The sequence below is a fragment of the Gymnogyps californianus genome, chromosome 5 (assembly GCF_018139145.2).
Source record: "Gymnogyps californianus isolate 813 chromosome 5, ASM1813914v2, whole genome shotgun sequence".
NCBI classification, from domain to species: Eukaryota; Metazoa; Chordata; class Aves; order Accipitriformes; family Cathartidae; genus Gymnogyps; species Gymnogyps californianus.
Genome location: NC_059475.1, coordinates 2,330,981 through 2,572,752, shown reverse-complemented (window position 1 = coordinate 2,572,752; position 241,772 = coordinate 2,330,981). Strand labels below are relative to the sequence as shown.

General features: G+C 41.2%; 4 protein-coding genes across 7 annotated transcripts in view; 2 read left to right on the top strand and 2 right to left on the bottom strand.

Annotated features, from left to right (window-relative positions):
• Positions 1 to 3,241: 3,241 nt before the first annotated feature.
• Positions 3,242 to 27,438, top strand: NAT10 (N-acetyltransferase 10). 2 transcript variants are annotated; one of them, XM_050897189.1, is made up of 28 exons: positions 3,242 to 3,349; positions 4,603 to 4,694; positions 5,370 to 5,541; positions 5,848 to 5,970; positions 6,738 to 6,799; positions 7,671 to 7,785; positions 9,146 to 9,253; positions 10,124 to 10,257; positions 10,632 to 10,725; positions 11,095 to 11,193; positions 11,754 to 11,890; positions 12,408 to 12,532; positions 12,843 to 12,993; positions 13,470 to 13,566; positions 14,350 to 14,466; positions 15,432 to 15,533; positions 15,641 to 15,715; positions 16,324 to 16,440; positions 16,625 to 16,758; positions 18,785 to 18,833; positions 19,471 to 19,564; positions 19,658 to 19,768; positions 20,841 to 21,013; positions 21,499 to 21,618; positions 22,617 to 22,715; positions 23,129 to 23,202; positions 25,749 to 25,832; positions 26,984 to 27,438. In XM_050897189.1, exons 1-28 carry the CDS (start codon positions 3,242 to 3,244, stop codon positions 27,075 to 27,077), a joined length of 3,060 nt encoding a protein of 1,019 aa, XP_050753146.1. In that variant the 3' UTR covers positions 27,078 to 27,438. The 2 variants fall into 2 exon arrangements, with proteins under 2 accessions (XP_050753146.1, XP_050753147.1); XM_050897190.1 differs by lacking the exons at positions 25,749 to 25,832; positions 26,984 to 27,438 and adding an exon at positions 24,233 to 24,471 and having other exon boundaries at positions 3,296 to 3,349.
• A 7,707-nt stretch (positions 27,439 to 35,145) lies between these two features.
• On the bottom strand, positions 35,146 to 171,097 carry ABTB2 (ankyrin repeat and BTB domain containing 2). 3 transcript variants are annotated; one of them, XM_050897756.1, is made up of 20 exons: positions 170,058 to 171,097; positions 123,345 to 123,363; positions 104,706 to 104,731; positions 101,123 to 101,130; positions 85,446 to 85,537; positions 82,516 to 82,726; positions 58,886 to 59,038; positions 53,270 to 53,435; positions 49,756 to 49,845; positions 49,184 to 49,285; positions 46,950 to 47,046; positions 45,503 to 45,638; positions 43,435 to 43,661; positions 42,465 to 42,643; positions 41,321 to 41,426; positions 41,093 to 41,195; positions 40,334 to 40,424; positions 38,417 to 38,485; positions 37,433 to 37,546; positions 35,146 to 36,027 (listed from the first exon to the last, which is right to left on the bottom strand). In XM_050897756.1, exons 1-20 carry the CDS (start codon positions 170,925 to 170,927, stop codon positions 35,830 to 35,832), a joined length of 3,057 nt encoding a protein of 1,018 aa, XP_050753713.1. In that variant the 5' UTR covers positions 170,928 to 171,097; the 3' UTR covers positions 35,146 to 35,829. The 3 variants fall into 3 exon arrangements, with proteins under 3 accessions (XP_050753713.1, XP_050753712.1, XP_050753714.1); XM_050897755.1 differs by lacking the exons at positions 101,123 to 101,130; positions 104,706 to 104,731; positions 123,345 to 123,363 and having other exon boundaries at positions 85,446 to 85,592; positions 170,063 to 171,097; XM_050897757.1 differs by lacking the exons at positions 43,435 to 43,661; positions 45,503 to 45,638; positions 101,123 to 101,130; positions 104,706 to 104,731; positions 123,345 to 123,363 and having other exon boundaries at positions 85,446 to 85,592; positions 170,063 to 171,097.
• A 23,133-nt stretch (positions 171,098 to 194,230) lies between these two features.
• On the top strand, positions 194,231 to 215,945 carry CAT (catalase). The gene is made up of 13 exons (XM_050898148.1): positions 194,231 to 194,410; positions 199,906 to 200,077; positions 201,098 to 201,208; positions 202,665 to 202,795; positions 203,739 to 203,843; positions 204,892 to 205,017; positions 206,379 to 206,570; positions 207,504 to 207,656; positions 208,812 to 208,950; positions 211,472 to 211,602; positions 212,231 to 212,338; positions 212,967 to 213,053; positions 213,512 to 215,945. The coding sequence occupies exons 1-13, from the start codon at positions 194,345 to 194,347 to the stop codon at positions 213,575 to 213,577; spliced, it is 1,587 nt and encodes a 528-aa protein (XP_050754105.1). The 5' UTR covers positions 194,231 to 194,344; the 3' UTR covers positions 213,578 to 215,945.
• A 12,411-nt stretch (positions 215,946 to 228,356) lies between these two features.
• The window catches only part of LOC127016483 (acyl-CoA (8-3)-desaturase-like), a 13,740-nt gene continuing 324 nt past the window's right edge, over positions 228,357 to 241,772 (bottom strand). The window contains 11 exon segments of the mRNA XM_050897001.1: positions 228,357 to 228,408; positions 228,600 to 228,725; positions 229,469 to 229,548; positions 230,269 to 230,365; positions 231,035 to 231,132; positions 231,971 to 232,047; positions 233,978 to 234,038; positions 235,490 to 235,618; positions 235,792 to 235,893; positions 236,291 to 236,488; positions 238,122 to 238,232. Coding sequence (XP_050752958.1) covers positions 228,357 to 228,408; positions 228,600 to 228,725; positions 229,469 to 229,548; positions 230,269 to 230,365; positions 231,035 to 231,132; positions 231,971 to 232,047; positions 233,978 to 234,038; positions 235,490 to 235,618; positions 235,792 to 235,893; positions 236,291 to 236,488; positions 238,122 to 238,232 — 1,131 coding nt within the window.

The following is a 241,772-nucleotide window of genomic DNA, read 5'->3' as shown; positions in this document are numbered from 1 at the left end:
TTGTTTTCCTTCTAGCTCTGGTTTTCTCTAAATGACGAAATTTGTTAAAATTTCTCTGACTGTTGCATCACAACGTCAGCATCTGAGCATTTAATTGGTCTCGTACTGACCTTGGCTTTCTTAGTGGCATAACTGAACAGAAGGAGCTTTGACATGAACTTTGGGACAATTCCCTTATTTAATATCAGATTAGCATACCTGATAGTCATGAAGGCGGCTAATCACTTAAACTGTAATGTGTTTCTGTTTGGCCAATTTGTTTTTCCGGAGGGAGGGAGATGGGGAAGGCCCTTCGAACTTCCCGGTTTGCAAATAGTGCTTGCTTTTACATTGAAATGTTTTTCATCCCAGTCAATACATTTTCCAAGAGGAAAGGTTCCATGCTTTCGAGAGCCACTGCACCTGGCTGCTAAGGGTTTGATGTTGCATTCCAATTATCTAACACTGAAGAGAAAGAAGACATCTACGCTGTAGTAGATGAAGACTTAATGTCTCTTCCTCTATGTGAAAGCAAGCCCCTGACCCTCATACACTTCTGGGAAAACTTAAAAGCAGCATCTTGCATTTCTGTCTATTCCTACAGGGTTGCAGAAACTGGGTGTTGAATTTTTGGTGTGGTATGGCAGAGTCTGTGATGAGGAACTAATTTTCTAAACTGTTTGTCCAAGGGAAGAGGTGCTATTCTATTAAGCACTTTCTTAGGCTTTTTGAATATAATGCAATTAAAATTACTTGTGGCTCTGTAGATCTAGCCTTAACGGAGGGAAGGAAATCTGTTTTTTCAAAATCCACATCCTAAAGCCAATTTGGGTGGTGCTTAAGAGAACTCTGTTAGGAAAACTTCAGCCTAACTTGACATTTTGTTCTGAATTACATTTATCTGTGTTAGCTCTTGCTGCAATTAGTAACCCATCAATTTTAAAAGCTAGGTTCTGTCCCCCCCCCCCACTTTTAATGTTCGTAAAATAATCAGATGGGTGTAACTAGCTCAGTTCCAACTATGGTGGCCAATTTCTCCTTTCTATAAAATGTGCTCAAATACCCAACAGTGGATCAAGAATACACCTGAAACTTTGATATCAAGATAAATTTTAGTAATTATCCATTAGCCTTTTATTAAATGAAAATGTATTTCCTTTTTTGAAGCTATTCAATTTTAGAATAAATTTTAGTAATGCATCTACCATATAAAAGAAGTCTTCAGAATTACATTTTAGTTAATTGTTGGATTTAAATTTTCTGATGGCCTTAAACATATCTGTATATATGTCTTTGCAGTTCTTTAACTCAACGTTTAAAACAAATTGGTCCATGGCTTATGTAAACACTTGAAAAATAAATCTATTTAAATGTTTTATGTCCTTCCCTTTTAAGCAAATATTTCATACCTATACCTTAAGAAATTCTTGCTACACTTCTGTTGCATTGGTGATTTTGTCTCAATAGCTGGGTTTACCTGGGTTCACCTCAAAAAAATACTGTTCTACAGCCTTTATGATTATTAATTCAATAGTTTATCATATTTTTGCTATATTCTAAAACTTAAATATTTATCCCAAGATACATCCAGTGGTATTAAACACATTTTTCTTACCGTGTTACCTGGTTTTAAAGACTTCATTGTTCAAATGTTTAAGTTCAAAACTTTTCTTTTTTTGCAGTATTAAAAGCTAAGAATAAATATATCTATGCAAATAGCTTGGCTCAACTTTGGTATTGAAAGGTTAATGTTACAGATTTTAGGTTATTACGAATAGTTTTGCTGTCAGTTTGAGAATAAATTTAGTGTTTCTGAAAACTCCTACTAGAGTTTAAACCAAGTCAGATTGATAAATTGTTTTCCTGTTGCAGCTCCACAGTTGTCGGATTTTGTGTAGAAAACTTTGGGACAGCTGTGGTTTTATTAAACAGCAGAGTTTAAATGTTACAAGCTACCTAGTTTTGTTGAGAAGCAAGGTTCCTAACATTTCTTGAGATTTCATAGTTTAGTATCAGATAATAATGTGTCCTGAAGATTTGTTATTTTTCTGTATATGTGCTCTGTTTGCTTTCTGCAGTCTTGTTTCCGTGGGAATACTGTGTATCTAAATGCCCTTCTATTTTTTTTTTCCCCCCTCCTCAACAGTACCAAAGGACACCCAGTGACACGGCGTGTCTCGCTAATGTAGAACTGCAGTAGGTGGAAATGGAGTGTCTTTATCAAATCATTAGAGGCATGGTGTTTACTCCAACAGGGCTGAGTTTTGCAAGCAAGATTTATTTAGAACAAAGGATTTTAAAAAATAAAATCGGTGTTGCCATTGCTATTGAAGTTTGGTTTATCCCCTTTTTACAGTCAATTACAAAAAAAGTCACTGAACTAAACGGAATAGATGTGAAAGTTCCTAGCCCCTGTCACTGAAGTGGTCTGTGTCTCTCTGGGCTTTTGGGAGCCGCCAGGTTACAGGAGCCTGGGTTATTTCCAGGTGCTGAATTGTTTTGGTATATATGATATACGTAATTGAGGATATACATAGGTAATTTAAAAAGTAGCTTCCAAAACTCCAGTATTTTTCCTGGACGGGGAATCCTCGTTATTTAAGCTATTTTTTTCTATTCGTTTGTTCTCACAGTAACACGAGTGCTTGGTGCTGCCCCTGGCACGTTCTCTAGCTCGGTTTCAGGTCAGTCAGGCCTGTCTGTAACGTGGCTTCTCTCCGCCTTCTCCTCAAACGGGGTGCAGGTACCTGCTGACCGATGTCTTGTGCGGCATTGCTGCCTGCCAGCTACAGCCGCCTCCCTTTTAAAAATAACTTTACCAGCTGCTTGACGAGATTCCTCAAGGAGCCCGTTCGAGTGAATAGCACCCATATACCAGGAAAGGTTTAACACAGCTAAAACTGGAAATGCATAAATGCACCGTCGAGGCTCTGATCAATGGGTGTTTCCTCAACTCCGCTGCGACTTTCCCATGTGGAAAACTAGCTTAAATTCTTCTGCTTAAAAACAAAACAAAACAAAAAAAAAACCCCACATATATATGTATATGCCGTGCAGGCGAACGGCGGGGGCAGCTTCGGGGTCCTGCCGCAGTGCGCGGCGCGCGCGCCCTGGGCCGCGCCGCTCCCACGTGGTCCGCCGCGAGCCGCCGGGATCGTCGGTGCCGCCTGAGGAGACGGCCAGGGCGGGCGGGCGGGCGGCTCTCCCCGCGGCGGCACTCGGGGTGAGGGGGGGGGGGGGAAGGTCCGAGCGCCCCGCAGCCATGCAGCGCCGGAAGGTGGACAATCGCATTCGGGTACTGATCGAGAACGGGGTGGCGGAGAGGCAGCGGGCCCTCTTCGTGGTGGTCGGCGACCGCGGCAAGGACCAGGTAACCCTCTCCCGGCGGGCAGAGGGACTCGCCCTGCCGGCGGGGGGGGTGGTGGTGCCGGTTTTGAACCGAAGCGTTTTGAAGAATGGTTGATCTGTAATCCCCCGGTACCGTTTTTTTCTCTGTAAAGCAAGCGTTAAAAACCGCGCAGAGTAAGGCAGAGCCATGGCGTGCCTCAGTGTGCGTGAGGTAACTCACCGCCGTGCAGAAACGCGAAGGGGTGTTGGAAATGGTTTAGGAGGCTTTGTCCTTCAACATCTCCTGTTTGAGAAGCTCATGAGCATTAAATGAAAGCAAATACGGGTAAATCGGAATATTTTTTTAAACTGGGGCGAAAGATGCTTAATTTTCCGGCTAGCAGGAGCTTTTTTACTGTCTCGGTTCTCTTGTAAGACGTTACGGTTTTGCACTGGAGCTGTGTTTTATGTACTGAGTTACCTTGTAGATGTCACCGCACCAGAGCTTGGACTGGACCTACTTGGTAACGTTGTATGGAAGAAATTAACCACTAAACTCGTTTCTCTTCGGAGCCTCTAGACTCGTGTTTTTCGAGTGGAAAGGGGAATAACAGCATGGTAAAACCATATCGTTTTAGGATAAGGCAATTCAGTTAGCTCCAGTTCCTGGGGAAGTAAAATAAAATAGTTATAAAAAAACTTGGAAAATAGTGAGTTGATCAGGTGGCAGTACAAGAAAGTTGTCATTGATTTACTGCTGAAGTGGACGGGTGAGTTCTGGTGGGGCATATCCTGAGTCTGGTTGTGTTCAGTATTTTCACGGATGAGTTGGATTCCAAAGCAGCAAGTGTGCTTACTGAATGTGTGGGCTACATAGCAGTGAGGTGGGTTGCCAAACCCGCTGGAGAATTAAAATTCAAAATGAAATCCTGTTAAATTGTAAAAGTCTGAAATACATTGTGCAAAATCTATACTAAGAAACAAATAGTAGGAACTGTGTTTAGACTGGAATAATCACCTTCTGTTTGTGCAGTTGTTAGCAGTTCTGCCAAAGAAGAGTGCTAAGGAAACAGTAGGTATAAATCGATGTCTTCAGTGTTCTGCAACCCTAGAGAAGGCACAGACACACAGGTCTGTGTAAAAAGGCATGTAACCTTCACAACATGTCAAGGGATCCTTCTGTTTTGTACAGGGTTGCTCAGTAGCTAGCTGTAAAATCAAGTATAGAAAAATATTTTGCTCTTTGCTGTTAGCTTGTGAGTACAGTTGTTCATGAATGTTTCTGTGTTTTGGCAGGTGGTTATACTTCATCACATGTTGTCTAAAGCAACTGTAAAGGCCAGACCGTCTGTCCTATGGTGTTACAAAAAGGAGCTGGGCTTTAGCAGGTAAGATATCCCTTGTGTCTCATGCTGCGGTCACTGCTCTGCGTGAAGCAAAAGCTTCGTGACTGGTCTGCTGAGTGTAGGTTGTGTGATTTGGTTGTAAGGAGAAACAAGATTAGTTCTTGGAGGAGCTATAGGAAATTTGGTGTTCCAGAACTAAAATTTAGCTTTCATAATACAGTTGACATCAGCACTAGGTACTTCTGGTTTCTTTCTGTAGCTCTAACGCTAACTCTGTTGTCCTGGACCGATTTCTCCCTCACCTTTTTAACCTTAAAAGGCCAAAACTTTAATTCCTCAGCTTTTTAGCCTCAGTAATATTTAAGTCTGAATGCAGATTAAGCATTAGAATGCCTTTGTTTTGAAAAAGCGTTTAAAATTTTAATTCTTAGATTTGTGTGCGTACTTACAGTCTGTACACAAAGTTAGGAAGGAAGTGTTACCTGAAACTGCATGATTCCAACCAAGCGGTTTCTTGCAAAAACAGCTGGTTCTGTGTGATATCCACTGCTTTGGGCTGAAGGCACATGGGAACATATCGTGAAAGCAGCAAGCATGATCCAAGATTTTTTTCCTTGGAGGCTGCGCTATGACTTCCAGTTAGACTTGAACATAGGCCTGAATGCACTTTTCTCAAACCTTTTTCCAAGAAAACTTCTGTATAATTTTGTTCTCCAGCCACCGGAAGAAGAGGATGAGACAACTACAGAAGAAGATTAAAAGTGGAACTTTAAACATAAAGGACGATGACCCTTTTGAGTTATTTATAGCAGCCACAAACATTCGCTACTGCTATTACAATGAAACTCATAAGATTCTTGGTAACACTTTCGGCATGTGTGTACTTCAGGTAAGGAGTTAAACTTCTGACTTAAAAAGGACATTGCACTAGTATCAATTGCTTTCAGTTTAACTGCTGCAGGAATAGTATTTGTTGCTTCTGTTATTTCAGTTATGATGGCCTTATGTATCTTTTACAAGTTTTGTGAGGATGAGATAGCCTTGCTGGTAGAATTTTAATGGGACATTGGTTAATGCAAGTGTTAAGTGTGAATTAGCTTTGATAAATAATGTTTTTAGATTTTGTGTTTCTTTTAGTAGGTGCTAGTTGTGCTGGTGAACTCTAGGCAACTTCGAAGTTTTATTTATTTCCTAGGATTTTGAAGCTTTGACTCCAAACCTGCTAGCTAGAACTGTTGAAACAGTAGAAGGGGGTGGAATTGTGGTGATCCTCCTGAGAACAATGAACTCACTGAAGCAGCTCTATACAATGACCATGGTATGTTCAACGTAATGTGTCTGGTTTATATAAGCAGGTACATTGTGGTGATGCTAAGTTTTGCTTTTGTTATGGGCTATGGTCTTCCTTCCATCATCTTTCATGCTCCTTCATTCATCTGTGATTGAATGTCTTATGGTTAGGCAGTTCTGCCAACCTCTGTGTCTTGAGACGCTGCTAGGTTACAAGGAAGAAGCACCTGTCGTTCACAAATGTAACTGTGTTCTTTTGTTTCATAATAGTTTTGGAAAGTATTTATGCTATCTGCCCACGTAACAGAAAGTTAAGTAAAAAATAGGCCTTTTGAGTGTTTTGTGACCTGTTACTAGGTGAGCTCAGCTTCACGACTACTATATATTTCTAGATACGAACTATTCACACTGAGTATACTTACGCCTAGAGCAGGAACGGTTTCCATTAGTAATAATGCCAGTAGGTGAATTAAAGTGATAGACTATTTTTTCTTAGCATGCCTGAGGTGTTTGAAGTATTCTGTACCTGGCAGAGTTGACCTTTAAGTCAGGCAAGAATAAGACAGACCATTGTGAAAAGTATTGGTGGGAAAAGTACATTTTTAACAAGCGTTGGGAAAATGTGGATGTTTCACAACAAAAAATCAGAATCCTGTGGGATGCAGTGTTGATGGAAAGGGAGATTGTAGTCCACAAGAGTGGCAAAGAAGTTGGATTGTCCCGTGAATAACAGTCTTGTAAATATAACTGTTACTGCTCTTCCTTCTCCAGATTGACTTTTTCTTTTTGTTTCAGGATGTACACTCTCGATATAGAACAGAGGCACACCAGGACGTGGTAGGACGGTTTAATGAGAGGTAAGTTACTAAGAGTGTAAAGGATCCAGGCTGTATGCCCAAGAAAAGCATCTGGAACAACATCGTGTGTTCATATTAGGAAAGCATCCTATAGGTTTGCATTGGAATAGGGCTTCTTGGCTGCTTCAGTGAAGTTTTCATGTACTGTTCTGGAAATGAATACAGTTTGTTGTTGGAGGAATTGTATACAAACTTTTGGTATATGTTGCAAGGGATATATGCAAACAGGCCCACATTTGTAAACTGTTCTGAGTCGCTTTCTTGAAACGCTCTGTAGAAACATATGCCCCAGATGCACTGAAGTTCAGATACTTATTGCGCTACTGTAAAACATGAAACTGCTCAGTGTGGAGTATTCTCTGTGGTTTTAGAAGTGTCTTGTAAAGGTGTTTTGTTTGCTTTTGTTGTATAGAATAAGCAGCTCTTACTGCGTGAGTGAGCCCTAGCTCTAGCCATAAGAAAATTGCAGAAATCGTTCTTTAGCATGCAGGTGGTTATGTGATGTCAGAAATTAGAAGGATGAATAAGCCAGCACTGACTGCAGTCTTTGGGGGTCAGCGCTTGTCACAATTGCGGTGAATTCACGTCTTAACACTTTTACGCAGCTACCTCCCGCTTAAGTGTTCTCTTGGTAGATCGTCTTTAGTTAGCATTCTTCTTTGGAGACATCCTGGTAAGTGGATACCTGTTTTGTGTAGATGATCCTGATTTTATGGTAAGAGGCGTACTGCCAGTTGTGTGAACTTGTCGTAGCTCAGCTGTAAGTAGCTGTAAATACTATGTCTGGGTTTAGAAAAGAGTTTAAATTAACTACCAAAATGCAATTGTGTTGCGAGTGTTTTTACTGAGTTGCCTTTGCTTGACTGCTCAGGTTCATTCTGTCTCTGGCCTCATGCAAGAATTGCATCGTGATTGATGATCAGCTGAATATCTTGCCCATCTCCAGTCACGTTGCAAACATCACACCTGTTCCACCACAGTCGCAGGTCAGTAAGCAACGTGAGCCGATTTTCCTTGGGAGAAATTGATCTGAGTTGACCACGATGTGTTAAAGATTTAAAAAAGAGGAAGCTTTCCTTTCACCCTGATTTATATCAAATAATGGTCTTGCAGAGAAGAAGTAGAATGTTCTGCAAAAATTATACCTGGTATGGGTGATTCATGGGAAGGTGTCTTTTCTTTCCTCCTTGGGTTTTTTTCTGTCACAGCTTTTTTTTTGTGCTTGCCTGTATTTATTGATTTTGCTGTATTGCTGTTTAGCCTAGCGAGGTGGAGCTTAATTGCTGCGCTTGCTGTTTCAGAAGCGCATAGAGAGATTTCAAGCAGATGGACAGTTGGGACGAGACAAATAAAAAGACCTTTTGATGGTTGGAGGGTGGGAAAACGCTTTGGAAATAAGTATATTTACAAGCTCAGGAGACACCCGATACCTGGAAGCTGTAGTAGTTGTTTCAATTTCTGAGTTACACATGCCACATCTCAGGAGACATCCACTGAATATAAGCCAGACATATAGCTTGCACTGTTAGAAATGTATCCTTTTATCACTTTCAGTTGTAGACTAAAGTAAAATGGAACCAGTTTTAAATAGAAATCTTTAAGCTTTTGAAGTGTTTTGTGTGGTCTAAGGAATACTGACATAGTTTCCGTCAGAGATGGTAAAAATATTTTCACAGAGCACTGATTTTAAAAAACAAAACAACCCCCACTTAGCATTATAACAATATTGACAGCAGCACAAAGCTTATCTGTTGGATGGATAGACTGATGCCTTTGGAATTTTAAGTGACAATAAGGAAAATCAGAATTCATTCCCATTTAAAATTGATTGCTTTTGTGTCCAAGTTTATTGTTTGGCTTTGAAAATCTTGATATTGGTTTGAAAACTGATCAGTTGCTGCTGCAGTGGTTTTTTCCCCTACATGACAATATGTACACCTCATATGACAGGTATAACAAAGATCATAAAATTTTCATACAGCCTGAAGACTGGAAAATGAATTAAATTCTTCAGAAAATTTGTCTGTGGTCTCTTCTTCCTGGCAATGCCATTCTCAACTTACCATGTACTGAAGAATCCTTTCCTTTTTTCCTCCAAGCTTGGGGAAGCCAAGATAGCCACCTCTTCTGTAACTGTTCTCCGGAAGATGCATTAAAGTGGAAGTGTTAAATATCTGTCTGTCCATTTAAATTTTTCTGTTTCTAGGGAGTATATTCAACCTGTGGTAAGATTTCCTTTCAGGTGTCTTTCTCTGCCTGATAAAAGGTATCAGAAGACATCACAAAGGTATAATTCTGCCGAAGTGTCCTTTACTAATCCTGTTATGGTAAACCCTGTGCTTATAGGAAGATAGCCTCCGGCCGCAGGACTTGGAGCTGAAAGAACTGAAGGAGAGCTTGCAGGATACCCAGCCTGTAGGAGTTTTGGTGGATGGCTGTAAAACCCTGGATCAGGTTGGTGTGGTGTTTAAATCTGAGATACTCTGTGCTTGACAGGTCACCTTAGGTACTGATATTTGTGTCTCATCTTGCATGTAATCAAATCTGAGTGTGAACAGTGACGGGTATGGTCTTAGAGAATTTCCTTGAAAAATTGATTGGACAGGGTAGCTCCACGACAGTATCAGTGATTTTCTTCATGAAGTTGAGAGTAAGTGGAAGGACTAGAATGGAGACAGGAAGCTGATCTGGAGAAGTCCATATTTAAAAAGATGATGAGCTCTCAGGGTTTGAAATAAGCAGGAAACTTAACCTGAAGTTTCTGTTCAGTTTAGTTCTGAATAGAAGTTGAAAATCCGTATCGTATTTTAATATGCCCCTATTCCTGCCTCCCTTACACTTTTTTTACTCCAATATGAGAATCACTGACTAGTGCAAATGAAGGCCCTGTTGCAACTCTCTCCTGTTTCGGAGTATCTGCTGAGAAGCTGCAGTTCAGCCTGGTGGCTCCTGGAGCTGTGCACTGCTTAAGCCCTTTTATAGTAGGTCTTCTCACTGCTCGTCTTCCTCCTCTGAGAGCAGTGTGCCTCTTCCTGTCTTGCTGAATATACTCTCTGGTCAGTGGCATGGGGGTAGTAATTGAGAATTGCTGCACTGATTGTTGATCTGTGTTTTGACCTGAATAATTTCAAGAACTCGGTGGGTCAAGATTACCACTTCTGGCACATTATTTGTCTGGGTTTTAATGTTCAGCTCTCCCATCTTGTCTTTCTCTCCCTTCTTCCTGTTCTAGGAAAGAAGACGTACTAGTGGTAAGTGTAAGTAATGCTGAAAGCAATTTAAACACAGCTGATTTTTGCTTTCTGTTTTTTTTCTGATCATCAGGCAAAAGCAGTTCTAAAATTTATTGAAGCCATTTCTGAGAAGACTCTACGCAGCACTGTGGCATTAACAGCAGCCAGGGGACGTGGTAAATCCGCTGCTTTGGGACTGGCTATTGCTGGAGCAGTAGCTTTTGGGTGAGTGATCCCCCCAGTCTCCCAGGTTTTATTTGCATCCATGAGTTTTAAAACAAACAAACAAACAAAAAGGTGACAGGATCTGAATATATTTGTAATTTCCAGTCCTACATTCCTCTTTTTTATTCTTCTTATATCTTTTGATTGCTGCATACACTGATATTCAAGTTTTTCTATTTTACAGTAATAAGAAAACCTCAGTCTTTAAAAATCAAAGTAATCGCACATAAATTGAGATAAGTGTCTAAAGGAATCTGCTGTGTTTTGGTATTAGGTAAAATCAACCCCTTCTATAAAGAAAACATTCTACTTAATACGTATATGTAAAATTTCTTAGAAAAAGAGTTAAACTCTTGTTTTATTTTTCTGTGCAGTTACTCCAATATCTTTGTCACATCTCCAAGCCCTGATAACCTTCACACTCTCTTTGAGTTCATATTTAAAGGCTTTGATGCACTGCAATATCAGGTGAGGAGAGCACGCTATTTTACAATACTTTCACAGCTTTCCTGCTTAGGAGGGGTTTTGCATCTCATCTGTGATTTTTGTTTACATATATTACCTACCAGCCTTTTTAGTAATGTTCTGCAAAAATGAATCACAGTACAGTTATGTTTCCTTCTCTAAGTTAGGTAAATCAGTTTCTTTGTGAAATAGTTTTTAACATAAGTAAATAATTTCTCAGTTCTCAGGCCTCTGAAGCTTTTGTTATAAGAGTTTTTAACTAGAATCTGAAATAACAGTGTACTCTCAGTGAGCTTATTTTGATGATAATGGTAAACAATGTTTTTCTTAGATCTTGGCTTGTTCATACTGTTTAACAATGTTTTCTTTCAGGAACATCTGGACTATGAGATTGTTCAGTCTTTAAATCCGGAGTTTAACAAGGCTGTTGTCAGAGTGAATGTGTTCAAGGAGCACAGACAGACCATTCAGGTAACTGGCCACTCTTGCCTTTCTACTTTTTGTTCCTAACTGTTGGCTTTACTGATGCTGTAGTTGTTGTTATTTTAAGCATGTTCATTTTATGTGAGGCATAACTGTCCTGATTGATTTTGCTTTAAAGCAGACCTTTTTTTCTGGTGAGTGACTTTCGCAAAATATCTTATTTCTTTCTGTGAATAACTTGTAGTAGAGTACAAAGCTCCCTTGGTAATTGCTTGTGGGTTTCTTCTTGAAACAAAAGCAAAGGAAGCTGAAAGAAACAGTGAAGGAAGAGCATATGTTTCTAGTGATTAGATTTCCTTTATTTTCATGATCTGTGCAGATAAATCTGTGTGGAAATGTGCAAAACAAGATGTGTGACCCAGTCCTTGTTAGGGTAACATGAACCCTCTCCCGACTGTTTGTTTGCATGTCGAGTCTCTGGCTTGATGGTCGTGGAGAACAGGGACAACAAACAGCTTTTCAGGGCTCCAGCTTTGCCAACTCTGACATTTCCCTAATTCCCAGACAAGCTGTTGTTGACAATGACGGTGTCCTCTCGTTCCTTGCAGTACATACACCCTGCTGATTCTGTGAAACTGGGTCAAGCTGAACTTGTTGTGATTGATGAAGCTGCTGCCATTCCTCTACCCCTGGTGAAAAACCTGCTAGGCCCTTATCTTGTTTTCATGGCTTCTACAATCAATGGGTAAGGCTTGAGTGGCAACTGTCTACCTGGGAAAGCAGTTGTGCAAGTGGACTATTTCTTATCTACAGTACTTTTTTTTATTACGCACCGTTACATCAGATCATGCTAATTCTTGATCTGTCATGGAACTGCTCCTTAAAATAACCAAGAGTCAGTGCTTGAACTTGCTGCTTTCCTTTGGTTCCACTGTGGGTTCGTTAAGTGTTTGACTTGCACCTCTTCTGTTCTGCTACAAGGAGCAAATACATAAACAGGATTCTGCAGTCTGTTAGGAGAGAGGGAAGAATGACGTCTTCCTTCCAATATGGTGAGACTAAGAAAGTGACAGAGTAGGCTGCCCTGTCCTACGTGCGCAAGAACATCAAAAGGCAGCGATTCTCACAGATGGTTGGGGCCCTCACAGGCCTCACAACGGCACATAGCTCTGGATGGCAGCCTAGTTCTGTGCTGGAGCTTCCCCATGGCTCAGGATTGCTGTTTGGTTATTTGCTTCAGACTTTTGTCTTCTGCTTTTCAGGTATGAGGGTACTGGTCGATCACTGTCTCTGAAGCTCATTCAGCAGCTCCGTCAACAGAGTGCCCAAACCCAAGTCACCATGACAGCAGAGAACAAATCTACAGCTACGGCTAAACTCACCTCAGGTACTCCATTGTATTCTGGACTGCGGTATATAACCGTGGTCTCCGGTGCTGCTGACTGGCAAGCCCTGTGGGTATCCCATCTGTCCGTGCGCTTTGCAGCTGTAGGAAGGTAGTGGTATGGAAAAATGAAGGAACTCTCCTCTGGTTTTTCCTCACGATTTTCAGATGTAGAGGCTTTTAAGGGATGAAAGCGATATGAGTAATGGTTTTGTAGTCTCCTGGGAGCCCTTCAGAGGACACTGATCCTATTGGATTCTTTGCTAGCTGTAACTTCCAACACTAGATGTTCTTCTCTGAAATCTGTTTGCAGCTCGTACGTTGCATGAAGTCTCCCTCCATGAGTCGATCAGATATGCCCCTGGTGACCCAGTTGAAAAGTGGCTAAACGATCTGCTGTGTTTGGACTGTCTCAGCATCACCAGAATTATCTCCGGCTGCCCGCTGCCTGAGACTTGTGACCTGTATCCTTACTCAAATGTTGTGCTCTGATGACAATATATTGCTTTCAGGTGAAGGAGACTTTTTCAAGCTGATTAATAGTGGGTTCTCCAGCTAACGTGATGACCTCAGCACATGATCTTTTGGCAAAAGTCTATTAAGACCACACTTCTGGAGTTGAGCTCTTACCGCTGCCTTATAAGACTGGTGGTGTGTGTTACCAGGACATTACCAAACTCTAGTTTTACTGCAGAGACAATCCTAAGGAAGGGTTGAATGAAGGGAAGTCCTTGTTGGAGTTATAAAAGGTTTAGCTTTACAGATGAAGGATGTGAAAGCTATGAACACTGCACAGTCATTCATTCTTCTATAGAGTTGTAGAGTCTAAGAGCACAAGCCAGCATGTAGCCCAAGGCTGTATTGAAAATATTACTCCTAAACCAACAAAGAGCTTTCTCCTTGTTTCCAAGGAGGTTGTTTCCTTAACCCCTCTGTTTAGATACTACGTAAATAGAGACACACTTTTTTGTTACCACAGAGCATCGGAAGTTTTTCTGCAGAGACTGATGGCCCTCTATGTGGCTTCACACTACAAGGTAAAGCTTGTGCTACTTCTGTCAAAATTTCAGCTAGGAATTTTGTGGAGGGAGCAGCGCTTGTTAGGACAGTCTAATTAAATTGACCTAACTGAGGTTTTCTGAACAGCTTCAGTTGCTTCTTCTTGTATACAGATCTGTATTTTCCCTCCTCTGAGAAGATCTCTGCCTTGGTCTTGGCTGAATACACTGGATTTTACAGATATCTGGAATATTTTTGTCTTGAGAAATTCTGGAGACTAAATTCTAGATGAGCCTACAAGCTTGTCAGAATAGTATCAGTGATGAACCTCTTTTGCAGTTCCCTTTACCATATTCTAGTAGCCTCAGATTAACCAAAAGAGTAGTACCATTGTCCTACTGAAAAGAGTAATAATTTGTCTCAAGGTTTCAAGACCATGGGTGACTAGTAAATGTGAGTGGTGGAGTCCGTAAGTACTGAAGTACTGAGTACTAAAAATCTGACACTTTAAAAAAAAAATTATTTAAGGTTTGGTAGATTAAGAGAGAAGTAGCTATATAAAAATGGAAAGTTCAGTTCCAAACGTATGAGAGCAAGAGGTTTCACTTGAGAAAAACAGATGCTATGTAGTAGTATAACAGCTGTGAACTGGCCTTTGGGCTTCTTCATCCGTCAGTATTGTACTAGTTCCGAGTTTCTTAATAGCCCTAAATTCAGAAAATGGAGGATTGTTTAGAAGTCAGCTACTAACATTATACTGGACTTTGAAGCTCTTCTCGTGGAATAATTCTTCAACTTTCTGATGTGTCTTTACCCTCCAGAACTCACCCAATGACCTCCAGATGCTATCTGATGCGCCTGCTCATCATCTCTTTTGCCTTTTGCCACCTGTTCCACCTACCCAGAATTCGTTACCAGAAGTACTTGCTGTTGTGCAGGTAAGAGAGCAGCATCTGTCTGTGAGGTGAGCTGTTCAACAACGAAGCAGTACACTGCTGTCAGACAGGATACTATCAGCGTAGCATGACAGCAATATACTATCTAGGAGTAGATGGTAGCTTAGGGCTGTGTTTTGTGTTACAATGGTGTATTAAGGCTGTTTTTTTCCCTCCGCTTTCTTTCGTTAACACTAATTGCTGTATAAGTACATTGTGCTGCTGATCCTTTCACATAGACCTCCCAGTCTCCACAATGCGTTTGTGCTGAGAAGCCTTCTGAGGAGCTGAGCTACTGCTTCAAGAGATGACTTTGTCCTCCCGTTTCAATTTCCTGCAAGGAGAGTTGGTTCACTGGTTCACTCTGCTTATCCCATGTTTCTAGCATTCCTTTTATTTGCAGTAGCACTGCAAAAATACAAACTCCTCAGATGTACATGCTTAGAGATGTAGAAATATTTCAGCCCTTGACTGTTGGGTATCTGACTATATGCTTCCTTCCTTCCTTAACAACACAGATTCTTAATTATCTGTGTTCGATGCAGCTAGTTAAATCTACTGTTTCTTAAAAGAAAAAGCCCAGTTTACATGAAAAATATATGACATTTAAAGAGAAGTATTGGTGGGACAAGCTTTTATGTTTGCTGTTGATGGACTACAGAAAATGCATAGACCACTTTCTATGCTTTAATCTCTTCAGGCTTCTGTTGCACCATAGTGTAACGCCTACTGCATCAGATGTACTTGGCTGGCTCGCTGGCGTGCTCCTTGAGACAGGGCTTTTAGGGGCAGAGCCTGTTTGTTGGCACATACATGTTTGCTCATCATATTGCAGAGCAGGGATCACACGAAATGTCAATACTGCATAATGGACTCAGCAACTGAGTATAAATTTTGATTCTGCTGTAGCGGAGTGACTGTAGGAGAAAACACTTTCTCCACTAATGGTATTTTACCTTTTCTGGCAGGTGTGCATGGAGGGAGAGATCTCTCGCCAGTCTATCATGAACAGCCTTTCTAGGGGAAAGAAGGCTTCTGGTGATCTTATTCCCTGGACCATTTCAGAGCAGGTGAATAATTTGGCTGTGTACTCACACCCAAGATATATTTCAGCACTCTTTCTTATTTCCAGAGTACCTATCTGTGTTCTGTAAATTGACTTTTGTCTCTTATGCAGTTCCAAGATCCGGACTTTGGGGGCCTGTCTGGTGGGCGTGTTGTTCGTATTGCAGTTCATCCGGATTATCAGGGGGTAAAGTATTTTGGAACCCAGTTATTGTGAATAGTCAGTGGTACCATGAGAATGGCTGTACAGGCAGAATTCAAGAACAGCGCAAACATTTCAGTTGCTCCAGTTTTCAGCGTTTTGAGTTTGGGGACTGAGCCAGCGGTAGTAACAGAATGAGGTCAGACGCACAGAAATGGTCAGATGCCACAGCAGGCTGGGGGGCATTGCTTTCCTCTGGGTGGGTAGCAAACTAGTGCTCCTGTCGTTACTAGGCAGCATTGTAGCATGCCAGCATCCCAAACAGCAGTATACAATCAAGATCCAGTGATATTATGAGATTACCAAATGTTCACGCTGGTGTTTGGCATTTTCTGAGTGCCAGAGTTAAGCACCAAGAATTATTACACAGTCCTAAACTACCAGCTGGGCTCTCATTGTGATTTTGGACACCCAGGTTCTGTAGCGTCCTTCTCCATGGAGCTGCTATGTAGCAAAGAAGATGCATTTTTGCAGTGACTAAGTGATCTCTGCACTGATGATTGTCAATGGGTTTGTGAGGGGGGAATGTTGTTCCCCTGTCTTAAAAACAAGATACATCTTTTTGCTTACAGTGTGTTGTTCCTACTTCACAGATGGGCTATGGCAGCAGAGCTCTGACTTTACTGCAGATGTACTATGAAGGCAAATTCCCATGTTTGGAAGAAAAAACAATTCAAAAGCCAAAAGAAATTGCAACTGTAAGCAGTGAGGTATGGAGCTCAGTACATTTTTTGTATTTTCTGTTGTGCTAAGCTGTTTTTCACTGTAATTCTTGATAATGATTTCTCTCTGTAAGGAGGAAATACTCGTATTTATTTTTTATACAGAGTAAGAGATTTAATTTGCAGATTTCTGTGAGGATTGCTACTAACCCATTTCCACTTTCTTTTTCAGACTGTTAGTTTATTAGAAGAAGTTGTGACACCTCGGAAAGACTTACCTCCTTTACTTCTTAAACTGAGCGAGAGACAAGCTGAACACCTAGACTATCTGGGGGTATCTTACGGCCTAACACCAAGATTACTCAAGTAAGGCATTATTCTATTTGCTAGTTACATCCAGTGCAAAAATATAACTGTATAAATTATATACATTATAATAATATAAATAATATGATGTATAGATATAGATGCAGATATTTTAGCCCTTGGATATTCTCTTTATCTCTGCACGTTTCACTTGGTTTCTTAAAACTGGGACAGCTCCAAGTCCACTTCTCCTGTAAGACCTTTTCTTGACGTACAGTCGGGCTGATCCTAAGTGCATCCTTCAGGGTAGTTTTTCCTCAAACTTCTCCTGAGGGCAAACCCATTCCCTTCTTGGTTGTCTCTGTGACCCTTCTAAACAGTTAACTAGCTTTAATTGCTCAGTTTTTCCAGGCTAGAGAAGTAAGAACAGCCTGTAGTAAGTAGGGAGAAGTTAAATACTACTTCCTGTGACCTATAGAAGCTTGAGCTGCTGCTGACTTCAAAGCTAGTTGTTAGTTTCCTGACTAATGTAAATGCTTTTTGCCAGCAACTGCAGCTGCTTCTTGCTTTTCTTACCATGGAGGAACTGAGTTATTGCAGCAGTAAATCATTTATTAATTTTTCTTAAGTTTTAGCTCCACCTTACAACATAGTTTTATATAAAACCGTACAATTCTATAATAAATGCAAACTTTTAAAATATTGTCAAATTCTGTAAAATACCTAGGTTTCTGAGGCTTTCTCAGCCATGGTGTGGGAAGTTGTGAATCCATAGTTTGGGAGACAGTTTCAAATAATGCAGAATTCTTTCTGTTGCTAGCCTAAAAGCAAAGCAGTTATTTATCACCTAAAACCTTGGTTCCTTGCTGGGCTGCCCCCACTTGCAGAGGACCTAGGGTGCTGTACAAGCACATGAGATGAGTCTGAGTTCAAGAGAAGAAATAAGAGCAGTGGAGGCCAATTTGTGACTGACCCAGTCAGGACAATGTTAGACAGCTACGTGCGATTTGGCATTTCAGATACGGAGACTGTAGCCTGTTTTGTTCCATGGCAAGTGTGCTGCAAAGTTCATGCCAAAATGTGATGGTGAATTGTTCAGCTGTGCAGGAGAGCATCAGAACTGAATGGTTATTGTGAAATAGTCTTAATCTTTGCAAATTGTAAAGCAAATGATTCAGATGTCTTACTTGATTTGAACGATCCCTCTCAGGGCAGAGGGGGAAAATAAAGTGTTTCACTACTACTTTTTTTAGTTATTTGACTGTTAGCTGTGGTGGGATAGATAAAAAAAAGGATGAATAGTGGGATAGGGAGAGGCTGGGGTACACATGTAGGGCTTCCTGCTGAAATTTTGCAACATGCTGCACAGCTGATGGGTAGTCATCCCATGGCCTGTGGAGGTAGGTTGCCAGTGACAGTTGCTCTGGGGCCTGGCTTCTTTCTTTTGTCTGGGATGCCATATGTTTGGTCTCAGCAGGTCTTTTTCTACTAGTCCTCCTTTTACTGGGCAAAATGAATGGTAGGATCAGTTCACAGCTAAGATGCAAGAAGGGACGGAGGATGGAAAGGGATGTCTGCAGGATTTTGCTGATCAGTCTGAGATTCCCTCTGGTCCACAAGTGACTATTTGACACCTGGAAGTTGCCAGGGAAAATCATCATTCATTGAAGAAGAGCAGAGTCTCTGAAGTAAACTGTAAATCCTCAGCCCCTCCCCAGGGTATCCCTTAGGAGTCTGTGGTATTATTGGTCAAATAATATCTGCCTGTTTTTAAAGGAGGCCCTGAAAGCACGTCCAATACAGTAACTCTTGTATCATGTCTGTCAGTCTTTGAAAGTTTGTTCATTTTTTGATATCACAATCATCATTTTTCACTCCTCTAATTTAGAACTTCACTCAGTTTGATTGCCGTTACTACTTTCTGTCAGTGTTCGTTTTCATTAGTTGGTGGGGTGTCTTACAGACTTCTGCTTACTTTTCAACAATTGTTCTTGTACCATAGATAGATTGCATTTAACCACAGGTGGTGTTGTAGAATCAACAGCTTCCTAATTCTCAGTGCGTTTTCTCTTTTCCCTTTCCCCAGGTTTTGGAAACGTGCTGGATTTGTGCCAGTTTATCTAAGGCAGACACCAGTAAGTAGCATACTGTTTCTGAATGAAATCCAGTCTTATTGAAATCACTGGGCGTCTTTCCATTAGCGTCTGTGAGATGTGATTGGGGCAGGAAAGTTTTCTGAAGCTACATTTGGGGTTTGTTTTTGTTCTTTGGGCGTATAGTTAACTAAAGGAGTAAAGTTTTAGGGTTGTGAATGTGGTCGTCTAAGTAGTTTGCACTTAAAAAATCAGAGCAAAGGTGCAGGTGTTGAGGGTTATTAATGTGGTTATTGGTAAAATATGCAAGTGGCCCTCGAACTGACTGCTCTTGTTTTTCTAGGTGCTTACAAAAAATAGCATTAGCAGTTGTAGTTCTTTTGGGAAAAATAATTTGTTTGTCCCATGTCACTGCATATTTCTTTTGTTTTTCTGGCTCTTGAGCTGTACCTGGAATTTGCAATACTGGTGACTACTGGTTACCTCAAGAAGCCAAAATCCCTCAGTACTGGGATTTACCAAATTCTAGAAGTTCATAGGTTTTACCTAAGGTAGTGGTGATCAGTAGCAGTTGATACATGTGTTGTTGTTGTTGATTTAGAAGACCTTTGCCTTCTTCAGTTGAGCACAGAGTGCAAAAGGTTCATGGGGATGATGGGAAATATATCTCATTTATTAGAATGACCTGACTGGTGAGCATTCGTGCATCATGCTGAAGATGCTGAATGAAGAGGACACTGAACAGGAGCCTTGGCTTACTGCCTTCTGGAAAGGTAACTTTGATTTTGCTAACACTAGAAGAATCTTCTGGGATATTTATTCTAGAGGTCCACAGGAGTTGTTTATTTTATCATCTTGTCCTGTAGATTTTAGGAGGCGGTTCCTTTCTCTACTTTCCTACCAGTTCAGCACATTCTCTCCCTCGTTGGCGTTGAATATTCTACAGAACAAAAATATCAAACAGCAGCCACAACCACGTGAGTACCCTGGCTCACAATGTTCAGTTAGATTGCAGTTTAAAGTCTATGTATATGTTTATCAGAGTTCTCAAATACATGCATTATATGATGTCTCTTGTGAAGTGCCATGAATTGCTCTTGGTCAGTTACTTTCTTTTGTTCCTATTACCCAGAAAAATGCTTCTATTTCTAATTAAAAGCTAAGAGGACATTTTCTGCCACTGAAAACAGGTAGTGGTGTTGTTTTGGTTTTTTTTTTTTTTCCTCTGCTTTTTTGATTGAAGATTTAAGTAACCCAAAATCAGAGGGCTCCTGAGTGTAACAGCTAAATGCATGACAAAACATGGATGAATACTGACACCTACCAAATCCAGTATGCAATTAAAAGGGAAGCCTTGAATAGCAAGGGTCAGTAGGCAGAGCAGCCTGCGTAGGATCTTAGGAAGAACATTGTCATCAGAAATTTGGAAATTGGAACGTGACGTCTTTCTAAGAGAGAGGCTTTAGTTCAACTGCATGTTATTGGGCTCAATCCAGCACTTGCTGGGGGAAACACACAGGCAGTATAAAAAAGGGCCAGACAGGACAGTTCTACCAGTCACTTCTGGCTTAAAAGCAAATTGCTGTTTTCTCAATATGCCTAACAGAGGGGAGTCCTCTTGAGAGAACTTGGTAATCTGTGTCTTCTGGGTTTTTAGTATTTGTCTTGGTGAAAGAGTTTTGGTTGCTGCTGCAAGGGAACAAAGCTCTTTAACAGCAAAACCAGTGTAAGATAGTTAAAGACTGGGCAAACTGTGTTTCTCAGCCCTCACTGAGAGCCCTCTGGCATCTTTAAGTTGATATGCTGGTCTGTTTTGACAGTTGCGATGTTTTTCATATGGAGGCGTGTCTGTCTGAAAAGACTTTGAATAACCAAGCCAGTCTGAATAGCAGTGTTGTACCTAGTGTGTTGAATTCTGAAGTGTGTTGGGAAGTGAACCTATGGGGTAGCAGTTGGCCTTTACTCAATGATATGAAAAGGAATGTGTTAAATACTGAGATCCTGGATAGCTATGAAGAACAGTCTTGCATTGTTGTCTTTTTATTGTAGCCATCAGCCGTGCTGAATTAGAATCAGTTTTCATCCCATATGACCTGAAGAGATTAGAGATGTACTCTCGCAACATGGTGGACTATCATCTCATCATGGATATGGTACCTACCATTGCCAGGATGTTTTTTCTCAACCAGATGGGTGATATCTCTCTCTCTGCTGCACAGTCGGTATGTATCACTGTGAGAACAAGCCATGCTTCACCTCTCTTTGTATGTATATTTGGAATAGTTTCCTGTTTCATGTCATCTTTAAAAAAAGACTTCGCTTCAGTTAATTGCTTCTTTTGTAGTCCTCTTCATGGTTTCTGCTTGTAGTGTTCTTCCACCTTTAGCGTTTGCTTTGAATAAAATTTGTAGGGATCATATTCTGTTGTGTGTTCAGTGAGGCACTCCATGCATTTATAATATGGTGTGAACTGTGGCTTAAAAACCCCTCAAAATCTTCTGGCTCTTGAACTGTACTTCGGGAGAGAGGTATTCATCTGTATTAAGTATGGAATGGCACCTGCTATCTACAGAATAATTTTGGGATGTTCCTGTGCATCTGAGCTTCAGCTTGTACCAGAGAAGCCTTGTGTAGGGAGCGAAGAGGGTATTATGTATTTGTATTGCTCTAAAAGCCTCTATAACTAAAATACACGTCATTTCCTCAGGCCCTTTTTCTAGGGATTGGCCTACAGCATAAATCTCTGGACCAACTGGAAAAGGAGGTGGAACTGCCCAGCAGTCAGTTGATGGGCCTCTTCAACAGAATCATCCGCAAAGTAGTGCAGGTAATAGCATCAGGACAAGCTTTGTCTTGGTTGTATTGGACCAAAGTGTGATTCCAGTACTGAGCCTGGCACTAATAGAAAGCTGAATCAGAACTGTGTATCTTTAATATGTCCCCAATAATTGACTGTAAACTTCTTTGTAAGATGGGAAAATCCCACTGGAAAAAAGCAGGTATTTATGGCATTGATTTATATAGTGTTTTCCCAAATAATAATGCTTGTGTTATGTTTTTAAATGTTGAAATGTCCTGACCAAAATGCTGAGCCTACAACCCATGTTGCCAGCTGAGCCTGAGCCATTTGTTTATGATTGTTCACTGCATTGGTGGTATCTCAGCTTTTCTTGGAAAAAAAACCTTTCCAATGTCATTTAGAGGTAGATTTGAGGTCCAGTGAAATAATTGGAAAGTTTTGGATCTGGTTTTCTTTCTCTCTATGTCTATGATAAAGTGAGTAACGTGATGAGTTACCAAATGGTGAGATGGATGGAATACTTGCCAGCTGCTTGCAATTGCTTGCAGAGCCTGGGGCCTCTAGTTCTCAAGGTTTGGGATACGGCAGCAAAGCTTCTGCAGTCTGGTGTAGGTTGTTCATTGGAGAGGTGATTTGCTCAGCATAACGCCCTTATCTTGAAGAAAATAACATACATAAAAAAACCCCAGCTTTTAGCTGCAAATGTTAACCAAATGATGGTGTATTAATAAAGTATGTTGTAAACTACGAGTTCTCTACATTTATGCGAGTGACATTGAGTGCTGACTGATTTTAGTTTTATACTTTTTATAAAAGCTGTATATAATTCTGCCTTCAGGAAGCAGCCTTGAGCTTTTTATTTCAGTACGATAGAATGCATGCATCAGAAATAAACAACTGCCTGACAATATTTGCAAGGTTAGAAGAGTTTCACGGGGACAGACAGCATTTCTTATTTATTTTAAAGCAATAACCTAGAAGAAGCATCAGCAAGTCTTACATGTGTTGGCTTACTTCATTTACAGTTGTTCAACACAGTCCAGGAAAAAGCTGTGGAGGAGCAGATGGTGGCAACAAAGGATATTGTAATGGAGCCAACACTGAAATCTTTAAATGACGATTTGGTAATTATGAACTTTCTTCTTCGTACATATGTAAACACTTCCTGGAGTTCCCTTCGTGTAGGAGCCTTGTAATCTAAATTGTCTTGGATGGAAAGAATTCCACATCAGGTCTGTCACTTTATGGTAGTTAAAACCTGACAGCTTTGTGTTAACATGCTTGTAGTCAGGCTTTGTTAATCTGCAATATAGATTTTTTGCAGAACCTACTAAGATGTTCCTGGAGTTATATATTACAAGTATATGCATACAAATAACATAAAAATACAATTATATAAAAGAGATAAGCTTTTCAGGATCATCTGGTATTTGTTTTAGGGGATGTACTTCTCTTTCAGTGGGAAAGGTTTTCCTTGCATTACATGGTCACTGTTGCACTTAGAACTTAATGCATCTGTTGTGCTGTCCTGTTGCAGGAAGAAGCTGCAAAGGAATTCCAAGAAAAACACAAGCAAGAAGTGGGGAAGCTGAAGGAAATGGACCTTACACAGTAAGAATTTATCTGTATGAGTCTCAAATCCAGTTTTTCCCCTGATATCTGTTTGAATGCCGGGTCACTAGCGCATCTTGTTGAGACTTGTGCACAAAGCTGTCGTTGCAGTATCACAATCTCAAACCATCAATAAATGAGAAATAGCAGTGGGTGTTTTCAACAGCGGCCAGGTAAGATAAGCATATGCTGCCATACTAATGAAAACTTTGGGTATTGTGTGCCTGAGAGCCAATAACTTGGTCTTCCTCGGCTCTGTTAGCAGCTGCTTTGTTTCACACTCAAAACATCCTTTCCCGTATGAGTTAAATTCAGTAACAACTTCTGTTCAAGGCCATTCACCTGTTTGCCTCAGTACGTGAATTCATTGCCTGAGAAGTGTCATACTCCCAAGCGTGAACTTACGGACTTCCCTTTTCCTGCTGATATTTTGAACAGAAAGCAAAAGGTTGCGAGTTAGCAGATCACAGCTGATCAGCAGTGAGATCTGTTTGTGGAACTGTACAACTGAATTGTTGTTAGAGTTGGGGCTGGCTTGTCGTTACAGTGCTGCAAACAGGAATGCTGATCAATCCTCAGCTTTGTCCCAGTGCCTCTGGCATAAGCTTGAGCACATTCTTGTTTTACCTCCATTCTCTTTTGTCACTTAAATGGTAAATTATTCATGGCAGTAGCTCTTGCTACGTATCTCTGTGTCATTCTCGATCCCGGCTGTGTACAGTATGTATATTATACATATATAAGTTATATAGTTCTATAATATGGAGTAATAAAGCAAGCTGCCTGGCTGCGGACTGTTTCTAATTTTACAGTTTTCCGTGCTTCTAGAAATAGTCATTAGTTTCCTCAAGCCAGGATACCCAGGTCCTGTTGTCTGCTATCCAGCTTAGCTGTGTGCACAACTCAAGTGAAAATAGTACCTGGCTAATTTTAATATTCTCTTCTTTAACAAAAAAAAAAAAAACCCACATCAAAACCGCAAACCAACAGAAGAAGAACAACCAACCAGAACTTCTTTTACTTACTACAGTGTGCACGGATGCCTTTCAGCTGCTGTAGAGCTGGACAATTTGCACGATACTGAGTTGCTGAACCAGCAATTTACTTGAAGTGTCAGCAGATGTCTCTTTTTCTGGACCAACGGGAGTTACACATGCCACTGATTCTCTTCCTTCTCTCTCTCCTCCTCCCACTTTTTGTCTTATAAATCCTGTTTACTGACATCCCAGAAAAGTTGTCTGTTTTGGCTCTAGATTGATCTCTGTTAAATCTGAGAAAAGGAATAAAAGCTTCTTCGAATGTTTGGTTGTCTTGTTTGAAGGAAGGACAAAAATGGATGTGATTTGAAGTGACTTGCAAGTCAGTCACATTAGGAAAACAATATAACCAGAATTTTTTAAAAGTTTTAATTCCATTTTTTAGTGTTGATAGTGTTACATACCTGTTTGTCATTTTGGACCATGTTCCCTTTTTTCCCACCCAGAAACAGATTTCTGTTCTCCTCCATGAGGAGAGACAGACAAAAACCTGTTTTGAACACTTTTCAGTACAGGTTATAGAAAACTAATAGAAGAGACAGAGCTGTTTGATTTGAAAAGGTTTTGTCCAGCCTTGTTCAGCCTTGTATGAACAAAGGCTAGTCTATTCTAAATCTCTAAGATCTTGAGATGGAAAGCAACCACTCAATTTTGCTACATGACTGCTTTGCCTAGTTAAATTTGTATGTAATTTCCAGAGTACTTGAACACCCAGGCAAGGGGCACAGAACATGAGCTTATTTGAATAGCAATTGTTGTCTTAATTTCTCTTTTCAAAAGAAAGCTGCAGGTCTATAGTTTTTCCTGGATTGATGCAGCAAAACTATACCATTCAAGCTTACTGCTGGTCTAAGAGCAGCTGCTGATTTAGCTAACTTTCCATTATAAGCCATTGCTTTTTGCATCCTCTTCCTTTACCACCACAACCACTCTTCTCCTCTTTTTTGGAGGAGGGGAAACGAAAAAAAAGCCCTCGAGCTTTTATAAAGAAATCTATATGGTAGCTATAGATCTGATTGTGGTTGTCAGCCTTAAAGCTGTAGTGATTGAAGGGCTATCTTTTAAGAAATCTAGTGGGCAAAGTAGAAGTATACACCACCGCTATGGAAAGTATAACCTTTGTGGCCTTATTTTTTGCTTTCGTAACAGATGTACTCTACTCAGCACTCTGCTTTTCTGATGAGAGGCTTTCATAGAACAGTTTTGTGATGTTTACAATAGGGGCTCCTGAGAGAACTTCATTCGACACTGACCAGCTTTGGATGGGGACAATTGTTGGTTGCTATTGACCTAGTTTGGACTGAGTCTGCTGACAGAGTCGTGACAAGCTATTGTATCCCTTTGCCAGTCTAGTTCTGTATGTATTCCCAAATACTGATTTGGCTGGGTCCTGACGCAGGGGCTTTGTTTGTAGAGTAGTGTGTGCCTGACAATATAATCACCTTGGTTTTTTTTTTTTACTTTGTGCTAGCAGTTTTACTTGGATATTCCTTTACCTTTTTCACTTAGATATATTATCCGGGGTGACGACGAAGAATGGGATGAAGTGCTGAGCAAAGCAGGACAGAACGCTTCCGTCGTCAGTTTGAAAAGGTTAAGGAAGTTGAAATACTCTACAGAGCTCTCTCTGGTCGTTCCTGCTGGCTTTATTATAATGTTTTTCAAAAGAGTGAAGCTGAAGAGTTAAATGCAGATAAAATGAACTTAGCTTCCTTGATAGATTTCTCAGTTTTTCTGGAGAAAACAGGGTGTGAGCACCCGAGAGCTCTACTGGGTTCCTCTAATGGCGAGACTGCTGCTGGGAATTCTGTGTTGCTCTGGAGTATAGTCCTGTCTTCCTGTAACTTAGTTGCTTATTGTAACTTTTTTCTGTTGACGTGGTTAAGTCTTGATCCTGATCATGCACGGAAGTCAGTACTATTTCTCCCTTGGGTCACTTCTGAAGAAAGAACTCACTCCACGTAACTGTCCCATTTGCTTTGGGAGCTAACACTGGGTGGGAGCCTCTGATAGTCCCATTGGAGCAAACGCAAATTCAGGGAAGAAGAATTCTTTCAAATGTGAACTTAAGCCTGTGAAATACTGAGTCTGCGTTTCTGCAGTTCCTCCCTTTTCATCCATCTTCTTTCTTCTGCCTTGCCCAGCATGGAGTCTTTCCTCATCTCTTCCTTGGGGATTTATAGTTGAGACTTGCCTGCTTGCTTATTTCCCCTTCCTGAGGTGCCTGACAGCTGAAGTAATTATGTGATCTCCATTCCACCCTTTGTATACTCATGGGTTTTTTTCATGAATGCTGGAAGCTGAGAGTTTCCAGAAGCCTTACAGGAATGAGAGAGTCTTGTCAGTGCTTATAAAGATCGAAGCTCTGTCATGTTTGTTCTAGTCAGAATCTAGTGCAGGAACAAAACTGTATACTTAAAGCTAGGTACTCTAAATTCCAGATGCCCTATGTGAATTGCCTTTAGGACACGTAACTTAAAGTCTTGAAAAGTTATGACAAGAGCTAAAAATCAAGATCTTATGGGATTCAGATTGGGTTAGAGAATCTGAAGACACTAGAAAATCTAGGTCATACTCCTGTTTGTGCTTTCTCTAGCACCAGTTTAAATGACCCAAGAAATTGGAAGTGTTTTCTCCCAACCACATTTTTACGTAGACCCTTGCCCCCCCTTTTACAAAAAAAATTTCCCAGCTGGATGGCGATCTAGTGGATTTTTAACAGATATTTTGTTCCTGTTTCCCAGTGAGAAGAAGAGAAAATTAGAAACAGCAAGAGGACCCAAACAACAGAAGAAATTTAAGAAGACTAAAGATATAAAGCAGAAGTGGAAGAAATGACTTTAAAGCCAATCGGTGAAGTTGAATTAACAAGCGATGGATCTGTACTTAAGAAGTACTATTCTCCTTTAAATCAAAAGACTTTTTTGGGGGGGGTGAGAGCTGGAGGGAAGGAAAAGCCTTAGAGGCATTTTTAAAGTGTTTGTATTACGGGAAGTACAGTGACACTGCCAGGAGACAGTCTATGAAGATTTTTTATGAAGTGTGACTGCAGAGCTTGAGTGAGGCACTGTGTAACACACTGGGATATTATGAGGGTGCTTTAGCAGCTCCAGAGTTTCCATTCAAAGAGGGCAGATCAATCTGTAAACTTTCCCGCATCTTAATGGTTGGTGTTTTTATTAAAAAAGAGTTTGGACAACAAAGGATAGAAATGTGTTAGGCTTTGGCATGTGACTCTACCTTTTAGCATTGCAGCACATCTTGATAGACGTGGCTACTGGTTCAGTAGTACTGCCACTCCTTTGTAGCTTGAGGGAGTTTTTGGTGTGAACGACAACTGACTTTTTATTGGGGCTGGCTATTCAGTGAGCACTAACCATGTTGTCAATTCAGACTCGTGATTTGGTCCTTGCTCACAGGAGTTCAGGGTATACAATGCACACTTCTCTTTTGGAAGGTAGCCTATAGTTCCTATTACTGTACGCCTCAAGCAGCTGTAATAAAGGCTGCTCTTTCGCATTCACACTTGCTCACAAGGTCTCAGCATTCCCATAGCTCAGTAATTTACATTTCCTAGTTCTCAAGCAGGGTAGTGTGATTAACGGGTGCTGGGGAAGCTGCTTTGGCCATTCTGTCTCCCTGCTATCTGCTGACCTAGCGCTGCTGCTTGGCTTTGTTGGAAAGTTTTGTGTTAAGGTTGCCAGGAAATCAGCACTACCGTACTGACGCCTGGTCTCGGGGATCTTCTCTTTGAGCTCGGGGGCCAGCTGAGCAGCCAAGCCACTGAACTCCCCAGCTCTGCTACTTAGTGGTCCCTGCTTGGCAATAAGTATGTACCAGTCTGGAGCTGGGACTTTCTGTGACTGCAGTACTCTAGGTCTGGTGCGTGTCAGACTCCAGAGGCTTCAAAACCAGGGCAGGCTTTTGACACAGAATGTCCCCGTCCCAAATCTGAGTGCCCTGGTGCATTGTCTTGATGTTCCAGCTTCACACCCTAGAGGTTTGGAACAGAGAGACTTACTGATACACAGCTGATACACAGCTGCATTCTATTTACTTGTAGATCTCACAGCTCCTTTTTCCAGCAAATCCTTGAAGAAACAGTTTCTTCCTAGGTAAAGACGGTATTTCTTCTCTAGGAGGCAGTTTTATGAAGCATCTGTATTAAGCACGGGCCTTGCACAGCCTGTGTATACCTTTGGTTAGCAGGCCACTCTGTGAGAGTCAGTGGCAAGGGCACAGCCCCCACGTTGCGGGGGGCAGCTGAGCCCTGAGAAGGGAGATCTGCAGCTGCAGCCCTTAAAGGCTTGATGGGGGTCCCGTTATCAGCCGGCTGCGTGGAAGAGCAGCACTGGCAGCCTGCAGGCATGAGGTGGTGGCTGGCTGCCCTGAATCAGCTCTAAAGAAGTTGTGAAAGGAGCAGATACAGAAGGCGAAGAAGCGTGAGGCTCTTCACAGCTGCCCAGGAAGTCCTCAGAAGAAAAGGTGAGCGTGAATTCTCTCTGGTTTTGCTGTTGTTATCGTTAAAAATAGGGTAGGTGGTGGCCCTGCTGGGAGAGGGGTGAAGAGCGACAACCCCTTGCTTTGGGGGAGCGGGTCTGCTGGATGTGCTGCTGTCTGAATGCTCTCTGTGCCTGACTTGGTCCTGAGAGACAAAGCAGCAAGTTGTAGCGCAGGGGATGTTACAGCCGGCTGGGGCAGGAGGGGCTGCAGCCGGCGCTGGAGCCCTTTCGGGGGACGTTCTCCATCTCCTCCTGGATGGCTGGGCCTGGAGGCTGTTCTCTAGCCCAGGGGCTCTGCAGCGTCAAAACCACAGTTCCCGTGGGTACCTGTAGGACTGTGGTTTTCCAACATCTTGCTTAGCTCAATGCAGAAACCTCTCGAGTTGGTCACATTTGTCTGAGGGATGGTTATTGTAGTAAAAGGGGTTGTTTTTTTTTATGGATTGTCCCAAGCCGGTCACATCCTTTAGCCATTTGAGGAAGGGATGACAAAGATGTGCTTGAAGTGGTGGTCAGGTAAGGAACTGGTATCAAATGGTTACTGCCCGAGTATCATCGGCTTGCCCACTTCATATGGTCTGCTTGGCAAGATTCAACTGTGGTTTAACAGGCTGCAAGTCAAAGCTTTAAACACTTTCAGAGTCCTTTTAAAGCGTGTTGAAACTTTGCACTAATAAAGCAGCAGTAATTCTTTTGGATTCTCTAACCTATGCAGATCGCTGGGTTTGTTCACCCAGGTGGTAGTGTTTTACTTGCTGTGGGCCTTACTGTCTAATAGGTGATAGTATCAGGCGGCTTTTTTTATTGCATATTACGTCTTGTGCTAAGAAAATGCTGATTGAACTTCCTTCAAATGTAGAAGTGGTGCAAATTACAATGCATGTCTCAGGAGGGCTGTTAAACTCTAGTTCTACTAATAGGTTCAAAACTAAGGTTTAAGAGAAGTTTTATTATAGAACACCCATGTGCTGTTAGGGCTCAGAAATTGGTTTGCGTTCTTTAAGGGCTAAGCTGAGGATCAGATGGCCAAGAAGTTCAAAAAAAGTTCATATTTATATGAAAAACATGTCAAAGTTTCTGTTTATTTATAAGGCCATGCTAAACAGCTACGAAACAGTGTATGAATTCGACCGTCCTCTGCTTCTGCTGGGACTATGCCAAAGCTGTGACCCGCGCGTGGCTGTGATGAAGCTGTTACTGTGTAAGCCTTAAGTCAGGCTGAGGTTTCTGGTTGTTTCAGGAAATACGGCCTCATGCTAGTAGGCAGCAGTCATAAAAACTTTGACGTCCGACTTACTGGCACTGTCTTGGGGAAAGTACATTGGAAGCCTTCAGGATGACAGGCTGGGTAGGAGCTGATCTCTGAAAATACCTATAGTTCAGCAAGACTGCTTGTAAATCGTCTGTAAATCAAGGTGGAAGACAGTAGGCAAAACTAAACTGGATTCTTCAAGCAGATTAGAATCTTACTGTTTAGCTGAGATCTTTCTAGAGCTGCCTCCGCTGCTTTCTGTAGGCTGTAGTAGTTCTTGCTCTTTTGTCTGTGAACCGAGCGTACTGTAGTTGTAAAAGACTTGGAGGATTTGAGCTGCATGTGTGCCCCTCCATGTCTGAGTGGGACCTGTGTTTGAGGAGAATTTTGCTGTTTCTACAGAAAACGTGTGTGTTCAGTTGAACTGTTCTTTTTCAGGTTTTCCGTGTACATTTTATGATTCCTGGCAGCTTTTTGGATTCCTCTGCCTGTCTGTTGCTCTTTGAACAGCAAAGTGGAAAAAAGCCCTCAGATACTAAAATAAGTGAGAGATGTGGATTTATATTTTTATTTTTTTAACGAGTCTAGTCAAACCACATTTTCCTCTGTCTGTGCTTTCCATCAGTCAAGCTGGGTTAAAATTCCAGCTAGAGTAAGGGCTAGCTGAATGCAATCCAACAACAAAGCAAGAACGCATGTCTTTCTGTAGCCAGAAGCGCGCTAAAAATGCCACGCAACATAGGAGCCGAGAAGAGAGCGAGTTCTGTATCTTTGAATTTTAGGATTGGGTTGGTTTGCTTGGTTTTGAGCCTGTTTCCCTCTGACTAGGGCAGGTTTCTGGTCTTTCTGTACCCGGATCCCCTGCAGATGGGGCTGTAAATGCTTGAAGGAGCCTGATGTACTGCTAATTGCATTTAACCGCAGGCAAAGCCAGCTCAGCTGTGTCCGTGCCTCCTCCTTTCCTACTCAGGGGGACAGGTCTTTGCACAACCCAGTAACCACGTGCGTTAGTGTCTCGGGCCCTGTTTTAAACCTACGAGGTCAGTTTATGGCCTTTTTTCAGCGCTCTCTGGATCGCTGATCTGTCACGTTGCTGCAGGTTCGCTCTCTCCTCCTCTCCTGTGCCCAAGAGAGCTTGTTTCCCTGCAGTGATGGAGGAGTGTGGCTAATTGGAGGAAAACGGGAAGGCCACGTGTAGCTGAGCAGCTCTCTGCAGGTGGTGGGTAGATGTGACCTAGTTGTCAGTGGAATCATCCTGCTTGCTTGGAGACCCGTGAGCTATTTTGACAGCTGGAGCGAGCTGACCTCTGCAAGGTAGCTGGGAGGAAGTAAAACCGGTGAAGCTGAGGATCTTCCCCGCTGCTGGGAGCTGGCTGTACTTTCAGGAGGGGTCTTGCCTCCCACAGCTGTGTGAGGGAGAAGCGAGCTGTCTGGACAGCAAAGGTTGGCATACTGGATAAGGGCAAGGCGTAGAAGCGGCAGGAGGAAGTTATGTCTTTTCCATTTGGCCATTGTGATATTCCCTTGGGAGTTTTTTTTGCTTCCACAGCTGGATTTTTGTTTGACTATGTCACTACTACTTCCCTGTGCAGTCTCTGAATCACAAGCCTGTCTCTTGGTAAGGGCCCTAAAACTGCATGCACCTCGTGGCGTGCGTTTTCCAACGACTGCTTTCTGTTAGCAGGCGTGTGAAGGCTGAGGATGGAGAGGGGTGGCGAGGGACACGGGTAGCCTTCTCCTGCCTGAGCTAAACGTGGAGACAGGAGCGTTGGGTGAAATCCTGTGCTCGGTCTAGTAAGCTGCCCATCCAGTGAGTGCGTATGTGAAGCAATGAGCTTTGACTGCCCTGTGCGGGAGGGTAGTGCTGTAGCCGAGCAGTTGTGAACTGGCCTGCTCCGTTTTCTAGTTACAAACGGTAGGAAAATGGATAGCACTGAAATGCTTCCAGCTCTGGGGCCGGGTGTTGCTGCTAGCAAGGCCTTTGTCCCTGCTGTGCTGTGATTTTTCATCATATGACAGAAACCTTTTTTCCTGCCCCTCTTTTGCTTGAGCAAATAGCGCTGAGTGCAATATTCTGTTTTCTTTGCTGTGGATTAATGGATCCCTTCTACTCAAAACCAGCCCTTTGGGGAGGCAAATCGAGTCCTCTGCCACAGGCAGTGGCGACAGCAGCTTGCTGCCCCTGTTTCTCAAGGGAGTCGCCACTCTCCTCTTGTGTTTCCTTGGCCGTCTCCGTTACGGCAGGTGCAGGAAGCAATGTCTGGTTGCTTGGGCAGCATTTGGTGAGGGCAAAGGGCCAGTTAGTAGCGGTGCTACATTAGCCGGTGCTTGCCTGCTGTGTGCAAAGGCTTATTATAACGTAAAAAGGTTTTATTTTAGGCTGAAAGTCATCGAGCATGTTCAGGCAGATGTGTGAGCTCAATTTATTTCCTCTGCTCCATGAAATGATGTCATCATGGCCAGCAAAGTTTTGTGCTTCCCCAAAGCTGGGCAAACTCTGCTACATTACTTTCTAGGGTGCCAAGGGCGGCGCTGTATGAAATACAGGCGGTATGCAACTAGTTTCCTAAGAAATTTCTGTTTAATCTACTTGTTAAAAGTGCTCCAAAGGGAATCGTAGGTGTTTGTATTCCACGATTCTTGAGAACAAGTCGGTGTTTGTATTGGTGGGTTTCCAAGCGTGCTGGTGCAGTGGCACAACGCAAGAGAAAGCACCCCTCCTGTATCATTCCCAGCAGACTTCTCTCGGATGATGTAAATCAAATGCTAAGAAATGCTTGTGACGCTAATTTAGTACAGAACTGGATTTCAAGTCTTGCTACACCAGAAAGATAAGCTGCACGGTTCCCTTTGTTTAGATGCGTGGTGGGAAATTCAGGGAAAGAAACAATTACAAAGAGGTTCTCAGCAGCCAAGTAGAGGTGCTGGCTGTATTAATGGTTTCCTCGGAAAAGTGCTTAGCATCCTAAGAAAGCATTTGAGTCCTGTGGAGGTCACACCAAATTGAGAGTTACAGCTCAGCCGTTATCCCCACACTCCGCCGGGGTCTGCAAGATTTATGGGGTAAACTTGGGGGGGAGCAGAGAAATTTCTGGGTCAAAATCTTGCTCTGCCAGCAGAATTAAACCTGTATACTTCTTACCCCGTAGCTAAATAAATGCCCGTGCTTCCTGTACTGTTGTGTGCCTGATGTTGCGTGGCTGTCAGAGTGTTCTTAAATGCTCTTTGCTCTGACATGAATCCCGCTACTGCCACAGCGAAGCACCAGCCAGAGCCATTTTGGGGTTCTGAGGGGACTCGGAAAGGAAGTGTGACCTGCTTTTTCACATTTTATTTGTTAGATTTGGGAGCGAATCAGATGTTTAGCTTCTGAGGACTGCTTGAATACCTCCGGGTTAAGAGTTGCTTTAACCCTCAATGTCTCTTCTGCTGCAGAGAAGAATCCCAGAATTAGGATTTTTCTTAGACACTACCGTCTGCTGCTTTTTGATGGAAAGCAGGTAAACTTACTTCAGCGAGGGAAAATGCAAGTTAAACTTATTATTACTTCAAAAAATGTTTGAGCCTAGGAAGGGGAAATGAATGCCTCTTTATCCCTTGTTTTAAAGCAGAACGTTAGGTATCTATACCAAAACAAGTTTAAAATGCTAAAACTGCAACGGCCTTTTCCACAGCAGTGTCTTTAAATATGGTTTTTCTCATTGTTAGAAGAGCAGAATAAATAACAGCAGCTGTGTATTTTAAAATTACGTTGTTAATAAACTCCTGGTACATTTACATAAATGACAACATTAATGTACAATTAACAAAGCATTGTAATATTACAGCAACAAAAGAGGACCTACATATTTGTACAGATAGCTGGAGCAGCTACTTGAAAATACTTTCCAAGATAAAGCCTTTTGTGGTATTTTTCAGGCAGACCAGTGATAATTTTGAAACATCTGTATGGCTTTCTGGTAATAAATAGGGTTATTGAAGCTGGTGATCTTCAAAAGTGGCTGTGTACCTGAAGCACAAATTGGAGCGTGCCCTGACCAACTTGTCTGTCAGCTTACTGAGCCTAGACTAGTCGTTCTTATCCTTGCATGCAGTTTGCCTCTCCTGTAAATCCTTTAGGAATGAGGTGATGTCAGATTTTGATGGATTTGTTGGGAGATGCTGGAGTTCGTTCTCCTTCCCTTCAGCTACCTAACCCATGTGTATGTCGTGCTTTGGAGCTTGGGCCCAGCTGAGCCTCCAGTGTGTTCGGTTACAATATTAATTGTTGAATTTCTAAGAAGCAGTAGTTCTCCACTGAAAATGCGGCTTCCTCTTCTCCTTCACCTACCTATAATGAATGAAAGCGTCTTAGCAAATGCTTTTGGTGGGTGCTAACAAAGATCAGTGGGAATATCTGAAGGTCTTTCCTTAAAGCCGTGGGTAAGAGCAAGGTCTGTGTTTTTACACAATAACTGCCTTCTTACGGTTGGGATTATTTAAAATAAAAAACCCACAACCGTTGCTTCAGACTCGAAACTCTAGATTGAACTGTCTCCTTTTAGTTCTCCTAAGTCAGCTAGAAGGCGGCCTAGAATGAGTCCTTTTGGACCAGAAACATCTGTCTGCTGCGAACAAAAGAAAAACGTGAATCCTGGGCCCTCAAGCTGAGGCATCCTGTTGAAGTGCTGCCGCCTAAATGTTAGACTGCAGCCTGCCTCTAGGAACCGGTCAGGTGTGCGCTGTGCCCAGTCCCGCCTGAGGTAGCGTATCTGTGGCAAGGACGTCATTCCACGGATGAGGCCGTGGAAGCGGAGCCTAGAGGTCAGAGCTTCTAATCCCAACTAGCTCCAGAGAGAGAACAAAGCATCAAGCTATACGTTCCTCAGGGTCTTAGGGAGACTTTTATTGCTGTTAATGCTATTGGACAGTTTTTCAGCCTAGTGCTAGCTCCTACTACACCTGAGTCTTTTAGAAAGCATCTTTTATGGTGTCAGGTCTCACAGATAATGTTCAGAAACAGGTTTTTAAGGTGAAAGTGATTGGGACTATCAAACCTTGACAGTGAAAGGGCAGACAGTCCTTTTTTTCCCTCCTCAAAATGGATCCAGATTAACAACTAGCACAGTGAAACCGTATTAAAAAAAAAATACAAAAAACCCGATTCTCCCCTCCCTGCCCCAGCTCGGTTCTTCATATTAGGTTTAAAGAGTGAGTAATTTCAGAGTTAGTTTCTACTGAGCTTTGAACATCTACAAAATCTCTCTCTCTCACAAGGTGCAAACAGTTTGGGGGAAAATTTATGTCAGAGTCTCTTGACATGTGTAGATACTGGCATTTATTACTGCAGTGAAGTAGATTGTGTACACCAGCCTTTGTGTTCAGACAGATGACTTGTTGAACGGGCAGTGGTCCATAGATTAGAAAACTCCTTCTATGCAGCCTTTTTACAAGTAAAACATCTATGCGTATGAACTAGGTGGCCATTATGGTGTGTAGACAGACACTTAAGCCTACATATTAGGTGTTGGGTCTAGGTAAATCGCCTCGCTTCTCTACAGCCCTGCATTGTGCTTGTTTAAAATGGCAGCGTGGATCTTCTCTTCGGTTCAGGTTCTTCACTTGCAGCCTCAGTTCTTGTTTGCGCTGTGACAGTGTTTCTGTGACAGCAGTAGCACAGAGAAGCCAGCTCCCCCTCCGTCAGTGGGACGAGGCGCAGCACCCTTGCCTGGGGGGTGTCTGGTGTAGGGGGCTTTCGGCAAGATCCAGAAGGCAAAAAGGCAAGCCGCAGCTTTGCCTGACGACGCATCCCCGTGCAGTTTTGAACCGGTGCTCCTGCCACCGCCTTCTTCCCGCTTCACACCCTGGAGGTGACGTACACAGAGTGCAGGCGGCTGGCCAGCGCTGTCTGCAAGTCCCGCAGAGGGTCCAGGCCTTGCACTTTGCTGTTCCTGCTGTAGATCAGCTGTTTGAACGAGTCCTGTTCTAGAAGAGAGCTCATGTGTTTGAGGAAGAAGCCTTCACAAAAAGAGGCTAGTTCAGGTGCGTTGTGAATCTGCAGGAGAGAGGAAGATCAATTAGCCTTTTCTGTATGTCACAGACCTAAAGGACGTGCCTGAGCTGCTTCTCATTCTAACGCTTTTCCCTTTAATGTTTTCCAAGATGGAAAAGGGACGGCAAGAACAGTGGAAAAGCACTGAAGGTAGGACCGGTGATGGCCGATAATTTCTTTTGGTGCTTTTTGCAGGGAGGCATTCAGGCTTTTTTTTTTTTAATTCCTTCCCCTGACGGCCTGCTGTTGGCAGAGCCACTGGCCTGCACCCCAGTCGCTTCCTCTTCAAGGAGCAGAGCAGCTGGCTGATGAAGCGGCCAAGGTACCTGTTTAGCTGCGCAGGCGGGGAGTTTGTGTGCCGCAGCGTAAAACGCTGCGCTGCCAGATGGCGTGCACAGCTCGCGGCAGTAAGAATATGGTTCATAGGATGCGAGCCTAACTCCTAGAAAAAAAGGAGCTGAATGTAGGAAAATAGGGATGTTTGTTAGACTTCTAAAACATGTTAGGTGGATTTCTGGCTGTGATCTGGTTCCTTTTGCTTCAGAACCAATGGGGGAAACTCAGTAACAGAAGAACAGTGAAACTCAAGTTCAGTGTTAAGAAGCACTGTGCACACCCCCCACGTTTCTGGGGACTTTTGTGCAAATAGTAATTTAAGGAAAAGTATTAAAGGCCAGTAGGGAATGCTCCCTCCCCCCTCTCTACCACTGCATCCTGGTAAATTTTAGGTCCTGAAAGAAACCAGCCTGAGTTCCATGGAAAAAAACAGCCCAGTGTGAGAGTCAGGAATCGAAAAGGATCAGTGGGACGCTACACACAAAGTAACTGTGTGCATCGTTATCAGCCCTTTGTGCAGCCCTTCTGCTTGTTGTCTTTAAGGGATCTGACCCTGCAAACTTCCAGGAGTGGCAGAGTGTTTCTCCATGATTTAATTGATAACATGGATTATTTGCTATAGAGGTGAATATCTGTGTCACACAACAGAGCATACGCTAGTTCTGGAGCCGTAAAGAATATGTTTTAGCAGGAGGTGTGCTAGGAAAGGGTTTACTTTTTGGTTGCTGTACTATGATCAATTGCCCCTGCTGCTCTGAGGATTTGAATCTCTTAGGCTGTGCTGGATGATGTTGCTGTATCAGCCTGCTAAGACACCTCTCCCCTGCTCTGTAGGGATCTTGCATCAATTTCATACATGATTGCTTTAGACAAGACAACATAGGAGGGCTGTGTAGGACTTTACAGACTGGAACTTGACTACATCATCTCACTTGTGGTTGCGGTTGGGGTAGAGTTACCAGCGTAGCAGGTGCCCCCCCTGTGCCTGTTGTATTTAGTTACCAAAACGAGACTGCAGAAAGGGTGCATGCTGTTTCATTGTGATTCTTAAACAAGGCAGTTTGGCATATACCTTTGCATATTTATAGACGTTAACAGAGTTCTCCATGCTGATCGTCTGGGCACAGAGGATTTCACAGTGTCTCTGGAGACCATCCAGTTGAAACAGGCTGGCAGCCGACAACAGCTATCAGGACAAGAGAGAACCTATTTGAGATCATGAGCCTTGAAAAGCTTAGGGAAGGCAAACGGACAGAACTGATGATTTCCTCTCTGAACGATCTCTGGCTCCCTGTTTTAATGGCTGAGTCCTCAGGAAGGAGCAGAAAGGCGACTCGATGCCTAGCTAAAGCGACAGACGGATTTCCCCTCTTCGCGAAGGCTTGCTCCTCCTGCAGGAAGCGCATTTGTGCTACCTTCTGTCACCGGGACATACGAGCTCTAGACTGCTCAAAGCCCGCTTTCCTCTCCTCAAAAACAAAAAATAGTTGGGTGTAGTCTTTAGCTGCAAGCTTTAATTTCACCAGGCTACTTGTGACTGAGCAGCATTATTGTAAAAGGGCCTGTTTGTAACGGGGAAGGGCTCTTAGTCCGGTCTTTGCGGTACCATCAGCTGCTCTGCAGAAGTTCAGCTTGAAAGCGGTCGTTTCTCTACAACCTCCAGCCCCTTGGTGTTTGGCCTGCTGTGGGCACCAGAGCTGCTGAATCAGCTGCACCTTCTCTGTGCCCCACCAAAAGTACAGCACGCCTGCTTCCTTCTCCCAGGAGAGAGAGGACATGGTGGCGAAGGAGGCTTCCACCCAACTCCGGGTACCAAAAGCACTGTAGTGATTTCCCTCCCCACTGCGCCATCCCCCCCCCCAGCATCTCATGGACATAACAAAACATAATTGATAGTTCTTATTTCCAAGCAACTGTGTGTTTTGAAACTTTAAGCTCATTTCAAAGTGTTAAGTTTACTCCTGGAGTGGAAGCTTGCTGTTAGCTCCTGGATTTTGCCTTTCAAGCTCTGTTTATGCCCCAGTGCACTTGGCAAGGCTTAGAAGAAAACACTCACCTCTAAGATGTCAGCGGTGGGAATTTCCATAGATTCTGTTCCTCCATAGTATAAATACTGCATCAGCATCTGAAATGGGAAGAAGGCCAGGCATGAAGCTGTTATCACTGAAGGCACAAGGGGCTGTGAATGGCTCTGCTCCCCTTCCTGAGCGGACGGGAATCGCGTGGTACGCCGGCTCTCGCCTCCACTGTTGGCTTTTTTCTAGTGTTGCAAATCTGCTGCTTTCTAACACCCTTTTCTTCCTCGGGCTCTGAAAGGAGCCCTGCAGAGGATTTTAGGCCGAGGGTGACAGCGTGTCTCTGAGCAACACGACTGTCCTTGTAAAACGGTTCCTTGGATCCGGTTTTATAAAGCCTTACAGGCTGGTCACACGCAGAGCTGCCAGCTAGCTGGAGCACCGAAACTGCCACGCCACGAGCATGTGTGTCTCGGGGACCTCCCAGCCACTTGCCTCCCCTGCTGTGCTTCTAATCAGCTTCCAGCCCCCCCGTCAGGGCCAGAGGAAAAGGCCTAATTGTTTGCAGGGAGAGCAAGAGGCAGCTTCTGCTCTTTGATCTGTATGTGCACACCCCCAGCTAAACCCGTGCTGTCTTATCATCTAGGGAACGACTAGATCGGGTGTTGGAAGGAGAAGTCATTCCAGTGTCCTGGGTGCTGTGTAAGCGGGTGGGGGGGGGACTGCACGCTGTGCTTACCATTTCTAACAGCAGTGGTAACAAAACTAAGCTTCTACTTTTAAAATTGCCTTATTTGTATAACGGAATTACAGGGGAGCAAAGCTGCTTTCCAGCAGAGCCCTGAGCAGAACATAGATCTCTGGTGGCTCAGCATCCTCCATGCACCGTAACTGAGATTGCTGTAGAATGCCATCATCTCCTTAACTCGTTTGATTTTATTTACCATCAAATTGTTTAATTCCGTGAAGTATTTCACTGTTTTAATTCCTTTTGATTTGTTGCTCTCTCCAGTGAAGCAAAAGTTTATCTTTAGAAACCTTTTGATGTAAAAATGTTGTTAAGGAGGCTTGTTTCAATATACTCAGTTACGTTTTCTTTTTTCTGTCATGGCCTGAGCTGCAAAATTTGGATGTCATCTATCCAACACAAAACTCGTATAGCCCCTTTCAAGTAGAACAAAGATGTTGTTACGGTCAACTTCATTCCCTCTACGTGAGATGACAGTACTGCTGACCAACAGCTTTGCTGTTTTGTTTGCTTATAAAAAAAGGAAAAGCCTCAACCCTGTAGTGAAACAGTTGTACAACCTGTTCTGCACTTAGATCTCCCTGTTCTGTACCTTTCTTCCAAATCTGAAATGCAGATCTGGAAAGCTGGAATAACTTAACTATCACATTTCACTGACTTGTTTTTTTTCCTTGGGTGTGTGTTAAGTAACCTACTTTCCCTCCAGCATGAATGAACCTCCCTTAGGTCCATTAAATACGGAAATGTCATAAAAGCAAAGTGCAATTCTCAATTTTGAGCCTTTCTTGAAAGGGACACCATTGATTTCTGATCATCTGATTTGAATTAATAGGAAGCCTGGCAGTCCACCTGCTGTAAATGCGTTTACTTTTTGCTTAGCACAGCATGAAAATGGTGCCTTAAAAAGTACGAAAACGGTGTCTTAAAAGTACAAAACTACTTTCAGTAGAAGACTACTTTCTCCTGCTTTATGGAGGAGTCAGCTGCCTAGTAAGAAAATAAGAATATAGGCTGGAAGTTTCTGTTTTAAGGTTGGTCCTAGCTGAAATGTTTTGACAAAGATCAGAATACTCCTGAAATACAGGTGTGTTGAAATGATACTCCATCTCTACTTGTAATTTACCTATGATATTAAGCCTTAGCTTAGTCTTAGCTTCCAAGTATGTGAGAAGAGGAAAAGAATAAAGAAAAGGTAGAGTAAGTTACATACCTTGAAAATATTGTATTTCATATCGCTGATTTCAACAGTCTTGCTGCCATGGCTGTCGTGTTCTGTTTTATTGGTCATTAGCGTCTTAAACCTGGGAATGGTTTCAATAGATTTCTGTGTTAGTGCTTCACATACCCATTACCTATTGACAAACAGCCTAAGCGAGGGGAAAATAAAGAGCCTTCCTGGTTGTTGTTTACAAGTTGAAAATGGAAACATTTCTTTCAATTTAATGACAGTTAGTTTAGAACTTCAGGGACAACTTAACCTGTAAATTGTTTGGGTCTGATCCAATCCCGCCCTGTAGTAGTTGCAAAACACTGTTACTGTGCCAATAACAGAGGAAGAAACGAAGAACCGCAAGTGTACCAGGTCAGGGGTGGGATTTCCAGGAAATCTGGAGCAAGCGTAGCTCTAGCTAGCAAACTCTGAGAAGGGGAATGGAAAGGCAGTGAATGGCTGGATAGGTACACTCCAACGACTGCACAGGTTTTTAGGGATAATTACTGGTTAGTTTAATGTCGATAGAGCTCTGGGAATCTCTAACACATACTAGGAGTGGCTAGAAAAACTCATCTTTTCTACTGTTCTTAACAGCAGCAAAGAAGATGTGGCTCGGTCCTGCAGACCTGAATTATGGTCATAAGAAGGGTCCTTAGCAGCTGCCTTACTGCAACGAGTGAGTGAGAGCTGGTCACACAAATGAGAGACTAAAGGGCCAAACCTTCCTGTAACACTTAGCTGCGGAAAGCGACTCACCTGTTAGATGCAGTAACCAGCAGGACTTTGTGTGCATAAAATAGCTTTCCTTCTACTAAGAAAGTTACATCAGACATTTCTTTATTGTTTAGAAAGTGAGGATCTGTTAAGGTAAGAAAGAAAAAAAAAAAGGTGAATATTTTTTGAAACTGTGGATGCTTTTTTAAAAAAAAAAAAACCAAAAAACCCAAACCCAACAAGAACTTCACTGTTAGGTGAGCATCTTACCTAGCCGAGCTGGCAGTGTCTTTCGGATTTCAGGAATGCTGGGTATCGGACTGCTGCCGTAGCAGTGAGTGAAGATGGATGCAAGCTGCTGATTGATAGAATCATTCTGTAAGGAGGATGGAACAGGTATCATCAATCGGCACTTGGTATTGAGCAGGTTTCAAACATGCTGTAACAGTTCACTTGAGGCTTATAGCAACTGCACTCTACAAGAATAACCTCCAAACAGAGGGACAAGAGCGTGATCTAAACGAGTATGCTCTGACAGAATTCTCTCAGCAACAGTTTACGGGCCAACCTCTGTCAAGAGAAAAGGAGTCCATCAGCAAAAGCTCATCCTTCCGCTTCTCTGTAACAGGTAAGCCCACAAGCATGTTCTCAGCAAGATCTGATTCACGCTATCAGTTCATTGTCAGATACCGAGTTCGGGTTCCTAGTTCGCAATTGTCTTTAGCCAGTTCTGTCTCTTGCTTTTCATTTAAAGGACAGTTACAGTGTATGTTGTAGTGACCAATTGTGGAGGTACCACGAGCTGTACATACTGCTCAGCTTCCCCTGACTGTGCATTTCAAATGCATCCCATCTACTGTCAGAAGGCAGGCATCCCCTCCTAACACGAAGGGCAACAGCCTCTTGGAAGAGAACACGGTAGAGACTGGGTGAACTTAGCTGCAAAATGAGACAGCTAAACTATATACCATGGATCAAATCCATTCGAGACATGCCTTGAAAAGCAAGGCAAAAAGAGTCACGGGCAACCTTTAAATAAAAAAAGAAAGTAGAAGGACAATGTCGCTGAACAGAAGCATTGTTCAGAGAACTCCTAGAAGATACTATTGAGAGAACCTGAATTGCCCAGTGCTGTATTGGTAACTCTTCCTCTTAGATTCACATGGTTTCAAAACCCAGTTGCTGAACTGGACTTTAACAGAATAGCTTTCACTGCTATTGAAATTAATGTCTTTACTGTGAGGACTGCTTTTGTGGGCTGTATATGAATTTAGATAAATGCTGTCAGGGCCATTTTCATACCATAACTCATTAGGGCCTTTGCATAGGCATTCACTGGTTCTTGTTGTGCGCTACCTTGTACAACAGCAACAAGCAAACACTTGATTTTGATAGTTACGAAACTAATAATTACTTTGCTGGTTTTGAGGATATCAAACATGAGCTGCAACCCTTCATTAACCAGTTCTTCATTATAGTCCTCTTCTTTAATGGTGACAAATTCCCGTAAGAGGGTCTGTACGACTGAGTAACGAGACTGGTAGAAGGTTGTCCGTAGTGACTCGATCCACACATGGAGTTTCCATGGGACTCCTGTAGCCACAGCAAAAAGGAGAGTGAAAGATGATGATTTGCTGAAGTACCTGTGAGTAGATTGTCCTGCTGCTATTACTAACGCTTAGCGGCACTGAAGTAGATCTTTACATACATCCTAACAGCAGATACATTTTTGTCTTGATATTAAAGATGACTGAACTGGGTCATTGACAGATTAAGTGACTTATCTACAACAGCAAAGGATTGGTACCAGGACCTTAAGTAGGAACTTTCTGCTGATTGTTAAGGACCAGAGACTCCCTATTGTGTATTTAGCTTCATGATTAGTCAGAACTACAAAATAAATTTGAACTGAACTTGTAAGAATACCTAACCCTACACAAACATGGTGTGAGGTCTTTTCTCCTGCTTACCTGTAACAATCTAGACAAACAAGCTTCAAAGCTTCTCTTTCCTACCTTTAGATCAAATCTGTTCTTTCACCTTAAACCATTTAATTTCTGATGTTATCTTTGTTTTTAAGACCAGCCTCTTTAACACTGAATTTTCGGTGTCAGAGTATCTGACGAAGAGACATGCCCCTTGCTTTTCACCCTTGGGAACAGAGATCCAGCCAAAAGTGAGGGACATCCCCGATTAGTAGGAATTTGAAAAAAAAACTTGTGAGGAGCCTTAAACACTTTTTTTTATTTAAAGTAGACAGCTGGTTCCCATAAGCTTGGGATAGCTTTGCAGCTGGGGTTACAGACTGTTCTCCAAGTGAAAGAGGCAGAGGAAGAAGCTTTTTACACCTTAAATGTGCACAATGCTTAAAATAAACACCTTACCAAGCGCCCTGAGCTCCATGGTGATGTCTACGTAGCCGTGCTCAGCACTGTAATACATGGCCTCCTGCAGAGCCTTCATTCTTGTTTTACACAGCCTGACTTGCCCCTCGCTGGAGCTGCCCTGGCTGGAGGTGTCACTCTCCACTCCCTCAGCTAAAATCTCCTCCAGTGAGAGCACATCTCCCTTCAGTTGCTGGGGCTGGGTGAGGAGCTTGCGCAGAACATTCCTGAGGAGGAAGAAGAGATATCACTTATTAATAAATGAAATATCAACAATTCAGACAGGACTATGGTGATTTGGGTTTAGGGGTCTGGCTTCGTAAATAATAATTTCCTTCCCCAAGATAGACAGCTGGCAGATACGGAGCAGCATTTAAATCCTTCCCTAGCCCACATGCTAGAAATTGATGCCCTGGTAGCAAGACCAAAGCATGGAATATGCTCCTGTACCTCAGTGGTACCAGGGCACATTTCAGAGTGTTAGGGCAAACTGGTTTTTATTGCAGTCTATACTTTGGCATAGAAGCCAGCCTGGAGTGTGGTAACATCTTAAGCTCTGAAATAAGATTTACCAGAGTGTCTGTTAGAACCCTTGCTGTTTCCCCGAACGACCGTGTTCAAGCGCCGTTACGTTGTTTTAGTCGGACCCGCTTCCTCTATCAGTAAATAGAAACCATAAAAAAACCGATAGTTCTGCATCACTAAATCCAGGGAGAATTGTTTTGGTTTGGAATTTCACACAGCAGTTGCAAGAAGGAGGCTTTCTTGTTTGTGTCCAGCCACTTCAGAAAGCTTGCATCATTGGTCTCCCTACAGACAGCTGGAGCCATCTGCAGCAGACTCTCCCCGTCCTAGCAAGTCACCCCCCGGGTACTCAGCTGTGACGCTGAATTGCCACTAGCTGGTGCTCTGTTTGCACCCACGCCACTCGGTAAGACTAAAACCAGTTAATTCTGTGCTTAAGGATCATCCTGCCCTATCCAGTTGGAGAACAAGCCTTGAATTTCACAGTTTGCACGGTTAGATGTTGCAGAAGATTGTGGGAGGGGAACAGAACTGGGAACAGAGCAGTGTTTCTGTAGTTTTACACTGTAAATAACTGCGTTAGGCCGTTCCTGCTTTGCAGAGTTTGGGCCTCATTTGAGCTTGGGATATTTTCCCTGGTGTATCCAGATGTGCAGTGTACCTGGAGGTGCAGTTATGGCACCATCGTAAAGCAGAGCTGTGTTCAAGCAAGGTAGCTACTATTTAACACGCTACTGGAAAGGCCGGCTGTACTGCTGTACGACCCTGTGGCTATCTCTCGGCCCATCCACATGGGCGGTTTCAGGGCTGTTTTAATTGGCTTGTTACGCTAACATTTTTTTCTGGGAACAGAAGGATTTCTGGATGAGTTTGTAAGTAATGTCTTATTTCTAAATAATTACCCTGGAAACAGGGTTGGAAAGCCCAGGCTGGCTTTTTTAGCATTTTAATGACTGATCTCTTGATTGGCCATCCAAAAAACCAGAGATGCAGTCAACCAAATTCTGCCGCAGATTATTTTTGCCACCTTAATGTGATTAGATTCTGTCTCAGAACATGAACCACAATCTCATAACCTGCCCACGGTGGAACTTAGTCTGCTCAGGGATGGCCCAGAACCAGCTCCTACTCACTCTTAGTGCTGCAGAGCTAGACCAGCAAGTGAGAGAATAAAAAAAAGCAAACAAAGATCTTGCTGTTGTGTTTTCTGCTTTTGACTAAAATATAATCCCTTTCTTTTATCAAAGTTATGGTTGCTGAATAATGAAAGTCTTGCATCATTTTTTTCTCAAAAGGAGGTAAGAGAGAGCAACTACCAGTTTAAAGAATAAATGCTCAAAAGGCATTACCTCCATCAGAATAGTCTGAGAAAACTGCGCTGCACTAAAAAACAGTTGCTATCAGGAGAGTCTTAACACCATCTTCTGAACTGCACACCCATGGATTTGGGTATAAGACATGTAATATAAAGTCACATAGGAATATCTACAGCGATAGCCTTGGGCAAAAAAAACCCCTGTTCTGAGCATGAATGGTGCTTTACCTGTGCCCGTGTGCAGCTGAGTGACTGAAGCAATTCATATCTTCGTGAAGCGATGAAGACATGCCGTTGACTTCCAGCATACTCAGGAGTGGATCAGCACCCCTGCTTAGCAATAAGCTGACCAACTCGTAGTTCCCTAGGAAAAAATTGACAGAAACGTAATGATGATTCCACGTCTATTACCTCTTTGAAAGCACGTAACATAGGACTGGTAACAGACAGACTGTACCAGCAACTTTTATGCTACCAACTAAGGCTTTCAGAGCATCCTGCAAGCATGCATTAGGCTTCGTAACACCTCAGAGAGAAAAACTGAGTCACAAAGCACCTAAATTACCTACTAGCGCACAACTAGCTCGAGGCAGAATGAAAAGAGAATTAAACTGGTCTGCCGCTCTCAATACAGACCAGCAGAGATGTGTGCAACCAGTTTAACTAGGATCAGAGTCTCGACTGTTCAGTTGGTGGATGAGGGTAACAGAGGAGGTGTCCCAGCCGAAACCAGGATAGGAGGCCAGACGGGAGCTGCTCTGTGCCGCGCTTGCTGACCGCAGCTTCATAAAACCACCCTGCAGACAAATATATCGGTGTGGTCCACGTTCAGCCAGGCCTCCCTTCCACCGTTTTCTTTAGATTTAGCAGTGAGTGGTGGCAAGAGACCCAGCACAATGAGTATCTGTCATTGGGAGGGGAGGAGGCCAGATTTTTATCCCTTCAATAAAGGCTGGTACAGAGCAAGCCAGAGACTCATCTTCATAAACGCCCGAAAATGAAGCAGAAAGAAATGAAGGGAAAAAAGTAAAAACAGTTAGAGGCGAAAAGTGTTGAAAAACAACAGGTACTTTTAGGCTAGCACAGACTTGTTCACGGAATGCTAAACTCTTCTCCTGACAGTTAGGTAGAAGAAATGCAGAATTTTACTTGTATTTAATAAATTAATAAAACAAATTTCTTCATATAGCAGTTATTTTTCCCCAGGCTGAATTTAAACTTGTTAATTTTTGCATCTGGAAGTTATTTAGATCCAAGACATGCCCAGACTAGACAGTAGCTGTTTTATGTTTCTTGACAATGCCCTGTGCAAAGGAGTTGTTTCAGGCAGCTTTACTACGGAGGCCGCTGGCAGGAGGTATGTGTGGGACTAGTTGCAAAAGCAGACACTCATTTAGTGCCCATCAAGCTCTTGCCACATGACGACAGCTGGTAGTCGCTGCCAGCCCAGACGGGGTTCCTACTAGTGTGTTAGAAATGAAAAAAAAATGCTGACTTTTTAGTAGCCAGCACACTGTGCTACCCATTCGATATCTTTTCTGTACCCACGGTACCGTAGAACGTAGCGCAAAGTGACTCCTAACGCGTCGTACAGACACCGGACCCACGCGTGAATTGGCTGTGGTTATCCTGTGGTAGCAAGAGACGGAGCGTGCTGAGGCTGCACCAGGCTTACCTGCTGCTGAAGCCAGCTGAAGAGGAGTCTCGGCATAGTTGTCTTCTCCACTGTTAACGGCAGAGCCCTCAACGTGGGCACCGGCATCCAAGAGCAGCTGCAACAGACACGTGAAAGACAAGGAGTTGAGAAAAGAGCAATTCAGAAAGACAAAACAGAAGAGGCTGTGTGTGAGAAAGGAAAACCAGTAGATTCATAGTGAAGAGCGCATGCACACAAAGGGACCATCTCAAAGGCTAAAGCAAAATATCTGTTACAAGGCAAATTTCTCTTGCATTTCCTCGCTCAGCCTAGGGCTAAAGTCTCCACATGGATGTCAATTTCGAGTTTTCTTATTTTCTTTTGCTTTACTGTGCTTTCAGTATTGAGTTTATGCTGGAAAGGTGCTCAGCTGGCAGCTTGGAGAACATCACCTCCTTTTTTTTTTTTTTTTGTTAAATCATCTCCTTTATGAACATGCTTTTGCAATTGTAATTTCGCAACTCCAAAGAGCTCTGCAATCAGAGCTTCTCTTCAGCGCAGGAAGTCCATCTTATTTAGTTTCACGCTGTGCGCAGGAAACGGGGTTCCTCCAGGGAATTAGCCCTGGGGGCCAAACATACCTCGTGGTCTCTCAGGCCCGGCGGAGCCTGCGTGAGGAGGCCCTGGCAGCTGCAGTGATTTGCCACACACAGAACCTTCTTGCACTTGAACGCACCAAGCTAGCTCGCAAGGGAAATTACCCCCCTCCCAGATGAAGGGGAGAAGGTTACAAGACGATGGGGACATTTTATGGCCGGGTAGGGCTGGCTGACAGCATCGGGGCACCCAGAGCACCGCTCGCAGGTGCAGACCGGTGGGTGCTGCCCCTCTCTCCCGCGGCAGGGAGGATGAGCTCTGCTGGTGTGTGCATCACCAGCGCTCGGCTGCTGCCAGCAGCGGAGGTTCTTCCACGGCGCGTAGGAGTCCGGCTGCCTGTATCGTATAACATTGTCACAGTTTTAACAGTTTCAGCCATCCCCAATTAGCGATGACCTTGGCCTTGGCACAAACAGCATACACCTTCACATTTTTATTACAAAGCTTTTTGCAGAGCGCAACGGCTGGTTCGTTTCTCTCTTGAGATGCCAGCTATTCCACGCAAGTATCGCATGGTAGACCTTAACTGGAAAGGTGATTTTATATACCGGTTTCAGCAAAAGCTGACATCTACCCTTTTAATAATAGCTGCCAAATGAAAAAAATTTATATAATCTTTAGAAGTTTTAATGAAAATAAAAGAAACAAACATTGTGGGTAGTGCAGTCCAACAGGAGCTTTGATATACTTGGTTACATCTCCTGGGAGAATCGCGCTCTTATCTCACATGTAAATTAAGGCTGTCCAACCTTTGTCATACCAAAGGCTGCCCTGGCAATTTGCCAGGTGGAATCTAATCTTTGTAATTATTTACAACTGTACACAAACAAAAAGGGACCTGTGTGCAGCCTCCCTGTGCTTACATCTTTTTTTTGTTTGTTTCCCTTTGAGCAGAAGGTAAATTAAATTCACCAGCAATTGACTATCTGCTGTGATCAGTTTTGAATTCCTCTTGAAGTTCGGGTAGGATTTCCAGGACTCCGGCCCATTCTGCTGCCCCCTCCATTAATTCCCCAGAAAAGGGAGCGGGGAGGATGCAAGAGGCTCGACTCCCACGACAGCTTAAGTCTTGTTCATGCCATTCTCGAGGATTATAAAGGAAGTTACAGATCATTTGGTGCCATTAGAGCAGAAACCAGCATACACTTAATTTTTGCACATGTAAATGTATAAATCAATTAACATCTAATGTCAGAAAGCATCCTGATCAAGCAGTCTACCTGTAACCACGCCACAGGAAGCACTGGTTTATCTAATACCAGAGAAATGATTGTGCAGCATTGTTCTAGCAGCAGTAAGCCATGAACCAATACTGAAACCAAACAAAAATAAGGAAACATACTGTGTTGTGTTATCAAGGCCTTAGCTAGGAATTATGTCATCAATTCACAGTTCCCCAAGAAAAGCATCGGTTGCATTCTCCTCATTCTCAAAACTCGCCATTTTCCACTGGTTTTTAGAAGGCTTCCACCAAACTGCACCTGGAGCCCGTGACGGACCCGTGTTGAGGAAGCCTGGCAGCGAGGGCGCTGCCCAGCGCTCGGCGCACAGTGCTGCACTTCAGTCCCTCTGTGTCTCCTGTAAAGATTCCCGCCCGGGGGATTTCCTCTGCTTACCTGAACAACAGAGATGTGCCCATGTAACACAGCAAAGGTAAGAGCAGTCCAGTGCCGGCTGTCGGGATGGACTGAAGGGTATCGTGGAGAGGTACTGGGAACCTGGGAGAAAGGAACCAGGTAGTTACTAACCGTTGCAGTATCTGTCTGCCATCATCTTTAGACTTGTACGTAACTGGCTTTTTTCTTTGTAAGTGACAACCCCAGGGAATGGTAACTTACGCCATTTAGAGAACACTGCCAGCACGAGTCACTCTGTCCAGTCCCCTGGGCCTTTTTAATGGGCTTATTGGTTTCTCCTAGTGGCAGCTCTTTCAGGAGGGAGGCCCCTTTACCCCCACCATGCCTATTAGACTTGCCAACGCCAAGCATAATTGGAGCCACTGAGTGCTCCAAGAGGTTTTGAAGGTTTTTCTTCCCCCTCCCAAATCCCTGAAGCAATGATGTCTGAAAGAAGTGGCTTGCTCAGAACCTTCCAGAAATGAAGCCTTCAGTTGCTAGGAAAGATTTCATAACTGCTCTTGTTAGTTTACAGATGAATAATTACGGGGAGAGGGTCCTCTGTTACTCACTGGTATATCTAAATTTGCTCCAGCATCTATAAGCATTTGGACCATGGCTTCATCTCCAGCAGCACAGGCATACATTAGTGGGGTCATACCCTTCAGGAAGAAGAAAACAAAAGTTATCTTTCTATACCTATCAACAGCAAAACCGGCACGGACACAGTGAGTTTGAATCTTAATGTACAGAAGAGTGTGTGTGCACGCGTGTGTAAGGACAGCAAACGTATACATTCAAAACATTTTGGTTTCTATACAGAGTGGGCACAATGCACTAGTATTGGAAAGCGATGTGGGCAAAACAGCAGGGGACAAAACTGCAAGAAGACAAAAGGGTTCACTGAAAATTCCAGCCATGTATTGTCCACAATTCTTGAGCTTTCTCAAGGCTGCCAAAAAAGAAATACCATTTCTTGGATCATTTGTAGCCAGATGAACTGAAAGCAGAAAACACCACAAAAATACACAAGATGAATTTATTTGGCAACTTATCCCCATTGCTAAAATCCTATTTGCCACAATATTTCAGCATTTCAATCCCATAAATCTCTCTCTACTTAACCAGCAAACCATGACGGCTCAGAGATGAATTATGAGAGAAATGAGCCTTACTTACGGAGTTCATTCCAGAAGTAGCCAAGGACAGAAAGGAAATGGCCTAGTAAAAGCCATTCCTGCTCACGTCCTACAGCTTCCAGCCGCCACCCCCCTTAATTATTGTGAGCGTTTGAATTTTTCACAGGCAGCATCTCTGCTGCTCATTGTGTAATAATACAGCTTCATCTTTAGAGACGGACATGGATCGTGTAATAGAATTACATCTCACACTGAGGAGTTCTGGTCTTATATCTGCAAAGGCGTCTTTTCAAAACAGCCACAATTCCAAGCATCCGGCATTTGAGGCAGTTACGTTTGCAAAGATGTTTCGGGGGCCGGGGGAAATGGGTGGGTTTGGTGGGTTTGGATTTTGGGGGGCTTGGGAAGATCCACTCTTATTATAGACAAGTAAATGTAACTGAGAATTCAAAACTCAGGTCTGCAGGCACAAGCCCGTATTTACTGCCACAGTCAGGGTTCTAAAACTACCAGGTTTGTATAGACTTACCTTACCTTTCCTTTTTTTTTCTTTTTAATATCAGTTTTGCATTCCCTGCTTGTTCCTCAGGATGCAAAGGCAAGAAGAGATTGTTTTCCCAAACACCTCAAATCCTGTGAGACCAGGGTACTGCTTGGTCCCCACCAGGAGTGAATACAGGGTCCTGCTCCAAACTCACGTTTCTGAAGATATGTTCTGATTTCTCTCCCTCTCTAAAAATATCTCCATACACATAGAAATGGGTCTGAAGGCACACCTCAACGTTGGACACGCTCACGTTGTGGGAGCGGTCAAAAGCTGAACCTGGATCTAAAGCCTATATGTTAAATTAGTCCAACAGTTCTGTCTGTTGTAGGATTTGCACAAAACTTTTGCTGTACTTGTCAGGTGAGAGATGGTCACATCTGTTTGCGATGCCTCAGAGGTGCCTGCCTACTGTCCACTGTTTTAAGAAGACTCATCATGACCAAAAGAAATCAAGATATATGATCTGAGCTCTGCCAGGTGCCAGTGTTAAACGTTCTATCCTACGACAGGACATAGAGAGCTGCTTTCTGTTGCCATGCCTACGTCAGTTTTCTGAAGTTTGGGCATCTGGCTTTGGCTTATTCCTTCACAGGAAGGGCAAAAGCAGCTAGCTGCAAAGTCCAGATTTGGTTTCATATTCCAGCTATGGCAGAGGTCACTGCTGGCGTTCGGATTTAACTCTCTCCTCTGTGACTGGTAGCGCAACGGAGGACGCTTGCTTAGCTGCAGAGATGAGTTGCTCCAGAATCATTTAAGTGGAGAATTTCAGAGCAACAATGTCTCCAGAGGGAGCCTGTCCTGCCCTCTTCGGTCAGTGCCAAAACGCTGCTTGGAGACGTGGGAGCAGCGTTCTGCGAAGAAGACAGAGCCGCCAGCACGCTACAATCCCCCTGCTCACAGTAGGACTGGCTAGAGGATGACATCAATAGGGTGACAATGAGACCATAAATAAGTGACAGCAGAAACGCCTCAAACTTTTCAATGAGTTGCCTGCAGAACGCAGGGTCTTTATGCATACGAAAGCCAAACAGCTCCCAGTTTACTGGCTGGCTGAAGAGAGGTAAAAAACATCCCGCAGTGAGAAGTGATGGTCTTGGCACCAGTGTCTTTGGTGTTAGGATAGTAAGGTTCACAATGCAAAATAATCTGCTTTGAGAGAACAAAAGGCCTCAGGGCTAACATAAACAGGAACTGCAAAACCTTATTAAAAAAAAAAAATGAAGTAAGCAGCAGACCTTCATAATATAAATCTGCTACCCTTGTCGCTTTAATAAAGTCAGTATCGAGAGCACCTATGATGTGATTGATACCCCACCTCCATGACCACAAAGCTCCTTGTATTGGATACGTAAATAAGGCAACTACATACCTAGATATAAGCTTGTGCAGTAGTAGTTTCTGCTTGTATTTGTGTACACGTTTACACTCCCTTTAAAATTGCAGGATGGTGGAAAGTACCGTGGAAGATGTGCCAGTTTCAGAATTTGGTCCGAAATGCTACTGCAGTAAAATGCTGTCTATGAGAAAACCTCTCTACTTGAATGTAAATCTTTCCTACTGCTAAATATCCTATTGTTTCTGAGACATGACAGCTCATTCTCATTGCTGTGACAGCTATAACGAGTGTTTATTTGGGGGAGTTTGTTGGGTTTTGTTTTGTTTTTTTTTTTTTTTAATTAAAAGCTAATTCCATGCATTGAATGATGCCCCAGAGAACAGACTCTGCTGTTACTTGATGGGACTGCCAGCACAAGCAGAAGCAGCTAAAGACTCCCCAGACTCCCAAAGCCCTATGGTTCCATCTAGCTGAGCAGGGAACAGGTAAAAATGAAAAAATAGACACATCAGCATGATGGACTTTCAACAAAGCTAATACTGACTGATACCAATGCCGCTGGGGTTCTCGGCGCTGTTTCTTCTCTGCCAGGCTGTACTGAGAACATGTAACTCACTTTGCACCTGAAAGCCAGCAGACAGTAACACCTTTTGGTCACTCATCACTGACCCAGAGTGGATTTGGGCTGTTGAACCAGAAGAGAGTGTCACTGGCAAAAACCACTTTGTTTTGACATTGTCTTAGCCTTAAGACAACATCAGACTTTCCATTCGCAGCCAGCGTATTAACCTGTCTTCCCTCATCGTCTGAAACAGGCCATCCAAGGAACAGACCTACATTCCAGCTGATAAAGAAACAATTCACTCTAGGCTTTGACCGGCTTTTTGGGGGGTTATTTTTTTTGTTTTTTTTAAGGGATACATTTTCAGACTAAAACACAAGCTAGAATTCGAAATGCCTCGGAGAGGCAACTAACACGACCTCCTGTATTGATTTGCCACATGGAAAGGAACATGCAATTTGTTCATGCAAAGGATTTGTGTGTGTGTGGTTATATGGCATACCTGATCATCCATGGTGTTAACCCCGTCAGGTCCCAGTGCATCGATTGCTTGGTTGATCAGATCTGTCCTTCCACAGTTTAGCATTCGGAAACCCAGATCCTGCTGGAATTTTTCAGTAGCAGCCTTAGCATCCAGTCTCCGGAAGGAACTAAAGCAGCATTCAGGTCTGTGAAAGACAAAATAATTTGTGGATTTTTTTTTCTTTTTTAGCCCCATCTCCTACAGAAATCAGGCTTATGAATTTTCATGGTTTTACCTATCGTATACCTTCCCCACAGCATATCATTTCTGAAAAATCTGGCTAACTTCACTCATACTGGAGATAGAAGTTTTAGTTCTTAGAGAAACACAGTAAGTTCATGTAAACACTGCCAAAAAAATATAAAAAGATGTCCAAGTAGAGAAACCTCCTCGGTGCCCTCCTCCAAGGGAAAGGCAGGAAGAAGTCCTTATTCCTTGCCAAGAGTGGTATTTTCCACCCAGCCCCTCACCACAAGGGTAGCTCTGGACCAGCTACCGCTTCTGCTCCATCTTATCCAGCAAAACGGGAAGGGGATGCCGGAATATGTCCATACCATAACGGGCACTGAGCAGCCGGGGTTACTGCAGCAGCGAGGTTATTGTGGTGTGACCAGTGTCACAGGCTGCAAACCTGCAGCAATCCGGTTTCCTTAGTTCTGCTTCTCACAAAAAAACCCCCACCAAAACCCAGTTGCTTTAAATAATTAGCTGTATATATTTTGGCTATCACATTTGTGTTTTCCTGCTTGTTATAGGATAGTCCATCAAACGTACAAAAATATATTGCAAGGAGGAGAATGAGGTGGAGAGAAAGTGTGTCTAGTAAAATGCCAATGTAGTTCTAGGATGAAACAATTATGCTGTCTGTCTACCAGACTAGCTATTATTTTGAAATAAAAGGCATTTCTGAAAGAAGATCATGCTCCTTATTCTTTTCTGGAAAAAAAAATATCAAAATAAAAAAAAAAAAAAAGAAATCAAAATCAAATTTAGGTAGAGGAACATTCTCAATTCTTTTCCAATGCCTCAATAAAAGGAAGTGCATTAACATTTCTATGAGGCTCTATTAAATCCTTATCCTTTAGATGACTATCAAACGACCTTTATCTCATTTGGAAGGAGTCCAGGGATTACTGTAAATCCTCCAGTTATCTGCTCAGAGACTTCTGAATTCCAAACCTGGAAGTGTATCTCCTTCACTGAAGAAACATTGCCAAATTGGAGGTGTTGCTTATCTCAGCTGGGCATTGATATGGTCAGCCCTTTGATGTTATTTCAGGGTGAATGCCTTCTCTACGAGTTGTCTGGTTTTCAACACAGGCTCTTGTGCAAACTCTCAGTGAGTAAGATATCAGCCTGCCAAGTTCCTTTGAAAAATGAGATTCTTCCAACAAGGCTAACCTCTTCTGGAAACTTTGTGCGGCCCGCCAGAGAAGTAAAACACTCATCACTTCACGCAGAAGATTCAAGATGAATCTTATTCACGTTTTAATTCAGCTGGTCATTTTTTAATGCATCTGAACTTGCATTGATGGTGGATGACAAATGGTGAGCAGATGCTACGAACAATATGCTGAGTTAACAAAGATCCCTCTGCAGCCTGGTGACCGGTCACATTGTACAGGGGAAACCAGCATCTCGCCGCAGCTGCTTTCGGAAAGGAACTACATCGGGGTACAGTTTGGGGGACAGTCAGCAGGGAAGCAAAGTGACAGTCTTGGAGTCACTAGCTCTTTGGAGATACATCTGCAAATAACACGTGTCTGCGAGGCAGCTGAGTACATCAGAAGACAAGATCTCTGAAGCACCCAGATACTAGATTAGGACACATACAGTACAGAGCACAAGAGGACAGTAAGGCAAAAGGCTTAATGCTAGACACAGACATAAATTCTAGAGCTAGGCTAGTCAATTCATAATCTTGTTCTAGTAAGGTAGTTGGTACAGTATCGTGATGCTACAATATTATGTAGAATATGATGCAATGACTTTTAATAATAATAATAACTCTATGCAAAAAAAGTTAAATAAAATGACATCACTTGAAATCCAGTGAACCTCAGAAAACAAAAGTTTTTGAAGGGATGGTACCTGTCTTTGCACATTGTTTCTATTTTGCTAACAGGCACGATTCCACCCAGTGCTATTTACAGGTACTGTTGGAGCAAGAGTTGGGGCACAGTTCACCGACAAGCCCTGCAGAGCAAACAGCAAAACAGAACAGTTGCACAGAGCTGTCAGAGCGACCCGGCAGAAAGGTGGAGTGCAATTCTTGGTGCAGAGCTGCCGGGAGGCCAGTTCAGGCGCAAGAATTGGAAGTTATAATTTGTGAGCTTTACTCCTGGGGGACCTGCAAGGCTCAGCCCATGCAAAAGTTATGGTACACTTGCTGTTCTGTAGCGGTAGCCTGACAGCATGCTCTTCTATGATAGATGCAAAGTAGCTTTTTCTTTTAGAGTGTGATAAAAGTTAGAGCATCCTTCCAGAGCCAGGGGGAAAGAGCTCACACATGCACAACTGCTGTGCAGCAGCTGTAACCACAGCAGGTTTTCCATGTGTGAGTTGTTATCCTGTGGAGAAGAGAGGCAAACTCTCGCACGCTTCCTAGAGTAAAGCCTGTGCTCCTGCAGTTGCCCAGATAGCAGCTCCCGTGTACGCCCAGCTGTGCCCAGGGGATAAACTGAAGAAGTGAAGGTGGGCCGAGAGACACCGGGGGGGGGAAGAGCCCAGAGAGCAGGGAAAGGGATAGGGCTGAGGTCCCAGTTTGGGAAGGGACAGCTTCCCAAAGAGGAAGCAGGAGCCTGGTGTGCTCTTTGGGTTTCACAAGCAGTAACTACTACTATAACTACTGGCAGTGAGTGATTTAAATTTGGACTGCAGTGAGGAAAAAATAATAAAGAAAAGCAGTGTGTGATAGTAGCTTAATATTAAAATCCCAACATTTATATTTAAGTAGGTGGAAAAGAAACACAGTTCTCTGCAATCTAGCATTTCCCCACTTATATTATCATTTAACTAGTAACAGGTGAGTACTGAAGATGTTTATAAATTGTCCGGCAAACATAAATTGAGAGCATCCTATTAGAAGGCTTCATCCACTAAGACACAAATAGTTGTTGTGGCAGACTATACTGCCCAAGCAGTCTGTGTCAGAATAGATATTAGAGGTCTGAATTTCAGGTTATACTAATTATACTTTGTTCTTCTGCGCAACTTCTCTTTCAGGGATTTCAACATACCCTACCTGATGCATCACCACTGCAAGGAACTATCATTATGTGACTTTTAGCCTGTGCACCATGAGGAAAAGCGAGTTGCAATTTGCCTGTAGTCACACAGCAAGCCAGGGATAAATTTGGCTTCAGTTCCAAGATTTCCTTTTCCCCTAAATGTGCTGTAATGGCTAGATACAAATGACTGCTTTAAAGGGTCATATAATGGGCACTGGAAATGAGGCACTGCTCTCTCCTCATGTTTTTTTTCTGTTAGTTTAAATCTTTCATGCAGCAAAAAGACAATGCTCTTTCATACCACACATCACAGAACATCCTTAGACCTCTGAAGATAAAACTCAGGCAAGACAGTTCAGAACAAAGACTTGGTCAAGCTTAACTTTGATTTTTGTCCTCTACTACAAAGATGATGTGTGTTACTTTAAAGCAGAGGTTGTTTCACCTGCAGGGAACGCATACAGCATAGGTCCCTACGGAGGAACAGTTTGGCGAGGTAGAAGGTGTGAAAGGATCTTCGTTTTCTTACAGAATTGCCGTTCTTTCTGTAATAACAACAAACTGGATAGAAACCTCTAACATACTCCTTCCCTGGGCCAGTACTGCTAACCCTTAACAACCCAGCAATTGAATTATCTTGTGCCTGAATATCCCACATAGTGTGGCTGAGGCCCTTTATACCTGCTTCTCACTTTTATTTATTGCCTACATTATTTTCGACCTCCTGGGTTTCTATCGAGACCTTCCTTTCATAGGTGTATCATTACGGCTTCAGTTTGAAGTTCCAGAGATGAACCCCGTTTGCACAAAGGCTGTCTCTAACTGTTTTCTTTTAGCTCACATCAGCAGCAAAATCAAACACCCAAATCCCTGCCCTCTTTTTTTTTTGTTTTATAAGGTATACCATCTATACAGTAAGGGACTACCTGTGCTTTTTATGCCAATGTGCACAAAAAAACAGTGCAGAGACAGGGTGGGATGCCTTTGAAGTGGAAGGTTTGGATTCAGTTTTGAAATCAAAAGTCTTTCTAAAGGAGAGACTGAAAGAAAAACCATGAAACTGACTGGAAGTACTTGTGATGAGTTTAGTCTTCTGCAGTACTGTTCATCAAAGAATTTCAAAGGTTTTGGCAAGCATTAGGCACATATGTAAAATTAGTTTAGCCCGTATTAAGTTGCCTACACTAGCACCTACCATCCACACGTAAGCCAGAGTAGCGTGTGCTTTAATTGACACAGAGCACACGTACGCTGGCAGAGAAAAGGGAGAAGAAAAGCGTTCCAGGACTAAGCGTACAACTCCTGCTTTGTGGACGCCAAGTCCAAGTTCAGCTGCTCCCTTCCAGTCTGAAGCCAAGGAGTTTAAATAACTGCTGAGGATCACCTGTGTAACTTAATTTTTAAAAAGACTGGCAGCACTCTCCGTCGGTCAGGCACCACGTCTCAGGAGAACGGCGGGAACTGAGAGCTGAGAATAAGACTAGGAGTCAGCTGCAGCCGACAAAACATTCAGTCATCTAATTGCACCACCTTACTCACCAACTAATTTAGCTTCGCATTAGGTTTTGTGGGTAGTAAGTACTACCCTTCAGTTCACAAATGGGGAGACAGAGATGTAGCAAAAAGCAAGAGCCTTTTTGGCTGCCAGAAGGAAAAGGTAAAAAGCAACAAAACCAGATCCAGGACTCCTGATTAAAAGCCTCTTGTTGCTTTTATCTTTCATGAAAAATAATTCTAAGAGTAATGGTGTATTTTTATCTTTTCAGGTGATCATCATTTCGTCACATAAAAGCATGATAAAAGTATTATTTATTGTTATTAATGTGTCCTGCCCACTCATTTAACCCAAAGGTATATGGGGGACAAAATTCACTCAAGAAACAAGAATTTACCTTGTACTAAAGTTCGAGATGTAACCCTGATATCAAAACCAGTGCTAATGACAGCAACTTAAAGGACTACAAACCTGAATAAAATACCTACGATGTGGTAATGAACCAAGCTAATTATAAATCCCTGTTCAATATATATGTGAGGGGAAGATTTTAAAAGGTACTGATACTTTTCATCAAGGTATCTCAAAAAGCAAAGAATAATCTTGTAATTAAGGCTAAGGCATAAAAAACCAAATACTTGTACTTCAGTCCTTCTGTCTCATTCTTCCTACGTAAGTTTTGGCAAGATGAAGTCTTTCTACCCCAGCTGCAGTGTTTGGCCAAAGTTTCTTTATCTCTTGGAGTACTAAAAGGTTAAACATGTGTCGCCTGTATAGTACTTTGAGATCTGGCTCCTGTGAAATACAGTGAGAAGAATATTGTAAGAAGTTACAATTACTTTAGCTGCTTATACAGCTTAGTCCACATACTTTAGCTGCCGGGGCTCGCAGTCCAGTCCAGGTAAGAGCAGTCTGGCTGTCTGCCTGATATCATCACTGTCCACAGTTAAACTGCGCCGGTGCTCAGCGTAGGTGATAGCCACTCTCATCCACTCCATCAGCGGCGGCAGAAGCATGAAGGGTCTGTGCAAATAAAGAAGAAAAAAAAAAATCCATCAGAGTTAACATTGGCCTGCTATCTTGTACTGCGATGCAAAAGCACACTTCATCGCTTCCTGGGCATGCTTGTGGGAGGCTGGCACGGATAAAACCCACCTGCAGAGGCAAACCCTGTCCCTGTGGCTCAGCAAGACTGGCAGGTCACAGCAGCTGGAAGGAACTGGAACTGCTCAGCCTTAGTTATCTGAACTGGTGCTTACCCAAAACGGGGACATGCCGGGACATGCTGGTGTCATGCAACACATTTTACCCTGTGGGAAGTAGGGCCAGACTGAATATCAGGGACCTGTTTCTGCTATGAGCTATAGGTCAGGCTCCCCTAACTCCAGTGGGCAATGCTTTGTTTTGGATCAGAAGGGCTCTCATCTCAGGGGTGCAGCTTATATAAGAATTGTGTCTGTTGTTCTAAATAATCCATATGTACACGCTGCTCCACTGCTCACTTAGTAACACTGAAAATATTCTTGGTTATTTGAAACTTCAGTTAAACCAGGCTAATTCAGTACTACCTCCGTTGATCTTTACGTTACATTATCACTATCTGATGGCTTTTCACATCCTACATTTCTTACGTGCAGAGCTCAGGCGTCCATTTTTGCACAACTGACCCTCTAGACCACAGGAGAACTGTTGCAGCTATGTTTTGCTAGGGAGGAATGAGTAGAATCAAAATGATAACAACATGGAGACATGTCTGTGCAAGAATAAACATACAATATTACTTAGATTGTAAGCAATTTGTGGAAAAGCAATCTATCTGTTCCTAATTTGTACACCATCCAACACAGTGAGGTTTTACTCGATATGAAGGGTTGCAAGGCAATAAAGGAATATAAATAAGGTAATAACAATAGCAACAACAGTCATTTTGAACTAGCTTATGAAGAGGCCCCCTTTACTCCTGATATAAGAATGAACACAGTACTGAGAATACACAATAATATATGGGTACCATAATACTCTCATACACAACATATCTCGTCCATCCTCTCAATATACAGCCAGACTGATCTATTATTTGCTTGGTTTTTCCCCAAGGATACCTGCCACCCTGGTGGAAGGCTCAGAAGTGCCAGCTGTAATTCAAAACACCTTTCCCATTTCCAGTAACTAATTTATTAACGCTTCAAAAAAAGCCCTTTTCATTCAAGCATTCACAAGAAAATAACTGAGGGGAGAAGGTACCAATTCCTCTACAAAGTTAGAGGAAAAAAAGATACATACCAGAAAACATAAAATTATTTTGGCATTAACGAAAGGAGCTGAACCCATGAAAGGCATTTTCAAAGCTGTGCATGTATACGTGTGCGCACATATGCGAGCACAGTAAGAGTTAGCAGCACCAATCCCGTTAGAAACCATTTATCAATAATGGGATTTGCAAGCAGAAACTCCCTTTGTATGACTCTGAACATCCTTCAGGGTGGAATAACTCCACTGTAAAATATGTGCCATCTGTTTCCATTTTGCCGGTTGCAAGGTGCACTCTAAAACGCTGCCATTATCTCTTTACAAACAAGTGTGTTATTTTTCCCTCTGCTCCTTCTCTTCTTCTGAGTAGCGAAGCAGCATCTACAAAATCAGAGGTCCTTTTAAGCATGTGATCAATCCTGGATTGCCAATGCGAGGGTGTTTTTAACAAGACATCTACTCACTGCTTTTACCAGTTTACTTCTATGTCAAACAATCAAAATATCAGGGCTGCTACATTCATCACTTTGAAAACTACCCAGCAGCTATCAGTTGAAAGACTTTCTTGAAGTCCAGCTTGAATCCCCCAATTTGCTTAGGCTTTCTGACTTGTCCCAGACCCATGGGATGGGATGAATCCCTCCAGCATAGCCAATTCAGAGTTGACTGACTTCCCTAAGGGAAGAGCAGCAATCTGCAACAGGCATTTGGGAGATGCCTTTCAGCAGTCTGTTCCAGAGAACTTCAACCCTCATCTGGCCTACAAAAGATGCATTTACACCTTTTAAATTCAGGCACTTAAGGGAGGAGCCTAAATTAACTAGCTAGACTTTCTATGTACTCAGCAGAGCCTCTAGTATAGGATTCAAAGCTCCCAAGACGTGGTGAGGACAGAGAGGTAGGCTAAAAGCACCAGAATTAAATACTCAAAGCTAGATGGGGTGAACATCTCAGGGACCAATGGGAAAACTCATCTTTAGACCACATCACAGCTTCCCCAACGCTTTCGTGGTGGGAACACTGCTGGACAGAGAACCATGTCGATCCAGCACAGTCCTGATCATCTTATCAGGTAACGAGCCAAACCTTGATGACTGTTACACACTGCACTAGGCAGCAAGAGACTGTGGTCAGCCAACAGAAAATACCATTGAGTCTGCACCAGAAATAACACCTATCATGAAGAAATTTCCATTCTGTAAAAAATTCACATGTGCCAGGGTTATAAATGGCTTCCATGCAAAAGCAGACCTTGAATGTGGAAAACTTGGTTTGGGAGGGATGGGAAGGAGAAAGATTTTTGTTTGTTTGTTTATTTTTTTAGTCTCAACAGATTTTTCCAAAGGCTTTAAAACTCACAGCTCAACAGACAGCGTAGCTACCCTGTGCCCGAAGGACAGCAGACTTTGGATTGCAAAAAAATGTCAGGAAGGATGTTTCCTCGTACTGCTATCCTAATTTGACCCAACCCCACCACTCGCATTGCTACGCAAGTTGGATAAATCATTATTCTATCAGGAGTGACTATAATGACTGCAATTTCTATTTTGCTGTAGAAGTTTTACTTCTCTTGAAAATTTCTGGCTTGAGGATGGGCTTTCTGTTCTCTCCCCCGACACAAACACACACACACACACACACTCTTCTTTAACCCAGCTATTTCCTTTCTTCATACTGTCCGCGTGGGCATGCTCGCAGGAACAGGTCTGTGTTATTTTGCTCACTGACACGACATCAGATAAGCAGTATTATCGCACGATCTGAGCAGAAAGAGAGAGATGCAGTTCAACTGAATGAAACGCCAACATTGGGTTGCATTGTACTAAAAATAAATGCAATTATTCTTTTTCTAGAAAAGAAACGCAATTATCGTCCCTGTGGCCCTTAACCTGGGCATCTATCTGCCTCTAGGGACACGCTGATCATTTCACAGTCTGAAAAACACTGGAGGAGGGGAAGGGGAGAAACCTTCATGGAAAATTAACTGGGAGATGCTGCAAGCTAAAGAATTGATTTCTGTCTGTGCATTTCTGGCTGTGCCATGTTCTGTATTGTGCATTTTCCTCTGGACTTTCTGACATTTAGAAGCATTTGGCAGCTCATTAAATTCTGCACATGAAGTGATCCAGCCCTGGGAATCTGTCACACTCACAGCAGTAGTTCACTAGGAACACATACTCTCTGTTTTCTCTGAAGAAGAATGCCACCATTGCTTTGTTCAGTTTCTTGCCATGAAGTTGTGATGCCACATGTAAACTGGGAAAGTACACAGCAGTGGAAAGTAAAATAGACACTGCTCATCTACTATACATCCTGTAAAGAATCGCAGTAATGTCTGATACAGGCATGTGCTGTCAATATTTTATCCATAGGTTCCTTGAAATTTTCTCTATTTAGAACTGGACAGCCACTTCCATCCCAAGGGGATCGGGTTGGAGCTGGGTGAGATGTGCTCTGAGAAAGAATGGACTCTGTTGTGGGCTTTTTCCCCTCATTTGAACTGAAACACGTTGTTTTATTTAGACATAACCGAGAAGGATGATGGCAGCAGCACTTGGCAGAGAATTTATAGCAAGTTGTAATGTTTTCCTGGAAAATGTACTACACTCATTTGATTAGAATGGCCTAAGGACATGACTGGCATGTGGAGATCATGTGCGGCAGTCCTTGAGGAGATGCTCTGAGATCACAGACTTTCAGTGTTAACTCATGCATCACAAAGAGACTAGTCCCAAAGTGGGCTCTTCTGAGGATTTTTAACAGCCCTGGGGCCAAGACATTTTTGGCAGAGGGAAGTTAATTGTATGCAAAAGAGGAAAGACCTCCACAGGAGTTAGAAAATTACGTCATCCTTCCTCTGCATTGAATGCTAGGACAATGCACTTGGAGCTTGGCTTCAGAGGTGAGGAGCACCTGCTATCTCAGATGAAAACAGTAGGTCTTCCCAGAAGAAACAGCCATGCTATCAATTCCTCCCTCCTGCCTGGGTTCCCAGGAGGGTCCAGTGACAAGACTGCTGAAGAAAGGAGGAGCAAGGCAAGGAGACATTTTGCCTGCAGCCACCTCTCTCCTCCTCCTCTGCTATTTTTCGTCGCCTCCTGTTTTGCTACAGCAAAACAAAGAGGGAGCCAACAGTGACAGCAACATCAGGAAAGAAAAACCTTGTTCTTCTAAACAAGAATCTCCTTCTTCTAAAGCAGGAAAGAAAATACTGTCGTAATGGAAGCAGGTGAGAACGGCAAAATTTGCCTCCCTCTTGGCAGTCTGAGCTGGTCCTGAGACACACATGCAACGGACAGTCTCCCATCCAGCCTGTCCCATAGTCTTCTAAATGGTTTGACTGAACTGCTTTCTCTTCCCTTCATCTGTAACAACTGCTCTATAAGCCCCTGCTAACATTTTAAACACGTGCAAACTTTAGCATCGCAAAACATGTGTAAATACCAGAATACTTATGGTCAGAGTAGGGTAAGCCATGATAACTCCCCGTATTTGATTTACTGAAACTATGCAGAGGCTACGTGCAGAGAAGAATCCCAAATCTTTAGAGATCATTCTGTTTTTTTGCAAGGGACTGAAAAAAGAAGAAGGGCTTTCAGTGCAGTGCAGTGAGCTAACGTTTGAGTTTAATGCTGGAACCAAACTCTATGGTTCAGTCCCATTTTACCCTAAAATGACAGAGCTCAAAGTCACTAACACAAAGCGAGTTAACAACAGCTATAAAAAGCTATAGCTCAGTCTCACCTGTTCTCTTTGGTATTTTTTTTAAAGGAATAAGCTTAGAAGTCATATTGCACGTATGCACACAGAGAAGGGACTAATGTGACTAGCAGGGATACTGGGAGCGACTGCCGGACTGCCGAGTAAGCCAAGCAGGCTTTTTCATAGCTTTTCAAGGCTCCTAGTTAGGGGTCCTGGGAGACCCCCATACAATGAGCAGAACTATGTAAGGGAAGAACAGGCAGGAATAAGACTAATCTGCAACAAAATGGTGAATCATGTAGGAGGGTGGCTAGGAGAAGAAGCGTTGTTTGAACGTTACACCAAGATGGAAAAACCCCAAGGATGGCAACAGAGTCAAAAAGAAAACAGAGTGAAGTCTCATTAATTGGAGAAGGGAAAAGACTCTGAGGCAAGACAGAGTATCCAAAACCTAAACCATGTCACGTCAATGTGGAAAACAGTGGCATATTTACAGTTTGGATTCTCAAACACTAAACCCCTCTTCAAGCTGCAGGGGAGGGGAAAAAAAAAAATCTCTGAGTATGTAATTATACGTGAATAAAATAACAACAGAAATGATGATTTAGAAAAAAACACAAAATCTTTGCTCCAAAACACAACCAGCTTAAGTCAGGAGCCATTCGTTTCAGATTCAAAATATTTCACTAAATTTGCAAAAGCCTCCCACATTTACAGAGAAAAGATAGGAATTACCATGCTGGATCTGATTCAAGGATCATCTCAACAAATGCCACGTCTTTCAAAGCAGAACGTCCCAGATCTTCACAGAAAAGGACGAAGAAATTTAATCACAGCCAACTGGCCCAAAAAGAAAGTTTTCTTCTGAATTCCCTTGAAACAATGACTGGCTCACATCTTAGAAGATAAGAGTTCTCAAATGTTAGTGGATCATTATCAAGTTACTAAGGTCTTGGCTTGGATATGCCATGACACTAACTTCCACAGTTTAGCGAGTTATCCTTCAGTCAGACACTAATGGAATGAAAAACATCTGGATAATATTATATTTATTGGGATCCTTTCTCCACTGAATCTGCCTTCACAGTTTCCTCTGCTTATAGAACATAAAATGGTAGAAGAATAGTTTAAATCTAGAACTGGCAGCTCTGATCTTTCTTGGCAATCCTAGTAACCACAGACAGAAATACCGCCTTTTCCACCCTTGTCTGCAAACCGCACTGAGAAATAAGGTGCAGCATCAGACAGGTTTTACTTCACGTTAACTGCAAATCAAAGTAAAAACTAAATGCAAGCTCACTGAAAAAAACCCATGAAGTAATCATTAGGAACTCCCTATGAATCTTAAAAAAAGACCCTCAAGTCTGTGGTTTATTTATTATAATCACATTTTACAAACTTTGTTTTAACAACAGGGAAAAGATTCCATTTTCAGGCTGAAAACAAGTACTTGTGCTGCTCTGGAATGTGCCATGTGTCTCATCAGAAAAACATATTTGTAACATCTGTATGCTGTGGCAGAAGGAACTCTTGGTTTCTAGACAGACAGAAAATAATTAAAACCAACTTAAATTGTATATAGTTGATGATAAGAGTCAGATATACACGATAGTTTTAACTACAACAATATGGTCATAGTTATGTGGTCAAGGATCTGACTGACTTCCATCTGCCTCCCCCGGACACACACAGAGCTGTTTGATCCCTGACGGGCACTGCGAGTAGCCACCTCAGCAGAGGAAATGCGGAGGAAGGGAAACCGCCGATCGTGCTCCTCCCAACTCCTCGACATCCTAAAATTCTCCATAAGCTGAAAACTACTGCAAACAATCTGGGAGGTGAACTATTCTTGCATGACTCTGGACCTAACTGCAGTCTTGACCTCAATTAATATACAGCTGTATGTTTAAATCACTTGCAAGATCAGATGCAACTATGAGGACTGACTTGCCGTTACATCTGCTGAATTAGACACAGAAAACAGCACTTGCCAGTGACCTATGCGTGTCAGCTTGTACCACCAGACGTGCAGAGGTCAATTCTACAGATCTCCTCTGAAGAACCTGGGTCTCAAATCCCGTCTCTGACCGGCCGAGAGCATCCTCGCATCGTCACTGAGACACAGGTTCTTCCCACCATGGAACAGTGGCTCCGGCCAGGTCATTTGCATCAGATCTGTTAAGCCTTTCCCGACTCTTATAAAAAGGTGACTACCCTGGTTTGCAAGCCTTCCATTTTGTAAGCACACGACGCTTTCTGGACAAGACCTAACCATGGCCCAGCCCTTTCACAGCAGTTGCTCTGAAGGAAGCAGTGCTTGTGCCTGCTGGGCAGGCGGGGTGGGAATACACCTCGCTGCTGCCCCTCAGAGCCGCAGAAAGGACGCTTCACATCTGCGTGCCCCTCAGAAATTGCTGTTTGTCATTTTTGCTTTTACAATTTAAGTTTCTAAAAGGCCAAATGTGCTTGTGCTGAGTTACACAGCAGGTCACAAACTGCCTCAAACTTCAAAATGAACTCACATGGAAAAACCTTAAGAAGTCCCTTTGTGTCCTTGTTTTAAATACTACTACTTTTTTATTTTTAAAATTAGCATCATTGGCTAACAGAAAATAAGAAAAGAGAAAGGCCATTTTTGTGGATTTCCTGGGTTAGTCGATGAAAAGGGCGCAGGAGACTTTGCAGGAGGACCAGAAATGGCTGACACGTCTTGTTCCCCCTTGAACCAGTCTGACATTTGGAGGCCCGGTACCCACGACCCACCCCAAGGAGACTGACCAAGGAAACCTTGCCATGTGCGACAATTCCTCCTGCAAAGCAAAACACTGGTACGTTTTGGAGCAGGACATGAATACAAACTACACGCATTAAAGAAATGAGCCTGTAAGAGCACGCTATGTGATGGGCAGAGATAAACACGGGTAGAGAGCCAGAATGGGTTGTCTGCTATTCTTGGATTAGCCTCGATCCTGTGGACAGAAAAACCAACAGGTAAATCCTATGGTTCATTCCAGCAGCTACACTGGCAAACTAAAAAAAAAAAACCCACTGCTATCTGCAAGCAGATTTATCTGAGGTCAGTGCAGTTCTTCACTATCCAGTGCTGAGACTCCTCCTTCATTTTTTTGCCCATTATACTTAATTCCCAAAAGGACTAGTAGGATTGAGATAACAGGCCTCTTAGTTATGACTTCAATCTGATTTGCCAACATGCATATGTTAAAAACATATGCTGATTCTCAAGCCAAAACCAATCTGCCAGATTCAATCGTAGAACTAATTTTCAGGGCCTAGTTGTAAAATCCCAAAGGCAGAGCGTTGCCATGCTTATCAAAATTGCCTGAAGCTCCCAAGTTACAACTATGTGAACAAAGAGCCAGAAAGATAAATATTTTTGTGCAGTTCTGGAATACTGAAAATGGTTTAATTAATTATAACTGCAAAAGTTTGTTCAGCTAAACAAAGACAATCCTCACCAAAGCAAAGGGTTTTCACAATAAATAGGGAAATGTTTCCCATCTACCTTACAGCACAAGCCAAAACCTAATTAATATTTCAAAAGAGAAATTGTTTTCAAAACACAAAATAATGGTATCTAGAGGCTAAACATTTCAAGGTTAAAAGATGATTCTTTCATCTTCAGGACTAAGAAGAAGTTGATGAAACTTCTATTTTTCTAATTGCCTGACTGATGTTACACTTCTGTGCCATGTCACACTACTGTGAGCACGGCCTTCTTGTAACGTCAGTCTCACCTGACGCTGACATCAGTGTTTTCTTAATGAAAATCTTAATGAAAAAGTCATCTTTTGGCTTTTCACATTCCTGGAATCGGAGAAGTTCCAGAAACTAATTTAGCATGAAGGCATGAGGAACACACCAATACATGCGAATGAAAAGAACTGATTTTGGAGCACTCTTAGGTACAATAATGTACTGTGTGCACTAATATCAGGTACCCACTCCACCCAATAGTGTAATTATACGATCCAGGTTCTGGCTGCTGTATTATAATCACAGAAGGTCTCACAAAACAGTCCAAATCTTAAGAGTCCATTTTTCTTGAATAAAAGGCAATCAAGCCCACAGGGTGTAGCACTTGTGAATGAACAGGCAGGAGTCTTCTCTCTAACTGCCAGGTAAGACACACAAGATCTGTCATTAATGAAAGATTAGAAGCAGGAGTAACATCACTGCTGGATGAAATAGATGCCAGTGTGGCATTTTTTTAATGATTATTTTGCAAGGGAACATTACTTTGTCCTAATGGCAAGCTGCTCAATGAACATATTTCACATATATCTTCAAGGAGCTTCTGTTTTGTTCCTCAGTTCTTGTCTTAAAATATGGAAGAGTTGCTGTGCAGAAATGAAGAGAGTTGTTTCATCCAAAGATGTTTGGTATCAGTGGTGAATGAATGTGTTTCTGTTTTTTACTGGAAAGCATAATGAGTTATATGTTTGCGTTTGCCTTAGATAATTAAATAAATAGTGCCATGTAAGCGTATAGATATAAGAAATATAAGCAACAGAAGTGTCCTGAATTTAAAGAAAACAACCGTTGCGATGAAGTCAGTCCTCCTATGCCAGACTTGAAATCCGCTCACTCTTCCATTTTGTGTTTAATATTGTGAAATCTCCCAATCTCCCAATTTCAAACTCTTTTTATGCTTCTATCACCACGATTTTTATGGTCATATCAATGGCTATCAATGAACCTAAGTAGCACTACAAATGGCAGACATAACTGCTTAACTATGGGATTCTGATAGGCGGTCAAGCTCAAATTCTTTCAATTTCCAAATATCCTAAATTTAGAGTATGCATGCATTAAATTTCAACATTTGGAGCTGTAGTGCTTCTCAGCAGATGCCACAAATTCCAGCTACTAATTCTGCTTTCAGCACGGTTACTTAGATCTGCTAGCACTGCTGCTGAACAGTCTCTCGCTTTAACTGTTATAGTGTATGAACTTTCAGTGAATTTCAAATAATAATGTTATGGTTCAATACCTCAATATATACCTGCAGGAGATTTTTCAGCAGATAACAGTTTGGTCTAACCAAGAACAATGCAGACAGGACACATGTAAAGTTAAGCTAAGAAGATTTTGCCACCTTGGGTATTAGTAGCCTCCTGACATCTCTACTGAACTATAAAAACTGTGTTGCTTTCCCTTAGAAAAAGGTCTATAGATCTAAGGCCAGAGTTGTAGAGTTCCTATTATAATAAATTTATGTGCTGCAGACAATAGCCATAGCTGACAAAATATCATGAACTTTGGCAAGTCTGGTCTCAAGTCTTTCAAACACTGTCAGCTCATAAAGCTAACTCGCTTAACTGCTCTTCCAGCTTCTCCAGAAGGACGTTGTCCACATATGCATTGCAGAATCTAGCAGGTAACTTCAACCATTCCTCAAAACACATGTATTTCTACACCAGAAGTAGGGGGAATCTTCACAAACGACAATCTTGCAAACAAGCGATGTAAAGGCACTTACTTTCAAACCTTGACACCATCATGCACGCAGTTGCCAAGACTACTAGCACAAACAGTCGGCCAGCAGCATGCACAGCAGCATAAGCAATACTTTCCTACAAAGCAATTTGTCATACTACCAAAGTTTTTATATCTCATGTGCTCTGAACTACAGAGTTGCAAATTTTATGCCAAGTTTGCAAACGACTAAGACACTCGCAATGTTTGTTTATACCCATGACATCTGCAGTACAGGCTAGGAGATAGATTAAAAAACCCAACTGTCACACAACTCTCCATATCAAGGTTATCTGTTACCCCATCTCTCTCTCTAAAAAGGCACACTTGAATAGTCTCATATTAATAGATTAGATAAGCATTCTAACAAGGGGTAAGAGAACGATGTTTTCTTATACACAGCTAAAACCTGTTCTTGCAACAGGTCCAACCTGCTTCATTTTGACCACTGCAGACGGTGCAGCACTGTGGTTACTACAGGAACACGGAGGAATTTCAAGCTCCAGCTACCCACTCAGCTAATGACTAGCATGACAAAATAATAATTTTTGTTTCTAATACCAAATTGCAAGGATATTTTTTCTTTTCAGCCCCATTAAAATTCTGCTGCCAGAAAGCAGATCTAAAACCACAGAAGCATTGATGAATGATGTTAAAAATGACAGTTAAACATGCATCAATTCTAACGCCAAGTGCAATGTGCACAATTATTCTTTTTCAGCTTGTTGAGAAAAATATGATCATTCAAAATCTTCATCTGCTCTACGCTTCGTTACCTGTTGCTTGAGTAAACCTATCAACACCCAGTGCTCTGCATTCCAAACACGAAGGAAGAGTAATCAATAAAATGTATACAAACCATGGGAAACAGCTATCTTTCTTCCCAGAGTTTTTACCTCAACTAAAACTGAAGAAACAAAATTATTTCAGAAATAAACTAGTTTTCATTCGCCTCTCTTCACAGCAGGCACCTCTGAGCCCTGACTGTGAATAAAGCTGTACATAGCCAAAACTATCACACACCACTATACTGGGGCAAATGCCCTTTCTACATGTACAGTCAGATTAAGCTAGTTTGGCCACTTACCCTTAAGCATATTGAGTGTCTCAACACAGACAGTTTAGCAAACTAAAAGAGGTTCCAAAGTGAGTTAATTAAACTATTGTAACTTCTTGTATAAGAAAGAATGGGATGCCCAGATGGAAAGTCATTTAAGGAACATATGTTTCTGTGATGTTCTAATGCACCAACTCTTCAGAGAGATCCTTCCTGAAGGATTTGGCAGCCACAACAGGGAACTGAGCACTGACTGCCTGGCACAGTGCAGTGCTGCACAGAGGTAACGCTTAATCACACAGTCTGGATGCTGGAAGCAATATAATTACAACAAGATACATTCTGAGCAGGTTATATTAGTCCTGTTATAATTTCATGCTAATGTGCTTATATTCCTCTCAACTAGCTTAACTATCTTCTCCTAGTACTGCGTCATGGACAACTCATCCTTTCCTACTGAAAAAGCCTACCAATTCTGAAGGACCTGACTCAGAAGAACCCCGTGTTTCTCTCGAAGGATCTTTTGCATTTCTGAAGGAAGCCGAAGCGGTGAGGAACGGCTCAGTGAATTCCTTACAGTAGCAGAGAGTTTTCCAGCAAGCCTAGGAATAAAAACTTACAGCTTCTGTCTCCTCCCTCTGTTCTCTAGCCATTATGATAGACTTTCTAATCCATGGAAGAAAGAACTTCAGGTACAAAGTCTTCAGTGGAACTGGAGTTCCCAGTAGTTTGCCTCCAGACTGAAACTACCCCTTTCAGCAGCATCACTCCAGATTTACACTGATAAGCAGTAGGAGCAAAACACAACTCGGTCTCTTTCCTCTCTAAGCAAACACATTAGACCAGCATGCATTGTATCAACACAAGGTTGTTTAGCCCCAGAAGAATCCACGAAGCTGAATCAGCTCAGACATGTAACTCATTGGAATAGGATTTGTCTTGCAGAGCAGACATGCTTTCTAAAACAGTCAGTTCAGCATTTACTGTAAAAACATGTGATGAAAACAGTACAGTTTAGCTTCGTAAGTGACCACCAGGTCATGGCAGTACGGGCACTCGTAGGTATAGGACAAGGAAGCGCAAACTGCCAGGGTCTCCTTTAAAAAGGAAACAAAGCAGAGACATACCAATCTAGGATTACCCCAGGGAAAGCTAGATTTCTAATCTCCACAAGGTCACAGAGAAAGAATGATTGTTGCTATTATCATAAATTATACCCAGAAACATTTACTCGTCAGAAGAGCTTAGCTCTTAGCTCTCTGTTACAAAGATGTCAGGAACAATAAGAGCGAAAACCCCAACAACCTGCCAGCCCTGGCTGCTGCACAGCAAAAGCTCAGAATTGTGTCTTTATTTAGTATGGCCTTTGTTAAAGCACCAGCTAACTCCTTCCTCAGGAAACAGGCACGTTCTGCAAGTAAGGCTCTGTAATTTAGTCCAATAGGAAATAATATTAACTTCAATTGAAAACAGCAATTACTGAAAAAGAAGAAACTTGTTGGCTTGTTACCATCATCGTTCTTTGCAGTACGTTCAGAATCTTTCATCCACAGAGTTACTGCTTTTTACTTATATTAGTTACAAGAGCACTACATTGGTATCACAACACTGTCTTTAAGAATCTATGCCTAGGAAAAACAGAGACAGGCTGATATTAAATGACAGCAAACCAGCCAGAGTCAAGTAGAGAAATTTAGACTCTCAGTCAGTCCTCTACTATTTCAATGGGCAGTCATGGTCCGAAAGGTGGAAAAAGAAGCCAGGAGACCTTGTCTTATTCATTTCTGTGTTTCTGTAATGCCTTTTTAGTAACACATGCTGTAACAGTTTTGGTTTAAGTTTCCCTGGATTATTTCTCCTTCATTTTTGATGCTAGCTTGCTGCTTAGTCTTCTCATCATGAAACAGCAAACAATAAACAATACACAACACAGCGTGCCTAGAGGCACTGAAGATTTCTGTTTGTACCAGCCCTGAGAATCCAGGCAGCTAAGTTGCCAGGCTTTCATTTTCTTGCATCTTCTTTTTTATCTGAACAGATGGAAACTTAAGAGCAGAAGCCAAGAACTTAACATGGGCATCTTTACAGTAGTTACAGTAATTACTGTAGCTGTAGTTATAGTAATTGCAGGGTGGTAGCACACACACACACGCACAATGGTTGTCATCTCTTCATTGCTAAAGATCATCTATCTAGTTTTCAAACATTTTTACAAATAGGGGACATTCGCCAGAAATGGCTTAGGTTAAAGACAGTCTTTCTGGGGATTTCCAGCAAGCACTGAGGTCTACTGTAAAATGTCTATGAAAGCAGAAAATAGTGTTTTTCAAATGGATGTTTTGTAACCGACAGGACAAAGACTGCCAAATGCCTTATTACTTCTCGAGGTAGGTGGTAAGGATCAACTACTGCCTGCTGTCGACCTGAATAACCAGTTCTAGGAAACAATTTATTGATACCTATCGATGATTGGGAAGTTACCAGGCTGACACATGTAAAACAACTTTAAGGGACAAATACTGTAATTAGAACCACAGAAGCACAGAGCAGCTGAGGTTGAAGGGCACTCCTGGAGATCGTTTAGTCCAAACCCCCTTGCTCAAAAGCAGGGTCAGCTAGAGCAGGTTGCCCAAGGTCACATGAAATTGGTAATCTTTCAGGTGACCTGTCCCCCTGAATCTGTGACATCTGAGACTTCTCAGACCATCCTTAACTATTGTGCATGGAAACCAGTGCATAAGCAGCAGCAAGATTTCAAGACAACCTAAGAACCTGACTTTTTGGCACATGGCTTCACATACAGCCATTAGCATCAAATTTTTGTTTCCCTGTGTATGCTCTTTTTTACCTGTAATGCTTTCCCTGTGTGCCAAGGCTGGCATAGGAAGGCAGACTCTTTACTCTCCATGAAGTCTGCTCTGTGCTGTTTGACTTCGTATACAGTGAGATTCTCCTCCTTGCAATTTTGCAGAGAATTTAAATAATCTATGTTTGTACCACACCCCTGCTCCAATACAGAAAGATCAGAAGATACAGGCTACTTTGGAAACACTCCAATAACACTACAAATTGCTTACAGCCAGTAATATGGAAGAAAGGCTAGGCTGTCCCAGGTGTGAGATACGCAGAGTTAAAAAAAAACCTGAGCAGTGTTTGTTTATACAAACAACATAAAAGGGGGGGGGGGGAATCTAATTCAGAGTAGACTGCATTGCCAGTTTCAGCAGTTACACTTGGATGAATTTGATCCTCAGGATTTGCAATTAATTCCCTTCACTGCTGCCAAGGTCACCCTTCACATTCCAATTTCACAATCTTTGAACTATAAACAAATGAACAATTAAAAAAATTACGAGACTTAAAAATACCTCAATAGATGATGCCAGGCAAAAGCAGGAATATTACCAGGAACCCAAACATAACTGCTGCCTGTCAGCTATTGACTTTAACCTGACTTGGTTTTAATTCACTGCACATATCCGATGCTATGGTGCTCAGAGCATGCGTGGACACACACAGAATAATAAACAAAAATAAACATTTCATCCTGGATCTCTCTTCAGTCTTTCAGTTAGGATACCAGGAGCACATATGTAGAAGGAGTCCCACTAGCACAGGCTCTGACTCTGTTAAAAAGTCAGTAGTTTCTAAGTGTTTCTGTTTTTTTTCTGGCTAGATATTACTGCTGTGCTGAGATGTCACCATAAAGAGCAGGAAGGTGAAAGTTGCTCACCACAAGCGTGATAAAGCTACTGACTCCTCCTGTTAGATGATATATGTTCTCAATACTCAAAAATGTGGAAGATATTCAGTATATTGCAACTATTTAGTATGGGCTCAACAAATACATAATCCTGCCGACCGTCAGGAACAGCACTGCCAATGAACAGTTAATTTGAGTCAATAGATACATGTTGATTGTAGCTTATTGGCCTCTGAAATAGGGCCATTCACTCCATCTTCCTTGTGAACGAGTATCTCAAAATCACAAGTCTGATATTAACTGGTTGAAGTCTCCAATGGGCAAAAATACACGGTAACAGCTTCTCTCCTTAGTGTTGGTGAAGGAAGCTGACCTTATCTGTTTATAGCCTTCTTTTTCTTCTAATAGATCTACCAAACTAATCTGTCATCAATAGCAAATAGCTTTTTTTTCTTTAAAACAAAGAGGGGCACATTTTTATGTCCGCTCTGAACAAGCAACGCCATAATGGCACAGTTCAGTGTAAGGCTTTCTTCTGTTTCCCTATATTTTATCAGTATATTTATATCAAAATAGCTCGGGGCGGGGGGAAATCAATGGGACTATTGCATGGGGGTGGGACTGGAATATGCTCACTGACACATCTTTCTGTAATCACCCCGTCGACTTCAGGGATACTCTGAGTGGATTTAAGTACTGTTAAACATGAATGTATGATTACAACATTATTCTCTCTCAAGGCAAATGAATCAGGGTCTACTTTTATTGTTCCTATATACCTGTTCTTGACTGGTGAGGCAGCTGTAGACAGAATAGAAAAATATTAAGATCTCTCAGACGAGATCCCAGAACTTATTTTATTGCAGACCTTTTCAAAGACACAGCTCATTGAACTAAGTGTATCAAGTTCTGTTCCTGATGCAGCATGGTAACAATGGGATATGGCTGTAAAATAAAAGAATTCAGACATAAATATATTAAATTTGAATTAGGAAAGGCTAGGCCACAGATAAATCTAAAAGACAGACAATGATGCAGCTATTGCACTTAATAAAATTCCATAAACCTGCAGTTAAAAAGAGTAGAGGGGAAAAAAGCCTCATGACAGATCAGTGAGAGTCTGGAAACATCCATCTGGAGAAAAGATTTGTCCTGAAAAGCCTTAACCAGCTCTGAAAGCAGTGATATTTCTCAGTGATGTTGAGGATGCAGCTCAAGCAAACACTGGTCTTGGCAGCAGGCTCTGCAGGTTATTCCCGATTTTCCTTCCTTTTCTGCCAGTTGGATGCCCATGCAACACAGAGCAAGGCTTTCTGGAGACAATTCACGTTAATAACTGGGATGTTAGTATTCGCTTTCATATAAATTGATATCGCTGTATAAATTTGATCCATATGACCAAATCACTCCCGTCTCAAGCAGTTTCAGAATGAACATTTAGTTGTGCCAGGCGTTTTCTGAACACAGGGGAAGAAAGCAGCTAACCATGAGGGAAAGAGCTGAAGGCCCTAATTATTTCTAATGATGCACCTAGAGATCATCAAGTAAAAAGGTATTAAGTAAGATCAAAGTAATGCTTTTTCAAAACATGAAATTTAGAAAATGTGATGAGGAGGCCATGTTCATCAGACAGTCACTAGGGATTTAGAAATAGCCATAGCACGGGGCTCTTTATTTGCGTCAACCACTGCAAGACTCTTGATAGGGAAACTGAGCCAGAAGGCTCCTGAAAGCAGCACTGTAGGAAAGCAGATGCACAAACTACTTGGAGATTATTTTTCTCTCAGTAGAAGTCAATGGCGTGTCTCCGACGTATCTGAGGACAGACTGAATTTTACAAAGTATGAAAGATAAAATACGGTCATAAGGCCACTACTCTACTCAGTCCGGTCTGAGCATGAGTATTTGAATCTCAGAGCGTAACAGGCCGAGATGCAAACTTGATCACCACTGAATCAAGGGATGCTTGGACAGGATTTTGACACTGTATCAGGAACTATTAATTTAGACCCGTCTCTGGTTTCCATGCTAGCCAGAGTAAATTTGGATTATATGCCACAAGACAAAAAATATCAAGTGTTCTAACTAATGATGATTTAAATCAATAGCTCAAATACTGGAAGAACATAGCATTTGAGCAAATGGCACTAAAAAATAGCATGAAAGGGCTACAATCTTTTCTTCTGGCAGCATCAGATGCATTTTTTTGTCCTTTCCCAATAAATAGTGTTTCAGAGCAGGCATTCCTGGAAATACTCCACAGAGAGAAAACCCAAGTAGATAGCTCAGCTCCTTCCTCCTCCTGTCCAGCTAACGTGGCACAGGAGAGTAGGCACTAGTCCATTTCTCCTGCTTGACCCTATTGAAAAGTGTGGTTTGCATGCATATCCATGGGCCCTGGATCATGTGAGGTAACACATGTAATGGGGGGACTCCTGTTGGAAGTAGAAAAAATTTTAGGTCACTTTTGAACCTTGTAGATAAAAGCAGCCATCCAGCTAAAAGCAGAATGACCAGCAGCCTTTCTGAAGGGTTTCATAGAATCATAGAATGGTTTGGGTTGGAAGGGACCTTAAAGATCATCTAGTTCCAACCCCCCTGCCATGGGCAGGGACACCTTCCACTAGACCAGGTTGCTCAGAGCCCCATCCAGCCTGGCCTTGAACACTTCCAGGGAGGGGGCATCCACAACCTCTCTGGGCAACCTGTTCCAGTGCCTCACCACCCTCACAGTGAAGAGGATTTCATGAGACAAGGGAGAAACGGAGGGAGCCCAGGTTTGTTTACAATCACATCACAAAACAGACTCCTCTAGAGAAGCAGCAAAGCTGAAGCAAGCCTTCTAGATGCCTGGACATGGAAAACAGAATGAAGCTTTCTCTTCTCTTATGAGGTGGCCCCCTGTGTGATTGTAGTTGGCTTCTTGCAGTGTCCACAGCTTTTCCAGCTGAAGAGCTGTGAATTTCCATCAAATTGGCGAGCCCCAAATTTTACTGTTGGCAGCTGACAAACCCTACTTCAGCTCTGGAATTTCACTAGCGTTTTATTGGATTTTCACCAACAGAGTCAGATGGGTACAGTCTGTGTGCTTCTGCTGATGTAAATTGTTTTATACTCACTGACATTTGGAATAAAATAATGCACCAGCAAACTCAGATGTGTAAAACTTGGCACGTCTGCGACATGGATAGCTCAGAAAGGTCTGACACGGCCGGATCCACGGGCACTGATGGACAAGCCCAGAATTACTTTTAGAACGTTCTACAGATGGACAGTATCAACAACAGGCAAACACAATTTATAGTTTTTTAAATAGGGTAGCTGGAAGAGGAGGAAGCTCAGCCTACCAAAGACACACAGATAATCAGCTACACAGAAAAGCAGGATCCAACTTTTTTGCCTATTCTTAGGTATTAGATCACGCTAACTTTCCTACAATAAATGCTGTACGCACACGAAAACCAAAGAGACAGGATGAGGGCAGTCAATGGTGTCTAGTCCTAGCTTTAAGGCTGGACCACTATCCTGGCGAAGTCAATTAACCTAGGGTAGACTAGTCCACCCAGCTGTAAAATGAGACTATAATATTGACCTCAATTTGTGCTCTATGGGGAGCAGAGAAATACTCCCTAAGATAAGTATCAGTGAGAGCGCATTCTTGCCTTGACACACCATTAAAAATAAGACAAAAGCTTTATATTCCACTTGGGAAAAAGTGAAGAAGGGAGAAAGAAACTTCATTTACCTTTGGATGGCCCTTCCCAAGTCACAGTATCCCAAACAATCCCAGCAAACGTGCTCTGCTGCTCTGGGACATGATCTCACACTGCAGAGTGCTCCCAGGCTCAGCCAGCCTGACATAAGCAATGGGAAAAAACCCAGAGCAGAAACAGAACAGAGAGAAAGGGAGTGCCACGCGTCTGCTCACTCTTCATGGTCCAAAACCACATTGTCTGACCTCTGACACAATACAGACTATGATCTCGGAGAAACTAAAAAAATCTTATTGCCCTGCAGAGACACTTTTTTTGCAGCAACAAAGACAGATGTGCTCTCTGATGACACAGACAAGCTCTTTGCCTTCAGGCAGTCAGGTGTATCTGAGTAAAGCAGCTTGTTCTCACCTCAGGTCTAATTCGTTTGCCAAAGTATTGCACAAGTGGCATTCTGTATTTGCAAAACACTTCCTCAGGTGGCCTATTCGATGCCAAATAGCAGATGGTTTACTGTCCATGCAGCAAATAAGGTCATTTTGGGGTTCCAAGTGGGTCATGGCTTGGTCATAACAGCAAGCAGCTGCATTCATTGTGGGAATGTTTCAAATGTTTTGCTTAAGATACCTGAGTGCTTTCTCTCTAATTCTGCCTCCTTTCCTCCTCCTGCTTCAATACCTTCACCTGGAGGTAAGTATCAGAACCAGATGTAACCAACCCACAAACTTCCCAGAGTTTCAGTCTATTGGTATCCCAACTCATTCACATGCTGGAGGCCAAAACAGAAAGCTCCTCTATCTGCCAAGCTCTAGAGAGACGACTACACCCATCCCATTCCTGCAGGACTCTACAGTTTGGTCACCTCAGTTCTTTAGTTGCCAAGCTGTTTAGCATGGATAAGGCACATAGCTTATAAGAGTTTAAACTGGCTCTGTTCATTGGGGTGCCTTGCATACCTAACTGCAAGTGTGTATGTTTTCATACCTTGTACAGGTTGCTGCAGGATGCGTTCAGAAGCTTTGCTAGGTTTTTAAAAGCCCTTGATGGCATATGACACCCTCCATTAGACATGGTTTCAGAACTTGAATTCTATGCTTGCCTTCATGTGTAAAGACCTTCCAGACCTTACAGTGTTACGATTTTCATAGCACTTTGCATCGCAGTGTGACACACAGAAAGCTCACAGACAACAGAAAGCCAAGCAAGATGGGTAGTAGGTTGTCAGGTCTCTAGATATACTGAACAACTGCAGTTCCTTCCACTGAATCAATGTGGCTCACAGATCTTCCCAAGATCAGGTTTTACCAAGTCTGCAGCTCTAACAGCCATCCCTCTCTTTGCTAAATTTCAGATTAGTGTTCAATACCGATAGATTTATACAGGATCCTAGAAACTGAAGCACAAACAAATGCAGAACAGGTCAGCACTATTGTCCTTGTTTGTGACCGAGATTTTTTTTCAGTAGAAAACAAACTGGGATTGCAGTGCACATAACAAGTATATTCCAGAGAGAGAGCATAAATGCACAAAAGAGCAACGCAGAGTTTGCAGCTGATTTAGCACAGCTCAGGAAAGAATAAAAGAACTGGGCTGCGCAGCTTTGCCAAGTCACATTAGGTGAATCAGTGCCCTCATCTATCGTGCCATGAGACCAGCATCTCACATGCAGCCTCAACCATCTCTCCTCTTAAGCTAGGAAAGAGTAAACTATCTCCTGTATAAAGTGCTGCTAGCAATATTTATCCCACTGGCTATGCTAAATAATATGCGTAGAGGTCAATACAGTTAAGACACATACAAATACATCTTGGAACAAATGAAAGGTAGGGTTGGATGTTCATTTCTGGTATACTGGGCAGTATTAATTTCATTTCCAGGTTTCATAAACTTTTCAAAGCCAATTGTTTAAGCTGATAGTCCTTGGGTTCTGTTTTTTTTCCTCTAATGTCAGTTTTTGCTCCATTTTAATATATCATCTTTAATTTCCTTTACAGCTAAGTACTGGTCAGAAAAAAATGACAGAAATTTCCCTTACACCAGCTGTTATAGGATCTAGTGCGGATTTTAAAATAGAATAGAGTTGCAGCCTGCATTCCAAAACAACTCCGGTGAACCATGTGGAGAGCATTGTTTGCGAGCAATTGGAGAGATAACTGCACTCCTGATTTAACTCACTTATTATCCTTAGTGTACAAAACAAGTAGCTGCAGTAACATCATTACACTGAGAGTATGGAAAAGAACACAACACAAAATAGAAAGCTTAATCTACATTTCTGATACAAGCTGTTTACCAGCTTCAGCTGTACAACTGTGGGAACTAGTGGTACAACTTCACAGAATCTGGCCCCATGAAAACTCATTTTTTGCGCAGTGTGCAAACATGAAATGCAAAATAAACCATCTTGCACTAGATATTTGATTACGATTAGTGAGCCCAAAAAACAGAGCTACCAATGGACTCCGAGTAGTGCAGCCATACCTCTTCCTATTCCTGTTTTATTCAACTTCACTTAATTCCTCTTGGTTCTTCATATGTGTACATCAGTTCCCTCTCTCTGATGCTACAGTTCTGCTCACAGATTGCTCTTTTTGAAAGGATTTTGGGGGAGGATCAGACAAACAGAAAGACAATCTTTTTTACTTTGTAAAATAGTTGAGCTCCCGCCAGACTGAGACCTCAAAGAGGTCCAGTACAAACTACAATAAAGTACAGAAAGATGGTTCAGCAACCAAGAGAATGAAAACAAGTGACCAGCGGAGGTAGCTACACAGACCAGTCACGTGCAAAATATTATGGCAGAACAGGCAGCTTAAGAGTGACCACTTTATATTTTTCTCCTTATTTGAAGTTTCCCTTAACCTAAAGTAACTTACCAAGACTGAAATTATAGAGGCTGCCTTCTGTCCAGTATGTTTTCCTGCACCCTGGCCTGAAAATTCAGAGCCTTAAAAGGAGACAGTTTAATCTACTATTATTCTTAAGAGGTCTTCTCACTCCTGACTAGCCAGGCTCTGGCCATGAAGCCATCAGCCACAGCTCCAATGGTGGTGAACGCAGCTACAAGAAGCCTTTAGGGCTGCTGAAATCAGCCAGCAGGCTTGGTGCAGGCCAGTGTAGGTCTGCATGAGATGGGGTTGACTTGCAGCATCAGAAATGCATGGACTGAAGACAGTGCAGTCTGAGAGCAACTAGGAAGTGTCTCAATAAAAAAAAAAAACAAAACAGGCTATCCAGCATGGAGAAGAGGAAAAAGCACCATAATCCCCACAGGTGCAGAAAAGGATAGGAAAAAGAGAGAGAGGGCTAACTTTTGTAGGTTTTTAGAATGAATTTTAAGAATTAATTATTTGTACGTTACTATGATTTCATACCAACTTTAGAAGCTGGGGCTGAGTACAGCAAAGCCCAAGGTAGGAAGAAGAAACCACATTATTTACAAAGCCGCAGAGATGTTCTCCTTTCCCGGCTCACCTGTCCAACAAGCACCTTGCTTTTTTGTTTTGTGAACGTGGCCTCCTCCCGCAGGCTTCAACACCTCACTACACTATGAAACTTCCCAACCACAGCCTGCTTTTGGGAAGGGCCAGGATAGAGCCATCGGCCTGACGTCCAGCAGGCTAACCGACATCCAAAGAGTGAGCTAGCATAAATAATGGATACAGTTAATCAGAAACCAGAATTTCCCATTTAGGTAAGATTTCTGAAATAAATACACAATTGGATATGCATTTTGAATTGGGGACACCTAACACGTCTGGAGAGGCCTGGGTCTCCCTGCAAGATGCAACTGCAAGGCAGCCAGCTATCAGTCTGCCTTTGAGCTGAGGAGCTGGAGAGCAGGAGCTGCCTGACCTGTCAAGGAACTCAACTTGTGGCCAGGGCTCTGAGGGCTCCTCAGCTCTCCGCTGCCACCAGCCTGTCAGGCAGACTGCCAAGGAGCTGGGCAGGAAGGAAACCAGGGAGCTTTCTAACAGAAAAAACATCCCGCTGGAAAATTTCTGACCACTCTAATAATGGGCCTACTTTCAGAGTCAGTTATGGTGCTGGCAGAAGGTAGGGAGACCCACTGCATTTTCTGTTTAGTTATTGGCTTCCTATATAAATTTCTTTCTATACCAGACACACAGCATCAACTGAAGTAATCCTTAAGAAGGATGTTCATAAATCCCTTCAAACCTCTCCACAGCAAACGACATTGCTTTTCCCAAGAACGATGACAATTGTTAATTGGTGCTATTTAGAAGGTAACATTTTCTTTGGTAAGGTCTTTACTGCTTTAGGCAACCACATGTACTTTTGGCAGCGTCTCTAGACAAGCCTTGTTGGCAGCATACAGTATATGCCTCGCTCGGAAAGACTGCATGAAAAAACAGCTCACTTTCCAGTTCCAATTCCAAGGCTTCATAAACTTGGCAAGGCTGACAACATAATCTGGCCTGACTGCAGGAATAACTGATGCCTGATAGGTAGCATCCCACAAAGCTGCCTGAGCTGCCCATGCACACGCAGTCACTCTACAAAAGGAGACCTTCTTAGCCTAACTCCCTGACTACTAACAGTTGACCGACCTACATACCGTTCATTGTTCAGGGTCATTCTTGGAGGGTCAAGGTTGGGGTTCTCCATGGACTCCATTTGAGGACAGCGTAGGAAATAGTAGAGGGTGTGGAGAGCATCAGGGGACCAGGAGATGGGTTGCTGCTGTCGGGTTTGCCGAATGGGGCTCATTCCTGGGCGGATGGTGTTCAAGCACTGCATGTGGTGCATTGCTCGTGATACCAAATCACCTGCGCAAAGAGAAAGAATGCAAAAGCATCTCTTTACTATTCATCCACAGTCCTCTTAAGTACACTTTTTGAACTAAATAAAATCTCTCGCAGCTAAGAGAAATGTCTTTTGTGCGCACGTATTCTTTTTCCTCCACAAAGCCATAAGCTGTTCTCAAGCTGCCACTTTGCAGGTTGTTGTATGGGAAATTTAACTTTCTTTCAAATGACAAGTTTTAGTTAGCAAATATAGAATGAAACTTCTCTCAGTCACCATACATTCAGATCAACAGCTTTACAGTGATTTTTCTGTCCTGTTTTAATGCTGGTTTTCTCCTCTTTCCAACCACGTATACCAGTTTCTTGCCCGCCTACAAAAACTACTGGTATCTTTGTAAAATGTCCACTGCTCAACCTGGGAGCATAGCTTTCACAAGGGAAAGCCAGCACCACCAGTACAAATACTTTACTCTCATCGCCAGCATCACCATTTTATGTTATGAGATTGTTCCCATTTCTTTCAACTGGGTTATGACGCTCTACCCTCCCACCCAGGCACTTGTGACAAATTAATGATGTTATGCTCAATATAGAAATCCCTTCTTTTAGGGGTCTGCTTCTCTCATTCTCACTCTAGCTGCAGGTTTCTCCAGAATAACAAGACCTGACTCTCTTATTAAAAAGCCAATCTTTATCATGCTGACTGTCACAAGCTTGCCAGAAATTTGCCCCTGAGCCTTGTAAGAAGCTCAATCCAGGAGCCTTCTGGGCTGCTTAGTCCTCTTGGTCTTGGAACTCGAGCCAACCTGCCTCTATGTCAGAGTACTACTGGACTTGAGGAGGCCTGGAAGAAGGCAACCTGTATTACACAGCTTCTACTCGGAAAGGATTTTAAGACTGCAGATTTTTAAAAAGTTCACAGAGCAATGACCCCAAGACAGCGGCCATGCAGTCACATAAAGCTGATCTTTGTGTAATAAGCTTGCTTTGGGCACACCCTGTTTACTCTCCTTTTATTGTGGTGCATTACAAACTCTCAAGAGCTCTGCAATAAAGGCTTCAGACACTACCTCTTTGAGTAGTGTGACTACCATACCAGTGAGCTGAATGATTGCTATAGATTACTATACATAGCTAGGATCTATTTTTTCCTTGGGAGAATCCTCTGTCGCTTTATGTTTTACAGTCCCCTAAAACTGTCACAGGAAATGTTACTCTATTGTGTCCTACAGTTACAATACTGGGAAAGGATGGAACTGAAATAGTCGCCCCATCGCAAAGCTGGTTCCTGAGAAAGCGCCCTGCACTTAGCCGTGCCACATATGAATTAGTTACACCTCCCTCTGAAATTCTTAGGAAGTTATTATTTGTTCGTTTATATCTAACAGCAATACACTGAATTTGCCGAACAACCTCCGGCTAAACCCGTGGGGCTCTAGTGTTACACAGGTTAGGGAGAAACCCCCACAAAGCTACTATATGTCTGAACATGACAACATTATTAGTGGTTCAGATCAATGGAGTACTAAAAAGCTTAGTTTGCAATGTAAAGCTGTGCCACTCGTTTGTTGCATCGTACATTCAGTTTAAGGACCCACTTCAGAATGGAAAAACCTTCTAACATCTCTGCCTTTCCACTTCAGTAGCTCCTGACTCTCCAGCATCTAAACGTTTTATGAGACTATCATGAATCCTCTAGCGTTGGTACTAACACAGAAGTCTGCGCAGTTATAGCAGAAATGCATCTGGAATTCAAATTTTCAGCTCAAAACAACGTTCCTTCTCCTTTGCACACTCACTCCCTTTATTTTTCTGGCAATGTGCAGCAACATTTAAAAAAAAAAAAAAAAAAAAGTAGGCAACTGTATCAGGAGATCTATTCACTAGATGTAACGACCAAGTTGGCCAAAGCAGGGACGGGGAAAGAGAGAGAGGAAGCTGTATTCAATCTTAGGCCCATGCTACAAATGTTCTCTTGTGTTCCAGGATAAATAGAGGTGTGTTAAAGGAATTTGAAAACCTCAAATTAAGGCAGGTTGCAAAATAAATGGTGAAACCCACAAACTCCTTACTGGCCCTGACATTCATTAGCATTCAGATGGTGGAGACTAAGAAAGCGATGCCAGCAGAAATGTTGCAAGGGAAAAGTAGACCGGGAAAACACAAATCATTTTTGTTTACTTTAAAGGGGCTTTGTGAGTAGTCTAGCAATGGAACATTTCATTTGGTTAGCATTAAAAAAGAAGGTTTTGAACAAGTTTTTGTTACCAAAGTGCTCTCAGATTTTTTTTCCTCCGCTTTTTGTTTTTCAAGTAACCAAAAAGCTTTTCCTTGAATATCCTGCACCCTTGACGTTTCCATTGCACGAACACTAACAAAGAGAACCCTCTTCGCCATCTGAGGGAGGTGCCACGGCTGTGTTCCACAAACGTACAAGAAAGCCTCCATAGGCATCCGGGCAAAAGCATCCATCTGCTGTTGGCACTAACACCACTAACTACCAAAAGGCTAGAAAAGCCACATCTTATACATCTCCAAGGTGAATTAAATATAAAGCAGTCTAATGAAACAACCTGATTTTCATAAACAGCACCACGAGACAATTAAATCCTATAGAACGTTAGCCAAACACTGCTCACACTGTCAACAATGGCAACACTCCCACTGACCTCAATAGCGGAGGGACTGGCTCTCCTGCTTCACTGAAAGAAACCCATGTTCGATTACATCCAAAACTTACTCAGTTCAGAGATGCTTCCAACACAGGTTGCCAACAGAGACTGCTCTAAAGTTCGGAGTTCCAGCTGGGCGTACGCATCAGCCCGTCCATCGCTGCACACAGAGCCATCGTTGTATGGGCTAAAGTAGGCAGGCAGAGACAGCACACCTGGGGATGAGAGCAAAGAACAGTCCTGTTACAAGTGAAGTTACAGGAGTGGAAAAGCAAGTCTCTCGACTGATCGGAGCGATAGGGAACTTGAAGACGTTGGCACCTTTCTTGGGGGACTTGAGGTCTTTTGAACAGTCCAAATAAAAATCAAACAGTGCTGTAAATACCATTGGAATGGCTGACACAGTGAAACTAGGCTCTAGGGAGTAAGGCTGGATGTTTCTACAGCCTTTAAAAACTAGAAACAAATTGCAGTTGAGAGAAAACTACACGAAAAGCTTTAGTGAAGTCTCTACTATTGTTTACACAACAACTCGGCTGTGCACACACAGCTTGCTTTTGAACAGCTGTATGCAGATTGCTAGATACAAGGGCCTGATTTTGAGAGGTGTGGAAGATAATCTCAAGTCCATCTAAGGTAAATGGTAGCTGCAATCTTTGCAACCGAAAACAAAACCATGGGCTATGCCAGTTCTTTGAACCCGCATGCAGTTTCAAATGTGCAGGCGGTGGTTTCTACATGTGCGAACCTTTGGATGTGCCAAACTACACCCACAAGTTTTGAGGTTGACTATATTTTCATTTCTATAAATGACCCCTCTATGAGGGGGAGAGGTTAGAAAGATAATTACATTGCACACACGCATCTACCACACGCTCACTCCTTCCATTTTAGCTTCTTGCACACATGAGCATTAACGTGCAGTAACTGAACAGAACGACGGATTTGCAAGCAGTTTTGTGTAGTAGTTATTGGGACCCCATCCTACTTTGCGCATATCCCTACAACTCATTTGCACTGTTGGCAAATCAGAGACCATTTGGGTGAATTGGCTGGGAATGGTAGTGAAGGCTGAGGATGCTACAAAAAAATTGACATATAGTTTCACGTTAAGATGGAGGCAGTCTCTAAAAAGTGCAGTCATTCACCTCCCCCCAATCATCTTTTTCACCCATTATCTTTGGTCGAGCATGGCAGATCTGCAGCCACAATGCAAGTCAGTGCAACATCGGGATCCAAGAAAATATTGCCTCCCCTGCTTTCCTCCCAGAAATCCATTGGTTGAATAGTTTCTCTTCAGTGAGCTGAATTTTGTTGCCCTTTTGCCACGATTGCTCTGTGTGGCACAGAGGGAAGGGTGGGAATGTGACCTTTAGAGCTGATGTGAGGTGGGGAGCATGGATATGTGACTGAGGCTGGGGTGGGAGAGCCTCCTCCGGTGGCACCCTGGGGTGGATCTGATGCAACACTGCGTGACACTGCATCCACAGTGCAGGTGGACTCTGAAAAGCCTTCTGCTGTCCACTCAGCCAGTGTTCCTGTACCCTTGTTGCTACCATAGTTTCAGTTGTGCTCAGTTGCTACCGTACTTTTAATTACAGATCTATCCCGCAATTCCAGTAGCACACCCTGGCCCAAATTTTCCGTGATTTCAGATGAGGACACTTACAGCCCCGACTGCCTGTGCTCTTACCCTGATGCATCCTGTATTTTTGATTTTTCAACTTTGATCCATGCACAGCCATACCAATATACTTCAGCTTAGACCCACATTTCCTTCCCGCCCTCACCTTCTGACCCCGGTTCAGTCTTAGATGTGGAGATACTTTACTCCTATTGCAGTGACCTCCTGTCACATAGGTGCTGCGTATTCTTCTCAAACAAAACCCTGCCAGCTGAACGGCAGTGCATTGTGCAAGACCTTTGTTTCTTTGTCTTGATGTTTTCTTTTGAAATTTTATGCTGAATTGATCTCTCCTACCCTTTTCACATCCTCTTTGCATCCTGCTTGGTGGTAAAGCCAAGGGCTGCATCAAAAACTTCCTGGATGTTTTGAGGATAAGGGAATGATTTATCCTGTTGTGCTTCTTTACTGTACATCACTGTTAGTTAATGGAGAAAACTCTGCCAATGCCCTCTGTAACCTGAATAATTAGGAAGTCGAGGCTTTAAGAGCTAACAGAAGCGATGCATGCAAACTAGAAGAGCTTGCTTTAAATACACTGTAGCCTCCTATACAGAGCCTAAGCCACTTCCTTTTCCATGTTCAAGCTATGAAAGGATGTTTTAAAGACACATGGATTGAATTTATGGCAGAGGGAGAATGAAAATAGACTGATTTGTCAAAAGTTTCAAATAGAGGCATATAATTCTACAGAGGTGAAAACAGAAACTGGCAGTTACGTTACTAAGCCAGGCAGAGGGGGGCAGGGAAAGGGACACATTTTCTCTGCCAGGCAGTTTCAGTTGGTTCTGTTTTCTAACAAGGAATTAAAAATAAAGATTTGTAGAATGATTTAAGTTGGCTCACAAATGAAACAACATTTTCTCAGTTTTTCAGTTAACAGTTTGCCAGGTGCTGTGGGTGAGAGGAAACAGGGATGATTTATTTACTTTTGGAAAAATTACTCATACGAGATAGTTGCGAACAACATTTATGTTCTCATCTGCCTCGGTACAGCTGAGGAATATCCTCTATGTACAAGTGAGAAATAAGGAAGCTACCGAGACTCTGGCCACGTGCCAAAGCCCAGTGATGCCACTGGGGATTTTCCCTGGGATCACAGTGGGGTATGAATCAGGCCCTCATTACATAAGGTTTCACAAAGGCTCCCCATGTCTGGCAGGTCTCGATAGGTATGAGCAGGCCTGGGAATGAAAAAACACACCTCTCGACACTGCTTTTGAGACAGACGGAGAGCAGTGACCGAATCGGTAGCAAAGTAGAAACGTACCCTACAATTATTACGTCTTGCAGCACGCTAATCAGGATTTCCTCACCGATATGTTTCCATTAACCGTGTGGGGTTGGAAAAGCATCATCTTTGCCCTTCAGATCAGATCTCCAGGCACAAGGACATCTGCAGTCAAGCTCTGCCCACTGGTATTATAATTAGGAACAGGACTTAATCTTTAACACCAATTAAAAAAATGTTGTTTGATAACAGAGGCAACTGCATTGTGATGACTACTTGTACCCCAAATGGTGGTACCGGCTCTCCTCCCACCCAAATCAAGAAATTTGCAGTCAAAAGGTGTTATAATGGTATAAACCATAGGGGCAATTTCTATTGCTATCTGGCATTCGCATTTCTGTATTTTTGTATTTGTGGTAACACTGGTTTTAATCATGGCTAGCTAAATAAGCAAAACTGTAATTGAAATAAATCAATTCATGTCAAAACACTCTCTGTTTGAAATCACATTAAAACTGCCAATTTATTTCCTGACGTTCAAGAATGTGTTTTCCCCACAAAACAACAACGTGAAACGGCACGTAATTACCGTGCAGGAACGAACCATTCAGGCATGCACACCACTGTTCTTACAACATTTTCTCTGATGTGGGCTATGTTGTGTTTCCTACACATCCCTGGCTGTATCCTGGCATTCTGGTCACAATTTTTTTTTTTTTTTTTAATTAACCAAGATTTTAAGTATGGGATCCAAGCCCAGGTGAAGTTAGTGACAGTCTATTAATTTGAGTGTGGCTTAGATCAAACCTCAAGAGCACAAGGAGCTAAGAAGTCACCTCTCTAGAATGGCGTGAGGCAACACCCTGTAGCAGCCCCGTTGAAAGCACGTTTGTAGCACTGCAATTAAGGCACGGCTGGCTAACAATTTGTTTCTGATATTTCCATAGCCTTTGAAACAGCAGCTGGAAATAAAGGCATATTTATTCTACCTCAGTTAAATACGAAACCTGTTCACGGGCACTTGCTGCCAACGATCTTAAAAGGCAGTCACGACTGGGTGAAATTCCAGTTAAGCAGTTCCTTAAACTCAAATTATTCTGCTTGCCTAAAGATTTTGAAATTGTTGTCTGTAATTTGATGCTTTTTAATAGCAACTGAAAATGTTTCCACAGTCTGAGCTAGGTCCAGGGAAAAGTCTGTTCACACTCTTGGACATCTTTCTGCTTTAAGAGGTGCAGCGGTTCTGCTGAGAGCTTTGGCTGTAACGTGATTGCTCCCATGAGCTGCGCTGTGCAAAACTCTTGTGTGGTTTCCCGAGCTGGGCAGTCGGTCCAGTCCTCAAGCAAGGCAACTTCTGTAAGGAACCCTGGGTCCTTCTCTGAATGTCCCGTGATAATTCAGAGGCTGGCATCAAGTTCTGCTCTTTTGATATCAAGATACAAACAAAGGCAGACTTTTACCGGAATTTTATTTTAAGATTTGAATGTTTAAAAACCTTATTTCAAATAATTTTTGAAGCACCCACGTTATCTTCACACTTCATGCTGTTTGCATTTTCCATTCATGAAAAAGGACTAGCCATCATTTTTACCTTGCTGTAATGATTTTCTCTGTGCTTTCTCTAATCTAAATCCTTCATGTTGGGAGACAACTTCCTAGTGATTAACTGATCAGCCATTTGATGACTTTCAAACACTTACATGATGTCTGGAGGTTAAGATGGGGCCACTCACAAGTGGCAAAGGGCCAAGGAGACTTGTCTGGAAAGCACTCGAATTCTGTTGTCTGGAATTGCTCACGGAAATTGCCCAGGGTACTAACTTCCTTATTTCAGAAATGCACTGACTGTATTCATGACAGGTTAGGCAAAGAATCAGGAATATAATTAGGACAGGGGTATACACTGTAAACTGCTGACACAGAAAAAGCGTTGGGTTTTTTGGGGGGTTTTTTTGTTTGGTTGGTGGGGTTTTTTTTGATAAACCTAGTAAAGTCTATGAGACAACATAATGTATATTGATTTCTCCCTTTGGCCAGAATAAAAACAGGTTCTCTGGGCAAGGATTCTCTCTATGTATTGTGTTTGCATTGCACCTAAAACAGCGGTGATCGTTACTGATCACTACCATAATACAAGTTAGCACAACAGGAAACAAGTATCTATTTGGCAAAACCAACCAGAAACGAAAGCCCTCAGAAAATTCAGGACCGTCTTTATACGTTAGAAATTGTTTCTAAAAGCCCCTAATACCGCAAAAAGCCACATACGTGAAATCACAACTACTGTGAACACACTAGAAAAATGTATTAGGAAACCAAGTAAGAAAAAATGGTCTTGGTCTCCAGCATCAGTGTACTTTTGCAATGTTTGGCTTGTGATAAATTCCATAAGAAACATTCTGTGAGGTGAGAGCGATAGCTGATCCCAGTGAACTGAGCTGTGATTTAGAAGGCCAAAATTTTGAAGGCAGATAGCGATGACCTGACCGCACTGAAGTGAACAGCCAAATCCCACTGATTTCAATGGACCTGGTAAAAACCTCATCCACTTGCAACTGCAGTTCCCACACTGGAATTTGGCCATGACATCAGGATAGCTGTCACCTTGCACAAAGTCCTGTAATTCTTCATGGCAAGGAGCATTCAAGGCTCTCCTTGGTTTTTGTTTCTCATTCTACCAAGCAACACAATGCCATGCAGTTCCCTCTTGCCAATCAATTCAGAGTACAGGGCACCACCCAGAATTAATGCCAATTCCTGGAGCTCTGTTTTATTCTTGCCGAACTACCACTGCTAGAGAAGCTCAACTCTCCTTTATTTTGTGAAATGAGACAGAATCATTCTGACAGATTATAAACAAACGCTCCCCACTCCCCCAAAAAACAGGCAACCGAAGCGTTCCTGATAGAATTCACTCAAATCTAAACACATCAAGCTCTATAATCAACTACAGTCATGCTATAGATTGTGAGAAAGACTTGTGATCAGAAAACAATGCATATAATTGCTAACATATAGGAAAATAATGTGGCTTCTGCTATAAAGCAGGCAGGCATCTCTTTCAGTTTGTCTCTGTCAGCAGTAAGAAAAACCAAACACAGTTGCTTGTATCTGCATCCACATTAAACAGTATTTCTGTAATTGAAAACAGGAGGAAGAGCAGAAGAGGGAGCAGCTTCAAGCAGAGAGAGAAGATCTTGAAATCTTCTGCAAGTGCTCAATTGAATCTCTCCATTGAAGAGCTGCTGTCCTCATCAGACACTTCTGGACAGATCTGTCTGATTCACACAGCCCTCACACAGGCTCCCCAGTCTTGGTCTAACTGCTTGTACCGAAAATGTCCCCTTCAAATTAACAAAATCTAGTTTGCCTGGACTTCAGGAATGTTATCAGAAATGTGTTGTCTTGAAGCATGCAGTCTGGTCCTCCATGTAGCTCAATGTCAACAGGCATCGGTTGACTGGAAGCATCAAAATACCCCAAAACCAGAGTTTTAAAGCACTCAAAATCCACTACCTCCTTTGTGGGGTCCAGGTCACTGCAGCACCTCGTGTTCCAAAAGCAGGTGAAAGCAGCGGAGCTCACTGCTTCTGCAGCCAACGCGAGCTGTAACACTACCCTTCTGTATGCACTGCCACAGGAAGAGCAGAAGCCTACTGACAGTCACTACAAATACTTAAATGCCTCCTTACTCCTAGGTAACTAACTGTGCCCTGTCTTCATCCCACACTTGCAAGCTTTCAACATACTTTGCCTCACTTTTGCTATGAAAATGGTGGAATTGGGCTGGAAGCTGGAGGCGAGAAGGTAGGAAGTATCTATAAGAACTATTATATTTGAATCCAGCTGTGATATACAGGATTGCAAATGACTATAAACGTAGGAGAAAGGCCTTGGTTTAGTACCGAGTCAGTATTTACTGAGTCATTAATCCCACTTCCATATCCCTGTGGCCTTCTGGACAACCACTAACCTGGCTTGGCCCCAAGTGCTTAACTGAACATAAGCACAAGGGAACATATCCTTGGCTTATATTTTAATGACTGCCAAAAAGCATAGCAAATTTTATCTTGAGCAGCAGCAGCACACTTTGCAAGATAAAAGGTATCAGTGCTTTTATGAGATGGTGATTGTTCTCATTTCCATTTCCTAGATGGAGGAACAGAGACAAAAGGAGGAGAAGCAACTACCAAGTTCGTGCATCAGAACCAGCTCTTTGCGAAGTCCAGATCTCCCAGTTCAGAATCCCTGTGCCATTAGACCTTGCCTGTATGAAACTGGCCAACATGGAGCCATTGGCCTCACAACCTGGATCCAGAGATGTGAAACTAATGGCATGACTGCGAGGCTGTAGTCTAGGTTTGTAGAACTATGCTACCTATTTCGTATGTCATAATACAAGAACTTTGAGAATATGAACTATAAACGCTTCCTAGTACTACGACTACAACTACATTTGAAAAGGAGCGTGCATGCTAGCATGTCAACAAGTACATCCCTACAACTAGGCTGATCCATTACAGTTTTGCAGATGTGGCTTTCCAGGCATTGGATCTTCTACACAGGGTCCGAGGACAGGCAAAGACCCACGCTGGACTGTATTGTTAGGTTGAGAGATAAAACCACCTGTATTTCTAGGACTCTTATTTTCAGGATCCAGTAAGGTGCATTAAAGAGAAAACCCCGTATTGGGCTACAAATATCAATGAAAAAACAGAAAGTTCTATAAGGCATGGTATAAATAGATTATGAACACTGTGGAAGAAATACAAAACCAGAATCCGGCGCCAAAAAAGGACTGTGGTCCAACAGGCAGAAGACTTAGCATTGACTAGTTGTGTAAACCCCGACCAGTTTACTCAATCTAAGTGTTCCAGTTCACTTATCTGGAAAATGGGGATGTTGCTTCATTCCTGTTAAGGGTGATATGACAGAAGCAGCGTTCTTGCTTCATTTCTCATTCTCATCTTACTCCTTCATGCTACTCAACATCTCAGCAGTGTCCCCATTTCCCGTATGTGTCAATAGTATGTTTTTTGTCCCTTAGCAACAGTCCATCTTTCATTTACATAGCCCTTATCATCTTCAACAATCCCAAAGCTCTAAGACACAGCTACTTCTGAGATGAAAGGACACAATATTGTGACAATATATAATTCCACCTCAATGGAGCTTATGACACAAGAAGAGAAGCTTTACCTAACTGAGAGGGTTAAGAAAGGCAAAATGGATTTAAGCCTTATAGAGATTCTGATGTGGACACAATATTGGAGAGTTATTCTGACAAACATAGCAAAAATACCATAAGAAATTATAAAGAAGAAACAATATATATACACACACACACACACGAAACAATATATGAAAGCTAAAAAACCAAACCTTATTTAAGAGAGAGAGAGAGAGAGAGATACGACAGGTAAACAATGGCAACTCCAGAAACACCAAGTCCTTTAGTAGCAGTACTGTGGGGATTAGAAAGCTTAGGGGAAGATGTTTATATCACTTTCTCCATTCCCTCGGAATTCTTTAGAAGTCTCCAGTTTAGGTGTTTTTACAGTAAAAACAGCTTCATTTGGAGTAACCAGTGGGACTGCAGCAACTGCAGGCACCAGCTAGAGCTCTCATACCCTCTACAATACCCTCTTCTAATCCTTTCCTTATTGTTCACTGTCCTTCCTGAAATATGGTCTTTGAATCATGCCCAGTTCTCCAGATGTGGTCTGACTAAGCTCTTTGTACATGCCATAATGACCTCTCTTTACTTGTGTTCAATTCTTCTATTTATACATCCCATGATCTGTATGCTTGCCAAACACAAAGACGATAGCAAATTTATATCCTCTGTCATTCCCAGTTCCTTTTCTTAGGGAACGTCAAGATGGAGAATCTGACCAGGGCAGTACTCCAGAATAATCCCATGCAATCCGTTCTCAACTATCTTTTGAAAGAGTTTACTCTACATGACCCGTGCTTATCAACTTCTTTATACAGGTGAGCCCTTGGCCTGATAAAATCTACCCTTATTAGACTCTCCTGGCTATAGCAAACATGCCATTAAAATAAAATTTTAGAAACTGTGGTCACTGAATAATAAACATCAAGACTGCAAATACATCAGTTAATGACTTAAAATATCGGAGCATCGTAAGAGCTGTTTATCCTATGCTTATTTTAAAAAAGCCATGAGGAAACAGGAACTCAACAGTAACCAAACTACTGCTCCTAAAGGACTGGTCTTTTTTAGACGACTCAAGGATTGTCTCCGTTAGCTGTCGGCAACACCGGCCCTCTGATGCACAGCTGTGCAGTTTTCATTTTGCCAGGGTGAAATATGCATCTGTCACTCAATATAAAATTGAAATTTTATCTAAGTGAAACACAACACAGTCCTGAGACCATAAAGGCTGACCTCAAGAGGGCAAGGTTTGGAGTCTCGCTAGGATGATCACATGCATACCATGCCTGCAGACGAAAATGATTCAGGTTTGGAGTCACTGGCCAGACAACACAAAACTTCGGGTGGGTGTATCCTGAGTAGTTCCCAAGAAAAAAAAAAAAGACAGTATATTGTAGATTTGATACCTAGAGTTTAATCTCCAATATTGTTGTCAGTGTAGCTACAGTAAATTGCTCACACCAGCATTTACATGCATGAGTAGTTCATGAATCACAAGCTTTGTCTTTTTTACCCCAAAACTGCCTGGAGCTCAATATTAGCTTCGGTGAGCGCAAGTTTTTGTGACAAGTATAAACACAAACCTCCACCATACAGCTAACAACATTTGTGTTTGACATGCACCATTAGACAGGGTTTACCGTCTGGGGGTATTTCGATAGCGCTAAAGACCAGCAACAATTCTATCTCAGAACAGAAGCTATTCCTCTTTCAATTTTTATTTCCTCAAACAAACACTTGGAAGTATTTGGCAATTTTTTCCCCACAATACAGCCAATCAGTCTCTTACTAATGACAGGATTTTGCAACTTTCTGCTTCCTCACATCAAAGCATCCTGGAAATCTTGTCAACAATGACCAATTGTTTAGAGACTCAGAAGTGGAGTTGAGGAATTCCAGTTATTCACCGACTGCTGAATTTTGCCCTCTATCTTTGCAACACCTTAGCCTATTTCTCACATCATGTGTGGTACTAAAGGACCATCTCATACCATCCATCTACATTCATGCTTGGCTTTCTTCCATGATGTATGCCACTTGCTGTGGCTTCTAGCACCTATTTTACTCTCTACTTTTGCATTCTTCTTTCTTGTCCCTGTCACCTACTCATCATCATCATGCTTGTACTCTTCCCAGGATTCAGCCTTTCAAGGCTCAACACCAGTTACAAACAAGAGTAGATACAGTATCTATTTTTGAATGTACCCTTTAGGAGTAGCAACACTATAAGAATTTGGCAGTATTTGTAAAGCTAGCAGAAAAAAAAACCCCAACAACTCCACTACAAGGCTCTGGCCTGTCTCTCTCATTGCATAAGTGCCAAATGCATTTCAAAGTCTAAGTCTCTTGGTTGTAGCCATTTATAGTTTGTATAAAAAGCATAACTTGTACACTTCCATTAAAGCCCTAAATATAACTGCCCTAAGCAAGTATTCACTTTTCAAACAGTACCCCTTTGAATTCTGTTTTCAAAAGAATGCTGTTGCCACTATATTATTTATAGACATTTACATTAAGATCTAAATACTTGGTCAGGAAACCACTCAGATTAATGGATCCCCAGCATTGTTTTAGAACTCTAAATAGCTCAGAAGAAAAACAGGTTGCCTATATTTTTATTCTAGAACAGCATCTTTTTTTGCATAAGCATAAAAAGCAGCAATGTTTACAGTGCTCAGACTGGATGGGCATGGTTCTTTGAAGAATCTGGAAACACTACCACATGTTTCAGTTTTTTAACATGGCATCTGTGTAGAGGATGAAAATTAGAATCTCAACCTTGTATTTTATTTTCTTTTAAACAGGGAAAATACATTTTGATATCTTTATTACACCCGTGCACCATATCTGTAATGGATTCAACCATTCAACCCGACTGATTTTGCGACTGTGCTATCTTCTTAAAGCTTTCTTGCACGTGACTTTCCAATTACACCATTTCACAGCACGCAATTATTTTCTTGACACTTGGAACATCGTTATTTGTAGAGGTGACCTCCTTCAGGTGAGATGATGAAAAAACGGGAAAAATTGCCTTATGGCAGAAGTAAAAAGGAAAGTGTTTTTTAGAGCAAGACAGGTTCTCTTTGCTTTACAACACTGCGCACACACAGGGACACTGACAGTGTCCCCAGGAGGAATAATAGCGTGTAGCTCAGAGAGCAAGCACACATATGCCAGAACAGCTTCGGCAAGGGTGCAGCCAGCGCTCCAAATACAGAGGTGGTTGTTCTCACAGACAATAAGCAAAAATAATGTCGTGATTTTGTGCCCACAATTTCTACCAGAGAGAGAACCAAAACAATTTTCTTTAAATGTTATGGAACCCTTGCTGCTAACTGCAAAATAAAGTGGCATTTCTTGCACTTTTGCCAGAAAAGCAGTTCAGCCCCGTCCCCATCACTGCTGGCAAATTCTGCGGGACCTGAGGTGTAGGAAGCAAACTCTGGGAGTGCCCACCCGCTTATCTGCGGCTGTGCGGCCCGTTCTTCTAAATACCTTTCAAAATCAGGAAGTCAGTTATCTTTCAAGTAATCTTGAATTACACTGTGCTCAAATAACTTGCCCACAGTCATAGTCCGGGGCTATTCAAACAGCGGGACCACGGCAACCTACTTACTAAAGAAGATGACCTGAGGAAGGACGCAAACTGATTGCAAACAAAGAAGCAGGCAGCTATTATCATTTTGCGTTCCTCTCGCCCTTTTCAGTTAGCATCCATTTCCAACGATGAACAAGCCTGCTCCTAAATGTGAAGATACTCCTATGGCAGCATCTCACACACTGGTGGTGAAGATTAAGATTACAGGCAACCTTCCTACAATTCTTAGGAAAATAATGGAACACTGGCTCTCAGAGGAAGATCCTTTCATTGACAAAAAATAACATAGCTGGAAAAACTTTTTTTTTTTTTAATAAATGATCATAGCATTACTGCTGTCTATAAAATTTCTGTAGTCATTAGGCTATAAGATAAAATTCATATTTTTTATTTTGTTGGTTCCCTGCTACACCCAGACTACGTTGCTCTACATTGCAATTTTCTCTCTGATGGCAACGTGCAGCATCTCTACTGCTGCGTAGCAGAGATGCACAGCATGGAATGACTTGAAAAGCAAAGGTCCATACCACACAAATAATCCCATACCACATAAGTAATCACTTTTCGGATCCAGCTGTTTGTATGCAACCACTATATCCTAGTAACATTAATAGCTTGGACTATTGCCAAGAAAAATGTCTTAGAAGGCTTTTTAAATTTGTCATGGAGGAAAGCAAAAGCTAGAACCATGGCAGATGCAGATTTGGGGAGGCTCAGCTATTCAAGAATACTTTTTTCCCCTCAAATGGCACTCCATTCCTTTCACCAAATTATTGAAGCAACAGTTCGAATAAGTGACTGTTCTGTTAAAACAGGACAAGCTGGTAAAGGCTAGAACTAGACTGCACTACAGCTCCATTTAGGGAATTTCAAAATACAGATAGGAGTAAAGATTGGAATAGGAGGTAGGACACATCGCACTGATCTGAAACCCAGGTGCTCCACAATGTAGACTTATTTGGAGCTGAAATTTTACTTTAGACGCATCTTTTTCCCAAAAAAAAATAGAACAGTTACAGGGAAGGGAAAGGAGCACACAGGAGACTCGGAGAGGCTGGAAATAGATACATGGAAGAAGGATGGTGGGAAAGGTACAGGAAAAAAACCCCAAACATTCCCTGATGAAGCAATTAGTGAAAGACTGGGAGAGTGCTCTTATCTTGGAAATACTTTACTTTTCCTAAAAGTTTTCAGGGTCTTGAGGAACTTATAATGCTCTATATCCTTTAACCCCCGATATCATTTGTCTCCCTTCCCCTCACCTCGTTCCCTGAGAAGTGGCACAATAAACAAGGGTGATCCAGCAGAGCTGGACATGCCTCCTCTTAATACCGATGGAACCTGATACCTATTGTAGCTATGCGGGCAAAGTCATTCAGTTTCCACATGTACCTTTGCAGGCTATTTCAAGAACACCATAATAAAATACAAAGATAAAGGAATCAATTTTTTTAATACTGTGCTTCCAAACCTGAAGATACTTGGTTTTGTTTTGGTTTTGCTGTTTTACAGTTCTTCAGGGCAGAATAATCTGACAAACATGAACAGAAAAATGCTACGGTCTCCTAACTACCTATTTTCTTCAAGATCCTCTTCACCTTCCTGCCCTATTCTTACTAATAAATCACTGATTTACTGTTATGACCCTGCAGGCCCGACCACCGCTTCTTCATCTCAGTAGGAGCCAAATGATGATTGAGATGCCAATATATTAGGCTGGCCTGATTCAAAGAAGGATAAGGAACAAAGCATTTGTGCAGAGCAAAGATAAATGACTATAAATCAAGTGCTGAGCCATTTTCTGTGATGGATTAGCACCTTTCTTTGACCTAATAATGTCAAGGGGTCTCCATGCTGACAGCAACTAATGTGGAAATCTCTGTGCTATGTAAAGCCAGTAGGAATCCTGATCTCCAGCTGCACTATTACTCTATTTGTATTTTGCTGGGTGTCTCGCTCAGGTGTAAGCAATCCATCTCCTTCATCTCACCTTAAGAAATGTCACTATAGCATCCACCAAACTATCTCTAGGGTATAGGAGAGAGATTTCTTCCACACTGAGTTTCTCCCTGTAATCCTATTTTTACCAGTAAACCAGCAGGTCATAGATAGCACTTACCTTAGCCAAGAACCGGATGGAAAAGCTTTCTCAGTACCTGGTGATGTTGCTAGAGTATAAAACTATACAAAGCCAGCAGCAAAAAGCAGATATTTGGATCAAATCTGGCAACTGCAGTTTTACCAAAAACAGAAGACAGAAAAAAAATTGGTAGCACAGAGAAAACTTTAGTGGGAGTCAAGCCCAAACCTCTCAGTTTTGGCCATATGCAGTACCTAGAGCTATATTATATATTATTTTAAAAAATCCATTGTGTCACTGACAGGTGGCAAAAGTTGCAGCTTTTGAGAGCAGGAAATACATCAAAGGCCTGCAGCCATCGTAGCTTCTACTATTCTCATTTCCCAGATGTAAGAGAGTTGTCTATTACTTGTCCAAAATTGTCAAAAAAAAGATAAAAGAGCAATGTTTCTCCTGTGTTTGTATTTGCAACATGAGCCCCTGTGTTATGTCTTAGATGAGGTGCCTGGACACTTGAGTCAGTAAAAACAAGTTTTTTATCCCTCGGCTGTTCTCCCAGCTAGCTCTGGATCTGCCACGCAAACAGCATGGGATACTCAAATCACAGCTCTCACATCAACCTACCCCACAGGTGACTGGCACTTGTCTAACCTGTTATCTTTGTCTGGAGACTGAATCACCTCTCACCCTCTCTAAAGAGCTGACCTGATGAAAGATCATCGTTACAACATGCTTCAGGCCAGATCACACCCATATGTCTCCACATTACCCATTCCATGCAGACTGACGCAGATAAGAGGTAGCATCTCAAAGAGACCTAGGGCATCAAAAATGAGCTGAAGGCCTGGTACTCTCATTACCACCTACATTGTTTTAAACTTCCATTGAACTACCTCCAATATTAGAGCAGCCGTGCTCCTGCCTCTCTGCTTTGACCCCGAGCTTTGTGTTCCTGGCCTCTGCTTTTGTCAAATTGGAATTTGTGCAGTTGTATCATAAGATGTTTCAGGAAACAGAGGAATGTGTGTGTCTGGTTTTTTTGGTTATCCCCTCTCTCTCAGTAGGCTTAGCTTTGGTCACATCAATTCCTTGCCTCAGCACAAGCACTGTATAAACACATAAATGCAAGTGCAGGCATAAAAGGGGCAGTGGGAACATGTTTGGGGGCAAAAGGGCATGGGTGAGACTGCAGCAACCCCAATTTAGTTTGTCTTAAGCTGCCACAAAAATCACACCCTTACATTGCCACCACGTCTCGTAGAAATAATAGCTGAATACTGAAATAACTGCTGAAATACTGAAAATCATAAAATTAAGTAGGATCCCTTAAATTTATCTCTTCTGCTTTTAGAGAAAATAGTAAAAGACTTACTTTTAGAAGTTAGTAGAAAACTTACCCGTAGTTTTGGCATTTTGAGACAAACTGAATTTGCCAAGTGCAAGAAGTTGTTTATAAGAAAAGAAACAGAGAACTGGAAATGGTTCCAGAAAATTTATTACGATCCACCTGATTGCAGCCAAAATATTACATCAGCCTAGACAGCCTGAGAACTGGAACAAGATTACTCTCAAATTAGCAAGTTGCTTGGTACAACAGGCAGGGAGAAATGGTTTTGCAGGAGGTCTGGGTTCTCTCCCTAGCTCTGCTAGGGACCATGGGCAAGTCCGCTTCTCTGCCTCTAAACTTACTACCTGTAACCAGAAATAAAGACATTTCTTCTCGTTACTCCTCAGATTGGTTTTTGGTTGGTTGGTTGGATTTTTGGTTGTTTGGGCTTTTTTTTTTTTTTAGTGGGGAAGTGGTGTTTGTTTTTAAAACATCTTAAGATTCTTAGGACAGTGAGCATCTCTTACTAAGACTTCAGAATTTTGACATTCTCAGATGTGAGCATTCTTGGTTCATGCTTAAAAGATGGATGAATGCAAGATAGCTCCAATCCAAAAGCCATAGAGCCATTGGTGCTGATGACGAGTTAGACTTAAGTATAGTGCCAGCGTGCCAAGGAATTCTGTGTGGTGCTGTGTTTAAAAAAGGAAAACACAACACATGCAAAGAGGTCAGTTGATGCTTAAGTATTTTAAAGATCATAATTAGAGAACAGTTATTCAATATTTAGACAATTTCACTCCAAAATAAAATACAGCACTGATCTAATTACAATATGACAGCTCGTCTAATAATGTTCTCTTCGTCTACCAAAGCAATCAAAGCATGCATGTTCCCGACTTCAGCTGGAGGGCGATTTCTCTCATTTAGCACAACTGATAAATTACCTATTTTATGAGAGTCTAAGAAGCCAAGACTCATAAACTCTCTGATGGAGCTGGCATGACATCATTAATTCTGAAGCAGTGTTATGGATGCCTTTTATCTTGAAGTATCTAAAAGAACTTTCTTATACATTAAACAAGGTAGTTCATAGGCAGTGCTTCCTGGAAAAAGGAAGCCACTGCTGGGGTGAAAGGAAAACAAAAACCAGTAGCTGCCCACACACAGCAATGCTGTCCTACCAATTAAGAAAGGAAAACTACTATTCCACAGACATACAAAACATTCGGCTGTTCTTATGAACTGATCCGGGGAATGCTGAGAAGTCCGGGCTGGACTAGTGCATTTGGCAAGTCCAAAGCACTGCCCAGTGCCACAGCTCATTAAAACCCTGGCCTGCTCAGGATTCCTCCTCTCTCCTTCCCCACAAAAATGGTCACAGAGAGTTGGGAGGCATGGAAGAGTCTATGCTCATTGCCACAGTACTTGTGCTGGGCCAGCCAGCGCATCGACTGACAAGACAGGAGGCTTGGCTGCCATGTGTAGTCCAACACCACTACCAAAGTGTGTTGACGATGCTCTGAGGGTCTTAGCGTTGGCCTAAAAAGCTTAGGAGAGCGCAATCATTTCAGACTCTTTTCAGCTAGGCAGATGTTCCTATAGTGTTTCAGTCACTGAGGACACAATCTGAAGCTTATTCTTGTACCACCATTTTCAAACGAAAGTCAAAACTTTCATGTAACTGTGCAGACATAGGATTCACAAGTGAGCTTTCATGCTTATGACTCAGTCTGGCTATGCCTGCTGAGGAGACAAATGCTACAGAATTGGACATAACCCACAGGCTGCTTTTTCCCAACTTTGAACGATTAATTTATTTACTAATGTGGTGACTTTGCATACCACATTCTCAGAGGTACAACTGCTCAAGCTCACGTCACTTGTTTTCTGAACGCTGAAATTTTAATGAAACATCCTGATACAGTTTAACGTGAACAGCATCTTTCCAACTGCTTCAACTCACTTGTGGCATGTGTAATTTAAAATTTTCTTCATTTCCCGGCCTAAACTGTTGTGTAAAGTTGCTGCTGTGCGCTTTTTAACAGCTGCCATATTCAGCCCTGAAGGCTGCTGTTAGAGGGCAGTTAGGGAAAAATGTGATCTTTGAGTATCCTTGACATTACTCACACAGATGCGTTGACCAATTGGTCATCTTAAAATGTGTTGCAATTCTGGGTAAGTGCTGCAGAAGTACAAACATTACTGTTACATTACAGAAAAAGAAAAAACTTCTGCAATTGAGGAAAAGGAGGCAGGACACTCTCTGCTCACACACATGCAGCTGCTGTTCCCTAGTATAGTGCAAACGTCAGGACATGGGAACACAGGTTTCCATGAAACTTGTTGACACCCTCTGTGCAAGATTTTTTCCTTTAAGATTTCTGTCTATACATAAATTCTATTTGGCAATATTACCTCTTCACAAAGAAGATCTTTAGGCAAATGTAAAAGGGATTTTTTTGAAAGACTTTTTCTACCTTCTCCATCTCTCCCCGCCCCATACACACTGAAGTGTTCTGATGAAAGAAGACCTGAAATGAGGTTCAGCTTCTGAATATTCAGTTCTTACAACAGTGAATCCTCTTAAACAGCTCCAGTAATCTCCCGCTAATCTCCCACCAGAGCTAACATTCTAGGAAAAAAAAATATAATCTCTTAATCCTTTTGGGCTGGGGGAAGTTCCAGGATACAACACTGAACCAAAAGCATTTAGTATCTGAGCTAAAGTTTTCATTAAATCATCAAATACCTGCCCAGGATGAAGAGGCTCCCTCCAAGTTATCAGCAAGTTTCCTCTCTATCAGATACCTCCATCAATACGAAGGGCATCCCCAGACGGAAAAATACAACTCCTAAGTATGCGCAATAGAGCATTTCAGCCATAATTACAGAACCTGTTGTGCCTTCACTGATTTCAGTTAAGGGATCTCATGCATCAACCTGAGTAAGAACCATGTTGCATCAAACCACAAAGAGTCCAGCTCTTACAAGCTTGATCACATCATCCCTAAGGTCCATGTTAGGTCTAAATCATACCATAGTTCCTATTTTATATATTTTTTATCTATACAGTATATAAATCTCATAAGCAAATAGCTAATGAAAACCAGAATGCAGGAAATTTTACAGGGCAAACAGAGGTCATCTGTCTCAAGGAGGCTATGTTGTCTTTTTGATTTCTGCTGCCAAATGTCTTCTCCACAAATAAAAGTTCAGTGCATTTGTTGCATCAGGTTTTATTCCCAATTTTACTTTTTGTATTTTATAATGAATGGAAGTGCACTTTAGATATAGTAGTATTTCTCTTCTCCCCACCAAGCACCGAGAAGGAAAATGTTTTGGTTTTTTTTACCTACACCTGTACACTGCCTGAAACCTGAGGACTGGATCTCAAACTATTGTGAAAGGCTGTGACAGAGCATGTGGGCCCACTATACAGATAGAGTATATTTGTCAAAATTTGGTGCAGAACTAGGCTTCATCAAAGACATCATTGTCAATTCCTTTTTCAAACGTGGTTAAAGTTCTGAGGTTCAGGTCTAACTGGGACCTTTAGGAACCGCTTCCAACTCTGCATTTCTTAGGTAGGAAGGAAGAGGTCTCTCTGAATCTCTTCTCATCTAATAGACTGAAAAAACAAACCAAGAATTCCTCCTACCCCTTCTTCTGGGATGTAATGAATAGACATAAACCACTCTTTGCAGGAACACCAATTTATGTATTTGAATCAACTTAGCCCTTTTAAAGCAGTTTTAAGGTTTAAACAATACCTATATAACCCCCCTTTCTTCAGCTACCCCAGCTCCTGTACAAAGGCAAGATCGATATCACTATCTTTGTTTTTCATCAGGAGAAATGGAGGCAGGGGCATCAAAGCCCTTGCCCAGCATCGTTCCCCAGGACTGTGGTGGAGCAGGAAACACAGTGCTCTGGAAGTCAGACACGCTCCAGGGAAAAGGGTGGCAGAACAGAAGGGGTTATCAATAATTCTTTTTCTGTTTGCACAGTTACTGGTGAACACAGGGCACCTGGTGCAGTCTCCAGGTGAAATGCATCTCCACTGAGCAGTTTTATGCAACACACTACGTGGTCCCTGGTTGACAGCCTAAAAGCTCAAGGCATTTCCACATGGATATAGTTTATTCAGTGTCTTCAGCTGGGAGGTACAACAAAAAAATAAATCATTTCAATGCTAGAGTCTACTTCAGTATTGTTTTGGTTACCCTCTGGCTTACTTTCTTTACGTTCACTTTCTCCTAAGGGATAGTGCCAACAAGACCTGCACCATTACAAAAAAAGAACGAAAAAGAGTCTAGAAGGAACAGACGCATTAAGTCTGCCACCTCTCATATTCTCTCCCTTCGTTAAACAAGCATCACTGTTTTGCTTCATTGCTTCTGTGCACCAGACTAACGGCTTCCAAGATTTTTCCACAACAATATCCAAACCCCTGTTCCGGCACAGTATTCTGGATGATTTTTCCAGTGCACACATATTCCCCCAGCTGACTTCTTTCATTTCCAAGTTATTGTACCATTAGAATGACAACATCAGATTTATTACGTTGTGGATGTATCTTAAATAACCCAGAGAGGCGCTGACATTCCCTGCTCTGGATGGGGCCTAGGCAAACCCCTCTCTCCTGCTGGAAGGACAAGCTGAGATCAGATTGATGTGGAGTGTTTCAGCAGGGGATGATTAAAAATAAAAATCTGGGGGAGGGTAGGTATTTTGAAGAAAAACTTCTCTATTCTCAGAAGAAAAGGAAAACTATTTTGAGGCAGCATTATAAGCCATAAGACTGCTGAAACAGAGGTTATAGTGGGAAAAGACTTAGTAGGCTGTAAAGGCAACAGCAGGTTTAGTACATAGCTCATGGGACCCAGCAGCAGAAATACCGCGTTTATTCCAGTCTGCCACTAAATCATGTGACTAAGGCATTTCCCTCAGTTTTCTCATCTGTTAAACAGTTAACAACACTGCTTCCCACTTACGATGCCTCAGAGATGCTTGGAAAATGCTCCGAGATGCAGAGGAAGGAAGCGGTACGGCAGACAAAAGCTCTCAGTCTTCACAGGGACAAGATCCTATCGTTGTGAACACTAAATTCATGATCCACTGAGATGAAAGGCCAAGCGTTAGTTTGCCGCTTTATATAAAACATAATGCTAAATAAAAAACATAATACTATGTATCAGCCTCAAAGCAAGGCTCCTTCATAATTCTGTTTTTCCTCCAAAGTACTCTTGGGGACAAAAAAAAAAAACCCCCAAACAGCAAGACAACCCTCAGCAAACAGATACAGTCATGACAAAGTTAGCAGCTTTTTCAATACAAGTATTAACCGGAAAAACAAGCAATTTATTGTCTATGGCAAGGTAGGTGTTGCTGCAATTACAGATTTCTGGTATTCAGAGTTAAAACCCTAATTTCTCAACCTATGCAGACCACAAGGCAGAGCAAGGGAACAGCCCAAAAGTGTTCTGTCCAGATCCACCATGTAAGCACATGGGCTGAGCACTGCCTCTACATTTGTGGCAACATCTGTGTCCTGATGAAAATGCAATCTTTTTATATTCATAGAAAACATTTTCAAAACCAATTATTCAGCAAAGAAGCTGTTTTACAACAAGTTATGAGATAAGGCTAAAATCTATTTGCGCTCTCCTGAGCCTTTAAGAGACTGAATGGAGATGAAAGGCAAGCCCAGGCATGCCAGTGGGAGCAGGCAAATGACTTATAACATCACCAGTTACACATATAGGAAATTCCCTTTATTGCCAGTGTCTGGCTAGAGAGGGGAAAAAAATAATAAAATAATAAATCAATCTGTTGTGGTTAAACTAAAAGACACACGGCTTCACCAGCCATCTTCACTTTGTGCTTTTACAAAGCTTCACTTTGTTTGAAACTTCGAGTCTTGCAGCAAGAGATGAGCGCAAGGCTTGGTCCGTCACGAGGTAGACTACAGAAGGATCTTGTTCCAGACACAAAAACAGGGCATTACACTTCTCGGATTATATCCCCAGTTTGGTCTTTTGTTCAGGGTCTTTGGGACATTTTACTCCATGCTTCCTTTTCCACACCTAGGAACTGGGGAATAATATGGGCATTTTTATTACATATTTGCATTTTCAATATGGGAGAATATATTCTTTATGTGTAAGGCTCATTTCTGCAGCACAGCTTCTCTCTGACCGAAGACTTTTTCTGTTTCATATTTATACTGGTTTCAAACACCAGATGAGCCAGGCAAAACAGGGAGAAGGAAATGAGTACCCTGGAAGAAGGGCACAGGTGGATGAAGTCAGAGTCAGAGCGTGTCCCACAGCAGAACAGGTTCCTGTGGGTGCTCGGAGAGCAGAGGCTCCAGAGAGGACAGTTCACCATAATTCTGCAATGAGTAATGAATCCGCATGACTTCTAGCAGAAGCATGTGATCCATTTAACAACTTGGCGGATGAAAAGGCCTTTCCCCACCGCCGCTTGACTGGACTGTATCAAGAGCTATTCAGACTCCTGAGCTACGCTCACGTGCTCCACCGTCACCTCTTGCATGGAACCAATCCATACTGAAATTGCACTTCCATTCTCTACATTACTTTGTTCGTGACTTAAGTTGTCACCTTTAAATGAAAGTTATTTCTTTCCTTGCAGCTTTCCACATTCCCTGCCTGGTTCTGAGCAACTTCAGCTTCATGTGACGTTAATGACATCACCCCTGTTGGGACCTGCCGCTCCATCCCCTTGCACAGCAAGTCTGAATTGCATCCAAGTTTGTGACAGGCAGAGCTGTCCCTTCTCAAATAATAGGCAAAGAAAAATGGCTTATTTCGGCATGTAAAAGAGACTGATTTTTTTTTTTTTATTTATTCCAAACCAGCTCCTTCCAAAAATAAAAGGCAAGTAAATGGTCAGTTCAGCTTCTCTGCTCCCTTTCACAAGGCCATGACTAAGGGTTGGCAGGCTCACAGCCAGACTGTGAAATGGATAAATCTCCCCTCCCTGCTCTTTTTAAAAGCGTAACATCTTGGCTCACCCTAATGCCTCTTTAATCTCTTTTCAACATTCATACATTCTCCCGACCAACTAGAATGCAACTGCTGCTGCACGGGTTTGTTTTTTGGGTTTGGTTTTTTTTTTTTAAATAAACATTCCTTGTTCATTTTATTATTCAACATCATCTGTCTGATCCTGCACTATGGAAGTAGAGTGATTTTGGAACGCCCATAAATCACACCACATAAACTAGCCTGAAATAACTTTTTTTTATTATTAGTTTGTTTTACAGCCTATCATTGCAACCAGCTTATCCTGCCACGTATAAAGTCTGGACAGCTATCTGTTTAAAAAAAAAAAAAAAAAAACCACAACCAGCCAACCAAGAACAAAACAGAAGACCCAAGGTACTAGCTGTAGCTCATACCAGTGGAAGCAAGGGCTGCAGAGTGGCAGGGAGGCAGCCCTTGCTATCATTTCTACATTCACAGCGCTCCAAAATAATAATGATATTTTAAAAATCATTTGCCATACTGTAGCAGAAAGAGGTCAATTCTATGTGAAATTATGAAAAAATCAGAGCTATTTACAAAACTGTAACTCTGACTTCCTGCAGCTTCACACATTACTGGTTTCTCTGTCATAGCAAACATTTAAGAGAAGAGATGTCAAACTTCCTCTGTCTGGCACATGGAATGCCAATCTCTTTTTCCTGATGCTTTATTTTGGAGGCTTTGCTTTTAACCTGCCACTTACCCAAGATGCCAGACATAAGCAATGCAAGTGTCACAGCACTATATTCCACTTGATACCACTCTCAACTCAAAGCAATTTTATATCAGCTTCACTGGAGTATCTTCTGCTTCATACTGGCCAAGGAAATCCAAATTATGTTCTCATACAGTCTTTCGCCAACTAAACTGTACAGGCTTGTATGGTTCAGAACTATTAATGCAGAAACTAGAAGCGAAATGGTTTCTTGGTGATCTCTCTACGTCTTCTGAAAAATGAACCCCAGGGTGAGAGCGGTTCCCTTCAAGTTTCTTAAGGCAACAAAAGCCTACCAGGGACTGTGTTTGGTAATACCAAATTAAAGGGCTAAAATAAAGTATTACGGCCAACAAAGAATTGAGGAAAAAACCCTCCTACCAAAAAAGCACTTGCTGTATTTTGCTCATTAGACTGCATCAAACTGAAGCCTCATGGGAAGGGGAGGGAAAGGGTTATTCACACTCTAAATTCTTTTCCCAGGATTTGTGGTTTACCAGTCACATTTTTCTGCCTAATACTTAGCTTCTCTGCACTTCTGCTTAGGGACAGAGCCTTGCAAACAATAAAATGGTTTAAATGATTACACAGAGTTTCACTTGAAATAACAAAACCATAAAATTTCAATGGGAATTCACATTGGGCCACCAGTATATTTGTATTTGAGCCCTACCCTGAAGTCTAAATCTGGATCTCCTTATGGGTGCCAGCTCTCCGGTTGACGAGGCAGACTATAGCCCATGCTGGCCACGCTGCTCCCTACTGGTGCGGCGTCCTGCTGTTCACCGAGGGCTTGGGTTGGTTTCTTTACATTTGACACTCAGGTGAAAAACAGTAATCGGACACAGAGGTTAGTCTCCCCTTGGACCTTCGACAAGTGACACTGGCCATATCCAGAGCTCCTCCAGTAACTGCCTCACAGTCCCTGGCCAGGTGACTTGTGCCAGTTGCACCAATACCATCCCCAGGGCTACAGTGTCAGTTCAAATTTGCCCTAACTGACTGCCAGGTGGCTCCCTGAAGATAAGAAGCAGGATCCTATCCGACAAGCAGGCAATACGCACAAGCTCAAGTCCCAAGATAAGAGGCCATGGGAAACAACCTTAATGTTTAATTTCTGTGAGACGCTATCCTTCCCTGCTGCACAGGAATGACTGAGGATAAAACCATTAAGCTTGGACACAAGAGTAGCACGGGCTGTTTAAACAAACAGTCACACTCAGTCACTAACATAACATCAGCCTGCTTAGCACGGCAGCACCAGCGTGGTTGCTTTTGAAGTGCTGGCAAAACTCTTTTGCACGAGTTTTGTAGAGGAGACTGCAGGAAGGTACAGAACACACACGAGGCTTGTATTAATAACTAGCTTTGTGTTAGTAGTTGAGAAAGAGAGGGAACAGAGTAGGGATATAGCGTAACTGGATCCCGGCTTAGGAAGGAAAGACAAGGCTGTGCTCTTCATGTATACACACACGGAGGGAGAGAGGAAGGAAAACCTTGTTATAAGTTGACCACACTTGCTTTCCACAACTTAGGTTTCCAGCCATCCTTTTTACTACAAAAGAAACAAAATAAATATAAGCAAAGTAGAGGATTTATGTGAGCTCTGTGGGCGTGGGAGCAGGACACATATGACATAAGCTGGTATCACAGCAAGACTGTGAATCATATGGTAATCAAATGAGAAGTTCCTGCCCAAACAATACACACAGTGTTGGACTACAGGTCTTGTAGGCAACAGCACTGAGCTCACAGATTGAGAGCTAGAAAAAGCCCACAGTACTGACAAAATGGAAGCCCCTAACAGACACATTGAATAGCAAAAAATGAAAGACATCCTGGGCTCCGTAACGGCCACATTTTATTTATCTCCAAGAACAGAACCACCTCAAGTCTACAGAGAAAATTTTGGCTCCTACTTCACCCCACAATCTCTCTGCTGAAAACTTGCCCCAGAACTTGTACATAATGAATTAAATAAAGATTTAAAGATCTTTTCAGATGCCTTTGAACGCCAACAAATTGTTATTTACTACATTAAGTAAACCCCCAAATACTCTAACTAAAATTACCAGTTTTCTAGCTATTTTTCACCAAACAAACATACAAAAGTCCCTGGAGAAGACAAGACTGAGGATTTGTCTTAATATTTTCTGTGTAAAAGTCACCTTCAGAGTAGGACTTCCAGCTCCCTGGAAAAGCAGCATTTTTTGTTAGCACAACTGACTCAGCCCTTTGCTCTTCTTTGGAAGCTCGAGCCATTTCCACCCTGCTCAGTGCAGGTCGTCCTTTCAGCTGAAACCTGTAAAAGTCACACTCCTGCGTGCAACCTGCAGAGCTTACAGATTTCACTGTGGACATTCAGATACAGCACTGATATGTGAGAATTAAGACAGATACATCACTTGTGCCGTTTGGCATTTATGGGGCAGCTTTAGCCCGAAGTATTTGATGTTTTCAGCCTTTATCCTGGCTAATCCTTTCAACAGCCTCAAAAGGCATTCTCTCTCCTAATTTCTCTTTAGCTTTCAATCATTAAATGCTAAAAATCAGTGTGTGATCACTATATGAAACATTGTTCAAAGCCAGAAGACCCTGGTTTTGGTACTTTTTCAGGTTCAGAAAAGTAACGGTAACAGAAAAAGGCAGCAAAAACTCCAAGTCAAGCAGGAGATGCCGAGCTGACTTGGAATCTGGCTCTGACCGAGATCTGGACAACCGGTGCCATATATTCAGGAGAAAGACAAAGGCCTGGATTTCACCTCAAAATAATCCTACAACTCAGAGAAGAGAAAATAAGTGACACTCAACAAAATGCAAGGAATACGTAAGCTTAAACAGTAAATGCCAGAGCAGAAGATTAAAATAAATCACAGCTGAAGCAAATCTAGGGAAAACCACAAGCATAATAAAAAACAGACAGAAAAACACAACGTAGCTGGGCCACTAGCTATGAGTTTTCTCTGATAATGTTTCCAGTAAGTCCCAGAAAATAAATCTCATTGTGGAACCTATAAGAACAGCCCTTCTGAGTTACAAGAGTGTATACATGCACAGATGCATGAGACCGAGAAGTGGGTTTTAGGAAACAGCATAGTCTACGATTTCTACAAACCAGTGTAGTTGCACAGTTTTCTCTGAAATAACATCTGTACGCACTGAGGGGAGGCAGAAAGGAAATATGCTCCTTAAAAACATGCTCCACTTCTTTTTACAAGCAAAACCACATACACACTCTACCACTGTTAGCCTCTACTATAAGGCTAGTGTGATCAGCAGCCCCCTGGGGCCTCAGGCTCTCTTATTTGAACATTCAAGAGTCATGGGTGACCTACAGGAAAGGCCATGTCCAGAAGCTACAAAAGCAAACAAATCCCAAATTGTTATGCTCTTTACAGCAGTCCTACCTTTCCCTGTGAGAGGCTGTGGCACAAGCTGGAGTTGGATTCGTGGTCCTGACCGCGCTTCGGCAGTACCAGCACTGTGTGGTGGGTTGACCCTGGGCTGGATGCCAGGTGCCCACCAAAGCCGCTCTCTATCAACTCCCTCTCCTCAACTGGACAGGGGAGAGAAAATAAACGAAAGGCTCGTGGGTCGAGATAAGGACAGGGAGATCCCTCACCAATTACTGTCACGGGCAAAACAGACTCGACTTGGGGAAAAATTAGTTTAATTTATCACTAGTCAAATCAGAGCAGGATAATGAGAAATAAAACCAAATCTTAAAACACCTTCCCCCAGCCCTCCCTTCTTCCCAGGCTTAACTTTACTCCCGATTTTCTCTACCTCCTCCCCTCTCCAAGCAGCGCAGGGGGATGGGGAATGGGGGTTTCAGTCAGTTCATCACACGTTGTTTCTGCCGCTCCTTCCTCCTCAGGGGGAGGACTCCTCACACTCTTCCCCTGCTCCAGCGTGGGGTCCCTCCCACAGGAGACAGTCCTCCATGAACTTCTCCAACGTGAGTCCTTCCCACGGACTGCAGTTCTTCACGAACTGCTCCAGCGTGGGTCCCTTTCACGGGGTGCAGTCCTTCAGGAACAGACTGCTCCAGCGTGGGTCCCCCGCGGGGTCACAAGCCCTGCCAGCAAACCTGCTCCAGCCTGGGCTCCTCTCTCCACGGGGCCACAGCTCCTGCCAGAGCCTGCTCCAGCGCGGGCTTCCCACAGGGTCACAGCCTCCTTCGGGCATCCCCTGCTCCAGCGTGGGTTCCTCCACGGGCTGCAGGTGGATATCTGCTCTCCCGTGGACCTCCATGGGCTGCAGGGGGACAGCCTGCCTCACCATGGTCTTCCCCACGGGCTGCAGGGGAATCTCTGCTCCGGTGCCTGGAGCACCTCCTCCCCCTCCTTCTTCACTGACCTCGGTGTCTGCAGAGTTGTTCTTCTCACATCTTCTCACTCCACTCTCTCTGGCTGCAACTGCTACTCCCCTGTAACTTCTTTTCACTTTCTTAACTATGTTATCCCAGAGGCGCTACCACTGTTGCTGATGGGCTCGGCCTTGGCCAGCAGCAGGTCCAACTTGGAGCCGGCTGGCATTGACTTTATCGGACACAGGGGAAGCTTCTAGCAGCTTCTCACAGAAGCCACCCCTATAGCCCCCCCCACTACCAAAACCTTGCCACGCAAACCCAATACACACTGACAAGTCAAGGGATATACACCTGCCAGGGGCACAGTCAGGCAGGACCAATATCTACTGACAACAGTTTGCTGAGTTGTTCTGCCAAACTGAGCAGCCGTCATTCCACTTCTCTGTGCATGCAGTCCCTCTTCTCCTCTCCTTAGGCCATCTCCATCCACCTTTTTTACTTATTTCTTCTTCCATGGTTGTCATAGCTGCTAGTCAGAGCTCATCGCAGACTGAAAGCTTTCGGACGGAAAATGCAGTGTCTTGCACTGTGGGTCTTTCTATATAGAAACAGTGCCCAGAGGTGAGCTTTGGATTTGGTAGAAAGCTTATGATGGGCTCGTCCTGCTTACAGTGCATGACAGCTCATCTTTTAAACAGCTGCTGCCATATGTAGTTAAACTACCGACGGTCCCTTCTCCACTGTAACAACAGAGCACGCTGGACTATTAAACATTCTGCCAAACTATCCCAAATGGAGCCATGGACATATTTAAGTAGCCCTATTAATTGCACTGAATCGCCACATTGAAGACAGCCCACTGCAACAACTGAACTACCCAGGCGGCAGTGCTGAGAAGAGAAGACTCTCATGTAACAAAATAAAAGACCTGTTTCTCCCTTGTGTACCTTGTGTACACCAGGATGCTGCAACGCCACTGATTTACGCAACTTACGTACCAACATCAGTATGAGCAAAAAGAGACTACGACTCAGACACTATTCTGGCAGATGAAAGGCTTTGCAAAAAAGCACAGGCAATGGTTGAGCTGTGCAGTACATGCCATTATCTGCAGACATGCTTATTAAAGCTTTAGCAGCCTCCAGATCTCTTACCTTAAAGAAACAACAGTAATAACGTGCAATGCAGTTTGGTAATTGTCACTGGCCAGACAAAATAAGGGTAAGTTCAGCATCCACTTTTCTTTCCTCTCAACACTGGGAGAATCCCCCTATCTTACTGTTAAACAGGGAAACAAAAGTATACATACACATACCCATCTTTCATGCATTGGGCATTCAGCCAGCGCTACACTCCTAAGCCACCCACTGTCAGGTTACTACATCGGACTTGCTTTTGATGGCCTATATTCATTTCTGCCTTACTTACACATCACAACTTGGGAAAACCTTGGTGAAACCAAGTGAATTTCCCAGTAAACCATTTGCTCATCTTGAAGAGACCGAGAGTCTGGGTTGTATTCGTGGGAGGAAATGGTGAGAGGCTTGCAAACCAGCCTTGCATAACCTCACTGACATCAAAGGCTTGCCAGGGTTTTAAATCAGATCAAAATTTGACTATGCAGCATTTGCACTAGAAACAATCAAAACTCAGATATCCTTAGAAGCAATTTTTGATTAATGCTCAAGTTTTAACAAAGAACTTTTCTTCACAATTCCTGTGTCTTTATTTTTGATAAAGCAGAACAGTTTAAGATTATTCATAATTGGTAAATCAATTTATAGGTCTTCTGAAGCAACTGCTTAAAGTGTCTGAGCCCATGCAGAGAGCTCCAGAATACTGAACATCTGACATGTTCAGTGAAGCATTTCTATAGAGAATTAAGACTAGATAAGAAGGGTATGAGGAAAGAGGATAAAGTGTAATCAGCAGAGGGGGGGAAAACCCAACCTATTATTTGCTAGGTTTTTTGAGAGGCAAATAACTGACCTGAATGAAAACACAAATACCTGCTTACTGCATTACATTTTGCATCATGAATAATACATACACCTCCCCTCTGTACTGAAAAGAAAACTCTCACTTGAGCTTTCATGGTTACTGTGCAGCTGGAGAGTCTCAAGATTAAATGACATCCTTAGGTTACAACTGGAAAACGTGCACAGTTTTGCAGCCTGTAAGTGAAACAGTTTTGTATTTTAGCTGTTGTCCCGATTCATGAAAAGCATGGAGTGCATCTAGAAGACATTCACTGTCCACAGAGGGAGAGGTCTTAGCAAAGAGAGGCCACGTTCTCAACAGCCAATCTAATCCAAACATCACGATAGCTCCCAACCTCCAAGTCCACAGGCCCACAGTTCAGGGACAAAGCTCCCATAACAAGGTCTGTCACTTGCTGCTCACGTGCAAGAATCACACCATACCAGCAGACTGCATCTCACCAGCAACCACATGCATGGGAATCTGGCACAAACTCCTAGCTGAGAAGGACATCCCGTGCCAGAAGGAATGAGAGCTTTGCCCCCTGTTTCTTCCAGAGTCTATACTACCGGTGAACCTGCGGGAGTAACCCCTACCTCCCTGCCGTCGCTCCAGCTGCAGGGCGGGTGGCATGCCACATCCACAGCACGCACTTCTCGCTGACACTAAGAATACCCCAGCCAGGCTGTACAAGGCATGCACTGAAAAGAAATTTACAGCATGTGTGTAAAGGTAAAGACATATTATTGTGAATCAGAGGCATATGTACTTCACAGGAGCAGAAGTGACCAATACCCACAGGATTAAAAGTATAGTTTAGTTGGGGTCACTTTCTGCACAGACAGGAGTTCATAAATGCCTTTGTTCTTAGTCACCTAGGTAAGACAAATTTACTCAGATGGAACAGATATATGAACAGCAACAAGGATTAATTACCACATAATTAATTAATGGAAAAGTCTGGATGAAATGATAAACCAGTGGAAAGATAAAAAAATTGAACTGTGACATAGATCCTTAGTAAACAGATCCATTTATTACCATTAACAGACAGCACTACTCTGTTTCTCTCTCTGCCATATAAAGTTATAATTAATTATGCAGTACAGCCATTGACACCTGAGATCGAGTCACAATCGGCTATACTCTTACAAGGCCAGACTCTTTGAGAGGAAAGAACTTTATAGATACCTGATACTGTCTCAGCATCTGTTACCTTGGCATAGTATCTGCCTAACACAGCAACCACCTCATGTGGCATGTTACAGATGGAGGAAAAAAAAAGGGGGGGGTGTATTTAATGTCAAAATATGCACTTCATAGTTTATCGTATCCATTTTATGGATAAATACAGCGAGGCACAAGGAGCTCACTGACTCGTGGCAAACTGTTTGACCATGCCCTACTTCTAGCATGAGCTTCCTTTTTGGACTGCAAAGTCCTGGAGTTTGTCAGATAAATACGAGTAGGCTATGCTGCACATCACTTTCTCTCTACAGTGGAAGACGCAACAACTTTCACCTCGGAGAGTCCCAGAAAGAAATAATAAAAGGGCTGTGAGATTAAATCAGCCCAAATTGATAATGAACTCCAGGTTTGTTTTGAACTGAGCTCACTCTTAAATTGTGTCCCTTCAACTAAGTGACTCAGGGGATTGGTTTGGAATCAGGAATGTTTTGAATTGCTACGTTCTGGATTTCATTATTCCCCTCTGGGCAAGTGGATGCATTTGAGAGCCTGAAACTTCATTTGTAGAAATCCTGCTATAGCTGGAAAAGCAGGAATCAAACCAACCAGGATAGAACACATGCTGATGCCTCTGAGTCAGCATTCAAATTCCTGTTCCACTTCAGCATTTACCAAGCCTGGAAGGGGCGAGGGGGAAAAAAATAAAAGAAAAGAGGCTTTCCTTACAGTACCAGCAGCACACAACCACACGTGTGGTATGGGAAACAGTCTTGGTCTCTGCTTTTCAGAAGCTTTTTTCTACATGAAGCAGCTCATTGTACAATATTTACAATTCTATTCCTGTTCCTGGTTTACTCTGTTTCTCACCTTCCTACCAGCTGGTGGCTGTAACTGCTGATATCTCATCAGTCAGGGAGAGGTTAGTATTTTTCCTTTTGACAGGAGACTTGTTGCTGCAAGTCTGATATATTTAACATTCTTTCTACCTGGTTCATTTACTAACACACAATAATTAGCTTCCAGAAACAATTGGCGTAGCTCAAAGGACTTGTTCACTGAGATTTGTAACCAGAGTTTTTAGTCTGAGCAAACACAAAGAAAAAAAAAAAGGAAAAAAGACAGAGCATGTGTTCAAGATGAGACTTGAACCAAAGCCTCAGCCCAGTACAGCTCCTGCACAGTGCTGAAACCCAGGTGATAACAATGAAGGAATGCACAGAGGCAGAAAGCTAAATTCTGCAGTACAAGTGGACCTCAAACGTGATTACAATTATGTGGAAGATGTGCTTCTACTCCTTGTAGCCATTGTTTCTCTTGGCTCAGTCCCAGCAATAGTCATAGAGGTTTTATGGGCAACTCAAATCTAAGATGAGACCAAAAATTAATGGAGATACTGACTGCACACATACCATAAAGCAATTTGATTTAAAAGACAACTATTAGTGCTGCTCTTTCTACAGCTACTTGCCTTCCCAAGAAATACTCAGAAGACAGTAATTAAATCACAACTTCATACTCCTTAAGGAGTTAAGTAAATACACGCCTGTCAGATTTAAAACAGGAAAAGAAAAAGAGTACTTGTTTTGGGAGGGGTGGAGACAGAAAGAATATTCTCAAGCATTCAAAGGCAGAGGTGGGAAAATGAGGTGGTGAGATGGCCCCCAGGTCGTGGTTTGTACAGTAAAGGGCCAAAGCACTAAAGCAAAAACTCTGATAGCTGACTGAGATCACCATCAGGGCAGGTTCAATGGAGAGATTTCAAAAAGTTCAAGTGAGAACAGCCCCTGTCTGGTTAGAGCAGGCAAGTGCTGACTGTGGACAGACGGGAGTTTGAAGACAAAAGTTAAGACGATACTGGGGTTCAAAGAACAAAGAAGCAAGAGATCTTGGTCTTCACCACCACCTCAGACACAGTTTCATCTCCCAGTTGATCACTACCCACTGAATTTTCAAAACTCCTTCCATACAGCATCTCACAGTGAAAACAGTAAATGGCTGTTGTGAACCAAAAAATTCAAGATCTAGCTTTGTCTAGCTCTTCATGTTTTCATTGGTAAAGTAGAGGCAATAAACATCTTGCTACTTCAAAGTGCTGAAGTGCTTTGAGATCCTCATAATGAAAACACTAGGTAAACTACAGTTACAATCTGCTATGCGATCACTATACGAACAGCGCAAGTTTGCTCTCTCAGATTTACAGCTCCTTTACAGATCATTCATTTTATTTTTTTGTGTTACAACTGAAGGAGCTGATGACTAACTTACTGAATGCAGAAACGCTACTGTACTCCTTGGAGTATTCCTTCCTTCATCTCTTTCCCCACCCCCAGACATATGTTAGTAGTTAGAAGCAGCTTGCCGAAGCTCAAAGTTTGACAGAGGAGGGGGGAAAAAAAAAAAAAACCAAAAAAACCCCACCAAACCAAAAAACCCGGGGGGGGTGTGGGGGTGGTGTGTGTGGAAAAAAATGCTCATGTTCAGAACACAACAGAATACCGAAAAAGACCGCCCTTGTCTCTCCAGCTACATATACACACACACTTGTTGCCTCTATATAAGGTTTTTAGTTAAGGTGAAGGAACATCTAACCAACTGAAGCAGTAAATAATTGAAATGGCCCCTATTATATATACACCTGTCCTTGAATAAAAATAATAATTAAATAATGAAAGAACTCAGATTTTGGTAACATACATACACTGTGCATTAGTACGGATCAGAAGGAGTTAGCCCTTAGCTTTAATGATGACAATATCAACACAGTAACTATTGTAGTTTATCCTGCCATTACTGATGCGGTGGGAGTCTCACAAGCCGGCTGAGCCCCGTATCCGAAGCGGTGCGGTACTCCCTAACAGAAGTTCTGAGGAGGAACCGGGAACAACACATAGGACTAGTAAATGGAAAGGAACAATAGCAAACCTGCTGCTAGGAATCCCTGAAAGACAACAAAAACAGCTTTTCTGCCTTCTGATTTCCCTTATGCCAGAGACCTGAAGAAGGCAGAAGGTAAAGAAAGAGGTAGAGGAAAGAGCCGCTGACCTCTCTGGGCCAAGGCCAGGAATGTACAGCGATCAGGAGGCAAATGAGAAGAAAAAGTGTGGTTGGTGGTGAACATGCCACCAAGGCAGGGAATACCATCTGCGAAGTGCTAATTCCAGTCGTCATCGCTGTGACAAAAAAAAAAAAAAAAACAAACCAATGCTCATGAGCATCGAACTACAGGCAGCCGTATACTTTTATACATACCACTTCAGAGCCGTAAGATGATGGGAACCACAGGAACAGACACCAAATCGGTGCCTACTGTAAGACAGATTCATATCTCATTCACTTCCTCAGAAGCATGTCTGTTACACAGACTCCCAGAAACACTGGCATCCCGCCCAAAGAGCACTTATTCAGCCAATTCAATTAATGTTATCATTAAGTCACAATATATCTAATGAATGGGACAGCCAAGTTACTACTTATTATCACAGCGTTTCTCTTTGGAACAGTGTTAGTGACGGGTTGCAGAGAGCAGATTCTGATGTATAGACGGCAGGGAGCGGATAAGAAAAGCTAAAACAGCCTGGACAAATCAGCTACTCTGCTCCGACTTCCAGAATTGGTCCTGGGAATAGAATTGCCACCTTGGCTTTAATTTGCATTGGGCCTACACCAGACTTTCTCCTAGTAAGAAGTGAGTCTGAAGTGAAGAGTTCAACAAAACCAAAAATATTATAGCTTTTCAACTTGTTAATCAGTTAATTAACCAGAATACTCACAACAATATTCTGGAGGCTTTTATATGGCATGCATTTTTTTAAATTTTTATTTTGAAAGAATAGAGCAAATGCACTCAACTCCAGATCACATCTTTTTTCACATCTAGTTCATTGCTTGGCAGCACACATACTGATAAAAATGCTGCCTCTACATGTTCATGTATTGCAGTTACCCAGCGCAGGAACAGCAGAGGGTTCTTAGAGTTTCAGCAACACTTAACAATTTCACTGTTTTCATTCCACTGGGATTGCTTTCTAAAACCTAGTTATCTCGATGTTAATACCCCAAAACAGAAGCATCCTAAAAAAAGACGATATGAAAAGGCTGACATTCCACATCTGCATCTCTCTGGATTTTAGCTCCCTTTGTAGACCCTCCATCCGAGACACCCTAAAAGCTTCATGCACTGTTGTAAATACAATGTACTGCTAAACATAAATCATGGACCAAGATGTTAAGAGTTGTTCTGCTATGGCTGAGGCTTGGTGTGGCAGAAAGCTGTAGATAAGCAATGAAATGCTGACAGGGGAAGGGAATGGAACTGGACTTCCATTCCTGGACTATCACTGTATTACAGGTTGGGAATAAAATCCTGCAGGGTTCATCAGCATAGGTAATGAAGCTTGGCAGAAGCATTATTTATAAGATCTCATGTATGCTTATAATCACAGATGCAAAAAGAATACAGGATTTTGCATTGAAGCTAGCTTCAGACTTTTTTTTTCCAGACATTTGAATGCTCCTAGCTAAATGAATAACTGAGGTATTTCCCATGCAGTATGATTAAGGCTTCATAGCTATAATTTCTCACATGTGGTTTCGAACTTACTGTTTTGTTTAACAAAGGACATTTGATCCAGTTCTCTGATCAAACCCAGCGCCTGGCAAGTTAAAAGCCATGATCAAGGTTGACTTCTTCCTTAACTCTACAGACCAGAGTTCAGGATTTGCCTGATCTAAATAAACTGCACAATCAGAGCAGTTTGATTTTAGGTCTCCATCTTATTTAACTGGCAGAAATACTGATTTTTGTTGATGCTGTTTTCTAGGAAAAATGCTTAGTTGACTGCCGAGCATTGCAGAGATGCTTGCGATAAGTCTAAACAAGTTAGCCTAATCACTGGAAGCACAGTAATTGCAATAGCACAGCACTAAACGTGGGTTAATATACCCCACGAGGACTACCAGGATAAGTCTGCCTCCAAGGAACTGCAGGGCACCACAACTATCCTTCCTCAAATATTCAGGTCAACTCTGGTGTATGCTGCAGCATAGGAACACCTGGAATCCGAGAGAAACAAAAATATTTAAGAAAGGGAAAAGATGCTCATAATTAACTGGGAAGTTAAACTAATTTTCCTTGAGTTTTCCTACTTAAGTTTTCTCTATAGTTTCTGAACCTTCCAATAGTTGTTCTTACAATTACAGATCAGGGGGACCTTGGAAGCCTGGGACAGTATTTTTGTGTTTGTGAACTGAAAATGTGCATGCTACTGCAGCCCATGCATGGAGGGTGAGTCAGTAGGACCTGTTTGCCCCTGCCCTCTCAGGTACTCCAAGGGCAGCTCTGCTGTGCTAGAGATGTTGGTCTTGCCAGTAGGCTGCCCTTGTGCCTCTGCTGGGATAGGAACGGAAAAGGGCAGAATATCCATACCGGTGTTGGCTGCAGCCCTTCAATACTAACTTCTGAGTCAGTCTAGATCCAGATTACTCTACAGATTTTATAACAGATACGGAAAGCTTGTTTGTGTGTTTCTACGGCGTGCATCTCTGATTGGAGCTCCCGGGCATTACTGCTCTATCAGTAATGGTGTCTGAGTCTCTCAAATTATAATAATTGAAACAGACAAGCCTCACTGGGTTTCATCTTCATCTCAGCTCAGGACTTCTTCCTCATCTAGGAGTGCTTTCAGCACTTCCCTGCGAGTCTGCTTGCCAAAGCAACAGATCCACTGTCAGGAAATTCTTCTCCCTTGGTATTCAACTTGAAGTTCCTTTTTGCTTCCTCTTTTCTCTGCTGATTACCTTCCTGGAGCACACTAAGCAAATCCTTCAACATTTACATCTTTAAAATAATATGGCATAATTAACTCCAGGGGAACAGCTTTCACCAAACTACATATATTTATCTCTCTTAATCTTGCGTTATTAATTTAACCCCTCAGCCAGTCCCCGAGTTGTTTGGGTTGCTCCCTCTGAGCTCATGCCAATTTGTTAGCTTTTTTCTGGCGACTGGAACAAAGCTGAGAGCAATGTGGTAGGTGTGGTCTTCCCTGAGCCACAGAGAAAAATCTCTATGGCTAAAGTCCATTCTGAACCATAAAGAACTACAGCACATTAAAATACTTTGTAAATGGAAACTAATTCCCACACCATCTCTCTGAGGAGGGGAAGTAAGCATCTGACCTGTTTTACAGATTGAAAACAAAACATTTTACCTGTGGACACAAGGAGAGGGTCAGTGTGAGAACAATGTCTGAAATTCAGCATTTTCCCCTTAGTCTTGAGTTTAGACCATTTCCGTTGCTCTATAAAACAAACTGAAGGAGCTCCAGAGGGAAAAATTTCAGAAAGTAGTGACTTAGTCCCAATTGTCCTGTAATTCTGCTTCTAGCACTCTGCTCTTATATTATCATATTGGCTCTGCTACCGAGTACCATTTTGCTTCCCAGGGTTCTGACACTGTTACGATACTTGACTTCCCTCCCTCATTCTCATCCATCTGAAATTGTAGTCTGAATCTACAACCCTCTGGAGCCCAATCCACTTAAGCTTTGAAGCAACTGTCAAAATATAGTACATCAAAGCGTAAGACCGAGAACGTGCAACATCTCTGAAAAGCCACAGTGCGAGAGAAATACATTTTTCAAAAACTAGAAGTCGGAGGTGTAGATTTGTAAAAAGAACTGAACATAAAGCAGTTCAGTGCAGGATCCTTCTATTCAGGCAAGAACTCTGTAACATTATAAAGTGTTGGCACCATTCAACTTGTGCTTCATATGTTTCCGCAGCACTGTGTTGTTGTTGGTCTTGACAGCCTAAGCAATGCCAAGTCCTTAGGGAGTGCTGCAATGAAACTGTTGCATGCCTGGCTGGAGAAGGAGCAGCTGTAGAGTGAGACCATATACTAAAGACAACATGTTTCAGCAGGATTTTTTTTTTTTTTTTTAAAAGCCATTTCTACACCTTCTACACGTAGTTTGCTTCCTTTGCATTCTCACTTACACTCTGAGAATGGCTCTTTTTTGTGCCTGTTTCCCGCATGATGACTACTGTACTCCGTCATTTTCCCAAGAAGTTCAACAGAACTTTCTAAAAACAACAGAAGTATCACAGCCCTTCTATATCACCGTATTAGTGACGACTGCAGATGATTCTGATTTGATCTTTGATCTACTAAGTAGACAACCATATCTACATGCTTGATAACTAAATAGGATTTGAATAACCTGAAGCAGTCCATAAGGCATGAGTGCACTTCATCTAGCACTTGCATGAGTTTCCAAAGAGCTATGACAATGTAAACACCAATGCTGAACTAGACACAGTTAAAATCAGTGCCTGATGCACCATACTCAGGCTAACATATATTTCTTTACCACAAATCTTGGTCGCACTCAGCAGTTGAAAAACGAGGGGGGAAAAAATTGAAAAAAGATCTTGGGATATTATTCCAAGATTCAGGAACTTCCAGGTTTCTGCATTTTTAGACTACACTCCGCGGTTTTTAAAACTTCTCACTATCACAGGAGTGAAAACCAACACCTTTTGTAGTGAAAACTGAAGTTATCCTGTAACTTTCTAATTATAGCAGCAATCACTTAAACAAAAAATCCCCAAACACAACTGTCAAAGAAACAGAGCTTACCACTATGTCACAAGAATGACATCATGCCATCATACGGCTTTCTGGCCTTGCAGCAGGTTGCAAGAGTAGTCCCATCTGTTTCTTCCCTCCTCAGTCCCAGGTACTCTTCACAACAGCCTTCTTAAGCATTTGTATATCCCCTGTCTGTACTAATTTGTGAGCTCACACAAGACAAATAATCCTAAGGCTTCCAAAGCCAGCACTTCTCCATTCACATCCTCTTTCCAAAACAGCTTTTTCTTTCCACGGTGCTGTTGCCCAACTGCTCCAGTACCTCCCATGCGCCGAGCTACCACCCAGCCATACAGTGCAGGCATGCTTCAGTCTCTCGGCCCATGGGAGGCCCCACTCCTCATCTTTCTGATGCTTACAACAGGGGACTCAAGGAAAAAAGTGACAGACCTTTCAACCTTCTTTGGTTGTTATCTGGTACCCCCAGAACACAGAGACACCAAGCTATGGAGACTTACAGAGTGTTGACTCTGTTCTCCAGATAGAGTTTTGCAGTGACTGTGGAAAAAGCCTATACACCTTCACACCAAGTATAAAAAGCTGGAAGAAAAAAAAAAATAATAAAAATTGGAGGAGGTGCTTGAGAGATCGTAGAATACCTTCCAGAAAGGCAGAATCTCCTGATGACACAGCCCTTCCAATCAAGGCAAAATCAGACACTTGTAGCATTGTGTAAATTAGAACAGAAGCGATAAATACTCTCAATTCTGTTTCTTAATAGGTAATCGTCATGCCTGTATCTGGACAGGGAAGAACGCTATTTGAGGGGAGATTTCATTTATCCTGGAACCTAACCTTTCCCTGGGGAATCTCTTTCATGAAGTTGAGTACAATACTTCTATTCATTGACCGCTTTTTCCATTAGTTGCTTTGCTTTAGGGGTCCATTCCCTGCTCAGTCCCTTCCTCCAATTCCCCCTCCTCTTCCCTGCACTATCACACGGTCACTTTGTGAGCCATGTTACTTTCTTCCATTCTGTTATCCTTGCAATATATATTTGATGTGCTTGGCGTAAAGAACTGATGTCTGTTTAGATTAAAACCATGTTGTAATTTGGAGGAAAAACATACAAAGCCACGGCTGAGCATGACAGAAGAAAGCTATCCCCAGTTTTGGAAGCTGCAGTGTGTCCCTACTGGGAATAGCCCAGTACCATGTTTATTACGTTAACCAGAAACAGGGGAAATGGCTGAGGTTTCGCTGGTCTTTCCGCTCCATACTGTACAGAGGCCAGTGCTCATTCCCCCCGGCTAGGTAAGGTGAACATTTTACACATACTCTCATTTCTACTTAATGGTTCTTCCATCCTTTCAAATAACTCTCTCCACTCTGGCAAGCATGTGATTTATGGAACCACAGCAGAAACGAATGGATTACACAGCTAATGAATGAATCAAACAAACCCAAGAGGCTAGATCATATGATCAGCTGAATGGGACTGAGTTTTTTAAATGGCACTTCTACTACTTCGGTCTTTGCGCTTGGTTATACTAAGGTTTCAAAGAGCCGGAATCTAGACAGATACCACATTGTTTAAAAAACATGGAATTTTTCAGTGTGGATCTGCCTTCACTGACATCTTTCAACAGCGTTGTCTCCATCTGAATTAGCTGCGATTGATGCAAAAGCTTCCCTACGACAGCATATACAAAGCTTTGGACAGAACAACTTAGGGAGCATTCTCTGTCTCAAATATAGCTATGGCACCTTGCATTTCTAACAAGATACTTCTCTTGGAAAATACCCAGGCCTATGAAATTTTATCTGCTCATATTTTGCCCTTTTAGTAGTAGTATCAGCGTGAACTTCAAAGCTGGCTGCATACAAAATGTACCCTAAACGTGGCCTGGAAAGGGTGGGATACCTGGAGACTCCAGCAGAAACTGCAGACTTTGCCCCAAACTTGCATTCCAACAACTATCTTTGATAAAAGCTTTGCCTTTACATCAGCCTGAAGAAGCTCTTTCAACATCATAGCCTATTAGGCTTGCGAACGTAAAAAAATAAAATAATCTCCCTTCAGACACAAGAAGTAGTAATAGCCGTATATTACAGATACAGAATAAGAGGCAATTCTGTGCTAAGACAATGCAGAAAGTCATTGAAAAACTGAATAACTTAGCTAAGGTCTGCTGCATCCCAGTCTCTTAATTAACACGCTAACTTCACATGACTCAGTTTACAAAATACAAGGCTCCAACATGAGCAGTTAATTTTATGAATTGTGCCGATATTAGGGGATGAGTCCCCTAGCTGTTCTAATTTGGTGTCTTAGGAGTAAGAAAAATTACTTTTTTTCCAGTAAACCTTTGAGATTTTTTTCCTACAGCTTTTGACTTAAGCAAATCATCATTTACAGACACACAAAGCCAGTAGTTGGGTTGGATTTGCAAAATCTTATCATACATGTTTTGATTTTGTGTGACCAAAACCACAGGTGGTCTCAATTCAGGTCTAACTTTATTCAAATAGGAAAGGTGTTTTTTCTGAGAGCGGAATTGAGGATGGTGGTTTAAATACAGTTTAATTTCTAATCTATTTCTGGACACCTAATTCATACGGTGGAGAATGGAAATAAGTCTAAGAACAGTCCAACTTTATTTTATCATACCACAACAATACGGTATAGACAAATCAAGTTAGTGTTCTCAACACCAGCATTTACTTACTGAGCTATGCATACAACTTCAGGCTTACTATCCAATTATTTTAAAAACGTGAAAAATTGTTTTGTTTTGATTGAAAGTGTCTTCAGCTTTTATATCAAATGCAGGCAAATTTAAAATGACAATTCATACTGACATTAAAATCTTTGCCTTTTAAATATAAAATGGAAATGTTTTAAACTTTTCAAATTTTAATTTCACTTATTAGGCCTATGCTCTGAATTTGATGAATACTCATTTTTAGCTAAAATTAAATTGCACTTTTGGGGAATGGACTATTTGATAAATATTGCCTAGCATTACTCAGTATTTCTTCCCTTCTGCCAAAGAAAGGTCACCACAGGGAATGAAGAGATTTAGCTGAAAATTAGTTTAAGACAATTATTATACATCTTTCAGGTTCTTCCCACATACAGGAGAACAAATATTGCAGAAACAGAAGTTGTTCTATGCATATATTTGAGAATATGTTTTGTAGAACAAGCGAAATTCCCAAATAGGACATTGTAGTTCACTTATTCAGCACACGTGCACCAACAGCTTACAAGCTTTCTTCCCCCCACTCTTTTGGAGTTCTTTGGCTTATTCCAACGGAATAACTCCTACAGACCTAAAATTGGTGGCTTTTTTGTTAGTACTACTAAGAGAGAGAAACGTTATCTCTGAGTGGTGCCTTGTGTTGATGGGAAGAGAGAGGTAATCAAACAATTTCAGACATGATACTACAGGATTTGCTTAATTAGACTTTACCATTCTGAGCTGAAGATCATCTCAGCAACTTAGCCATAAATACTTACCAGGACTAGCCTTTTCACTGCCCAAATACTAAACTGTTTTTACTTAACAAGTCTTGTGAGATTCAGCATTTTGATATCAATCATATTTACTATTAGCTACCAGCACTGAAATGACAAAAACTACTTCTATTCTTGGAGTCTAATATAATTGATTGAACCCTGCTCTGCACTTTATGCCATGTGGAAAAGTAAGTGGCAAATAGTATTTCTCCCTTTCTCTCCCCACAAAGCCTGACATTTCATTTCATCTGAGCTTTTTATTGGTTCTCACATCTGGATTATATAAATTTAAAGCACAGTTTTCAATATCTGTGTTGCTTAAGGTTACAGTATTTGACAAATCCTATTCGCCAGGCTGTCAAATTAAATTAACACGGGCAATGGAGGGGGAACAAAAGAATAAAGAGGCTAAGTTTTATTCCCTTGTGTTCAGAAAGTGAGACAAAATTAACCCCTCTGAAGGGGAAGCACCAGCCTTGACAGACAAGCCTGCTAGAGTGGTAACAGGCAACATGACATAAATCCAGAAATTATGTTGGCTGGCATCCCAGAGGTTAACCGGCCTTTATCAGGCCATCAGGTTCCTATAAACAGAAGCCACACTTCAATTACTGGGAGCTTCCCGTCTGAGGCAGTAATACTTTTTGCTGTACCATCAACTAAAGTTTTAACCACAAATCAACAGCAAACATACTAGGTAGGATACATCTAATGCTTCTTTCAAGGATTCTTACTTGCATTCATTCAGAAGCTTCTGAAAGACACTATGAACTCACCAGTGGGCCAGAAAGATTAACTGGTCCCATGTTTGTTTAGCTGATCAGAAGGGTTAAGTCTCAAGGGATGCTCTTCATATCACTCCTTTGAAGATTCTTCCTATGTAGTTGCCCACACAGAACCTTTTTTATCTTATCCTCCAGGGTGGCTTTTGTGCGGACACCATGCTTCAGCAGCCATATGCTGTGGAGGGCACTTATTATCAACAAACAGAAATGCACACAAAGCCCAGAAAAATAGTAACAATAGAAGTAAAAGTCAGAGGACTGGTCTGCATGAACCAGCTTAACTCATAACAGATGCTTAAATCCAGCATAGTGCTGATTAGACTTACAGGTGAGACAAACTCATAACAGCAATCCTGCATGTGACCAGCACTTACTTTTATCTGTTAGGAAAAAATCTTGGATCATAGTCTGCGTCAAGATGGCATTTGAAGGGCTCTGCAGGGGGCAAGAGGGAGAATTCTTTCCTCAGAATTACATAGGGGCTCTGCAATTACTACTGCATTTCTGAGATGAACTCTGGAAATTCATGCAAATCCAAAATCTTCACTAGCGAGGCAGCCAGATCCCAGAGGTGAGACCAGGTGGTCTCATCTTCACTCCACTCTGCCCACAATTGCATTTTTGCCCCCACCGGCTTCCAGCATCCCTCTCAGGTATGGATGGACAGATTCCGTGTATTCTCTCTTCCTGGGTGAAACTCTGCAAGTCTTGTTCAAAACAGAGACTACAACGCACGTACGCTCCATGATGCTCACCTAAATAGCACGAAATGGGCTCAGCACCTGAGTCCACGACTGTCGGTGCAGAAAGTGACAAGACAGCTCTCTAACATTAAACCTTAGCAGCAAAGCGTTTTGACAAAAAGGACTGAAAACATATGCCAAGCCAGTTTCGATTTCTTTCGGTAGTTCAGCTTAACAAGGCTGTCAGCCCAGCTGAGCTTTGGTCACTTTTTATCATGAGATAGAGACAGCTTTTAACTATTTACAGTATATTTGGCTGTCTGGCTCCCAAAATTAACTTCCACGTTACCTGCTTAGAGGGCTTCAGAGAGAGTATGTTCACAGCTATTACGGCATTTCTTCCTACTATCTGCAAGTAATTTTGGGGGAAATGACTGTTTAACTAATTCTTCTTAAGCTCTATGCGAATCAGTATTAAACTTGAGTAACATCTTTGTATCTTAAACATCTTCATCTTCACAGTACATATGTTACATAGACTCCCTATTGAGCAGCCTCATAAAATGGGGACTTCCATTTTAGGAAATGAAGAGAATCACACGGCTTGGTTATCAGGATTTTTTTGTTGTTATTGTTAATAAAGTACGTATATGTACAGATTGAACCTTCTTGTAACTTCATGCAAAGAGTTAAGGGAAGTCACTTGACATGGTATCATCATTGTCAATTTGACCCAAGGGGGGGGAAATAAAAAAAAAGCTGCATAATAGGCTGCTGTCGTGATCCATACTGCCAGTGCAATGCTGAAGGGCAACGATGATTGCTCCTTCCAGCTTACAATTTGGAACATGCTTTTGCTTATCTCAACTATCTGCCAACAGGAAACATGCATAAATGTGATCATCTAAACATAGACATTGGTAGATTTTTTTTTTTTTAAACCACCTCTATGGCAAATCTAAGGGACTGATAGGCAGTAAAAAGAACAGAGAAAACATGCCAGCAGTGACACTGTTCCCCTGAGACACAGTAAAGCAAGACATATCTGTCATGAGATAAAGGATCACAAGAAAAGTTTTAGATCTTTTTTGTGTGTATACATATATATTTGACACCATACTGACAGTCTTGTTATATACAGTCGTCATGATGTCAAAATGGTACCAAGGCTCTCGAGAAGCCCTGAGAAGAACTGGCATGTCTCCCAATGATCAAAACCAACTCTCAGCTGAGATCAGTTAAAGCTACAGCCACTCCTTGGGTATTTTTCTAGGTTTGTAACTGTGACATGAACTGAGAGATGAATCACACTTTTTGTCCTCTCAAGTTTCTGCTTTTACAAATAACATATATCACACTCCCACTTCCCCCAGACCTGTGTATTACACTGAGTCATCTGAAACCTCCAACAAACCAATACTCATTAAATCACTTTAGATACCTATTTTCTCAATAAAAAAATGACAAGATTCAGATAGCACGCGATTGGGCGTACAGTTCAAAACTGAGCAGTGCCAGCTATGGCTGAAATCACAGAAGCACATCATCTCTGTCCATGTGCGCCTACAGGGACGTGACAGCTACCAGAAGGTGTTTTATAACAGATGTGTTTCACAAACATTTACCAAGGGCTTTTTATTGGCAAAAGGCCGTACTAAGGAAGAGACAAAGAACAAAATAAACCAGCAATAATCCAATACGCTAGTATTTGCAAGTATGTGGAAGGGAGCTACGAAAAGGTAGAAGAGAAGTCAGTGAAGAAAGGGAGCCGAGAAGGAAGGAGAATAGCATCTGAGCAAGTCTTAAGAATGGAAAGAGGATTTAGGGAAGGTCACTGAGGTCAGTTCAGATGAAGGGCACTCAGTTTGCACGAATGCAATGGGTTTGGAATTGTGCTGAGAGGGAAGCCACTGAAGACTCCTAACTATGGAAAAGCGAGATTGAAAATGGTGGGGGAAGAGTGGAGAAGTACAGCTATGCTTGGAGGAGGGGAACCTCAGAAACGCAAGCAGCATGATGTAAAGGGTTAGTGGCTAGCTTCCACCTCAAGGAGAGCCTTTTGGACAGTGTTTAGCATCATTTCTGCTTCCTTAAACTCCAAGCCAGAATTAGCGCAGGCAACATTTTTGAGACCAAAGTATCAGATTAGATTTTTCTTTCCCAAAGGGAATATAAAGTTAAAAACTGACTTCAAAAAAACGCAAGATCCTGCTTATTTCCTTATCAGTAGTTTCTTATCTTTGCAAGAGGGAGCGGCTCTCCACCAGTGCTGCATTCTGAACTTAGCAGCTGGGAGGCCCTGCCTCTCACAGATACTGCGCTTCAGATGCTACAGCTTAAGCTCCTGGCTGTCGAGTTTTGCTTTATGCATCGAAGACCTGCCTAAACACTCTCCTTTGGATCTCTCTTCTACTCACTGCAAACCTTTTGTGTCAAGAAGCATTACTCCAAATCTTACAGAATCCAAGAGACCTAGTTGACACAGGTAAGGACACAATAAAGCAGTGGATCAGTTGTTCAGCATCTACTTCTCTAAAGGACTGCTTCTATCCAAGAATCTGAGCCAAGAAGAGAAACACTTCAGCTAGGAGTAAAACGAAGACTGTCAAGCACCCACAGAAAAACAGCTGATCGATCGGTATCTGAAATCGTTGAGGATGTAAAACTTCACAGTGAATGAGGCAGATCACTCAAGCCAGATACAATCAGAAGTTACTCCTACGCTCTGGCATGATGGATAATGTTACACAAGGGTTCTTAGGAACATTAATAAAGCTCAACATAACAATCTCTTATCTGTCCAGATCAGCAATTCTTTGGGGGCATTACATTCGCTTGACAAAAGAGAATCTCTGTCTCCATTAGATCTAGAGGAATATAACATAAGAAGAAAAATAACACATGGCAACACTCATACTTGTTTAGAAGGAAAGACTTAAAAATGAGATCGTTTAATGGACTATTTATTCTAGGGCAATTTATTTTTCCATTAAAATCAGTTTTATCGTAGATCACTCAGAGAGGAAATCAGCCTTTCCCAAAGCAACTAGAAAGAGCAGAAGCATAGAAAGCATTATGATTATTCAACAAGGGACTAAACAACACAACTACAGAATAATAAGTTTTGGAACTTAGGAATGACAACAACTGCTGGTCCTGAAAACTATTAAATCTAAATGTGGAAAATGAAGGAAGAAAAAAAACCCACAACACCCAAACCCAAGAACAACCTGCACTCCTACCCCTGAACCCTGAGCAGCAGTACAAAGCAGCGCCACATGTCACAGCAGCTACCCCTCCTGCACGTTCTCTTCTGCACTATTATCGGTCCTGCTGTCACAGGATCAGCAAAGGGAGAAGGTAAGATTCGTTCTTGTGTGGCTACCAATACCAAATGCTGCACATATGGCAGAGTATAGTAAATAAAAACCTGATCTCATCAGCCTCACTTTGGAATAAAAGTTTTTTTCCAAATCTGCTTTTTGTGGTTTGCTCCAGTCCTAAGGGAAAACCAGGAAAACACACATCCTGCAGAAAGAAAAATTAAACCATATTTGAGAGGGATTGAACCAGGAGAAGAAGGAAGGTCAAAAATGCAAGGAAACAATAGAAAATATTCCTGCTTTTGAAATGATCCATATACCAGCTCTTTATACTACAATGCACAGATGTCACAAAAGCTAAGTGCAACACCGTTAGGCATTTCACATTTCTCCTAGACATTTATTATTTAGACATCATTTCTCTTTTATGGCTTCCCTGGAAGGTCGAGACAAATTTTCTCCCATCACCTCCAAGGCCCAGGTTGGTAATGAAACACCTACCCAACAAAATAATTGCTGCATTATATGCTGTAATGCTCCATTTGAAAAGGGGAACATGAAATAGCTCTATCCTTCAGGGAGCAGGGCTTCCACTTAGAATACCAATAGCTTTCACATTTCTCTCATTTTTTTCTTCCCGTTTTGCAATATCATGTATTTCTGGCTAGAGGTTATACTGAAAGAAATCACAACAACTTCTACACTTTCGATCCTTTTCATTGATCAGACCTGAAAACTGAAAATTAAGAAATCTAGTAATTGTAAGGGAAAAGGCTTATGAAACAGACTTGCTAGGGAAAACTAGAGTTTTATACAATGATTAATAAGATTTTCTGAATGTTACAGTAAAATTCAGTACTAGTAAGCAATAAGCCCAACCTTCTGGTATGTGCAAAGGACCAAAAAGAATTATCCATGTGAATTTCCTATTCTCTATCATTAGTCAAAGCACAGACTCTGCTCTTGCTTACACTGTTGTGGCTCTGATTTCTCTCCATTTACAATTTTCACTAAGAAGCCTGGAGTTTGGCCTTCATATTTGTATTTTTTCCCTTGCGTATTAATAATGTACTATACTAACATTAAACTGCAGCTTCAAAAAAACCACACTTGTGCACATTAATGAAGCCATGAGAGGCAGTTTATTATCATTATCCCCTGATTCTGTAACTGAACAAAAGCAAGCAGGTAAGCACAAGGATTTTTACCACAGCCATAAAATATTTTTGCAAAGACATGCTTTATACACCAAGCTAGGATTGTACATTCTGATTTCCAATGGACAGTCAGCTCATATTTGATAGCATGATTTTGACTTTTTTTTTTTTTAACAACTTTTACCACCATGTATGTGCTCAGGCCAGTTAAAATGAGTGCTCTGGCACAGGGAATTTGCAGCCTCATTTGAATAGCTAGGAGGAGAGAATTTACTGGCGAGCTCTCTCTGGATTGTTCAACGTGAACTCCTGTTTGTGTGATACCTCTATACTTGTGTTGCTGCACAGCTGCCCTCACAGCCACAGGACTGGATTGCCCTTGCAGTAAATGGGGAAATGCTTAACAAAGACAGATGTAAGAACCAGCTACAAAGCAAGGTAACCTGATAAAGCTCTTTTTATTAGCTACTGTAATAAAGAACATTGATCCGTAGAGCTCCGGCTCTTGAGTGCACAAAGAGTGAATTTCTGTAACAGTCCCCCTAAAAATGTACAAAGGTCTGCTAAGTGTGGCTTTACTCCTCCCAGAGATAAGAATTTCTCTGGGGAGCTGTACCAGACTGGCTCTGCTCACAGGTTCGTGATGGACCTAGTAGGGCTATTGCTCTCCTGAATGTGGAAAATTAATTTCTTCATTCTACTTTCCACTGTCAAGGGGCAGGAGGGTGATACAGAGAGTATTTATGACAGTCCCCAATTTTAAGTACCATAACATGTTTGTTACTACACACTATTTTTGCAGTATCTGTTCCCACCATAAATACAACTTGGTCCAACAAACCGTAACTTTCACTGACTTAAGGTTTGATTCTGCAGTGCATATCCCATCAGGTTACCTGTAGGGACTACTTCCATGAATAAAGCTAAAGGATAATATCATGCTGTATAAATGCCTTGACTTCAAACAAAGTTACTCCTGATCTGTATCAAAGTGAATGGAAACAAAGTGGATCAGAATGAGCTGAGATCTTGCATAAAGCTTCTAGCCAAAAAAAAAAAAAAGTCCACTACTTCATGTATTATGAATCAGAAAGATTAGATTAGTCCACAGGAGTTGAGAGGATAAAGCATTTGTTTTCACCCTGGAAATTGCAGTCTCCTGCTTGTTGAGTCAGTCACCAACTCGAAGAGAGAAGCATTCACCCAGAACACTAAGCTGGGCTGCAGCAGGCTTCTTCCTGCTTGTCCGAGTCAAATAAAGGTGTTTAAAGACTTGTTCCACACCCTCTGATAAGAGGTTACACTGCAGGGAAGTTTCACGTTTATCTCCTTTTTCTCTAGGAAATACCCATGATGTAACAGATGCTCAGTACTGCAGGTAATGCACTGGCAACGAGTGAGTCAGTGATACCACGGATGTTATATTTGCCTATTCAAATTCCACCCATTTCAGTGTTTCGACATGCAGTGCTATAACCATACAGGGTAGTTCACATCCAATAATACAGCATCAGGATCTCACCCTGTAGGTGCAAACTGATGTTTTAAAAAGATCCTAAGTATGCTGTATACTTAAACTAGATGGAATCAGAGTTTATAACCTAAGGTCACAGTTTTACATTATGCTGGCTGCTGTTGAAAGGTGAAGTCCTATTTTCTTCTTCCCTGAGGTACATATTCTCTCCCTCAGTCTTCCACAGGATTATGCAGTTTTCTGTCTCAGGTCAGCAATCCAATCCAATGGAAGACTCGCTTTTAGTTTTGAAAGCAAGTTTTCCATTAAGTCAGCAAACTGATCCAACTTGCCCACAGTCAGAGAGTTGCCAGAGCAAACACAAACAGTGGAGGCACATGGCCGCCCAGGGAGAACAGGATCTCATTTCACTGGCAGCCTAAACTTAGACTGAACTCAGTGTAACATAAAACTGCACCCTGAATTTTCTACGACACCGTTTCCTAGCTGTGTTCTGTGACTCACAGGATACTGAATGATATCTCCAGACAGCTATGAAGAAGTAGCTGTTCATATGCGGCTGATTCCTCTTCCTCCCATTTGAGAAAAATAAATACACGTTAAGTATTTTGCTAGAACGGTTTTCGTATGTAAGCGGTTACAGAAGTTGGCACAAAGCTCACAGTGGAGAAACAGAGGAACAATCTATCTGGAGAGTGATCATGAGACATTCTTGATGAAACCGGGTCCAGATAGTGTAAAAATAGTGTCTTACCTTCTCATATAAGCTAAAACTCAGTAAAACCAAGATTTACCCAACTTATTAATTATTATTATTAGGGCTATGGAAGCTCTTAACAGCCTTCAATGTGAAGTCAAGACTCCAGTACAGTAGTTTTGTTAATACTTGCCACACTATTGCAAATTGGGGAGTTTTTGCGATTCTCAAGCACATCTCCCAGAGTTTTAGCAGTAAATGAGCAGAAGAATGTTCCTTAAAACAAAAAAAGGCAAACAAAACATCCATCCTTCCATTCTTTACAGATGAGAACAATAACTTAAACACCACAGGCTAAAAATACCAGAAAACAAAGCTAACCAAAACTGGGGGTTTTTGTTTTGTTCTGTTTTAAAAAAACAGGCTCTTAACTTTGGATAGCCAGGTTAGGATTTTGGAAGATTGCACATGCTAGAAGAGTCAAGTCCGTGCTCCTGCAAATTAAAACTTTTTAGTATTCCAGGACTACCTTCAATATCTAAACAATGTATAATGTATTTTCTGCTAGAAGGGCCCTTCTAAGTTAGTTGGATTTGAAAGGCTTCAGTAATTTGTATTAAGTTCCTTATACTAGTGCTCCTGTCTTTCGTGGTTAATAACTTGAATATTAGGAGGATCCCGATTATAAGCATTAAAACTATTTTATACTATCATCTATTCATTTCTTATTTTTATTTTGGTATCTGCATCTTACACCAGTTCTGAGGAGAAAATTTGGAATTTCAGAATTCACTTTGTAGTCATCTTATTTCTGCCAGGCAGATCTTCACTTGTTTTCCAGGAAACTAAGCTGGCTTCTGGTCAAACAAAACCTGTCTAGCTTGAGTTAAGTGATACTTTAAACTCGGGTTGGCCTCTTCAAAACTGAGCAAAAGGTAAATTGGTAAAGATGGTAGTTTTGTGCAGTTTTTGAAAGCTGGGCTAGAAATTTGGTAGGGATGCTGCAGCAAGCGTTACAAGTCACTAACTGCTCGTCTGATGGCTACAGCCTGAACCGCGTTTTGTCAAGCACACCAACTTCAGCACACTCTGAACTGGAGCACTCTTACGAGTGAAGGAGGAATCTCAAACTGTAGCAGATGCCCATTCTTCAGATGTAGAATTCTGTTGCAGAATACTAAATTTTTTTTAAACTCTGTTTCTAAAGATGAAAAGAACTCTTCAGATTAGAAACAAACCAGTCAATCTGACAAGAAAGCCTGATTTGGGGTCTAATTCTAAAGGACAACATTCTTTAGCACACATGTAAGTTTTACACAAGCTTTTTAAATGGCTTTCACGTTTATTTTTCCTCTACATCACTGACAACACAATACAAAACTGTCTGAATTTAAAATATGCATTTAATTTCCACTACAATGGATTTATCTTTCTAGCAGATGTTATTTGGAATATCTAGTGACTGTAAAGTGTCTTGATCTAAAGTAAAGACTAAATGTGTACCAATACCCTTTTTTTCTTTCCCTCTTTCTCCAGAGAGATTTTTTTTTTTTGAAATCTAGTTGCCATCACTGTGTACATCAAATGCATGAAGCTATTTGTGGGACAGCCTTAAAGCTCAAACATCAGGCACCAAGAGGAAGCGTCAACATCACTGTATATTCTAAAGCAATACTGATTAGTGAATGGTGTTTCTCATCTCTAGGCCAAGATTTCTCAGCATATCAGGTTTCCTTATTTGGAGGAACGGCTTATTTAGAAAACTGTAGCAATATTCCTCCTGGAAAACAATGAAGGCAGTTGTTTGAAAAGCAGAAGCTGACCTGGATTATCTGAGCGTCAGGGCAAGAACTTCAGCTGCTTGATGTAATTTTTAGTAAGCAGTCCAGGAAAAATGCAGAGCATTTGTAATGATAATTGCACAAACACTCTACTAAGTTGTTGTCTGCTTGGCTTTTGAAAACCTCTACTTCAGAAGTGGAATGTTTTGAAGCCTAATGTAGGTATTAGTGTACTATAGTCTGTATTAATATGTCTTATTTGCACTGACTATTCTAACAGTTTTAGCCAATCCTGTATTCACTGCAGCAACAGAAAACCTAGAGACTGAATACTGTACAATCAAGCTTTCAAAGATTTCACCTGTAAGCAGCTGCCTGCATACAAAAATCCTAGTCTTGTTCAGAGACTGATTTCATTTTTGTTATTCAATTCTTAATAATTTTTCTTCCAATCCCTCCCACCCATTTTCTTAAACAAGTACTGGTTATTTGACTCTTCACATGCACATACCTGTAACTCTTATTCTGGTCTCCACCATTACATACCATCCAGAAAATGTGGTATCTGTTCTTCATACAAATACATAGAAACTAAAAACAGCTTAAAGATTTAAGAAAAGCAGTTTGCCTTTTCTTGATAATATTGAGGTTTTCTGAGGGGTTTTAATTGCTTTTGCTAGTAGCTATTTGATGCTTCTGTGATAATTTATCTTTGTTCAATATTAGTTTAGCAAGTCCTCTTCAACAGACTGCAAATGCCAAAAAAAAAAAAAATTGTGAAACAAATCATGCTCTTGTTTTGCAAGTTCAAAGCTACTTGGAAAAAAAAAAAGTCAGACTGAAATCAGCTGTAGCCATGATCAGAATTAAATTAACTTCCATCAAGAATTTAACATCTGGATTTCAATTAAGCTGAGTTAATTGTTAACTGTCTTAACTCATAACCCATCAAGGAGTTAAAAAAAAAAAAAAAGAAAAAAGGGAGAGATCAGCCTTTGATGCCAGTTTGAAAGTTGCTGAGCTATTAATCAGTAGTTATCAGTTTGCCTTAGATGACTAAAACTCATTAATATAAACGAGAAGCCTGAAAGGATCACATTAGTGTGCTATCAGTTTCATAATTTACAACACTGAAATAGCTAAAATAGTTAAGCTATCACACACTGCATAGAAGGATAATTTGGCATCATTAATTTTATTCTGCCTTTTGCCAAACATAATTGGGAATGATAGGAGCTTGTAAATCTGAGCTCCAGTAGCTTTCACCCACATCCCCTTTTATTTTTCCCCCCCAGAGTCCTGACATTTAATGAATGAAATAGCACCAAAAGCATCCAAATGTTTTAATAACACGGATTTTGGCTATCCACCACTGTCACCCATCTCTGTTCCCCTTCTGCTCATCTCCAGATGCCACATTATTCTGTGTTTAAGCCTCTCGTCCACAGATACTCATCCACTGAACCAAGCCTGCTTTTCGCTAAGGCGATTAGAAGATAAGGGCGCTCTGGAGTTGTCAGCAAAGATGCAGAGGCTCTCGGCAGAGATGACAGAAGCCGTTTAGCCCGAGGAAAGTCTTACATTCCTTTTGATTTCAGCAGATATATACTTCATAAGAGCATAGTGCTGTGGCAATTATTTCCAAAGCTTGTTTTTTTGTTTGTTGCCTTTCTATGAGCAGGGTAAAAATTTTCCTCTCATCATCTTCATGATGTACAATATGCCGGGTCTCAGATCAAGAGCTATTTACTGTTGGCCTGTTACTAACAGGCACACAACTTCGCCATTTGCCAGATCTATTTAATACTGCTCAGTGGCCAAATTTGTTCATTCTTAAAGGGACTTTTACACTTTTGGCACACAAGGAATATTATCAAATGGAAACAGTTTCTCCCTTGCTAGTTTAAAAAAAAACTACTCTAATTTTCAGTTTCTCAATTCTGGAAAAAAGATAAAACAGCGATGTGTACTGAGTCATCAAATAGTTAATGCACTAGATCTTGAAAGCAGTAAAATAATTTCTCTTTTTTGGTTAGATATGTGCTCAGTTTGTGTATATGGCCAATAGTGAGCAAAACAGCACTCTCTCCTCAGCCTCACTACCACTGGATCTCTGCCTTTGAGTAAGAGCTTAGTATTCAGCTAGTTCATGAATAAAAAAAGTAATAAAAAGTAATCCGTAAACATTAAATATGAGACTATGACCAATTTAAATATTCAGATCCAACCTACCTCTAATTTCAGGCTTACAAACATTTAGTTAGTTCAGGGAGAGCAATTCTTAAGTAAATTCATGCATGGATATGCCTATTCTAGTTAATCTTTGTTCCTGGTCACTTTAATTCACCTAAAAGTACAAGCAAAGCTAAAAGAAAGAAGGTGTTCCAATTCTGAAGGTAGAAACCATACGCTGGATCAGGATTATGATTACTGATTTACACTTGAGATCTACATTCAACCTAAAACTGAATTAGCCTTCAACTGTAGATAGATCCCTTGGATCTGAAAGGCTCCACTAATTTCAAGGAATCATTCCCAATTTGAACCACTGCTGGAGAAGAACAATTTATACCTGTGCTTTCTGAAGAGATGTCATTCCCTACATAGAAGGAAAGCATTCACCTTTCACGTTTTGTTACTTCACAGATAATCCCTTTAGCCTTTGGGTTGACATACTTTATAGAAATTCAAAATAACCATCCACTAGACTTATTTCATACTGCATTCTCTTATGAAGCTCTTCAAAGAGCATTCTTATTCCAAAGAGATAAGAGAGTTCTTTTGTCACATTGACATATAGAGTTTATTATCCTTTAATGGAAACTTCATCATCTGTGGCAGTTTTGAACCTTAAGGAGGTTGTGCTATCAGACACAACCGACACGCTACTTTTAACTGTAAAAAGTTACAATTCAAACAGTTGTTTCCACTGTTCTTGATATATTGTGATGTTATATAAGACATTTGCTCTTTTCTTGCATGCAACTTTCATCACAAGAACAACTAGATTAGAGTCCTCATTCAAAAACTTTTTAGTGGGAAAAAAAAACCCCGATTTTTAAAGACAAATGAAAAACAAGGGCTTTTCCCAGCTATGGATCCTAAAACTTAGTATCATTAGCTCTGCTTCACACACTGAGAAATAATGATCTGCAAGCCAATAAAGAACTAAGTCTAAAATGGAGGCTACTCTAGAGGATGGTTCAGAGCATGGAGCTGATGGAAAAAGCCCTCTCCAAGTTAAAATTAACATTTGTGAATATTACTTTCAAGCCCCAGGTCAATGCTGTCTATCCATTAAGAAATGTTGCCTAATAAAAAATTACTTTTCACTTTGAATCAGCTTCTGAAATGGGCCTTACTTCCTACCCCCCCTGTGATTAACTAGGGGAGCCTCGCTGGATTCACATGCTCCAGAGCCTTTGGAAAGCAAACTCTAGTTTGTCAACACAAATTCAGTGCAAAAAGATCTTGGGCAGCTAATGATATAAGGCAGCTTAGACAGTGATTCTTTTCCCTGTGCGTACGTTCAAAGCTTTTAAGGAATGGTGCATTTTCCTTTCTTTAAAAATATATACTCAACAGCAATATAATTTTACTCTAATTTCTTTTCAGTCCATCAGGTTACAACACTATCCTTCAACTGGAAGGATTAATCATTAAATCTCTCCTTGTGATGTGAGGAATCAGACCGTCCTGTGAAATGTCTGCAGGCAGCTGTGGCCAGCCTCCTGGACATCAAGGTACTGCTTTGCAAGCAAACGTTTCCATGCTGCCTACAGCTTGTTAGCCTACAGGTTAAAGTGGCTCTGCCACTGTAAGGTTTCTGCCCTCAGAACAGTAACTTCTACAGCCCTAATGCTCATCACTTAGGAAACCCCAACAGACACACCTTAACGACAGCAAAAGGTTCTCAAATGAAGTTTCTAACCCAAGTTTTGATCATCTGTGATCACTAAAGAGGAGTAGCATTACTGCAAGGTCATATTTTGTGCTGGCCTCTTTGTGGTACAGGTCTGCACAGTTAAAATTTGCACATGCAGTTGAAGACTGCAAAGCCATTTACAAGGACAGATTCATTAATATTCTCAACATATTTACACTGGAGACCACCATCCTGGAAACGAAGGTGTATTTGTGAAACTCATGTTATCATGTACAGTAATAGATCGGCTGCACTATTTATGATTCCTTTTACATTGGCATGGATTATGCATCAGGTGAAAAAAGTTATCATTTGCTCAGTACTTATACAACCCATTCACAACTTACATTTTAATGTAAGATGTTAAGGAGGGACGAATTCTTTCTCAGAAATTCACAACACTGAAGCTTTGTTAACCACAACTCCTTGGATTTACATAATCCCAGAGTTTGAAAAATGTGAAAAAGCATACAGTACCAGGGTGATGTTTGTGAAAGTATCTCAAAGGCATCATTTTGTAACCTGCTGACACTGTGTAAACACACCAGTCTTAGGGGGCTTTTTCAAAAACTTTTGGTGCATTTTCACTCTGGCCAAGTAATATAGCACACACCAACACATTCTGAGGGGTTAAGAGAAACACCCCTTATTGTTCTATTTTATATAAAAACATGTGCAGTTAATAGTAGGAATAGAATGTTCCTTATAGCAATAGGAACTACACTAGTAGGAAAAGAATAAAACCAGTAATACTCCCACAGTTGTAGTAACTTAGTTTTGCTTGTTGGTTTACAAAGCAAGGATAAATCTGACGTCTTTCATGTGACTTAGATTCTGGAAGACCCACAAAGTATTTTATTTTCATTAATATAATTGGCTGAAGGAAGACAGTGTGAGGGGGATTGTTCCGAGACCTTCAGGGTGCTTGCTGTACGACTAAGGAAGAATTCAATTTCATCTCCCACTGATATGCCAGAGTTCCCATGACACTTCTACCCAAAGCCTGCATCTTCGCATGCAGCAGATATTAGGGCTGGACTTCCAAAGATAAAAACAAATCTTACCAAACCTGCCTGCAACCCGATCATGCTTTACAACCACACATGCACTTCAAGCCACAGTGCTACCCTGATACACTGCTGGTAGTAGAACTGTCAGGGGTTAACGAAGAGGCTGAGAGATAAGTGCTAATTAGCACGGTCAGAATGGTATCCACACCCATTATTATTTTATACAGCACTCGCAGTTCCTCATTACTATCACTTCTAACACTGGATACTAACCCGTTTCTTCAAGAAAAATCAAGCTTTTTGATGCTTGTTTAAAATCACCTTTTTTTCCTGCACTTGCACAGTAGGTTAAACAGAATCTAGACTCCTTGGCCCACATAGCTACATTTCCTATCACTTGAGAGGATCCAGGTCCTGCAGAAATGGAATACGCAGTGTGAAAAGTAGGATTAAACCCTGGCCACGCTATATAAGCAAGCAGGTTTTGACATACAGGGGGCAAGTAGGGAGCATGTAAACAGAAAAATTAAAAAATGGAAGTCTGGAATGCAAGAGCTTCCAAAAGCAGCAGTCTCTGTTCCCAACACAGCCAAGCAAGCAAGCGTGGTCAATGCAGAGAGTGTAGTAGTTTAGTACAGGCATAGCCATTTAAGTTTGGGCTAAAACTCAAGTTAGATCCAGAGGTAAGCTTACTACTTGGACATACAATTAAAATCTTTGTCAGAAGTGAAATAAAGTTTGGGATGTGTGACATACTGAAGTAAGGAATACTACAGACAAAAGTGATATGCACTTTCTTGCAGAGGGAAAAAAAAGATACAGACAGAGATATTCCAAATATCAGTCATTAAAAGCATCCCATTTTTAAAAAGTGAAAGTTTCACAACCAGAATTTCACTACTGTGTTCCCCTGTGGTGTCAGAGAACGCAATGCCTCCCACAGCTACATCAGGTCTGCCAAATACATCAACTCAGCACGTATTCAAGTCAAGAGATGGCATTCAGAAATTGCTCACATGATATGTCTCGAGTCCTTCCACTCTGGTACTGTCAGTATAAGTCTGTTTGGAGTATAAATCCATTTTGGAAACATACCCGATGATAAAAAGATGATAGCATCTATTTTAAATGCAATTACTATTTGAAAGGTGCTCATTATTGCTAAACGATTCCTCTTTGATAGAGCTGGTACCTGCAACACACACTGGTATTCAACACTTCCAGTAGTGAACAGTTCTCTAAACTGCTAATTAATGTGATAACACCACTGCTCTGCTCAGATACACTGTAATTAAATTTAGGGTCTATAAAGAATAAGCTCTACCATCTGTATCTGTGGAGAGGGAAGTGCTTTATTTGGACAGTGATGGGGATTTTTTTCTCTTTAGCCAAAGGGGGAACCTTCTAACAGGGGATTGCTTTCTGAGAACTTGAACCCAATGTGTCTATGCTGATGGTGTTATTCCCTGTCATGCTTAATGGGAAGTCTGTCAAGCTTTGTTTGCAAATTTTCTATTTTTTTTTTTTGTAAAGCATTTGTGCCACTGTGTTTCCCCCCCAGCAGTTCTGAATAATTGATGCGTTTTTACAAATTTTGTAATTAAAAGACCTACTGGAGTTACTATAGTAACAGGGGCCTTTAGAAATCAATTGAATAAAACAAAAAATGGGGTTGACTGGTTGGCTTTGATCTTTTCTCTTTGTTCAGTGGTATTAAGAATATTCCGAAAGATAATTTTTTTTCTCAACTGCAGAGTTCAGTTATATTTCAGGGCTTACACTGTGTAAGCATTAGTATTCATCAGCAAGCCATGGCATAAACGTAGACAACTTTCTGTATGCTATTTTCTTTCTGGGGACAGCCCTAACAAGTGCAGAGCAGCTCCACTTACACAGTTTTAAGATAGCCTTACTGAATTTTTACCACTGCTTACTTCACATTGAAATCCTCACATGGAAAAACTCTCAGCAATGATGCACATTTTAGTAAATATTCCTCCAAAAGTAAAACCTAATTCAAGTTACAAGAACAAAAGTCAGTGCTCATTAATTTCAAAGCAAGGTTCAACTGGATGGTGCAGTTAACTTGTTTTATTGCCAGTGTTCCATTTGGTTTTGGTTCCACTAGCACCTGACTCTTCAAGTTTCAGTTTCAAGAGTGTTTCCACTTTGAAAAGTTACTATGAAACAATGATAACCTCTTACTCAACAGTTCTGTTCCTTCTCATGCCATGTACAGACAGAGCCAGGTCATCGGTTCTTAGGGCACAGATCAAGCCTGCCTTGATTTTCTGTTATGCTAGCAGTTCAAGAATCAATGCAAAGAAGAATGTGTTTATGCTAATCACTACATTTTAACTATGCTGACAGACAATATAAGCCCTTGCATACTAACATCACAGTATGTGACCTTAGAATAACTCCTCCAACACAGAAAAGGAATGGTAGTACCTGTGCAAGTCACTTTGTCTCATTACTTCAACTCGACCGGGTTTAAGTCACTCAACTTAAATCCAGGAAAAAAGTCACACCAGAAATTTTCACTAGGAAAAAATATTCACCAGATATAGACTACGACTCACAAAGAAAAAGACCACAACAGTCTGGATCATAGGTGCATGAGAAGGATGAGATTGTATTTACCAAGTTCTATCCTACTGCACCTAAACACAAGTGTTGCTTGCTTTGGGATACCAACCCATCAACAACAGCATAAACACAACACGATGCAGTTGCCACCCACGTTGGAAGGGCATAATTTGCACTCCAGAACCTTTCTTGGGAAAGGATGAACCCAGCTCAGTTCTCAGCGCCAATATACAGAGCCAAGTTTGGACTCTGTTGCAAGCAGCCACCTACAATGTAGTTTCAGTTTGCAGTGATGAAAATGAAACTTTTTCCCCATAAGAGACAATTACCTTTCATTAAGCTCTTCATATTATTTATTGGCATCTGCTTGAAAAATACCTCTTTTATGAACAATCATCTCATTTCCTTGCAGAAGTAAGATGAAACTATGAATCTGAATGTCAAAATACTGTACCTATCCAAAGATACGCAAAGTTTCGCACATCTCCGGTGTAACCACTACACTACTGTGGCATGGCCCCATTTGGTCCTCATCATCAATCACGCCTCATCTACAAAACAGGACCACTCCAGGGACTCCCCGCAGTCTTATTTCCCCAACTATGCAGCCGTAAGTCTACTGGAAACTCCTGTTTTTCCTTAGAAGAAAACTTAGGTGCCCAGGCAACTAGGCAGATTGGGGAGAAGGTGGAGAGATGCACACTCAAGTCCTGTCCTGCCTTGTGGCAGGAACATCAGGAAGGTGTTAGACCAGATCTGCAAGGCACACCGGAGAGTAAATCCATCCCACAGCTTACGCATAACCAGCAAGACCAACAGTTTAAAGTGATATGGAATCATTTTTCTCCAGAGGAAGAGAGATGTTAGAACAAATTTAGCAACAAGGAAATTCAGCCACTTGTAAACCAATAACATTTCCAGAGGTTTAGCACAACTTATGTAAAAATCTGTTCTTTAAAATGTCTAGTTTAAGACTGTTGTAACAAGTTTACTAAACCAGGTAGATTTACGGTCATGCACATTTACACAATGAGCCTAAGTTTCCATGCAGAACTTGACTTTTACCTTAAATAACCCAGTTTACTAAGTAACTTTTTATTGGTCTGAAGGGCCATTGCTTAAAACAGGTTTCTTTGTAGATAAGAGATATGAGTCCAGATGCTCATTTCAGATACACCACTGTAACCAAGATGAACACCAGATCCATTTTATGAAGTCAGAGCCTGATTTGAAAGTAATAAATTGCAACTTTTTGTTTTATATTTAAGTTATGCTAGTGAACTTCCTCGGACCTTTGGATTTTTATATTTGTAATTAAAAAAATAAATATGATTCATAACTAATGACAGAACCTGTTTTTACCTAAGCTAAAACGGTTCTTATTTAATGTAATACAATTGTGTTCCAGTCCTAAAAGGAGCCATAAACACAGCAAAGGATCAGTTTCATGCATTGATTTTTTTCTTTTTTTGTAAAGTTTTTATAAAATAGACAGTAATGAGCTCTTTATGCAGCCCCACACATGCAGTAGGCATAAAAAGAGAAAAATGCAGTAGCAGATGCATCCCCCTTCATCTTCAGCATCTACCATAGGGTAGTAAAAAAAAAAAAAAAAGAAAACTCACTCCTGGGAAGAACCAAATGGAAACAGACTGAGATTTCACTTTCAACATGGAAAGGAGTTTTGTAACCAATTCACGTGTGATGCACTGAGAATTTTCTTGGTCTGAGAAGGTGGCCCCCATTCTCAACTCACTCAGCTGCAGGAGCATGTCTCTCCAGCAAAATTCACTGCAAGACCTCTAATCATAATCATTTCTTAAACTAAATGGTTAACGCTCTATGGCCTAAGCATAGCACAACCTTTTGTCCTTAAGTCTCACGCAGATCATCCTCTAATAACTACTCAGTATCAGAAGGAATTTCAGGAAGACAGCATCCCATTTCTCGTTTGGAGATACAATGAAATGCTGAAGATGCTTTGCTGTGTCGTGTCACCCCTCCACTGTTTGTGGGCTGTAAATTCACGCAGTCCTGGGGCTGCTCTAAAAAATTCTCCATTTTGCTACAATCTCATACCTGCTGCTGTGCTGGCCAGAGAGCACAGAGTACAGCACATTCGGGACACATCTATTTCAACTCTTGATGAGCTGGCAGAAGCCCTAAACTAACAGCACCCTTGTCCATTAGGTAGCACCACAATATCAACTGAGACACATTTTAGGATTTTCTTTCCAGTTCTGCGACTTTGTTTTTTGTGTGACTTTAAACAAATCACTTCTCCTGCATATGTTTCAAATTTTCCTTTTTTATTTTAAATTTGCAATATTTTTCTGCCTTAAGGTGCTACAAGGCTTATTTAGTATTTGTAAAACACTAACAAAAGGTACTTTATAAAAATCACAAGTTATTTATTATAATAACAATAAGCTTTACAGCTCCTGGCTTGAGTCCTTGCAATATTTTGTAAGCAGGGTGTGAAGTAGCAGTAGCATACCGAAACTCTTGTGTGTCATCTTCCTCACAAGAGCTTCTCCACCTCTTATTACACTGCCTACAATACTTAGTGATCTGTACAAACACACAGTGAACTAATACAGCTTTTCAGTATAGCTGAAAGGGAAAAGAGAGAGGGTTTCCTCATGTGTATGGTATGCCCTAATTCTACTCAGCTGTATAATATTTAAAAAAAGAACAATGACAAGCTTTCTGACGTACCCAGCAAGAGTCATCGTGAACGTGATACAAACCGAATCCAAAAATAGATGACTGTGCTTCAGAAAGAAAGAGAAAGAGACCTTCCCATAATTTGCAATAAGGAAACTACCTTAGCTTATCATAAAACAGAAGTCAGATAGCTGCTGGGCTGAGCAATCATTTGTCACCAGACGGGTACGTGTGGGTTGTTGCTCGATGCGATCTATGGTGAGCTGCACAAACATGTTTCTGTAATGAGTATGCACAGTGGTTTGCTTTTCTACAACATGGAAATGTTACTCAAATGTGGGTGACTGTGCAGTGAGAAGTATTCCTTAAAAATATTTCAGCATGATACACTAAATTTATTTCTGACAGAATGCCACAGCTGAGCAGAATGTAAATCCTTCAAGTTAACTGGCTACTTACATTTTCACTGCTCTCCTTCATGACTGTCCCAACCTACAAGGCTAGAGAGAACTTATCAGACAAGCAAGCTGCTAAAAGAAGTTGTGGAAAGTATTCCAAACACCACTGATTTTTACTGCAGTAAGGTCTTGCAGTTTTTGTTATTTTCATTGAAGGCTTGATGCTCATAGTATAAAAACACTGTTCAAGAATCTCATCATCGACTAGTGCTGTGCTGAGTGCAACTTGCCCTCCTTAATCACAAGCTCTAAAATTACAGCTGGACAGCGGAGGATGCCGGGGGAACACAAAAGCTCAAAACTTAAACCAGCCAGAACATCTAGAATTCAATCCCAACTCTAACACTGACTTGAAAGGTGGCCTTGGACAGTTCCAATTGAATTTTCTGTGCCACATCAGTACAACGGGTATGGTGCTGTACTATTAGCAGCAATATGCAAATTAAATGAAGTCAAGCCTCGCTAGAAAAAAAAAAATGGTGACTCCAATACAAGCAAAGCTATCCCATAATGTGTTTTTATTTTCATAAAGGGATCTGTTTTCCTTTTCCCTTTTCCAACAGAACAGCCCTAGCAGCGAATGCAGGTCCCATGCTTTCAAGCCTTGGCTATAGCTTGTCACGTTTATTCACCCACAACCTTCCACATACTATTACATTTACACAGGAACAATGTGGCCAAACCCGGAGAGATTTGCAAACATTTTGACTGCATCCAATGATTAAGTATTACCAACTGGCCATTCAGACAATATAAAAGCAGGAATAATATCTGATCCTTCATCTGGAAAGCAGGAGACACCCCTAGTCCCCCCTCTCTCAGTTCTGTGCTCTTCATGGGATGCTACTACAGAACTCACTACAGTGAGTACAGTATACTACTGGTATAGTGCTACACTGGAACAGTAAATCCTTTCAGTGCTGGGTTCCCTAGTGTTTGCTCATAATAATTCTCATTCTCCGTCATCCTTCCCTTTTCTTGGGTGAGGAGTATGAAGGAGGGGAAGAATTTTCAGCAATTTTTTTTTTGCAATCTCTACCTCCTTATGGGTTTCCAAACTGCAGTCTGCATTCGCATGCCAGCTCTTCCACAACATGTAAGAGCAAACCTTATTTTAAAAGAACTTATGTATCCATATTTTATTCACAAAAGAAAATTACACTTGTTATAAGTGTATGGGGTTTTTATGTTTAGTAAGCATAGGTTTAAAGTTAAGCTGCTGTTAGTAGACTGTTACTGGTACCAGTTAAACAGGTTTCTCACAATGCATTGTAACATGCTTTCCTATTGAAACTGTTTAAAGCACATTTTATTACCAATTTCTTAATTTTGTTATTTATGATAAAACTGTAAAGATGAAACTCCTCATTTTCAAAGTCAGAGCTAAAGTACATACCCAAATTCATAAGCTGTTATGATTAAGAACAGCTGAGCTGCAGAGAAAAAATTACAACAGAATGAAAGAGAAAAGTGCCAAGCCAGATCAAAGAAGTGAGTGAACAAGCCTGGAAAGACCTATTTTGCTAGGAATCTAAACAGTTTCTCAGACAAATAATAAGAGATCCCACTGCAATTAGAACGCAACATACCTTCATCCTAACACTGCATTTCTACTATGAGGTTATTTTCACAATTACCAGTATTCCTAAAGAATAGGTGGCGATATTCTAGACACAGTCATGGTCTCAGAGACCTTTAAAACCAGTTGGGTGTATAGCCACAGTTAGGAAGCAATGCTCACATGCCAGTTGTCCAGACTAGCCACCTCCTGTTCTGACCCCAAATCACTCCAGCTACTGACTTGTATTTGCAACCACAATGTTTTAATCTCTCAGATTAATTCATTCCAAGATGTGCACAGCACACAATAAAAAGAGAACTTCTTTCCCTTCGCAATCCAAAACTCAAGCCCCACTGTCTCAGCTTCATCGCTTCAATGATCATGTTTTGGGGAAGGCTTTTTGATTTTTCTGCTCGTAGAAAAGAGGCACCAGATACCCACAATGAGACACGTTTCTGATCCTACAGTAGTTGTAAATACACAGCGTGCTGGATAAAACTTGACAAGTTCCCTCTTAATCTTAATACTTGGGAAGGGAAAGGAATTAGCAGCAAGACTCAGTTCTGCAATGAGAAAGGTTTAATTAATAGGTTTCAGCATAATGCAAAGGTGGTTTCGCTGTAATCCCTTTGCTAAAGTCTGGGACCAGGAGAGACTGGGAGAAGCTCACTCTTTCTGTCTGGCTTTACAAGCAGGATACCTGTACAAATCAGCAACCGAGACTCACATCACAAACATCCCACTAGCTAAATCCCAGGACACAGATGACTAGTCATACAGGGAGTTTGCATGAGGTTGTATTGCTTTATAAAAGGGTTTTACTAGCACACATTTTGGACAACTTGAAAACTCAGTAGTGGCTTCCTGAATAATGTGGTTGGCCCAAACTCACACCAATAAAACTTTTATATCAGACCAAACTGCCACCTAGTATTTTAACATCACATATTATGCAGGGAAGCCGTTTTAGAGAGCTTTAAATGCTATATATTTGTTCTACCTCCTCATGTCTCCAGTGATTCCATAACTGCCAGGAGCAAATGGTACCCAGCTGTACAGTTAGACACACAAACATGAACATTTTTCAGGTCACTTTTAGGGAGTTAGCTATTAAGCATAAAAGATGAGAAGCTGCTGTAACCTCTTTTCCACTGATGTGCTCTGTCTAGCCAGAGAAAGCAATGGCCCATTTCTTGACCTGTATTGCATATAGAGCTTTTCTGTGGCAAAGTTACAGCCTGAACCTGATTTCAGGTATGTACTTTTACATTAGCAGAGCTGTATCCAGCAGCACATCAGAGAGCAAGCAATCCTGGCTCTCAGCCCTCTTCAGCTTCTGAATCCTCGTGTGCAAGAAATGAAAGAGCTGGTCACATCCGCAGAGTGGAATGAATTAGTTACTCACAAAAGATAACATTTTACTCAAGAACACTGTTCACTGAATAAGAAAGTGCTGAAAACATCTGCATTTCTGTAACGTGAGTGTGTGTTTAAGAGTCCCCTCTGGATAATCTGCATGTAAATGAGGCAACATTAGTTGCAAGTATCTCTGGAAACTTAAACTGGCTACACATTCTGAAAGTTAAGTAAAAACAGAACCATGGGAGAGAACCCCTAATTACCACATAGCGAGGGTACTGATTAAAACCATCAGGGCAGGGATCCTGTGTTTCATTAAATAAATACACCAAGTTCAGCTTTATTGTTATTTTAGCTGATGAAGGAAAAATAAAGTCTACCTCCGCATGCATGAAATTACCTAAATTCAAAGACTCACTGGCAACAGACTTAGAATAGTGCAGGATTTTTTCCCTAACGTTTGTATTTAAGTAGCTCACTACAGTTACTTGGGTTAATATGAAATACCGAAGCACAGTTAACCTCTGGCATTTTAGCATTCTATATAGAGTCATTTCTTTGGATTTCACATGGCAGGGTGTAACTAATAAATGCAACATTAGAATACTATTTTAATCAGTTTTTGAACTAAAAGCAGAGAAGAACTAGAGAGCATTTTGGTGTAATGGACAACACCACCTCATTTATTCTCTAGCTCATAGGGGGGTTTTGTTGCTTTCTGGCTACTGCATTGAGTATTCAAAACTGATTGCCAAGAGCTTGGGCAAACAACCTTAGTGAGGTCATTTCTGGGTAGCAATTTCACAGAGGGTTTACTTCAATTAGAGAAAGACAGATATGAATTCATACGTAGGGAGCAAGTTTCCTCTTGCTACTAGCAAACTCAATTTAGTTAACACTGCTCAAGACAGGAGAACACCATTTTCTGGGGTATACCAATATTTGCAGTCTATACCTCATTGGTAAATAAAATGTATTAGTCAGGATTATCTCTGCTGACATTTCCAGAGTTTGTAAGTGTGTCAAAAAGATGTCTCTACTCTCTTTTTCCATCAGTATTGCCAGCCTCAGAGGGGACCCCGCATCCAGAACTGATACTGCTGGCTAATGGGATCCAGCCTCTCTGAGGAACTGTCAGCACAATCTCAACGTTTTCACAGAAAAGAAAGTGACAAGTCTGATCAGTTATTTTTTACTAATTACTTTAAGAGCTCAAGTTTTGTTAAGAGCTTTGTTCAAGAGCTGAACAAAGTTAATACAGAGTAACTTTCAGTGTCCTGGTCTCCACCTCACTCTCTCTTCAAAGAAAGTTCGTAACCTAGAAGCAAAATAAATGAAAGATGGAAGAAAAGCGAAGAAAAGCAGTGTGGGTACACTGAAACTTGCACAGTCACCAGCACTGTTATTTTAATCGGTATAAAATTCTCTCCAACTACTTACCTACATATTATTAGTCTGTTAATTTTTGTAGGTGACATTCTGTTTTTAAGGGTTATGTAAGGCTAAGACATAATCGTGTACCTGTTTTCCTGGGCAGCTGGTGTAAGAAAGAAGGGGCAGCTAGTGTTCAGAGCCACATTTTCCAAAAGAAATATTGACCGAGTCTCTGGTTCATGAATGCTCCACATCATAATGCAGTAGGTACAGAAACTAAAATATTTGCTTCTCAGTTCTCCACGTGCATAGAGCAGAGTGACTCAATTTTCCAAGTACATATAGGCAGTATTCATGTAAGTGATCACAACTTTAAAAAGGGCGGTCAGTGATAAAGAATGACAACAGATCTAAGTCTGCAGTCTGCTATAACCAACAGATCCTACTTTCCCATCTCCTAAGCTTAAAATGATTAGACAGGTTGTGCCTTCAACACTGGTTGTGGAGGACAGGAAAGGAGCAGGGGGAGGGAACAAGGAAAAAAAACAAAACACTGAAACCTGAGACTAGATCTCAGGCAGAAGCAGACCTCACAGCCAGACTTCAAACTCTTGATTTTGAAGGTGTCTGGCCAGTGAAAAATACTGATATTCTCACACACTGCAATAACATTGACACCGTAGCTCTAACTCAGTTGAGAGAGCTAAAGGAGTTTGCAAGGAGCATGTAGCAATATTTGACTGCCACACAGAAGACTTCAGGAATTTTTTGTTCGTTTGTTTTTGTTTGGGTTTTGGGGGATTTTTTTGGTTGGTTGGGGTTTTTTTTTTTTTTTATTTTAAAACATCAGAAACATTTTTGACTGTACAAATGGCTACAAGGGAATTCAAGAATCACTGCTTGTGGTAGCAAGAAGCTCACTCTCTAGCGGTGAAGTCATTTCTCTTTGGAGACTCCCTAGAGCACGCGATGTCTCAGTTTCGTGCTCTGGCAGAAAGAAAATTCTGTATTTGAAACCTCTCTTTTCCCATTCTTTTTCACTGCACACAAAGCCACAATCTCGCTCACTACAGTCTGTCAAGTCTAGGACTTCAGCAACACCAGGACACGTCCCTCTCCAGGAGAGGGGGCAACAGTGGTTGCAAGCGGTAAGCCTGGACCCAATCAATCTGGGCTCATTCTTGCTTTTGCCACAGGGTTGTCATATGACACTTCATCCTCCCACACTTGTTTCTGTCTGACTGCATTGCAAGTTCTCTGGCCCAAAGATGATGCCTAATAAAGTCTTGGTATCCAAGCCAGGATAAGCATGCTCTGAAGACAGGGTTTCCGGGTGTTCCTCTAGTACAAACAACAGATCAAAGGTCAGATCACGCTAACATACAACGTGAGGCATTCTGTAAGTGACAGGGGACATGACAGCCACTGACAGCTAAGTATGAACGCATGGTCACAAAGCAACGTGGCACTTTTTTGTGAAGTTCTTTGATTCACTGAACTTTAGATACTCTACAAAAGGTTAGAGGCATCATTAGCTTCATTTAATACAAATTAAAAACAGATACACAGAGAGAAAAATCACATGGCCAAAAAGTTATACAACAGCTCAGTATCACAGAGAAGCCAAGTCTTCAGAAACCAGACAGGAGTCAGAAGACCTGGGATTGCCAACCACTTGGAGAGCCTCCTCATTGCTGCCTCCTCCTTACCACACTTCTGCCTCTTCATCTCTGGAGCTCTGCCACTGCTTCCCTGCACGCTGCCTGGGCAGAATTCAACAGCAGTTTCCAACCAGAAAGGCCTTTCCGCACTCAAGGCAAGGCAGAGATGATAGGAGACCACATAATATACAGTACTGTATTATGTATACAGTATTCACTTGGCAGAATAATGAGCAGAGAACCCAGGAGCTGATACTGGGGTCCATATTGTTTAATATCTTCATAAATAGCCTCAGCAAGTTTGTGGGTAACACTGTTTTAGGCTCCCCACTTCAAGAGAGATGCAGATAAAGTGCAGAGAGCCCAGTAGAGGGTCTCTGCCTGAAAATGGTCAGGGACCTACAGAGCACAGCCTTCAAGGAGAGGGTGGGGGAGCTGGGCTTGTATAGGCTGGCTATGAAGATGTTAGAGGCCAATTTAAAAGAAGCTTACAACTATTTGAAGGGTAGCTACAAAAATTGTGGAGTCAAATTCTTCTCAGAAGTGCCACATGGTGCACCAAGGGCACTGGCCACAAACTGCGGCTTAGGAGTCTCAGGCTGGACATCAGGAGAAACTTCTTCACTAAAAAGTGAGCAGGTTGCTCAGAGAAGCTGTGGGATCTACCACACGGATGTTTTCAAGATTTAGAGAGGCAAAGCCATTGCTTACCTGATCTAGTTCTGGCAGGAGTTCAACTACGTGTGGGAGATTGGGCTAGATGACCTCCAGGAGCTCCTCCTAACCAGCATTTCAGTTATTCTAATGTGACCAAGTAGTTATGCAGTGTAGTCAAGACTTCCAGCTCCCAAAGTATTCATTTATATTCCGCCTCCCACCCTTTCTTGAGTCTAATTCACAAGCTCACAGTATTTTCACAATGAATGAATCAAAGATACTTAAAAAAACCAACAAAACCCAAAACAGTAAGTGGTGAACTGCTAGCCCATGCAACTTCTCTGATGTCAGTGGGGATGCTGAATGTAACAGAGCATGTATCCATGACATTAATGAAAAAAAAGCCTACAAGATCTATCTATATGAAACACTTCATTCCTTTAAGTGCTGCTTTTGTCTTAGCTTGTCATAAGCTGAGGAAAAGATAGGGGCAAAGGGAGGGATGAAGCGCATAATTCACTGCCCATAAAAACAAACCTAATATTCATTAAAGGCCTGCACATTTTGAGCAGAACCAAATGCTTAAACAATGCTTAATGCCTTCAACACCACTGCCTGATCTGTCTGAATGCTGTTACCAAAGAGTGGCTGACTACTTGCGCTAGGAAGTTGAGGCCAAAGAATAATGTCTCCCAAAGCAGCCAATTGGAAAAAAAAAAAATATCTGTGAACAGCTGTGTGATTGCTGCACAACAGTTGTGGGAAAGCAGTGCAATAAGGTCAGATTCTGATCCATTACATCACTGTATATCAACACAAGCTCTATTGCAGACAGAAGCCATTATAGATGTAAAATAAGCTCAGAGTCCAGTCCACAATCTGTAGGACAGACACCAGAATACAGCTCATTAGCATAGCTACATGAATGCCATTATTCAAACAAAATTATTACTACGTTGCTCTCAACCTCAGCTACTCACTGTGCCAAGCCATGCGTATTTTAAGAGAAGACACAATTCAGACCCCAAGAGATCTCATTCTGGTTCACCTCATATGCTTCTACTAACTGTTAGATCCAATTAAGGCTGCCAGTTTTATGAACTACTATATATTAAAGAACACCACAAACCTGACTTTACCCTCCCAATAAAATGAAAATGCCGGTTGAGTACCTTCCTTAAAAGCTGAATGAAAGCTTGATCCTGTGGTTATGATTACATTTTGGTTTGCAGGAATAGACAATTGTATTATGCTCCTATGCAATCATAGAGCAGGTTTCTGACCAAATCATTCAATCTTTTTGAAAAGTCATCTAATGACCCCTTCCTCCATCTCAAAACTAATCTAGGTTTTAATGGTTGATCCATTTACTCACAATACTCAAAAAAATCTCTGCAACAAGTTGACATGATTATAACATAGCAAGCTCTTCTGATACCATTAGGACTACACAGCGGATATACAAGAAAGACACTTTGCCAAGGAACTTAACAGTCTAAATACAGAATAAGTTCTCTTGTAAAGTGAGCATTGGGATTTTTGAGGGGAGGGGAGATGGAGAAGTTGGTTTATTTCTCTTTTTTCCCTCCTGAAAGACTTGCAGGAAAGTAAGGGCCTTTGTGTTGGCAAGGATTGCACAAAGAGAAGAAGCCACTATCCCAGGACAAAAATTTACACATGGCAACTATGGAAGAAGATGAGTTCACAGCAGTTCTTTATTTGTGCAGGTATTTATACGGCCGCCTTCTACTCCTAAAAATGAGTAAAAGGAGAGCCAATACTTCAACAGCAATCCATTTTGGTTTTGCTTCCTCTTATAACTTAATTTGATGCTCTTAACCTGTAGATCCAAATACATAACATATTTCTTAGCATCCCTGGCATTCTGAAATGAACAATAGATGCAAGAAGGTTTTTTTAAATAATAAATTAAGGTCAAGCTAAGAGATTAATGGGTTCTTTAATGTGTTATGCTGATTTTGTTCCAAAATAAGCAGCTGCTTTATATGAACTGCTTCATTTCTCTTCAACAGCAAATCACAAGAAGAAATCACTCTCACACGAGTCTTTTAAAGCTCATGCTGTTCGTCATATAACAAGCACAGAACGTAACCTGTTGTCCCTGAACAACAGAAAAGCGTCCTCAGATGAACCAGTCCTAGACAATGAATATTATACATTTTTACAGATATTCACTGAGCAAGCTCCTCAGTAACAGTTAAGAAAATAGCAAGATTAGGAAAGCAATTGATTCTTAATTCATATGCCTATTCAGACCCAGAAGTCAAATTAGAGTTTGTCTATCAATCCCTAATTAAGACAAATCAAATACAACTTTTCTGTCTTCTTCTAGAAATCACTATTGGTGACAAAGTCAGATGAAGCTAGCACATGCAAGCTTCATGAATATTTTTAAGCAAGAAATACTGTATCTCCTCCCATGACTGGCTCAAGGGACTTGACAACAAAAGATCTCGTACCTCTAAGCAAAATACAGATTGAAAATACAAGTGCCAGTAGCTTATCACAATTGTGGAATATCAGAAGGAGCTATAACGCACAACAGATTGTTCAAATCAGCCTTACTCAATCACTCGAGCACTTCTTTGTTATGTACTCTCATCAGAGAAATACTTGGCAGTGTTCACATGTAAATCATCATCAGCTTTTTGGATCACCTCTCTTAATGTAGAATCAGCTCAAACTTTTCAGAATGACGATGTTTCGCTAGAACGCTTTTCAGAAATACAATGCGCTGCTGAAGACTCAGGCAGATGGCTTGGCTGAGACAGTTAGCAATTTGAAAATTGTCTCCAGTCAGATTTTATTTAAAATAAAAAGTAAAAATCAGCAAGTCTTTTCGAGATTATATTACACATAAAAAAGCAGCAGTTACTGGAAGATACAGGGTCATGAAATAGATTGCCTCATTCACTGATCCCAGCCCCAGGGTTAAACGCTACCTAAGTTATTTAATTTCTAAATAGGATTAATTGGTAGCTTCAGTCTCATTCTTGGTAGATACATCACCATTGCATCCAGCAATATTTAGCACTGTAACATGCAGACCTCACCTTACTCCTGTTCACAGTTCCATTCTTCCATGCAGCTGAAAAGGGACTACATACACAACTAAGGCAAGCAGGAAGCAGTTCTTAGGGCCAAATAAAAGCTATGGTTGGAAAATGCCCGGAGAACAAACTGCCCTCTTTTATGGTTCCCTTCAGTCAGAATTAAAAGCCACAGACGGGCCTGTGAGAAAAAGTTTTAGTTCAGGTTTTTGCCACAAGAAGTTCGCTGAGCTCCTATTCTGTCAGTCCAGAATGTGTCACTAGCATGACACTCAGTGTTGTTTTGTTGTTATTTTTTAGTTAAGGAGCATCTTCTCTACAAGAATTAAGTAAAAAACCGATGGAGAAATTATTCTCTCCCATCATCTGTCAAGGAAGCCTAAGTTGACCAGTTGTACACTACTCTTTAGACACACTGAAAGCTTTCCAAACAGTGCAGTTCATTACCTGCAGATTATTATGCTTACTCTCTCATTGACAGATAAGAAAACTCTTTGCTCTCCAAAGCAAGTCACCCCAGTATTCCCTGTTTCAAAGAAAATACATTGATAACTCTGACCCTATGATCTACCCAGTGCTAGAAAGTGATCCAGCTCTGCTAACCAAAAACCTTCTGCGTCCCTGCCTCTTGACAGACCATACATGGAGCCTCCTATGGCTATACTCTGAAGTCTGTATGTTTGACTAGTACGCAGAACCCAGGCCTTGTTCCCTGAAAACAAAACCAAATCCCAAAGCGGCGGTCATTCCAGGGGAAGAAGCGGAGGCAGGGAGCTGCTCTGTTGTTTGACATACTGAGAGAAAACTCTGTGTAGTTACTTCATGTGTGTCAGGGGCCTGATTCCCCACTGCTTTACTCTTCTTTCAGACCAGCGTGACCAATTAAGCGAGGGTTGAATCAGGCCCCTCGTATATAAATGGATCATTTGAAGTTATACACGTTACTTTACACGGAAAAAATTCAAGCTTTTAAAAAATGAGCATATAAAAAAGACATTTAAAGTGCGCGCGCGCACGCAGGCCAGTTTTACTTTGCACTGCCTGTTCAGTAGAACAGATAGCCTGTTCTCTGACTCTCTTTTAACTGCAAACCTTATACTAGCTGTGTATATTTTGGACCCTTTCCCATCCTACCATGATTTCCTGTCTGAGTCTGCAGCCCATGGCAACAGCAGAAAATTGGAGTGCAGGCTTTGCAGATGGTGGTAGGCCAAATGTCCTGTGCCAATTTAGTATCTTCTTCCATAACATATGCGTTATCTAAGTCTTCGCTATTTGGCAAGAGTTACCTTCATGCTAATAAATGATATTCATTTTAATTTATAAATTGTGCTTGCCTTAGGGAAGCTCTGGCCTTCTGCAGTGAACATAAAAAACCACAATCACACAGCCTTACATATACATCTTCATACTATAAAAGGAAAATGATATTCTGAACTGCTGTCAAGGTAGAAGAAAATTCACACCGTTTTATCACTCAATTCCAGCAGGTCACAGGTCACTGCAACTGTTTAAAAACAAAGCAAAACAGTCCCCTCCCCAAATTTATTGATATGCAGCACATACATCATCCCACAAAATAACCTATGATGAAAGCTGCATTTCCACATGTCTGCAACAAAAATAGGAGACCCAAGATTATATACACAGGGAAAAGGTGCCAGAAACAATTCCAAGGTTGCTTTCCGTCAGGAAATGTAGTGTTAAACATGAATCTTCCTTGAGTGGCTTTAATAAGAGACTCTGCATCTGGCATTGCCCTGAGAGAACGGGGCCAGGGGGGTGATGGGGGGAAGGACACACTTTTTTCAAGGAATAATATTAACAAGAACACATCAGTCACCCACATCGCACTCACCGGCACAGCTACAAAAGTACCTCAGTGTACAGATGCTTTAAATCGCCCTTACCCCCAGCACACAAGACAGGACACTCAGGTTTTCCATGGAATGAATGGTCACCATCAAAGCTTCTCCCACCTCGAGGTGTAAAGCCCTGAAGTTTACTACAGAGTACTAAAACAAAACTACCTCTGACAAACACGTGGCCTCAATCCAAGTGATTTCAGCAGAAGAGCCCAGGCAACTGCTTCAGAGAGAATTCAGTGTTTTCTGATAAGCAATTTCATTCCTTTGCTATTGTAAGGAATCACAGACTAAAATCCATAAGCCACTGCTTTATTCCATAATGAAACTCTCTGGTCTCTCAGCACTGGTAAACGCACACACTGTATTTTTTCCCCTCGAGTCTAGCTCACAACTCTCATTTGTTTTCTTGACTTTCTCTTCTTCTACCTACACCACACTAGGTAGAAGCATTAATCAGAACTAAGAGATTCACAAATCTATTCTGGATACCAATCAAAACCCCACTAAAGCTAATGGAAATGATTCCTTTGGCTCCAGCAAGATTAAACTTTAAGGTAAGCAGCACTTCTCACATGGATTCTGAGCTTGCTTTCAGTAGCAGTTCATTGACAACAATTCTGACAAATTTCCTACTTGATGATCTTACTGTCATCACCCTCAAGTATCTTATAACTTCAAACAAAACTGATACTCACTTAAGCCAAAATTTCCATGTATATTGCCACAGCATAAGAGAACTTTTCATAACACTTCTTGGGGGAAAAAAAAACAAAACACAAGCCCATAGACAAGCTTCAGAAGTCTTTACATATTGACAATAGAATGAAATGGTTTACTACAAACAACTAACAAAGATGATATGTCTTGGTTGCCTATTATAGTTTTCCATCTTCTTCTCCCCACTCTAAGTTAAACTATCACTTCCGTCAAAATATTCAAAGACACCTTATAAATTTGATATAACAACTTAAAAGTACCAGAAACCATACTAAGACCATAATAAAACTGTATCAGTTCAACTCTGGAGCAATTTTTATGACCTCTAGACTAAACAAAACTGCCAGTGCAAGTTGAGCGCAAAACAGGGTGGGGGGTGGAGGGAAGATAACATTCAAACCAAAGAGCAGAAATTCAGCGTGCAATTAACCAGAAATTATATCCACCCCCGCAGAGGAAATACATTTCATTATATATTATCTCTTACATTATTACAACATACTTACATCCCTAACATGTTGGTTAGACCTGTGGTATTATCTCAGGAAATTGCATAAAAACTGAAAAAGAAATAAAGAGGAAACCTCTCAACCACTTGTGATGCAGAAACAGATGAGCACTTCTGAGGACAAATTTACAGTGTGCACCAGTCCATTAATGTTTCTCACGACTCGCATTACCGATTCTTCCCAAATTCAGCACACAATAAAACACTCCAAAAAGACACCTCTGAAGTCAACACTCCAGCGTTGCCTGGCACACAGAGAGGTGCTCTCTGCCTGCATCTGTGCAGACCTACCACAGAAACACCACACCTGCTCATGTCCCTGTTCCTCACCAGCCACAGCAGCATCCTGACACCGCTTCCTCACCCATCAGGGAAGGCTGAGACACACAGTATTTCAGATGAAAAGAGGCTGCAGGATCATCAGCGGATCGTGCAAGCAGAATCAAAGTTAAAGATAAATGAACTGCCTAAAAGCAACTAGAAAACCGGGTTTTTGCTTTCATCTACTAGGTTTGACATGAGTCTGTGCTGCATGGAGTATTGGGTAGTCATTTAAATAAAACAAGCAAACAAGAAATTGACTTCTTCTAAATTCTATTAAGATATCAAAAATGCAAAACAGTTTGAAGAAAGAATATGAGGTGAAACTGGCCTAATTCCCTACTTTAGCTGTTTGCCAATATTCAACTCTTGCCCTTCAGCTGAAATAGTAGTGTGCTTTATTCACAAGCAATAAAATTAAGTATTAGAAGAAAATCTATTCACTGTCATCTTGGAATTAATCAGGAAAAAAACCAGAGCCATATAGGATCAAGAAAATAATAATTACGCCTCTGTATGTTCATCTTTTTAATGTGTAAGTCCCAGCGTAAACACGCAGTCATATTTTCTTCTTTATTCTCCAGGTCCCAGGCAACAGACTGCAGATTGGGCTAGAAATGAAAGTAACAGAAGTATCCAACATGGACTGTAATGTTATAAACACTAAAGAATAGGACAAGCAGATTATGTCTTGCATAGTGTTCCTTTCCTCTCATCCCTGCAATATCATAAACAACATTTACTTTGATCTTGCATAGCCCCATAGCAAATTTATCAGTTGTTAGAAGTCTACATGCATGAACTGAAAAGCTGGTCTGAAATGTTTATTTGGCTTCAGTTCGTAATCTCTAGCCCATAATTATACCACAAATACCCTTCATCTTCTCAAGCATTTTGGTGTCGCTACACAAAAACTACAGCAATTACTTAAGCACATTTTCCACAGTTTTCCTCTTTTTTGCTTATGTCAAGGCTTTTTCATTTTTTGGACATGGAGCGCCAAACGCAGTCTGATAGACTGCTGTGGCACTGTAACACTACCAAAAAAGTGTCACTTTGGTCACTTGGAAACTTCTCTAGCTGTCTTCTAAAAAAAATTTTTTTAATAAAATAATAATAATAAAAAAATCAGGTCTTAGACTTCAGTTTCACATTCACAAATCCATCAAATAGCTGACTTGCTACTTGTGCATAAGATAAGCAAACAAACGGAGCTGCACATTCTCCGTGTAAGACAGCATAGTTAGCATCGAGAAAAAGCCTCACACGAAATCCATGAACAATGTACACTGACCCAAGATGATTAAGAAGATGCTTTGCCTTCTACTGTCCCTATCGCTCCACAGCCTGAAAGCACTTCACACAGATGACTGAACGAAACCTTGCAGCATCCTCCAGAAGCTGGTATTTTGCTCAATGCAGACATGAAGCAGGTTAAGTAGCCTGGTGAACATCAAACAAGTTCTGGGAAAGAAATGGTCCAGGTACAATAATTAAACAACCAGAACAAGACGGACAAGTGCTCAGGCTTACAGCTAACCTATGAGTTGTCTGGGTCAAACCCATACGAAGAACATCGGACAGTTTTTGCTTGGTCAACAGGAAGAAGGTAAGAACATTCACGGCAATCCCTGTGACCTGATTTAATGATTCTCACAGGTTACAGTCCACAACCTCAGCTCTGTTGAACATCTATTTCAAAGAAATGTTTCCTGTTAAGATCATAATAAAGACCAATCCAATCAACTGCCTCCTAGAGGACCACCACAAAAAACAGCAGCTAGACTATAGTTAACGAAATCACATCATTAAGTAACAGCTTTTGAGCAGATGAGGAGGAAGTTTACAATTCTAAGGGACTTTCATCTGCAAGTAACACATAAGCAAGTAGGGTTTAATAGACAAGGATTTTATAGCTCAGAATTCCATTTAACTCGAATTGAAAGGACTGATCCTTAGTTTCCACTCCTGACGACAGCAGCAGTTACAGCATACCCCTCCCTCAGAAGTTACTTTCACACTATTAATTCTATCCCACATATTCCACGCTCACAAAAGCTGCAACCACCACCCTAGCAGGCTGCAGGCAGGCACTTTAATTACAGGTTGACAAACAACCCTCAGCCATGCCCTGCCCATAGCTGGCCTGTCCCAGCGCTGGTCTCTCCTCGCTCCAGTTGCCAAGCTTACCAAGTCACACCCGCTGTAGCCAAACGTGTCCTAAGGACCAGAATGAGCTCACAGTCCCAGCTTGGTTTGTGACCGAAGTCAGAAGGCAAGTCTGCATGCGTTTGGGTGAAAGGAACAAACCTTTCAGCATTTGTGCATCCTTTCCTCTTTCTATTATTGCTTTCTTGGGATAAGTAAGGCCTGCACTGCCAACAAGACGACTCCATTTGAAAGGCTCTCCTCACTCATAAATGCACAACCTGGAATCCTTACATTGACTTAGATGCTCTCAACAACGTCCAGCAGTTATTTTTTTTTAAATGTAGCTCTTGTTCTGTAAGGGGAGGAATCAGAGTTCTGTAGAAATATTTTTGTCTCAATTTGTAAATTAAGAAATCATGAAGCCACCATTGTACTGGTTTTACCACTGCCTCAGGCTTGCTTAGATTTAACCAAATGTCATGTTAAGCACTTATGTTCAAAATAACATGTAAATTAATCCCATTAAAACAAGAGGAGCATCAGAAATTATTGTTTTTATTCTTTTGTTCATCAGCCTGAATTCTCATAGTTCAATGTGAGCAAATGGACATTTTCTTCTGTTGACTACTGGTGGAGTAGAACTTAGTCAATGAGAGAGGTTTTTCTTAATGTCTTAGAGCATAAGACTACAAAGTCCTGAGCCTGTAACAACGTGAAAATGTTTATAAGTAAGGACCACATATATTGACTTGAAAAGCTTAGCACTGACTAAATGCAACATGAGAGCTACAATGTAAACGAAGAATCATTTTGATCTTGTTTCCAAACATTCAGAAGAATAAAGATTGCTGAGGGATTTGCTGGGCACTGCTGAGCATCTAGTGGTTTTATTGTGTTTAGAAGCCTCTGTTTCTCTTCTTTTTGAATTATGCTGGCACAACGGACAAATTGCTGAAGACAAACACCTGTTCATTTTACATTTTCCTTTAAGAAAGGACAACATATCAACTTAGTGAAGATCACAGGATTAATATTACCTTTGGCCTTATTCTTCCATTTTCTTGCATTGCTGTAAGATGAGTTCTTTTTAAAGGGGAACTTACTTCTAGTTCAACATTACGATCTTGGGTTTAACCTCCCAAGTGTAAACGGGCACTTTTGAGCTTCAGTTCTTTCTGAAGGTATTTAAGTGCTTGAGTCCTAAGCCCATGCCCCTCTGCAGCTTGGTAACTGTGTAATAAGTGAATTTTATACAGCCTATTGTAAATAAGTATGTTCAGTACTTCTTACATTTCATACGACAGAGGGCTTTATAAGCTTAAACACTTCCCTTGCAGTGTTGCATACCCATGCATTACAACACCCTAGGGAAAGGGACAGAAAAATGAAACAGATAAGGAAGGAAGCTCTAAATGGACCATTAACTAGACCAATTGAATCATACCAGGTACATGAGCAGAAATAAATTATTACAACATGAAAACGTTACACTAACATTAATACCCAAACCAGATTTTTCAGTGTAAAAAGATCTTTCATGTCAACCCCATTATCAAAACAAAATTTATTCAAAATTCACTGCCACCCTATGTTACTATTGCAATTGGTTTTGGAATAGCCCCAAATTAGGTAGGATTAAGACTTCAAAACAGCTAGAATATATACAACATCCATGCACTGGGTGAGTGCTGATCTCAAGAAAGAGAAGGCAATTTGTAATGCGAGAGATCAGTTAGAGAAGTTCACTGATAACCATCAGCTCTCCCCAGATCAGATGAGTTTAGGTTTCAAATCACATGAGAAATTAGATGGGGTACATGAAAAACACACTCTGGTGGCTCAGTTCAGAAAGACTAGCGGACTGTATGCTGCAAGGTCTTCAAACTGGAAATGAGACAATTTAATTTCAATTATTCCAATATCAGAAGACATGTACATCAACCATATCATACTTTATTATTAAGAATATGAACACTCAAAGCTCATTCCTCATTTTCTGCAAACACAAAGAAACACACAAGAGCACCCCAAATATCCAAATATTGCACAGGTATTCACTGCTAAACTTTGAGATAAAGCAGTTTTATTTTTCAGGTGAAAAAAAATCAAGAAAACAACAAAAAAAACCCTGTGATAACTTAGAGTTTTACATACCAAGGATAAAACTCTGCCCTGGCCTCAACAGTATTTGCTCAGTTCAAACCCCTGGCTTTAGCAGTAACAACAGACTTCAGCCTCGACACAACAGGTCACAGACTTTTCTCTCCAAGAGGTTCCTTCTTCACAGGCCTAGCTCCTCAGTTTCACAGGGATAAGCTGTCACCGACGCTGATTCCACTTGAAATCCAAATATCAGCATTTGCTGCTCATAGCTATACACTGAGGGAGTTCCAGCACTTGCTCTTTAACCAACTAAATTGAAAGGACTCAAATTTTATTGCCTTGGTGTAATATCAGCAATTTGAAGGATTAATTTAAGAAAGCATTATTACTCCATTAATGAAGTTTTCCTTTACTATCACTAAATGAAATATATACACACACACACATAAAACCCACTAGAAGGGAAAAAAATAGGCATTTTAACTTTACTTGATCTACCCTTTAACATAAGCAAGATGCCTATCTGCAGACGTTTGTATTTTTAATTGCGCATCTAGTGGTTTGCGTTTGTAGGAGAGGTGAGCATGTATATACAAGCACTAACATTTAGGCTTAAAGAATTTGTCCCTGTGGGTTTGTGGATATAAATCCAAGCTCTTGAATGTGTAGGAGTAGAAGCATATAAAGTATGCTGGGGGTACATTTGTGCAGAGGTGAACGAAGCCGTAGTTCAAATAGGATCATAGCTACGACCAGCTCATCTAACATGGAAACATGCACGTAGGTCTATCATATTCCTGCCCAGGAATCCCCAGGAAGCAACGTTGCTTCAAACTACTGTTTCAGATAGGACAACACAGAAGACAGAGGTGTGTGTTTGATTTTTTTTTTTAATGATTTGCAAACCACCTGTGGCACCGCTGTACTAGCCTTCTATTTCTACTCAGCTTAGTGATTGATTGCATTTGCAGCTCTCGTCCCCAAAATGCACCCCTTCCAACGTGCAGTTTTTTCCTGAATAGTTGTGAAGCTGATAGCTTATTAAAATTGATGAGGCTCTTTATGAGCACACCAGTTTGTTCAGTTCCAATAACAAAAGGACATTCTATTTATTGAAGTGTCATAAATTTCCCCCCCCCCATGCTGGATTTCAGTACAGTACCATGACTACACTGAAATTAAAAAAAAAAGTTATTTCAGACCATTTTGATAACTATAAAAAGGAATTTTTATAATGGCATAGCTCTAAAAATCCTCAATGTTAAAATCAGCTACAATTTTTAACCTATATTAGTGCAGCGAGAAATAGAAAAGAAAATGGCGTTAGTGATACTAAATCCAAAGTCCACGCTTGACACTTGGTAGGGTGTGCTGCAGTGTTTAGTATCAGAGAGAAGAAAATTCATCCCTGGTCGAATTTTACTGAGTCCAAATCATTCCTTCCCACCGTGAGGAAAGGTTACACATTTCCCCCCTCAAGCCCTTTTAAGAAAAACGTCTCAAGACACAAGCAGAGCTTATTTCCGAGTCTGTTTCTACTACTCATCAGTTGAGCAAACCACCAGGCTAATTTGTGGATTAGGTCATCCACAGAGAACATCAAGTGTTTCGGCTGAGCGGCATGTGAAGAAACAGTGTTACCAAGTCAAATTCCACCCCCCTCTTTTTTTTTTTCCTCCAAAAACAGCTGTCAACACTTACATCTACAGAACACCAGGATGTGCTGATGCATTAAATAGCACAGCAGGTGTATTGGCTGTCGCAGGAGTGTTCGGCAATAACCAGATAGTGAAGTACAACGTAAGTGCTGTAGTTAATAGGGCAATAATATCAAAACCGATTTGCAGTGCTGACAGTTCAGATTCTAACGAACCACGCACCAGTCAAACACAGAACACCAAGTAAAAGAATCACATTTCCAAGGTAAGTTTATATTTCTCCTCGTCTCCTAACAAACATTTTAGATTAATAGACTCCAATATTCCAAATTAGCATGTCTCAAAATCCCTGTGAAACTACCAGATGCATTCTCCACTTTAGCTGTATCAAACCAATGCATATCATATATCTCCATGTAATTAAAAACAGAAAATAAAACATGTATTCCAATTTACATGACTTTTTTTACCTTCCAGCAGCTATGTTGTTCAGTAGCTGCTTATCATTTTTGCTGCTTTTGTTTCATTTTCTTTCCAGCTTGCATTGCATTATTTTTGCAACATCCCACCCAGACTCCATCTAAAAAGACTTCACCCTTGGAGACATTAACACACCCAGAGAGCTTTACAGAACTCCTTATGGCCACAAGCTCAGATGACATTCCTCCTTCCAAGGCACAGAGACTGAGTGAAGTCAGAACTCACACTGACAGCAGAAAACATCTCATAGAAGCAGCAAGTAGTTGATTAAAGAACAGCTTCACAGAAAGGGCGAATAAATAAGCAAGCCACAGATTATTATTTATTCAAAAATAATATTAAAATTCCCCTTAAGCATTTACAGAGTTTTCAACTTTACCCTTCACACACCAGGTGTTGATTAAAACACATCTGTTACAATACAGAATATTAAGCTTTCAGCCTCCAAAGCCTTAAGAACAGTGACTGGACTACTGTCTTTGATGGGAGATCAGTCACTGAAGAAAAACAGGTCTAAATCTCAGTCTCTTGAGAATTTACAAAGATTTATGTATTTACTTACTGTTTCTTAGACTCTAAAAAAGCATGCTACCCTGATCTAATAATGAAAATGGTATTCAATAGATCATAATGCCAGAAAGGTCCATTATGATAATCCAGTGCAATCTTCTGCATAGTACGCTGCCATGGATTTCATTCAGATATTGCAATGCTTGACTGGAGTTAGAACTTAACCTTTAAGTGCTTTTTATCTCTAACATCAAACTCAGTGCTATAAAACAAAACCCAACAAGCATACGCCAAGTTCACAATTTACAAGTACTCCATTAAAATGCTCTTACTATAAAAGAAACAAAAATGACAGTAAAGCAAGTCTTCCTGTTCCTTATACTGGAATAAATCCAGTTATTTTACCGCTAGATCTACCTCAGATTTAAATTAATGTAAAAGACAAGATCATTTGAAAGCACTGTGGAGAATGATGTGAATACTACTAATTTACAATTCATACAGGGAGAAGAATAAAGAAGTTATTTCAAGCTTTTTTGCATCCATATAAAACCATTTGTGGTCTTACAACTGCAAGAAAAACCATTTAGAAGATTCACTGACTTGTGTCAGGTAAAACACTAGTGACAGACTGTCACAGGAAATTGCAGGATAGCTTCATGTGCAGTTTTATTCAATTTTCAGACTTAAAAAATGCATTCAATTATTGACAGAATTGATCTGAAAGACAGGAACAACAAAAGAGGCAACAGAAGCCAATCCTTCTGTGGCCAGTGACTGCTGGGTATTACACTACACAAGCGTTATCATAACTGACCATTTGGTGGTTTGAATATTTATAAGCATTTCCCTGCACAGTCACTCGTGTTTCCATTGAACACCAGCTTCCATTCATTCATTGCAAATTTTTGAAAGAAGATTTCTCTTAAGAAAAAAAAAGAAAAAAAAAGCTCCATGAGGGACTGACTCTTCCTTTCCATCTTACACACAGAACCTGTGTGGCAGAAGCACTGAGCAGAGAACAGCTGAAGTGCATGTTTTACTTTACAGAACCACAATATTTTACTCCAGCTTCCCTAAATAAGGAACAAGAAAGGGAACTGACTCCTCTTTTTGGACCTGGTGACAAATACTCCCATGGTACACAAAGAATTATGACAAGTGTTTTGGCAGAGGACAAGACATCCTCATACCTTTACAGTCTTCCATCTAAGAGCTTGTAGTTAAAAAAGTAGATGTCTATGTTTGACTTTTAATGTTACAGTTATGTCTTGTACCAGTGCCAAGAGCACATCCCAAAGGGCTCTTCCCATTTATTTCACATACATTTAGTAACACTGTCAGTGGACAGAGGGCAGATAGAATGCACAAGAGAGGTTTTGTGAGCACCGTAATAGCAGCCATCCTCTTACGCTGTAATTTGAACCAGGCTGACCCAATGGGGACAGTCACTGCACCTATCTACTAGTGATCTGAATCACGACATGATTGCTTTGGTATAGGATAACTGCAGGAAATCAATGCACCCAAGGAGCAGAAGTTGAGTCAGCCCTTTTCTGCCAAAGTGTTTGGTTACTAACATTCACCTAAGGTATGTTTTTTCCTCAAAGAAAACCCGCTCCTTTACTTGTCTCTCATTATGAGATTAGCTTTTGAAGAGGACCAAGACATTTGGTTTTATAAAGAGTTAAATCAGAAAGGTATTATGCATGGAACATCTGACCGTAACGATGAGGCCAGGAAAAGTCATGAAACTGTGTGTGGTACACAGCATAGTTTTCTAAATTGAATGTTTCTCTAAATTTTCCATGGAAAAACATGGTACTCCTCAGTGTGACAATGCAAAATAAACAGTGCAGCCTCTTAACAGAACTGTCATGACTTAAGCCTTTCAACTTGCTCCTCAGTCTCATAGGAAGACACCAACATTCCTCTATCTGCTTATTTGCTCAACTGTTCAAAAAGTCTGCTTTCTAAACAAATTACAGAGGTAAGTACCTTAATGCTATGTTATTCTCATTACTGAGGCACCATCCTACATACTCACTTTGGCAAGCCAAGCACAAGCACTTGTTTATTGCACGAGTGTAATTACAACACAGGTTTCTACTAAACTAGAAGGAAGTCTATGTAACATGTAGTTATAAGTTTTTGCTCAGAAACTGGATTTTACTACCGCAAAGGAAAAAGAAAAAAAATATTAACGTTTTCCCTCTCCAGGCTGTATGTGGGAATAGCATCTTTAAGATGAAACTGCAAGATACTCACTATAATATAAATTTTGTTTAAAAACAATAGTGGTATTTTCTAAAGAGCAGCTTGTAAAGCACATTTCATCTTATGGTTACAGAGAAGCATGTTTACACGCCAGTTAGAGTAAAAATGCTCAAAACAGCACCCGGTAGGAAGTCAGGAGACACTTGTTAGAACGGCAGGGCTTGGTTTCCCACAGCCTCTGCACCTTTTAAAAACTGCTACATCTTAAGAATAAAGCAGGATCGTTCTTGCCTGGTAAAACCGTCATGTCTGCTTTACGCGCACACAAACCACGACCAAGATGCAATTCAGATGAAAAGAAAAACCAAAAAAACCCCCAAGTCCACTGAAATCAACGATTTTACTGTAAAGCTCGCTGGTACGAAGATTAGAAATCGTAAAAGCTGGACCTTACCATTAGCATTTTTTCCACAGATGAGATGCTCATAAGGTTGCAACACTCCCCAAAGTTCAGCATCGTTGTTGATAACCATCTCCAGGATTTCAGCCGAGATCTCCCCTCCTCCACCATCCGGGCTCTGACTTGCCAAAACCCTAGCCTTAATCTCTTCTACAAGGTTTTCCATGCAAGCGGTTAAAGAGATGGCTGCGTACTCATGGATCCTAACTGAGATCCTAGTGTCCACCATCCACCTGAAAAACCTCCCCACTGAAAAGGTGAGGCCACATCTAGCTGATTTACCTTTCCTCAGTCCGTCTCCAGCACTCATGCTGTACAGAGAGAGCGCCTTGACAGTCGCCAAGACACAGCTTTCTGACAACGACCAGCTCTGGATGAGCTTGATAGCGCTCTGCACCTCAAACCTGGTGCACTTGGAGTGCATCACACTCAGCCGTTGAGCTTCCCTGGAGACCCTGATCAAGGCGCGCCTCAGTAACTGCGAGAGCCGCCTGACAGCTTCCTGAGAAAAGGTTCTGGTATTGCCATCTCCCTTCCCTTTTCTGAGTATTTTTCCAATGTCTTCATCAGTCCAAGGGTATTCCTCTAGATCCGGCAGCTTAGGACACTTGGAAAAGATATCTGCAACCTCGGGGTCTTCCGGCAGAACAGTGTTCACGGTATCCCAGCTGTTATTCCTACTGTTCATGGAGCCCGAGTAGTACCACCAGTTGCCTCTGTGCTGAGAAGAGGTGAAGGCTTGGGAGTTGGACTTGGAAGAAGAGAGACTAAGGGACCTGCAGGAATCCCCTGCCCCATAACCAGAGTCCAAAGTTAAATCCTCCAGGGTCTTCAGAGTAGAGCTGTATATCCCAGCCATAGGAAAGACGGGTTAAGCCAACCGCAAAGAGCACGAAAGGTGAGGCTGGGACAGATCCCTCCTGCGCCTACCGAGCCAGAGCCGCCTGCCCCACCAGCGGCGCGGGAGGATTTACAGCACAGCGGGAAGGAGCCCTCTCCGCACACCGGCTCCGCCGAGGGCCAGCTACCTCCATCCCGCGGGGAGGCTGCGCTCAGCCATCTTCTGCCTCGGGAGGGACGGCCGGCGGTGGGAAGCCCCGCCGCGCCGGGCCGGGCCGGGCCGCCTGCTGCCCGGGCAGGTCGCGGGGCCCGCGGAGGGCGCGGGGCGGCGGCGCGGGGCGGGGCGGGCTCCGCGCGAGCCGCTCGGCGGGACACTTGGCGGCGGCTCCGACTCTCAACTTCTCCGCCGCGGGTCCGCCGGGCGCCCCGCACCGCCGCATGCAAATGACCTGCGAGGAGAAGTACCAATCAGCGACGCCGACGGAGACCGTCTCCGCCAGTGAAATCCGAGCTGGGCGGCTCGTATGCAAATTGAGCCGGGAGGGGCGGGGCGAGGGGAGGCGAGGCGAGGACAGCCGGGCCGCTCCGCCGGCCCGGGCGACAACGAGCGCTTCGCTGCCACCGGCCCCGCTTGCCCAGGGTGGCTGCCCGCTCGCCCTGCCCAGCTCTCGGGGAACGGCGCACGACCGGGCCGGGCGCTATGGCGGCTCCCCGGGGCGAGGGTCGCGCACGCCTGGCCCCGCGGGGATCACCGTCTGAATGGGGGATTGTGCGGGCGGCCGCGAAGCCGGTGTGCCGGCTCCTGAAAGGGGCCTTTGTGCGGCAGTTTACACAGCCCTGACCTTGAACCGTGAGCTGGGTATGAAACGGAGATGTCTGGTTTGTTTCTCCCCTCCCTCCCTCCGCCGCAAGCGCTGGTCCTGCCCGGACCGGCGGCCCAGGGTGCGCGGGCCGAGGGTGCCCCCCCTCGGCTGCACCGCGCCGGCAGCGCCGGGGAGCGGGGGTGGCGGGCAGCCCCGGCTGCGGGGCGGGGGGGGGAGGGAGGCAGGGGAAACCTTACTCCCCCGCAGCAGGTTCTCAAGTTCTTGCAATTCAACTTTTAAATGCAGTTTTCACATCCTTCTACAAGAATTAAAGCCCCCCTCCCCCCAAATCACAAGTCTGCTACTAGCCCCGAATTACGTTAGCAGTAGGTGACAAGGATCCGACACGGAGAGCGAAGGCAACCAAGAATCCATTTTGTTAATGCTCAGCCTCATTTCACTCCTCCATACAGGAAACTACAGTGACTGCAAATATCTGTCATTTAGCATATTTCAAGCATTGATTTTTCAACAGCTTTCTTATTTACAAACACGGCATTTTACTTCTGCTCTATAAGATACGCAGAAGCTCTATGGTCTTTTTCTCTCTAAAATTATGTTTGATATTTAAACCCTGTGGAAGGAAACCTCCTCAGTCATTAATTTCGGCACTCACTAACCTAAACCACTACTGCGATGACTCGCACAAAGCAGCAGTTCTCTCTGCCTTCCATAGATGGCATCCTGCACTTAGGACAGCCTGGTTGGTATTTCTTGTGCTCTTGCAGAGTATGTGTATTTTTCTTCATTCTTCAACTAAATAGATTCCAATCAAAAAATACCAAGCGTCATGTCCTGTTGTCTTTTGGTTGTACGAGGCCAAAAGATTTCACTTTCAGTAGTCTAAATTTGTAACAGTAGGCTGACCACAATGGCACCCACTTCACAAGGCAACAATGAACATGTCGAATGCTTTGACTTTTTTGTTAAAAAGGTGCCTAGAAAGGTGCATTTAAAAACTCTAAAGGTAAATATTTTACAGTCACGCTCATGGAGCAGCAATCTATTCTCAGTGTGCGATACTTTCCCTTAATGACTACTTGCAATAGAGGAAGCAAAAGGGTTGTATTTGCATACAATCTGACCCAGCACACAGTGCTTTCATATGAAGGCTGTAGCTAACGAATGCTTTCAGCAGATGTTGCTATTGACCACCTATTTGCATGGCTGGTAATTCACTGTTCCACTGATTTTTCTCCTATCGGGGACACAAGAGATTTCCTACTTCAAAAGTATAATGCCTTACAGGATCTCATTTCGTATTTTTGTACTGTGGTACACACGTTGCTTAGTGTCAATGAAAAATATATTAGAACAACTATTAGATATGAATGAAATACTTGAAAAATCCTATCTTTTACTTATGCACTTCTGCTCACAGGATCAAGCAGCTTCTGTTTATACTAAAAGACAAAGTACTTAACAGGGCGTACTAACTTCCCACTAGTTGACCCTCAAAACCGCCTTTTTTAACTTTACACCTTCTTCTATCTTTCTTAGATCTAAGCCCAACTATAATTCAGCTTTTTGCTTTTTCATAGCTTCTCCCCATGAAAGCAGGAACATGAAGCATAAGTTGTCTAATAAAGTCAGACATAATTCTCTCAAAGTCATTCCAATTTATTTGAAAATCAAACACCTCAGCACTTCATTTGTGCTCCACTGTCAGTTCAGAAACAGGTATTTTTACTACACAATTCTAATACCTCACTTGTTATTTTACAGATCAAAGCTAACTCTGCTATTTTGTCATATTTTTCAGGCTTGAGCACTATTTTTAAGAGTTTCAAGCCCAGCAAAGACAACACAGCTGACAGTACACACAGTAAATAGGTACCTGAATGTAAGACAAGGCATTACTGATTCAAAGTACACAGTTTTAAGTCACAGGCATTCAGTGCATTCAATCAACACACTTCTTTTTAAAAGATATCTTTCCATTCTTACATCGGTATTTAATCCTATATATTAAGTACCATGGACTACTGTAGACTTCTTAACAGTGACTTTTGGTAGGTTACCATGTGGTGTCCGTCCCTCCGGTCCCTACCTCTCTCCACTGCCTCCTCAAAACAAGGGTACTGCATGTTAGTTCCTTGTCCATATCTCTAAGATCATACACAGAAACATCTCCCCCCGCCCCGTGTCTTCATGCTAAACTCTATACAAATGGGAAGCAGGCAGCAAGACCAATCTCTACCACCTCTTTCTCACCAAAAAGCCTTTGTGCTTTGTTTTGTGATGCCTCTTTGCAAAAGCTTTCTCTAAAATTCATCCTGTTCTGTCTAAATCTTAGGATTCATTTCAATCAAAAGCAAGCATAAATTGCCACCGAGAATCACTACATAGTTGGCCAATGGGAACTTGACATTATTTGGGAAAAATGCAGCTGTGCAAGTGCTTGACATAGTTCTACAAATCATTTCTATTCTTCCCCTTTATCACACTTCTCTAATACTCCCACACAGTTTGTTATTCCTACCATTCCAAGTAATTTAACAATACAAAAATCATCCAGCTTAACAGCAGCGTCTGCTTTCTTACTTCCCTCATGCAGCGTTTTCTCCTTGTTAGGAGTTACACTACTTTCCATTTTTTAGAATTTCACATGTAGTATTTCCTTACATAACAACACTTTGCCCAATAAATCCTTCTCTCCCTCTGCTGCAAAGACGTCACCAGCCTTTTCCAAAGGCAAACAAACTGTGGAACAGAAGCCCCCAAGCATGGAAAGGATATTCCTTACAGAAGATTTAAACCTCAAGCTCCGAGATACCCAACACAACAAAACCAAAACTGGGGTGGGAGGAAGAGGACCAGACAAATAAGAGTTCTCTACTAGCACTTCTCAATTTCATGTGCATTACTTATCTGTGACACAAGTTCATCACATGCTCTGTGCTCTTCAACGTTAATTCACTGTCTGTATCAGAGAACTACAAATAGCCAATTTTGTAACAGATTCCCAAGAACAGCTAAAAGAAGCATGAAGAGTGGAAGGAAATAATCAAATTATTTTCTTTATATGAAGAAGAAGAAAATAGGTCACTTTCAGACCAGACACATATATTTGTAACGAAGCTATAGACTACGTTATGAAAACTAAGGTATATTTCCAGAAAGCAATTACTATACTGGGCTAACACAAAATTGCCAACCCAAACAATCAAGATTACAAGTCATACATCAAAACACCAATAAGAACAACTTAATATTCCTTGATTTATAAGGCACAATAAATATTGGGCCCTTTTTGCATATGTTTCAACTGGAGATCCCATTAGGGATCGCAAATTATTTTCATACAATAAAAGTCAACTTTCTATAGACAAGTTTTCTCAATCATTTCTCTCTAAAATTAAAGTGTTAAGAAAGTAGAAGGTATCAAAAGACTTTCAGGAACATAGGCAAAACAGATAAAGGATGTAACAGTGGAAGTCCCATAATAAACAAAAATATGGCACTCCAGAAGCCCCATTTTTCTTCATGTAAAGAGTTCAGATACAAGTGTTATTCTAGCTCTGATAAAACTCTGTCAAAGTCTGTAGTGTAAAATTCTAATTTTAAAGTACATCAGAATTAATTAGAATTAAAAAGCATCAGCATTCTCTGATACACAAATAACAACCAGACAAATAGCAAACCCATTAAAAAAACCAATCACTTATGTTATTTTTTTAAGGAAATGTAACAGTCCAAGCAAGTGTAAAGCCCCCATAAACTTAATCTGTACCAGACTCCAAATCAATACTTTTTAAAGTAACCAATAACTAGATTAATCTATTACTTGTTCAAACCACAAAGCTGAGTGTATTTCTAGAAAATAACATTCACATATACACTATTGAGCAGCATAAACATCCCTTACCACTAGGTCCCATGTGAGCTTATTTTACTCACTTGAAGTAAAGAAGACTCAAGCTTTTCCACCAGGAAAAAGAAAAAGAAGGAAAAAAAAAATAAAATAACAGAACTATCCTCAGCAGAGCACTCAAAAGAGCTGTTTGAATGGTGCAACCAAGACCCTGAAGTAGTACTTACAGAGCACCTGGCAGAGGAGCCATTTTCAAGCCTTATTTTCTGCACCTCTGGGTGGGGGTGTTAATTAGCCAAAAGGCTCAACAGCTAGCCAGGCTTCTCCATGGGACATGAACTGCTTCGATAGTTATTACCAGAAATTTCTTTCTCACCCTGCTGTCTCTGTTTTGAGCAAGTGCTAATGCTGTTTGCCCACTGTAAAAAGATGGCATTTCCCTTATATAGCTACTTAATTTAACTGCATTTTACCTGCAACATTCAGAACTATCTCTCTTAATAAACTGTAGCTCTGTTAACAGTTGCTGCCTAATACCTGAAAATCAGTCTAAGCCCATACACCAGAAGACGTGGGGGAAAAGTAGAGATGAAGCATGACTACAGCAGGTGAATCACATATCAGGTCTAAATCAAATGCAAAAAAAAAAGTTTGCTGCAGCTGAGAGAATACACTTTGCATATTTTCAGAGCAACACTGATGGAGAGATAATGTACATCTGGTGTGTTTTCTACATTGCAGCAAAATCCCCATCCAGCAAAGGCCCTCAATTTATCGTCTAACTGGAGCTGAGAGTCCAGTTCAGCAAGTTACCAAACACTCACTGCTGACCTCACCAACTACCAAGCAATAATGGAGGTACCAGCTGTATCTTCCCAGCTGAAGAGAGACTTTTTCCCCCAGTATGTAATAAGTCGCTTCTTCTCCCATTCATTTTGTGCAGAATGACCTTTTCAAAGGTTACAACACTTACATTTCAGAATGTGTTAACTGGTAATTCGTAGGTAAATTTACTTGATAGCACTAGTTAAAAAGAGAACATAGAATCTCATGAATGTAGAATTTCAGGCCAAGCCTTTGTTCTTCAAAATCCTCAGAAATAACACTGTGCCTTGTGTACACTTTTCCGGTAGTTAGAACTCACTGAAATCTACAGAGAGTACACCAAAGAAATCCTCAGACTTGTTGGTAATAAATGGCAATCTTACCTTCTCCCTGTCTCAGTTTTATCTGTGATTTAGCATAGACTAAAACTACATTTTTCTAGTAACAATTCCACAAAAACGCTCCTGCCTAATAAATCCTGCCTACTTTTTTCTACTGTACCAGTTAGTCTAATAAATGACATTACCTGTCCTTACATAACTTGCCTCACTGATATCCTTAGACTGTCAGTTAAAAGAGAATTTCTATTTAAAAAAGATCACTCCTCATTTTTTTCAGTAAGGTAAGTTTGCTTAGCATAGGAAATCAGCACACATTAGCTTTGCTATTATATGTAATGACTGACAAGGCGGTACTTCTCAAAATTATTACTAACTGAGGAGAAATAAGGGGTCATGTCTGTTATGACTAATAGTGACTGTTAAGCAAGACCATTTAAAAAACTTTAATTGGTGAAGATTTTATACAACAGGCTGCTTCTGACACATTTTCAGATATGAAAAGCATAAGAAACATTTAGAATCCATTAAAAAAAACCCTTTCTACTTTCAAAAGCTGCCTTTTGTAGTAGATATAATTAGAGAGATAAGGAACTTGGAGTGAAATCTCTGTGCACATGTACATCAGATTCCTGAGATGAACAAAAAGTGGTTTGCTGCTGCTGCTGCTGCTGTATAGACAGCTTAACTGGCCAGTACTGTGCTCCTCCAGAAGTCATTCAAAAACTAGCTACAAACTGGTCAGCCTCACCTTTATCCTTGGGAAGGGGATGGAACAAATAATCCTGGAAACCATTTGCAAACACATTAAGGACAAAAAAGTGATTTAGAGTAGTTGGCATTGATTTATGAAAGGGAAACGATGCCTGACTAACCTGACAGCCTCCTGTGATGAAATCACTAGCATGATGGATGAGGGAAGAGCAGTTGATACTGTTTATCTTCACTTCAGCAAGGCTTTCGACACTCACTCCCGTAACATCCTCATTGGCAAATTAATGAATTATGGCCTAGATAAGTCAGCAGGGAGGTAGACCAAAAGCTGCCTGAGCTGCTGGGCTTAAAGGGTTGTGATCAGCATCACAAAGTTGAGCTGGAGGCCAGTCAGCAAGTTTGCAGGTGACAAAAAAATGGGAGGAGTGATTGATAAAGCAGGTCCTGCCATTCAGAGGGTCCTCGACAGGCTGAAGAAATGGTCAAACAGGAATCTCATGAAGTTCAACAAAGGTAAGCACCAAATCCTGCATCTAGGGAGGAATAACCCCATGCATCACTACATGCTGGGGGCTGACCAACTGGAAAACAGCTTTGCATAAAAAGACCTGGGGGTCCTGGTGGAAAACAAGTTGAACGTGAGCTAGCAGTACATCCTTGTGGCAAAGAAGGCCAACAGCACCCTGGACTGCATTAGGAAAAGCATTGCCAGCAGGTGGAGGGAGGTGATCCTTCCCCTCTACTCACCACTGATGAGACAGACACATCTGGAGTGCCGAGTCCAGTTCTGGGCTCTCCAGTACAAGAGAGACATGGACATACTGGAGCTAGTCCGGCAAAGGGACACAAAGATGATTAAGGGACTGGAGTTTCTGCCATTTAATGAGAGGCTGAGAGACCTGGGAGCGTTCAGCCTGGAGAAGGTGAGAGGGTATCTTTGTGTATAAATACCTGATGGGGGCAGAGTAAAGAAGATAGCTAGGCTTTTCTCAGTGGTGTCCAGTGAAAGAACAAGAAGCAATAGGCCCAAACTGAAATACAAAAAATTCCATTTAAACATTAAAAAAACCCAAAACTTTTTACTGTGAGGGTGGTAAAACACTGGCACAGGTTGCCCAGGGAGGCTGTGCAGTCTCCATCCTTGAAAATATTCAAAACTCAACTGGACATAGTCCTGGACAACCTGCTTTAGCTGACCCTGCTTTGAGGGTTGGACTAGATGATCTCCAGAGGTGCCTTCCAACCTCAACAATTCTGTGATTCTGTGAATCCTGCTCTTTGCACTGCGAAGGACACCCAGATGAACCCTTTTTGGCACAACTTTCCCTTTCCAAAGTCAGGTCCTCTGCCTATATTTGGAATCCCTCTCCTCACTAGCATTTCTAACACTGCTGCTGAATCCTCTTATCTTTAAACATTTCCAGTTAATTTAGTTTTCATTCTCTCTTAATTCAGCACACATTTTATAGGTGAAGACATCTTTAAATCAAACATTTTCTAAGAATGAAAGTAGTATTGAAGATGCTTCCTACACTTGATAGACGTAGGAAATAGCCCCCTTCCTCAGTAGCTGTTTCGTGTATAATGCATTTATGCCATGTTTGCTTTGAAAACATTTTTAAAGTAGGAAAAGCAAGCTAATCTTGGAAATAACCAATGAGATTTCACCTAATTTAAAATGTAATCTTCAACAAACGTTGAAAATTCCTGTCCAGAAATTTGGAGTGTATGAAGAGGTGATATAAAAATACTTTTTACTTTTAAATGCATCAGACAACTGAACAAGTGTTATAGTAGGCCTTATTTGGGAAGATTATGGAACTACAAAAATTATGGATCTATGTTTGATCCTTTTGTCCTATGAATAACACAATAATATGATTGTGATGTCAAAAGGTGGAGAAAACTGTCAGAATAAGAAAGACTAGCATCTGAAAATGCATTAAATACTGGATGATAACTTGGTACTATATCAGATTTTCCCAATCACTAGCAGCAAGGTCTTACCAGTGAGGGTTGGTGGGGGGAATCATATTATACCCTCTGGAATCAGATCAAATGAAGGGGATAGAAGAGTATTTGCTTCATCACATGACATTATTCAAGGCAAGTGGTGTACTGAAACTTACTGAGGCCTATTTTCCCACCACTATTCTTCTCATTTCAGCTCTTACTGTTAATTAAAATTTTACAGTGTCTGCATTTTCTTTCTTATGCAGGGATGAAACAATGAGAACGTTCCTAGTCATTAGGCATTACCAAAATAGCTGCAAATAATGATGTTGTTCTTCAGCATTTAACAGCTATTAATTTATAACATCCAGCTATAAAGTTACAGCAGGATAAACTTCCCTAGTCACCTAGATATTTAGCTCTGATATAACACCAGGTCTGACAAGTCTATATATGATTAGCTACCAGTATAAAATAATTCTTTGGAGGCACTTGCAGTAATCTCAGTCATGGGGTCACATGTCGTTTTTCCACTACTCTATCATGTACGTGTGGAAACCTGCTACAGTCCCATGTGCCAGAATACTCACATATTTGGATGAACTTCATGTCAAAATTGCACTTATTACTATAGCCATTCCCTGGCTGTAATATTAACCTGTCTCATGAGGCACTTGATAGAGCAAATTACCTGTATAGATTGCAACGGATGTGTGTCATGCTTCCTGGCACGTGTGTACCGAAGTAATGTTCAAGTCCTCAACTCTCTCTCATTAGCCAGTAATACAATATTGACAATAACATTATCAAGAGTCAGCCACTATGATCGCAGAGTCAATGGAAAGAATAGCCAAACAGACAGATATTTATAGTTCAATATTGTATTTTTCATAATCCTTAACAGTCAGGAAACTGTCAGGAAACCAAATACAGTATTATCCTCTAACACTGCTATAAAGTGGATGCGCCAGAGCGTATCAGTCCATGCTGAGAATCGTGGTTTTATACAACGGCAAACAATGCTGAAAAGAATTGAAGACAAATGACAGGGGAAATGCAGGGGCAAAACCCAAGTCTTAAAAATGTCTTCTGCCTTGTCTGGAATCATTCAGAACCTTAGGACAACAGCTGCAGTATTTATTGTGGTACTGACATACACCAGTCTAGCAACAGCTTCCTAGCTGATGCAGGATCTCATTCCACAAAGTTCTTACCAGCCCTCACAAGGGCTACCACTCCATCACAGTCTATACAGGCCATGTGCACAAATTCTAATTCCCCCTGGTTGTGCTTAGTCAGAGCTTTATTTTCCCAAGGAATACCAGACTTTGTAAGATTAGGCAGCTTCGCTGTATCACAGTAACCCACTGACTCCCTCTTGAGGTTGGCTGTATGGAAATACCGCAACAACACTGTACTTAAACTGCTCCAGGATGTCTATCAAATGTGTAGTAATTCAATTCACTGCAAAATGAAGAATGCTCAGGGCAAAGATGAATACCTGCTTTCCCATTGCTGTGTGGACAACTGCTGTTTGACACACCTCATGTAATGGGGTTGCATGTGAACACTGATGAGGCGCTGCGTATGTGGCACAGTTTCAAACAGATCACGTCCTACAATATGGCACTATCACCACAAGGTGTCTTGCCTCCCAGAGTGATCAACAAGCGTGCAACGCCTTGCATACATAACTGCTTAGAATAGTTGCAGGATTGCCCAGCAGAACATCTGCACTGCATGATAGTGAAGCCAATGACGTTCTATTTCTAAAACTAGAAAACAGAGATCTGCTTTCCTTCCTTATCCTTAGCATAAAGCCTCTGGAAGAGGGAGCACCCCTTTCTGTTCACAATATATTTGCAAGGCAGACACAGCATAGTGCGCTGTTGCAGACACCTGCTTCACAAAGACAAAACCTGCAATTTTGCATGAGGAGGAGGTTTAAACTTACTCATTTGCAGATCATGTTCCCAGAGCAGCACCTGATGAGGTGGCCCATCATGACAAGGTGTCATGCCTACCGACCTAGGCATCTCTCTGTGCAGTAACATGCTCCTGAACAAGAAAACGCAACTGCAAGAAAAAGGAAGGAAAAAGCAAGTGAGACAGGGATGGGAAAACACAGTAAGAATAAGAATCAAGTTGACACATATTACGAGAAGTGCAATGTGGTAGTGGAACTTTGCTACTGTATTTTTCTAACCTGCCCTCAGTGAGGAGTGAATCAAAAACTTTGTGATGCTTCAGGTGCCTCACTTTGAATTGGAATACACCTTTGAGATGATTAGCAGTGTACGTTCCTGTCTGCTGTGGAGCTGGTACGCACTACGCCGTCCACTCTCAATGCATTGTTTCTACCACAGTGCCCTACCAGGCCTCCGGTGCTCACTGTTGGCTAACGCTTGGGTGTGCAGCTACCTTGGATGCCTACTGTAAAAAGAGTAAACCAGCATCCCCTATGCTGTGTGAACACATCTGTCACCATGTACACCATATTCCAGTCAGAAACAGAAATCCTAGGCTGAAGGTTAACGAGAGAAGGCATGCTTGTGTTAAGTTGTCCTGTTTCTGTCCGTGTTTTGAGACTGCCCTACACCAAAAGGTCAGTAGTGCCGACCCTGTCTTACACTGTATACTCTGTAATGCCTGGAGTATTCTCCCTCCCATCCTTGCTAGGGTGCCACGTGTGGCGTAGGGTGACAGGCCCATGGGAAGATGTCTTCTGCAATTAGGAGTCTCAGAAAGGAGTTGGATAGAAAATGCACGTGAAAGCATCAATAGGAAAAGACAAGAGGTGTGATGAGTATGCCTTCACCTAGATGATGTCACATAATTTATATAAACTGCATTCCAGCATGCTGTTGATGTTGTTTCCAAAAGAAGTATGGGTGGAACGGGGTTTGTACCCAGGGAGCACTACTTTTTCTGACGTGCGCAGAAAAGATTCCAAGGAGGCATATACACACATGGGAACGTATGGACGCTTGTCAGAGCCATTTCTTACCAGAAGACACATGCATCCTACTGCGTTTAATGCAGTCACATGCTCTCCTTCATGTATATTCTGCTTTCATTTTCTGAAATTTAAAATGGGCCTGCTCACCACTGTTGACAGAATTCAGGAGTGTCAAGCTGCCCTAAGATCTGCTAGCAGTGTGTTAGGCTGATGGTGCTGGAAGTGACACCTCCAGTCTAGGCCATCTCCAGGTATAACAGAGCTATGCCCAAGTCTTCTCATGAACTCAAGCAAAAATGCTATAAAACCTCAATGGTTTTGTGTTCAGGCTTACTGGGTTGTTTTTCAGGTTTTCCTGAGCAGTGACAAGGTTGCTTGGCAACCCTCCAGAAAGCCATACTGCTTAGGCTAGGTGTGGTATGCTCTAGCATGGAATAAGGCAGGGTATGAAGCAGATGAGAGTATGATAATTTCTGGGATGGCACTGAAGGACAGTCAGGCAGAGGTAGGCAGTCTTTGTGCGGTGCCCTCGACACTGTCTTTACGATTGTCTTTTAACTATTCTTTCAGACACACCAGGGCTTCATCAGCAAGGGACCTAGTACATTCAATCCAGAGAGACCTCAGGAGCGAATGAAGTATACAACTTAGACCATGGAGGCCCGGGCCAAGGAGTGAGCGAGCCACGCAAAGGGACAGTGAAGACGCATCCAGGAAATCCTCAGCACCACAAAGAACCTAGTAGCTAGAGTAGTCATCTGGCACGCATGGCTCATTTTAAGTCTTGTCTAAATCTAGCATTTGAACTTGATTCTTCCCATATTCCATGAAAGTCTTTTAGACACCAACTATTTGCTGTTCTGGTTTGGTAGTGAATCAATAATAACATATTGAGCCAGCATAGCAGCAAAGGGCAAGCAAGAGAGACAGACAGACTGCTGCAGTACTATCACCATAGTACTCATCTGGAAGGTAGGAGAGAAAAGTTCAAACACGTTTATGGGAAAAACTACAATGAATCAGTACTTCCAGCAACAAAATAATTACTAAAAGAATGCCAAACATGTTAGAATAAGGGAGGAAAAAACACAACAAAACAACATCTTCACTTGCAGAATTCTCTCTTCACTAACAACTTCCTATCTTTTTACTTCATGACCCCTAATTTTCTCTTCTCTGATTTATCTGATAAAGTCAAGAGATTTTAGTCATTTCCAGTATCCACTAGAAAACCTTGCCTACCTGCACATAAACCTAGAATAGAATCTTATAAATTTTTCAGTTTGAGGTATACTTCATATTGTTTAAATACCTCAGAGACAATATCATATAATGCTAATTTAGTAAATAAATGAGTGCCCAAAATTAGGCTGAAATTTTAATAAAATTATATCTAAAATTTATAAGGCGTATGTGAAGAGTGCTATATCACTCACCTAGCATGACCACTAATATTGGCATTTCTATGAAAAACAAAATGTAAAACAAACCTTTGTAACACTAGTAGGCCACTGAAACATGAAACTTTGAGACAGAGGTAAAATCTTTGTTTCTCTCTCAAAGATTCTGTAACAGTTTCAAAGAAACCTTTTTACTCTATATAACATCATAACAGCACAGTAACTAGTATTCTAGTATTCATCACCAAATTATATTGCCCATACTAAAAATTTTAAGAAACCTTCTTCAATGAGAAGATTTAGTCTCAGTATGTTGGAGCAGGAATTTGTAGTTTGACACTTATTGCCCAAGTGAGTGCATTAATTAATGAAAACTTTCTGAGTTTATATGATGGTCAAAAAGTACCTTATATAAGGCACTGTTCATACTTTTTCAGTATGCTTGTTCCTAGTTTTTATGTGAATGAACAATATTTTACCATCTCACTATTCTTGTGAAGATGCTGAATGTGTATACCACCATGTTTTTGCTACAGGAGAAGAGCATGCATAGTTCCAACCCAAAAAGTAAAATCATGTGAAAAACAGTAGGGAAACAATCACACAATAAAGTTCCAAAACTCGTTGTCAGTTCAGTACGTGCACATGTAGCTGAGCTGTTAATTAGCGCTATTGGCTCAAGAACCACCTAGTCAACGCACAGTCTTAATAAACATAACACCATCCACCTCCTTATATACCTAATTCCAGTTATGACACAGGGTTGCTTGTTATCGTATAACCCAGGAATATTTTTCTACCAAGGAGACCGCTGACACAGGCCGATTTGTTATTGCCACTCAGGATGAAACATACGCTATAAGCAATGGGTAGATAATTACCAACTCCCTTTTTTTCCACCTACGTCATTGGGAAGGCATACCTGTGACACATCATCTGTAATGGAAGTATCACAATGCTATATGATGTTGTATGCATGGCACATCTCAGTAACTGGCCCTGAAAAAAATATAAGAATAGTCTATATGATTCAGTAAAAGTGGGGCTGGTGCCAGGATTATGAAGTACGGGATCCATCAGCACTCAATAAAATGATGAATCAGAGATGTATCAGAGGTTGACGGACGAATTAAATTAAATTAAATTAAGAATGGAGGGTGGATGTCATAGGATAAGTCATTAGAACTGGATCACAACAAAAACCTCCTCGTTCAAATGCATTAAAGTACAGGGGGATAGACCAAGGTCTATCTCCAATCCATAGGAGAATACTTGGCAGTTAACTTTTAAGTACAATGGGGCCTTTTGTGAATAGGATATATTGGTTACAATCCCTATGACTGGTAAGCAGGAAAAGGAGCAAAAACGTCAATACGGAAGAAGATGGTGAAAAGCCTCTGGAATCTGTCATGCAGGCAGAAAATTAAGATATCTCAACCTTCCATATCTTGAAACCTATTTTCAGATTTCAGGAAAATGTATGAATAACAATATCAAACAGAAGAGGTATTAGCACACTGTAAAAGCAAATAAAGAAACCCCCTACCACACTAACAACAAAAGAAAAGCAAAAAAATGTTAACCTCCTCAGCCAAATAATATGATAACCAGAGGACTATTGAAAAATAGCTGTTTTCACTGTTGGTGAATCGAAAGCAGTTGGTGGTCAAAACTTGGCCTCAGTTACGTGGTTGGTATCATGTAGTACTCTTTCTTGTAGCTGTAAAAATTTCTCAAACATTTTTAGACTAGAAGTATTGAAAAAAATGAAGGCAGCATATTCAGTGAAAAATGTGTATTCCTCTCAAAATCGTTTAGAAGTCCACGTTATGGATCAAGTCTCAACTGTGCCGTTCAAACACAAAACAAATGCTGCTCTTAACCCAACAAAAATAGGACATGCACATAAACAAAGCTGGATAGGAATGCTGATAGACCACTGTAGATCCATTTAGAAGGTTTTAGCGTGTTTATAAGTTTGATGGTTTGTAAGTTATGATCTGTATTTCATTTTTATGCCTATATTGTAAGTTTCTTGGCAATGTAAATGGCTGGTAAACCTCTTGTAAATATCTTGTAAATGGCCAGCCAGGGTGCAGGGGACAATTAGTAGCTAGAAAGAAACATATCAATATAATTAACCTGTTACCTTAATGTCAACCTCCAGAAAAAAAAAACCAACAAACTAATAATTTGTTACAGTTTCCAGATAAGTTTCACCACTTCTTGGTTGTCGTGGAACAGCCAAGTTCTGTGCTGGTATGCCAAAATAACTATTATTTCTTCTAGCAACTTTTATAAAGCAGGCGCACATTTTAAAAATATAGCTGTCCATACACATAAAAAACAGAGAATTTTTAGGATGTCTAAAATTGATGCCAATGTCTAACTAGGTGCTGTAAAGACTACTGTAGTTATGGAATTATTTTGGGGGTTTTTAGTACATTAGAAGCTTCCATAATTTCAACTTACCTATTTGAGGCAATGAATTTTCTATGAACAGAAAACCTGAGAAAAATGAGGTCAAATGTACAGAAGAGAACTTTGGCTTTAAGAATAGCCATACCTAAACACACAGAAAAATTCTGCTCTGCTTATTTTCCACGCATCTACCTGTGGTCAAAACAGTCAAGGGCTTGTCCAGGCCTTTTATTCTACTTCAGCAGAAATCAGAAGTAGCCCCTGGCAATTGTGTAAGTCTTAAACAAAATAATGGCCATCTTTGCAACCTATAATGATCTATAACTAGTCAGTGTGAAAAACTGCTTTTATCAGAATGACTGGAACAACAACTCAAATGCTGCCATTACACAAGACAGCTGGGGCAAAGGGCATCAGCAAGCTGCTGGCCATATGGCAGGCACTGTGGTGAAACAATAATTCCAGGCTAAAAGAGCTATTTTATATTTATCTAATATGCTACTAACAGTGCTGTATTTCACTCTGACTGTGCCCCTTGCTTCTCTGAATCTCATGAGACCCCGGAATTTTTTGTATTGTTTCTTATTGTCAAAATTAAGATATGTAAGCAGATGGTATACAGACTTTTTGCCAGTATTCCATCCTTAGATGCCTCCTATTATGATGTAAAATATACTGAGAATGACAGCTACTTAAAGTGAAAAAAAAAGGCTAAAATATTCACACCAAAATAAAAACAGATTTTCAAAGGTACTGAGAACCTACAACTTCCATCAATTCAAACAATACTAATTAGTGTGCTAGTACCCTAGGATTAATTATTCCCTTGGTTCTATTTGCAACCATCTCAAGGGACAAACCTCAAGTCTGATGTCTATTGCTGTTATTCCTCTTAAACAGGGCAACTACAGAGACAGCCACAATTCTTCTTCTATAATACAGCAGATTTTTAAAACTGCATGTATTTCACAATTCATTGAAATGATCTCAAAAAATCTGAGTTATGTTCAGCATCTATTAATCAGCTAGTTTAAAGACAATGAAAATGAATCAGTGACAAGCTAGTTTCCATTAAATATTTTAAAGTGTATATGTATTTTCAGGACAAAAAAAGTGAAAGAGAAAACATATTAAACTACATGTGAATTATAAGCATGTTAAACTTAGAAATTATTATTACCTTAATAGAAACCTGGCAGGCAATCTCTGCACTGGGAATTTGCAAAAATTACCTCCAGGTGATTCCATGGGAAACTGACCCATCAAGTCAGCACGCTGGGTTATTATATATGTAAAATGCTTACTGATACTTTAGCATACAAGTATCACATGTACCTATTACGATTGTCACATGCATTGTAATAGTCTTTGATGTATCTCTGTTTGCAGAGCGCCACATCTTTCACAACTTAAATAGAAAAAGATCAATCCAGCCGTTCTTTAGGTCCTAAACATTACTTAGATGCCTAACTTAAATCTTGCAGGTTTAACAGTTTTGACTTAGTGACTAGATCATGTATGGAGAATTTCTAGCTACTTGCCTATTGGTTTCAAAGATAGTGACATTTTCTCTTTTTGTACCTTACAAATGCAACGTATCTTCTTCTTTGTCCTTCCTCGTTTCCCAGTGTCCACATTTGTCATGGTTACAGCAAATCCATCTCATCTATTGCCATTCCACTGGCTGGTTTGTTTGGGTTTTTTCCCCATAAGCTTTCTAGGATCACATTGTTGTCTCTTCCAGTCATAACCGTGATGCTATATTCATAGGAAAATTCAGAAGAACAATGTAAAGAACATTGTGTGATCAGATGACAAATTTTAATATTGTTTTAGTACCAAACTAACTGAAAGTTGAGGCATGAACCAGGCCTAAATTCATCATTACTGGTGTTACCTCGCAACCTAAATGTCAGGCATATATGCAATCTCTTTTGTTCACTTCACATTCTGTGGACTTCTAACAAAGCATATCTCAGGTACACTTTCCCACTTGCAGCATGGAATTCTATGTTTTAATCTGAAATATTACACTGATATTTTTCAGCACAGCATCAAACTATTCTTTCTTCTGCTTACAGATCATAGAACATATATAATGGGCAAACAAATTGTGTTCACACATCCAAGTAGCAGTTTCAGTTTAGTTCACTTTATTGGCATATTAATGAATTGTATGAATAATCTCTCTATATCAGTCTAGAGCTATACTGATGCATTTAGCTACAGACATATATCCAAAATTTTCAAAAGCATGTATCTAATTTTTACTGGTAATGAAATAATAGCCTGATTTTCCAGTCCTGCTGGGCAGCCAACATTTTTAATTGCCTTTAAGTTTCTGAAAATTCAATTGGTTTCAAAAAACAGTTCATTTCAGATTCTCTTCTTTCTACAGAATTAGAACATATAAAATGACCTCTATTGTATCAAGGTATCTCATGGATCAAGCCTCTATATTTACACATGCAAACATCCAGCAAGCCAGTTAAGCACTTGACTAATTTAAAGCACATGTGACTAAGTCATACTGGATGGTTGACCCATTTAAAAGCTTAAGACCTTCTCATTCTAACAACAGAAAAACATATTGCTGTGTCTAGCTTTAAATCTTTTCTTATACAGAATGAAGCATTAATGGGCAAAATCATCTTTCAAAATAGAGTCTATATTAACTGTTATTAGGTAAATGCTTCAGACAATGCTGCTAATAATACAGAGAACAAATGCAGAAAAACATTCATAAGCTTACTTATTGGTGCTCTGACCTGAAAGAAAATCAAATAAAAGCAAATGCATTAACAAAAGAAAACTGTATTTACATGATGTGAAATAATTTTAATAATGTAGCTTCTAGGAATAAAAATACAAAACTGAGATATCCAGAATGCTAAACACGTCTGAATACCTTACCACCTGAAAAGTGCTGCATTTCTTATTCTATTATTGTTCTTCTTTCAGTTATCTCAAGAAGTATATTGCAGCTGTCTTTCCAGCACTAAATATGAAACACAACTTCCTGATAATGATAATCAGGAGTACTGTTTATGAAAATTAATAAATTATTGCAAAACATGAATATAGATGAATGAATTTCTCTTTTTGGTAAAAATACTGCAAAATTTATTTTACTCTAGGACTAGTGTATCCATTGACATTTACTAACCACTTACACTATTAAAGTTTGAAGACATGTCTGCTCCAGAATCACTGAAGTCTTTATCGTCTATGTAGAATGAAAGAACCAGAGGAAAAGAAAAACATGTTGTTTGAAACATATAAACTATTATTATTCTAATGCACTTTTCTGTCTCTGAGGTTAATCTTTTTCTCTAGTGGTTTAATGAAGACCTTGCCCTAATAACTACAGCAGAGGATAGCAGAAAATTTCAAACACAAAAAAGAGGTTTCCTATCTGCCTTTTCCTGATCTTCTTCTACATGTGTTTTCTCAGAAGTCCATGTTTTCTCTCTGCTGTGCATCTCAGTAGATCACTCCATCAACTGACAGCCCAATATACACGTGCTCTTTCCCATAAAAGCCAGCTTTTCCTTCCTGCCTGCTTACCTTTTCCACTAGTATCGTTCTCTCAATCATCCCTTAAAGTCCACCTCTTCTGAAGATGTTATATTTCACAGTGTTTTCAGTGTTTTCCATTAGATCTGATGACTGACAATACAAAATTAAAAAGACTACATACAACGCAAGTTACTGAATGATAATCTTATTATCACGATGGCTTAACCAGTCAAATGTTTTCAGACATAACTTACAGAGGATATAGAGAGATCCCCAGTTTATTATTACGTATCTCATATTCCATCTCTTCTCACCATATGCTATGTCTAACATCTTAGCACCTGTCACCCAGATGTTGGCTGGCCTTTAATAGCATGGACTTCATGTCTAATTGCAAGTTTGACATATAAAATTGTTTGGGGCGTGTATTGCCACTTTGGAATCAAGACAGACAATATGTTCCATCTACTGTATTAAAATGGATATTAATCTGTCATTTCTATTAATATTTATCTATTTTTCTAAAATATAATAGCAACCTTTTTCTTCTGACTGTACTTGCTATAGCTACTCCTCAATCCTCTGTCACGTAAGTGAACAGTTAGGTAGTAGTACATGTTCCTCTTTCAGTGCTTTTTCTGTGCCCTGATGCTTACATCAGACGTGACAGCAAAAGGATCGGTGGAAAAGTCATTTGTAGAGGTTCCTGAGGTACTGTAAATATCCCAAGGTTGGATATTTATAACAAGGCCAATTATTATTTCAAGTCTCGAGAATAGTTTCATTATATTACTTCATAGTTGGAGTACGTGCACTAGATTAATCTGTTTCATGACTGAAAATATGTTCAGTAATATCAATTATATTTTTATTACGTGAGCCTAAACCAGAGTCTTTATTTTTTTCTTTCTGACCTTATTTCTTGTGGCACAGGTAGAAAATGCGTAGAAAATGTGGCACAGGTAGAAAAAAAGCCTCACCTCTACATACGTAACTTGGATAGCCTGGAAGATGTAAGTTCGAACATCTTTAGTAGAAGGGGGAAAAAATTAAGTTTCCCAATCCTGTGATAAGTGTTCTTACCAATAATCAGTTTAATTAAAAATGAGCACTCTCTGTCTTGTGTTTATCTTTTCTGATCCTTTAGGATAAAAGTCATTGTGGCCCCCATGCTCTGTGCTGAAGTTAAATGTTTTGGCTATGTAGTAGAGGTACTCTGAGTATACCTACTCAACAGATGTTGTAGAGAACATGGGAACATTTATGAATCTGATTAATCATAAGCAGGAGGTAGGTACCAAGTCAGCCAGCCGAGATGGCTGATACGTGTAGCATGAAAGCTTTAGGTGCTCATGTAACTTAATTAGCAAAGCAACAGACACTCTTGACCTTCTACTTGACTAATTCTAGATCATTCCCTTGGGCGTAACTGACTGAGTATATACAGCACGACTGCGTGTGTGTGTGCGCGTGTGAGTGAAACTGACCTTGTAGTTTGTGTTTAAACTCACTTTAAATACAGAAAACAAAATACAAATGCTAAGTATTATGACTTTTAATCTCTCAAAATCTAAATTAAGGGTGAAGTGTGGTTTGGATTATGCCTCAGAAACACACGCAGCAACAGAGAACCAGTCTCCCCAGGTAAATAAAGATGATTAATTTGGAATTGTTTGAAGTTTGTTTACTTAATGCATATATAACAGGAGGCTTACGCAGGCAAATAAGATGCTGCAGGAATCAAATATCAAAATAGAAGGGGGAAAAAAGGAAATAAATAAAGATACCCACACAAGGTACCTGTGGAATTTAAACCAGTATTCACTGCTTTCTTCACTGAAAAGTTAGAAGACTAAGGCGAGATGAGAGAAAAATTTTGTATTTGTTTCACACTTAGCTTTGTAGATGACCTTTCTTAAAAAATGCAGTTGCTTGGTTTTAGTAAAGCCATAGTGCAAACATTTTTGAAAATACATGCCATTGATGTTGCTACCTGCTCTCCCTTGCATTTTTTTTTGCATATTTTCTTAGCCAATGTTTAATCTCTTCTTGTTTTAGGCACACATACACGCAAGTATATATACATATACCCTTTCCTCTACCATTACAGTTACAATAAGAAGGGTTTATGGGAAATGAAAGAGAAGCAATTTTTGCAAGTTACTCTTACTTTGAAACAGATTTGTCACAAGCAAGTTTATCTACACGCATTTGTTGACAGGAAGTGTTAAACTTTAAAGGAAAAGCAAAGAGTAACTCTTCATGAAAATGTCCACATTTCCCTCATTTTGCTGGTTAAGCAAACTGAAATATCAATTACTTCATTTAAAAAAATGTGTATGCACTCCTAATATTAAGTCTATAGGACTTGTCAATCAGTCTTTTCTTATGAAAAGACTATTTTTTTATAAAACAGTCATCTTAAAAAATAAAAGCTCTATGGAAGAACACCACGTAAGTCTGAATGAGTACCTGAAAAGATCATTAAATGTTCTCAGAACAGCGGACGGTGAGGCCTACAAACAGTTTGCAGAATGGGAGCTAGCATCTTGAAAACAAAGTTTTCTGTGGGTTAAGACCTTGTTGTGAAGCTTGGATACTTTTTTCTTTGGCTGACACTATAGAAGGTACAAAGACTGCTTAGATCTTTGTGGATTCACTCCTGTTTAGCTTTACCAAGGATCTTCTCAGTGCAGTGGAAGTCTGGTACATGGAAGTGATCAGTGGTTGTACAGAAGATGCAGTAGTAGGTGTAGTCTGATGATGTATATTTAGTATAAAAATATTAGAAACATAGGTGATCTCTTTCTTGCTCTTCTTTATGATGTTGGTTATCATGTTGAACAAGAAAAGATTATGAAACTTGGAGACATGAAAGAAATGTCCCAAATAAGGCTGAAGCAGAAAAAAGGGAGTGAGCTGTTCTAACCAGTTAGGAAAAGGAGTACCATTAGTAATATTCCCTACGTAGTACAGACCTGAATTTGGGAGTCTTAGCCCTCTAATAAATAATAACACATAGTAGATAAAGCAATTGTCTGATTGAAATAATAAGCTAGACTATTCTTTGTATCTGTTAAGAGAAAAAAATGTAGACATAATCTTGCAGATAAGTATTTTCCCCATTTCATTTCTTTCTGACAGGCTATGGGTAAACAGAGCTGCTCTGCTTCATTGTTGTATTCTGTAAAGAACCATACTGGGATTCTTATCAAGAATGATAGAGGGGGGAAAACAAACCACCACACACACAAAACTTGCTGGCTCAGTTACTTTTATAAACCAGTACTCCTGCAAACCACATTTGGGTAATTTCTGTTTGTTTAGACAGGTCTCCTATCTGCTATGATTACCTTCAATCATTGTCATTCGAGAAGAGCTAGTAAGGGGAAAGGTATATATATTCTAGTTTTCTAATATATATTTTAGTTTTCTAGCGTGTATAGGTAGTCTTATCCACCTGTCTGGGTCCAGGAACTCCATAAAGAAGTATGCGCCATGAAGTGCAAGTCCACAGAATAACTGGTACATAGAGATCTTCATCTATCTTTCAAGTGCCCAATGTCATGTAACCTAATAGTTTAAGATAGATTATTCCCATTGCTGAAAGGTTTTGCCTCAGAAATAGGAAAAATAACCGCCTGTTAACCACTTCTATCACCTGTAGCACATCCTTTAGGCACAAAGCCAAGGGACCTCCCCCAGTATTATGAATGTTACAGTACAAGGGACGGACCTGTGGGCTGTAGTGCAGAAAACTCAGCGCACAAAGATGGCGCTTTAAGGAGCAGAACTACAGTTGCCTAACAGGAAAACTGTTTTTACCTCATTATTTGTAAGTATAACCCAGGGACTTTTCTTATTAATTCAGAAGTGGGTTAAGGTTACAAATTCAGGCCTCCAAAGAAATACTGTCTACAACTGGGCGCATAGGAATTATGACCAATGTTACTGTATCACCTGTGCCTCGTTTGAGGTACAGATACAAGAACGAACATCTAACTATGCACTTCGTCACTTTGATTTTGCAATTTAAAACATTTTTTCCCGCTGAAACAAACCCTGCCTCTGAAACTCCCTAAGTAACTGCAGTTTTCACAGTGCCCTCATCCTGTAATTTCCTACACCACTGCACAACTTCTCCCCAGTCAGCAGCTTTAGAAAGTTCCGACATCTCAAAACTGAAAACACACACCAACAATTAAGTTACTTACACACCTCCACACAGCTAATTACACACACTCAAACTCGAATAACAAAGGACCACGGCAACCCCGCGCTTGCCTGTCGCCGACCCCCGCAAGCTGAGGCGGCGGGCTGCCGCCGGCACGCCCTCACAACGCCTGATTGACGTTCCTCTCACCCATTCACAGCCCGCGCTGCCCGCTGGGCGCAGAGCTATTGGCCGAGAAGGTAGCGGGGGGTGGGCGCAGCGTTGGGGTAGAAGGTAGGTGCAGCAGCTCCCGCTACCTACTGGTGCTGCGGGGCGCGGCGGAGCGGAGCCTTCCTGCGGGGTGACTTCTCCAGCGCTGCCTCCTCGCTGGCAGCGAGCACAGTTCCGCCGGGCCGCCCCGCGCCTGCTTCCCTCCGCACCGCCCTTCCTGCCTTGGGGGTCTCCTAAGCTCGCAAAATGGCTGACGGCCGGGACGACGCCTCGGACCAGCTGCAGCAGTGGCGGAGCCAGCGGGGCTCGCAGGTACCCGCCAGGGCTTCGCGGGGTGGGCGTTGCACGCCCCCGTCGCACGGCGAGGTCGTTGGGCCCCGCTCTCCATCCGGCCCGGCTCGGCGGGCGGTAACGGTCCGGCCCGCTGTGAGGGGGACGGCGGAGGGACGATGGCTCCGCGGGCGGGGTTGCCTCCCTTACGGGGGCCGAGGGGAGCGGGTGAGCCCCGGTGCTGGAGGGCGCAGAGCCCAGCGGGTTCCTCCGGCCTGGCGGCTGACCCGATGGAAACCAGCTCGGACGGAGCAGGGCGGGGGGGGGAGCAGGGCTCGGGGGGCCGCGGCGCTCCGCGCTCGGGTTATCTCGCGGGAGCCCCGTAACGGGGAGCTCTCGGCTTGGTGCCGTGCCCGGGAAAACCCGAGCACGAAGGGGCTGGCGGCTGCCAGCGGGCCGGCAGCGACAAGGGCAGTCAGCACTGCTGGCACGGCTGCCGTGTCCGCAGTCTCTCCTTTTGGGCAGGAATGGGGCTTGTCTGCGCCCAAGCAGGCAGGTCCTTGGGCAGAGATAGTTTGGGGTTTTTTTTTTTTCATCTCAAATCAGATACTCGCATTTTCAATTCTGCTATCACATTGGTAGAACCCAGTGAAAATGTAGCTAGGGAGTAATAGGTAAAGTACACTCAGCAGTATGTGGAGACTTGTTTACCAGGTTGAAGTGGACGGGGGCGAGTGGTTGACTGGAATCATAAGAACATGTAATCAACAGCATGGCACTCAGTCTTCTGAAGATGTAGACTATACCACAAAATATTTGGGTAAAAGTGTAAATACTGCAAGAGTTGATTTCCTTTCTTCTGACTGTGACAGTTTCTACTATGTATTTTCTGACAGAAATGTGTATTTGGCATTAAATGCTACTTCTGCTGGCTATACTAAGCAGCAGTCTTGCAAGACACAAGTGGATGCCTCAGTTGCCACTTTGTAGTTGTTAAGTCATCTTGTTCTTATTTTTTCCCCCTCGGTTCTAAAAGGTACTGTATGAAAACTACCTTCAGGTGATGAATTGTGACTTCATCATATTCTAGCATGTTTCATAATATTTTCTTTTTGTACCGTGAATAATACTTTTCGTATGGATGTTGGCTTTTCTGTAACAAAGCAGTATTTGAATACAGCCCAGGGTTAATTTGAAGATTGGGAGGCAACCCAAAGTCTGTGTTGCATAAGGAGTCATGAGACCTTAAGACAGAATGTGGGGAGGACTTATTAGAATTTTAAAGTGACTTGTATAGGGTGCAAAGTATCAGTAATGCCTGGAAGTATGTACTTTGATGTATGATGTTTACAACAGCTGTGACTTGGCCTGTTTTGTTCTGGCCTTGTTTCCCTTCTTTCTGTCATGGCAGGTTAGTGCTGTAATGAAATACGCATGCAGATTCAAAAGTTGTTATCTTTTAAGGTTTTGACTGTATGCAGCTCCCAACCATGTGAAAATATAGGCATCAAACAAACTCAAGTCCAAAAGTAGTATGAGAATTCTTCTTAAAAATACTGTGGGTTTTTTTCCTCTCCCTTCACACTAATGGAATTTTTTTTGTGTGCCCCACATAACATTATCCTGAAACTAAAGTGAATATATCCTACCATATAAAAACAAAAGTTTGTACTTCTAATGTGAATGCTAGGAAGAACCTTTCAGAAAGTCTGCCTACACAAAAGAGACTGTACAGCCACAAAGGTGTTAAATTTTTTGATAGGTTTAGTTTCAAAAAGTTGTGGATTTAGCTCCTACTTCTAGTAGTCTTAAATGTTAGCATTATAGAAATGGGTTTGAGACACCAGTATAGCCTGTGGTTTGAGAAGGGCTGTATTACCTCTACAAACCATTATTCTTTGTTGCATGCATAGTTTACAAATAATATGCAAGGTTTTTTCTACCCTTGAGGTAATCACACGGAAGGTATTATAAAGGCATAGGTGAATCAAAAGGACTCAAAAAGTCTCTTTAAGACTAAGGATATACTTTTTTTTTTTTCTTCTGTCTTTTACCAAGCTCTTGCAAGGGCTTTGTGGAGGAGAAGGTCATAGGTGTTGGTATAGGCATTATAGCCCCACCACTGTGTGGTTAAACCTACTGGGCTGCTTAGAATTTATGAAGAACTCCAAGATAAACAGGGCTCTAATTCAACATAACGTTTGTGTTTCTCAGTGAACTGAGTGAAACTTGGTCACTGCTTCAAGATGACATAAGCATTAGTGACTTTAAAAAGTCACTGTATGGACTGAGGAAGGGGTCTTAAGAGCTGTGTCTCATGTTAAAAAAGTTACCAGAATCCAGTCCCCAAGTTTGCTTTTCTTAGAATTATAGCAGTCAGAATTCATAAATGGCGCTGAAGCTGTACACAGGGTTTTTGTGTAGCAGTGTCACAGGCTGCCTTAGAGTGAGGATGAAGTGGAGGTCTCTGTGTATGTAGAACACGTGGGAAGGATGGAAATGTCTGTAATGAGTGATAACACAAAAAGGTTGGAGAGGAAAATGCAGAAGCTTAGGCTGCTATTGGTAGGATCTGTTCTTTTTTGTCATGTTACAGCGAGCTTGCCGGTGTTAAATGAGTATGAGAGTCATCAATACAAAAAACAAATCAATGAATTTGTGATTAGGAAAACTAATACATTGGGGTTTAGCTGTGAGAAGCTTGAAACTTTTAATCAGCAAAACTAATGAAAATAAAAGAAAAATACTGGCAGTGCTGGAAGCTGGATTAAAAAAAAAAGTATTTCTCCCTAAGCAAACTCTGAAAAAATTTCGTGACCAAACAGTTCAATTAAAAATGTTGTGATGTGTGAGCATTTTATAGTCTCATCATCTGCAGACTGTACCATGTTGTAAGAAAGGGTTCTTCGAAGCAGAGGCTTAGAATGGGTGTCAATGGTGGGTTGCTTGTAGCTTTCGCACTTCGGTACAGAAAATATGTCAGGATAATGAGCAGATAATGTAATGACATTATTTTGTGCTAGGTGAATATCTTTAAGTAGACTATTTTACTAGACTGAATCATGGAATGGATGAATGAGCTCTTTCCTGAAGTTCCTTGAATATGGTGGTGTCCTTCTAGTTACTTTTAATACGTGAAATTAAATTCTAATTTAAAAAGTTGATTTGTAATGGCAATTTAAGCAATTTCTAGTTTAAGCTGATAGCTAAAACATAGTAAAGCATACATATTTAAGGGCGGTAAATTATATGGGGCCTGTATGTTAGGATAGCATTTTAAGAAGTTGAACTCTTAGACTGACTCAGGATGGGAGAACTTCCCGTGCGGTCTAATTAGGTGATTTCTCTGTCATCAAGTGATCATCTATAGTGATCATCAATCTAAAGTGATCATCTTTATCATCAAGTGATACAGTTTTCTTTGGCTCATTTAAAACGGAGCAAAATATAAGGTAGGAAGCATGTGATATATAAGCAGTGGAAAGAATACTGAGAACAGTTTTTACTCTTGCGTATTCCCTTGACAAACTATAGATAACGTTTTGATTTAAGCAGGTGTTCCTTTGACTTAAGAATACTTTAAATAAAGCTAAAGTAGTAACTTTCCTGTAAGTTTCTGAACATCAATTTCCTGTTTGTAACCAGATATGTATTGTCTTTTAAATGTTTGTACAAATTTCAGTGTACGTTAGGATTTCAAGCATACTTAAGCAGTTGAATTTATGCTTATAGCTTTATGCTAATGAAGTGGTGAATGAAGAATAAAGAACCTAGATATTTTGGGAATTCAAGCCAGCTAGAGTAGTGTGTGTTGCATATTAGTAAGAACACATTGGAAATGCAGTTATCCTGTGAAATGTCTTTCATGTGGTTATCCATGTACCTGAGTTAAACAAAGGTGTATATAACTCTCCCTGTATACTCTGCCTCATCCAGAACTCGGGGTGTAGATGTGAATAATTGTTCTTTCCCCTGCCTTTGTGGGTTGCCTCTTGGAGGAAAAAAAAAAAAAACAAAAAACAAAACCAAACCTGGAGGCTAGTCCAGTTCAGTATACTCTTCCGTGAGATACAGATGGGAATTTTGCCTGTTTACAGTAATTAAAACACTTAAAGCAAAACTTAGGTTGTCAGCATAGAAGTTGGAATCCCATAAAGTCGCTGATAGAATAATGAAGACCCTCTCATCAAGAGTTACTTTTTCTTTATAGAAAACAGATAGAAAGAAATGGGAAAATAAAAATGGATAGAGAGCCCATATGGATGTATGTCAGTTTAGTGCAACATGTAACTGTGGATTTAGTGTTAACTGGTCATAATCTGTGACTCAGATATTTGAGCTCACCCTGTTGCAAACTTTTTTCTTTTGTTTTTTTTTTTCTTTGTACTAACTTCTATTCTGTTCTTCTAAGTCCTTTACAAACATTGATCTGGCTCCTGACAGTTAATAAATGTGCTCCAGGAAAAACTGATACCTGCAACCATCGGGTCTCTGGAGCTGATGTACCTTTCTTGCTGCATTTTCTACAGTACCCAGTAAAATAGGACTGTCACCTTAGAGGAGCGTATGACCCCATAGGTGATGCAGATGAAGTCTTTTCTACTGGGATTTTTTTTTTTAAGAAAGTGGGAGTACCCTCAATTATAGTGCTGCAGTTTTTCCAGCAGGTGTTTCTTGAAGTTGTCTCGGAGTGGCTGTTTTTTCAGGTACAGGGTCACTCCTGCTGTACAAGATGCTGCAGCTCTAAGTAGCCTACGAGAATGGTTAACTTGAACTTGGTACGGAAGGGAGGGGAAAAAGATGAGTATGGGCTATCTTGGGCAGTTTCTTTAAAGACAATAATGATGTTAGTAAAAAAAAAAAAAAAAGTTCTGGTTTGCTGTCCTTTTGACAGGACATTTATTGACAGTAGGGCTTCTCAGGGCTTCTGTTAATCCTTCCATGGTTCAAGAGTCTAGAATGGTGATTCCTCAGGTGCTCTTGCTTATGTTTTTTTCCATAGCTCTTCCAGACCAACGGTAGTCATGGGTATCCCCTTTTAGTCTTTATGCTGCGTGACTATAGCTCTTTCCTTATGCCTCCATCCCTGTACTGACATTACCTTCTTCTTCCTCTCCTTTCTCCCTTATTACTTTCCAGCAGCTACTCCTTTTCTAGCTCTCTCTCTTCCTATCCTCTCCTGTTGAGGTGGGGGCAAACTGAACCTTAACGCACGTTTCACAGTTGACGCTTCATATTTTTCTTGAAGCAAGACAGATAGTCTTAACAAGTAATATTTCTGAACCATGGAAAACATTCTTGCATTATACAAGACTTGAACTCCCCTTCTTAAATAGCCCAAGACATAGTACAGTGAAGATGTAGTTAGATGTCTATATTTTCTGTAACTAGTTCCAGAATCTTATGCCATTTTGCTATATGCTTGTTAATATGTCCTGTGACACATAATGGTTGAACAGGCATGCACGTTTTTGTGGCTTAAATATAGACGGTTTTTAATTTCTGGTGGTGTGATATTGACTGTCTCTCGCTTTCAGAAACCAGATGTCTTGACCACTGGTGCTGGGAACCCCATAGGGGATAAGCTTAATATTCTGACAGTAGGGCCACGTGGACCTCTTCTTGTTCAAGATGTTGTTTTCACTGATGAGATGGCTCATTTTGACAGAGAGAGGATTCCTGAAAGAGTTGTGCATGCAAAAGGGGCAGGTATGTTTAAAAACACATACTTTTACTCTGTGTAGAATTAGACTTTAAAAAGCTTTTGAGTTCACATGTAGATTGTGACAGATAAATTGCATTATATTATCTATAATTTAGTATTATAGATTATAATAAATAATTCTATATCAACAACAGTGGTAAGGCCTGGTTTAAAAGAACTCGATGCCAAAACTTGAAGCACTGAAAAACTGTTTTAAAAAAAAAAAAAGAGAGAGAAAAATGTAGTAATAGCCCTTAGATTTTTACTGTATTTGCTGTAATCTCTCCTTCCTCTATATGTTCCTCCATAGTACCCCATTCCTCTGGAAGGGAAGACTTACCCATCTCTATTTTAATGTCTGTTTGCATGTTATTTGATAGAGATTCTTGTCTTTGTCATCTGATGTATCTGTCTGCCAAAGCAAGATGATGTAATATTTAAATTAAAAAAAACTAAACCAACTCATTTTAAAATTTGTTATTGATGTTAGTAGGGTAGAACTGGCACCTCTGATTTTTGTTACGTATTGCCCTAGAAGAAGAAAATATGGGACTGAATTTATAATGTGAATGTACATGGGAAAAATTCCTGTGTGGGGGTGGGAAGAATTTTGTTGCTTCATCCAGCTCACAGGTGGACTAAAAATTCTGCAACACGTATCAGGATTAAAGAAATAATTGCCTTGCTCTGAGATAAATATGCAAATCTTGGCAGAAGAGCATCCAAAAAGCTACTGTTTGTTATTTTGCACGGTAGAAATGAGGTCTGAATTGCTGCTGGGAACTGTTAACAATCAGTTAAGGAGGGGAGAGTGAGCACCATGCAAATAGTAGTTTGTGTTAAGTAAATTTCATTTTGTGAAAATAGAGTGGTTTAGTGCGTAGATATGAACTGTGTTTAAACTGGTGTATTTCCATGTTTCCTTTTGACTTAAAGTTGTATGTTGGACCACAATAGAATAACAGATATGCTGTGAGTGCAAGGAAGGGATCTAGATCTGATATTTTGAAATTACTTTTCTTCAGGAGCCTTTGGCTATTTTGAAGTCACTCATGATATTACCCAGTATTGTAAGGCAAAAGTGTTTGAACACGTTGGAAAAAGAACTCCGATTGCTATAAGATTCTCCACTGTTGGTAAGGCTCTAAAGTTACTGTGTATGTTCTTACACGTGTACCATAGTTATGCTGATAGCGATGTTTGCATTGTGGAACACATAATGTACTTCAGGTAGTTTGAAATGCTTTCTGCCAGCCAATTCCTCTTCTGTGAATTTCATTTAAATTGTAAGACCTTAAGCAGCTTCTGCATCTTTCTGCCAGAGCTCTCTGTAGACACTTTTCCATCTGGAATGTAAGAGAAAGGATAGCCTGAGCTATTTTTTTCCTGACAGAAAGCTTGCTTTGTTTCTGGATGGATCATAATCAACACTTGCATACTGCAATTTAACACTTGAAAGTTAAATACCTATAATCTCTTATGCTGTAGGAGTGTTTTGGGGATGAATGCTGTAAAGTAAGTACTAGGCAAAGAAAAATAAACAATCTTCCATCAATAAACTCTTATTCCTTAAAGAGCTGAATGCATAAACTAGCAAAATCTTAAATGATATTCGTTAAAACATGCATTATGATCAATATCTTGTTGATAGAAAAATGATCTTTCAAAATGTATGTGTTACTACTTAATCTGTATTTAAAAGAAGGGAAATCCTAATGAGGATTCAGTTCTGGAAGTAGTATTGGAGAGAAAAAAGTAGTCCAGCAAGGGTTAAGGAGCTGCTGGTTTTGGTCTACTGGCTTTTCCCTGTGTCACCAAAACTTAAGGAGTTATGGAATGTTATACGGGGGAAAGACAAGCAGCTGAATTTGATCTGTGGACTGTGTGCTGAAGTGGGTTGTTGCGTCGTTCCCTTTCCTTTCCCTGCTCTGTTTGAACACGTTTCTTCCTAGCTATTCTGTAGTACACAATTATTTTTTGAAGAAGAGAATGAGTGTCCTTGTTGTTTCATCATGATGTTTAGCATTAGCTGTTCCTAAATACTTCTGGGACACTTTTGCTCAGGTATCATGGTAGGCACTTCTGCTCTGGTATGAAGTTACCCATTGAAAGGACTGTTTTGGCTAAAGCAGGAGGGGAATTAAAAGGGTTACAACTCTTCTATAATAAATTCCCTTTTTATTAGGCACGCTATTTAGATTGCTACCTTCCAAATGAAAGCTTTCACACTGGGATTTGATGCACAGAAACTACTGCGGTTTTAGCCGATTCAGCCTTATAATTTGGTGTTGTCTCTGTTAGTGATAATGCAAATTCCACTCTTAATTGGTTCAAGTGGATATACTTGGTTTTTCTTTCTTTTAACTGTGGCCCAAATGCTTGGGTGGGTGTCTGTTCACGCTTTGGAAACTTCCAGTGCCTGAAATATTATTGAAAATATGCCAAAAATTCCTTGGTATAGAAAAGACTTAAATTAATAAGCCCTGCCCTTTTAGGATTTTATGGCATATTCTCAAGCTCTATGTTTTTATGCTTACAATTTCTATGCATTTCCTATCATAACACTTCTACATGTTCATGTGTTTCTTCAAGCTGGAGAATCTGGGTCAGCTGATACAGTTCGTGACCCTCGAGGCTTTGCAATGAAATTCTATACAGAAGAGGGTAATTGGGATCTTGTGGGAAACAATACTCCCATCTTCTTTATTCGGGATGCAATGCTGGTGAGTAAGCACAAAAGATGAGGGTACTTTGTGAAAGAGTCCAAAAGTTCGTTCACATCTTGTTCTTGCTTCACTGAGAAGCAAAAGCTGTTGTTTTGACACACTTAAACTTTGTTGTTTGTTAGATGGTCTGAACACTGTTGACTTGAAAAGGTGTTATTTAAGAAAAAAGATAAATGTAAGAACTAATGCTTGATTACTTATGTGGTTTCATACCACAAATAGCACACGCATTTAGTTGTGTTTGCTAGTGCATCTGCCACAGCAGAGTAGCCAGCAAGTAAGTACGTTATCGTGTTCTTTAACCTCAGATCTGGTCATTTTCACTGGTGTCCAAATTAGCTGTTTGACTCTGTAGACAGTTTTTTCATTCTGAGGCTATTTGGAGGGGAAAAAAAAAGACTTTTCACTTTAAAAGCTTCTTGCAAATTCTTTTTATTAAATTTGATTTTTTTGGTCTTTTAGTGTAAGTTTAACAGCACTTTGTAAGTAGAGGGGCTTTCCTTGAGTGGAGGGGTTCTGCACAGATATTTTATAGTATCTCTGTATTCATTTATGAGTCAGATATTCAGTAAAGTTCAGATATACAAATTTGAAAAGATTTACCTCTCACTTTATCGGTCACAAAATGAAAGCATTCTTTAGCTTTGAACAGCCAGTTTATCCTAATTGTAAATGTTTCACTTTACCCTAATTTTACTGGTCTGTGAATGAATTTGGTTGCAGGAGGGGTATGAGAGTAGAAGATTTTTTTTTCAGTGATCTTACAACTTTGTCTCATCTTTCAGTGTGCTGTTCCTTTCATAGTTAAGTGTATTGAAAAAACTGTTTGTCTTGTTTTGTACCAGGAGTTGCTTAGTATACCCCATATAATTTGGAGGTGTTACAGAACTCTTTTTCCCTCCCCCCCCCTTTCTCCCTCCTCCACTTCTGGACAAATTAGTTTCCGTCCTTCATCCATAGCCAAAAGAGGAACCCTCAGACTCATTTGAGGGATCCCGACATGATGTGGGACTTCTGGAGTCTTCGCCCTGAGTCTTTGCATCAAGTAAGGTTCTCCTTTGACTTTATTTTGTATGATTAAGAAAATCATGTTATGACAGCATATATTTTTAACTATCTCTTTTCCGTGTTTTATCTAGAAGCCTACATAATCTTTTAGGAACAGTAAAGGTCAAAGGCCTACAACAACTTTTAAGGCTATTAGTACGTGTATCTAGCCTTTTTTCTTTTAATGACTCTATGAAATGGGTGGAATTCTTCTGTTCTCATAATCCTATTTTATATAGGGATGAAGGGGAAATTGCTAAGTTTTCTGACACTAAAGCAGTGGAGATACTGGTGAACAGCAAACTGTTAAAAAACAGTAAAATACTGGGAAAGTACTGCTATCACATATAAGTTTATTTAAAGCTGTATATTGTGTAGCACATTAGATCAACTCCAAAAATGACTAGAATTCACAGTGCATTCGAATTATTCTGAAATGTATTTGTATCTAAGAATGTTATGCAAAAAAAGCTAATATAAAATGAAAAATGCAGTTGTAATTTTTTAAAAGAAAATGGAAGGCTTCTGTATGAACCCAGTAATTGCTTATTGGAAAAAGAAGTACCACAAACATTGTTTGTGATCATAAACCTAAAGAAAAGCGGCATTTTGAATATGGTGGTATGTTCACTGCTTGAAGACTTTGAAGAAGTAGTTGTTAAGGACTTCGGTTTTCAGATTTTGTCTTTAACCTGGAGAAAGTTCTTATTTATATTTGTAACTTAAATTATCCATGCTTACCTGCTCTGTGCTTATAGGGGAAATCATACCATTATCACTAGGTTAATGTCTTGTACTTCACCAAATAGTTCATGTGGGTATAAAACTTTACATGGGTTTAATTCACAATTGTTCTTTGTGCAAAACCAAAGCAGTCTTATTTCGTTAACACTCTTAAAACTTAAACTAGAAATTCTTCAAGGAATACATAACATTAAGATAGCTTCCAGTGATGCAGATTAACGCAATAAGCGAACTTTGTCTCGAATGGTCGCTTTATCCGTGATCTGGTGAGTCCATTAATATTGTTTGATCCTTCTCTTTAGGTGTCTTTCTTGTTCAGTGATCGTGGTATTCCTGATGGTTATCGCCATATGAATGGATATGGATCACATACTTTTAAACTGGTTAATGCTAGTGGAAGAGCAGTTTATTGCAAATTCCATGTGAAGGTATTGATTTTTTTTTTTTTCTGGTTAACTATTGGAAGTATACGTCATATTGGATTAAAAAAACAGTTTAAACAGATTGTCTAACAACGTTGTGTGACTTTTCAAGTTTAATTCAGAAAAGACTTGTTAGTGCATAGACTCAATCAAAAAGGTGTGTGTGGTTTTCTTATATCGATTGCATGCCTTTAACAAATATGACAGACATCATGGTTCTTGCTATGACACAGCAGGTATTTACTAGACTATAAAGAACTCTTCTTTGGGGAACTGTCTCTTGTTGTTGGAGAACTCGGTCTACTAGTGTGGTGAGCTCTGAGCACGTAGCTCAGCTTATTGCATTTCAGCCTCATACCACTAGGTGTTTTGGGCGTGAAGCTGTGCAAGAACTTCCTATCAGACTCCCTTGCTATCATTCAGTGCCGATGCAAGAATCCTCTAGCCCTTTGGAAATGTGTTTTATTCAGTGTGTGATATATTCCTGTTTCATGTTCATGGCTACACAGTAGTTCGGATTCAACAGGTGCTTCTTCAGGTAAAAGCTCTCTGAGTCTGAATCTGGTTTTTGTTCCCATTTATCTTCTGGATATGACCTGCATTGATCTCATACAGTTGAGGCTATCTTAAAAATATACCAAAATATAAAAAACTCTGTTGCCAAGAGCTCTGCAGCTGAAGCTCACAGAACCTCACAGAACTTCCAGACTTTTGTAAGAAAGCAGTCTCTAGCATATCTCGCTTGAAAACAACTTCCCTTTGATGTTTTAAAGGCCATACAGCTTCTTACCTCATTAGACTTTAGTGGAGGCTGGTCACATACCTTTGGAGCAAGACTTCGGAAACCATTATGTTAAGAGGGCTAGTATAGCAGCTTTTAGCCTTCAAGTCATCAAAAGCTTATTGAAGTGAGATTTTAGTTAGTGCTAGGGGTGGGGGGTGGGAAATTGAGATTCATTTGGAATCCAGAACTTTCAGCCCTGAGGGCTGCAACTGCTTTATCACTTTATGTTAGCATGTGATCTGTAGGAAAAGGTGGGATGATGGGACAGTAAAGGAGCACTCCGTCCTGTAAGAGGAGAGGGGAGACGTCTTTACCTGATGTGCTGCAGGGATCATACCGTCAAGTTTGATGTCTTGTTCTGTGGTATAGCATTACATATTTAGTTCACTTTTATCAGAGAACTAATTTTTATCTGGAAGGCAGCTGTTGAATGTACTATTATTCTGAACTCAAATTATTGGAGATTGGAACATGGACAGTCGCATTCTTGGATTATAAGTCTTGTTAAAGTACATTGGTATTAATGATTTCTGTAATACTTTCTGCATGTTGTAACTGGTGCTATTGCTTTTATTGCTTTTAGACTGACCAGGGCATCAAAAATCTTCCTGTTGAAGAAGCAGGAAGATTGGCTTCTACTGATCCTGATTATGGAATACGTGATCTTTACAATGCCATTGCCAAGGGGGACTATCCATCATGGTCTTTCTACATTCAAGTTATGACATTTGAAGAAGCAGAGAGGTTTCCATTTAATCCTTTTGATTTAACTAAGGTATCTCTGATACTGTTGTGAATATTCAATTTCAGCTAGTTTAAGAAAGGTGATGAGATCAAAACGTAGCAAATGCCAGAACTGAGCTTATCTATAAAAAAGTGTAACAGTTTCCATGGAGTAGCACTGTTTTCTTACTAGTCCCTATCAGTAAAGTTAGTCTGTCCTTTTTATTCTTCTCTTCTATTTTTTAAGTGTACTTTTTTATTAAATGGTCATGATGAGTCAGAAATGCTGGAGATGAAGTTATATTGATGTTCTATCCGATGTTACTCTTCCTCAGTGAAATACAAATAGGGCTTGATTCTAGGCCTGTAGATGACAACTGCACTGCGTTTCCAAAGTGTGATCTCAGATTATATAGTAGCACCCTGAGCTCGCTAGTTTTAAGTGTTGTTGATAATGTAGCTTCTGATTGTTGGTCTGGTTTTGTCAGACTTCCAGTTGCTGTTCCAAGGAATGGCTTGTTGAAAGATACTAATGTAAACTTGTATTACTTTTTTTTTCCTCCTGTATTGCTCTCCCAAAATGGCTAAAGACTTTTGAACTTGAAAGTACAGGCTAAGATGACAAAGAAAAGGCTAGTTAAGCTGGTTGCGTTTTGAAGTAGCCGAAAACAATCGTGCTAGCAGTTCCACCTATGATATTGCATTCCTAGGCAGTTTTTCAAGTGCCTGTGGGTATTTCATTTAAGTAGTGAAGTGCTGAGAGTATGCTGGGATGATGAAATAAGTTGCATTAGTACTCTGTATTACTTGCAAAAGACTTTGTAAAATAAGACATTTCTCAAAGTGTTTGTTAGCAAAAAATAAATTTCTTCAGTAGTGTATTTGCTCAATCAAGACTTAAATCAGGCAAATGCTGCCTAGTGATTATTTAAGCTGCATAGTACTATAATAATGTTGATTTTAATCTGTGTGTTACGTCTTATAGATTTGGCCACATGGTGACTACCCTCTCATCCCTGTGGGAAAGCTTGTCTTGAACAGGAATCCTGTCAATTACTTTGCAGAGGTGGAACAGATGGCGTATGATCCTAGCAACATGCCACCTGGTATTGAACCTAGCCCTGATAAAATGCTGCAGGTAAACTACAAGGCATATAAGATTTTACCTGAAGATCATTACGTTTGCTTTGCTGTTTATGAAAGCGTTCCTATCCCTGTTTGTGTAGCAGCAGTAAACCTGACAGATGGAAAGCAACTGATTCTTTGGTGTTTTTTTTTAATGACCGCCATTTGATGCGCTCATCCAAAACTTAAATAGAAAGAGAACAGGCAAGAACTAAAGGAATAGAAAATCTAGAATTTAGAGAGCATCTGCAACAGCTGTCGAATTTGGTGGGGAGATCTGTCAGTCTGACAAAAAGTACGGGATAAAACCATAGCAGCAATGCATATTTATTCATGCTTTTACAGTATATCTTAGAATTATAAACTCTTATGAGTGTGAGAGGTGGACTTCAAATGCTCTAAAATACAGATATAACAAATCCCTGATAAAAACTGCAAGACTATTCTTTAGAAGTAGTATCAGATTTCTTACAGGTCAAAATATCTGATAAGACTGGCTGCAGTAGACTATACTGTCTGCAGTCATGGATGTTTGCATGTTACGCTTTTTCAGATTAAAACTAGTTTGTTGTTTCAAGTGATACCCATGGAAACAAGAAGGTATTTTGACAGTTTTAACTGGATAAACTCTTGAACTATCATGCAGTTCTTCTGTTTTGCCTCTCTTCGCTCCCACAAACTTCATGGTCAGAATCAGCCTGTCTTCTTGGCATCCAGATGTCACTAGAACTGCTGCAGATTCAGTTCAGTAAATAAATAAGGGAATACCATATTTCAGATATAATCAATTTTTAAATCTAAGGCTGAAGATAAGTAGGAAAATATTATATTATTCCTTAGTAATATTTAGCACAGTTATAGTCATTTTCATCTCTGCATGTGCAACCATTTTCCTGCTTCAGAATAGGTTTAGCATTCTGAAATTGGTAGGAAATACCCGAGTTGCATTTATGCAACTCAACCTGCCATTCTTCACTGGTATTCCAGCAAAGTTAGTTTGTGGCTTAGTGTCACTTTGGACATAATTTGAAGTATGTCAAGAATATATATGCAAAGGAAACAGTCTTCTCCCTTTCACTATTTAAAGTATAGTGTTTTGAATTGGGATATACCACCTAAGTGATCTCTTTCAGTAAGTAGTAGTTAATGTTTGTGATAAATGTTTTAGGGTCGTCTTTTCTCGTATCCTGACACTCATAGACACCGTCTGGGACCTAACTATCTCCAAATTCCTGTGAACTGCCCCTTCAGAACTCGTGTGGCCAATTACCAGAGGGATGGACCAATGTGTGTTTCTGACAACCAAGGTAGTAACGAAAATACCTTTAAATATAATGATACTTGTGCGTGTACTGCAGAATTCTCTTCTGTTCACAGGGAATTAAAGATACTTGCTAGACAGATCGTTTTATTGTATATTACTAACTTCTTATACTATGAGAAATGCTGCTTTTTCTCCTCAACCATTCAGTGTCTCTTGTGGCTTTTTGCCCCAACTCAAACATCACTGTATAACTTCCTGAGCTTCAGACTTCCCAGTCTTATCTGTTTTTTGCCTTTTTTGTGGAAACTGTTCCTTACCTCTCGTAGTGTTTGTCAACCTTTTAGTACCTTTCATTCTATTACTAGATCCTTTATGAGTTTAGTTGGCCTCACCTGCAGTTGTTACAAATCCCCCATATGTTCTTTTCTGTAGATGGCCCTAAATGTGTCCATGTGTCGTTCCCAATACTCTTTAACTCAGTGCTCACCAGCAATCAAAAAGTAATTTACTTCAAACTATTCCAAATGAATTCAAGATCTATTTTGTGATAGGTAGTGACGTATCTTAGAACACATGATTGCGCATGTATAAAGTTGTGTGTATTTCTGTTCCCCATGTGAATTACATGGCAAATAAAATTGTTTTCAGAAAAGCAATTTTGATCCACTGGTTTGGTATTGTGAGATGTACGTGTCAGTATAAATGGCTAGCTTTGATTTTTGAATGGGTTAAAGTTTGCAGAGGCTAAGCTGTCAATTTATTATTTGCTCCCTTTTCAGGTATCTTTATGAATGTGTTGAATGGTACTAGTCCTCACACAGATCCTTGAGGAGGGCCTACCTGATTAATTCTTCTCACTACAAAAAGTCACCTTTTATTCCTGTGTTTCCAATGTTCTTGATATGATGCTAACTGACAAGATACTGACTTTTATCCTATTATCTCCTGTTTGAGGGATCTTGTTGAAAGCATTCTTAAATCTGAATATGCTGTAGTGCCTTCATCGCTTTTATTCGTGTATCCACTGTATGTCTCTTGTCAGTCTTGTACAAGTATTGAGAATCAAAACGTTGCTGTAAAACGTAAGCATGCATGTGTAGATTACAGAATGCATTCTCTACATCTTTTTTTAAGACTTTAAAAGAAGCACATGAATGTTCCTTATACAACTTCAGCCTTGAGTGAAGTAGTTGATAGTCTCTTAACTATAAGTGTTTTTCAATTTGATGTATGTAACTTCTACTTGCTACAAATAGACTCACTTTTAATTTTGTAAAGAATGGTAGGAAAAAAGGGGGTTTTCTTCTTGGTTCCTGAAAAGTAGAATGTTTGTCATCTTTACATACTTGTTTAGAATGGGTGCATAGCTCTTCTATTAATCCAGGAAAGGAGACTTACTTTGGATGTTTGGACAGGGGGTGGGGAGTTTGTTTAAAAGTGTAAAAACCAAGTGAAGCTTAAGATGTGTTTAAAAACTTACAAATAGGCCTTTAAGAGAATGGGGGTTTGCAGGAGAACACGCCTAATCAAATGAATTGAGTAATGTCCCTAGTTTATGTTCCTTTAAAGACTTCTAGAAACATGCTTGTTAAAGGGGACTTAATTGAAACAGTTCTAAAATACTAATTATTTAAAATGTAGAAATATGGCAGAGAAATGGTTTCACAGAAGTTAATTACTACCTCTTTGTTTCTACTTCTAGGCAAAAATCTATTCTAAAAATAATAGAGATGGCCTGAATGTCTTTGAGAAATCTGTATTTGCATTTTTTAAATTTAAAGACTGACTCTCATGTACTCAGTCCACTTTGTTAAACTGCTTTGCTTTCTGATTTCCAAGAGATTGTGAAAAGCAAGAGTATAAATGCCAACACTAGAGCTTTAGCTTCGCCTCTATTCAGCAGGTTACGTTCTGTCAGCATTTGCCCAATAGCGACTGGTTTACACCGGAGAGTAAACAAGGATATACTTAAGCTATGCCTCATGCCAAAACACTGTATTCCTCTGGGCTATGAATTCTAATACTTGCTGAGGGAGGAGAGGGAAATGTTTGGAAAACAAGAACTTGAGAACAGCGGCTCCTGTCCAAGAACAGATAATAAGTTTATGCAGTTCTGTAAGTTCATTATGTGTTTAAAATAAACCCCCTACATAGTTAAGATCGTAGTACTTCAAATATGCAGATGAAAATGTATTTTTATGCTGTCTTGGACTAAAACTGTTAATAACTTCCATGACTGTCTATTACAATTGTCTGAGCAATGTTGTTGTGAGAGTGGCCAGGCCTCCTTATTTCTGAAACAAATCAATTTTTCCCCCAAAAAGCTATTGAAATTCTGTTCGTAGTAAGTGCTGGTAAGTACTGGCTTGAAGACGCAGCTCCTGAAGTTGAGCTGTATGTTGACAGAAAAATGCTGACAACTGTTTTTAATAAAGTGAATCATAATTGGGTAATTGATTTAGATTCTTCTAGGCAAAGAACATTTGCTGTCTTCTGACTTAATCTGAGAGAGCTGGCATCTGATTGTTTTGGGGGTTTTTTGGGGGGTGTTGTTTTGTCTTCAGGTGGTGCTCCAAACTATTATCCAAATAGTTTTACTGGTCCAGAAGATCAGCCCATGGTAAAGGAGAGCCGCATGTCTGTGTCGGGAGACGTGCAGCGCTTCAATACTGCAAATGAAGATAATGTGACTCAGGTATGATGTATGGAAAGGCTTTATATTGCTTATTACATAAGATGAGTTTATAGGATGAGTCTAGAGAATAAGAATCATTCAAACATGGCTCCTCTCTGAAGCATCTGGGCTAACCTGAAGTTCAGCAATCATAGGAGCTTGGAAGATCTCCGTAGAGCTTAATTTCATGAATAACTGAATTTTTGCTGACAGGACACTTAGTGAATTCTCACAGACCTTTGCCATCCATATTCTGAGCACAGATATCTAGAGGTTGTGACTTTGTCTTCTTGTGATTAGTGTCTGCAGATATGCAAACTAGAGTATGCATGTAATGTTGTGATCATCAATTTCTGAACTGGACCCCAACAGCAATATTTGTTTCCATTAATTCAATAAGCAACAGTTATTTCAAGCTAGAAATGGAAGGAGTTGTTAGCAGGTTTGCCAAAAAAAAAACCCCCACCAAACCCACAAATTGTTTGCCTTTTGAGTTTAAGTATTTTGAGTATTTTGCCTGACTAGTAAGTGAAAGCTATTGTTTTTCAGTAATAATGAATCCTAAAAGTCTAGCAGGTATTATTGGCCCCTACAGGTAAAATGACTTGCTTTTGGGAATTTCAAAATAAAACTTTGTTTCCATCGTAAGGTGCGAGAATTCTATACCAAAGTGCTGAAGGAGGATGAACGCCAAAGGCTGTGTAAAAACATTGCTGATCATCTTAAAGATGCGCAACTCTTCATTCAGAAGCGAGCTGTAAGTGGCCTATTTGGTTTTTAGCCTTTGCTCTTTATTCCAGGTTTTCTTGCAGTCCAGTAACTTTGTCAAAACGGCAATACGCTTATGGAAAGGAAGATCAGGAATTCTTCTCTGAGAAGGCAACTTCTGGATTTTTCTTACGCGGGAATTATCCATCAAGAACACTTAAATGTGTGCCTATTTACATAACATGTTTTATGTTATTTATGTTATATAAAAGTAACTTTTTCCTGATGGGAAGAATGGGACTGATGTTGAACATCAAGGATGTCATTACGTGTTTAGCTTGGTGTTTCAAAAATCAGGTGACTGCCAGTGTAATGTTTTGCTCTAAACAAGGAAAAGGCAGTGAGTGCCAGGGAGGCATTGGATCTTTATTCTGCCCGGTGGAACTTTGTTTAAATCATGAGAGAGCTCTATGTAAGATAATAGAAATAGTGTTTGAAGATGTTCATAGCTCCTTTCTGGCTGGTCAGAATTAAACTTTTGGGGAAAAGTTTTCATCCTCCTCTTTCTTATAATATGTACTGCTTGTAGGCCACAGAGCAGAAAATGTGTTAAAGAAATACATTTGAAGTGGAGGAAAAAATTCTTGTTGCCTTTTCTGTTCTGTCTTCCTGTTAAGGTGAAAAACTTCACTGATGTTCATCCTGACTATGGTGCCCGTATTCAGGTTTTGCTGGACAAATACAATGCTGAAAGTGGGAAAAAGGTACGCTAATGATTTCTGTAGTTGAATTTTGACTGGCTGTGAATTATCTTAGCTGCTTTTGTAAATCCAACAAAGTGAGAAATTGGTCTTGACTTCCATTTGGTTTAAGTGGGAGAAGTTAGTGCATGTCGAATTACAAAATGAGGAAACGTCACTCTAATTACATTTAATTAATGTTGATTAACTGATGATGTACAATTACTTTGTTCCAGTTGGGCTTTTGTAAGGCTTCTGGAAGATAACTGTACATGATATGCAATGTGTTCAGGTTGATTCTTCAGACCAAATGATTACCCACTCTTTGTAATGGTAATGAAACATTTCCACAAGCCTTTCCTGGGCTCGGTGCTTGCTACAGAGAATAACATCATTGTTGCTTCAAGTACTCATTTTTCTCTGAAGTTCCCCTAACTACTTGTAGTGGAACTTGCTCTGAATATTTTTTGTATTATTTTTAGGATGTAATTAGGACATATACACAGTCCACATCTCGTGTGTCTGCCAAGGAAAGATCCAACTTGTAAAGCGTGCTGCAGAGCCTTACTCTATGAATTTTGCGTCCTTACAACTGCAGGACAACCTGTTGAAGATGTTAATGAATGTAGCAGACTTTCGCACAAATACAGAAGTGTTTTACAGGCTTGATTTATTAAGCTTTCAAGTGCCTATATCTGTATTGGAAACTAGGTAACACAAGCTAACAATCCTCATGCCTTTCAACACTAGTGCTTTCCTGCTTGTTAACAACATATGGTGTTTTTAGGGAAATTCACAATTAAAAATTGTCTTAATTTCTAAAGCAAACAGAAGTTTCATCAAAATACTGTTTCATTTTTTAATTGTAAAACTTTCCTGGCTAAATCACATGATAGAACTTCTATAATGATACTGTGATTATCCTTACAGATAAACTCGTTCATGTTAAAAAGTTGATGTTGCTCGATATTTCTAATGAAATACTTATCTGTATGTATTTGTAGACACTTCCTTTGAATTTCATTTTTGGCCGTCCAGAAGTGAAATGATGTGCAGTAGTTCAAGTAAAAAGTTGGTTATGTGTCATTCCTTATGATTCAAATGAAGCTAACTAGAAAGTTTAATCTGAATATGTGTAAATTTTATTCCCAGTATATATTTTAAGATAATATTTGCTTACTAATGCTAGGTCGGGATATAACTGACCTAAGGGAGATAGGAAAGGATATTTTCTTATTACGTATGCTTTACAACTAAATTGATTACATCTTAGTTCTTTGGGGGGGAGAAATTGTTCTTTCTAACCTGTGAGAATTTAAATAGCAAAATACTAATTTTCCAAGTGTCTGAGAAATTAACCTCCAAATGCATGAATATTTTTATTTTGGCCAAATTCAAGCTCAAGCACTTTCAAAACTATTCCCAGTGGCTCCTGAAATTCTGTTATTTTACTGCCATAATCTGATATTGTTCTCTATTGATCAAGCCAGAGCCTAGTTTTCAGAGTTAGACTTTAATTGAAGTGGCATGTTTGTATGAATGTGGGTATCTATAGCTAGATATATGTATAAAACCTGATTTTAGGCATGTTGTAATGTTGCCTAGTGTTTTGCAATTTAGTTAATCACTGCAAAAGATTTTGGAACCCTTTGGTTTGAAAAGTGTTCCCTACTATTATTTGTTAGATCCAAAGGAGTTTCTTCAGCTTAGTAATATTTTTTGTTGTTGTTCAGTCTTGGAGTATAATCTTTAATGAGGTCTTACTAATTGGCACAAAATGGAAGTGTTTATATTTGAGAACTTAGAGCAATAATTAAATGATAATTATGGAATTTCAGGACACTACCTTGGCTGAATCTGAGTAGTGGTCGCCTAAGAAAGCACATTGTCAGCATCTGAGTGCTTTACTATACAAGCATACAGCAAAACCAAGGCTTAAACTACTGTTTTTATAAGGGCCAAAATCCCACCTAGTATTTTTTCTTAGATAGTTATTTGGAAAGTGTTACCCAGTTATGGGGTAATTAGCATCCAGGCTGACTGTTGGAGTTTTGAATTTAAAAAAAAAAAAAAATCTGTCATACCTGTTGCGCATTGAAGTTAGTCCTAACAGACGAAAAGAGTTTCAGAAGTGTGCTCAGTAGGATCAGGCAATTCACCATGCATCTAAAGTCCTGGCGAGTTATAATAAGGACTCTGCCTGTTACTTCTTCCTCTTCCCTTGCCAAAGAGAAAGATCAGTGTGCATGTGTAGTTAGTCCAGATCCTAGCTGCGTGGCATTACCCCTCGTTGGAAATATTTGCTTTCCTTGTTTGCCTGCTGACACTGCCTCATGACCGTTCGGATTGGAAAAAGCATGAATGATGATACAAAGGATTTCAGAGCCCAGCTACTAGCTCTTAACTCAAGCAAATGTTACACAAATTTCTAATCATAGCAGGTTTTTTTTTTTTTAATATTCAGTGCATTTCTGGGTCTGTCTTGAGTTGTGTTTTGAATAGGAGTACTTCCTGATTTGGTGTTTGTGTGAACTGGGATTCTGAGAAGTGATGGCAGATAGATAAAGAAGAGTAGATACTAAGTGCTGTTCCATTAAATTGTAGAAAGCTGCTACTTCTCCAACTCATTTCTCTACTAACTTATTGTGAAAAATTAGCAGTGATAGAGATGCAGTAAAATAATAGGAACTGATAGCCTACTCTGTTCTGGGATTCAACTGGATTTTTACCTGATCAGTCAGGTGGGAGCTGAAAAAGCTATGTGAATGAGTGGGAATATTTCTTACTGGAACATAGAATCCTAATGGGTTTTGGAAAAGAATAAGCAAAGTTTAATCTTTAATTTTGGTTGTGTCTGCTAAGTGAATTATATTGTCTTCCTCTTTTATTTCTGAAATAAAACGGAATTTAAAAATCTCCTGGCAACATGTTGTCTGTTTTCTGTGTGAATGTTTTCAAATAGTTTATTTTAATCTAGCAAGTTCATGCCTTCATCTGTTTTTTTGGACATAGGGCAGAAGCTGTTGAAGTTCTGGGTAATTGGTATCTGTTTCAGAACTTAGTTATTTGGCCTGCACAGGCCCTGACTGCCAACAAAGGCCGTGGGCTCAAGGCTGGCGCTTGGAATTCATGTAGGGGCCAAGCACTAAATTCTGATCAGCTCTGATATGTAAAATTACTTGTTAGGAACCTTCTCTTTAATTTCCTAAGCCTTCAGAAAAGGGAATGCTGCTCACGTCTGTGGTACAGCAGTGCCTGCGATTGTGTGTACCATATGAATGGGAAAAAGTTGCTGTCCCGCTTTACTGTGGGTTTTGTTGATGATGCCTTACTTAAGCCTCTGTTTGCTGAAGAACCTTTTGTTATTTTTGATCTAAAAACTTTGGTGGCAATTTACAGAGTTGTCACAAGGTTATCTAGTGTGCTGGTTTTGGCTGGGGTAGAGTTGATTTTCTTCACAGTAGCTAGTATGGGGCTGTGTTTTGGATTTGTGCTGAAACCAGTGTTGATAATCCAGGGCTGTTTTCGTTATTGCTGAGCAGTGCTTACACAGAGTCAGGGCCTTTTCTGCCTCTCACCCCACCCCACCAGCGAGGAGGCTGGGGGTGCACAAGGAGTTGGGAGGGGACACAGCCGGGACAGCTGACCCCAGCTGACCAAAGGGATATTCCAGACCATAGGACGTCATGCTCAGCATATAAAGCTGGGGGAAGAAGGAGGAAAGGGGGGGACGTTGGGAGTGATGGCGTTTGTCTGCCCAAGTGACCGTTTCGCGTGATGGAGCCCTGCTTCCCTGGAGATGGCTGAACACCTGCCTGCCCATGGGAAGTGGTGAATGAATTCCTTCTTCTGCTCTGCTTGCACACACAGCTTTTGCTTTGCCTATTAAACCATCTTTATCTTAGCCCACGAGTTTTCTCACTTTCAGTCTTCCAATTCTCTCCCCCATCCCACCGCGGGGGGAGTGAGCGAGCGGCTGCATGGTGCTTAGTTGCCGGCTGGGGTTAAACCACAACATGTAGTTTTTTCATCACAGTTCGCTCAAATTTTAGTGAAGGACAGTTCTGAATAGTTTAACAGAGTCAGTAGAGTTGAAATACAGCACTTGAAGTGTCTCAAAGCTACCATACAGCCTTTCAAAAAGCTGTCAGTACAGAGATCTATTCTACCATCTGTATTACCCAAACGTTCAGTTCTGCTCTTCTTATTGCAGTTACTTTGCTCCTAAATCCCTACTTTTTGTTTCACAGGTAAGGAACTGTGTGCCTCATGCCTTGTTGTACATTGTAAGGTAACTTTTACAAAACAGCAGGTAAGTACACCTACTAACCACGTGGTGGAAAGGACACTGTGACATGAACTTGTGGAGGTTTTAGTAGAGTGTTTAAACATGGACAGCTATTTTATTAACTTTATCCAGGTGGCCTTTATCTCACCATGCCTGTCAATGATTATCACTAATAAATTCTACTGGAATTTATACTAGTTTAGAGTAGAGGTTAGGCTAAAACTTGGATGGTGTCAAGTCAGAAAAGAAAAGCGCTAGGCAATGAGGAAGAGAGGAAACGTCTTGTGCAGTAATGTTGAGAAGACATAGAATGGGCTAGGTAGGTAGTGTGTACCTTCTGCAGCTACCTTTGTTTTGAAAACTCACAGTTTCAGTGTAGTTGTACTTAAAAGACTGACCTATGTTCTGTGCTGCTAAACTGCCCATGACAAGTATTATACAGTAAAACTCGGCTTTTTCAAAAGGCACTGAGAGGGTTAGGCAACACTGGAAGAACAATAATGCTATTTCTTCAAATACACAAGATGATAAATCCACTTGCAGCTACTTACCATGAGAATAAAAAGACTGTTTACATGACATAACACAATCTCACTTGTGTTTTGACTTTGTGTTCTGCTCAAGTAAAATCAAATATTCCTTTGACAGGTGGTTGCAATACAATTTTCAGTTATGCGTAAAGGAGAATTGCTCAACATTTTCCTATTACTGTTTTATTTTAGATGCACGTCTGTAACAGTGGAATTGGGAATGAATTTGAAACTTATGTTTCGGAAATTACAGCTTCTCCTGGAGTATCTCTCCTTCTCATGGGCCCTTCCTCTTTATTCCTAGGTTGTTTTCCCTTTTCCATAATGTTTGGACTTGAGTAGCCAAAAGCAGCAGCAGATTCCAGAATCTCAGCGGACGTTTGTTGAAGTGGGCTGTGCCAGGAGATGAGTGAGTGTATGGGATTGCTAAATCTGCTCCAGGGGAAAAAGGGTGAGGTAGGTTCGGATCAGATAGTTACTGCTTTAAGTATGTTGGAAAAAGTAAGCCCTGAATTCCTTTCTTGAACTCAGCTAGCTCATTGCCTGGTGAAAGCCATTGATGGAAATTGTCTACTAAGCAGTGTGTAGGTATCCGTGATTTCAGCATCCATTAAATCGATCACGTTGTTTTGCCAAATACTGTTACATGCCTGTTACTCATCTTGGAGGAAGAGGCTGTTTCTTCTCCATTTGGAGATGATACATGAATTCCCAGACAGGCATGTGAATCACCATTTTATCACAAAATTATATCAAAGCGAGAGTCTTTCCTAATACCACAGGAGGAGGTGGTTGCGGTCTATGAAGATTCAAGCAAGTCTTAAGCCTGAGAACCCACATCTCATGTGTGAGTGCCCGAATATATTTTTAGTTGGGGCTCCATTAATCTTTCTTTTTAAACCGTTTCATTTTTATCTATAAGTTAAATGTTAATTGGGTGAGAGGGAATGTGAAGGAATGTCTGCTTACTGAGTTAAAGTTATGGGCATGAGTTCATGATACTAAGAAAGTAACTATTGATCAGCACTGCAGTGTAGTGGGTGTACACTAGAGGTGAACTTTAAAGTACCTACCTGTTTTATAAGTTGCTATGGTTCAAAGTAAGTATCGGGCTTCATGATTAATATTAGTTTTGAGACCTTAAATGGCTTAATCTAAAGGTTTGCCATGAGGAAACTTTCCTCAAAGACACACATAGTTTGGGACTTCATTAGTAGGTTGGGCCTTCTTAAAAAAATGTATTTTTAGCTGTGTTAAGAGCGCCTTTTAGCATCACAGATGGGAGTTTCAAATAACGTCTGAACACTTAGTCATGAAAAATGTGTTCACTGTGTCACGACAGGGCTTTGTAGCCTACTTTGCCTGGATGCTGAGAGGAAGAAAGACGCTACCGATTTTTTCCCTCTAATAAGCTTTTAACTGAAGTTTATAAACAGTAACCACCATCATTTTGGAAAGAGGAAAGTAGTGTTCTCAGGTTTTTTTTTTTCACTTAATAAACATTTGAAATTATTTAATGCAAAAGAATTTTGCTCTCTATTTCCTTTTTTTTTTCTTTCTCCAATTATTCTGTCTCCATTCTGCCTGTGGGCTGGTTCATGACTTGTGTCCTTCCCTTTCTCCCTTCTGCCCAAGGGGAAGAAGACAGATGTGTGCTCTGTGACCGTATTTCCCAGTTGTAAACGAGCAGGTACCGAGGGGTCTCATTTGGATACACACATGCACACGCACTGCGTGGGCTGGTGTTCCGGCACACAGTATGAGTCAGAACTCATCATTTAGCCTTCACGTGCCTTAACTCTGTGGGTTTTTAAAGGCAATAATACCCTAGCCTCAAGTCAAACCTTTCTGTACCTCAGTACAAGAAAGACATGGGTCCAGAGGAGGGCCATAAAAATGATCGGGGGATGGAGCACCTCTCCTATAAGGAAAGGCTAAGAGAGTTGTGGTTGTTCAGCCTGGAGAAGAGAAGGCTCTGGGGAGACCTTACTGCAGCCTTTCAGTACTTAAAGGGTACTGAATATATAGAAAAAATAAGAAAGATGGGGACAGACTTTTTTAGTAGGGTCTGTAGCAATAGGACAAGGGGTAATGGTTTTAAACAAAAAGAGAGTAGATTCAGACCAGATCTAAGGAAGAAATGTTTTACGATGAGGGTGGTGAAACACTGGCACAGGTTGCCCAGAGAGGTGGTAGATGCCCCATCCCTGGAAACGTTCAAGGTCAGGTTGGACGGGGCTTTGAGCCACCTGATCTAGTTGAAGATGTCCCTGCTCATTGCAGGGGGGTTGGACTAGATGACCTTTAAAGGTCCCTTCCAACCCAAACCATTCTATGATTCTTTCTGCACTTTGAGTTTTGTTTGCTGTGGGGTTTGGGGCTTCAAACCAGTACTGTAGAAGTGGATCGATCCAGTGATATGTTGCATGTTCTTATCTCTCGTTGATAGAAGATTACATGAAGATATGCAGTGCATGGTAAAGCTTGACCTTTCCTCCCCGGCAATATTCCAGAACTTAATCTGAACCGACGTTTGGGCTTACAGTTGTGTGATCATGACACAGGTCACGACATGCAAAGCTGGACTTGAGCATAGCATTGACTCAGCTGATGCTGAGGAGGTAACTTAAGCAGTTGCATAAGGCCATTTTGGACAGAACTGGGAAAAGAACTAAGGCTCTATTTTGATGATAGTAAATGAAATTAAGGCAATTTTGCCAGATTTGTGGTTTGTCTGTCAGTAATTGCTAGATTCCCACTTAGCTCTTGAATCCAGACTGAGAGCTAAAGAGCTTTATAATCTGTGCTGTACCATCATCTCACAAATAGCTGTTTAAGGTACCTGCAAAGCATCTGTTGCGTTCCCTTTCTCTTCTGTCCCATTAAGAAAGTATCAATGTACCTTTCCTGTGCAAACTTCTCCCACGTGAGAAGTTCTGAGGTCCTCTTCTCGTTCAGGCTGATTTCAGTTGTGGGGATGGATCATTTAGACTGAAGAAGATTCCTGAAAAAGCCCTATGTTTGCAAAAGGTTGTAAAGGGTTGCATACTTATGTAGTCTGGGAAAGCTAATCAAGGCTAAACAATGAGGCAGTGGTGTAAAAATAATAACAAGTGAAGTAGCTTGATACTTGGTTCACTGATAACGATGACACTTTTACAGCCTGGATTGCTGTGTAGAGCCTGTATGATTTAGTTGTGTGATAAAAGCTTGAACTTTGTCATGGTGGGGTTCCACCCAGAGTCAAACTTCAACCCTAGTGCAGCTGGAAATCTCACTGCATTGCAGTCTGAGGGTAAACAGGCCCTCAGGACCTGTGCTGAAACTTATTTTCAGGTCACACACTAAAGCCTGGTAAACTGATAGTTGTACCTTTTTTAATTAAAACCAAAAATATGTTTACATCCTGCTTACCAGAGCAAGTAGCTGGATCAAGGAGGTCTAGTACTGTTATATGATTAATCGTGACATTTTTCAGCCTAGAAGTTGCAGCCTGACCTGTTTCATTAAATGATGATACATTGCTCTTTACCTTGAAAGAAAACAGTAGACACCGGTTACTTTGCATTTTTTTCAGAACTTGCAGACAATGTCTTCAGAGTTTGTTGAAAACCTCAGAAATGTTCACCTTGATCTTAATCCATCTCATCAATCATTACAAGATTATAAAAGGCAGTTTGCTTGGTTGCTGTAATCAAAGTTGGATCCAATGATCCGATTCAAATACTGTAAAGCTGTAATGGAACAAGTCAGAAGAAAAGCTTCACTTCCTGTTTCATAGCATGTGATAAATCACAAAAATGCTTTATATAGATTTGCTGTGTCTGTTAACTTTGGTGTTTATTCTTTGCTCGTTCCTCTCAGATTTCACCATTTTAAGACTTTGACCAGTATTGTGAACTTTGTTATTTTTTTTATGGATTTCCCTCCCCTCCCCCCCAGTGCAATAAATCCTTGTCTCACAGTGATTGTTGATTCAGGATTGACAGCAACAGCATTGACACACATGTGGATACACTCTTCTACAAACAAATAGCTGGGGAAGAATCATCTCTCTCCTATTTTCTACACTTAAATCTCAGGAATCTATCTTTGACCTTGTGCATATATGTTGTGAGAATTATTGATGAATAAGGATGATGGGAGATACTGTTTACAGATTAAGTTGCAGTTGAAACACTCCCCAAACAGAATGAAAATACAAAATGCCTTAAGGTGGCCTTCCCTGGGGTGGTAGCTGGGCGAGTTTGCAGCTTTAAGTCTGGCTTTCGCTCACAGATGCTGCTGGGGTTGCCATTGGAAATGCGTGAAGAATCGGGTGACTGAGTTCTTGTGGAAGTTGGTGTCTTTTTTTTTTTTTTTTTTTATGCTTGGACTGTGGTGGTCTGTGAGACTGTGGAGACAGAGACTGCTGGGAGACCTGAACCCAAACACTCATCTCTCACTTCCCCTTCAGCTTGCTTTATTCAGTCCACTGCAGTTACTTCACCCTCGTAGATCACGTCCAGCCTTCTTTTTGGTTCCTCCTCGCTTTTAGAAAACAACTCAAGTAAACATGTTGTTTCTTCACGTTAGCATTGTCTTGATATAATAGATCAAAGGAAAACGTGCGGAGTAAATTGCCTGTTTGATCAAACATCATCTTTTGTTGACCGCTTTAGCGAACGTCTGCCCAAATGGTGCACGGCTGACCCCCTGCCTGAGCAGAGGTCTGCACGACCTGTTCCCAACCGGTTCTGCTCAAGGAGCAGGTGCCTAGACCCTGGCAAGCAAGCTGGCCAAACCAGTGCTGCTTTCAATTACGCAATACTTGCTCTGCCTAAAGGTGTAATCTTTAACAGAAGTCGAATGTATTTTGCCTCGCTTGCGTTTTTTTGGTCTAATCTTTCTGTTAAACCCAGTCAAATAAGGCAATAAGTCTGGCGTTACTCTTTGTGTCGCTTGAGATGAGGGGGAAAAATCAAAATTGGCACATACTAGGAGGTGAAACCACATAGCTCTGCCTAATCGTAGCTCTCGTGTTGCCTTACAGGGTCTTGACAACGCTCTTGACTTTGTGGAGGGAAGTTGGAAAAGCAAGAATGAAGAAATCTCTGCTCATTTTCCCTGCTTTACTTATTGCATATGTGCAGAGCCCAAGGTGCTTTTGACACTCATTACTTTCCCTAAATGTTGCTCTTTCTTTAGATTTAAAACAAATAAGTTACAAGCTTTTTAAAGTGAAGTTATGCATCTGATAGGCATATATGTACAAGTTTGTGAAGACCACAGGATGAGGAATAGTTTCAACACTTCCATGAAATAAACAGTGTGATTATACTATAACAAGTTTGGCTAAGATCTGTCAACATTTTAATAGATACAGCTTTTTGTTTAAAGATTAAGATTTTTTATTATTATTTACCATTCAGCTTTATAATACAGAAGACAATTAATGTGCTTATTTCATTTATTTAATATCTAGCTATTAATATGAGGTGCCATATATAAAACGAAATTTGTCATGCACGCTGATATTTCTTAAAACATACCCTTTCCCAGAGAGAATTTATTGGACAAAATACTTCGTTTTAAATTCAAACTTTCGATATTATTTCCAGTGGAAACTGTCTGTCCTGGACCTCCGATTTCAAGATATGACCATTGGAAAAGAATAGAATTTGCATTTCAGAGTTGCAGGACTAAAGGCTGTATTTTAGAATAAGTCAGTTAATATTTTGTATTACTTCCATCCTTCTTCACGTTTAGAGAAGATACTCTAGTGGTGATGCTAATTTTACTTCCACTCTGTTTTCATGTACCATAACTTCTTTACATAAGAGTGGTTTGGGTTTTTTTAATGCTTTTCTGTTGGGTTGTGTAACTAATTTGTATATGTTTCCTTCTTTGGCTCTCTCAGTGATATCTTCTTTGTAAAATCTCACCAAGCTATTAAATATTTTCCTGAGGTAATACAGGCAGCCTTTCATCTAAACCTATACTACCTGCCATACTGATAAGATTGGTCGAAGATACCTGGAGAAAATTTAGCAACTCCTCTTGTTTACTCTGGCGTTGATCCATATTGCTTAGGCTTTATTCCACATTTATCCACGGCCCTTCATCTCAATCTTGCTCAACCTTCTTGCGCAGCTTTCCTCATTTGCACACTGTTGGGTTCTCAACTAATGAAAACATTTGCAGCTCTCTTTTTTTTTTTTTTTTTTTTATTGCATCTTGACTTACAGAGGTCCTGACTGCAAATTGCACTAGAAGTCCCATGATGCTGAAGGTCCAAAAAACAAATGCTGGTCTTCAAAATCGAGCCTCTCATCTACCCAAGGAAATTATTTTCAGAGACTACTTAAGGTAATTTTAAAGGGCTTTTTAAAATAGTGGAAATGTGTTTGTGAATAACTGATAGCGTTCTGAGTGCTGCTTTACTCCTTACTTCTCCCACAGAGTTTTCAGGAATTGCTTCTTTTAATCCCATGGTTTGGGAATTGTATTTTCTGCTGTTAACCTCTAAACATAATTGTCCATTTTCCAAAGCAGAAAATGGTTTAATAACAAATCTTTCACATGTTCTGGCTGACTGTACTGGGTTAAAGGTTTTTAAGTAAAAGTCAGTGCTGAGCATGGCACGTATAACTCAGACAATCATTGCACAAACAATACGAAGTCCATTCATTATCTAATCAGAGGCTTTCTTACATCTTTCTTTTTACCAGGCAAGATCTCTATTTATTAACCGTATCACTTCCATTATTGTAAGAAAGTGGTCTTAACTGCTGATACTCAAATGAATTTTTTTGTTCCCAAAGTCCCCTTTCCAAAAGTTAGTCTTTTATTTCAGGGTCTGAGTACATACTCGCGATGGTACTCATTTCAGACAAAGAACACAGTCTCTTACTAATTAACGGAAAGATATTGCCTCCTGTCAAGGGTGATTCAAAGTACCTAGATTAGCCCTAGATTAGCCTCTTTCTCTGACTCACTCTCTGTCTGGCAGAGCCAAAATCTGAGTCCACTCAGATAATTCAGTTTACTCTTGAACTCTCAAAACTGCCTTAATAAGCTTGAGCTTAATAAGCCTTGCCGTAGTAAGCTTTGACACACAAATTCTGTGCCTCACTTAAAACCTTGAGTCTGGATCCTGTACTCTTGTTCTCTTCCACGCTGGAGCTGTCTGTTCCTGAAGGACTGCACCCCGTGGAAGGAACCCATGCCGGAGCTGTTCATGGAGAACTGTCTCCCATGGGAGGGACCCCACGCTGGAGCAGGGGAAGAGTGTGAGGAGTCCTCCCCCTGAGGAGGAAGGAGCAGCAGAAACAACGTGTGATGAACTGACTGAAACCCCCATTCCCCATCCCCCTGCGCCGCTGCAGGGGAGGAGGTAAAGAAAAGCGGGAGTAAAAGTGAGAAAACTTGTGGGCTAAGATAAAGATGGTTTAATAGGCAAAGCAAAAGTCGCGCACGCAAGCAAAGCAAAACAAGGAATTCATTCACCATTTCCCATGGGCAGGCAGGTGTTCAGCCATCTCCAGGGAAGCAGGGCTCCATCACACGTAACGGTCACTTGGGCAGACAAACGCCATCACTCCCAACGTCCCCGCTTTCCTCCTTCTTCCCCAGCTTTATATGCTGAGCATGACGTCCTATGGTCTGGAATATCCCTTGGGTCAGTTGGGGTCAGCTGTCCCGGCTGTGTCCCCTCCCAACTCCTTGTGCACCCCCAGCCTCCTCGCTGGTGGGGTGGGGTGAGAGGCAAAAAGGCCCTGACTCTGTGTAAGTGCTGCTCAGCAGTAATGGAAACATCCCTGTATTATCAACACTGTTTTCAGCACCAATCCAAAACACAGCCCCATACTAGCTACTGTGAAGAAAATTAACTCTATCCCAGCCAAAACCAGCACAGGCCTGTTAGGGTTAGGTTGAGGGTTAGGGCGATTAGGGTTTTGGTTTGGGCCTATTAGGTTTCGGGTTAGCATTTGGGTCTGTCACCGTCCGTTTGGATCTCTCAAAGTTACAGGACAATGTACTCTGTGATTTAAACTTTATTTCATGAGCTCATTAAGAAATATGACAAAAAAACCACAACAAACAGGGGCTCAGTCCCCTGTTGCCTAGACTGGTCTATCACATGGATTCACTTATTCACCACTCAGGTCATAAGATTTCATAACTTACAACCTGTAACTCTTAATTCATGCACCTATAAGCAATTGGAAAAAAAAAAAAAAAGTACCCTAGCGACGGTGAGAGTGCTCATCCTTCCTCCTCTGTCACAGTGCGGCTGTCCCCTGTATCACACTGGGAAGCACAAAAGCCTCAGCAGTCCAGCTGCTGTTGGATGTCTTCAAAAGCTTTTTGGGTGAGCTGATGGTTTATTCCTTCCTGGCCACTTCTGTGTGGGAGTCCTAGTCAACGGGTGTCCATTTTGGACCTGGGCTCTGGCTAACCCGATGCCTCACACTAGAGGGGTAACTATGGGCTAGAGAAAACTAATCTGAATATTTCCTACTACTAATAGCAGCTGACTTTCACTGTTCCTACTACTTACTAATGCCCCCTTCCCTAGAATTCCTCAAAAAATCCTTCCGAAAGAAAACTTACTATTTTTACTTATAAAGAGCTTCAGTCAGATTTGTGAAATGTGACAGATCAAAGAAACACACACACAGACAAGGAATGCTCTGAAGAGCAGCTAAGCAGAGGCTACATGCCATGGAGGCTGCGGGAAGAGTGATGGAGAGTGGGTGCCACCAGAGAGTGGGTGCCTTTGTTGTAGGCAAAATGGCTATATGAGCTAAGTGTAACAACCACTTGTATAACTGTCCCTGACAAATAAATGTAGACTTAAAACAGTACAAAACTAGTTTCAGGAGTACTCTTATAGTAACATAGCTTGTGTAGGTATTAGATCTGCTTTTATACTACGAACCTATGACACTAACCAGTAACATTTTTTATTCCTGTAATTATATTAGGCAGTAGCTTATTGTTCTGTACTTTTTGGTAGAGCCCTGTTATTCTCTAAGCAAGTCGCTTTACCCACTGTGGCTTCACCTACGACTAGCATCTAGTCAAAGTGCAATGCAAACACCACAGACTCTGAGGCAAGCCTGAAGAGTGGAGAAACAGCCTGCCAGAAAAGTCTTGCTCAGCAGTGACTGCAAGCCTCAAGCTCCAGGTGAGCACAGCTCGCTCTCAGACTCAGAGGGTGATGAACAAACAAATCTGTTCCCCATCATGAAGTTGATTGCACATTCTTCAACTGCAGAAATTCTGAACTTGGTTCTACTGGTACAACAGTAATTTAGCCATTATAATGGATTTATGATTTCTATGAATTATGTGGAGCCAAATAATGGCTCAGCTTTTGTACTGAATTTGCAAAGCCTCAGAACTGAGGCTTGTCAGACTTGCTCAGTCTGATCTTTTACTGGCCTGTCTGCAACTTTGTTTCATTTTGTCTAGCTGCAACAGCAACTTTTCTATTTGACCAAATGTCTATGGCTAATCTATTTTACTTTTGGTTTATCTTTCTATAGTATGATCATAGTCTTATATAGATAGAACTAACAAGCAGTTACTGTATGTAGAATGAGATATAGCTGTCTGTTAACATAATGAAATACAGATCTGGTATAATAGTAGCAGCTTTGAGAAGTGAAGACAAAGTATGTGGCACAAAGGAGTACAAGCATGAAGTGTTTAAGAGCACTTTGGGGCACAGACTTGACAGTAGAGACCTCACGGTTATAAACAACTCAGCCAGACCAGCATGGGGAGTGTACACATAGCTCAGCCCAACGCAAAGTACAAAAAACAAACAATGAACAAAAAAACTTTGACGAGAGCAGTGGGCTTGAGCTGGTTTCAACCCATGTATTTCTTCCTGACAACTGGGGATGCCTGGCATTGTGACAATGAGGATGCTCTAGAAAACAGTAACGGGAAACACATGTATGTTGTTATTCAACTGCATATTGCAATTGCTATACTCTAAGTGTGATATGTAGTTTATTATAATTTATTATGATTTAAGTACATTGCTGGAACACCATGTTAATTCAAAACCCTGTATAATTTGAAATGACTTCAAATAAGCAAATGTTGTATTAAGCACTACACCCTCCACATAAGGAGTACCTAAAAAAACCTGGTCAGAGGACTCTGACATGAAGTTAAGTGTGTGCAGCAGCACCAGTCCGTCATGTGACTTGAACACGTACTCAGGCTCAGAAATGCTCTTGGCCACGTTTACTCAGACACAGTTAGCAAAGAGTTTCTCCCTGTTCTAACCATTCATCTCCTGCTTGCCCCATCCACTCTTAACATATCTGAACCAAAACACCAGGAAAGACCAGAAGTAAAATTCAGGTAACTTCATATCTATTGGAATCATATCCTTCAGTTCTTATCCATTTTCTTCTGCCATAGAGTTCCTTGTGGTCCCTGCTCCTCAGCTTGCTGGGAATGCAAAGACGTGGCAGGCTGTGAATGGTACCATCAAGCCTTGTCGTCTTATTTGTGTAGGTAGGCATCAAGCCAGAGCTCTCCTGAATTCTTCAGAGAGCTGAGAGAGAGAAAGAGAGAGCGCAAGAGGCCACATTATGCAAGGTTGCTTAGGGGAGCATTGGTGGGGACAAGGGAAATGAGGGTTTCTGTGTGTTGATTTGTAAGAGAAGAACAAGCCAACTCTTGTTCTTAGGATTCCAGTCTCTCCTGCATCCTTCTGCAATGTTTTGCCAGTGTGTTGTTACTTACTGTACAATGTCTGCAAAAGCCGTGAGCAACGGCTTGCACTGGTACTCAATGCCATGTTTGGCACACAAGGACTTCACCAGAGGAGCCACCTTCCAGTAGTTGTGTCTTGGCATTGTGGGAAATAGGCTGTGAACAGGAGACAGACAAATTCTCTTCCAGTGCCCCATAAGAAATATTACTTTTCACGTGTTCACATTCATTATTACTTCCCAGGATTCACACAGCTCACACTGAGTAGGGTCTTCAGCTGCTCCTGTCTCTTCTTTTCCCCCTGGAGTGCTTTTAGCATAAGTAAAGACTTCCTGCTTTCCCCCTCTGTTATTTTCCACAGTTTTTGCTAGCATCTCTGAAGCTATATTTCTCCAAATTAAGTGAAGCCATGAACTAGAAGAAACTACTTCCCCCCCCTTCCCTTTCTCCAGAAGTAACCGTCTCCATAGCACAGAAAGGAGATGAGCCCATCCTTCAGTTGCATATCTCAGTCTCTAGAGTAATAGCGTAAGTAGTCAGTATAGGTAGGCTTAAACTACTGTGTCAGACTAAACAGGGTGCCTTAGCACGTACATTTTCACTAATGCTTACAAGCTACTACTTTGGACAGACCTCGTTGCTGTCTGTATGGGTTCACAGATCCTGCCCATGTTCAATTTTCGCTAGTCATTCGCACCTTCCTGTGGGTCCAGTGAATGTTTTGAATTACATTATGATTCTCTTTAGCGTTTTCAGTCTTTTTAAAGACAAACTCGTTGGTGCCCCACAACTATTTGTAGAATTCAGAGCAAAGAATAAGGAAAAGAAAAAAGAAGAGAAGAAAAAAGTATTTAAAAAAAAAAAAGGGAAGAAAATTCTCTCTCAGGGTGCGTACTCACTGATGTTCAATCTGGAAGTTCAGATGCCCAGTAAACCAGTCATTGAACAGAGACTGCTCAACATTGCATGTTGCCTGGAGCTAGAGGAGGGGAAAGGAAAGCAAAGTCAGTACAGATTGGTGACTGCAGCCTTTCTCATTTGTCTAAAGAGCACAGTCTGCTGTGCTACTCTGTTCTGTTGTTTTCTTTTAGCCTAAGCTGAGCTACCTCAAGCCAGGGATCATAATCCTCCTTCAGCTTTGTGGACCAGCAGAGGTATGTAGACTGGCTAATATGGACCATGGTAAAACTAGGAGTTGGCTCTGTGCTCCTGTGAATGCATGTGAACAGACAGTCAAGAGTTCCTCCTGGGTCTTCTCAAACCTATGTCTGCAGAAAAAGCAGAGACGGCAGGGTATTCTGTGGTGGTCGGACTTTGCTGCTGGACTCCAGTAAGTCTCTCGACAGAGAGGAGACACCACACTGGCATTCGACTAGTGCAAAATTGCTCAGCAAGAGCAGGACACAGACTTCCATCTCCACATAAGCAGAAAAGGTCCAAGACAGCATGATGCGGTAAGTGGGGAGGTGGGTATGTTTAGGAAATAGAGCTGGGACCTAGCTTTGATTTTAGATTGCCCATGAACTTGTCATTGCTGTCCTCCTTTACTGTTACCATAACTGCATCCCGTTGTCCTATTAACCTTCACTTCCCAGCTACCAACAGGTTTTCACCCTTAATGCAATAGAGGACTTGCTTGTCTTATGGTTGGAATTTGTACCTGTATGGCCACAATTCTTAAGAATGGAAAATATTTTACCTGAGTAGACACCCAGTCCAAATTGTTGTCATAGTAAATATCCATAGGGATATGGTTCATCTGTGAAACCCAGACAAACCAGCTGCTTTCCAGCATCCTGTGCAATCAGACAAGAGTCCAGAATTCAGTAACAGGTAAGCAAGTCAATGATGAGCCATTGAAATAACAGCATAGCCAGACTTACAAACACATGGCTGAACACCAGCCTTGCTAATCCAGCACCTGGAAGAACTTCCAAAACCTGGAAGTTTCATACTTCTTTATGAAAATCACAATTATTCAACATGTTTTGTTATAAAACTGACGTAGCCTGGTATTCATCTTGTTTTATCTGTAGCCAAGGACCAAACTGATTAGAATCAGTAAAATGATCTAAGTGGGGAGTGTATTGTCCATTCACGCCAATGCTGCTGGATAATGCCTGAGCATTTGCAAGCCCAGGCTAAGCTGTTTCTGTTAAATGTTCTCTTTCTCTAACCAGTAGGAGACCCAACACCCAAAGCACTGAATGTTACGTAAGGAAAGTATTTCTCAATTTGGTCAGCACTCAGTGAAGCCTCCTTGCTGCCAGAGCCAACGAGGCAACATAAAACTTGAGCTGGCAATTGAGCAAAGGAGTCTTAGTTTAACTTTACGGACTTAAACTAAGCAAAAAATGAGGTGGTAAAGGAGGACGTGGAAAGATAAGGAAAGGCAGAGAAAGGCAGGCAGGCACAGATGGAAAGAATATGTAGAGGAAGGCTGAAGAACCTTCTAAAGACATCACCTGAATATAAAATAATATGCCAGGAGACTCTTTATTTCTAATAATGATCCATAAGTAAAAAAGAATCTGATATAGAAGGTCAGCATCCAGGCCAAGTCCTACCAAAACCAGACAACAAGAAAAGAAAATAATTATAAATTAGGGTTAGCTGAAATCTCTTTCTGAGCTCCATGTTATATGTACAAGAAGACAATCTACATTCAGCTTCTGTAGCTCTTTGCTAAATTGAATCATCTGGGGCAATCCAAGTTAACATAAGCTAATATCACTTTTTTTTCCGTGGCTTGCTATAATAGAGATGAATCTGAGCATTCACACCTAGTAAGTAGATGAATATATTAGCAAATGACTATGCATTCAGAAACATGAGTTGAAGACTTGTATCAAATCATTGCCCAGGACTCCACAGTGAACTAAGTGCTAGGCCAACGATCTCATTTTGGCTAGAAGTTGCTCTGTCCTTCTGTATGCATAACACACGCAAGAGAAGGAAGAATGCAGCATTGATTCTGGCTGCCTGGCATAGGAAGTAATGCCAAGTATATGCATACTGCTAACAAATCAACAACAACAGTTCCTATAAATCCACATCATCCCGTTCCTGACCCCTACGGACCTTCCGATTTGCTTCCCAAACTGAAGGGGACAATACACTTCATGGTTCTGCAAATGAGGCAAAGCAGTAGAAGCCAAACAGCCCGTTGCTTGTTTTCAGGCCTTTATCATCGAGCTGGGGAACATAATGGGTTTAGCAGAAAGTATGAGGAGCCACTGAAAACACTGCACCAAACTGCCCGTCATATTAGACCTAACTGAATGGCATACAGTGTCACACAGCAGGGACTGAGCTCTGGACAGAAGCTGGCTCCATGTTCAGAAGAAAGGCTGAAGGCCCACAACTGACCCCTTCTTGGTTGCACAAGTCGCAGTACTTACCACCCAATACCTTTTTGTGTATGCAATATAAAACGTGTGGCAGTGGAAGTAGGTAGGAAACAGGAGCGGAGGAAGAGCTGTAAGGGAGAATTCGTTATCACTGGTAGTGTCATGGACTGAACGACAGATAATCAAACTGGAAGCAAAGGATCCCTGAACAGCTACTCAATATGGAGAATATTCTGAGAAGTTTTAGGGCTGCAGAATTTTCTGGATGGTATCAGCATGCATCAACGCAGACAAACAGTAAGCATTCTGGGAGCCTGCTGACCTCAAGAGGTAAAACAAAGGTAAGACAAGAAGCTCTCTGAAGCTTGATTGAGGACAGCTCCTGCTCTTCGGCATGACAGCCTGCCACTGCTTATGTCACCTGTCAACACAGGTAGTATGGCCTTCCATTTCCTCATGGAGAGCTATGACCACAGCTTCTTTTAGAAAAGAGTGAAAACAAAAAGGGGTGTGGAGAATCCTGAAAAATAAGGAGGCCAAGACCCCGGAAACTTAATAATCCTTTTGAGTACCACAGTAACCACTTTGTAAGAAAGCAACTGACTGATACTGGTTAGGATGCTATACGGGGCTCTGAGCAACCTGATCTAGTTGAAGATGTCCCTGCTCATTGCAGGGGGGTTGGACTAGATGATCTTTGGAGGTCCCTTCCAACCCAAACTATTTTATGATTCTATGATTAGTGCCTCTCAACATTTCTAGGTCTGCTCATTAATCTGATAGTGCTTACAAAACTGAGATTTCATTTTAGGCTTTTAACTGAGGAACAGCCACAGGGGAGTATTTTGAGAAGTGGCTTCCACAGCCCCAAAGCTTATCTGGCTCCCCATTCAGTTGTTCAAAGCAGGGGAACAAGAGGAATACATATGAAATCCCTTGCCTACTGGGGATTTTGGGTTGCAAGAAGAACTCAAACTCAACCTTCCAAATGGACATCTCAGTTGTACTTAGAAACCAACCCAAAACAACAAAAAAACCCCACAGACTATTCTTTAAATTTGAATACTACTGAAAGATGTGGTATGACATTGTAACATGGGATCGCCTTCCTTAACTAGGCATCTCAGAGTTGCGTATCTGAGATACGCACACCTTAACTAACCCTGCTAGTTCTGTCTAGCCACTTGAGAGAAGAGCCGCTGCTGTAGTGCAGTTCCTGCCATCCTGAGAGGTCAAGGGAAAAAACGGGTCAAATGAATCACAACTTGAAGGTGCCCATTTCTGCTGGGTTTTAGGGTTCAAACTCATACTGTCCTCTTTTCAAGCAAGTGTCCTAAGCAGCAGACCAGACTATTCTGGAGAGATGGAAAAGGTGATAGCTCCTTGTTCTGTGTTGAAATTGTGCTGCTTTGCAAAAGGAATAAAGCTTCACCAAGATGGGAAGAAGGGGGCAGGAGTGAGAACCTAGAGATCAGGGCACCAACAGTGGAGAAATTCTGAATTTTTCCCCTGCTCTGTTTATGCACTTTATTAGCCATACATTATACAGCTCACATAAACAGTCCCTGGAGCCCTTATCACACTCTCCCAAGTAACTTCCTTAATTAGTGAGTTAAGAGTCTTTCTCCTTTTCTCTGTCCAAATAGATGTAGACTTATTTTTGCAAAGCAGTACAGTTTTAAGATGACCTGGGGTAAGCGTACCCCACTACTTTTTCTACCCTGGAACAAACTTAAGCCATTTGGTTAGAAATTCTCAAACCACATTAATGTGCTTCAAGTCAAGAAGGGCACAGAAACCTGATCTCACATAGGATCACATGATAATTCAGGCTGGAAAGGACCTCAGGATCTCAGAGCGGCATCAGCTATGCGGTCAGACCAGGTTACCTGGGGTTTTAGCCAGTCAGGTCTTCAACTCCAAAAATTAGATGCAAACTGATTATTATGTTCTTTAATGCAAGCACCTTAGGTCTGCTCAAGTCCTACAGGTCAAAAGTAAGATCTACAAGCCCCATTAGTACCCCTCATGGTATTGCAGGAGAACAGAGATACTCACTGATGAAGAAGTATTTGTGTTGGTGATTGTATGGCATGTATTTTTTCTTTTTGATCCCAAGCTATGAAAAGAAACAGCAAAAAAATACTGAGAGGAAACGAAGCAATCAGCACAGGTAACTTGCTGTTTTCCATTCTTTCTTCCCCAGAGGCACTCTTCTTGCACGCTTCCCACAACCCTTATTCCTACTGTCTCCCTCTTGTGTACCTGTCCTATCGGTTTACATACATAATACGCCTTTTCTATAAATCCTCATTCCATTAATGTAAGGCTTTAATGCCTTACAGCTTTGTGAAGTCCTTCAGAGATAAGCTGTTAAGCAAGCATGAGATTTTTCTCCAGTAGGGGAAAATAAATAAGTGATTGCTGAAAAGTAGTTCTAGATATACTTACGACAAGCCAAAAGAGAGGTAACAGCCATTAAGAAAAATCTATGTTGGTATATGGTAGGAAGGAAACTGCTGTCACAGATACCACCATTGTCTGGGTTGGAACAGAATGATGTAGTAAAATCTATACCAGAATATTTCATCCATTAAAAGATGGTGTGATCTGTAAGTTATGATAAAAATAATTTTGAGGGTGGATAGAGGTGAATTTTAACTGGTGAATTTCCTTGGTTTTGTGTTCTTACCACATTCATGATTCATTTTGTGAAATATTAGATATTTCAAGGCTAAGTTATATTATCAGTCAAAACCAGTCATGTGTATTTTCTCTCTCCCTGCCCCCCCCCCCCAACATTCTTCTCTGATTCTGTACACTTAAATGACAGTTTCATGATGGCAAAGGTCTTCCAAGGAGAAAAATATTTCACTGCTGTAGCTACTGTGACAGGGTCTCAAGAACTGATGAAGTTGTACAGCAAAAGTGATTCAGCATTGTCTTAGGTTGTTCCTCCTGGAAGTAGCCTAGCGCTACAAGCTGCGAACATCCTACGTGGTCAAATGACTTCTCCCCACTAGAGGGACCTGCCAACAACCGGTCCTACAGAGCTACAGCAACAGCCCTTGGTTATTCAGTCCTGCTGTGCTGGCTGCCTTGCACAGCAAAGCTTCTGCCTTCTCCTAGAAAGCATAGACATGCCAAAGCCACCTGTACCTCCGAGCCTCAGACATTAATATTAAAGTAATAATCTCAGGCCAACTGCAGACATGCTTTATATTAATAAGTTATCTAATAATCATTAATTACTGAGTTGTTCTTCTAGGTCATTAAGTTGCTATAACCATGCATAGCCTTTTTGCTGATGGATCGTACGTAGCGCGTACATCATGTTTAATTTATTTACAACTACTTGTCAGCTGTTCAAGAAATTTTTAAAAGGAACTTAATGTGAACTGTGACCTGCTTACAAAGGCTGAAGAAAGTAGACGCAGATGAAAGCAATCTTTTTTCAGAAATTGTCACCACATCTTAGTTTTAGATCTTTATGGTACAGTGTGCTTTTTGTTGACTAGGGTGTTCTTCCCAGTTCCTGGTACACGAGCGTGCGCATGCGCACACACTGACCTCCACAGAGAATTTCTTCCCCAAAGTAAACAAGAAAGGGTGCATATCAATATCAGGATCTTTCTGGAAGCAGTTGGGTTTGGCATGGTGCCGGGAGTGCAGAAGAGTCCACCATTTGGCCGATGCCCCCTGTTTTAGTGAAGAACAAAGTGTGAAAAGTACAATGCTTTCAGAGCCAGAGTCTCTCCAATTCCCCTCCTTCGCCCAATGCTGAACACGCTACCCTCCACAGAGTCTTCAGAACACCCACTTTTACAGGAAAGCCATCAAATCTAAGAAGTTTTCCAGGGTCAGGTACTTACAATCAAATGGCACATCACAAACTTATGCAGCAAGTGGTTCCACTTGGTCTTTGTGAATACTGAAAGATGTCCTAAATCATGTTGTAACCATGAAGCCTGGACCTGGAAGAGGAAAAAGAAAACATTGGGAGGGGAGAAAAACAGGAATTGAGACCAGGACAGTGCCACACCCATTCTCTGCTTTGAAATATCAAGATTTATTTCTCAAACACTGCTCCAAAGTCGCAATCGGAAAGGAACTATGAAATCCTAATACTCTTAAGGCTTCCCTCAGAATATATCTTGCTGAAAGAATCCCAGACTAGGTTTAGTGGGAGCTCCCCATATGCAGAATTTCTTCTTTACATCTTCTGTAAACACATGTCATATAGTGGTTGTCATCTTATGACAAAGGAGAACTATCAAGTAAGGAAATGGAGGACTAGAAAACTGCAATAGTACTACGTGTATGAAAGTTGATGCAAGTCCATGTACACATGCTGTGGACTTAGTTGCTTACCTGGGAAATGGTCAGCACCACCAGAGAGACAACAAATGGCATTAAGGATGTCCCAAAGTAGAACAGAATGAGCCAAGCAGCAGCATCCAACAGGAGGATGTGAGCGAGGTGCAGGAAGAAGAAGAGTTGATTTGGCTTCAGAAGTCCCATTTTCTCAACAGTAGCACGCAATTCACGGAAGTCTTTCACCAGCATTTTCTGTGGGAAGCACCAATGTTACATGTTCCCTGTTTCTAGGGTGTAGCACTGCAGCCTCAAAAGCCAACAACCACTTTAATGGAGGGAAAAAAAGAGCAAAGGATCTGGCCAAACGGGCAAGAGCTGGGCTTGCACACTGGTAAACTTTATCATTGCTCTCGTACAGCTTCTCTGAGTCTTTGCCTGATAAGGTACACAGAGCAGAGGAGCAAGAAGCAGCCATCACAGAGCACAGTGTCTGTACCCCCAACCCCTAAGACTATATCTCTGGTGCTTCTTCCATCATCATCTTGGCAGGTAGCATAGGGCTCAGATGGAAGTTGTGTCTAGTGGAAGTTGTACCGTATGTGCATGAAGATAGCATGCCATCTTGTGGTAGGTCTTTTGGATGAAATTATTCCTCTTCTGCCACCAGTTCCAATAGATCAATATATGTCTTTGCTTTATCCTTCCCAAGATTAACAGGGGAGGGTTAAATGCCTGTATGAAAAATGGCACCTACAGCCCAGCTGGCCTCAGGCTGGTGAGCACTGAGGAAGGAGGATGGAAGAAGAAATGAGCACAGCACAGGTGCTGGACCAACCCACCTTTGTCTTTGCCAGCTCTGCAGATGCCTCCCAAGCCTGATTCCTGTCTCCATGCAACCCAGCCCACAAAGGAGCTTGCCAGCCTACTTTCCCAATCATTTGGGGGAAATGGAGTTTGCATGGAGCAAGGCACGTGCAGGCTCTGGCGTAGGCCAGCTATGGAATTGAGAAATAGGCAAGGCACGGCCACAGATGGGTAAGAGGGTTCATGAGGTTCCCACCTACATAGGAAGTGTGGCAATGCCATTCTGGGACAGCCTGACTGCTCCGAATTGTGTTGCTAATGTCTAAGTTATAGGGCCACGTATCATCTTGCCCCCCTTCAGCATGCAGTGTGGGACTATGCAAAGGAAAAGTCAGGGCAGGCTAGAAGGAATGGGGAAAACAGTCTTGCATAGTGGGAAGCAATGAGGACCATACAGGCCAGGGAATATTTGTACTCCAAGACTATTCCTGTTCTGTTGTCTGTGCCTCGCCTATGAGGTTTTCTTTGACGTACAAGATTGGTTACTCTCACAGTGCCATCAACAGTGCTTCTGTGAATGATCATTCTGTGAATGATCTAGAGACTGCTACAAGAAGGCTGTCCAAAAGGGCAATGCCAATACAGCCTGTGAGACCTAATTCAAGGCTAAAACACTCTGCCTGCAGTCTCTCCCTACAGATACCTACAACAGAAGGGAGTACAGTCTGAAAATTTACTATCATCAGCTGGAAAAATGACTTAATTTTTGGTTAGCTGTTTCTCAAAGCAAGGGAAAGAAGAAAAGGTGATAGCTGTGATACTCACGAGAGCAAAACAAGGCTCTGCTATTTATGTAGAGTTGCAGTGATAAGAAAAATTCATCTTCAGGAATCTCATTCTCAACCACATAATGTGGATTTAGACTAATATTCATGTATTGTTTCTAAGTAGTAGCACAAAAAATTGTGAAGAACCTGGATCCCATTGTTCCAGGAGCTACACTGACACAGCAGAACAAGGTCTAATCTCAGAATACTTCCCTTTAATCTACCTTTGATCTGATGTACGAGGACAGACTTACATTTTTGGTGGGCTCAATACTGGGTTGATCTGGTGCCAGCTCCCCAATCTGCAGTGACTTCAAGTACTTGCTTACCAGCACCTTGTCAACATGGAATGCTACAAAGGCATCCTGCAAATGCACAAGAGTAAAGGAAGAGGTAAGAAAAACAAATTCTGTGTTACTAACCTCAATCTGCTGCGCACGGCAAGACATTCACTGTGGAGGAACCACAATAGCAAAGATGGCTGGTTTACCTTTCTATCTCCTCAAGCTTTTGTTGACCTTTTTCTTCTTGTGTTTGTCCTATGCTCTTAAATGAGATCTTATTTCAGCTGGCAAACAGAAGAGGTCTGACTTCCACTACTGCAATTACTACAGGTATGCAAGCTCCATAATACAAAATTGAATGAATCTCCATCGTATGCCTAAAGTAGAGTCTAGTTCCCTTGCCCTTCTTCTTCCCCCTCTTCTCAACCCCAATATTAGTGACTTTTCCATCTTCCTGGACATCCAGGTGCCCAAAAGATGTTTCTTATCAGCAGACTAGAATCTTCTTTGTTGTGCAATTTGTCAAAAGAGAAAATTGCCCTTTAAATCCAATCGCTTAAAAGAAAAATGTGGCTCCTCTTATTCACTGGGTAGAGAACTCCACTCCCAAATTCACTAAGACAGGAAGCATTTCATCAAGGACCGAGTGATACCAGAGAATTTTCTATTTTTCTCTAGGACTTGGAAGTATTCGGAAGGAAATGAGTGCAAGGACACAATTCATAAGCACAGGCCTGGTGTTACTGATCTCTCTTAAAGATGTGAGCGTGAAAAAGCCATGGTGTGATAGCCTCTAGGCAGGGCCGGGGACAGAAAGGACAGGATGCAGAAAAGCAGAGGAGGAGACAACTGCATTGACAGAGCACGAAGGGGGCAGTTGGAGCCCTGAAGCACAGCTGAGACCGAGCTGGGAATTCCGGCTGTAGGAAAGGAACTTCCCCTGAAGATTCTCCAGCCATGGAAAATTGCTTTTGTACATCCATACCTTCAACTTCTGATCTGCTTGCATGCCTGCTTTTGCGCCATCTTTCATCCGATTCAATTGAGTCATCCTAAACAGACCAGAATCGGTGCTTTACTGCATTCCAGCCTCAGAGTTACTCTGGACAAATGTTTGTTAAGAACGGTTGTGTGACAAAATGAAGTTGTTTGGCTAATCACTTTGAGCAAACTGCTACAGAATTTCTGTCCTCTGCTCCAAAATGACATAGGTCTGGGCAACGGCATGACTGACACCGAGGCATATCTGTAACATACAGTGGGTTTAAATACCGTGCACATAATCGCTGTCACTGATGAATCCGAAAATCAGCAAGCAGTTTCTCTGCAAAAGAATCTACTGCAAGTACCTGGTTATTTCATGATGTTGCAACACCTGATGTTTTTACAGTCTCCAAAATTCAAACAAATTTTGCCAAATTCAGCCAAAACTTCCGGTCTTAAGATCGTTGCTCCTGTTTTCCAAGTCACCTCAGTCCTTAACTCTGCTCTTCTATCCTTTGTGAGAAAACACCACAACAAAAAGCAGCAATAAAAGGACTCCTCTTCACAGGTTTGTGCGGTGTCACCCTTACTAATATTGTGGCATTAATTGTACTCATTTTTCCGTTCCTCAGGTTTCCTTTCTTACTGAGAGCCCTCCGTGTTTTTCATCCTCTCCTGAGTTATCATCTTTCAAGACTATCTGCTCTTGGTAAAATCTTCAAACTAAGATAATTTCTTAATTTTTCCTAATGTACATCCAAAAGATTAAGTAATTGACCTATTCCAAGATGCACAGGCCTCACTAAAGTCTTATGGATTTTCTTAATAAGTGCTTCTTTCACTTCTTTTTGTCTCTGCCTCCCAGACTAACTAAAGAACCTATTGAATTCACACTGTCTCATGAAACTGCTCTTAGTAACGAACAGGAGTTTCTTACTTCACCCACAACGTCCTGGATGTATTCCCACTGCAGCTCAGTGTGGATATAACCAAGTTTGCTCTAAACCAGATAGTTCACACATAATCAGGCTACACAGGAGAGCGCAGAAGTCCACACCCACTAATTTACTCTGCTCCTGTTAGAGGCTGACTAGTACCAGCGTGGCTTTCTCTGTCCTGGATTGCACGAACCTGCACTATAGACGTACCTATAGCAAATATTCCACCTTTTACTCGCTTCCACAGTTTTTGCTGAGGCCAAGATGCACAGCTTGCAAGCGTGCAGAGTTCAAGCAGGGCGAGATACTCCAGTATCACATGTATCAATTTGTCTTGGAATAAATCCAGGTTCTGAATATTGTGCCTTGTCAGAAGTGATGATGCTGTTGTTATCCAAAAGCGCTGAATTGATGAAGATTTATGTGCTCTTCAGCATCTCGGAGCAAAGTAAAACCCCTTCCTATTGATTTCACTCAGAGCCCTTGAGCTGCAGTTTTGTCATATATGCTTAAAAAGAGAGGAGGCAATAACCAAGCATTTTTCCATTATGGTGCACTGCTTATTTAATGTGCTCCACACTTGTGTGTGAAGACAGCTGAGCTGGTGTCATGCAAAAGCGGCTGAAGTCTTGCAGGGCTTAATGATTTGGACATGGAACCAACCTAGAAGAACCAGCTGAGATCCCAGAAACAAAATATCTGCGTTTTCCAAGTTCATCCGTTGTCTGGGGTGTTCCGGCACGCTAAAATGAAAGAAATCTGACAGTACTAACTAGAGAAATGAATGATGGAAAATACAGAATGCAAAGTGCAGCTAATATGGAATTTGAAATTTAAACTTAGTAGACTGAAAATTATTTTTATTTCCATGAGCCTCAAACATCCTTTATATATGGAAGACCAGGGAACTACTTGTCTTGGGTTTTTTCCCTTTCAAAATGCACAGCAAGGAAGCAATCACATTTGTCACATCTTTGTATAGATATTAATTTACCACTATTTTCTACCCTGCCTGCATATACCAGAAGGCAAGAACTCCAGGGAATTTGCTGAACGTTTTGGTGTGTGCTTACCACAAGTTTCCATGGCATTAAAATAGCAGTCAGACAAGGAAACAGGATGAGCAGAAGTCTCTTTGCCCTCACACTAACTCACCAGCAGTTGGACACTTGTTAACTGGCTGATTCTTTTGATTTTGTTCATCTCAAGGGTCGGAAGGACCATGTGCAATAACTACAGAAACTTTTCTGGAAGACTGCTTGGGAAAGCACGCTGTCTTTGCTTTCCCTCCAAGTTATGCCGGGTGGCATTTAGCAGGGATACCTTTCCTAAACGTACGTTTCTGGAAGCAGCTACTGTCGTTGCCACAGGGCTGATGCCACTACTTGTGGCAGCTTTTCCACCTTACCCTGGCTGTGAGCAATCCCTGCAGTTCACAGCAGCTGCAAAAGCCAGATCAGGAGATAAGAGGAATCCTAAAGACTTTAGCTGGATCAACAGTTACAGCCTGGTTGCCCCACGGGCTATAGGCGCTTCATTTCCCTGTTTCCATAGCACGAGGCTGGAAAGCTTGCGCGCAGCAGTGACACCACGCACCCCCGGCCCTGCTCCATACCCCCCGAGCCCCACCAATTCCCACCGAAGTCATCTCCCAAGCTCTCGCTGCATGATGCTTGCCCGGTACCGACCTCCTCCGCCC

What these genes read in the sequence shown, in the direction of transcription:
- NAT10 (XM_050897189.1), top strand. Translation starts at nt 3,242, where the DNA reads ATGCAGCGCCGGAAGGTGGACAATCGCATTCGGGTACTGATCGAGAAC. An exon ending in AGCTCTATACAATGACCATG is followed by an intron (nt 5,971 to 6,737) that starts GTATGTTCAACG and finishes TTTTTGTTTCAG; the next exon opens with GATGTACACTCTCGATATAG. An exon ending in CTGTTCCACCACAGTCGCAG is followed by an intron (nt 7,786 to 9,145) that starts GTCAGTAAGCAA and finishes CTGTGCTTATAG; the next exon opens with GAAGATAGCCTCCGGCCGCA.
- ABTB2 (XM_050897756.1), bottom strand. Translation starts at nt 170,927, where the DNA reads ATGGCTGGGATATACAGCTCTACTCTGAAGACCCTGGAGGATTTAACT. An exon ending in TGGAAGCATCTCTGAACTGA is followed by an intron (nt 82,727 to 85,445) that starts GTAAGTTTTGGA and finishes CTCTTTGCGCAG; the next exon opens with GTGATTTGGTATCACGAGCA. An exon ending in GACACTGCCAGCTCGGCTAG is followed by an intron (nt 41,196 to 41,320) that starts GTAAGATGCTCA and finishes TTACCTTAACAG; the next exon opens with ATCCTCACTTTCTAAACAAT.
- CAT (XM_050898148.1), top strand. Translation starts at nt 194,345, where the DNA reads ATGGCTGACGGCCGGGACGACGCCTCGGACCAGCTGCAGCAGTGGCGG. An exon ending in TATAAGATTCTCCACTGTTG is followed by an intron (nt 201,209 to 202,664) that starts GTAAGGCTCTAA and finishes TGTTTCTTCAAG; the next exon opens with CTGGAGAATCTGGGTCAGCT. An exon ending in ATCCTTTTGATTTAACTAAG is followed by an intron (nt 206,571 to 207,503) that starts GTATCTCTGATA and finishes TACGTCTTATAG; the next exon opens with ATTTGGCCACATGGTGACTA.